The sequence below is a fragment of the Nyctibius grandis genome, chromosome Z (assembly GCF_013368605.1).
Source record: "Nyctibius grandis isolate bNycGra1 chromosome Z, bNycGra1.pri, whole genome shotgun sequence".
Lineage (NCBI taxonomy): Eukaryota > Metazoa > Chordata > Aves > Nyctibiiformes > Nyctibiidae > Nyctibius > Nyctibius grandis.
In genome coordinates, this window is record NC_090695.1 from 37,131,696 (window position 1) to 37,358,825 (window position 227,130).

The 227,130-nt window shown below is 40.8% G+C and overlaps 3 protein-coding genes and 1 long non-coding RNA gene across 9 annotated transcripts; 1 reads left to right on the plus strand and 3 right to left on the minus strand.

Annotated features, from left to right (window-relative positions):
• Positions 1–30,070: 30,070 nt before the first annotated feature.
• ZDHHC21 (zinc finger DHHC-type palmitoyltransferase 21) lies at positions 30,071–66,972 on the minus strand. Of its 6 annotated transcripts, none has more exons than XM_068423435.1 (10): positions 66,834–66,912; positions 65,939–66,080; positions 63,512–63,608; positions 59,634–59,837; positions 58,725–58,823; positions 55,670–55,781; positions 53,951–54,089; positions 43,921–44,037; positions 31,601–31,644; positions 30,071–31,068 (listed from the first exon to the last, which is right to left on the minus strand). In XM_068423435.1, the coding sequence occupies exons 4-10, from the start codon at positions 59,785–59,787 to the stop codon at positions 30,936–30,938; spliced, it is 798 nt and encodes a 265-aa protein (XP_068279536.1). In that variant the 5' UTR covers positions 59,788–59,837; positions 63,512–63,608; positions 65,939–66,080; positions 66,834–66,912; the 3' UTR covers positions 30,071–30,935. The 6 variants fall into 6 exon arrangements, with proteins under 6 accessions (XP_068279536.1, XP_068279537.1, XP_068279535.1 ...); XM_068423437.1 differs by lacking the exon at positions 65,939–66,080 and adding an exon at positions 33,539–33,591 and having other exon boundaries at positions 31,028–31,068; positions 66,834–66,921; XM_068423436.1 differs by lacking the exons at positions 65,939–66,080; positions 66,834–66,912 and adding an exon at positions 66,947–66,972.
• A 97-nt stretch (positions 66,973–67,069) lies between these two features.
• On the plus strand, positions 67,070–82,810 carry LOC137676128 (uncharacterized). Its single transcript, XR_011050052.1, has 3 exons — positions 67,070–67,680; positions 68,631–68,728; positions 81,807–82,810. It is a non-coding gene; the product is annotated as an uncharacterized lncRNA (long non-coding RNA).
• On the minus strand, positions 74,994–77,238 carry CER1 (cerberus 1, DAN family BMP antagonist). The gene is made up of 2 exons (XM_068423983.1): positions 76,711–77,238; positions 74,994–75,287 (listed from the first exon to the last, which is right to left on the minus strand). Exons 1-2 carry the CDS (start codon positions 77,236–77,238, stop codon positions 74,994–74,996), a joined length of 822 nt encoding a protein of 273 aa, XP_068280084.1.
• A 237-nt stretch (positions 82,811–83,047) lies between the features above and the next one.
• On the minus strand, positions 83,048–160,724 carry FREM1 (FRAS1 related extracellular matrix 1). Its single transcript, XM_068422710.1, has 37 exons — positions 160,690–160,724; positions 148,618–149,122; positions 143,684–143,778; positions 142,801–143,102; positions 142,096–142,292; positions 141,117–141,440; positions 139,236–139,344; positions 138,026–138,157; positions 134,658–135,002; positions 133,833–133,975; positions 133,041–133,237; positions 131,747–131,837; positions 130,528–130,695; positions 129,779–129,987; positions 128,858–128,951; positions 128,127–128,379; positions 126,072–126,269; positions 124,658–124,843; positions 123,466–123,662; positions 122,414–122,642; positions 118,365–118,509; positions 114,916–115,057; positions 113,342–113,537; positions 112,329–112,593; positions 104,535–104,949; positions 103,033–103,234; positions 102,413–102,557; positions 100,775–100,904; positions 99,325–99,397; positions 98,461–98,610; positions 97,036–97,274; positions 96,259–96,306; positions 95,792–95,974; positions 95,394–95,519; positions 94,559–94,674; positions 88,046–88,131; positions 83,048–86,744 (listed from the first exon to the last, which is right to left on the minus strand). Exons 2-37 carry the CDS (start codon positions 148,846–148,848, stop codon positions 86,545–86,547), a joined length of 6,561 nt encoding a protein of 2,186 aa, XP_068278811.1. The 5' UTR covers positions 148,849–149,122; positions 160,690–160,724; the 3' UTR covers positions 83,048–86,544.
• Between the last annotated feature and the right edge of the window lie 66,406 nt (positions 160,725–227,130).

Consider the following 227,130-nt stretch of genomic DNA (forward strand, 5'->3'; position numbering starts at 1 on the left):
AAGCCCCCTGCGACCACTGGAGCTGCTCTATCCAGAGGAAAACACACCTCCTGAAGCTTCAGGAGGACTATGCATCTTCTGTAGACACAAACACCACATGGGTATTCGCTTTTTATGCAGCCAGGAAAGACAAGAGTTAAGGATGAGCCTCCCTTCTGTTGCTGCCTGTTGCCTTCATGCATTAGCTGAGGGCAGAATGGGGATTTCTGGCACCCAGAAAAACAACGCCTGCAGCGCTGGTCAGTGTATGCTTCCCATGCACGTGCTGCTCCCATGCCTCCTGCCTGCTGGGAGGTCTGCCTTACTTCCAGCCACGTCTGTTTCGCAGATGGGATTTTTAAAGTGCTGTAACATGTAGGAAGAGATCTCACGTCCTATGCTGCTTGAAGATAGAGTCATGCACAACACAGTGAGAAATATGTAATTGGACAAAATTTTTCAGATGATCTTTTGTTCCTTTCAGGAAAAGACAAATTTATGAGCAAAGTATACGTTATTGCTTGTTACGTAATAGCAATGCATTTCAAGGTTATTCAGACTTGCATTTTGGTAGACGGGTGGTGATTTTTTAACTGGAGTAACTTAAATTTTTCAAGTGAGTTGGATTCCTCAAGTGAAATTTTCAAATAAATTTGAATGAAACATTTGCTCTGGCTGACCTCAATTTTTTTTGGCTAGGCATCTTTTTTCCACATTTTCAAAGGAACAAAAGAAGAGATCAAAATATAAAATTCGGTAGAACAAAAAATCTCGTTCTTTTTTAAGTGAAATAAGACGCAAGCAAGTTCATCCGTTTCTAGATACCTGTCTTCCTAACACATTAAGAAAATAATTGCCAGCCTAACTTTTCCCCAAGGGTTTCAGTTTTTGTAAGGTTTATTTTCTCCTGGCTGGCGCAGCTTTTGACTCTACTCAAGGGGACATTCCCATTTCATATCCAGGAGGGTGCTAATGAAGACCACCACTCGTAATGAGCCCTCAGGAATTAATTAGTTTCTTTCCATAAGGTCCCAATACCTACTAACAAAGAGGCTCAAACAAAGAACTCACAGTACGCTGCTCTGGAGGATACGCGATGCTGGCACAGAGAGACCCACACTAGTAGTGTAGATTTAAGTAATTACAGAGAAGAAGATCAATATTCAGATTTTGGGATGATCTTGAAATCTTTTATTTTTTTTTTCTTTTTTAATCTGCTACTAGAAAAGTCCTTGATTGTCTTTGGATGGGAAAAAAAAGTCAGTGATTCTGCAAAGGTCTTCTTATTACTGTAAGTCTAGAGCAGCATTTTTTTCACTAGTGGACAGAGATAGACGAGTGTCCTGAGGCTATCCACAATATGTAGAGATCCTTCCAGTGTTGGCAATTCCCTTTCCATGACAGTCAATAGGCCTGTGGGCAGACGCAGATCACAGCTCATATTTCCTAGCAAACCAGCGATTAGTAGAGCCAAACCGTTGATATTATTAGCACACAGATAACATTCATGTACTGCCTCCCGCAGCTCTCACGCACACGCATGTGCACACTTGCATACGTTCGTCGCTGCCAGGCTGGAGCTGGGAGACCAGCCCCAGCTGTTTGCTCAGATGTGGGACCTTACACTGACACATCAGAGGCTTTTAGGTATGTTCGGAGATCCCTTCCAGTGCTCCCTTGTTTCACCAGGTGCACATACAGCCCTGCCTCGGCCCTTCCTGGGAACCCAAAAGGACTGCTGGTCTCCAGAGTCTAACAGCTCTTGGGAGACTTTCACATGCTGCCCCTCAGCATGTACTTTTCCTCTTTCCTCTGCTGCTTGCTGGTAAATACTTTCTGTCCATAGTCATTGGCACCTACAGAACCCATTCACATAAACTTACACAGAGAGGTCCTTTATGGCACGAGGATTTTTCATTTCTATTAAGGGAGCAGTATGTGGCTACCGAAGCCTGACAATCCACCGCTTTCAAATGAGTTATGTCCCCTGGAAAATATAAATTTGATGAATCCTTCATAATGTGGCAGTGGTAGTGGTGGGAAATAGTTGCTATTAACTTTGCTTAGCCTTTCTATTTTTCCCATTTGACATCAGTAAAGAGGCAAATAAGGCTTTTAAAAAAAAAAATTTAAAAACCACTAATCAAACCATGGCAGCATTTGCCCAAGAAACATCTTTGCTGACTGCTAGAGTGATGAAAGCCAGCATTCTTATGAAGTCCTTTACCAGGCGTTTTATAACAAGACACTTCCACCTTAGCACTTTCTTTCTTGTGGGTAGACATACTTCCTCTCTTCTGGAGCTCTGGAGTGCCCGAGAAGTGGCAGGGTACCTCCAGGAACGTGGAGAGCTCCATAGTTAAGTCACAAACAGTCCTGTCTAAGAGAAGCCACCAGCAGCAGCAACGGCTTCACTGAAAGTAATAAAGGAGGCTGACGTGGAGGCTGACTAGTAGTGTCATTCCAATATATCTCCTTTTGCTCCCATCACAAATGCCTGGTAGTCTTCCAGGCTGAACACAGCACTTTTTGGGACAGGCAGAAGCGGAGGGTGGCAGGTGCCACCTGGGGGTGGACAAGCTGGCTTCCAAAAGGCTGGAGACCCAGTTCCCAGGCTGGTGACATTCAGGAAAGAAAGCAATGCTAAACTATTGTTTGCAAGTAACTTTTTGAAGTCATAAATGCTGAGTGCTGACCAGCAAAGTAGATACGGCAAAAGAGTTAAGTGAAAAATATTCTTTTTAAAAGTACACACCAGTCAAACTCAGAGGCAACTATGATGGTTTAACTTGAAAAACTAATATTTATATAATTTCATTATATGCACAGAACTGCTGTGGCTTGTGTATACACTTGCGTGCTATCATAACTTGCAAACTGGGCTGGAGATAGCCAGTGGTGCAGACATGCCCAAAACTGAAGCGTTCAACTGTACATTCTAAACCAGACTCAGAAAATGCTTCATTTGCATTATTTCAATTGAAATAATTCATGCACAGTAATGAAGCAAATACATAATAAATTGATATGCTAAAATTCTAGCATTCTGTTAAAGTTATTTTTAAAAAAAAGCTTATGAAATGCAGTATGTGACTTTTTTTCACTTCTAAAAAATTTCTCCGAAGTAAAACCTTTATTCAAAGATGGCATTGGAGTCACACTTGCCATTTTCAAGAAAAAAATTGTTTGATATTTAAGAATTGCACATCTCACACAAGTGTTCTTTATTCACTAAGTGCCCCGTTTCATGAGGAGGGTGGTTGTTAGTGTTCAGTACAGGATAATACTCCATCCAGCTTATTTGTGGATTGGATTTCATCCCCATGAGCCATGCAAGAATCATAGAAAACTGAACTGTATCCCCTGAGACTCAGTGCTAAGAAGCCCAGTAATAAATGGAGGTCATTATGCTGCTTGTTCACAATCTCCTTAGAAGAAGGGATGGATTCTTTTCACCTTCTCTTTGAAGAGAGGGGCATACTGATAGGTTTCATCGAATACACTGCACTTTTGTAACTGGATGTGGAGCAAGCACTTTGCTTACAGCACATCTCCAGTTAAGGGCCAGCTGAAACAACCAAGACCAAAACCCCTGTGTGGTGTTCACTGTGCACTGGCATGAACAACAATACAATGCAGAGGGCTCTTGGGAACTCAGTGCCCTTCCCCCAGACTTCATGGCAAATCTGGCCAAAAGCAAAAAAAAAGAGCAAAGCTGATTGCTCCCCTTTCCTAGGGCACCATAAGCAATGAAGGTTTGGCAGCCAAATGCGGCCCTCAGCAGCAACCCTTTGCCATTCGCTCTATAGCTGGCCCTTTTGCACAAGTGTCCCCAAAGACAGTGGTGTCATGCTGTGCCCTCACAGACATGCTGAGTGCACCCGAGGTGGGCAGGGGTGATGAGGATGTTGTTGCCCGCCTCTGGGGCAAGCATGCCACTTGTCCTATTCAGAAACCATGTAAGCCACGCATATATATCAGTTCCCTGTTGTCAAAACTGCTGCTGTTCTCTCAACTAGCTCTATCCCATTGCTGGCACATCTCACAATTTTTAATTAGTTCTTGATTTCTCCAGCATAAAGCAGTTTACTATTCAATACATTAAATGCTATAGCAAGGTCTATATGGTTTTCCTTTATTTCATATGCCTTGGAAATTATAAAAAAATGTAGGTTGAGAGATTTTCTTGTTTTGACATATCCCTATTGCATTTTAGTTCCATTTTGCATTCACTTTCACAGCTTTAATAGTTCCTGATATATCTTTTTAAGTCCAGCACAAGTTGTGGTTTGATGTGAGGGGAGTCTAGCTCCAGGACCTCTGCTGCCTTTTCTTCCATTTTAACTCAGGTGTTCCCTTTGGTTGTGACCAGTCAGAGGTGGCAACCTGTTGCTCCCAATTTGATGGACTTAAGATCTTTGCTACTGATATTGCAATTCTGTGTGTGGGCTTCAGGGGCCATTGTCCCTAAAGCAAGCAGGTCTGACCCTCAATCCATAGTCACCACATATGTTGAGTAGGCTGCTTTTCTTCTGTCAGCTGGTTAGGTGTGAGGACTACTTATTCTTGAGTAAGGAGATATGGGGGTTGATTCAGGACTAGTGATTTATGCTCCTTAGCTAGGGATTGTCCAGGTAACTCTTGGTATGCCAACCATAATTGGGATGGGAAGAACATGATGGGCAAGTGGCTGAAGGACAGGGATATTCCCATGTGGCTGAGCACCAGCTTCAGGCCCTGACAGCAAATGCTCAGTGCTCCCAGGGCAAAAGGACTGAACAGGGTGGGTGCCTTGGTTTGAGTGCTGGGCAAGGATTGGAGAGGGCACAGCTGGAGCAGGGAATATCAGTTTTACTTGATGAAACAAAGCTCCACAGGAAACAAAAGGCAAAGAAAGGGGAAGACACTGTTCCAGCTGGTTTCTGGTTTCTTCCGAGAATACTTTTATTTAGTTCTTGTATTTCGTTCCAATGTTTTTGCTGAAATGACATAAAATGGGTTTGTTATTAGTTAGACATGAGGCACAGATTATAGTCTCCTTCATTTTGGGGGCATCATGTAACTGTGTTGCTGAGAATAACATAGGGATATTGGTGTATCTACTGGCTTATCTCTGAGTAAGACTTATGATTATCTTCATTCCACCTGGCTGCTTGGGTAGTAATGGTTAATGATTTCTGCATGATGAGCATTTTCATACTCTTTCATATCCTCCTGCAGTTCACAGTTCAAAAGCGTGTTTTGCTTGTAAAGATAAAACTACAGAGGTAGGGGTTAAGCTGTACGTAGTGTTTGGCACTGTTGCATGGCTGTAGTTGATCTCACCCAGTTATATTACATGAGAGCTGAGAAAAAGCAGAGAATAGGCCAGGGCTGGGAGAAAAATCTTATATGTGAAAGATCTAGGAGCTCCATTTTCTGTTAACTCCCCTGGACTGATGAATATTCTTGACAGAGACTTCTAGCAAAAGGGATCTTGTGTTGATAGTAATTATAATCCCCTCCAGACACTAGGCAAGACTTCTGACTTAGCACCATGCTGAGCCAGGCCCAGCACCACCCTGTGATGGATGCTAACACACTGCCTGGATGACCTCCTAGCTGCAGGAAGGCAGGAAGCACAGGAGGCTTTTTAAAAGTGCTCAGCATTATTCTCAGCACTGTGAGTCTTTACTGCTGCAGATGGTCACAGAGGTTGTGCTATTCAGGAACTGAGCATACGCCTTCCTCAGCGTAAGGACGATTCCTCTTTGATCCTCCAGTAGATCACCACTATTAGTCCCGTGCAGGAGGAATAGGAGCAATCTCTGTATATGAATTTTGCTTGTGATGTCTTAGAAGGTCTCTTTGTGCCATAGTGTCTGTCCAGTTGTTAGAAGGTTTGCACCTGCCGTGATCCTCTCTTCAATGGGATGGGAGCCGACACATTTCTTCCTGCTCAGTTCTGGTCAGCAACTGGTAGGTTGGCACTGTCCTAACAGACGTGCTGGTTTTAGATCGTTATTCCTCAGGCTGGAGCCTGTGGTAGGCAAGCCAGGTGGGCAAGGGTCAATGCAGACGTATTTTGCCTGGAGTTTTGGTGCAGGACTAATTACAGGATCATTGGACCTCAAACAGTTATCTGTCTCATGCCAGAGGGGAGGGCTGAACTTTCCCAACACAAGCACTAGCTGGACTGAGTTTTCAGTGTCCCCAAGACCATAGGTATGTGATTTAGGAACCCATCCATATGTGCTGAATGTTAGCAATGCCTGGTACTATACTATTGTGATTTGATACAAGTTTAGGCCTGATTGTTTTTTTTTTCTAGTCACTTGTTTCTATGTTTTCTTTTTGTCCAGTTTTACCATGTAAAGGTGAGCACACTGTGGGTAGAGCATGGAGTAATCCAACAAACTGACAAATCCTCTGCTGCCACATTAGATACCTCAAACCTGCAGGAAACAGCAAAGATGGTGAATTAGAAGTTCCTGGGGAGCTCAGCAACCCAGCATTAGGAGAAGCTAGCCTAATTTCTTTCAGCAAGCTATGACAGAGAACAGCAAGCTATGCATAAATGGCAAGAAGTGTAAAATTTAACTCAGTTCCCATGTGAAAAAATTATTATCTGTCTGAAAATAGCTCTGGGGTTTCAGCAGAGACTATTTTTTAAAGTTTTTTTTTCTGAAAGGCCTTCATATAATAACGTAGCTCAATTCTTCTATGCAATTTATAATTCTAACGATATACTAGACAAATTGGATGGATAATTTCAACCACATAGCCAGCCCCTCTGGGTGATAATAATCAAAACAAGTTATTCAGTTAATGATACAGATTCTTACCTTCAGATGTCCATGGGCCTTTGTGAAATAACTACACAAAACAAAATATATGGATAGAGACAGCATATCTTGCAAAGACCTCACTAAACTAGTAGACCTGCAGTCGCTGTCCACCTCAGAAACTAATTTTCTGTCACTTTTTTGCCATCTATTTTATACGATAAATAAATAGGGCTCAGATTACATAGCACTGGTTTTCTACTCCCCTACCACTCTAATACAATATAGACCTTCACATTCAAAAACTTTGGAATTATAACTGAAAGTCCATGTAAGATACAATCGCCAAAACCTTTACTAGACCTAACAATGACAAGTGGACATGTGAAGGAACAGAACAGCCTCATCTGTATTCTCCTAGATGCAGTCATACCACCTTGCCCTTCACCACCTTTTAAGCCATTTATTAGCATTGTTTACCGTGTACCTTTTATGAGAAAGCAAATTTCTCTTCCACCCACACCTGTATTTTTTCTCCTAAAATTTGATGGACTGAAATAACATGCTAAAAACCCAATCTTTTCTTCCTTTACTCAGAATCAGCCACAAATTACTGTAAGAAAACTTGCCATTGTCGACTTTCTCAAAGAAGAGAGATGCAATTCTTGAGGTTAAGTGTTTCAACTAAATATTACTCCATATCATCTGCCTTTCAGCCTAAGTCAAGATGTACTTGGAAGAGTAGTGGTTTTGTTCAGACTTCTCCAAAACTGTGAAAGTGTTCATACTCATCCATACATGCACACTAATTTCAATTGTGACAGATAATTTTTTCTAATTCTTTTTCTAAGCATTTAAAATAGGTTATCTAGAGAGTGACACATCTTAGATGTAACATTAACCTCTGGCTTTTCAATTGTCTTTGAGTTCATTTTTCAGAAAACAGCAGCTGCAGTTTAATGGGAAGACTCTCTGAAGCCCACAGATATCAATTTGGCTTGCTAGTACATTCAAAGAATAATCTCGCTGTTTTGAGAAAGGCACACATGTGGGAAATCTGATCAATTGGACATGACTGTGGCTGAAGTTCAACAATTCCATCAATGCTTCATCTTCTTTTAAGTATCTGTATTTTTATCAGAACTGAAATGTCTAATTTTTGAAAACTCAGCTCTCGAGGGAATTTGCAGGAAGACTTGGGAAGAGTGGACTGTGTGTCCCAACATGATGCACCCATTCATAACTCAGCAATTCCATGGGGAAGCTCCACGGAGTTGTGCTTAACAGAACAAAAGCATCTGAACTGACAGTAGCAGAAAGGATAAAGAGACCAATCTGCACACACAGGCTTGCTAACAGTAGCACTGCTTCTTGCATCTCTCATTACCACTCTGAACAAGAAGCATTTTGACATTGGAAAGAATTCAGAGTCACGCCTTGGAGGAACAGTTCTTTGCATCTCATTCAGGAAAATTAAACCAAACCAGATGTGCATCTTCAGCCATTCACGTTTCCAAATGCTTGTCCATATTTACTTTTATGTTTGCTATGAATACATGGCTAGCCTGCACACCTTCCTGCCACATTTTGGGAAGGATTTATCAAAACTTTTCCTGTAATAATGCACTTTCTTCTTTCTTACATAATACAGGGAACAGTACAAGAGCCAACATCACTGATAGAAAGTTTTTGTTAATATATTTGCCCCCAGTTGAAACGTACAGTCAGAATTCATGTCATTGATTTAAAAATGTGAAAATTATTGTCTGAAAAATTCTTCAAAACTAAACATTTTCTTGTAAAAAAATGTCCAATTTAAGATGTCATTTCTAATTAAAAAGCCAATTGTTTATACTTCTCATCTAGAGGTAATCAGCACAAAATTAGATGTCCAATAGCATTCTGATTTCATTGAACAGTCATAAATCAGGTCCTGAAAAATTCTTTATTTAATTCAGTGTGTGCATCTCCTCATATTCACTTACTGAGGTTCAGACCTGGAGAGCTGCAAGTAACCTGCAGATACTAGTTATGCAGCAGATACTCAGAGAGACACTGTGCTGCTGAGATGCCAAATTAGTTCTAAGTTCTCATTAAAAAGGTGTATGATGCTCACATGGTCCCATTCCTTCTCCTTTATCTTTTCCAATAAGCTATAGAGGCTGTTGAACTGACCCTGTAGGATTTGTCCATCTAGGTGCTCAGTAGAAAATCAGCAAAAATGTGTTAGTATTTCCTAGTTTAGATTTTATGTGAATCTTTCAGAAAAGCAGCTCTTTTAGAAGAGATTTTACAATCCTTCAGTTATCAACTCTTGCTTGTCTTTTGATATCTTGATATTTAATAATCTGCTGCCTAACTGGAAGATGACAGAAACGTGGAGTGCTTGAGTTTCATCTGACATCAAGCATTTGTTTCAAGTGACAAAAATTAAGAGTCCTTTGCCCTGAGAGGAGTTTTACAGAGTCTGTCAGAGAAAAGAGAAAATCCTGCTCAGGTATTTCACCTTGGGAAGCACTCCAGCACCCAGGCCTCCTACAGGGAAAACAATTCCCACCTGTGCTACTTCCGCTGCATACGGACCCACTTTCTCCCTTCCCGTTATCAGCGGTGCAGCCAGCTCCACCACCGCGCAACTGTTTCCTCCATCGTTACTGTGGTGAGCATGGTGAGTGAAGACACATAGGGTTAAAATTTCCAGTCCTGGCTCTTAGTGACAAATAACCAGAATTATTCCCCACCCATACACATGCTGCTATTCTGTTCTTTTGTAGAAATATGCCCTGAATATGCAACTGTTTAAGAGTTGCCAGCTTGGATGCAGAAAGATATGTTCAATTTGCCTACAAACAGTTTCTATATTAAAGGTATATATAAAAAAACTCCAATATTTGAAAATTAAATAAATTTAAATCTCAACATGATTACCTAAGGCATGTTCATCTGTTATTCATTTATTTATTTTAATCTGAATTCAAAGGCAGAAAACTAAATACAATCTCTTATACGATCTTTCTCATTGGTCCAGATGCATGTCCTTGGTGTATCCAAAAAGTTTATCAGCATGAGCTGAAAAATACGTATACTTTAAATGCTAGTCGCCTATGCAGTCCGGGATGCTAGGCAGCCCAAATTCCTTATCTGACCTGTGGGATATGGCCGTTTCTTCTGAAGTGGATTATCCAGGCTTCTGTGACCTGGAATAATAGAATGTAAGGGAAGGGACAGTATTTGAAAAGCATTCAGCATGCAGTAACTCAGGTAGTAAGACTAACAATAGAGAGTGCTGAAATGCAAGTACTGCACATTGTCTGTCAGGGGCCTTGATGACAGAGTTTGCTTTCATTTCTGACATGAGCTGGGACTGGACAGCCAACACAGGTGTTAGCCTCAGCAAGAGGAGGAATGGGAGCGTAGAGGAGTGACACTGGTATCTCAACTTATGTCATTTTAGGTGCTCTCACTACCCTGCCCAACTTCCAGCTGCTGATCCAGAAGAGGAGTGGTATCCCATAAATGCTGCGTTGAACTTGCTGGCCCCACACCATTGTCTTGGCCACCCTAAAGCGTCTGTAATAGCAAAAAGTACCAGCATCACTCTTCACTTTTCCCTGCTTCTAGGCAATCTGGTGCTGGACCTCTAAAGTCTGCTGTCCCTTGGGACTGACCCCAAGGGCTGACCACCGGGACAAAGAGCAGAGGGTTTAACAGTGACTAAGACAAATGCTAATACCTAACCACAGTTTGAATGTTGCCATACTAAATAATTTTCAAGCAAAATCCTGTAAAAAGTTTCCTGATGAGCAGCAAGGAAAATAAGAGGAAAAGGTGATTCATTTAATCACGAATGAAAGGATTCACTATAGCACTTGTTCTAATCTAAATGGGAGCATAAATACAAATATCTACAGATCTAATTTCATTCTCAGATGAGAACAAAAGATTTATGACAAAGATTATTGCATAGTTCTAACCTGCTTATATTTAGGGAGATACTCTGCACTGCCTTCTTCTAATAGTTTCTCAGCATCAGTACTAGTTTAAAGCCAGGCTTACAGATCACAAAAAGTAGTTGTAAGGAATCATAACTGAATGGGGATAGTGCTAACATGGTTTCATAAGAGGCAGTATTAGGGTTCATATCATCAAACACATGAACTAATGCACTCTAAAAAAAAAATAATTTGCTGGTAAAATTTGCTAAGCATGGTGATAAAGGAACAGCTGATACAGTTAATAAGCTGGACCTAATTCAAAAGAATTTGCCTTGTTAGTGCTAAATGCACTAAGAACACAGCTAAGTCTGGGGAACCACACCTTGAATTTAGAAATGTAGTGGGCAAATTCCCAGAATGATGTTGCAGCAAAAAAATATTAGTACGATTGTTGAGTGAATAATTGGCAGATCAAGCTTAAGTAGGAAGAGGATTTTACTTCTGTGGGTGGCACTGGCCACAATAAAGCTCTTAATGAAATATCACGTCAGTATTTGTAACTTTCTTTCAAATGCCATCACACGGCAATAAAACATCTTATTCAGTAATGCCCTTCAGCAAGACTGCAAGTGCACGTTCACTTAATCAAATAAATATATGGCTGAAAGGCAACTTCATTTTATTTGACAAGTAAGTTTAGGTAATGAAAATGCTGACTGCTCAAGGATTCTTCCAGTTAGAAAGAACGGCACAAGTCCAATACATTCAAAGGAAAAGCTTAAAATTTTAACTTGGAAAACAGAACTGTGAAAAACTGGGAATGGAAAAAAGTAATAAACTCACTGAAGGATCAGGCTCCCAAGGTAAGTGATGGATTTTCAGTTTCTTGACACCTTCAAGAATACTCTTATAGGAGACTTCAGAGGAGCGGAATGAAACTATATTGTCTATTTTTCATAAGCTTGGTTAAGATCTTGAATTTACAACATATTTATGCCTCTGTTCTGACAGATAAGCAAAGACTATAAAAAGTTATTTCCAGAAAGAAGTTCTGCAAATGTGGCTTTGATGTCTGAACAGATGCACTTTAGGTTACTGGTCCACAAGCCTGAGCTCTCAAAAGAAAAAACAACTGGAAAGAGAGAGAGCAGAAATTTTACAGTTTTCTCGGAAAAACACTTGTCTGTAAAACTACTGATTTCCACATGACTTCTCTCCCCATATCTCCAAAGAATAGCAACTCCTTACAGATCTATGATGCAACTAACCAGTGTGGGAGGGAGAAGATACATTTCTGTCAGTGAAGGAGTACAAATGAAGTATTTGGAGAACGACTGCTTCTCAGCAACAAATACCTACCACAGCACATTAATCAAACTTTTCTTTTCGTCTTCTGAGATTGCAACATTTCACTCTGTGTGTGCGAAACAGCATGCTTCCATGCCACTTGAATGGTTTTTTGGTGTATATAAGCTAAAAATATGAAATCCAGCACAATTATTAACACAAGATAGTGCCTTCCTCCCCTCTTTTAAATGCTCCTACATATGCAACTGCTGGAAAAAAGAGCTGAGTGCTTTCAAGTGACACCGTTTACTCCCTAGTGTCACAGGCTGCTGCACCTGAGCGCACACCTTACCCCCTCGAAGGTCGCTCCTTGCCGACAGTTTACCTTTCTGCTGGTGGGATGTGTGCACCTGCCAGCCAGACTCTGCCAAACCTACCAGCAAACTGCCCCTTCGCTGCCTACACGAATTGTTCTTTATTTTCTCTCACACAAAGACTCTTTACAGGCAGTTATCATGAGAGTTGCCAGTAAGGCTGAGTGTACAAGGCTTCCACTGTTCCTCTCCGCAGGAGCACAACGTGTTTGCTTTAGATAAAAGCTTTGCCCTTCTCCTCAAAGCAAGATTTATCTCCCCTAACAGTCCTCTCCCCTTTTCACTTAGCAAGTAGAACAGACATCAAACATGCTTTACAGAACATTCTTTTTTTAAATCACTCCAATAATTTCTGGTTTTACTATCTGAGACCAATGATGACATTCTATGAAGTGAATAAATTGGGAAAGCTTACTCAAAATATTTTCTGCAATTGCAGTATTTCAAAGAAGTTTTGTTTAACACAGCAAAATATAAAAAGATTAATTAAAGTTATCTGTGCCGTTATTCAGGCATTTGTAAATTCTAAAAAGAAAACAAGACATGAATAATGAAGACACAGAGAAGTGCAGGAAGCTGGAAGTTTGACAGCTGTTATTTGCACATTAAAATAAACTTTGAGGAATTAAAAAAAAAAATGTACCTGTCTTCACCAACATTTCCCTTTCCATAATCACACCTCAAGAAGTGTGACTCAGAAGATAAAGCCATTCCAAAAATATAGGAAATCTTTTTCTTTGGAATAGGGTTATTTTTGTTTATTAACAGCACTTCCAAAGTGACTTAAAAAATGGGATTCCGTCTTCCTAGAATATAATTTTGCAATTTTATGCTTCTGTATAGATGGCTTAAATTTTATGGCCCCAAATTAAGTTGAAAATATTTTTTTTAAAAAGCAAAAAAGCCACAAGACAGAAATATTTCTGGGACTACCTTAGTTGATGACATCTCTCACATGTGGCTTCCCTTGTACCTTACCAGAGTTAAGTAAGGTACACTTGAGTTCCTAGCTGTCCTTCAGTTATGATACTTCTAAAATTGTACAGTCGGCTACTTATTTTCACAGATATTGTGGAAAATTATTCTCTAAGATATTTACACATCCATCAGATTATTGGGTACCAACTCAGAGCCTGGAGAAATCTTGGTCGTTAGGAAGCCCAGCCAAAATGAGTGTTAGACTCCCTAGTCATCGACTCCTCAACCCTGAATTTTGTAGCAAACCAGTCTGATTTAGAGATGTGATCAAAATCAGCATAGTAAGTTGAACTTCCTTATCCACAGTATGTGAAAAGCTAATGTATGTTCAATAGGACTTGCAGATATTACTTGCATTTAAGTCAAGGCAAAAAGCACAATATTTGTATTTTTACTTAAAGTCTCCGAGTGTTGCTGAGGTGTACTCTTTTTTGATTGGTTCTCCCTTGCTCATTTAAATCAGACACGGCTGCCAGAGAGCTGCAGTGTAAAATTTTCTGAGATGTGTATTACTCATTGTCTTGTTAAAATACACTCAAAACCACTTCCTCTTCACAAGACATATTATTACTTTTTTAATGAAGTGGGGGAAAGGAGGAAATTTATTTTCTGATCTTTCTAACCTCCTTTTGGCAGTACGATGATAGAAAGTAAAATTATTTTATCATTAGTGGACATTTGGTGAGCTGTCTTACCTGGAAATAATGTTAGAAAAAGAAATGCAATTAAATAGATCAACTTTTTGAATTCTCTGCTTCTCCCTCTCTAGCCTCACTGCAGAAGTGTTATTACATGACAGAGTCTCATCAGACATAAACATACAGGACAATAAATTTCTTCTTTCTTTTTTCTTTTTTCGTCATGTTGTTTCGTTCACTCTAAAGCTGGAAGATCTTTATTACACAGCTACGTATTTCTCCTCCAACTGTAATGATGCCATTGCAGACCTTAAATTTCTTTCATGTTTATCACAATATTGCAAATGATAGCAAGTTTGCAAGCTTGCACAACAGACAAAGTTACCTTCAACTCTTGTAATTTTCAGCGTAATTCAAAAAACTTCACATCTCATTTGTCAGAATATTTTGTGGAAATAAAAAAGTGACAACACCAAACCTTTTATCACCTTTATCACCTTTAGCATAATTCTGAGGCAGAAAGCACATGTTGTCCTATTCTGCATCAGCCATAGAGACAAAAAGAAATGGAGACTGGATGCAATAAAAACTGGCTACCTGGTCCCTAGAAAAGGATGTTACAGCAGTGAATACTGGAGTTTCGACTTCCAGTGAAGACATCATGGGAGTCAAGACTTTGTGCATGGCAATTGCAAGCACCCGAGATTTGCTGGAATTACTCAGAGCTGGCAGAAGCACCAAATACACGGGGGGACTGCTCTAACTGCAATTCTCTGCTCAAAGATATGCACAGTCACTTGCTATGGCCATAATGTGGCGATGGCTGCTGCTGTAGTTGGTGAATCCTGCCCACGCACCCCAGCTGTGTTTGGGCTGCATCATTCGAAGGCTTCAGGGAAGGATCCCGGTGTCCTGCAGGAGGGAAGCGAGCGTGCATCTCCTCGGGCAGAGGCAGCAGGGGCGGTGGGGACCCATTGCTCTTGTTGTCCTAGGAGCTCTGGAAATCCAGTATGGGATCACGGCCTTGGTTTCTGTGTCACAGGATGTGACAGCACACACAGCAGCGCTCGAGCAGGGATCGCAGCTTTCACCCTCGGCATTGCAGCTCCACCCAGGAAAACCAGAGGTCACGCAGGGAACTGAAGGCAGATCTTCTGAGTCCCAGGCTTGCGGTCTAACCCAGTGGGCTAGCATCCACCAGCCATCAAAACAAATTATCAAATTTCACCTTTGCAGGGCTCGAATTACTGCATTGTCTGCACTTGCACCACCTGGAAAAAAAGAGGGGCCTATCGCCCGAACGGCAGCCAACAGACTGGGGAAGCAGGGATTTTGGCCGCAGCTACAGGAAAGTCCCAGCTTCACGGAATAAAAAAGTGAGGTTGTGAAGCATATCCTAAACAGCAAGATCATGTTGTATTTGGGGATAAATTATTACTTAGGCTTGAGAGAGCCATTATTCCTCCACAGCACCTGCTTAGTTCATTTTATGTTCAGCTCTGTGCGACTGAAATACAGCTTTTTGGCTTACTGCATACAAAGCCTATTGCTGCATGTGTCTGATCTTAAACTAATCCTTCAGCAAAGGGAATGTTTTTGAGAGGGGAAGTCTAATCAGAAAAATATTGTGAGACTAGAGGACAGACGAAGAATGTGCTGTGACTGATACAAATTCTGGCCTGTTTTTTTTCAAATTAGCTTAGCTATGTTTTATTCAGACTAACACACCCTCCATCCTTCCTCAAGCCTGTTTACTCAGCTGGATGTCCACAGGGTCCAATTTTCCTTCCAATTGCCCTTGCACACTAATATAATTGCAGCTCATATGGGTAATTGGTCAGCCTACAGCAGTGTTTGCATGTATTTGTTCATCTGCACTACCTGGCAGCCTCTTAAAATGAATTTATAGACTCAAAGTACTGTTGAATACTTTGTTTCATTCAGTTTATAAAAGGACAAAACACATCAAGAAATACTTCCAGGAGCTTTAGACATTAAAAATACTTCAGTGTACATGTTAAAATTATTTTTATGGGCAAAGAATAGATATCTGTGGGAATAGATATCTGTGAGAATAGATATCTGTTTCCACACACCAAAAAGAAGGCACACACTCACACAAGTCAGTTGTATCTAATTTGTAAATACTAAACTAAATAAATTTCATAGCAGAGATTAACCAGATTTGAAATTATTATGGGGGAAAAAGAGGCCCACTGAAATTTTAGACAAGAAACTGAAACTGTTGGCAGCAGGCAAGAACAGCTTTGTTCTGGAATATGCACAAAACACAGAATTTTACAGGTCAGTTTTACACTGCTCTGGAAGGATCAGTATGGAAGTGATTTTTGTTACTGTTATTACCAGAATCCTGTTCTTGGGTTGAAACAAAAGACTCAAGTCCTTTGCCACAAACCATCACCATGTAGTTTGTTCTCCCTTATTCATGAAGTGCCACAATTCATCTATTTTAATCATTTCCTTGCAGGCAAAACCACTGGCTTTTTTCTTTGGCTCACTGTTCTTGCAGTGGATCTTCCCAGGTGTCTAAAATCTTCCCCTTACTTCTTCTACAGCAGCTGAGACTACTGCTCACACCATACCCAGCAGCTTCTGGTTTATTCCTCTCTGCTACATTTTTCTGTGGCCACTAATACTTCTACACTTCTTTTTACATGACTAAATCCAGTACCTCATTTGAAAGAGACCAAAATGTGTAAAACCTGTTTGTCAAAATCTGACATAAATTCACATGTACACAAAACAGCTCATTCAGATCCATTTAACTCTCTCAAAAAGTGTTCCAAGAATGATTATGAATGATCTAATACATTGTATAAGTACAAAACAAAGACTAAAAAAAAAAAACCTCTATTTTTGCCATTTGAAAAATGGCTATTTATATAACTTTTAGTTTATACCTACATCAGAGGCTCCTACTCTGGTAGGGGTTACGAGAACTGTGAACTCTGTCTTGGCATAAATATGCCAGAAGATGCCTGGGTCTGCTGTGCGAGTAATCCCTGATCAGCACAGTTTAGAGATTTGGTTGTTTTTACCTTACATAACAAGAGCAGAAAGAAAAAAAAAAACAAAACACAAAAAAGGGATGGAGGGAAGGGTTAATGCATCAGTATAGCTACATACACATAATGTAATTATTCAGGAAAGAAATTTAACCAATACTGTAACTAGTGTTGTTATACCAACAGATATGCCTAACAGAAAGTTTTCAATGCTTCCACCAACACTCGGTTGTTCTCTTAGAAACAAACAACAAAGCTCAGATAATAAGTACCTCACTAACTATTCAGTGATTTTTCACAGTTTGGTCTTCCAAGACAATCATTTGGGATTATAGCTTTATCTTGTCAGAATAAAAAATATTAAGTAAAGAGAATAATTTATAAAATAATTAGGAAAATCTAAAAACAGATTTGGAAAATATTAGCAGAGTATTTACACAACTTTAAACCAATGTAAATAAAATCCAGAGGAAAAAAAGACATTTTGATTTTTTTTAATTTAAAAATAAGATTTCTAATAAAGAGAGTACATGAGAAAACTCAATAGGAATGAAAAAGTAATCTATAACTTAAATAAATCTGAAAAGAAAAAACAGAAATATTACATTAACAAAATAAAGAAACACAAAAGACAATACGTTGTTTCTCAGCTGGACATACTCTTGCACTTTTAGATTTGACTAAAAGAATACCAGAGTAAGTTTCCCTGTTTTGATATTATTCAGCCATTCACCTCATACATTACCCTTTCAGGCATAACCAGTGTTAGATCTCGTAATTTTCAATAAATCCAGTATAAACATTATTCAGCACTGTTTGAAAGCAGTCAAGATCAAACAAAGAACAAATTAGTAAAACTCAATCACATATCCATATGTGAACTACAAAATTCAGAATGCTAATTCACAAAAATCAGTATTATTTTACTTCCTGGCACTTAGATTGAAGCTGTTAAGGAGACAGAGTGATAATTTTCTATCTATAAACCACACTGTGATCTACAGTATATCAGTCTTGGGAATGTGCATAGAAATACTTATTCATCCAGAAACACACATAAATTACAATTGAAGTTTCATATTTTCTAACTCGAAAAGCACATGTTCTACTGTAAATCTGAATTATTCTTATAGTTATACAGGTGATACTTAGATGGCCCCTGTTGCAACACCTGACTTTAATCACTCCGCCATAGTTTGGCAAGGCACAAGATGCCCCTAAGGAATTTCAGCAGAACTGAAGTCCTAAGCCTAACGCAGCTCACAGATGCAAGTACTTCAATGGATCTTGAAGTTCAAATGGTCAGCCACTGAGAAAGTAGTATAAAAATCTTTTTAAGAACAACGCTTTCTGAAATATTCAGTCACGCAGTATGTCGCATAAGTACGGACACTGTATTTAGAAGTACTGATTCTTCCCAAAAGCAATCCCTAGCATCACTTGCCATCACTCTGGCAGTTTTGAAGTCCTGGCGTTTTGACTAACTTAGAATTAGATTCAACTTATTAGTGTAAGAGAAATAATTAAATTTATCTTTGCTAACGCAGGAGACAAGTCTCAGTATATTTTCTGCACTCTTAACTATTAAAACTATCAACCTTAAAAACCAAATATATAAAACAGTCGACATGAAAATGAGGTGCCTGACACACTGTGTAATAGTAACAATGGTAGTTACATTTTGACATAAACAGTATACCAAGCAGGAATTTGTCACATTTCATCTGTTGGCAACAGCGGCAGCAGCGGCAGCGGCAGCAGCGACTGAGGTTAGTGCGGGGAGAGATGGGGCTGTAGCAGGCGAGCGGTTTCCGTGCGGTTACCGTGCTCCAGGCCCCCCCAAGCAGCAGCCTGAGACCCACCTGGACCCGGAAGTTCCCGGCAACGAATCAGGAGAGGAGGGGGCGTAGCACCACCCCCTGTGATCGGGTGACAAAGAGCCTCTGGGAGGACAGGGACTAGGCCCTGCCCAGAGGGGAGAGGGAGAGTCAGCAGTGACTGGGTGTGTCCCGGGGCGGGGGAGGGCACAGCCCCAGGGGCGTGGCAGTTTGCGCAGCAGTTCTCACAGGTAGGGCGGTGAGCAGGGTAGGCGGGCAGGCAGGTATGGTTTCCACTCGGCGGGGCCCTAAGTCCCTTGCGGGTGCCAGAAAAGACATGGCAACCCAAACGGACCTGCCGCGGAAGCATGCGGAGGTGCAGGTGGCAGGCTGCAGGGAGTGCCAGAGCCTGGCCCTGGCACTCGAGGGTAACGGAGACCTCACCTGTGTGAGGTGCGAACAGGTCGACGACCTGATCTCCTTGGTGGCCCAGCTCAAGGAGGAGGTGGAAAGGTTAACGAGCACAAGAGCATCCCAGGAAGAGATTGGTGGGCAGTGCTGTTCCCTGCCTGTCCTGGGGAAAACGGACGGGCCTTATGCTCTCTGGGTAGTGGAGGATCCTCTTCCTCCTCCACAAGGAGCAGGAAAAGACGTAGGGGATGGGGGGAATGGAGGCAGGTCCCTGCTCGGGGTGGCAGGCGAATCCCATCCCGACCTTCCTCCCCTCCCCACGTCCCCCTGTAGAATAGGTATGAGGTGCTGGAGCCTGAGCGACTTCCTGAGTGTCAGGAAGACACAAATCTAGGTGAAAGACCCTCTACGGGACTACGTGAACAGAAGCAACCGAGTAAGAGGGTTGCAACCAGCTCCAAAAAGGAGAAAAGAAAAGTAATTGTTATAGGCGACTCCCTGCTAAGGGGAACGGAGGGCCCCATATGCAGGCCAGACCCGACTCACAGGGAAGTCTGCTGCCTCCCTGGGGCTCCGGTAAAGGATGTTGCCAGGAGGATTCCTCAACTGGTGAGGCCCTGTGACTACTACCCACTATTAGCATTCCAGGTGGGTAGGGATGAGATTGAAGAGAGAAGTCCCAGGGCAATCAAAAGGGACTTCAGGGCCCTGGGGTGTTTGGTAAAGGGGGTAGGTGCGCACGTGATATTCTCTTCAATTCCTTTGGTATTTGGTGAAAATAGGAAAAAGATTATGAAAGTACAACAGATTAATATGTGGCTAAGAGACTGGTGCCGTAGGTGGGATTTTGGGTTTGTTGACCACGGGGCGGCTTTCGTGGCACCGGGCCTGCTTATGCCGGATGGGGAACACCTGAGTCAGAAGGGGAAAAGGGTTATGGCCCAGAAGTTGGCAGGGCTGGTTAAAAGGTCTTTAAACTAGGTTCGATGGGGGAGGGGGATAAGACCAGGGCAGCCACAAATAAACCTAGGGGTGACAGGCCTGCGTCGGGGGCAAGGCCGCTAGCCCAGCTGAAGTGCATTTACACCAATGCACGCAGTATGGGCAACAAACAGGAAGAGCTAGAAGTCACTGTACAGCAGGAAGGTTATGATGTGGTTGCCATCACAGAAACGTGGTGGGATGACTCTCATGACTGGAGTGCAACTATGGATGGCTATAAGCTCTTTAAGAGGGACAGGCGAAGCAGGAGAGGCGGTGGGGTAGCATTGTATGTTAGGGAGTGCTTGGACTGTGTTGAAATTGAGGAAGATGGTGAGGATGACAAGGTTGAATGGGTGAAGATCAGGGGGAAGGTCGGCAGGGCGGACATTGCAGTGGGAGTCTGTTATAGACCACCCAACCAGGATGAGCAGGCGGACGAGGCGTTTTACAAGTGGCTGTCAGAAGCCACCCGGTCGCCGGCCCTTGTACTCGTGGGCGACTTCAACTTGCCGGATGTCTGCTGGAAATACAACATGGCAGAGAGGAAGCAATCGAGGAGGTTCCTAGAATGTGTGGAGGACAACTTCCTCATGCAAGTGGTAAATGAGCCCACTAGAGGAGGGACCCTGCTTGACCTGTTGTTTGTGAACAGAGAAGGACTAGTGGGAGATGTGAGGGTCAGTGGCCATCTTGGGAGTAGCGACCATGAAATGTTAGAGTTTTCGATAGTGGGGGAAGTAAGGAGGGGCAAGAGTAGAACTTCTGCCTTAGATTTCCGGCGGGCTGACTTTAGCCTGTTTAAGAGGCTGGTGGACCGAGTCCCTTGGGAATCGGTCCTGGAGGGCAAAGGAGTCCAGGAAGGCTGGACATGCTTCAAAAGGGAACTGTTAAATATTCAGGAGCAGGCTGTCCCGGTGTGTAGGAAGGCAAGCCGTCAGGGAAAAAGACCGGCCTGGTTAAACAGGGCACTTAGACTTGAACTTAAGGAAAAAAAGAGAGCCTACTTGCTCTGGAAGAAGGGTCGGGTGACTTGGGAGGTCTATAGGGACATGGCCAGGTCGTATAGGGAGAAGATTAGAAGGGCCAAAGCTCAATTAGAGCTCCATTTGACTGCTACAGTCAAAGACAACAAAAAAAGCTTTTACAAATACATTAACAGCAAAAGGAGGGTCAAGGAGAGCCTCCACCACTTGCTGAATGAGGAGGGTAGTGTAGTGTCAAGGGATGAGGAAAGGGCAGAGGTGCTCAATGCCTTCTTTGCCTCGGTCTTTAATGTCAAGATCGGTTGTCCTCAGGAGACTCGGCCCCCAGAGCCTGAAGTTAGGGACGGGGGGCTGTGTGAACCTCCCATGATCCAGGAGGAGACGGTTAGTGACCTGCTGTGCCAACTGGACACTCACAAGGCTATGGGCCCGGATGGAATTCACCCCAGAGTAATGAAGGAACTGGCAAAGGAACTTGCCAAACCACTCTCGATTATCTACTGGCAGTCCTGGTTCACTGGAGAAGTTCCAGCTGACTGGAAATTAGCAAATGTAATGCCCATCTACAAGAAGGGTCGGAAGGATGATCCAGGGAACTATAGGCCTGTCAGCCTGACCTCGGTGCCAGGCAAGGTGATGGAACAGATCATCCTGAGTGCCATTACACGGCACATGCAGGACAATTGGGGCATCAGGGCCAGCCAACATGGATTCATGAAAGGCAGGTCCTGCTTGACCAACCTGATCTCCTTCTATGACCAAGTGACCCGCTTAGTAGATGAGGGCAGGGCTGTGGATGTAGTCTATCTAGACTTCAGTAAGGCATTCGACACTGTCTCCCACAGCATCCTCCTAGACAAACTGGCTGCCTGGGGCTTGGATGCGTGGACTCTTAAATGGGTTAAAAACTGGCTGGATGGCTGAGCCCAGAGAGTGGTGGTGAATGGGGCAAAGTCCAACTGGCGGCCAGTCACTAGCGGTGTTCCCCAGGGCTCAGTTCTTGGGCCGGTGCTGTTCAATATCTTTATAGATGATCTAGATGTAGGGATTGAGTGCACCCTCAGTAAATTTGCAGATGACACCAAGCTGGGTGGGAGTGTCGATCTGCTGGAGGGTAGGAAGGCCCTTCAGAGGGATTTGGACAGGTTAGATAGATGGGCCGAGACCAACAGCATGAGGTTCAACAAGAACAAGTGCCGGGTCTTACACTTCGGCCACCACAACCCCATGCAGCACTACAGGCTGGGGGAAGCATTGTTAGAAAGCGGCCCGGTGGAAAGAGACCTGGGGGTGCTGATCGACAGCCGGCTAAACATGAGCCAGCAGTGTGCCCAGGTGGCCAAGAAGGCCAAAGGCATCCTGGCCTCTATTAGCAATAGTGTAGCCAGCCGGTCTAGGGAAGTGATCGTCCCTCTCTACTTGGCACTGGTGAGGCCGCATCTTGAGTACTGTGTCCAGTTCTGGGCCCCGCACTTCAAGAAGATGTTGAGGTGTTGGAACGAGTCCAGAGGAGGGCGATCAAGCTGTTGAAGGGTCTGGAGGGTCTGACCTACGAGGAACAGCTGAGGGAGCTGGGGTTGTTTAGCCTGGAGAAGAGGAGGCTCAGAGGTGACCTTATTGCAGTCTACAACTACCTGAAGGGAGGTTGTAGTGAAGTGGGAGTCGGCCTCTTCTCCCGGGCAACTAGCGATAGGACAAGAGGGCACAGCCTCAAGCTTCGCCAGGGGAGGTTCAGGTTGGACATCAGGAAGAATTTCTTTACAGAAAGGGTTATTAGACATTGGAATGGGCTGCCCAGGGAGGTGGTGGAGTCACCATCTCTGGATGTGTTTAAGAAAAGACTGGACACGGCACTTAGTGCCATGGTCTAGTTGACAGGGTGGTGTAAGGGCAACGGTTGGACTTGATGATCCCTGAGGTCTCTTCCAACCTGGTTGATTCTGTGATTCTGTGTTTTAAATAACTTTAAACAGCACTGAAATAATCCTTTGGAATGCCTGTGTATTTTCAAATAAGTTCACTTAATCAAAGATTTTTAATAATTTGTATAGACAAATATTTCTAGCATTGTATTTTACACATATCATTTCCTAATGACTGTAAAGCAAAAGATTGCACCTACATCTCAGTTGCCATATCAATATCATTAGCTGTTTTATCCTGAACTTGATAATGTGAATGTGAATCCTGAATTATCCTGAACTATCCTGAATGTGAATGACAATGTGATTTGTCATGACATCCCACTTGGCGTTTTATTAACCATGTGCTTAAAAAGTAATGAGTAAAAATAAATTACCAAGAATATCTGAAGAAAAGCTCAGAACATACATTTTAAAACAGCTATGTCTGTTAATAAAGAGTGATCCATACGAGATTAGATTTATTCTTAAAATTCCAAGTATGTGAGAATTCAAGTGACGCAACTGGACCAATTTAAAAAATCTTATTTTTTGACACAAGAGCCATAGATCGCCAGCTGCTAAATCACAGAATCACAGAATCACAGAATCAGCCAGGTTGGAAGAGACCTCAGGGATCATCGAGTCCAACCGTTGCCCTGACACCACCCTGTCAACTAGACCATGGCACTAAGTGCCATGTCCAGTCTTTTCTTAAACACATCCAGAGATGGTGACTCCACCACCTCCCTGGGCAGCCCATTCCAATGTCTAATAACCCTTTTTGTAAAGAAATTCTTCCTGATGTCCAACCTGAACCTCCCCTGGCGAAGCTTGAGGCAGTGTCCTCTTGTCCTATCGCTAGTTGCCTGGGAGAAGAGGCCAACTCCCACTTCACTACAACCTCCCTTCAGGTAGTTGTAGACTGCAATAAGGTCACCTCTGAGCCTCCTAAATGTACCTGTGGCAGCACCAAAACATAGCATGTACTGGCTTAGGTGAGGAGATACTGACTCGGGCAACAACAAGGTAAAAACAACTTGAATTATATACAAAATAATGTTTAAGGTTTCAAAAAGCTCCAGCTGTGCTTTATTACAGAAAAAAAAGGCAGCATTTGTTTAAAACCCATAAAGAGGTGTGACAACTTCTTTCTGCGTATTTCAGTGTACAGAATCCATAACAGATTTCAAATCTCTTAAGCAATTGAGTGCTTTCTCTCAACCCAAACCCAAATGGAACCAGAGAATGTGATTATCAAAAATTACAATTTTTTTTTTAATCAAACCAATACTCTGTATGTCCACACCTTCCCAGGCTACTCTACCACACTGTCTATTCTGGCCAAGACGATACGAACATAACTAATCAGGTAGGACTACTCTATGCTGCTGTGTGCTCAGTGAGAAGATAGGAAAAGAGCCATCAAAGTTGAAATTGAGTAGAGGAATGAACAGAACTCATTCAAGGTAGTAACTTTGCTATGGTAGAGAATTCATGACAACAGAATTGATTTTGTCTGGGTAACTGAGACTCAAATAAAGACAAGAAAAGTCTGATCCCTTACATAAATCACAATGGTAAATGCTCACGAGGAGAATTTCTTCCTAGGTCAAGGAAATGCTTCTTGAAAACATTCTCATTTGCACTCCGTATTGACCCTTCCTACTATGTAGTCATATTACTGAAATACTCAGTGTCAAACAGCAAATACTTTGGACAAAAGATCCAGAGCTGAATGAGAAGTCATTATCATCCTGATTTTATGGGAGACACTACCTGCAGCTTCAACCTCTGAGTCACCCACTGCGGTTATTTTTAAATCTAACTCTTTCTTTTTTGAATACAAAAATCTGTCATGTCATTAATGCCAAGAATCAACTACACAGCAGGAAAACTAAGTTAGCCAAACTTAAGCAAGCCATCTGCTTAAAATAAAGTGCAAAGTAAGCTTTTAGAGATCTGAGACCTCTTGTTTCAAAGGTCCTTCAAGGATTCATTCTATTTAGCACACCAAAAAATCTAAGGGCCATCAAGGGATAATCTCAAAGGGTGAGAAAATGACCCTCTACCTCTTACCTGACCACTAACCCGATGCAGTTGGATGATAGTAAATTGAGGCCTACCAGAACTTGAATGAGTAGTAGTGCCCACTACTCATTCAACCTAGTTAAGAGCTAACAGAGAGCTACAAAGTGGCTATCACAGAATCACACAGAGTAGCCACCTGGTCTAGGGAAGTGATCGTCCCTCTGTACTCAGCACTGGTGAGGCCGCATCTTGAGTACTGCGTCCAGTTCTGGGTCCCGCACTTCAAGAAAGATGTCGAGGTGTGGGAGCGAGTCCAGAGGAGGGCGATCAAGCTGGTGAAGGGTCTGGAGGGTCTGACCTACGAGGAACGGCTGAGGGAGCTGGGGTTGTTTAGCCTGGAGAAGAGGAGGCTCAGAGGTGACCTTATTGCAGTCTACAACTACCTGAAGGGAGGCTGTAGTGAAGTGGGAGTTGGCCTCTTCTCCCGGGCAACTAGCGATAGGACAAGAGGGCACAGCCTCAAGCTTCGCCAGGGGAGGTTCAGGTTGGACATTAGGAAGAATTTCTTTACAAAAAGGGTTATTAGACATTGGAATGGGCTGCCCAGGGAGGTGGTGGAGTCACCATCTCTGGATGTGTTTAAGAAAAGACTGGACATGGCACTTAGTGCCATGATCTAGTTGACAGGGTAGTGTCAGGGCAACGGTTGGACTCGATGATCCCTGAGGTCTATCTGGTATGACTAACAGCAATTTATATTGAGGGCAGAAAACAGAAATCCTTTCAGAGGGAAACGGTCTGACTGAGAAGGGACAGGCCCTGAGAAGCCTATACAATGGGCTTGTGCTATGTATATACAAACCTGTCTAAGATTATTTTTATCACCGCTGCTGGACAGCTACAATGCTCAGTTGGATCACTTCATTAGGTTCAAACCTTTGTACACAGACCTTAACATCAGATATGAGATTTTGCAGATGAACAAAAGTTAGTAATTTCTCACAAAAAACAGAACAGTACCTTTGTCTTCTGACAGTTAACTTTCAATCGGTTACAAGACTACGAAAAAAAGTGCATTTCTTATACACAATGATAAAAAAATACATGTATTATGCTTGCACACATAACACAACTGTAGAAGCACAGGACTGAATGAGAAGTACTAGGTGGTACTAATTAAGATCCACATTGTTTTACGCAACTCTTATTCTTCAGAAAGTACACTTAGTTTTCACTTTAGGAATAGTTTAGAAGTGCTAATACAGTTTTATTGATGGGAATGTATGTAGAATAAGCAACAATTTTTGTCCAGAAAGATCAAGACTCCACCATAGAAAGAAAACACTTTTAAGGAATGCAATGATATTTCCAGTTGGGACGTTGAGAAAAGCCAAGTCAATACTATTTGTCTTTGCGATATGGTTGTTCCAACAAAGCTACATAGGCTTCTTGTTTGTGAGCTGCAGCAAAATTGAGTGTGTGGTGAAGACAAAGGGTTGAGATAGCTAAGTTAAATAATACATCTAAGTGACAGCATCCTCAAATATGTGACAGAAACACCCTGCTATAAGTGATGCAGTGCTGGCAGGAACGCTGGCCAAATATGGTAAATAACACATTACAAAAAAAATGTTTTATGTTAACTAACAATTTCAGGTTACCAGAAAACTCATCTTATTATCATATGTTTCATCTGAATGCAAAGTTGACTTGAAGAAGACACTCTTTCACAGTACTGCAGAAATCCTGTCTTTGCCACCTGCCTTCCTTACATTGGCATAGAATGGCCTGCTATAGCACAAAACAAAGCATGAATTCATAATTTCTGAAAAGTACCATTTACTGAGTAAAACTGGACATTTACTGAGTAAGATCAACATTGAAAGACATTATATAATGAGGGCATGTGTATTTAACTGCATAACTCCTGCTCTTTGCAATCTCACTTCATTTGGTAAACTTTGGTAACGAACCCAAACAATCCTTTTGGCTCCATCTCTGTCTTCTCTGTACTTTTATCAATCTTCCCTTCACATTAGCCCACTCTAGATTCAAAACAAGGAGAAAGCTGCCTAGTTCAAAATCTATCCTACCGCTCGGTTCTTAGACAGTTTCTTACTCGTGAATCCTCCTCAAGACTGAAAATTATTGCGTATCTATCTCAGCTACTCTACCAGCTGTTTGATGGAACCTGTCCTTCAGACCAACAGATCAGAGGATATGTTGGTAAACATTATTTAATGCAGAATCTTTTATTTTAGACATATTTTTCAAATGAAATCTCAAATTTCTGATACTTGAGAAGACAGCAAGGTAGCACTGCTCAGTTCTACCAGGAGCTACCTTGTACTGCAAATAAACCAGTTATTTTCAAATGTTTTCCGGTTGTTTTTCATTACTGCTTTGACTTCTCTTTGTACCCCTCAGCAAATCAAATATTGTTAAGTTCATAGCTAATATCCAATCTGCTCAATAAAGCATGTGTAGTTCTCATATTATATTAGGATGAAATTCATCAATCCTGTCCATAAGATTTTTTAAATGAGTAACAATGACAAGCAGTAGTCTTAAGAATGCAGTTTCTGCTAAAATAAAAGACCGAAGGAAAGCTTAAGGGAAAGAAGTGGGATTTGAAAGAAACAGTTCAAAGGATTTCAAGGTTTAAAGGATTTCACATCAGATCACAAAAGTCTACCTGATCTTTTCCTGCTGGAACAACTCCTCCTATGAATCAGTTTCAGAAACATCACTCTAAAAAACTAAGAGCACGATGGGGTCATCGGCTAAAATAAAAACAGATATTTTGATGATTTTTACACTTTTAGAGGCCTGTCATTCAAAGAATAAAGCTCAGTGCCTCCTAAAAATGAAGCCTCTCCAAATTCTCCTGTCTCTCCCCCACATACTCAAAATGGGATAAAAAATAAAGTAGCTGCCTTAATCATATTACATATTGATTCCTAATGTTAAGGAACGAATGGGAGACTGAGAAAAAAAACATATTTACGAAAAAAATCGAACGATGCAAAGTCATTTGAGAAATCGTGAATCTGTGAAATTACCATTTTCATCTGAGAATCGGGCAAGATTTTCATGTACTTCGTCTACTTTAATGCATATTGATCATTCAGCCTCAGGGTCCTTCTTTCGGTCACTCAGGTGAGCGCCTTAGGATCTGCAGATTTTTAATTTATAATCGATGGTTTGAGAGGCGGACGGCGCCGACGAGTCTCGAGCCGAGGCTGGCGCGCCCCCGCCCCGCGCCCGCTGTCGTTGCGCAAGAGGGCCGACAGGGGGCGCTGGCAGAGCGGGGGAGGCCGCTCGCCCCCGCGGAGGGCAGCGACCCCGTCCCCGCTCCCCACCGCCGCCGCCGCAGCCGCACACGGGGCCCGGGCCCGGGCCCGCACGGACGGCACCTGCGGCCCGCCGCGCCGTCAGGGCACGTTCAGCCCCGGTCCGGGCCATCTCGGCATCGGCTTCTCGCGGTTGGTACCTGCTTTTGTCTGAGAACAGCGGGTACAGCGCGCAACGCGACACCGGGACTGCGGATGGGATTTTATCCCCACAAAGCCGGCAGCATTTAAGGGTGCCACGATTTCACTGTGTTTCGTGTGCAAACATTAAATACAATGTCTATAACTAAGGTTCCTACCGTCGAGCAGATTCTGTATTATGGGTTTGGTTCCCCATGCACGGTTAAATTAACTGAAACGACGACGGGAGAAAACAGAAAGAGCAATTACATGCCCCCACAGTGAATGTATCAAGAACAGTTAAATTCTTGATCCTCCTTCTTAATAAGCATCAGAACTGTATGATCTGCTAACTACGACAACTGATAGCACAAAAACTTTAAACTTTAAAAAAAATGCTGTTTTGCTCATGAAACAGATTTAAATATTGGCACATAAAACTGCTGTTATTCCCCTGTGTGTTTCACAGAGACGATAACAGCGGAATTCCTTAACAAAAAGAGAGAATACAGCCATCACTTTATAATGTATATGCACATTCTTTCTAACTTCAAGCACTGCTCCAGCCGTTCCGTCCACTCTCCTCAAGCTTCCTTTTGTTTAAATATTGCTGCCAACACCATCTTAAAGAAAGTCTAAACTCACATCTACAAATGCCATGAAAAAAATGGCTGAACATTAGGCTTGAAAGCTAAATGAAGAAAACATTGCATCTATTTTTAAGAGGAGAGGGAAAGTAAAGTTGGTTCAAATGTTAGAATTTTACAAAAATTTAAAATTCAAGTGAATTTTAAGATGCACCTTTTGGAACTTTCAATGGATCATCAAAATCTGTTAATTCGATAAAGGGACACCCAACATAGGCAGTGATTGTGTTCAGTTTTTAAAAGAGCTGGTCTAAAAATTCATTATGAATACCACTTATGACAAATCTAGCCCTTCTTTTTGAATGCACTGTTCACAAACGAACTATTACTCTCTTCAAACACAACCTACATATATTACATCCTGATTTTGTGCCTTTTATTATCCTGTTGCATGGTTGTCGTTTAAGGTGGATCCTAGTCCTGTTAGACTAGACAACAAACATACTAAGCAGCATAACTGCATAATTTCTTATAAAAATTCACAGAACTTTCAGAAATCATCACATGCTGATATTTGTACAGATACAGAGGGCTATAACAAATTACATAATTTTTCCAGATCCAGCAAAGCTGAGACAGTACTTTGGGAATCGTCGCCATTTTACCAGACGTAATCTTAAGGATACTTTCTTTGGTCAACTACTTCCACACTTAAAGGGCCCATAACAAGCTGCTGTACATCAACATAGTACCCTATTTAATCAGCTCATATACTTTACTAGACATGTTAGTAGCAAATATCTGTATTTATGTATAAATATTTTAAAATACTTCCACGTATATTTCCAATATACAAACACTTAGACCAATTCCCGCTAATCATGACTAAACAAAAGTAAATATAAAATTTATAACTTTATTGACAATATACTCTTCTTTATGGTACATTATGCTAACTAATTACTTCTGCATTCTCATATTTGCACCATACAACTTCTTTGTTGAATTATTGCAAAGAAATCCTTGGAACATAGGGAAAACATGCTTTCTATCTGCATATTTTACCCTGGAACATTTCATCGCTTTTGTTGACATAAAGACATGAATATTTTTCACTAAGATTATATCTGTACAGAAAGATAACTGTAAGATGTAAGATTTCTCTATATAAACACACACATTTACATGTATTTATAAAAACTTCTTTGAGAACGGTTTAGGAAGAAGTCTGCCTCAGTTTTAAATGTTACCTTTTGTACTGTGGTGCTGCAGGATTACTATTGCATATCATAAATAAATGGCAGTATCAGGGAATTTTAAACAGCAGAAAAAAGATATCAGTATTATTTAGACAGACCTACTGATAAGAACAGTAAAACAATTCAAGGCAGAATAAGACACTTAGTGGAAAAGCTATCAATCAATGTAAACATCAGTGTTTCCTACCAAAAAACAATCCAAAGAGTCAGTATCAAACAAATAGAGTAAGACTGCATCCCAGTCATTTGGTTTTGGTATTAATCTCAAAGAGGAAAGAAATCCCTTTGGAAAGCTAATTTGAAAGTAACTATGCCTAAAGTTAAACATACAATTTGTATTAATCTCAGAACAGAATCAAGACCACTATTAAAATAAAGCCTGGGGCACACTGTGATGCCTACAACTGGTGGGTGGATTTTAATTGACTTGAAGACTGTCATAGTCCCATTATCATAAAACCTGTAGTGCACTTCCAGCATGGAGGACCCATCTGTGCCCACCATCCGTCTAGACATGATTGGCAAAGTGGTAGGGAATTTGTAGTGGTTGCCTCTGCCTGAAAGGAATAAACCACAGGATCTTCCAGTGAGTGCCAAAAACTTCTGAGAAGGTCTGCTGCCACGGCTTTCGGGGCCTCGATCTACAGAAGACAGCATTATTAGTGAAAGACAGCATGCCCACGGTGCACTTCAGTCAGCTAGAACAATGCAGGTTGGCTGGGGATCCATTACTGGACTCTGATGAATTCTGTCCCAGCATCACAAATACAGCTTTTCTTTCATTATGGCACGCAGCTGAGACTTAACTTTGGAGAACAGAAACAGTGTCGTCAATCAACTGAAGGCAACTTTTGAGGCAAGGGAGAACCTCAGAATCAATGAAATTTATGTCAAGACACAGCAGCAAATGTCTTTGATCTGTACTTTTGAAAGAAAATATAGTTCCACTGGTTTTGCGTAGGGAAGAACAGGAATAACACGAATCTACTTTGTATACAACCAATATTAAAACATTAGTGAGCTGCTGCTAGACACAGGAAGTACAGGGCACAGTACCGTGCAAAATAATCTTAACAAAGTGCCTTCAGTTCCTTTTCTCTCTCACACAGGTAAAAAAAACCAGCTACTTCTTTAGCTTTTCAGCAAATAAATGAGAAATTTTACAGCACTTACATGTCTTCACAACAATTTGACATTTTTTCTATACTTGTAGTGTCCTGTTGAAGAAAAGAAAACACAGTGAAAAAGTATTTATTTACATTCCTAACTGTTAAAATATCATTATGAAAGCAGCTAAATAAAGAAGGGGATCGATGCTTAGCGTACACTGCTTTGGCATTAGTCCAGTAGGTTACATATTACTCATAGGCCACGTTAGTTTTAAACAGCTGTGAGATTATACGCACGAATTTACTCAGTCTGTTGAATGATTTTTACAAACATGATGTGAAACTATACTGTGTATCTTTAATACGATAGCACATACCACAGAATGTCAACAAAAACGTACAGCATTATTACAGCTAAAATTAATTCAGGTATTACAATTAATTCATGCGACATTTAGAATTCATGTGTGTAAGGTACACTCTTGCCATTCTTTTCATAAGCACCCATTCCAGAGTTGTAGTCCACTGAGATTACCACAGGAAACTTTAGTAAAATGCACCTATTCGCAGATGCAGAATTTGGAAAAGCAGGAGCTGTTAAGAAGTTTTAAAATAGTTATCTACATGAGTATTATAATGCAAACAGCACCACTAGGAATATACCACCAGTGAGAGAGGACAGGACTGGAGGCAACAGGCTGTAAATTCTGTCTGTTGTTTTGATTCCCATAGATACACTGCTTCCCCTCACCTGCCAAAGGGAAGCATTACAAGACACAAGCTGTTCTCCTTGTTAGGGCAGGACCTGACTGCACAGCCGAAGGATATTCTGCTTCCTTGGGCTGGCTTTTTATCCAGCTCTTGTCAGAACTAACACCACCTTTTCTGACCACAGAAAATCACACACAGCTTTCTAAATAAAAACTAGTAGGTAAACACAGATACTACTTCCATGATATTTCTGTGAGGTTGTAACAGCATTTTCATGAGATGCTATAGCTCCTTCCATAGCTGCAAATATATCTCAGCTCTAGGAATTATCCTCTGGTCAACTCAAAGCTATCTACATGATAGTACAAAATAATATTGGTTTGTTTTAAAGTAATGATTGCTAATGATTTTTTGTACAACAGTAGCGTGCTAGTCCGACCATAATTGATTTCTAGCTATCAAATATTTATGCCATCATTTCACAAAAGGAGCCTTAAAACATCTTTGAGTGCAGAAGCAACGTAACAAAGTAATACCTTAAATATGGCTTTCTGCTACGTTTCTCCACATTTTTTATTCATTAATACATTTGTACTGCTCCCTAAAATACTGTATTTGAGATTTTTGGAGGAATTCACAAGTGGGGGGCTGGGAGTTGTATTTCTTTTTAATTGTTATCATGGCATGTTATCAAGACCTGAAGGATGCTCATCAGGGTCTGCTCCCCTCAAAAACGTAACACATTAAATTAACGAACTAAGTGAAAGCACCAAAACTGGAACTGCAGAAAATGACTGTAAAAAGGAAGTCAAAGGATACATTTCCTCCCTCCCTCCCTTTCCTTCCTCCCTTCCTCCCTCCCTCCCTTTTCTTCCTTCCTTCCTCCCTTCCTTTCCTTCCTTCCTTCCTTTTCTTTCCTTCCTTTTCTTCCTTCCTTCCTTCCTTTTCCTTCCTTCCTTTCTTTCCTTCCTTCCTTCCTTCCTTCATTAAAATGCCAACATCTACTTTAGAATACTTTTGCATTACAGTAAAGGAATTGGGACTGAGCAGTGAATCTTTTGCTTCTGGGATACTTTTTCAGAATTAAAAAACCTTTATAGCAACATTTTAAAAGCTGTGAACTAGGGCTGGAGGGAATGGGAGGAAACATCTCTCAAGTTTAGCTGCTTAACAAGTGCTGTGACCGAACTTAAGAAACCAAATTCCCCTCACAGCTTCCCTACCCCAACACTGCCGTGAAACAGCTGGGCTCATTTGAAATGTTCTTTCATTTGAGAGTGAACCAATTTACCTTTTCACATGAAAGTGAAACTTCACGGCACCCCAGGAAACTTGGTAGCCTCTCTGGAGACAGGAGAGGAAGGAAAGGGAGAAGGCAACAGTTGAGTTTTGGCCTGTTATTTAAAGCTTTCTTCTCAGACAGACGAATTTTTCTTCTCTTGGAGACAGGAGCACCAGAATAACCACTATTCTTCTGAATGACAAGGTGTTCTGTTCATTAACACATCTCACAAATGGCTTTCCACCAGAATACCATCTCTCTTAATTACGCATTTGATGTATACCAAGGTTTTGCTGCAACACCAGTATTACTGTGTTCAGCCTAAGGGGCTTTGGCTGTCTGCATCTACTGTCAGCTTGGACTACTATTAATACAAACAGAACTCTGCTAAGATTTTTTTTTTTCCAGACTCACAGCTAATGCTGATGCTAAAAACTTTTAGAGTATTAGCATGCATCCAAAAGTTGAAAATAACCTGATATGAGCAAACATGGCGTATCTATTGAGTCCTAGTAACCTCTATCTCCAAAAACCTCATGAAATTTACAATTGCATACAAGACGAAGTTGACTAACCCGCATTAATTTCACATGATGGGTCATCTGGACCCCCAAAGTCATCATCCAGATTGGAAACAACTATTGTTCTTGCACCTGGTTATTCAGAGATACATACCCACTGATAAGTATCTTCAAGCTACTAGGAAAAAAAATCATACCTGAGTGAGAAAGGCAAAAGAAATTTGAGGAAATACACACAGCAATCATTAACAACATATCACTTTAAAACAAGAAGGGCAAAGGGTTCAGATGCTGCTGAGGAGATGAGGAACGTTTTTTTGATTTGAGGACTTTGCAAGTCTGTAAGAGCAGCTTGTCTACTCTAAGCGAAGTAAGCTACTGCCACAGCTAAGTCTGTTATGAGAGGAATGTAGAGACATGTAAGAGCACCAACTGAATTCTGCAGACCAACTTAAGATTCAATGCAAATGAATGCACCTGCATTAGCTACTAAGAGGAATATATCTTTCACATCTATATTTTTAATCAGCATAATCAGCTACCTAAAAACAGGCTTTTAAAAAAGATAACAAATACTGTTCAACAAATTGTGCTATAGAATGGGACTCATCATGAACTAATTTATCATGGAAGAAGCACATGGAAAGAATATTTTCCTCTTACTGATTCATGTTTTTCAAAGGAGAAGCTGTAATTTATAACCCACAGGTCTAACTCCAAGGCAAGTAACCACAATCTCTGGTTCAATTTTTCTTCTGTGTTTGCTTAAAGTGATGTGTAATCAATACATCTCTATTTAATACTTGCAATAGAAGAATGTAAGCATTATGTCTCGCTTTCTTAATACAGTATTTCCAAATGCTCAGTATATAAGAATCATCAGGAAATTATGATAAAACAGAAAGAGAAAAAACAAACAAAACTTGCACGCCTTCCTGGATTTGCAGCCGTTGCTTTTATCCAAAAGTGCAAGACAACATATCCTCTATCTGAACAATACATTTTTTCATTCCTTCTACCTAACATCCTTTCATTGTGTGTATGTAAATGACAGGTGAACAACTGAAGAATATAAGATACTGAACATCTCATAGAAAGAATACTTCACATTTCAGAAATTTTCCTTTTTTGGCATTAATTAAATTTTGGGTTTACATTTGGCCACTTTTTAGCATCTAGACTTCTCACATAAGATAATATGATTAATATTATCAATTACAATTAGGTTTAGCCTGAAAATTACTAGCTCAGTTTTAACTTTAAATCCGTAAATCAGAGAATTGTGTGCAAAATGAAAAATGAAGCTATACTACGTTATATCCAGGGAATACTCCTACACTCCTCTACACTCTGATGAATTTAGTTAAATAGGTTTCCATGTATTTGTCAGAATTAAAAAAAGATACAATGAAAAGAAAACCTCTGATAACAAATTAAAAACACATCTGCAAAGAAGATGATACAAACAGATCTCTTCTCTTCAGTCTGTTTCAAATCCATGGTGTGCTAGGTGCAGATAGCTGCAAAAGAGCAAGACACATGACAAAACATACTACTTGATACTTAAAAATGCCTTTTTAAGACAAAAAAAATATTAAGAAAAAAATGCTTAGGAAGGCTAGCTGTTGACCTTCCTCACACAGAAGCCATTTCAATGGTCTGATATCTAAATCTGACAAGTAACATTTAAACAAAATTTACTCAGCCTCCAGAACACTCAGTCATCATGATTATAGTTACTTATTTTCAATTGGTTAAAGGTACTTCCTTTACTATTTAGAAAAATAACTGTGTCGTAAAAGGACTTCCTCCTTGAGTGATGAACAGGGGATATTTTTGACATGGTATTTTTGACTCTCTGCACAGTGTAAAATATCTTTGATTAAATTTTCTAACTTACGCTCTTCCTTAATAATACTGTAAATAATTAATTTCTAGAAAAGTATTCCCACTTTACCTAAAACCATGTAGTGATCTAAATAAAACAGACGAGATCTTTTGCCACTTAGTGTGTCTTACATTTGAATTTATCCTTACATTTTAAATAGCTCATGAAAGAGATTTTTTAAATAAACTAAAATTTTATTTTGACGGTGTATAAGTGTTTAAGACTGTCAGGATGCATTCATTAAAAACGTTAAACAAATTTCTAGTCTATTTGAGAAAAATAAAGATACAAAAGACATTACACAGTTAACAAAATCCCATTCAAAGACCAGGACATCACTAATTCCTGACAATTCAATTTACAGGACTTCATGCAGTCTTCTAATAGATTTACCTATATGTGGATTAAAGGTAGAGACAGGAAAAGGGGAAGAAGAATAATGGGGAAGATACAGACAGACAACGTTAACATGAACTTATTTTCTGTTACATCTCTAATTTCAAATTACTATTTGGGTTTATAGTTTATATGCCTTTCACTCTCCCCCTACAATTACTTTTTAACTTACACTTTATTTTAGCCAGGTAAAGAATATGTTTGCCTGGGAATCCTAATTTCCCCTTCCAATTCTAATTTCTTCTGTGCTAAACTTAATTATGAGGATTAATAGTTTCTTGATTACATTTCTGCCATGTTTGAAAAAAGAGGAAAAGCCCTTAGTATTTCACTAATCAATATAGTATTTAATAGATTATCTGATTAAAGATACAATTGCAAATATTTTTAATTATATTTTTTAATGCAAAAAGTGTTTTAGCACAACTAGATCACTTGTGCACTCTGTATATTAAAACAGCGATGGATCAACACTACAAAATATGCAAAAAAATAAAAAGCCTTCGGTTTTATTAATAAAGTAACTGCAGTTACGTTTTCATTATTTTGCATTTCAATGTCTGTAAAATTTTGTCTGACTTACTGATTACACAAAGAATTTTAAAGTTTTCACTGGCATTTTTATTGTTTGCATTTCATTTTGTATTATACTATTAAATGAAATTATACTCCTGAAGAAAATTAACTGCTTGAAAATATTCCCTTGGGATAAATATATCAGAAAATTAATTTGTACAATTTCATATTTTTCCAATTTCTTTAAAAGGAAGTTTTTGTCCTTTTGAGAAGAAGCGAAGCCCTGAGCAAAATGAACTATATTGCTTACTACAACTGTAAGTATCAGTCACACTAAAATAGTTAAAATATATGAATTAGTAAATTCAAGACGTTCATGTGGAGATGGATCTGTTTGCAAGAACCCCAAAAAATAGCTAGTGAAATACGTTTGCTACTTGAAGGTGAAAAGAAGAAACACTGCAACAATAATAAAACACAGCACTTAGCAAATACCAACATTTTAAAATGCTTCTAAGGGGAAAAATTTATGTGGTAGGCATCATATTGTGCATGAGACAGACTGCTGAACACCAGCTGTTGAACTATTTTCCCTTCCATCCTCCCCAAAGCAAATAAAGGGAAATTTCTCTCTACCACATCCACACAGTACTGGTGCACCAGGATATTGGCATATCACTGTACACAATTCAAACAATTAATAGGAAACCCCGGTAGCATTAATTAAATTAAAAAAGTCACTGTCCACTTAGTTTATGATAATACATCCACTACCTTGCACAAAGACCACATGGTATCCATTAAATTTATAAAAAGCTATCCACTACATAGTTCTGTCCCAGAGAAACAAGTTAATTACTAAATGATTTTAAGGAAAAGTTTTTCTCTGCAACACTAACACACAAAAATCACATAAAATTATATTTGATGGACTATGGTGAAAAAATGAAGATAATTTCTTTAATTCCATATAAATACTTTGAACATATGGAAAAATGAAAACACAAACTCTTTAGGGTTTGAAATAAAAAACAATCAAAGGTAATCCTTTAAAATTAGGGTTCAGATTAGTCTCTGCAAAGGACGCTGTTTAACTGAAACATCTGGTAGTGTTATGTTGAGAGACAGGCCTTTTTTAACTTTGAAAATGAGATTAGTAGATCAGTTATTTGTAAGTGTGCAAGTAATTTCTAATCATTTTATCTGGGTCACAGATAATCCGCTTTTACAGGGCTCCCACAACAACATCAGAGGATCACTGATGAACTGATTATCCTGTTACCTTCCATCATCCATGGGAAGATGGGATTTTCCTCTTGTACAGAGGAAGGTAAAGAAGTGGCTGATTACTTCAGACAGGTGGCAGCCAACAAAATAAAGAACAACACAGGTCTTGAGGGGAAGAAAACCTCACATACGCAAAAGGTACCAGCCTTAAAAAACATCAGGAAACGGAATACTACTTAGTAGTGTCTGGTGCAATTTAAAACCTCACTAGATATGAACAAAATCAAAATAATCAGACAAGCCATTGTTTAAAAAAGCATGCCATATTATTTATTACTTGTTCTAGAGTAATGCCTTGTAGATCAAACATAACTGATGTCAGAATCTTACTGTATAAAGAGAAAAACAGGGTTTTTTACATCATTTAACCGTTGAAGTGACATGAAAGACATACTGAAGTAATTTCTTAAAGCAAAAATGGAACGTGAGCGAGAGAAAAGAAAATGCCAGGGCTAGTCTTGTGCTAGTATACACAAAAGCACTCTGACAGATCCATCTTTTTAAGAGTCTGAATTGCATCTCTTTACCTCCTACAGTCAAATCAGAAGCAATTTGTAGTTGATAAATGAGACTTTTTTTTTCTAGGTGAATTTATGTCTTTTCCTATGAATAAATAGGCTGGTTATGCATTTTTTAGGAAAACTAGCATCTGTAAAATATAAAAATATCAAACGAGAGAGGCCTTCTTAAAAAACACACATCAAGAAAATATGTCCTGAGAAAGCAAGCAAGTTTCTGGATACCAGTTGATTTAGCTTCCAATTAAATTTTATTATTTGATACAAGGATAACTACAGAAAAAAGTAATTGGAAATGAAACTGAGTAACAGGCATGTCCTCCTCAAGATTTTCTTCTAGGTTAAGTGCAAAATATTCTTTTCTAGATAAACTTTGCATTTGCCATTGCAATATAATATCATTTATAGGTATAGGCAGTAGTTGCACAAGACAGTGGCTATTTTGGATTTTTTTTGTGGAAAAATTTTAAAGCTTTCTGAAATCCAACTATCTCAAGCAAAATGATAATTTACCTATACATAGTATTTTTACTATTTATGCCAAACCACCAAATAAAAAACCACCTCTCTACCTTCATGGAGTTTGAAAGTGTCTATACTAGAGCTATCTTCTTATCCTGTAGTGTTTGAGGCAAAAGAAGAATACTTGCTTGCGGGAGTACAAGCAGCTAGAAGTAGTCTATAAGGGGTACTAATAATTTTTTTAAAAAAAAAAAAGATGTTATTCTCAGTAGAACATTTATTTTTTCTAGAGTACATCTGACAAAAATTTTTTTGTTTGTTTTTTTTGGTTTTTTTCTTACTGTTTTACGCTAAGCTTGCTTTTACTTCTCAGTGTCATTAATAAACATCATGCTGCCTGGGAATGTAAGAATATAGGCTCATTTCCAGTTACGCAATATAAAATTCAAATTTGCACTACAAGCAATGGCAGGGAATAGAGAACTGGAAAAGCAAGCACCAACCATGGAAGATAAGCAGGCCTTCAATATAAATGCATGATCATTTTGGAAATTAAATCAGACAGTACTTTCTTCATGGGTGAAACTGATTTCTTCCACCCAGTCCTCTAGAAACATGAAAATTGTAAGTAAGGAGACTAATTGTTACAGTGAGATTTTAAGAGTATCTTCTTAGGATCCTCGAGTTTCTAAATTGGGATCTTAAATTTCTCCCTATTTCGGAGACTTCTCAATTAGAGATAACTTCAATAAGTCTATTTCCAAAGTATCCAAACAAAAGTTCCCCAAGAGCGATCTCAGGTACATGCTCGAAGAAGTGTTAAAATTCAGGATGATGATGAAAGCAAAGGAAAACAGAACTTGTAGAAAGGAACTGGAGAAAAATGAAAAGAGCCATGTGCCCCTTCTGCTAGAACCATGTTTCACATATGCTAGCTTCTAGGGAGAAAGCACTAAGCTCATATACAGAGGCCACCTCAGCTGCTCCCCTCTTCATCGGAACAATTCGTGTCAAAAGCTCCTCTAAGGACAGTTGCTGCCAACCAGTTGTTCTGTTCTCATTGTAGAAAGTCACCTCCCTTGCTCTCTGGCTTCCTGGACCTCCAGATGAGATATGAATAGCCTTGTGCTAATGATACCATAAGAGTGATACCACAATTGGAGGTGGTAAATGTAGTCAGAGAAATTACTCTGTGTTAAGCAACTTGGTCTATTAATCACCTTCTCAAGCAGTACAGCCTTAAGAACATTCTCTGTGCAAGAGACAAATTTGAGTACACAAGTTACAAAGCTTTCATTTTTACCAGAGAGCATATTTTCCTCCAGCATCTTAATAACTGTTGAACACACATGAAACACGGTAACAGTGGATGACATGCATTTTTTTCTTCAAGAACTTTTACAAATTTTAGATTTTACAAATTTACAAATACAAAATTGTACTTCCAAAAATACAATTTTGGCAGCATTTTAAATACAGGTAAATAATAACATTAAACCTCAACAAACCTGAACTTGCTGGACTCATTTAGCAACAGTATGTATTGGTCAAAGTTTAGATCACAGAGCTGCAATGCTGATTGTCTCTATTATTTAAAAATAACTTTTATCCAGGAGCTGTGAAACTAATCTTGGCTCATTGTTAAATGCAAACACAGACATGGAGCATGAACTAGAAAAACGTTTATTATGTTTTCCTGTACAAGCACAAGTAAGAGCTGCTCTGCTTCACCTTCTTCAAAAAGTCCATGCTTTTGTCCACATCCCTTGTGCACACCTCTGGCCAGCTGCAGTAATCACTACAATTAATGCTCTCAAGAATAGCTATGGAGGAATTAATACAACATGAATGCTTTAACTGTGTGTATCTATGCCTTCAAGTGTTTGAGCGTCTTTTAAATTAACCTCAAGTCTGCACTATTACACTTCAACGACTGTGTTCTGCTGTTAAATAAATTTTGATCTGTACCTGATACTAAGTTGAGCTTCATTTCATCATTAATTCATTATTTTAAATAGAGCTCATTTCAGATACAATTTGCTTAGTTTATACATGAAGGTTAGATGCTGAACAATAACTCCAGCACAGTACATATTAGGAACACCACCATCTCTTAGTGATCACAGTTCATTGCTTCTACAGGACTTGCATGCCTTCCATGCTGTGTGCTCAGCACAGTGGCTGGGTATACCCAGTTTCTTTGCTTCCCTGTTCTGATCATCACAGGCGTGTGTTTGGGGAGCCTGCAGAGAAACTACTCCCTCACCTGCTGCCCTCTCCGCTGCCCTTTCCATTGGCTAGCCAACGCTGTTAGTAAGTGCTTATGGAGGAAGCAAATCCCCACACTACAGTGCTGAAAATCAAAAACCATTTGTACAGAAAGATTTTCTGGCCCAACTTGCAGACTAAGCACAACCTCACCAAACAGATTTGGCTTTGTTTGAAGTCTGACTAGTTGTTCCCAAGCAGATTTCCTCAAAATGACTGTATTGTTTATTCTTGCCAATTCTATACTCATGAAGAAAGGAATGAGAAGGAAGAAGATGATTATGCTGCTGGTATGGAAATGTTTTGAGCGGGGGATGGACCAGATGACCTACATTGTTCAGTGAGTCAACGCAACAGCATCCACGTGATGTGAATGAATTAGAGTTTGGGGATCCCAGCAATAGATTTCTACTTCCCCAGCAATCCCAAACCTAAAAACTTGTCCCTATGAGGCAAGTATAATAGCCCCTCTGCTACAGGTAGGACGCAGGGAGACGTCCCAGTGCAGAAGATCTGCCTCTGATAGTCCATCCATATCCATAATTACTGTGATGTGTTTCACAAAGTTTGGAAAAGAAGACAAAAGAGAATACCCAGGCCTACTGCAGCTCAGTGGTCCACAGAATTATAATTTCAGCACGTAAGAGGAGGTTGGACTTCAAAATGCTATTAGCCCACATCTGTTCCAGGGCAGTGGCCAGTTCAGTAAGCGCAATGGGATGTACTTCACAGTTATTATACAACTGACATAGAATAAAGGGGCTTTATAGCACTTTGTAAGACTTTGCACTGGTAGTGGTAGCCTAACAGTGTTAAGGCTCAGAACAGTGGAAGAACATACTGGGAATTCATGTCTGTTGCAGAGGCAGCACAGTTGGTATCCTGTGTCACAACGGAAATGTCCCAAGTTCCAGGTGTATCTGACAGAATCAGGTTCAGTCTGGGAGTTTTCATTTCATGTATACTAACAGTATCTGAATGGATGCTGACAGCCACTGCCAAAATTTAGTCCAGCTTCTGGCAGCACACAGAACAGAATGGTAGACTCAGGTTTTGTTCCTTCTTTTCTTCTGTATCATTTCTGTGTTTTAGCATAGTACCAATCACATGGCTTTTTGTTCCTTCCCATATACCCATTTAACAGAGACTAAAAAGACATCCATATTTCACCATCTGAACTCTAAGGGTCCCTGAGTCTCTGTCTCTCCCACTACTGGAAGTGAGGGTAAGCAGATTTCAGATGTCTGCACCACTTCAGCTATATACGCAGCAAGGCATAGTATCAGATTTTAGTAAAAAAATCACAACTCTAGAGGATGTGTGCAAGCATTTAAACGGGGATGTGAGAACCTGCCAGCAAGACCCTGGAACAGAAATCAGGCACACAGTAAAGGGGCACAAAGGTAAATCTGTAGACCTCAGGGTTGACAGAAAGTGCAGAAAGCAGTTTGGTAGAGCAGCTGGAGGATGGCAAAAATAATACACAGCATAGGTACAGTCACACAAAGAGCAGAAGGCAGTAAACTTATGTAAAGGTAATACAATAAAAACAATAAGCAATAACAGAAGGAAAAACTATACAGTAATTTTTGTCCTTTATTCCATGCAAAGGAATTACATAATACAGTTAAGATGTTTTCCATTATGCACCTACAAAGGTTAATACTGTGTAAACCCTCATAATCCCCAAATGAAATCTCAGGCAGATCTCAATCAGTTGTAGTCACAAAGATGCTGTCATCTTGTACGTTATTGCCTTCAAAAAAAAGTTTGGCAGGCCAGATCATACACCCTTTCAGACATGTACAGATCCAACTAATGTACTCTCTCTGTTCAGCGCTGCAGTACTTCAAACACTTCGATGGATTCTCAAGATAACTTTAAAGAATTCACTGCCAGTGATTAAATTCTAATGTCCACAACGGGATGTTACAGCAACAAAAGCCTGTTTCTTGTAGATATTTATTACATTACCAAATTCATTTAAATGGAGTATTACTCCATGCAGAGGATTTTTTCTCTGTACCTTTAACTACAGAAGATGCACTTGGACTGTAAATTGTACACAATCCCATTCCACAGTTTAGTAACTGAAGAGATATTAATGTAAGCATATTCATTAAAATACTTAACAAAAAGCCTCTGTTCTCAGAATGTATTATTTATCAGGGGCTTCACTGTCACAAAGTATAATTGAAACCAGGACACGTAAGAGTTTTTTTAAAAAAAAAAAAAAAAAAATCAAAACCCACAAATACGTACCTTGTACACTGCACAATTCCAGGACAACGTATGGTTTTATTTTACTAATACAAATCAGGAAATTGCCTTGATAGGTGAATTATCAGACATTTGCTTGTTAGAAGGTTTCTTAAGACTTCGTTGGAGACAAGAGTCTTCACAGAGCACATGCCAAATATGTACCTCATAGTGCAAGTGTTTCTCTATTCTTCCCTTAAATGCAACCTGCTTTTCTGCTTTTATTAATTTTATTGAAAATAAAACTAATATATACTTCAAAAATTAGATACTTACAGTGAAAATACCCATTAGCTGAGAGTAAAAGAGTCCACTTATTCCACCTAATATTATTAGACCCATGAAGGCAGATATTCTTAGGAGAGCAAGCTCATGTCTAAATACAAAAACATCCTAAAACAAGACAGAAAGGAGAGAGAGACTTTAGCACTTACAAATTAATTTAAGCCTTTGAACCGAGTGGAAATACTAGATAAAAGCTGTTCCTGAAGACTTACAGCTAAAGGCAAATATTGGATTTTTGACCTACATTGCAAATCATTGATACATTTATGTGCTAAAATTATAAACCAATAATCTTTTATTTATACATGTAAACACTTGGGATTTTTCACCAGACTGTTAAAAAAACTTAAGGTTTGGGAATAGATCGAGCTTAAATGGGTTATTCCTGCATCTTCCATCTCAAAATGTGCCAGACTGCTACACACAAGCTCCAAAACACAAGAAGGTTAAACAGTCTGATTTACAAGACTCCTATTAGCTCAGCTCCCAGTCACAGTGAACTTCATTTTAACATCACCTCTTTTGTAATAAAAATAACAACATTCCCAGGTGTCTCTTGAAGATGGTACCTACAAAATCCAAATATCTGTATTGGACTGGTCTCACTGTAATGCTGTCTATTACCCAACATAAACTTATCTTCATCTTTTAAATTTTGGCCTTAAGTGGATTATTATAACTTTGGATGCACAACCAAGTTGCCTCAGGGTACAGGAGGATACGAATTTACTGTATCAGCTGCTCTGGAAAGCCTGCTCTCATCCAGCAGAAAATATGAAAAGTGTAAGAGAGTTTCACAGATCTTTTTTGAAGGATAAACCACCGTACTTTTATCACAGGAAAACATTTGCACATGGCAGTTACTGTAGATGTACTGCAAGTTCACACCCCATCTTACCCTTTGATAATGAGTTAACACACCCTTTCTCTTATAAATAAGTTACGATTATGTTCTCAAGGTTGTCTTTTGAATGTACACATCTGTTTTTCCACTTAGAAAAGCCAGATCACAGCAGGGAACTATTAAAACCTTTCAAGTAAACTTTAAATTACAACCAGAACATAAAAGTGAACTGAATGAAAAAAAAAACCAAACCTCACTGCTTTTGATCTTTCCTTCTTTACATTCAATCAGTAGGACTTAAGGAAGAGGAATTCTTAGATTCAGGAATACTGAGTTTTAATTAAACACAGAATAGTTAAAGCAAATTATATTTAGTAAAAAAGTCTGATTTTAGATTTAAATTATTTCCATGAAAGTTCAAAATATAAAGAAGGAAAAAATCTTATACTGGCTACTAAAGCTGTGAAGAAAGTCAATATTTAACGAACAAGTAGAAATCATTAGTTAACCAGCTAAAACAAAAAGCAAACCCCACCACTCTCTTCTGAACTGGTAAGCCAGCTCTTGTTAGTATTGGCCCTTCTTGCTGCTGTAGAAAACACATGCTTCATTTCCTTTTTTTTTAAAACTCTTTTTACCAGTTAATGAGTCAATTCAAAGTTAAATCAACTCAAAATAAAAGCATTCATATTAACCTTTATTCCCCCTTCCACCAACCCACCAAAGCTTTAAAGAAAAGCAATGTAAGACACAAGTTCTACTAGCTGTAAAGTACTTTCTCTTCATATCTTCATACATATGTTGTTTTATTATATCAGAAATCACAGAATCAATCAGGTTGGAAGAGACCTCTGGGATCATCGAGTCCAACCATTGCCCTGACACCACCCTGTCAACTAGACCATGGCACTAAGTGCCACGTCCAGTCTTTTCTTAAACACATCCAGATATGGTGACTCCACCACCTCCCCAGGCAGCCTGTTCCAATGTCTAATAACCCTTTCTGAAAAGAAATGCTTCCTAATGTCCAACCTGAACCTCCCCTGGCAAAGCTTGAGGCTGTGTCCTCTTGTCCTATCGCTAGTTGCCAGGGAGAAGAGGCCAACTCCCACTGCACTACAACCTCCCTTCAGGTAGTTGTAGACTGCAATAAGGTCACCTCGGAGCCTCCTCTTCTCCAGACTAAACAACCCCAGCTCCCTCAGCCGTTCCTCATAGGTCAGACCCTCCAGACCCTTCACCAGCTTGGTCGCCCTCCTCTGGACTCGCTCCAACACCTCAACGTCTTTCTTGAAGTGTGGGGCCCAGAACTGGACACAGTAGTCAAGGTGCGGCCTCACCAGTGCCGAGTAGAGAGGGACGATCACTTCCCTAGACCGGCTGGCTACACTATTGCTAATAGAGGCCAGGATGCCATTGGCCTTCTTGGCCACCTGGGCACACTGCTGGCTCATGTTTAGCCGGCTGTCGATCAGCACCCCCAGGTCTCTTTCCGCTGGGCCGCTTTCTAACCACTCTTCCCTCAGCCTGTAGTGCTGCATGGGGTTGTTGTGGCCAAAGTGTAAGACCCAGCACTTGAATCTTTTAACATATTCAAACTCGACAGAAAACAGTGAAATACAAGAGAAGAGTGCCAACACTGAAGTCACATTCTGGATCTAGCATCACACTCCCCCATTAGAAAAATGTTTACAATATAGCTCTTAGCATCCTCCGAACAGTCTAATTAGAATTCAGTTCCTTCTCTTGAGCATCACCTTCAGCAGGAAAAAGAGACATCACCCAACACATGACAAGAGAAAATCCTAGCACAAAGAAGGGAGGCCGCATTTTGCATTTGGACCTTCTAACCCAAGTTAAAACTAGAAGTACAGAAGAAGAAAGACCTTTCATACTGAAGCGAAGACCAAGGAATACTAATCTGTCTTTCCTTCCTTCCTTCCTAGAAGATGAAAGCATCATCTGCAAAAGACTGGGGGTTGCTGAATTACTAGTGAGAAGAAGTGACATCACCGATGTTTTTTCCAGTCAGGAATCAAAGTCTCTGAGGCAATGATGACCTGGAAGCCAATACTGGGCCCTCACCTAGCAATCTCAAAAGACAGAACAGCATTTTCCTATAGAAAACCAAAGTATATGCAGGAATAGAGTCTTTTTGTAACCACACCTTAGTAACAGAGCTACTTTCACAATTCTGCATTGAAATAGAAACATGTGACTCCATAAAAATAGAAAAAAAAGAGACCATTTTAAAAAATCCATTTAAATCATAGTAGTATTATTATTATATATCTAGAATGTTGCTGCTTTATATAAAAGCTCAACCCAATTTGTTTTTATTATTCCTTGCAGAACTGACAAAAATGTTTTTCCCAGCTAAGAAAACCAATCAAAACTGTAATAAATCAACCCCCAAGACCAGTCAATAATTAATCAATCCCTCTTTCAATGTATTTGGAACAGAACTTCTTGTTCAAACACCATTTAGGACTCACCAGTCTCAGTGCAGTGTAAGTACGGAGACAGCCTGCCCCCGCAACTTCTAAAATCACACTATCTGTGCTAAGAGAAAGAACAACACAGACTGAGCCACAAAGCATAAGCACACGTAAGCTAACATCACCAATGCTGAACTCTCTCTCACAGCACAACAGGATTTTGTCCCACAGCAGCTTTTTTCCACGTTGGGCCAGCCTGACGTATGTGGCCTTGCAGAGATGTTACATGCACAGTTTGAACAATGAGAGAGCTGCCCTTCAGGTAGCCTCTTTCTCCTCTCCTCTCTGTCAACATCACAGTCTAACTGCTCTGTCAAAACCTTAGTTCACATGGGTTGCTGCTGTTGTCTTTCTACTTAGCATTTCCTACACAGCCCAGACGTGCCCTCCCCCCAGGTTGCTACATGTTCTAAAGGTTTAAGTTCCCTTTAGCCCCTACTTCTATCCACCCAGTCGAACTGCAAGGATCCTTGGCTACTTATAAAAATGGACACAAATGTGTACTATAGAAACTTGTCACAAAATAAGAAGCAAAGTGCAGGTCTGTAGGATCACGATGAGGAATGGATTACAAACTATGAGATCTGGTGTCTTCATCGTAACAGGCAATACCAAAACATTCCACAGAAAGCCAGTCTCTTCGACAGATTCGCATGAGACTTCCTCAACCCCATGGCAGAACACATGCCATGTCTTCATTTGTGAGCAACAACTGTTATCGATGATCCCTATAATGAATGCTACCATTGACTAGGAAAACAGTTATTTTAGCTTTATGCTGTCATACAGGAGAGAGGTCAAAATCAACTATGGGTCCAGCTCAAGATCATAATCAATGATATGACCACTGCTTCCAAATTCAACTTCCTGTTTACCCTGCTAACAACAAAAAAAAAGCATGAAAACTTTTAATGGGTCCCTGCCATTTGCAGTATTGGGTTATTATTTTCAAGGGTTTACAGTATTCCTTTAAAAACAGCACAGTCTGTACAGAGGAGAGAGCTCTCAGCAGGACCAACACAGGACTAGCACATCTGCTCCAGAACAGACAAAGTGAAAAATAACCTCCATAAATCTTCATTTACAATGCAAGATTCATTTATTTAATCTTGATTCTTTACTGAAATATGATATACACAGAAATTAATATACTAACAAAATATATTAAAATACTTTATCTTTCTCTTGAGGAAGGGATACCTCATGTAACACATGCTAACCTGCTTGTCTATTCTCAGTTGCAAATGCCCGGAAAGTCTGTCCCAGCCTGGTGATGAAGTCAGTCTATCAACTTGGCTATGATAAAAACAGTGTAGAATACAGAACAAAACCAGGCTGTCGGATTCAAAAAAAGCAAAACAAAAAATACAGACTGTAGGTTTTGCAGGAAGAAAAAGGAAGCAGAGGTACAAGGGAGAAAATTCACTCATGTTAAAAAAAAAGAAAAGAAAATTAATTCACAGAACATGGGCTGCATTCTAATAAGCCCTTTCGTAGAGATATGTATTACTAATAACAACTTATGTTTATGTAAAGCACTTTTTGATTCAGGACTATTTCAGGTCTACTAAATGAGTAATTTTCCAGTCCGATTCATGACTGATTTGGTTTAAAGTGAAAATGTGGATAGCACTCTGATTCCAAAAATGATTGTCTACACAGAGTTCAATCCAAAGTGATAATTCTGAAGTAATTTCAGACTAGAACAGATTTTAAGAAAAGGCCACACATTCTTTGTATAAAAATGACACTATTAATGTATTAAGTTTTAACAAAATGTCATCCTCTCAGTCTTTCCTACTTTTTCTCTACAGACTATGTATTTGCTTTCTATATTAATTCAATATTCATATACCAACCTTATAATTATACAGGAGGTGAGTAGGGTTAGGTTGGTTTTGCAAAACACTGATAACGAAAATTTTGATGTATTTTCATTTCTTTAAAAAGTCTCACATCCTGTAGGTCATTTCATGACCCTAAGAGAAAGTTTCCTTTAGTTTCTCCTTACAATATAAATGGACTTTTGATGATATATATTTCCAGATTTTAATTAATATTAGTTAATACATAATATTGAAATAAATATTACTGTCAACAATCGTCTCACTGTCAACAATCTTCTCACAAAGTCCAATGAATACTTCCCAATACCTTTTATTCAGAACTGGGAAAGCTGAGTCCCAGACGGAGCAGGCTGATATTGCCACAGTGCTTCCTCCATTATGTTTCCTCCCCACCTCTACCAAGAGAGCTCAGAACACTTTAAAAATTATTTAAATAACAATATTTTCATAGTATACAATGGGTAACTGCAGAACTGTGAACAAAATAAAACTAAACCAGAGCAAAGGGGTTTAGGTTTTTATATGTCAGTGTGTTTTGCTATGACAAACATTCTAGCAACATTTACAGCAAACAGAATATATCAGCAAAACTTCTTTTGCTGAAAATATTAAAAGCCTTCTATAAATGAGTAAAATATAGTGCCAAAGCATTTTTTCTTCTACTTGACCAGCTGTGTCTAGAATCTGTGACAGCACAGCCATATAGAGAGCAACTATGTAGTCGTGAGAAGACTAGTATTTATTCTTCTTCTCTCACTATCGACAAGACTGAATACTTCCTAAAAGATACAGACATCCTGACTTTGATGTTTTTTAATGAAGATACAAAATTAAGAACATTCCAGTCTTAGCCTCTGAAAATCACCAAAGCTAGCAGAGGAATTCAAATGCTTTTATGCAAAGTATATATTTTTATTCTGCTAGGATCTCACATAGAAACTTTATTACCATTTCCTTCATTTCTAGCAGTAATTGTACTCCTCCTGCTGGACAAACAGAAGCAATAACCACAATCCATCTTTCTGACAGCGTCTCGATTACAAGAGCCAAGAATATTATGAAGCTATTTTCTGCTATAAGACCTGAAGCTGAATGATTGTATCTCTATTGAAATGGCTATCACCCTTATCTTAGTATACTTAATTAAAGATATTTGGATTTTTCTTACTTAACCCTTTAAAAATAAAAACACAAGTTTTCATTCAGAAGGAACTACTAACATGCATACAGTGATCATGTTTTCATAATGCATTAATCAGTACTGTGATAAAATGATTATTTCACAACAGCATTAAAAGCAATTTTAATTCTACAGCTTCTGTGTTATGTACTCTTTTATATCCAAAGAATAACAATTAAGATGAAGGCACACTGCCAAAACATTCACAAGTATTTTTAATGAGCAGGAAGTAAGCTAATTCCAGATGGCTGTTTAGAAAAAAATATCCATTTTTTTGTATCTGTGCTAAACACTAGCCCCTGTCAATTCAGAAAATGTAAGGTCTTGGTTACAGCCACAATTTCGACAAAGAATAGTGCTTCTGTGAAAGGTAGAAGGTACTGCGATCCCTGGAATGCTGTGGTACTTCAGCTTTAATCCAATATACAAAGGCTAAAAGAATCTTGCAGGATGCTCGCCTAAAAACCTAACTAACAGTAAGCAAATCTTTTCACTGGTCCTGTTCATTTGATGTCAAAATTATGTAATTCTGACAAATTATTCTGTGGCACAAAGTTAGATAGCACCATATCTTTAGCAAAACTTTAAAAAATCAGCTTAATGGGGCTCTGACGTCATCTTCCAGGAAGATATATTGACTAGACACCCAAATAAATTACTCTTAATTTTCTGTACTTCAGTGTGTGCCTCCCAATCCTGCAGCTGAAAAAATTAGAAAGCTAAACACTATTCAGTGTAATACCAAACTTAACAAAGGTCTGAACAGCCCAGACCTGCTGTGTCTACTAAGTTTTTCTATACAGTGTAAACATATTTCTCTCTCTGGAGCATAGAGTGTTATATACTATAACACAGATCCAGTTTTTCAAAAGGAAGAATTTCATATGAAGTGTCCACATATGCAAACTGACAAAGCCAAAAAACCCACAGCTAAAACAAAACAAAACTAAACAGAACAAAGTACTCCATTTTTTCCATGACTCTGTAAATTTAGGCAGCCAAACATGGGAACCTGATCCACTCTTCAGGCAACTACATTAAACTGGGTTAAAGTAATTATTGCGTATGTATTCTGCCTCCTAATCTGTCACATCTTCTAAAGGGGAGATATTAAAAGTACGTCTCTCTCCAAAAGACTTGAAATTAACCCAGTTAAACCATCAAGAACAGAGTTTTATACGTATTCATTTTTTGAACTGTTATTATTAATAATAACTATTTATAATTACCTCTTTAGACATTGTAAACTCTCTGAAGTAAACATGATTTCCCTTTTCCTCTCTTGCACAGACTATCTCCAAGCAAATAATTTGGTTTTCTTTCATCCTGCTTTCAAAAAGCAGGACTAACAAACAGAACTTGGGTCTGTTATCTCAATACACTGTAAATACCTTAAGTTAGAGCATTCAGGGTACTCCCACAATAAAAAAGAAATCTTCTACCATGAAATTACACTACCGGAGAAGCACTGCCAATTTCATACAAAGATTTTATCTTTGGAAAATAACACTCTGTCTAGAAGCACTGCAATACCTAATCCAGTATTCAGATCAGTATCATGGAGAAGCCTTTGCGCTTGAAACCTGCAAACCCTGGGCACAGGAAGCCTTCAGAATACAGAAAGTATAAGATTACTCTGCCCAGAAATGTGGGAGGTTAACTCAGTTTATAAATTAAAAAGAAGTTTACAAAGCTACCAAAACTAGAAGCAAAGGCATTTACATTTAGTCGCCTTTCAAAAACATTAACTTTCCAAAAACCCAAAACGCAACATATCCATACAAAATTTTACTCAGGTGATGAGATTTCTTCACTGGTACGAAGACTGCAATTTCATATCCCTTTTTACTTGAATGCAGCTACAACCAATCAAAACAGCTCCCTCAAATCTCACAATGCCTGTAAAATAAGGTGAATAGGAAAAGCCCATCTGCAACAAACCAGAAACAAAGCGAAAAATGTGAGTACTCCATCTTAAGAGATACATTTTATAGGTCTGTCTCAGTTTACAGGGCAGTGTCTATACAAAGACACCCTAAGCAGACAGCAAATTCTTCTCTTTTCCATATTTCTAGAGTCCTTTAAAACATTTAAATAGAAATTTTCACATAGATGAAAGAATAAAAAAATTCCTTACAACAGAAGTTGTTTTAAGAGAGATTTGCAAAAATCCTCAACTTTGGTACATCCCATATAATAAAAAGTTGGTATCTATTAGCTTGAATATAACACTTTTATCAGTTCTGGATGATCCACGGAGTTAACAGTCTTCCTACATTTTCAGCTCTCCTTTGACACATCACCTTCACATAGGCTTTCTTGGAAACATCTCATCCACTGCAGACTGATGTGCGAACAAATAAGAAGCTTGGAAAGCTATGCCCCATTCTTTTCCAGAAGTAGAATTTTTTAAGAAGTTTAATATTCTTATTTTATACCATTTAGGATACAAAATAATATAACAAACTTAAGTTGTTCAACAAAACAGAAAATGGGACTTACCCATAACCAAAGGCCAGTCTCCAGCAGCCTTGAATGATGGATGTGACATCACCAGCTGAGAGTATGCTGGGGTGTCACATGAACACAGAATAAAAAAATCTGCAGCACTTCAGTACTTGGAAAAAATCTCAACGAAATTTAGAGTAGACTACCCATTTCTGGGATGGTCTTCATCTCTTCACTTTGGGCATCTGGAATATTATCTAATTTAGAATATGTTTTAAACTTGTTTTCTAGGTTTTTCTTTTTAGTGCGCTTCTATTTGTTATAGTCCAGTACAAATACAAGGTCCATTTCAGATTTCGTGTAGAAGCTTTTATGTTTCTTTATAAGCAAGATCTCATAACATTTTCTTCAAAAGAAAAGAGTATCAGCTTTGCTGTTCTAGCACTTTCCAGCATTTAGCAACTTTCAAGGAAACCTCTTGAATATTCTGAACATTACAGATAATAGACATAAATGAGCACCAGACACACAGACTTTCCAACTTAAATTCCATAATGCAATAAATTCCATAATTTTTTATTCTATTCCAATCCGTAAGTCCATTTTCTCTATTCATGTGTTCAACTGCGTTTCGCTGATGACAAGATGTTGAAATAAGGTAATGGCATAGAGTCCAAGTAAAACAAACCAAACCTAATTCTCCCTTAACCCACATGACCTTTTCAAAGCAACATAAAATATTGTTTCAAAAACAATGTACATGTTTCTCCTTTCAGAATGATCATATGTTTTTTCTCATTTTTTCTGGCAATATCAGCATTTTTAAATAGAGACTTAGGATAGATATACACTCTGCATAAATTTACTTTGGAGAAAGTAAAAAAAAATTGAATACACCTAAAGTAGCCACCTTGCTTCTTCCCAGTATTCAGTAATCACTTCTAAAGGAACCTAAATGGTTCTCTCCTCCTTTCCTAGATTTCTACGAAAACTAATGTTGTGCTTCTAACACATAGAAATCATATATCCTTTTAGAATAATATTTTGCTACTTACCACAAATCAGTTTGCTTACTTGATAACATACATCTAGATGAACTCTCTTCACTGTCAACAATTGAGCCAGCAGAAATGTGGAGTAACTAGATACCAAGACAGTTCTATACTAGCTATTTATTCACTTTGTAGAGAAAAAAGATTCTTACCCAGTTTTCTTTTTTCAGAGGCAAAAAGTAGTAGTAATGGCAGAAATCAAGTATCAGCGTATAGGAACTAAGGACTTGAGTGTAGAAACACAGCTGTAAAAACAGCCAATGGTTGTCTTCACCAACACAATTATTAATCCTGCAGAGAAACAAAGTATATATATAAAGACAGAAATATAAAGACTCTAACACTGCAGTTATGATATTGTGAACAAGAGAAGTTAAGGTTACTTATGGAGCAAACATAAAGAACTACTGACTAATCACTCCATTCTTAATCAAAGTGATGGCCTGCGTGTTAGAGATGGCAGTTACTGTAAAGAGTGGTTTCCTTACACTGCCACTTAAAGTGTAGGTTGCATCACTGACACATATTTCTCCGTATGTTCATATAGCAAAGATACTACTACAATTTTAAGTAACACTCAAGTAACAAAATTGTTTTTTAAAAGTCTGCACAACTGCACCGTAATATCTATTATCTTCTGCTAGTCAACTGTTTCACTGCTTGTGAACTATATGGAGTCCAAAAACTGGAAACACAAATGAATGGTTTGAAATAAATGTGATCACAGGGTACCCCAATGAGAAATAAGCATGACTTAGGAAAGAGCCTAAGACACAGAAGACAGAACAGGCATCTCTCTTCAGAAACTCCTCCTGCATACTCCAACATAAAGGAGTAAAGGAATCACAAAGATTAGAGAAATCTTAAGCACGAGATTCAAAACCTTTGAAATCTAGGTCTAGTCCGCTTCACAGAAGGTACATTGATATACAAATGTGGTGGAGGTGCAATTTCATACAAGATTGGCACAGACATCAGTACCAAGCTAAGCCATAGTGACAAAAGCACTATACTGGCACTATTTCCTGAAGTAGTGATTGACAAAAAGGGTAGTTTGAAAAATGGCTAAATCAACATAGGAGGATCCTGATGTCAGTTTTGTTCTCTGCAATTCATCACTGCAGTCTTGCTGGAAATGGTATCTCAAAACTACTCACAGAAATGTTTATTTTCATTTTAAGGTACAAACAAACAGTTTAAATACAGAATTTTAGCCAGATTAGTTCATTTTGACTGAAACTAGTTACAGAACACTAAAATAAACAATTTCACTACAAAATCAGAGAGGCTATGACAAGTGGGGCATGGTATGAGGCAATAACATTTTCTACTCAGCACAGCCATTCAGTAAACTAAAAAGCAAAAACTGTCTGAAACCATGACCTATTTTTATTATTACAAAGGGCATCCTCTTATGTTGAAATTGTAATCTTTTCTTTCAATCCAAGAAACTTAAGTATTGTTTAATTTCCTACAAAAAAATATTTTTTCCCAGCATCAGAAACTAAATTGCAACAAATGAAATAAATCTGCAATGTATGAATTAATTATGTTGAGATCAGTTTTAGGAGTAAAAATTCCAATTCTTTAAACAAAATACGTGAATTTTCCAAAACTATATGGCATATAACAATTCAACAATGATAAAATGTTACACTGCAACAGTTCTTACTGTCAGTTTTACTTGTAGACATAAGAAAGTCTCAAAGCTGTTCTTTCCCTGCTCTAAATGCCTATATGATTAAGCGCTACTGGGAAATAAATATGACAAATGACCAATAGTCAAGACCATGAGCTTTAAAATTATTCACTGAAACAATTGTTAGAGTAGACTGTTAGAGTAACTGTTAGAGTAAATGTCTTTGTCTTACCATGGACAGTGGTGATCCATCCTCCTCACACAATGTCCACAACGACTGCAATGGTGTGAACGCTTTGGTCTCATCAAATTGCATTTGTTACATAATTCCCAATATTCTCGTTCTAGGTGAAAATGTAAAGACACCTGAGAGAGATTTACATTCAGTACAGCATACTCATGATAAAACTATATGCTAGTGATTCAAAGAGAAAAAAATTCTTACTACGATCTGAGAAGGGTAAGCAGCATATAAACAACATTTTTGCTGCTGTCACCTTAATTAAACTGGAAGATATTAGTGTATATTTCTAGGGAGTAATTATTACAGCACAAAAGCTGTTACTCAAACAAGGAAGACCATAATTCAATTATTTTCTTACACGTCTACTGTGAAAAAACATATCTGCTAGACAGAATCATCATATAATCTCCATGCCATTCCAAAGCCTCCTGAGGAAATACAGCTACTCAAATTTGTCAAAGCTAGCTAACTGAAACAAAATACAAAATGAACACTTCAGGAGCATCTTCCATCTCAAAGCATTTGGAGACATGCACCTCACAACATGCAATTTTACACACAAGGCAACCAAAGAACAGAGAGAGGACAGGCTTTTGGATGCCCAGTGTGAGATTCTTCAAGCTGATCTCCAGAGATACTGAGTAGCTGAAACTACCAGGAGCTACTGAAAGAGGGTACATTTAGATAAGATGTTAGGAAGAAATTCTTTACTGTGAGGGTGGTGAGACACTGGAACAGGTTGCCCAGAGAAGTTGTGGACGCCCCCTCCCTGGCAGTGTTCAAGGCCAGGTTGGATGGGGCTTTGAGAAACCCAGTCTAGTGGAAGGTCTCCCTGCCCATGGCAGGGGGTTTGGAATGAGATCATCTTTTAAAGTCCCTTCCAGCCCAAACCATTCTATGATTCTCTGATTCTACTATTGCTCAGCTTAGTTATTATTTATCTCAAATTACACCACCCAAATTACAGGATACCTTTGAAAATGAGAATTCAAATGAACTGTTCAGAAAGTTCACCTTCACATGGGAAACAAATCGCACCAACACTGTAATACTTCCATTCACAAAAGCACACATTTTCCATCTTTAAGGAAAATAGGTGCATGATTGAGAATCTTAAATACTTTGGTTGTTTGTTTCTACTTAAGTAGAACTTTTTTGATGCAGAGAAATTTCTTAAATCTCAGGGGAAAAAAAATAAGCTTAGTTTTTACAGAAGGGCATTCTGAAATTTTATAAGGTAAAGCATGATCCCTAGGTAAACAAAATAAAGTTAAATTTAGCACTTTTGAGCCACATGCAGGCAGCTCTAATCTTGTCTTTCTTCCTGCAAAATAATATTCGGACACTGGAAGTAAAGAAGCCCAGTATCTGAGATCATTAAAGTAGTAATAATGCCAGATGGAAACTGATTTAGTCTGTTCCCATAAATCCAGTGTCACAAAGGTGTTACTCCCTAACAGGGTAGCTACCAGTGGAGTTCAGAAACACCCCAACCTCATTTTTGAATACAATTTAAACCATGTAAAAAAAGTATCTTCTTGTCAACCTAGAGAATACAAGAGAACTGAAGTGTGACTTTAGAAAGTACAAACCCCCCTGATATAGCACACACCAAATCACAATAACACAATGTCACAGTCAAGCCTAAGTGTTCCACCTTCGTAAGTATCTATAAAGTATCACTGCTGGATAAAATGAATGGAGCATGAAGAGGTTGGAGAGCTATTCAAAGGGACCCCTTAAAAGAGAAAGAAACATCTGTGCACAAAGGGAGTTTGTACTGGTCCAGGTATTTTGCACCTAAATGAACATTCAGTCATAAATGTAATTGTCTGTAACTGTACTGAGTGTCTTCATTCTCCAGCTCGAGTTGCAGAATCCATGTTGTTCTTCCTGCAGCAAGAACTGACTGCAGAACCCAAGTCTCAGCCACCTTTCGCTTCACTGGATCAAAGGCCCAGTTACCAGGAGCAAAAAGAACGCTGTCATGAGATTTTCTGTGATCAGTGTTTCACATCTGAATCCCAGGGAGACACATCCCTTCCCACTATCCGCTGCCTAGTTTGTGTCCATCGTAACATCAAGGCTGAGGCTAAACAAATCATGTTTCCAAACACATCATTCTAGATTCTCACTAACATCAGGGAGAGCGAGCAAAAAATGTTACTCCTCGAGTCCACCACGTTGCAAGACACGACTGAAATTCACCCCTCACTGCATCTGATATATTTTCTACATTCAAATAGTATTTTCTATTAATGTGACAAAGCTCACGCTGTTTAATAGCCCTACTCCATTCTAAACTGTTACGTAAAAGCCCTGTGCATTAGACAGGCACCTTAATAGCATCAAACAGTTTATTAAAATATTAGCTTTCTCTGTGGATAATTATTAAGGTTTCAAATTTTCTCCAATTTCCAGAGTATCAGATACCATACAGGAATTGTGGGATAAATTCACATGGACAGAAGAGAATCCTCACATGTTAAGTTGCTACTCCATAGCAACACAATGTAGTTAGCATCACATTTGTTTGGTTAGCAGCCCATACAAACATAAGTCACTGAAAAAAAATTTGTAAAAAATGCACAGATAAAATCCAGCATAAGAGTACGTTCTACTACCACTTTCAACATCTTATAAATTTACTTAAAAAAAAGCTGTAGAATTATAATGACTAACCATCTCTAAACATTTTTTATTAAATATTATCAACTTAGAAGTATATGCAATATGCTTGAAAGCCTAGAACGCAGAAAAATTCTTCCCATGGAAAAATTTCCTAGCAGAAGTTCCTACATAACTAAACTGCTGATGGAATACAAGTTTTGAAAAAGAAGTTTTGAGTCTACACAAGGAAAAGTGGTAGAAATTTAGTAGTCAAAAACAGTGACACACTGATTTTAATTTCATTAACAATATAGGTTTCAGCAGAGACAGCCCATGGTTTCCATCAGATCTCACAAAATCAGATTGATTCCTAATTATTTTGAGGACATTAAAATAACTTTTATGCAATTATATAGAAACAACTTAAATGTACCTGTAATTGGTATCTTTGGGTTTTCTGGCAGCTTTCCTGGATCAGCTACCGAGGCTCGTAGTAATGAAGCTATACAAAACAATGAGCAGAAGTAATAACCTGAAAAAATAAATAATAATTTGTTAGTCTTTTTCAGGTGTACAAAATATCTACTATACACTGCATCAGAAACACAGATGCTCCAGCACTGAGTTGGAAATTACTCAGCCTTCTCATTCAATTCCAGATATATTTTTGGTACTATACAGTCTACAATATTAAGTACTCCTCAGTCTTAAAAAGGGAGAGGAAAAGGTTGCAGTGAACACTGTTTTAACAGCACCAGCAGGATACTACTATGACCTTACTACTGTATTTAAGAAGTTCCTCCACTGTCTTATCAAATAAGCACCAATCATTCTACACCTCAAAGCCTCTACATGAAAGGACATTCCCAATAGTCCATCTTCACTTTAAAGTTGGTTCCAGTTATAATTCAAGCCTTTTACCCAGCAAAACCTATTAGCATAACTCATATTAGCTGACCTATCCAGGGATGTATAACAAAGCTATCAAAACTCAGTTTGTCAGCCATCAGTACTACTATCCCAAATTCTGACAAGCACTGAGTTATGGGCCTGAAATTCTGTCAACAAGTTCTAGCTACAGGATCTGAAAGCCATATTAATGCTCTTCCCCAGTTTCCACACAAACAAGTTTTACCATAACACATTTGAAATTAATGAAATGTCTCAACTTCTTAGAACACAAAACCATGGGATGCGTCTCAGTACTCTTATCCTTTACCTTATCTTTTATCTTCATCCTTCACCTTGTTCTTTATTTTCCAACCTTTCTCATACATGTTAAGTATTGCCCAAAGACACTACTTTTACCAGTAGAAGAAAGGGCTAAGTTAAATTGACTTACACAAAATTGCCACAACTGAAATATGTCCCTCGTCATAGTGAGGAAAAAGGATGACTTTTGGAATGAAGATTGTATTGTACAGCCAGACAAAGATAATCAGGCCCATGCAGCACCAACCCTGAGGGTCAACCACAAAGTGAATTCGTCGTCCCATTGAATGCAAACAGGCAATAATCTGTCACGACCCAGGAAGAAAAGATTATCCTAGGAAGATAAACGAAAAAAAAAGTAAATTAACTAGCAGCATCCAGCGTACAGGGTTCCACAAATAGGAAAAAAAGAAAACTGGCAGCTACTGATTTAAGGAATTAAATGAAAACTTACAGACATTTCACATACAGTGTTCAAGTACCAGGAAGAGAAATATTTTATTATTTCATTAATTAGTTATATTTCATTAAAAAGAAACATCTATCATCAAGATGCAAGTAGAACAAGTACCTGGGAAAACTATTAAGTAATAGGTAAAGCAAGCAACTGTCAGACAGTTGGCAGCAGCAAAGGATATAAGCATTAAAGAAAAGAAGTCTCCCATCAAAATAAACCTATCTTGCAAACCAAACAAGAAATACAGGGAATGATTTATGTTATACAAAGATTCATCCTACCTACCGATCATAGTCTCTCAACTATGTTTCAAGATTATTTTTTAAAAGCTTGCATGCTAAAATAGTCACAAGCTTCCCTAGGAATTTGCCATCTTTCCCTGCTTAAAAAAACCTCCTTCATGGCATTTATAGCAAACCAACAGAGAAAGGAACCACACTACCCTCACATCTTTCATGTAGATCATTAAGAGGTATCATACAATAGTAAGTTTTTTCACTATTAATCACACTTAAAACATCAAGGTTTCCATTCTGATAGTTTAGTGATCTGGGTTCTTTTTTGTTTTAGACTGAAGAAACCCCACCAAGTCCTACAGTATGAACTTCAGAGCTTCATAAATTGATCTTCACAAAAACTAGGTACTAGGTCGTAAGCACTATTCAGCAGAACCTTCAAGGGAAGGATTACTACTGTTACTTTTTTTGTCAGGCTGCCTTCATATACATATCTTAATATTGCAACACACACATAAACCCCAAGCTAATCTCCTAACCGTTAGTTTCTCTGATTTATGGGCTTCAAGAAACTTGCCAATTTCAGATGGATTTCCTTCCACTCCTTTCAGCTTCTACTTATTGCATTGAAATTTCATCTTGTTCGTTAGTCAGACATCTGTTTCCACGCGTTTGGCTTACTTGTTTCATGTTTGTCTATCCTCATTTGCATTCACAATTTCTCTGCTTAATATTATCCACAAGTTTCATTAATGTTGTTCTTTTTCTAGATCTCTAATCAAAATCAGACCCAAATAAGCTGACATTTTCCACACTTCTACGTACTATTTATCGTAACCTTTTGTTTGCTGTCTTCTAGTGCACCAGTGTTCCCATTCAAGTATAGCAGGGTATTAGGTGTCTATTTTTATCCTAAAAATGCATCAAATTTGCTAACACTTGTTTTATAAACCCATGTTGCACACTGAATATAGCTACTGTGCCTTTAAAACTGTTTTTAAGTTCATGATAATCATAAAAACTATTTAGGCCTATATTTACTGTTCTTTTTTAATTTTATTATCTGTAGCATGCATGCACTATAGTCTGTTGTATACATTGTATTAATACACTACACACATATGTACAGTCTCTAGACTGTAGTATTTTACTCCTGAATCTGCCAATTCTTAATGTGCCTCTGTTGTAAGTCAGCTTTGGCAACCAGCAGGTTTAGAACTATAAAACATTTTATATCCTTCTAAGTGTGCAACTGATGGAGGATCTCTCTCATCAAGCAGAGAAGCTGTAGGAGAAGATAAGCAGACTGTACAACATCAGGGATGCTGCAAAGGAGATAGATCAGACCCCCGCCAAGACCCTGCAGCTACAGGAACCCCCACTGCACCAAGGAGAAGCAGGCAGAGCCTTAGCTTGTTAAGGTGGACATGGAGATGCCAAGTATGGGAGCCTGCAAGCTCCAGCACACGGAGTACGGTTCCTGCTCCGCTTGCAGCTCTACAGAGTGGGTTCTGAGGCCTGGCAGCAGGCAAAGACACGGAGGTCTGTCTGGTGAAGCCTCTTAGCTGACTGTGCCCGAGTCCTGTGGCAGTGCGGGCAGGACAGGGCAAGGAACAGTGGTGGGAAACTCCCTGCTGTAGGGACAGAAGCACCTCTGTCAGCCCAACCTGCCACCTGGCAAGTTCTGCTGCTTGCCAGGCGCTTGAGTCCTGGATACCATGAGCAGGCTATTACTGAGGCTGGTAGCAGCCTGCCCCTCAGATTATTACCCTCAACTGCTCTTCCATATGGGCACCACGTATATGGCATGGGGAGACCAAGAATCTACCAAGCATGACTACATGGCTTGGAGCATGAGGGCCAGGGCCTGGGGACTAGGTGGTGTCTCCTTCATCCTCCTGGTGAACGGGAAGGACTTGATGAGTAGATGTATCCCGCAGACCAACAAGTGGTTGTGCAGCTTGTGTTAAAAGCTGAGATTCAGCTTTCACATCCATAGGATGCTCTCTGAGGATCAAGAACTGAGGGGATGTGGGAGGGGAGTCTACCTGACACTACATGGGGTAAAAGCATCTTTGCCAACAGGCTGGTCAATCTGCTAAGGGAAGGCTTAGAGCAGGAACAATGAGAGAGGGAGTTAGTGACCTACAATCAAGTGAGGAAGTGGCAGTCAGCGTTTGCAAGCAAAGAATGCAGGATGATGTGGACAACAGAGATCTTATAATCAACAAGACAGAGGTGAAGTGGGGCACATCAAGTATGTGCACATACTTGATACAGAAACACCGCCTGGGTGTACTGGGATAGGGTTAGGAAAGCCAGAGTCCACTTGGAGTTGAATCTGGTGAGGGATATAAAGATCCAAAGGGAAATCTCCTACAGGTACACAAGCAGCGTAAGGAAGGCTAGGGGAAATGTGGGCGTGCTGCTGAATGGGGTGGGGTACCTGGTGAAAGGATACAGAAAGGTCAAAGCGCCTTCTTCACCTTGCTCTTTACATGGAAGACCTGCTTTCTGGAATCCCAGGCCCCTGAGACCAGTGGGAAAGTCTGGAGCAAGAAAGACTTACTCTGAGTGAGGGACGATCAGATTAGGAAACCTTTAAACAAACTGGACATAACACTTCCATGGGACCTGATGAGATGTCACCATGAGCATTGATAGAGCTCGCCCTGTCATTGTGAGGCCACTCTCAATTATGTTTGAAAGTTTTAAGCTGATGGGTGAGGTTTCAGAGGACTCAAGAAAGCAAGTGTCAACCCTGTGTTCAAGGGCAAGGAGTAGGATCCAGGCAACCACAGGCCTGTTAGCCTCACCCTGATCGCTGGGAAGGTGAAGCAAATGATCCTGGAAACTGTTTCCAAACACGTGAAGGATAGAAGGGGATTGGGAATAGTCAGCATGGATTTACAAAGGTAATATCATGCAGACTGACAGAAACAGAGGTCAAAAAAAACCAGAGGCAGCTAGAAACACTGCTGAACACTGAGGAATCCATCTGTTTTCCATCTTACCAGAGCAGCAGAGATTCCATGACTTCCCAGCACTTCCTCAGAAGGGGAAATAACAGCTCAACAAACAAAACAGAGAGATGTAAGTACTGAAATACTTGTTTCTGAGTGACCTACTAAGTATAATGTGCGAGCAATAAGCAGCGAGAGAGATTCTGGAGAAAACAATAAGAATGCCTACAATGGAAATATATCCCAAATTTTTATAACTCAATGACTAAGTTTTGCCTGCATTACATTATTCACTTTTATAACTAAAAAAAAAACAAAACCAAACACACACTCCCCCTGCCCAAACCCATACCTTTGATGGCAAGTTCCACAATTAAGTTGGAACTATGCAAAAAAGGGCCCCATTCTCAAGAAAGGGAGATCTTTCATCATCGTCTCCTGTATCTTTTCTGAAAGAGAAAGAAAAGAGTGTGATACTCAAAACAATCATCGTCACTGGTTTGAAAGGCAGCATGTAATAGATTACCTTCTGTTCTGTTCTTCATACCTCACCTCACTGGGTAGAGCTTCCTCTCAAGCTATTTACAGAGATAGCCAGATCCTTTGCCCCTCATGTCTGAACTGACATGCTGATTCCAACTAGTGTTCCTCCAATTCCAGTTCTAGGCCATTTCAAAATTTTAATACAGATTTAAAAGGATGGGAGCGTTCAGAGAAAGCTCTACATAAAACTGCACTACTACCAGTGTATTTCAGCTACTTTGAATTGTGATACACTTGCTTCCTGCACGCCTACTACAATGATAAAGTTAGTTTTATATTTTTCATTATACTTTTGTCAGCAATACTGTATAAACAATGTTAATATAGTGACTTCCTCCACCAATGTGAGCTTTTTCCCATCTCCCCCTTGGTTTACGTACCACAAATAAATATGTAAGTGGGGGGGATAAAGAAAACCTAACACGTGCACATTCTGATGATTAGGTAGAAAGTACTAGAGTCCAATTTAACTCACAGACAGGATGAATTTATAGTCTTCTCTTTTTTAAACATACTTTAAAAAAATCTATATTTATTCATTCAAATACAATGTCAAAAGAAAGGAAGACTGATCTAAAAGAAATCTGTTCTTTAGTATGCATCATTTCTGATAAGAGTAACTACAATACGTAGAGGAAAAAAAGTCTATGAGCAGGTTTACAACAAATCATTTGAAAAGAAACAATTAAGTGATTTACATATGTATACACTCACTCATACTTCCATGCATGCAATGCCTAAAAGTTTCCCAACAAAATAATTTAGGATAAAATACACAACACTAATGTTGGAAGTTTTGTGGTTTTCTTCCCTCTTACCCTAATTATAGCCATTTTTTCTAAATAAACATCTCAAACATGAAGCATTTGAAAGCAAACAGCAGCTGTGGCTGTGAAAAGCTTCAGATTTACCGAAACATGATTGAGTCTTTCCTACATGATCAAGAATTGTTCTTGTCCTTCCAAAAAATACTTTTACTATGGGATGCCTGGACAGCATTTTTTCATAACCCTTTTCTTTCTGCCCAGTTCAATTAATGGTATCGTAAACTCAGTATTTGTTCACTACAATCACCTCCAATATGACTTCTGATATGACGTCCACTGAATAATGAGACCACAGAATGAGTCAGGCAGGCAGAAAGTCACTTCTGAGAAATGAGAAAGCTTTGCACTAACCGAAAATGTTAACACGAAATAAAGATTGTTTTAATAGGCTCATATGAATGCAAACTTCAAAAAAAGTACACGATTTTGCATCAAGACTGTCCCAAAACAGACTGAGAAAATTCTGTCTCATAAATAAACCCAATACAAGGACTACTCAATTTCTTATCCTAAGAAGCACAACAGCCAGCTCTGGTGACATCCTACTCCTTGCACATTAACAGCTGTTGCATTAATATATAACTAGAAACCAAGATCCTACACATTCTGCGTCACTTTAGCCCTGGACTTCTACTTCAATAAGGAAAGTAAGACTTGTGGAATCTGACTTCCAGAACTTTTAAACAAATGCTTAAACAAGTCCAGAATGACACAGATCAATAATTCATACTATTGTTCACCATGAAACACAATTTTAAGACCCTATGCAAACTGAACAATACTATGCTGTATAAAACACTTCTAGAGTGAGAAAAACACCACCTTCTTAAAAAGGCTGTTTTCTAAGCAATTCAGACAGAAAAAGGAACAGACTGTAGATACATGAGAGATACACTTCTTGTAATATCTGTGATAGTCAAGGCAAGGCCGTAACAATCAACAGCCACCGTAAATTTGTGCATACGGCTGTGGGTTTAGATCTGTGACTTCCCTGAAATCTTAGTAATTACTGCCAAAAATTATTAATATAAAACTAAAAATACACTTCTCCAGGGGAAAAAAAAAAAGTGGACTTGAACCAAACAACTAAATTACTTTCAACTACATTTTAAAGAAGTCACTTATGTGATGTTATCAAATGTCAGAACAGAATTGCCATTATGCCTTTTGCAGCTCTTCCATTTAACAAAACTATTATCTGAATAACCAACCAGTTAATACAAGCAGCAGCATAGCTTTGCCATGACAAAACCCCATGCACCTGGCACTGCACATGTTTATACAACAGATGGCTGTTAGCAGAGACCTTGGCACTACACAGTTGTTGGGTGCTTCTTGACAGGCTGGTTACGGTAGACAAGACAATCCCACACAACTCTTTTTTATAGATAGGATCTTGCAAGGCCTACCTGTAAACATCAACCGCATTCATGAAAGATGCCACGTGGGATTAGGCTAGGAAGTGGCTTGGTATCAATGCATACACACTCTATCCTCATTGATCACATATCCATGAAAACTATCTGCACCTACTGCTGACCAAAGAGCCACCTGTAGGCAGGTAATATGTTACTTAAGCACATCACTGTTTGGATCCTCAGTGTGCAGGGAGTGAAGACCCACAATGTCGTTGTTGTGGGTGGAAAATATAAGTGTGAAACTAAGAAAGGTCAGAGGGCATTCACCGTATTTCCTTGTGCTGTTGTGGGAGCACATCACCAACAGAACCCACGCACCTCTTCCTTTACCACCTCAAACGCAGCAAATGCCCTCCTCATCATTTAGCAGAAAAAGCAGCATAGTGGAGCATGACAACAGTATTTATTTCGTATTTAAAGAGACACTCATGAGGCGTGCTAAGGACCTCCCTCCCCCAGCTCTCCACACAGAAAATAGCACTCCTTGGTTGAAGTTAACACCGTTAAAACAGACGCCCAAGACCGGTAACGCAGATTTAACACCGGCAAAGCTGACGCCCACGACGGCCGAGGCGGACGCCCCCAGCGCAGCTCACCGAAAGCCACCCCCGGGGCAGCCTTCCCCTGGCCCTCTCCAGCCCGCCGCCACAGGGCGGGCGGCAGCGGCCTCTCCGCCCAGCCCCTGACTCCAGCGCAGCGCGGGGGCTCCAAGCTCCCGCAGAGGCCTGCCCACAGCGTTCCCCTCACGGCGGACACCGCGGCGTCTGCCCCGAGCCCGGCGTGCGCGGGGCGCTCCCCGCCGCGGACACCCCCAGCTGCGCCCCCGCCGGCAGCGCAGCGCCTCCCCCCTCTCGCCCCCCTCCCCGGGGCACGAGGCGGAACCAACCGTTGGGCGAGGCCAGCAGGGGAGGGCGGAGCCGCGGTCACGCGTCACGCGCCCCCCGCTCCCCTGCTCGCCCCCTCGGCCGCTCGCAGCACGCGCACCCGCCCGCGCCCTACCCTGCCGCCACAGCGCCACCTTCCGCTTCCGCCTCTGGAACCGCGCATGCGCACTGTGAGCACACCGGCGGCAGGGCGGGGCCTGAGGCGCTGAGGGTGGGAGTGAGACAGGGGGCGGTGGGGCTCGGCAGCCCATCCGGCACAGTTCCGCTGACGGGCGGGCCTCCGGGCTTCCTTGCGTGGGAGTGTTAGAGTCACCCGCGCGGGAGGTATGTGAGGTTTCTGCACCTTGCCTTCCCTGCGCGGGCGGGAGGAGCCACATCGGAAGGACGGCCTGCCCTGGCCGGCGGGAGGCTGTGGGAAACTGCCCGGTCCGCCTTTGAGCGTGCACCGATTTTTCTCCGGCGTTGTAGGTCAATGGTGCAGGCGTTAGTCAAGATGAGCCCTTCTCTCTCCTTCATCTCTGTCGTGTCCCTTTGCAGTTCCTGACAAAACGTAAGCGCTGTGGACAAGGCCGCTGTGCTCTTGTCAGGACAATCTCATTCCCTAACTATTGTACCAATTAGTCTTTATTGGATGAAATTGTATGAACTTCCTTAATAGTATGAAATTGTATTAGCTTTCTTAAATGTTTTACCTTGAATACTGCATAATCATGGTTAAGTTGGCATCACTAAAGGACCCTAGCTCACTGCAAGGAGGAGGACAGCCCCCCCCTTGAAGATAAGGACCTTTTGTTTCTGAGAATCTTGAAGCCATCCGCGAAGAAGAAAGGATACCCCTGGACTACCAAGGTAACACCAGCATCCCAGCCCCTCCAACACCTCTGTGAAACCCTCCCAGTATCTGGTATCATAGATAGGTAACTATAGCAAGACCAACTCCAGGGACAGCTAGATCAAGAAAGAAGCAAATGGATGGTGGCACCATACAAGTACATTTGTTTTTCAAAATAGTACTATGTGTTAAGTAGTGAGTGGTCAAGTCATGTTTTACCTGAATGCTTGAAAGGTATAAGAACAACGTATAAAACCGCATTTGGTGTGCCCCAATTCGAATGGGACACCTCATGCACATGAATACAGAATTACTCTTGTAATTCTATACTTCGCATCCTAGCCTCTTTTCTCAGTCTGGCATGAGACAGTTGTGAAATTTTTGTGACATTCAGGTCCCCTGCTGTGCTGTGCCGCTGGCTGATGAAGAGCCCTTACATGGCCACAGAAGACAGTCTTTGTTTTCAGAAGATAATTTTGGCCTGTGAGGGATTAGCAGTGGCTAAAAGCCACAGACAGCTTGTAATGGACAGCATTTTCCGTGTTCCCAGCTGGGAATCGTGCCTTGAGCACCCACTGCTGATGCATATACATGATCTTTGGGCTACCTAAAGGTATCCCCATCTGTCTGAGTGGCAGGGTTCCCACTGTAAATTGATGGGCTCTTGCCCTGGAACATTTTTCCTACACAATGATGGATGAAATGGATGAAGACTAATAGGGTGATCACCACTGATATAGAAAACTCTTCTTTATTACTGGTAACATTCTTCCTAAAACTTAATCATAATATGATTATTCTGAAAAGAGAGTACCCAAAAAGTCTGTTTAGTGTTTAGGTGGCTTTCAAACTTTGCTTGAAACTTTTGGACTGTGTCCTGATTTATTTTTCAGTGTCCACAGTCAATAAAGGGCAACTGTAACATTTCAAGCTAACGTTGCTCTGACCTGAAAATACATCTTCTTAGCAGGAACTGGAGGCTGTCTGGAAAGAGAATGAAGCATGTTCCAGATAAAACAGAAGATAGCGCTTCCTCAAACAGCCTATGTGGGTCCCTAGGAACAGGTAACTGCAAATAATAGACGTATTAATTGGACTGTTAAAAAACGTGGGGAAAAGAATCACTGGAAAGGTTGTTGTAATAGAAAACAGCCTCTCCCTCTATTCCATGACAAATTTCACATATGAATTTATGCCTATTTGTAAAAGACATAATAAGCTATTTGTGAAAACTTTTCCATTGATTTGAACAATAAATGTAAATGAACAAAGAAAAACCAACCAAGGAGTGGAAAGGAAACCAAGGAGTTGGGAAATAAAGTAGGAAGATAAACAAAGAGGGGTAGTATGATCGATGAAGGTCTCTTGTAGAACGAAAAAGAATCAGTCAATAATGTCATCTTCTAGTCAAATGCCAGGTATTTGCGTTTTTGTAGTGATACACTGATAACAGCCACTCATTAGATCTGTGGTCTTGTCAAAATACGGATTGTATTTTAGTCTTTTCCACTCATGGATGTACAGAGTAAACACAGGTTGTGGAAGAACGGCAGTAGTCTATTCTGGCTCAGTCATCAGCACAGCAGTTCCCATTTGATAATATTTCTTTTGGGGAAGCACAGTGCAGGAAGCAAAGCGGGCAATCATGTGCTGGACTTCCCAACTGAACTTGCAAAGGCTTGGAGTAGAGAAATTACCTGACACTTGCCAGTGTATCAAATCCAGATAGATAGATAATGAGTCTTTGTGGTGAACTCCATTCTGAAGGAAAAAACCATACCTAGGGGAAATATTACCTTTGCATAGTACGGACTTTACATAAAGTCCAGCATGGATGTATTACACAAAGATTGTTAAAAGTCTGCAAAAATAGAAAAATACCCACATTCTTCAGTGCTGAATATTGCACAATAGTGTAGAATTCCTCTTGGAGTTTCTGATGCCTGTGTTGTGTTCTTGTTGCTGTTTATAAATTACCACAGGAGCCACCAGCTGTCATCATATAAATTTTATTGGCACTCTGCAAATATTAAATCAGCATGCAAAATCAAGCCATGTGCAGTAACAGCTGATGCTCTGTTATGGAGAGCACATGCAAGAGAGAGGTATTCGCTGTCTTCCTGTGATTCTTACTGCTTACAAGCCCCTTGCTTCATGAGGCTGTTTTGCAGGATTCATTTTGAGCCCAATTGTACCCCTTGATCCATGTGCAGAAGGGGCGCTGTCTGTGCTCGGGTATCTCCTGGGTTGAGAAATCAGCCTTCTCAACAGTACTCATCTTCCTGGGTCGTTCTGAATTCTGCAGTTTGTTACTGACACTTCTTTTCTGCAGCACTGTTGCATTGCTCCGTTCCTTGTAAACCTTGCTGATGTACATAGGAGACACTTGTTAACTCTGGAATGGGAGTAAAATTCTTCATGTCATGAAGATCCACATCATGAAGATGGAGGTCTGTGTTAATGACATACTGTGCTGAAACAAAACCTATCCTGGCCCAGAAGTTTTATCAGTCACAATGTCACATACTGAGGATGAGGCCATAGATGTTAAAGGAAAATGTCTTTCGGGCTCTGTTTTCTCTCTGACCTAATCACCAGAAAAATCGAAGGCAAGGTATGTTTTCTGATCTGTCTGCCTCAGTAGTAGGCGTGGTGAAATCTACTGATCCCCCAGCACAGATAGGTTACATGGCAGCTAAGTAGGTTATGTGGCAGCTAAGCTAGACCAGGCAGTAGTCTAATTTAGGGAGTTAATTTTCATCCAAGGCACTTCAACAGTGTGAGGAGCTCTGCTCAGATAATGTCCAGCTGCAGAAGTCCTAGCATTGGCTCTTCCAACCCCTCTCTCCCTCCAGGAGTTGCTATCTGAAGTCCAGGCAAGCCAACAGACTGCTTGATTGCTTCCCTACCTATTGCAGCGTGAGGGGAGCTTGAACCAGCTTCAGCAGAGGGTTAAGCTGAGATACTCCCTTGTTCAGAAAGGCAGCTTAGGTCCATGCCTGCTCTGTTTGAACACCCTGACTGCAGGCTGCAGCCAGCAGCAGAACACGAGACTAAATGTCCGGTAATGCAATACCCTGAAAATGCCTCAGAAAAGGCCTTAGAGAAACATAAGGCTGCCCCTGACTTTTTTATTATTATTATTATTATTAATAATAATAAATAATAATTTTTGCTTTTGGTCCATTTTTTGTTTTTCAAGTTGAAGAGCATTTTGCTGGTGCCACGGTGCACAAGGCACTGTAAACAGGGTGATTTTTTTTCTCAGTGTGGACAATTAACATTTTTATCATTATTTTTGCAGCAGGCCAACTACAGAGTCTTCTCATCCCCATTCGTTCTCATCTGAGCAGAGTGAATGTACACAGCTGTCAGGGAGAGATTTCAGGGGAGCTGAGGTTGGTGGCTGCATACCAGATTTTCAAGGACTTATGTTTAGCAAAACAGCAAATGCAAAATATTTATCATTCACTATCAACGTTTCCTGTTTCCACTGGCAAGCTGCCTGATGGAGGACCTGAGGTAGCCTCAACCCCACATGTCTTCACATGCACCATCCTGCACAGCACATCCTCCCAGACATGATGTGATTATGCAGCTGTACAGACTGGCAGGGGTCTTCTCCCGGGGTAGGGAATCTCGTCATCTTGCTACTGCAGCGAAGAGCTAGTACGTTTAGGAGACAGTACTGCAAGAGATTTCACCACCTGTCAGTAAAACATGCTGAAGCTTCTTAGCTGACAGCCATGAGGTTAGCTGTGAATACTTCATAAATGGTGAACAGAGTACCAAGTACAGCATGAAGTACCAAGTGCAGCTTCAGAGATTTTTCCCCAGAATGTACGGTTGCACAGAATTCGGTAAGAGCTACCCTCTAGTGTTTGATGTAATTACAGGCATTGAAGCCGGTTACATAGAATCCTTATTTAAGAGAATAGCCTGTACTGAAGATTTTATTTTGCTTAAGCAATTAGTATAAACAGCTCTTCTCCTCAATTATTTTCAAGATAAAGCAGAGCCATTTGGAAGAGAGGCAGTAGGTCAAATAAAATGGCAGAAGTGTACGAACTCCACTTGGGAGTGAGCTGAATTTTCAGAGAGCTCTGCAACTATGGCTTAGTCTTGTTCTGTAAGATAGGTTTGCACAAGAAGTGCTCTGAAATTGAAGAGATCACAATAACAGCACTTCCATTGTGACCATAGTTACATTGGAAAAGCTTTCATTACCGAAAGCATGCAACCTCTGAATGGACACAACTAAAGTCATGCAGGTTTGCTGCTATAATGGAATTATGAGATTGGAAGATTTTTCTTTTTAATTGACTTGTGATCTTACTGGGAGTGTATGTATGTCCTACCTTCAAGTGCTGGAAGCATCCATAAACTGATACAGCTCACACCCCTCACCTTTCTGATCCACATCATTATACTAGCAAAGGCCATCACAGTTGTGCTGAGAGAGTAAAACCCTGTTAGCCCCTGGGCACAGATTATTCCTAATAAGGAATTTTTAAAGGCTGAGAAATCTGATCCAATTAACACATTCTTGATTTTGCAGAATACTGTGCTAATTACGTGCAACCAGTCATTGCTGGGTTAATTGAACATTCATACAAAAAACCTACAGCACTAATCTAATTAGCATTTACTACAGCTGTCATCATTACCTCTTTTCACCTACTTTTAAGCTGTGCAAATTCACACTAAGAATCTGGTCCTGCAAACTCCTGACATGAATAGCTTGCTTTGGCTGCGATAATGCTTCAGCACACAGAAGGAGCTTTAAAAATTAGGCTGCATACTTCACAGTCCACAAGATAGCTTCAGTTCTTCCATACTTATGTGCAAAAGCCACAATTTAGCAGTCAGTCGTGTCAAAATTATGAGACTGGATGATTTTTCTTTTTAATTGACTTGTGATCTTACTGGGAGTGTATGTAGGTCCTACCTTCAAGTGGTTCTCTGCAAGCATCAAACCTAAGACATACTTGTATGTAAGAAAAAAAGAAAATGCAGAAAAACATTCTTATATATTCACACAGCTTTAAAACGTCAGTGGTTAGAAGCCTCAGAAGATACAGCTTTTTCAGATTAAAAAAATAAAGTTGGGAATAAAGAGAAAAAAGTTGGGAACTTTGATGCTTTGTGTGCTTTTCTTCCTTAGGTTTGATTAAAAATTAACGCTAATAATCACACAGAATAACTCACAAAGGTTTGATAAGGTGCTGAGGTTTGAACCTTGTGGTAAGGCAGGGAGTTGTTTCCGAGCTTTTCCACTTGCACACAGCATGCTTTAACAAAGCACTAGTCGTTAAGGCTGAGAGTGCAGTTGGACATGCCCAATGTGGAGGCACCTCTACTGAAGAAAAGTATGAGCCATAAAAGAATTTGTTCTCTGAAACTATACAGTTGCTAGCTGGTGCTGCTTTGCCTGTTAGAAAAGCTTTTATTTCTTTCGTCATAACCTGAGCCTGTTCATGCTCAGTGCAGCCTAACATGTGAAGGTAAATTTCTGAATCTGGGTGCTAGTTTATTGCACTAGAATCCTGAGAATACCAATCAGCATTATAAAGCTAGATTAAGTATTAAGTTAAAATAAGTATTTCCTTTATTGCATTCAATACAAGGATGATAAGACCTTGACAACTTGTTACTTGGAATGACATAGTGTATCATGGCATAACATACAAACAGCCATACACAGTTTACACATCAGTTCTTAGTGTAGAAGGATAGAGAGAAGGCTTTGTTCAGTTTTTGTATTTTTTTTTATAACAATTTTTCTTATTTAAAAACAGGTTCATATGTAATGAAAGACACCTATATACTTATTGCTAGTTCGCTCACTGCAAGTGACCTGCAGAAGCAAACATCTATTGCAGCAGTTCAGATCCAGTATCAGAATATCATTCAGATGCAATTTTCAGTAAATATTAAAACATGGGCCTTGCACTCCAAAGCCATGCTGAATATATTTTTCTCACAGGACATTAAGACACTTCTGATCGCAGGGCAGTTCAAATACAAGGAATCATTCACCCAACCCTTGAACTGACCACCTATATCACTACTGATTTCCAATACCCAAGAAAAGAGTTGTGGATAGTTTAGCAACAGGGGCCCAGGTCTGAGAGTTTTGCAATAGCAGCGGAGCAGCTTCCCAGAGGACTGAAGGAGCTGGCTTAGAAATAGCCTGAAGTCTTGTTGCTGGAAGCTGATCACTGTCTGGTGTGCCAGGTCTTCAAGACAAATCCAGGAGAAGCAGCTGGAGAGAGCAGAGAAGCCAGCAGTTCAGCTAACAGCCACCGGTGCTGTGTTGGCTGGCACTAAACTCAGACCTTTCCAAACAGAGAGTTTTGTCAGCTCTTCGTATAAAGCTATACAGGTATTGCCATGCTGATAAAATCCTTCTGCATATTTTCTGTCACATGAATGCCTTCTCTGCATTTTCTGCAGGTGTTGAGAACATTACTTAAACTTTATATTGGTATCACTGACAATGTTAATATTCATCAGACTGGAAAACATGAATTGTCTTTCCACAGTGAATTTAAATAATAATACTAACAATCCATTCATTTGTGGTGTTTTCTGTGGGAGTATACAATTTTTTATACTTTTTTTTCTCCTTCTACTATGTAACACTGTCAATAAAAAAAAACATGCAGAGCAAATGCAGGCATGTAGGAGGAGTGAAAGTGGTTTCTATGGCAAAATATCCTTTCGAGCCACTGTCTTAAGGTGTAAATTGTGAGGTATATAAGTTTTCACAGGGAACTGTACTCCAGCTGGGAGCAATTAGAATGACCTTAACTAGTCACAGCTTTCTATCTATCTGCCTTACGTCTATTTATATTTTACACTCTCCAGCCACTATCTTAATGTAAAAGTAGACCTGTTTTTGCAAGGACGAGACTAAAGCCTCATTTGTGTTGCCAACAGAGCTATATTGGCAGTGCCTGCAAGCCAAGGCAATGTAAACCAGCCAATATGTTAGGGTTATGCACAGATAAATCATGCTAGTTCTTCAGCTGTTGTTTACTAGCATCCTATAAACAGTGATAAGAAGGGTGGAAAATTTTTTGAAGGTTTCCCTTGTTAAAGTAAGAACTCTACACAGAATCCCAGTAATCTCATCTCCCTTCCTTTAACAGCTGCAAGGAAAGATCTATTACATTTTAGGTAAAGTTATTGTTGAAGCAGAGAAGCAGTTAAAGTAGAAAGTCTACATCTTTACTATTTTTGTGTACCAATGTGATGAAAGCTTTAGTTCTTTGGGTTTTCTCATTGGCAAATTCTTATGATCAAGGAGTTAAGTACTTTGAACAAGTTAATTGTGTTCATGTACATATGCATGCAAGTCTGACAGTAGACATCCAGTCGCAGGGTCTTTAATCTTCTGAGTCTCACATTTACATTCTTCCACAATCATGACTTCTTTGACCACTGGGACAGAACTGGTGCAGTTGAGATCCAGGCGCTTCATGGAGAACTTGCTGGGCAAGCAATGAGAACAAAAGGTATAAAGACGATCTTCTGGACCAGCAACATGAAAGGAACTACATTTTCCAAAACACAGATTATTCTGTACCGTCACCTTCTCACAGCTCTCATGAGTAATGCTCTGAAACAGAAAGCAGTTTTACGTTCCTGGTACATGAGTGGCCCATGGACTTTGCTAGAAGGCATGAAGGCAAAAAAAACCCAACAACCCAAAATACTATATTTTTTCTTCTCAGAACATTTACTTTAAACATGTTTATTTTTTATGTCAAGCAAGTGGTAAAATATAAGAGCTTTTAAAAGCAAACTTTACTGCTCCTATGGGCAATTCTTAGATTAAACAACAAAAGCAAAATCTGCTTCAATCAGAGCCTTTTTGAACTGATACGGGAAAGTCCAGTAGGTGGGTTTGTCATATTTACCTTTTAATTGCTCTTTGAGTTCTACATTTCTGCCATGGTTAAGCAGTCTTACCTGCTTAGCAGGACTTAAAACATTGTTTTGGCCCGACGTTCTTGCATACAAACTACAAGCTAGACTCAACTGTAATCTTCAAGATTTGTCTCCATGCGGAAGAGGCATAATGTTCTTCAGCAGTTTACTTTAATGAAAATCTTAAAAGTGCAATGGAAGTTCTATAATCTCTTGGTTTACAGGAATAACAATTCCTTGTATCACAAGAGCCTATGTCAACTCCCAAGCCATATAAAGCTAGACTGGAGTTAGCACTTTTATATTGGCATAACTGCAGCCATCCTGGAGAAAGCTTGTCATGTTACATGGCACAAAAAGTAAAATGGTACAAGTTTCTAGGCCACAACTATGTTTACATGTGTCTGCCAGTGAAATCAATTTAGTGAGAGATGTGAAAAAACATGGTCCTTGACGGACTGTGATTATAGAAACACTGACAATAGATGTTGCCTTATGAGGAATACAGCACTTTTATCTATACTATTTGTCTGTCTTGATGTCACAATATGACAGAATGGCTTCATCTGTGCATGGGACAATTTACCAGTTCTCCAGCATTCTTAGCACAGAATTAGATGTATGTATCAGTCTTCTGATTAATACGTCAGAAAGGAATCCTTGCTTAGCTGTAAGAAAACAACCAGCTTCTCCTGTAAATACTTGCCCTGAGACCCTTTTTGTATATATGCATATGTGTATATGTATATACACATATGTCTATACAGATAATTCACGTATACCAACTGTTTAGATATATATTCATTGAATAGATAATTACTCACCACTGCCCTGCTTTCTCAGGCTAGGTCAGAACATCTTTTCATAAAAAGAATAAATAACTCTCTGAAAATTGAATGTTTGGCTTTCCAGTTCTGCAATTTAGCAGCTTGGCTCGTCAGACTAAAGCTTTTTCAGCCTTTTTCAGTGGTGTTTTTCAGCTGCTTATCATGTGTGAGCATTCTAAAGTGGCCCTGTATCTTAGCAAATGAACTAACCCATGTGTCTTCAGGTGCCGATTACAAGAGTCAGAGGAAAGGACCCATTTATTGATCTTGGACACGTGTTCTTACCTGGGAAAAAGGCAGGGTTCTGCAGTTTTCTTGGTGCATTTCATTGGTCTTGATTGGCAGGACAACCTCTTCAGATGCTGAATTTTTCTTTAGCATGAAGTGGTCCCAGAATTTCTTGGCATCTTTTCTGTAGGGATGTTCAGCTTCCATCTTGCTGGAGTAGTGGGATGGCGAGAAGTTTTCCACAGGAGAGATCTCTCTGGGTGCTGCCCAGGTTCTCAGGTCTTGGTCTACATGGAGTTCTGCATTGGGAAGGATGATTCTGGACATTTTTTTCTCCTCTTGCTTCTCACTTCCAGACGCTGTCTGTGGAATTGCTACAAAAAAGCTTGGTTCTCCCAGGGTTTCCTCAAGACATACTGGGTTTTCCCCTACCAGCTCACGAAAGCTCTGACTTTCAAGCAGATTTTTGTTCAGATAGAAAAAGTGCTGAAACGTCCTTCTGCTTTTCGTTTGTGGTGAATCCCCCTGTGGCTCTGTGGCTCCAAGACATGAGAGCACTAACAGCTGAAGGAGAAGCAGCAACATGATGCTGTAAAGTGCAACCCTGTAGACCTGCTGCTATTGCAGTGACTGTAGTGTGCTAGCTTTATACGAGAGCCTGGTGTCAGCTTATGGCTCCTGTCTGTGTGCAGAGTAGGGGGGGGCTCAGGGGAGACCCTGGTGTGGCTAACTGCATTCATTTACTGTAGATTACAATTATGATAGGGGAGTTTGTGCTAATGAAACTCTGCTTTCAATCTGCATTATGTGTATTAGAAGGTTCTATCTAAAATCTAGTAACCCAGGATGGCATGGGGGACAGAAGGAGTCAAGAGGAGGAAATGTTTGGATAAACTGTCTAGCTTAGGCCTAGGAATTAAGGAAGCATTTGAGGTTGTGTATTAGCATACTCAATGTGGTCTTCATTGTTTATTTTGACTTTCCATTCCACAAAGCCAGAGACTGTCAAAACAGGGAGTGTTACTTCATCACAACAGGAAAAGGCAAGCTGATTAAAGTTTGCTAAAACATGAAGCTGGATCTGGAGACATCAAATCAGCCCATGTTTTCAAAAGTTGAGTGTAATTTTAGCCTTTCAGATTTGGGATATGATCCAAGGCCTGCAGCAGCACCACTGCAAACTGTCAAACTGCTGCTCACACACCCAGAGGAATCTGGCAGAGAGCACTAGCCCTTGCTTTGCCTCCTTCACAGCAGGTTTGCAGCTGCTGGAGGGCAGACATATCACTAGCCCAGAATAAAAGGTCCCAGGGTGAAGAAACTGCACTCCAGATTCTCAAATATTAACTAACACTGCTATGTCCTGTTCAGGCACCAAAGCCACTACGGCATCCTATAAACTGGTAAATAAAATGAGGGTTTAAGCAAAATATGTTAGAAAGGACATATTTTATGATTCTAGATATCAGTGTCTCAACAGAAATATCTAAAGACTACTAGGCCCTGAACTGGAGGCATCTTTTGCAAAATTATCATGCTGTGCAATATGTAAGAAAAAGAAATGTGATAGAACACCATACAGAGGAAAGTTTTTGGAGAAGGAAAACATATTTTCAATAAACTTCACAAATATTGATCCTAATCTGAAAATACTAAAAGGAAATTCTGCTTCAGATAATTTGCCATGTAAGTACTCCAATCTCTACACACTCCTGTGTCTACCAAAAGGAGTCTATCAATAGTCTCTTAAGTTTGTAGCTAATCTGCTCATTAGTATTGAAAACTTCTATGGTCTGTACTAGGTGTATGGAGTTATTTGACTTTCTGTTCCAGCAAATTAGATTACTGACTGATAATTGAAGTAAACTAATTGCCTAGTAACATCCTTGTGAGGCACTGACTTACAATTGTAGCACATAGTGGAGATCTAGGACTTTTCCTAGTGCGTAATTCACTTGAGTTAAATTTTGTTCTAATCTTGAGGTCCATCCTGAGACAGAAGTGCAGGGAGCTCCAGTGGGGTTCACACACTAACATTAAAGTGTATCTGTGCCTTGACCTCAGTGGGATGATCTTATTAAGGGAAGCACAGCTGTCAAGCACAAGCTTTATTGCCCTGTAACTTCAGCCTTGAGCAGTTTAATTCTACCACTGGTTTGGTGCCTTCCTGGAGTGTCAAGTGTGCCCTGGGAAGGCAGATTCTCCCACAATTACCAGGAGTGAAATCATAGAAAATACTGGCATCTGCAACAAGATGGGCTCTGAGGTGTGCCTGCAAAAAGTCCTTGCATCATATTTACACAAGCATGTGCAGCGTTAGGGTGGAGCAACAATGAGTCAAAAGGATTAATGTGATGCAGATAGTTTATTAAGTAACCTAGAATTGCATTTTGAATCCTGACATCCTATCTTTTTTGGCCAAGAAGTTGAATGAAGCAGTTGACCTTTGGAACTAAAATTCCTTGTGTCAGTTGCATGTTGGTACTAGTCATTCAAAATTATTCAGCAAAGATAAGACCATTACATTTTGAGTTTTCCTTCTTTTTTTCCTCTTTATTTTAGTTGCTCAGAGAGTTATAAGACTGGGCTGATACTCAGACCTATGTATTGTATTATATTGACAGAGAAGGGTCTGACACATTTGGCCATGTCTTTCAAACACGAGATTTTACTGAGGCAACATATATTTTTGCAGTTCTTTTCTTCAGAATTTAAAAATATAGTGCTAACTTAAACAATTTAAAGATGATTCCTTCTGGATTATAGCAACACAACAGAAGTGTTCTTTCTATTTGCTTTTATCTGTTTCAGCTATTGTTCACTTTCTTTTGCCAGGAAGAGCCTTTTCTCTAAGTCTAGACCAGTGGTATAGCAGCTCTTTCTGTTTAAAAGTTCCAGCTGTGGTTTTGATCCTGTAGTGTTTGTATTTAACTTTATCCATATAAGTAAAATTGCATTAAATTACTCACATATATGTTTACAGAATTGAAAACCAAGTGCCTGAAAGGCCCAGTTTACCTCCCTTCAAAGCCTGCTTTAAAAATCCCACCACCTTCAAGGTAAAAGAAAAAAGGCTTTTAAGTCTCAGTTAAATTTTACCCCAGTCTGCCCTGAAAGAAAGAAACATATGTGTATGTGTGAAGGGGTGTTCTGCCCTTCTTGTCTGATGTGGCTGAAGCATGGTTTGGTGCCGAGATAGCATTTTAGCTTCTGCTGGAGGGTTCTCTTCTTTGTAGCAAGAACATAAGCAAAATCATTTTATGACTGCTGTTTCCAGAGGGTTCTTTCTGCAGCTCTTCACAAAGAATAAATCGTGTTGCAAGCAGCAAATATGGTGCAAATGATTTAAGAATATCTCTGTCAATGCACAGATAAAAATTAATTAAATGGTAGTACTGGAATGATTGGACTATGCAGACACTTCTCTCTAAACTAAACTGGCCTGGGTTATTGGTGCAGTGCAAATATTAACAAGGAATGTATAAAAACCTTAGTATTGCCATATATGTATAGATGTTAAGCTGCTAGTGTTATATTTGTAGTGCAACGGCAATGAAAAAAAACCCATTCAATATCAGGATCCATTCATGGTACGTACTGTTCTATCCTGTAACATACAGGAAGAAAAAAGGCCTGCCTTAGAGGGCTTCAGATGTAAAAGCACAAAGTATTATTTACAGAAGGGTAGGAAAGAAGGCTGAAGCAAAGCAGTGTCAGCAAGTCACTCCACAAGTCACTCCGGAACCCAAAGGCAGAAAACAGAGCTCTCTTCTCCTATAGGTCAAGCCAGTTACAGTTCCTGGGTTTTCTTGAATGGTTTTACCTAAGATCTGCTGAGAGCCAAAAGCAACATGCCAACTCTGGTTCTGCCAGGCCAGTCTAATACTGTTCCTTCATGCCTACAATAGTAATCTCTGGCTGCTTTCCAAGAGACAAAGCCGGTAAGAAATGGGACCTGGTGCTTCTGGGCAGAGTTTGTTCTGTGTTTACACACGGTCTAAATCTGTTTTGGAGTCAGCTGCCTGTATAACCATGCACAGGTAGCAATGCTCAGCCTCTCAGCTCAGCCAGGAGCCTGCCTGTATTACGGGAAGGCATCCCAGCTCAGACAGCGAGTTTGGAGAATCATTCTGAAGTTAAAAATAGTAAGTATTTGTAAGTCTCTTTGTGGTGACATCAACTGCATAGACTAATAATTGACAACAGAGATTGGACTGGGCACATTATCATTATGTTCCAAATACAGCTAATCTCAGATTTCTACAAAAAGCAATGCTGTGTCTTTTATAAAAACTTGTTTTCCTGCCTGATTACCCTTTCATAGAAGCATAGCACATGTTTTCACTGTGTTTTGGTTGTTAAATCTTGTGGCTAAATGCATCAGTGTCTTTCAAGCAGGCTTTGATTTGCCTTCATAGTAGCGATTTATTTGGGACATTCTGTTTTCACTAGAAATAGTCACCATGAATGTTTGCCCATCCTTTTAAAACTGTCACGTCTATAGATGACAAGTGCTATGCAAATGCAAAGTGGTATTATTCATTTGTTTCAGAGCCACAGTTTATTCAGTCATTATGGACATAAACTCAGTAATTAGTTACACTGCCAGTTGATGCCTAAAAATAATTCTTAGGCAGTGCTTGAATTACTTGCCTTCTGTTGAGCTAAATAGTCTCATCATAGCATGATTGATGATTAAATCATTAAAATGGATTTTATATATTACAGTCCAATTCAATATACTATCATTTTCAAAACACATCCTATGTAGACAAACTTGTATCCAGAAATATCTTTTACAGGACCCATATGAAGACCTCAGAACTAATGAATTAGCACTATGCAGTTTGTTCTCCCAATTATTGTACTTATCAAAGAAAGTCATCTGTGGTCTTTGTTTTACTGAGTTTTGGGGAAACAGATCACATACAGGCCTCATGGGAAAATTATAATTATGAAACCAGAAGGTTCTTTACAAGGTATGATATCAAAGAACAGACAATAAATCTGTTCAATTTTGTACCTTCAACCTTAGATACTGTACATCATTAATTCCCCGCTTTGTTCTTCAAGTCGTCTGTTGCACTGTTTCTTTCTTCACTCATTTATACCTTCCTGTTCACATTTCTTTGTTTCTTTTCTCTGTGTTGTAGCAACAGAATTGGAGTCTTAAGTTTCAAACTGCTGCCAAAATGAGAAGCTCACACTTGAAAATGCTCCCATGTGTGTCCAGCAGGGATAGGATAAGTGTCCTTTCATGTGTATTGGCCCATATTCTTGTGGCTATAGGTACGTACACATGATACAGTGGATGGCTTTCTCTCTATTATAATTTTCAGGCTGGTAGATTTTGGACAGATGTCTACCTCCTGAAGCATCTCCTGAATGATACTGCCACATATGTACTGCCTAATTGAGAGTTGTACCCAATTCCAAACCCAGACTGAGGAGCTGTGTTTGTCAAACTGTGGGACAGTGAGCCAGGGGAGAAAGAGTCTGGGCAGAGAGGCATTTTAGTCTTCAGGAAGTCACATCTTAGCTTGCCGTGGATAATTTGAGAGAGCAGTGGTGATTCATTAAAGAGTTGGACAACACCAAGAAAATGTTTGTAGCGTAATCCAAGGAAGAAGATGAAGATAAGGTTTCTTTTATTAAAGTAGAAATATATTTAGACTTATCTGAAAATTTTGTCTGTATGAATAAGATTATATTCTTTTGCTTACTGTGCTTATATCCAGTACTTCAGATACCAGATTCCTGTTCATTAGGACTACTTCTGACTGAAAAAAAATACATTATCTCAACACTATAAAAATAAACAAACCAACCCTATTGTGTTCTTGTCTTCTAACCATATACTGCTTGGGTACTGATGTAGAGGATAGTAGTTAAGCAATGGAATTAGAGTAGCAGAGTTGTCCATACTACAAGCAGCATAGCTTCTTAAAGGGTAATGAGAGGAGAACTGACATCTGCATCTCTTCCATGAAGATGACTGAGGTTACTGAGGGACAATGACTTTTTTTTCACATTCTCCTTTAAATCAAGAATCATATTAAAATTCAATTTTATGGACTGACAGTCTTTCTTTAATTCATTCTTCCTTTTGTGTATCTGTTTGCAGATCTGTAACCTTTCTTAAATGTACTTCTCAAAATAAACAACATTATTTTCTCTTTTAAAAATGGTTTGCTCATGATGTTTGCTCACAAAAATGGTTCACTCACAAATGTCCTTATGGTATTAATTCAGGAATAGGCTTATGCAGAAGAAGAAATAGAATTCAGAAACTGCGTAGAGTAAACAGTAGGTATATTATGCTTGACTGTAAGTACATTTCTACTACACCCAACACTATTTTTTTATCACTAGAAAAAAAGCTTTTGTGAGATCATGAAACTGAAGAAATATGTATTCACCAAAATATGTTTCAGTTTTGTATTAATACACATTACAAAGTTAAACATAATAATATATAGTGTTCTGAATACATGAATTACAATAGGACCAGTCTTGTGACGTAAATAATGTAGAATCACAGTATTCACTGAATTGTTTCTATAATTTTCTCAAAGCTATTATTATCTTTTTAGAATGAGTGAATAAAGAATTGTAGGCATTCAGTATGTTTCAGTGTGTACAAAAGAGATCTGGAAAACTTTTCTGTTATTTTTCAGATTAAAAACTTGGTCTCCATGAAGTTAGTAACAACACAAATATTTTAGAATATTTTGGTTTGGAAGAAGTGCTCCTGTGGCCAGTTGCCTATGAATTTTTTTCATAACTGTTATCTTTGACTCAACTACTTCTCTGTCAAATTAGTTTGAAATTGGTCAACAGATTTGAAAGACACTTGACAGTGAGAAAAGGTGGTTAAAAGCAACAGGCACACAAAGAGCTCATATTGGCCATCCCTTTTCTTTTCACTGAGCTATTGCATCTTGGCTCTGTTGCTCTTAAAAGGCATATGGATAGTTCTGATGACATAAATCCTCTGTTTATCCAGAAAGTGTGGCAACTATAGGTGAACACCAGCATTTACATGCTCCTTGTTCATTCTTACAGCCTCTCAAAATTCCCCTACTGATGCTGTTCCTCTGAATACTGATTTTCCCCTGAGTTTACTCGGAGTCTAATTCAAAAGAATTGAAGACTGGAAAAATTCCCAATAGCTTCTCAGCATTTTAGGCCTTTTCTTTACTAAACCTCTTAGAGACAACTTCCCCTAGCAACAGAAAAAGTTATTTGTGCTTTCCCTGATTTGAGTATGTCATATCCTTTGAACTCCAGTATTCTAAAAAAAAAGCTGTAAAAATCTGTGAAAAAATACTTCATTTTTAAGGGCAGACAAATTAAAATTGTGAATAAATGTTTGGAGCAGTTCATTTCTGCCTTTCAGGGCAGAAATATCCTTGCACTGTGATATAAGAATTTTAGCTTCATTAGTGTATTGTATTGGATATAATGAAACCAGTAAACACATACAGTTTGCACAATTAACTGTTGTGTACTAAAATCTACGTATTCTTCAATCACTTTAAAGTAGTTCAAATGAAATACAGAAAAGGGAAATTCTCCCCTCTTCTCACAAAAGCAAATCTCTGAGATCACTGTTGTCTCAGCTTAGGCGTGAGTTGTTTATTAGCACCTTGGTCAAAATTCCCTCTTTGTTGATGTCATTAATTTATTAAATAATTAGGAGAGATATTTAAATAATCTCAACAGGTTTTATCAAGATAGCACCAATAAACTCAGCAGTTTTTATAAAAAGAAGGCCCTAAAGAAATAAAAGTTTACGTTTATGTCTAACCAAGCTCTCTTAGTCAATTTTCCCTGGAATTCCAGAACACAATGGTGTTCAATCCTAAGAATGCTTTTTTAGATCCTATTTTTTTTTGCTGTGGAAACTATCAGAACTAAAAACAGGTCTAGACTGGTACTCAGGGGTACCTGGTTTGAGGAATTCTTGAAACAATTAGCCTATCTATGTTGATCTAGAAGAATCCTTAAGCAGAAGCGTTAGTGTCTAGCAAAAGTGTTTAGAAGCTTGGCATAACGATTACCATGATTAAAAAAAAGAAATCCTGGAGATATCTTTGTCTGTATCTGTTGATACCAACAATAAGGGTGATGAGGTTCTGTCCACAGTATTTGTCCTCCAATTTTGCAATACACTCGTGCTTGTCTGAACAGTCCTTTCAGAAAAGTTCTCTGCTATATATACTGTCCAGCTACTCACATGTGTATTCATTTAGCATGTCACATGCAAGGAGGAAGGATAAATAACCCACACATGCCAAAGGCAAGGAGGAGGGATAAATAATCCCTGGAACAGCATCCCTCAGCCCAGACAGGAGAGGTGATTCTGCTGCATCTGTCCCTCATGGGACTGAGAAATTGCTGTGAGGAACCCCAGAAGGAGGTTTTGCACCTCTGCTGCAAATAGTGTACAGATGCAATTGATCCAGAGGCTGGCCGAATAGACAAGCTGATAGGGGACAAGGGGAGAATCATCTGCTGGCAGCTGGCAGGCAGATGGGAGGGATGGGAGTTCATAAAATACAGGGCAAATTTGCCCTACTCAGTGCCACACCAACTGTCACACACTCATCATGGGCAGAGGGAGGGTTTGAAGGGAGCTTTAATTTTCTTTTTAGGAAGCTTATGACTTGTTTGTTTTTTAAATTTTAAGGCTGGCAGTAAGAAGGTCCTAAAGCAAGATTTTTGACAGATCAAATATAAATTTACTATAATGTTACAAAATGGTAACACTGCAAGTGCGTGTTTTAACTTTAAAAAAATTTAAAATTAAGTTATGGGCAGCTGTTTTTTCCTATTAAATGCTGATTTTTAAGCCTTTCTCAGAACTAAATCTGGATTTTTTATTATTATTTTTAAAAACCTCAAATCACTAGTAAGGACTTAGATTAATACTTTTCAAAAGCCATAGCTGCTTTAGTACAAAATATGTTTCATGATTACATTGGTTTATACATACATATAAATCCTATTGATGTTCATGTATCACTGAATATCCCAAGATAATATTCTAGGGTTAAGCTTCAGTATTAATTTTTTTGTGTAAATAATCCTTTGATATAGCATTAGATTTACATAGGTCCCATTATTTAATTACACTAAAAGTTACACCACCATCCTGCAACTCCAAAAAACATTGAACAATTTCGGTTAGGAATGTGAAACAATATGCATCTCTGTGTGAGCAGATCCACTAGGATCTGAAGCTGGCCTTGGGAGGCAGAAAGAGAAATACAAGGCTTTGCTTCTGTTGGTACTCTGTCACTAAATCCTGCCATTGGTATTTTCATAAGACATTACACTAGGGCATCGACAAAAGAAGCCACAGTCTCCTGACATAGTGTCCCTCCCCTCATCACCCAAGAGGACCTGTTTTCAGCCAGCAGAGTCTGCCTTCATTTCACTCCAAGCAGTCTTTCTCTTTTTGTGACTACAGAGTAAAACTGCAGTTTTTATTGCAAACTAATTAAAGCAACAGCCAATTCATAACCCCTCCTTAAGAGCAAAGCAAATCAACTGATGTGCTTTCTTTTTTTTTTAAAAAAATAGGTATTTTTACACAGAAATGTGATGCAAGCCTTCAGGCCTAGTTCTTTGGTGTAAAAATACACACCAGTAAGTGAGAGATCAAAGTCTTTGGGGAGAGTTCACAACCTTAACCTGGACTTAATCTTTGCAACTGACCTATATTCCTTGGTTAGAGTCCAAGGCATCTGCACTTCTGACAGCATATAAAATAAACCCTGCTGATAATTAGGACAGCTTTCTAACTCCATACCCTCACATGTCTGCAGATAAATAAAACTGAAACAACATGAACGTCCACATGCTTTCACAGAGATCCTCCATTCTTTACAGCTTTCTTGAACATATATAGCTGTTCCATTTGACCTTCCTGCAGTCGGTTGCTTGCCATTTTCCTCGCTTCTGTACCAATACACAATTTCTTCCTCTCTTTGGAAAGTGATAGGAGCCTCTTCTCCAGTTTATGTAGGTTACAGGTTCTCCCCCATTCCACTGCCAATGTCCAGGATTTAATTGGTCATTCAAGCCTGTGTTAAATCAGTAAAACCAAATCAGTGATGTTTATCGTCTTTGAAGCCCGATGCCAACAGAAGCATGTTGTTCTATCTGTTTGTTAAAAAATGCATACAATATTGTGCTGAGAGAAAAAAATGCATCTGGAAGAATACAAGTAAAATACAATTTAATATGTCATAAGGCAATTAGTACCATCTGAATAAGGCAAAATATACTTTTCCTCATTATTGCCTATCTGAAATGTTTTCTCTCTTTCCATCTATTGCATGTCTGTTACCTCCCAGGCTTCTCTTTTTATACTTGAAATGCCAAACAGAATGTTGTATTCAAGTCTGGGCAGCCTCAGATGCCTTCAGATTCCTTCTAACTAAAGGAAACTAAAATCCTGCAGATGTTTGTGGACCTTGTTTACACTGTTGTCATTAACAGTTGTAAAATTAGGTTGTCTTAATTAATACAAACTACACATCTTTTCATTTATCCTCTGAGTTACTAAGACCAACGTGAGTGGCATATTTTCAGAAATGACCTGTCTTTCAACTAGAAGAGACCCAAATCAGAAATTTGACACAATGGTCTTGTAGTCTTTGTTCTTACCAGAGGAGTTTATTCTCTAAGGTTAACAGAATCATGATACCATTAAACATGATCCCAAAATAACTGTAGTTCTTAAAGTTAATTTAGTATAGCTAGTAAATCCATCTCAGAAAATTACTAAAAGCTGAAAATTGCAGTTCACAATTGGAATAAAGAACCTAAAATGCGGGTAGAATAGCAGAAACAAGATGGGTTAGAAGAAAGCAATAGTACTAGTCCATGAGTTAAGGCAGTCATTCACAGAAAGGGATTAGAAGGTACAGAGAAGGCCCATCTGAGTTCTTTCCGTTCCTCGTAAAATGAAAGTGCATAATAAGACATCATTAAATTAGCTGTAAAATAAATAATTATTTAAAGTAAAGTTTAAAAAATGATAAATTAGATATAAAAAAGTAACAGTCAAAAGAAAGGTGAGATAAACAAAAGAGAAGGAGCTCCACCAGAACTTATTTTCCCAGCTAGTATTGAAATGGGAAAGGTTTTAAGGCAAAACCAACCCAGCAATAGGCAACATGATGAACTATTCTTTTTGATAAAGACATATAAAATTAGCCAGGTAAATTATGGCTTTCAGTTTAATGCCTTGGTTTGAAATAATAAAAGCAGCAGAAAATTGAGGATAATGCAGCATTTGAAAACTGCTGCGGCAGTTTCTGCTTTCCAAGGTGGACAGTAACTGTAATCCTTGGAGGGGACAGGCAGCTGATGTACTTGCCTATCCAAAAGGGCTTCCTCCCACTGAAGTCCCACAGCCACTGCATGTGCTGTTCATTAGCCACACTTGCTAGACTCCCCAGGTACCTAGGCTCAAGGAGAGAGGACAGAGTAATTAGCATTCCACAGAGTGACAGACATCTCCCATCGACTTATCAACAAGCAACACTGATTCTAGTATAAAGCATATAACTAATGTTTCACAGGAAAACCACTACTTACTGTCATGAAAGAATAATTACCTGAAGGTAAAGTCTTAAAATTCTGGATTACTTGGAGAGGAACCAAAGCCCTAGTCTGATTTTTCTAACAAAAAAAAGTTAATTAGCTGCACAACTGAAAGAAGTATAAACAGGAAATGTGTACCTCATACCCACAAACTCTGTTTTGAACCATTGACACAATCATTGATACATCCCTTTCTTTAAAATAATAATCTGCCCACACTAAAATCCAAGCTGCTAAAAGATACAGCTTCACCCATTTGGTAGTCGAGCAGACAATTCTTTTTAAAATCAGGTTCTGACAAAAGTAAAGCTTTGAATAACACAGTTAAAATCTTGGCCATGTTTCAAAACAGAACTAAGTGCTTATAATCTAGGGGTCTGGTTTGGAGTGGTGGTGTCGTTCTGAGAGGTAATGTTGGGTTGTCCGCAATGACTATGCATTTAGTTCTGATCAGAGAGCAGTCATGATGTCTATTAACCAGACTATTTCAGAATGAAGCCAATGCATAAGCTCTGCTCTGTTTTTGTGCTTAAAAGTATGCCAGCGCCAAAGGACGACTTGCAAACCCTAGCCACTGAGTTCCCTTGCCACTGTGAAGTCTTCCAACTAGTACCAAGCATGCAAGCACCAGCAAGCTGCTCTTAAGCCATTTAGAGATCAGGCTAAATCCTGAAGCATTAAGAGACAAATGGCATCCTGCACATTTGCCGGAACTGTCAGCCATCAGTGGCTCCGCTTTCTTAGTGAACCATCTTTTTGCCTGCCTTGATATCATGTCACCGTTTTACCTGTCACACCTGCTGTTGCCTTCCCTGCGATGCTGAGCCTCTGTCATTTCTGTTGTCCCATATTTCTGAGTGCCACACAGCCTAACAGTGATGCCAGCCCCTTCAGCCGCCCAGGACATTCTGGGTGGTGCCCAGGATGTTTGATGGGGCCCAAGCAAACAATGCTGCTCATCAAAACATGTTTTAAGAGAGCAAGAAACCTTTCTAGCAGCAGAACAAGTCAATGGCATTATGACAATTTTGCTAATTTCATGACTGTTGCCAGGTAACAGAGACAGATCAGTATTGCTCCAAAGCAGGTAAAGACTCCCTTCTTTAAGAGCCAGGGCAACAACCAGCTCTCAAGGGTGGCATGGCAGACTTGAATCCACTATGGAGACCATGAACAGATCTTGGGGTGCAAGCCCACCACCAAGCCTGTTGCCCAGTTAGAGACCCATGCCTGGAGCTCCATTCCTGTTTGCTGCCTTTTATCTCTTCTAACAGTACTGATCCCGTGGAAGCCATATCATAACACAAAACAAGGTAGGGAAGTAGGCAAATTTTACGTCAGAAGGAATTCAGAGTAGTAGCCCCCAATATTCTGCACAGTCCCTACTGCACAAAATCTGGAGCATTCCTTAATCTGGGCACACATGGGCATTGCATGGAACAAATTCATTGTAATGCTGATGGGATGCTTCTGCTTCAATGGCCTCCTCCATTATCCCTGCAGTCACCCAAAGCATCAGGGGATTTTCCCTCTGCTCTACTTTGCATGGTGGGTCTGCCAAGGCCTGCGGGACAGCTGAGTGTTAGCTGTCGCAGTCTGCGTAATGATGGCTGCCCTAGACCGAGCACTGCACAGTAACGTAGGTCCCATCAAGGGCTCCCTAAGTTCAGGGGCTGCCAGAGAACAAAGTGTAAAGGATCTCGTTGACATCTGTGTACACTCTCCTCAGGTGGAGGTGTGGCAGAATGGCCTCTGAAACATTGATCATGACTTTACAAATGGCAGACTGTCCCAGCACGAAGTGGTTAGCAATTGGTAGGGGTCAGGATTGGGCACCTGCTTATGGTACAGGCTCCCAAAACTTCACCCAGTGAAGCTCCCAGCAGAGGATGTGACTGTGCTTCTCATCACGGTAAAGTTTCGTGCATGGTGTTGGTGCCTATACACACCCAGGGTGACAGGCTTCCACACCTCTGGGGCCATCTACTAGGCACTGAATCTGCAGTGAACCAGGAGCAAAGCTGTTACACTGACAAAAGCTCTTGGAAAGTTTTGTACTCCATCTTCTTCCTTAGAAAAAAGGTCCAGGAAAGCAGGCACAGTTAGTTCAGGGTGTCCTCCCAGGGTAGCTGATTCAGTGGCAGGATGCCATTCCCCCTCACAGTGACTGTGGTTGGCCAGTGACGAAACTTGGGGCTAAGAAGAGATTTGGGCAGCAGTCTCTGTGGTATCACTACCACAAGAGCAAGAACAAAAATACAGCATTTTATCTGGCTTCTGCTCAAGGACAGTCAAAGCTCTGGGACTAAGTCGTTTAAGTAAGCTAGCTTACTCCTGTTTTTTCAATTGTTTTAGAAAATGTGAAAGCAAAAAGCATCAATGTGTATCAGTAACTGCTATATCATTTATGTCATACAGGGGTGGTCTGAGCAACAACAGTTTCAGACTTTTCCTTCAGTCCAAGTACTAGAGAGAGACTTCAGCGCTGTGAAAGGAAAGCACTGCAATAATTATAATGTTATCTAATCTTTTCTCCATAGGAGCGCTTTCTAAATACAGCCTGAGAAATACACTTGACTGAAGAGAGAAAAACCGTTCTAATTGTTACACCTAGTCAGGGGGTTTGATGTATCGTAGGGAAATGAGAACAGTCCTGAAGGAACATACCACTTATGATAATATCACTAACTGTACCTCTAGGCAGAGCGCCAGACACAGGAAATGACAAGATAATATTATTTATGGAGTTATGTAAATCTAACACTTCCTAATTTAAATGACTCTAGAGAAGGGGTCATAATGCCTTATTGAAAAAAAAAACCCACACATCACTGATTTCTGTGCTAAATAAGTCCATTTGAAATTATTCCTGTGTGCTTTAAAATTTTGCTGTCAAGTCAAGAGCATCTGTCATCTTAGAGCAGTTGCCCAAACTAAGGAAATATTTTTGGTAGCCATTGACCTTGAAGTATTACACACAAAACGCTTAGCACAAAGACTTTGAAGATTTTACATTAAATTATCCAATACATTTAAAGGAGCTTTGTACCATTCTGATAAATTTAACTTCAGCAAAAGCACGCTTGACTAGCTATGAAGGTCTCTGTAGCACAGGAGGACATTTAGTTTGAACTGCTGTAGTAAATCCATGTCCTATACTGACAGTGAAGGGGGAGTGACTGAGAGGCTCTGCTTATCCCAGGCTTTTGTTTGGTCACCTAGGGAGTAATCCTGGTGCCTTGAAATAGGTGTCTAGTGTTGTTTACGACGCCTTGCAGTATTCGTAACATTCAGACGAGGCTGGCAGACATGATGTGGAGCTTCCAGGAGACTTTGACTTCTAGAGTGGCAGTTGAAAGTCAGACAAGATACTCTGGGCCTTTAAAATGACTCTAGGTACCTGAATCCCTATGCTGGAGTCACTAGCAATAACATAAATTAAGCCAGTCACTTACAGGACTAGCACAGCATTAAGAGAGGAGGGCAGCAGGGTCTGCTTTGCACTAGGCAACACTGAGCCATCATGAAGTATCTAACCTGTTATTTTAGATGTGGTTCTGCCTGTGATTCCCAAGGACTGAGGCCACATTCTGCTAATATACAAACATTGAACAAAATAAGAGCTCTGCCTTACAAAGCTAGTGGTAAAGGATCTGAAATCTGACATATTTAGTCTCTAATTAAATGTTCAGCTCCAAGAAGATGAGGGTATAATCTGACTAACAGAGCAAAAGACACAACTGTGGGTTCTGTCTGTATAGCAGAGAGTCCCTTCAGTGGCAGCAGTGATACCGTCTCGCATGCCAGTGAGTCCGGCTGCACTGACCCTCGTGGAGGACATGTTCCTACGGAATAAACAAGAACTGTAACATAAATCACCAAAATTGCTGCTAAATCAGGCTGCTGTGGGATCACTCAGCCATAATATCCCCCAGATGCTTATCTTCATGTTGCTAAAGGCCTCTTCATGCATGCAAAACAAAGCTAGAGAGATGAGTTCTTAAACCATCTTTCTCTCCAATGTATTGGAGACGGGTTAGAAATGGCGCAAGATTTTCACAGCAATTAGCTGAGATTTTTTCCACCCACACTATCACCATGGCATATAGCAGCTTGCATCAACACAAGCACATTTTGGTGTCTGCTTCTATCCCTGCACATGGAAACTGAAGAAAAAATTGGTATGCCACCGGCAACAAGTGGATGCAACATGTGTCAAAGCTCACTAGAAGCCCAAATAGGTTTGCATGAGCCTATGCACATATAGTTATGTCCAGACAGCAATTGCTTCTGCAATTAATTCATAGCATTGCTTTGACAGAATAGCTTGGTCTCAAGTCCATCATCTCAGGATATCGGTGTTTTCTCTAAGAGGTTAAGAGGTTGGTTAGTTGTAGACTGTTACTGAAACAACTTTTACAATGCTTGTGCTTTTTTCCTGTTCTATATAATAGGAAAAGTGTAGCAAGACAATTGAATAGAAGTTTAAAATAATGCCATTTTTGTAGTAATAAAATTGGTTCTTATTTTTCCGTGAAATTGACAGATTTACTGAATTCTAATATTTTCATTTAATGTCTAATGTTTGTTTGTTCTATTAGAACTGAGGACTGACCTCCATGCTAATTTTATTTCCTTGCTGGAAATACCAGCTATTTGAATGTCAACGGTAGAAGTATTAATAACAGAAATACCACAATTGGTGGTGGTGGTGATTGCCAGCGGGGAGCTGCGCAAAAGCACAAGACAAAATTTATTAAGTTATCTTCTTGTGCCACTTTTAAGTGTGTGCCTGGGGTCATACTTTTGTAAACAAGTTCCAGATGGAAGCCAGGAGCACTCCATTTACCAGGGTAAAGCTTCCTTTAGCTCAGCAGTAGTCTGACATTAATTGAATCATCACTGCCCTAGGTTTCATTTGCTTGTGCATTCAGTGATATGCCTTGGCTTTTTGTGTAGGTGTTTAATACTGTCATTAATTTACTGTTATTCAGTTTAACTTCTACATTGCATGCTATAGCCTTCAGCAAGAAGCTACCTCCTACAAATAATGTGGGTCACCAGGAGCACACTCTTTTAGGAAATGGGGAACACCTCCCAGCAGAATGACATACATTCCTAAGGGATCAATTGAATGTTGAAGCCTTCAGAAAAAAAGTATTAGAATATTCACAACTTACAGCTTTGTTTGAATAAGTAACAAAATAAAAGCAGGTGATAGAAATCTATTTCAGGAGTTGAAATTTTAAGTAAACTAATTAACAATGTGAAATTTCTGGTGAGCTTACAAAAGCAGGTAACATTTGCGTTTTAGGAAAGAGTAACTTCCATGAGCTGGGAGGTATTAGAACTAAGGCTTCTCTTTTGCATGTTACCCAGACAACATAATCTGGCATAACTGAGTGGAATGAATCAAGTTTTGTTATGCATGCTTGTCCATGTTTCATGTTTCCTGCATGTCCTTCAACCATTTATTGAACATATTCTGTTTCTTTCATCTCCAACTCTTCCCTGTTTCAGTTTTCATTTCATGGAGTAATGGAGAGGTCTGTTAAAGCCCCTCCTGTTGTTCAGCTTGGTCTTCAACCTGATGCTCACAATTCAACACAAGGTACAGAACATGCATGATTGCAGGGCAAGCTCCATGTTACCAAGGCTAGCATTTCTCCCAGTCCTAAGCTATCACTCCTAAAACCAGAATCACAAAGCAGGCCTCCAAAGAGCAAGACTGGTGGATTTTTTATTTGTCTCCTACTGTAGGACAACTATTATTATTATTATTTATTAGCTTTTATTTATCCTTAAAAGCCAGAAATTTACTGTTAAATTGAATGTTAAAGTTTTCAAGTAGTTACAGAATCTGAAGAGCTGCATCTTCAGAAGAATATGGTGAGGGACCCAGTAGCTGGCAACATTGTACTGTTGCTATATCAAGTGAAGGTCGGGCCAAGGAAGTGGTGGGTCAGAGAGGATCAAAGGCTGAGTCTTTGCTCTATTTCTCTTCTCCCAAACTAACTCTCCCATTAGGAAAGCATTCTCACTGCAGATGGACAGCTTCGGGAATTCATGTTGTGACTAAGGTAGCATCACGACCTGAAACGTTATGAGACTAATAATATTTCTGTCCTCCACTGGGTCTGAATCCCAGGGCTTGTTCTATTTTGGGGAGAGCTGTGCAGCACAACCAAAGCGGAGCTTATCCAAATGAACTTGGCCTCGAGAACAGCATTCAGCCCAGGACAACAGCTGTGCACAGCAAACACATGCACTTGGAGAAGTGTCTTACTGTTCTCTGCAAGCCCGAGCAGCAGTGTTCCAGGTGACCTTGTGATTCACTACCAGGAAGTAGCAGCTGCCCTCGTGATGACTCCATCCGAGCGGACATTTCTTTGTGCTTACCTCCTAAAATAAAAGAGGAAAAGATAAAACAGACTCCTGCTTACAGTGATCTAGGTCTGTGCGCTAATAATCAGACTGAAGGCTGGGGGTGCTGCTTATGGCCTCCCCAGAATTAAATTGAACACAAACTTTGGTGTGTATCAATAAAGGTACAACATTGTTTAAAAGATGTAAACAAATAAATGCCTGCCAGAGTAGCCTACAATTTGTAATGAGTAGTTTTAAAGGTGACACGAGGTTTCAGTTCCAAAAACCCTCTTAAGAGACCACATTAGTTTGGACACCATTTTCTGTCTCTTGCAGTCTGTGTAGGGAATGCAGTGCAACAAAATTCACCATGACATCTTACATGGCAGAGCGGCTTGTATGTTTACAGAATACCTAAGTGAGCTAATTTTGCTGACTCCCACTCCTTTTCTCACAGACTTCATTCACTGACTGTCTCATGCCCACATCCCCACAAGCACCAAGACATCAGTTCTTGCGTGGTTTGTCCAGGAGCACCTGTGGGTGACAGAGAGGAAAGGCAACACCAGCAATCAAGCCCTCATCAAGTCTCTGGGAAACTTTTTTTTTCTGGTGACAGCAAACTTGACTCTGGACAACTCTTTTATTGCCTGTACAAGTCAATAGATGTTACAGGAAGGTCCTTTGCTTGAAAGTCTCACTCATTGTAGACTCCATGCTCTAATTTAGATGCATACTCATGGCGACATTTTTACCTTGCTTTGGGAATTCCAGAATTTCCATATTGTCCCATCACACTGAAATAACTTTTGAGTGCTTTCTTCATAATGCAAGAGCCCCTTTAAATCTGGTGTACAGACCTTTGGAAAAGAGTAAAAGTCCTGGAAAGAGAAATGTCATTTGAACGTTTGAAGGAAAATATTTACACAAAACAAACAAGCTAAATGAAACAGATTAAACAGGTCTTATATTAAAACTTTATGACATGAAAACTCTTCAAGGGCTGAGTTGTTAATTTATCTGTGTATTGGTTAAACTCAGCTTTGGAGTGGGAAGGGTTAGGCTGCAGATCTCAGAGGCATTAAATAATTTTGGAAAACAGCACGACTGAAAACAGATGATGAAAAAGCCTACAAAACAGAAGGTTTCATACCTGATGTCTTGAGCTTGGTTCAGATGCCAGTTCTGCCTTATCAGCTTGGGGGATTTCTGTCTTCCTAGAGGGGATGACATTTATCTGTGGTTGTGCTTGGTTAATTACTGACACTTGAGCCTTCTTTTTTGATTTAGCTGATGAGGTCTCCTCCTCTATTTTGAGTGATACTATCCCTTGATACTTTGTTGTACAGTATGACACACACACAAGCAGAACAGGAGAGGGAAAAGAGAGGGTTAGCACATACAAGACACAAGCAACTCTTAAATAAACTCCACCAAAAAAATCAGGCATTATAATACAAATTGTTGCAAATCGAGGGGAAGTAATACCAAAGGAAAAGAAAGATACATAGAAAAATTAAGTATTGGTCATAATGAATTATTAACAGTGATAAAGCCTGAAAAGAACAGAATCAGAACGAAATCACAGAAATGTCTGAGCAATACTCATAATACTCTTACTTTGAAAACCACATCAGTTCCATTTCTAAATACAGATGAAGGATGAACCTGCAAAAGGTAGAATAGCAGAATGAGATGGTCATATTCATGCATTATAGAAACAAAAAGACTTTATGCCAGATTTACTACAGATCTAGGTTACAAAACATGCAGAGCATATCTTGGGTTTAGTTCTTTCTCCTTCAGAATGGAAACTGATCACTTCTGAAAATAGTCACCAAAAGTCACATATTACAAGTGTGTTTATAAACTTATAACTTGTAAGATGACAATAGCAGAATGTCCTAGTCCTAAATCACCTAGTTAAATCAGCGTAGCTTAAGCAGGAAAAGCAATGGGCAAGTTTTAAGTAACTGTTCCCTGTTTAAGCTAACAGTATTTTCAGCTTTACGACTTCAGGAGCAGATGCACAACTTCTATGCATTGGCCTGGCTCCAGCAACTTCTTTCTTCTAGCTGACCCATAGTTTGGACAAGATTGGAAGCTGCATAATTGCTGGAGTTGCTTGATGCATATTTCCTCCCCCAACTCTGTTTTTCTTCCTCTCTTGCATACATGGATCTTCAAAATCAGGAATTCCCATCCAATCCCCCAATCCCCGCCCCCTTCCCCAGTATTTTTAAATAGCTCTCAGGTCTGACTCAAAGCAAACTCAGGTAGTTTACGGTTATTTTATGGTCAGGTAGGATCACTACAAAAATATGACAACTAAATGAAGATATCAAATCCCAATGAATTCACAAATCAGTCTATCACTGCACTACAGAAGTGTCTTACTATTCTGCCATTTCCAGTCACTTTCAGCCTGGTCCTTGACTGATTCACCGAGCTGTGCTCCTGCCATGGTTCCTCTCCATGCTCTCTCATCCCTTTGGAAGGAGATGGCAGGATCCCTTCCAAGGGAGCACTGCCAGGCCTAGGAGGTGATGAGGACCCCGAGGAAACTGGAAACAGCATGCCTCTACCCCAGAAGTCGTGCTTGCTTTGGCCAGAAGAATGGGAATAGCTGCACTGACCTGAAAGCACAAAAAATGGCAGATGGTCAGTTCTAACTGCATGAACAGATAACTGATCACGTTGACATGGGCACATAAACAGCTTGTCATTAAAAGTTGGATGACTCTTTCACTTGATGTAGTTGATTTGCTGTTTGTTCAGTCATCCTCATTTGTGGGGTTTACTATGACTACAACTGCAACTACTACCTGTATATCTATGTTTTTATATGTAATGCATCTGTTTACCCACAGATCAGAATTTCAACCAAGAAACGGCTGCAAATACCTGTTTTCATGCATAGATTGGGGTTTGGAGTGCTATTTATTTGGTCGTGGATAGACAGGTATATTTAACTAATGTTGGTGATACTTCCATCATGCCCAGACAATTTTATCTTCAGAAATCCAGGACACTGTTGTTCCTACAAACTAGCTGTGTCAATTAACTCCTGATTTACATTGTGAATGTTAAAGAGAAAACAGATATGACATTTTAAAAGGAATTTTTGTAAAATGAAGCCTAATTCATTGCAACACAGGTATTTAAAATATCATTTCACAAAGCACCAGAAGAAAAAACATTCTTCAGGTTTCAGAGGACTCAGCTGCTTTGCTAGTTATTTGTATTTTTCTACAGTTGCTTCTTTTTTGGTGTGATTTTAGGCACACCACATTTGATCCCTGAAAAACAGAATAATAATGCAGACATAAAAGCCCAAACTCTGTGTGATCACTGCTGTGTGCTGTCATGTTGTGGACTGTGTTTGTTAAGCATTAGAAAATATATTTCTAAGAGCTGGATTTAGTTGTTAAGTTTCTTTTTTCAGAGGAAAATAAATCTTTTTTAGAGGTGTATAACAACTGCTATACAATAACTGGGAAAAAAATTCTAATGGACCTAAAACCCACTTTTTTCTCACTTTAATAAATGAGAACTGAACTCATGTTGTTATGAGAAGTGGTTTCTTTCCTTGCAGCCTCCTCATGTTGTACTTATTGCTTTCTCTATGCTGTGTTTCCTAAGAGGATGGATATGATTGTGTGAGAGAATAAAGGGACTGCGACTGTCAAGCCTGTTTTCTCTAAAAAGAAATTAAGCATTTTGATCTGAAGGTGAGTGTTAGGAACAACTTGTGGTGAAAATAAGTAGCTACTCAGCCAAGATTGTCCCACCTTCTTAACGATGAACATCAAACGATAATACCTCCTTTTGAGTCCAAAATTTTCACTATAGCTTTTGTCCGGGTGCCAAGAACAGCATTCACAGGGGAGTTCAGAACTACTTCAAAGACTTCATCATCTTCCTCTAATCCATCATAGGTAATTGCTATATTCCATGCCTTGGTTGACATTCCTAACAGAAATAAACATTTTAATTACTCTTTAAGTGCTATTTCAATCAATCAGGGTGTCAAAGAAATATATTAATTAACAAGTCTGCAGCTAGAATGGAGTAGCTGTTGTATGCTATTGTGTTCCTACCAACTGACTGGACTCCTGCTGTTCTCCCAAATAACATTAAGTTTGAATTTGTTCCTGGGCAATGATGATTCAGTTCAAGCGCATAGGCTGTAACAAAAAGCTGCTGTAGATGTGGGAAGTGACAATACAATACATAGATTTAGGACTTCCATTGCAATTTTCAAGATAAATATATCATAAGCTTTTTATCTTGAAAGCTTAATTTTAGAGATGGAACTTAAGTACTCAGTTTTGTCTAAATTTGGCCAGCGTCCTGGTCAAGTCTTTAAATCTCTAAAGCATCTCACAGCTCAGCTCAGGGTGAGTCCTCTCCAGCCTAGCTGTGGGGTGATTCGGAGACAACATTTCAGCACTTTTGATATTTTAACTGAAGTAAAGGGACCATACACCATCTTACGCTAAGTAATAAGGATATTAATTCACAAAGGAAGCCCACTGCACATCCAGAAAATGAGCCCAAGTGTCTTTAATCCTATTCAGCTCCTCTAGCTACAGATACGTAATAAGTTTCACTCTCCAAAATGAGAGTTTACACTTCCAAAATCAGTGAATTAATTTTAAAATTATTCGGTGCACTTGTTCATACCTGGGTCAAACTGAACAAGCTTGGAGGGAGTCACTGTAAAGTCCTTTCCCAGCATAGCGGATACTTCGTTGACCTAAGAAATCAAATAGTAAATTCCATGCTGTGACTCGTTTCACCAAACCGCTGCATTCTGCTGTGTGCTGAAGATACTGTGTGCCTCTCCATGGAGTCTCAAAAAGACATGCCAACCCATACATGTGCTTAGGCTAAAAAAAAAAGATAAAGGCCTAAAGAATAAACCTTGTGATGTGCAACTGTCTTTCTGTCCTTGCTCATGGTTTAAATCTCATAATCAAAAAAAATTTGCTCATCTTAAAAGTTGCTTCGTCCCCTCTCAAACTGCTACTTGACAGCATCAGATAACACTGCTGTTCACCATGCCTGGTGACCCAGCCATACCTGGCTCCCAGACAGGCACATTATGGCATCCTGGAAGAGCAGCAGCAGCCTGGCAGTGTTTGCCCATTTAGCCCTTTGTGAGGTCTTGGAAGAAGCGTTTTCATGCAGAGCTGCCTGTCAGCCCCAAAGACACGTTGGGATGGGCATGAACCCATACATACGTAAGTATGGGGACTCCAGCGACTCCCTGAATTTTCATAGGAGACTGGAAGAGGACACTAGCTTCCATAAGGGGTTCTTGATGCTGGGATCAATTTCACTGGTCTTTTTAGCCAAGTGACAACCAGAGTAGAGTCACTGGAGTCCATAAAGAATACGGCAGGATGGCCCCTCATGAAGCCAATAGCAAAATTCATGCTGACTCCAGTGGAAGAATTAGAGCTATAATCCTGAGAAACTGTGAGGGAAACTTTTAGTGTTTTTCTAGCCAGAGTTTCTGGTAAAATCCTGGAATTTCATTTTATGATGGAAGATAAAATTTGTGAAGGCAAGTTGCATAAAACCTGTTTTACAAAATTATAACCTGCAGCTTTCAGTCTAATTTTTCTGACATAAGACAGAGGCTGTTACTTGAAGATATAGGGGGTTCCTTGGGCTATTTCCTAGGCTGACGGCAGTGAGGGAAGAAATGGGGGAGGCTGCCATGACTGTGGAGTTGAAGTTCCTGTAGCTCCTGGGCTCCTCCAGCCTGAGCAGGGAAATAAAATGTCTCAAGGCCGAAGTTGCCCAAAGCCTGGATTTTAAAGTGGCAAATCCTGGAAACCCAGCTTCTGAGCACAGTGTCAGAGGAAACTGGCTGCTATGTCACAGAAGGTCATCAAAACTGAAATACTGCTCCAAAACCAGTTTTGGTTGATCAGTGTTTCTACTTAAAAATCAGGAAATTTTGTCAGAAATTTTTCAACCATTTGTACTAGCAAGGACAATGTCTTGGTAAGTCTGGTTTGAATTGCGTGGCCTCTTTGCTGATTACTGAAATACCTTTTAAGTCTCAGGAAGAAATTAATGGGCTCCACTACTGATTATTAAGTTTCCAATTAGGAGCTTGTACCTGCACTGCGATAAAGGCAGACTCCGCTGAGTGTCCTCCCCTGGTGATTCTCAGAGACACCACTCCCACGCTCTCACACACTTCATATTCAGTCTGTTGCATTTCAATCCGAGACCATCGAAGCTCCAGCCTGGGGGAAAGGAGGGAGAGCCGGTGTGAAGCAGAGGCACGTCCCGGCAGCCCCCACCCCCTGCCGCTCTGAGGTTCAGTGAGGAGCCATTTCTCTGCTGGCTACTGATTTAGCCAATACACATACTGAGTCTTTGTTTCCAAATCAACATATTTGTGTGATTTGGCTGATTAGAAAGAGCGAGAGGTGGTTAATCAGTCTTCCAGTCGAGCCCTGGTCTACCCCAAACCAAGCCTGAACCTTGTTTCAGAACCAGAGGGGTTCTGCAGCAGCTTTGAGAAGAGCAGAGTTTCTCCATAACACCAAAGAGGCCAAGACAAGCCATCACTGTTTCTTCCTTCTTCCTTTTATCCCTGTAGTTTTATTTTAATCTCACTACCTGGTATTTTCTCTGCAATATCCTCCTTTCTTCCCACCTTCCTTCATCTATCCCCTCACTCTCCTCCTCTAGACTACAGGGCATGCTCCAGAGCTTCACCACCTCTGTGCGAGTGCTCTCCCTGGTCCCCCTGCTTTAGTACTCTGTGTACTTCGCTTTTCAGCCGTAGACATGGCTGAGTCCAGGCATCTCATACACTGAATTTTAGAATTGTTTATTCTAAAATTATTAGACGTGACTGAACCTTGGAGCATCACAGGCTGCACAGGGTAGCCAATAAAGATCTCACTTTTTTAAAAGCTGTGATAAAAATCAGTGAAAGTCAGAGAGGAACGAAAGAAAGCAAAAAAGAAGGAAAATGAGCTGTGCTCCTTACAAAATAATTTGAACTTTTCTAAAACAAACTTCTAGACCTTTCAGGGTTGACTAGCTCTAACACCAGTGGAAGTTTCCTCCTGTCCTCCTATATCCTCTGATACTCATGGTGTGGGCAAACCATTTAGAAGCTGATTTGCTTTCTTTTTGCTAAAGAGGATGCATGTGCTAGATGTAGTCTAGCATCATTCATGTAAAAGCTGGGATTCGATTTTAATAATATCAACACACAAATCAAACTTGTACTTTGAACCAGTGACCATTAGGTCATAAATTGTTTGCCCTCCACCTTCTTTCAGCGCTCTTTTGCAGAAGTATGGCTCTCATAGCTTTTAATGCTTGAGAGCATTTCCTCCATCATGATCTGAAGCTTGTGAAAAAAGCATTGCTGCCAGCACGGAGCAAGAGTGACCTCCAGCTGCAGGACCGTGTACATGAAGCAACGGTCCTGTCCCTTAGCACCCAGCATCTCAGGTCTCCAAATGCCCAACTCCCACTTAGAGTAAACTCCATTATGTTTTTCTGTGAGGCCCCAAAGGCCCTTGAGAACTTCGACCCAGTCTGACCTGGGTCAGCCCTTTGTGTTTCGCCTCCGAGGGGAAGGAACCTTCTCTACTGTTCGACAGAAGAAATGGCAGTTTGAGTCATAGCTGTGTTCATGTCTGCACAGCTTCAAGCCCAGCAGGGGTTCATTTGCCCTGGTGACTGGCGCGCACAGTGCACTACAGCACACATCACTGAGTGTCGGCGTTACCTTTGGGGCACCGCGGAGTTTCCACTGGCATCCGTGACCTGAAACTCCAAGTTGTCTGAATTCACTTCCTGCGATGGATTGATGACATAAAGTATGATTTTGCTGTTTAAATCCTTTTGGCTAAACCCTTCCTGAATAAATCCACCTGGGTAAGAGGAGAAACATTCAGGTGAATCAAAAGCCTGTTAATAAGAACCACGTAGCTCACATAGACTGTTTTCAATTTTTCTTTTTGTTGGACATTTAGAAAATTTGAACTTAGAGAAAACTGGTTCTATAGCTAAACAGCAACATCCCAGCTTGTTACAAGCCCCAGCCAGTTTCTTCCCCTGTGACATGTTTTTCAAATGGCCAAGTTCAATATTCGCCTTTTTTTTTTCCTTGACACAAACAAAAAATAGTTTCTCAATGGCAGCTATTAACAACCATCTCAAACTTTTTGAGGATTCATGATGAACATGAGACTCAGGATTTAGTGTAAAACCTTTCTTACTACATTCAAACCTTGCCCAAAATTTGCTAAGAAACTTTGATTTCCTCTATCAAGCAAACATTGTCAGGATAGGTTTTGGAATCTGGTCTGGTATGTCGCAAAATACAGTGATTATAGAAGACAGCACCTGTTGTAATATTTTTCAAGTAGCCATAATGAGGACCTTGTAAAATCTTAAAAAATATTTTGTCATCTTCTGTGTTGGGGTCAGATGCCTTCAGGGACCTGGCAGTAATATAGATCCCGTAATTGCCATTCTTCAGCAGTTCCACATCAGAAACGCAACGGAGATTGATAATTTTTGGTGCCGTTTTGTCCAAATGATCCACCTAAATCAAAGGTAGACAAATGTATGTTCATTTTACAGCATCAGGATATTCTCTGTCTACTTTTACTAAAAGTACAGTAGCCTGCTCAGGGTAGCAACAGCCACTTCAACTTGCAGTCTGCTCCAGAAGAAGTCTGGTCTCCAGTTAAGTACTACTTCCCATGAGAGGTTTCCAGGCCCAGATTGCCCAGTCACTCGCTGCATGCAGCAGGATACAGCACACACTGTGGAGGGCAACATAAATTCTGTGTACCCCTGCCCTGATGTCCCACACTCCTCATAGTCCTTCTCCTTTTTGATGTAATTTTCTTCATAGCAAATGAAAACTCCAGCAAAGATTTCTCACCTGTATTTTACAATAACAAGCATGGAAACCTAAGGATTGTGATAATCACAGTCATAGACCTGGCCAATAGGTCTCCTTGAATCTGTGCCACCTTTCACAACTTCTGATGAATCTTCTAACACCCGGCAACGGTTGTTGCTGTTCCCGTATCTCATCTTCTGTTGAAATAGCACTCCTCGCTCATCATATAACTTCAGTCTTTGTCATCAGGAAAAGTTAGGAGCCTCTTTATTAGTATCAGTGTTTTGAAACATACAGAATTTTGACATACAATTCAAGCAGGCCTGCTTTGCATGCTGAAACATGTCAGATGATAGATATATACAAGAAGTCATAGCAAAGGTTCCTGAGCCTATGACACAGTGGGAAGAACTTGAAAATGAAGGAAATGGGAAGTGAACAGAAAGTTCCTAGCAAAGGAAGGAAGAATCAGAGTAGGCATCTTACAGAGACTCCCAGAAGGAAGACAAGCTGTCCAGTTGTGGGAGCAAAGTGGCTGTAATTCAAGATTGCTGTGACAGGAAGATCGTCATGCTAGTATCCTTCACATGCAAATCAGGGGGTCAGGTACCAAGTGGGAAAGCTGAGCAGGAGGAAGTTCATCCCTCCGCATAGCTGGGCTCAACTTTAGGGTTGAGATTTCTATGTAAAATATTTTAGCAAGTATGAGTATGTAAGTACATATTTGCTTATATTTATATAAGCAGAATGCCTTTCTTCTCTTAAATGCAGTCTCTCTGCACTCTATGAAACACTTTGCCTGAGTAATGCATTGTGGCAAGGAGTTAATTCTCCAGGTTAATTATTCATGGAACACAGAAAGCAAACATTTTAGCTGATAAATACCTCAGTTAAATCATAGACTGCAGCAAGCACCAGTTCTCATTAAAATTGCTACATTTTCCACCTTACCATGCTATATATCTCTTTTAAGTAGGCCTGTGGTCACACTTGCCTGAATGGTGAATGCCACTGGCTCGCTCTGCACCCTCCCATTCACGATGAAGCCTTGATTAGTCCTATCTGTTGCAACAAATGTAAATCGGTCAATCTGGGAATCCCCATCTCGGTGCTTGTATGCAACATCCCTGTTGTCCACATCTTGCTGGGTGAAATTGTACTGCAGTAGCATAGCCCCTCGATAGTAGAGATGACCGTATTGGGGTAGCTGAGCCAAGAGGAAGGTAAGGTTTTCTTTAGTGGTGTCTGGGTCTGAAAGCTGCAGGACATCAGGAGATAGCAGTGCCATAGCACCTTCCACTAATCTTAACCCTGTGTTCCTAGATAGTGTGGGCAAAACTTGGTCAACTGCCTCCAAGGAGATCATGAATGTTCCATGCTTAGTCCTCAGTCCATTGCTGATGATGAATCTGGCAAAGAGAGGCAAGGTAGTCTTCAGCATGTGTTCTTGATTCACCATGTACTGAAATGAAATGATAATATACACCTTTACTACAGGACTTGCCTGTGTTAATACTGCAAAAGTATTAGAGCTGGTTTGAACTCAAACCCAGACTGTGAGTGGAGTAGTTATACAACCTAAAAACATGAAAACGGGTGGCCAGATATATGGCAAGAGTTACAACGCATCTGCAAGAATCTGAGTAGATGCCAGAGGAATGGCGTTGAGGATGTACCCATCAGTCTCAGCAGTCATAACAGAGCTGATCTAATCTTCTAGATCAAATACAAATGGAGCAGATCTAAAATGATGGGCTGGCTGGGGGGCTTATTGCACCCTCTGTCATACATACACATCCTTAAGTATATCTTCACTTGGCTACCTGGCAGTGGCAACTGCCAGTGAAAGTGCTAGCTTTGTCTGCAACTTACAGAAAGAGGTGTGTAAAGTGCATCATCTGCCTGGACAATTTTTTTCTATTCACTGTTACAAGCCTTTTGTACCCAATAGCCTCAGAACTATCTAAAAAAGCAAGCTGGAAAAAGATCCATCCTCATCTCACTTTACAGGTTTGTTTAGGCACTAACTGTATCTGTAGATTTCTGCACATTCAAAGGAACTGATTTATGTTTCTTTACAAAGCTCAAGTAAGATTTCACTGAAATACTACGATTCTGTGGGAGATATTGAACAGAACTGTACAAGTTGCTAGGCTAATTTTTAAAAATGTAAATATCCATACCATGTATTTATCAAAGGGTCAGATCTGCAAAGAATAAGATCCATGCTGGGAATTTCTATTAATAGCAGCATAGTTTCTTATAGTTCTCTGCCAAGCAGTAATATTTCTTTAGACAGACTAAAGATTTGGTTATGCTCTGCAGTTAATTTTCCTTTCCTTAACAAAAGAAAGATAAAGGTGCCCACAGCTGGAGAGAAAATCTATTGGAAACCTATCATCTGGGTATGGGCTATTGCCACAAAAGTGACCTCACGTTCTGCAGAGATTTATTATCAATTTTAGTTGTGGATAAAAATAAAGAGAAACCAATCTTTTAGCCTTCAACATTCATCCTAGCTTTCATTGCCAAGATTATTACTTAAGTATTTTTCCTGAAAGCTATTACGTTGCACATTGTCATGCTTGCAACAAAACCTTTGGAGGTTATATGAAACTAAAAATTGCTTTGAAAATGTGTCACGATCCTTTGTGTCCTATCATCATATAGTACATAAGACTTACTGTTGTTTCTACAGACATTTCTGTGGTTAAGCTGCATAATCCTTGCAAAAGCATCTTGGAGAGTGGTTTTCACCCAGGTTAGTTCTGCCTGAGCCAGAACAGGGTCTGCTTTGCAAAGAAATTTTCTTGTAGTAGACCATTCACATTCCCTGACCTTTCTTTTTCTCCCACCCTCCAATGCCCAGCGCTTTGAATGCACGTACAGCTACACTTATCACAGAATGTTAGGGATTGGAAGGGACCTCGAAAGATCATCTAGTCCAATCCCCCTGCCAGAGCAGGATTGCCTAGACCATATCACACAGGAACGCGTCCAGGCGGGTTTTGAATGTCTCCAGAGAAGGAGACTCCACAACCTCTCTGGGCAGCCTGTTCCAGTGTTCGGTCACCCTCACCGTAAAGAAGTTTTTCCTCATATTTATGAGGAACCTCCTGTGCTCCAGCTTGCACCCATTGCCCCTTGTCCTGTCAAGGGATGTCACTGAGAAGAGCCTGGCTCCATCCTCATGACACTTGCCCTTTCCATATTTGTAAACATTAATGAGGTCACCCCTCAGTCTCCTCTTCTCTAAGCTAAAGAGACCCAGCTCCCTCAGCCTCTCCTCATAAGGGAGATGTTCCACCCCCTTAATCAACTTCATGGCTCTGCGATGGACTCTCTCTAGCAGTTCCCTGTCCTTCTTGAACTGAGGGGCCCAGAACTGGACACAATATTCCAGATGCGGCCTCACCAGGGCAGAGTAGAGGGGGAGGAGAACCTCTCTTGACCTGCTAACCACACCCCTTCTAATACACCCCAGGATGCCATCGGCCTTCTTGGCCACAAGGGCACACTGCTGGCTCATGGTCATCCTGGTGTCCACAAGGACCCCCAGGTCCCTTTCCCCTACGCTGCTCTCCAACAGGTCTGTCCCCAACTTGTACTCATACATGGGGTTGTTCTTGCCCAGATGCAGGACTCTACTCTTGCCCTTGTTATATTTCATTAAATTTCCCCCCGCCCAACTCTCCAGCCTGTCTAGGTCCCTCTGAATGGCTGCGCAGCCTTCCGTTGTGTCAGCCACTCCTCCCAGTTTTGTGTCATCAGCGAACTTGCTGACAGTGCACTCTATTCCCTCATCCAAGTCATTAATGAATATATTGAATAGAACTGGTCCCAGTATCGACCCTTGAGGGACTCCGCTAGATACAGGCCTCCAACTGGACTCTGTCCCATTGACCACCACTCTCTGGCTTCTTTCCTTCAGCCAGTTCACAATCCACCTCACTACCCAATCATCCAGACCACACTTCCCCAGTTTAGCTGCGAGGATGCTGTGGGAGACCGTGTCAAACGCATTACTGAAATCAAGATAGACCACATCCACTGCTTTACCATCATCTATCCACCGGGTTATGTCCTCATAAAAGGCTATCAAGTTGGTTAAGCATGACTTCCCCTTGGTGAAGCCACGGTGACTGCCCCTAATGATACCCCTATCCTTGATGTGCCTAGAGACAGCACCAAGGACAAGTTGTTCCATCACCTTTCCGGGGATGGAGGTGAGGCTGACCGGTCTATAGTTACCCGGGTCCTCCTTCTTGCCCTTTTTGAAGACTGGAGTGACATTTGCTTTCCTCCAGTCCTCAGGCACCTCTCCTGTTCCCCACGACTTAGCAAAGATGATGGAGAGTGGCCTAGCAATGACTTCTGCCAGCTCCCTCAGCACCCACGAGTGCATCCCATCAGGGCCCATGGATTTATGGATGTCCAGGTTGCTTAATTGGTCCCTGACCCAGCCCTCATCAACCAAGACAGATTCCTCCTCTATCCTGACTTCTTCTGGGGCCGCAGGGGTCCGGGGCTCCTCAGGACAGCCTCCAGCAGTATAGACAGGGGCAAAGAAGGCATTCAGTAACTCTGCCTTCTTTTTATCCTCTGTCTCCACGGCACCCACCTCATTCATCAGTGGGCCTACATTGCCTATAGTGTTGGTTTTACCTGCAATGTATTTGAAGAAACCCTTTCTGTTGTCCTTGACCTCTCTTGCAAGGTTTAATTCCAAGGAGGCCTTAGCTTTCCTAATTGCCTCCCTACATCCTCTGACAACAGACTTATATTCCTCCCAAGTGACCAGCCCCTCCTTCCATGATCTGTACACACTCTTCTTCCACTTGAGTTTGCCCAGCAGTTCCCTGTTTAACCATGCAGGTCTCCTGGTACCCTTCCTTGACTTCCTACCTGCTGGGATGCTCTGATCTTGAGCTCAGAAGAAGCAGTCCTTGAATGCTAACCAACTATCTTGAGCCCCCTTACCTTCTAGTACCCTGTCCCATGGGATTTCCCCTAGCAATTGCTTGAAAAGGCCAAAGTTGGCCCTCCTGAAGTCCAGGGTTGTGATTCTGCTAGCTATTCTGTTCCTGCCACATGAGATCCTGAACTCTACCATCTCACGGTCACTACAACCAAGGCTGCCCTCAACCTTTACTGCTTCAACCAGACCCTCCTTGTTAGTGAGAATAAGATCCACCAGCGCTCCTCTCCTAGTTGGCTCATCCACCATTTGCATCAGAAAGTTATCATCAACCTCCTGGACTGAGGATGGCTGGCTGAGTAGGCCTCCCAGCAAATATCATGGTAGTTGAAATCCCCCATGACAACCAGGCCCTGTAATTGAGAGACTGCTCTCAGCTGCCTGTAGAAGGCCTCATCACCCTCCTCATCCTGATCTGGTCGCCTGTAATAGACACCCACAACAGTATCACCCCTGCCAGCCTGCCCCTTAATTCGTATCCACAAACTCTCAACTCGCTCCTGATCTGCCCCTGGACAGAACTCAATACATTCTAGCTGCTCACTCACATAAAGAGCAACTCCACCCCCTTTCCTTAGTGGCCTGTCTTTCCTGAACAAGACATAGCCATCCATGACCACATTCCAGTCATGCGAGGCGTCCCACCAAGTCTCTGTAATTGCCACTAGATCATAGCCCCCCGACCGAACACGGATTTCCAACTCCTCCTGTTTATTCCCCATGCTGCATGCATTGGTGTACAGGCATTTCAGGGAGCGAGCTGAGCACACCGATTTCACCCTAACGGGATGGGAGACCTCCTGGTCTACCTCAACACTAGAGCGTTGCCCCAGTGGTGCAAGCCCAGCTACTACCCCATCCCCCTTCGAATCTAGTTTAAAGCTCTCCGAATGAGCCCTGCTAATTCCTGTCCCAGAACCCTTTTACCCCTACGACATAAACCTTTCCCATGTATTACTGACAGGTCTGGTGTCTTATAAAACCAGCCGTTATCAAAGAAGCCAAAGCCCTGCCTGTAGCACCAGTCTCATAGCCAGGCATTTATAGAGAGAATCCTACTATTCCATCCCACGTCATCACCTGAAAATGGAAGGAGGGAGGAGAAAACAACTTGTGCCCCAGACTCTTTCACCAACCGTCCTAGGGCCTTGTAGTCTTTCTTCATCCCCCTCAGACTACGGGATGCAGCTTCTTCCCCACCTGTCTGGAAGATCAGCAGCGGGTAGTAGTCTGTGGCCTTCACCAGGTTGGGGAGTTTCCTGGTGATATCCCTGATTCGGGCTCCAGGCAGACTGCAGACCTCCCTGTGATGGGGATCAGCTTATGCAGTTGATCTTGTATGGGACAGTATCATGAGATGGTTGTTTCAGAAAATATGAGGGCCAGCCTAGCGGGCTGCTTTTCACCTAGCGTGCTTCTACGATAAGTGAAATAGGGACTGGTTGACATTTAGGTTATCTGTCTCCTCTTACTCTCTTGACTGCAGACCTCAGAGAAGTATTTAAATAATTTCAGGGTCAGAACCTGTCCTATTGTTGCGTGTCTTGAATGTAAGTGACCTTCAGTAGGTCATGGGCTAGCTTACCGTGTCACACAGACTGTCCATCTAAAACTCCTCACTGCCTTCACCAGTGCTGGATTATTAGGGCTTGATGAACTTGTAAGCTGGCAGTATGTGATGAAACAGATGGGAGTGAGCATAGGCAGACCAGGGACAATATAGCAGTTAGAAATAAGTTTACTGAGGATGGTATTCCCAGCTGGGAACCTAGAGACATCTGTCTGCACTGACTAATGCTATTGTGACAATGGTAGAAGGGTTGTGCTATTAGTAATCTAGCTGAAATCAAATACAGAACTAGAATAATGATGATAAATACTATGCTAAGGGAAGAAAAAAACAAAATGTGTTCAGTCAAGACCTTATCCATCTCTCAAAAAGTCTGGAAGATTGCAGTGGAAGTGAGTTTCCTCTGGTTCTTTTGATGGCTGTAAAATCATTTGGATGATGTCTCAAACAATATTTAAGTGAAAGACTAAGATAGCTCAGTTCATGAAACTGAAGACTCGTCCAGTCTTCTACAGAATACCAGATACGAGCAAACCTCCTGGTTATACACATCAGACTGAAATTTGCGATGCAAATGTCATACGCCACTTGATTTCACAGGTGATGAAGCTGCCTGTGTCCAAGACATCCTTTTTTTCCTGCACTTTGGGAGATTTTGGTTGTTTATTTCTGGTTTATGGCTGCTTCATCTTTCCCTTAGGAATGGAGAGCAGACAATATTCTCCTCACTCTGATGAAATTTAGGGGACAACTCCCAGGCACAGTTAGGAGGACGTGTTGCATGGTTTGATTTCACCATTACCAACATTTCATGCTTTCTGCAGTTTGATGGCAACAGAGTTGGCTGTAGGACCTACCATCTGTCATGGCATTTAAAAGATAAAAATGGAATCATAAATAGTGCCAGCTCATTACAAAATCGAGCCAGCATGTCAAAATGGAGGACATTAGCATGTTCTTTTAGTATCCTGCTGCCAGCATCTGATGTCAGGTTGCTAATCACTTGAAGTCATCTGTCCAAACAAGCACTGCCAAATCTTTCTTCCAGGCCAGCAGCACCAAACAATACAGGCAAATTTATGTCTGAAGGAAGTACTTCAGTGGAAAGTAAAAATCTGATCAGTTAATCCCCCCCTCCTGTAATTACCCATATAATTAATGTAACCATTCCTTGTTTAAATAATAATAATATTCTGCCACAATATTTAGGTCTACACAAAATCAGATTCTGTTCCAAATGATAATATCAAAGATCATCAATTATTGTGATTAAAATAGTTATTGAATATCAATATTTATTAAAGCATCATAACCTTACTTTTATAAGGCTGACTTTCTAGTTTGGTTCTAAGCCATTGACCTAAACAGAAGCCATTGGGTTTACCTACATGCACAGTTTCCCTAGAATTGTTTGGTCTGCTTTCATTAGTGTGGTATAGAAGTCACACTGATGCAAACCGCTCCTACTCTGCCCAACTTAGGGTTGGCATGACTGCAGCCTTACTTGTCTAATTCCAGTTTTGGTCATAGTGTTTCACAATCAGAAACATCAAGACAGAGAACATTTGTTCACTTTTCCTGTTATGACTACAAATGGGTCAGACAAATCCCCTAACTAGAATTTCCACCATATTGAATTTAGTGGAAGGCATAGTTTAAAATGTTTCAACTGAGGAAAGTGCAAAATTAGAATCATAGAATCATAGAATCATTTTGGTTGGAAAGGACCTTTAAGATCATCAAGTCCAACCATTAATCTAGCACTGCCAAGTCAACCACTAAACCATGTCCCTAAGCACCACATCTACAGGGCTTTTAAATACTTCCAGGGATGGTGACTCCACCACTTCCCTGGGCAGCCTGTTCCAATGCCTTATAACCCTTCCGGTAAAGAAATTTTTCCTGATACCCAATCTAAGCCTCCCCTGGTACAACCTGAGGCTGTTTCCTCTTGTCCTATCATTTGTTACTTGGGAGAAGAGGCTAACACCCGCCTCACTACAACCTCATTTCAGGTAGTTGTAGAGAGTGATAAGGTCTCCCCTGAACCTCCTTTTGTCCAGACTAAACAACCCCAGTTCCCTCACCTGCTCCTCATAAGACTTATGCTCTAGACCCTTCACCAGCTTTGTTGCCCTTCTTTGGACTTGCTGCAGCACCTCAACATCTTTCCTGTAGTGAGGCACCCAAAACTGAACACAGTATTCAAGCATTCATGCAGCATCAGTGTTATGCCTTACCTGAATGTATCTTCAGGAACAGCTGCCTTCATGTTGTAAACATAGCAGACTATCTGTCTTGCTACATCCATTTGACTGAAGCTTGTAATGGGGATGCCAGGATAGCTGGCATACTCTATTTGTCCATACTGAGGTGGGGAGGTTATCACATAGAGGAGCTCCTCTGGCTTGTCAGTACCATCCAGTGCAAGGAGGACATCGGTTGTAATGTAGCCCCGATCCCCTTTTGGCACTCTAAGAGGTTTTATGAAAACAGCAATGTTTCCTGCAGGATAGACAAAACAACACTGAAATAGTCATATTGAATTGTAAGTTGATCTCTCATGCATTATTTAGCACATGCAAGCCATCACCAGTAGAAAAATCATAGGACTGTATGATTATAGGGAAATTCAGGCTGGAAGGGACTTCAAGATATCTCTAGTCCAACCTTCTGCTCAAAGCAGTGTCAGGCATGAGATCAGCCATAACCAGGTTGCTCAGGACTTTGTCCCATCGGGACTTGAAAACTGCCAGCACAACCTCTCAGGACCCTTGTTCCAATCTTAGCAATGTCAGCTTAACTTGGTCCAATTTAGGTTTCTAATAGGGATGCAATAAATGAAGAGAGACCATAAGAGTTGAGCAGAAACCTGGAAGACAGAGCTGTTGTTGAACAGTGTTTTGCCTACCTTATTACATTCTTGCCATTTTTGTGTGCTTTGATTTATTCAGAAGTAAAGCTAGTTTTAGAACAATATTTTCAACTCTATTTGAAAAGTAGCTGGGAGTCCTGGGAGGCAACGTGCAACACATTGCCTTAGGCAGAGCCTTTTCAAATCCCAGGACCACTTCACCAGCAGAAACATCAGGGCTCTGGCCAGCAGTGAAATACAAGCAGACAGACTTTCTGGGTCTGCAGGGAGACTTGCCAAGGACCTACATAGTCCTCAGGGACAGATCAGGACATGTACTCAGATCATCTTTGTTTCAGAAACAGGCACTGTCAAATGTCAGCTCTGCCGAATCTTTACCCTTTTCCATGTCCTTGATATTTATGTAGAAGTCCACAGCTGGGGACCTGTTGTACCCATCCCAAAGATAAAATGTGAAGCTGTCTTTGTTCTTGGACCCTATAGCTCCTGTATGGGCATATCTCACAAGGTTCATATCCAGTTCTTCCTGACTGCACTTCATTCCAGTTTGGAGAGTCATCCAGCCTTGGCCTACCTAGAAAGAATAAATGTCCTTCATTAAACAGATAGTCTCCCATGTATCCTCCCCAGTTAGTTGTGTTTGTTTGCAGTTATGCAGACTATTAGTGACAGCTACCTGGCTTCCCTTCTAAGCTATAGACTCTTCCCTTATAGCATGTTTTGAAGGGCAGTAAATAGCTGGAGTTGCTCCCAAGCAGCTATAAAGCTGGAGAAAATATAGTGATCATGAATAAAACAGAGTAAATGGAGTTTAGCCACTTTTACTTCAGGAATTACATTTCTGCACACTTCTGAATGAGACACCAGCAGGGTGAAAATTAAATGGTTCCTGACCAAACTTATGTTTTCCATTTCTTAATTTCACAAAGTTGCTCTTGGTCTATCTGAAACCATACCTAAAGAGATACCAGAAATGAACCTATAGGGAAGTTCAGGGAAGCACAGAAATTTAGAGTCCCAGAGGTCCTCTAACGGAAAAATGTGAATTGCCCAACAAAATTTCCTGCTTTCCAGAAGACAGCATAGTACGCTATATTGGACTGATCTGTGTATTTGACATTTAGCCTGCTTTGGAGCACAGGTTATCAAGCATAGAGAGCTCAAATACTTGTGGTTTCCCTATATGTTCAAACTGTCAGACTCCAGCCAGTAGCTGTCTCTCACCCCAGTGTGTGGGACCCCTTTAATTCACAAGTCTCATGTGATCCACAGATTCTTCCAGGGATGCAGCATTAAAATACTTTCCAGGCTCACAGGTCTTAGAAACGGATTTTTTTCTATTATATATGCATGCAATTAAAAAGATGCATTTTTTCTCTCTTTGTTCCTGTAGCTTATCTTTGTTCAATAGGTAGTCATCTTTCCTTCCATTTCTAATCTTATTTTCTGCCTTTCCTCTTGCTATATCCTTTTTGATCTTCTTCCTTTTTTCCCTTCCTTCCCCTCATACTTTTTCACTAACTCATGATTTATTACTCACTTTTTCACACACATCTCCCTCCATTCTTTCTGAACCCTGAAGTAACTCAAGTAATGGCTTACTTGTCGCTTCTGTCTGATCAAGGACTTCCCCACCACCCCCTCTCAGCTTTGATGCTTGTTTTTCCACCTCCGTGGGCGCTTTTCCCAGTATCTTTCTCCATTATCACCTCAGATGATCTGCCATGCTTTTCACTCTCCCTCTGCTCCTGTTGAGGATCTGGACTTTAGTGTCAAAGCCTCTGGGACAGCATCACTGTTTGGTTCAAACACTCTTTCCACAATTAAACTGGCCACAGCCATCTACTTCAAAACATGACAGACATTTGGGAGAAAAGGAAGATAAACTTCATTCTAACCTAAAAAGAGAGAGTTCTTTGCATGCCTGTTTTTGTTGAAGTACAAAGACTAACCTTGAGCTGAAGCTGACCATTTTCTGGAAGTCTTTCAAATAAGTAGTAAATTCTCTCCCTGGGGGTATCTTTATCTTCCGCTGACAGAACAGCACTAGAAATGATTCGAGTTTCACCCATGTTCACCTCTATATCATCCTTCCTGCAAAAATTAAAAGTCACGTATTGATGCAATGAAAGAAAAGTAACCTTTCCAACATGTAATTGCTCTGCCAGGAATATGGATTACCCAGATGCTGACAGAAATGACAGCTGCAGAAGGAATGGAAGGAGGGTGCCTATTTCAGTTCAAAACAGGAAAAAAGCAAACAGGGTAGACCAGTTTCTCCTTAAAGTGGTGAAAAACAGCAAAGCAGATACCTACAACAACCTGGCATTTACCACGTCTGTCTTCTTCCCCTGGGCCCTATTCCGCTTACCTTCCTACAATTTATAAGAGGACAATGTAAATAAATAGGCTGTATTATATGTTACTGCTACTATAGTCCATAGCAATACTGGCTCTAAGGAACTGATTATTCGTTAGAGAAGAGACTGTCTTTCAAATGACTAGTCTGCCACTGCTCACCTTAATCTTTAAAAGACACTACAAAGACCTAACTGGCTTTTTCTCTATTCTCCCCATTGCAGAATATTCCTGGGTTCTTGGTTCACAAGAGTAGGTTAAGGCCACCTGTTCCTTGGCAGAAATGGCCATCACTAGCCACAAATAAAATCTGAGGCAGCTTAGAGGAAAAAAATCCCACACAGTTTGAAATTCATGCAGAGTCTTGCTCCGGGATGATTCTCGGATCGTGTTTCCTCTGTTTCCATTCTCAGGTAGTAACCAGCCTCCAGTTTGCCTCTGCACACCCTGCTTTATCATTTTGCTGTTAGCTGTCTTATGTTTTTGCAATGTAGTACCCAAACAGTGTTATTAGACTATACAAAAGTTTCAAGCAGGTTGGAGGGGATTCAGCATATTCAGTCAGCCCAGGTATGGGACCTGCTTAAGCTAATCTGCCCAGGGACCATGGAGCATGTTGGGAAAGGACAGACTCCTTGGGCATTTGGACAGCTAAGCTCTGGCCAGATGCAACTAAGCATGTGCAAGCCATGCTATTTCAAAGGCCAAATACATATAGATTTTTACAAGAACTGCTAAAGACACATTCTTCATATAACAGTCCCTTCCTTTGCCAAGCTGGAGGTGCCTGCTCCAAAGCAGAGTGACAACTGTCATTTCCAAAGAAGTAGTTGTCACAATTACTCAGTGATTTTGGAAAATACATTTATTATTCTAAGAAAGAGTGAAGATTTTTTTCCTGAAGTTTCATAGGCAAACTGATGTGGATATAAGGGTAGATATTTCATGTTTGGCAAAATGAGAAGCAAAGAAAATGGAGTCATATGACAAAGTAAATCAAGTCATATTAATGACAGATCAAGCAGCCTTAATGATTTGCTCATACCAGCAATAATCATGCTGGCACTATGCAAACAGGAACATCAGATATCTGTCCCAAAGACTGTGTGAGCTAGGAAGAGAAGATTCAAACAAAAAAATAAAGATAAACACTTTTAGCTAAACCCTGAATGCTGTCTAATCCAAACTAATTTTTCTGTGTAGCAGCTAGTTGGTTAAGTCCTTCTAGCACCCACATATCTCATCTTGAGAAGAAGATTTCAAGGGGAATGTGTGAGGGCCGTATGTTCCCCAAGGGCACTCCTTGCTACATGACACAATCCAAGAGGTGACAGATTGAGTTTTTGGCAATCACTGTGAATAAGAGCCACTGTTTGCCAGCCAAAACATCCCATCCCAGATTCTTCAGTCTGTTGACCATAGCTAATGGAGGTGAGAACTGAAACTCCCTGGAGTGGAAAGATACCCCCAGATCAAAAAGTGAGGAAAAGCTTACAGGTATTGTCAGATGTTCACCTGTAAAACACTGGAGTGGCATAAAGGAGGTCCTACCCCACAGCAAAGATGTGGTGACTGAATGTGGCAGCTAAACCACTTCAATGCCAAACTCAACATGTTTCCTTAAAGAACTACCGCTTAACTGCAGGCAGCATACTGCATCTCAGTGGAAGAGTAACAGGCAAGAAGCAGTAACTTCTTATAATGAAATAGCTATTTTACAAGTACATGACTCACTATATGCTACTGTTCACCACAGGAATGGCAAATGGAGACATCTAACCACCAGGCAAGGCAGCAACAGCTTCTGGATCCAGCTGGGCAAAGCTAAAAACACTTGACTTCTTGCACTCCATCACCTTCCTTCAGAGAGAAAGGGTGGAAAATGACATGGCAATCTTTACCATGTGGGGAACAAATAGGCAATTATGAGTAATTATCGGTACATGGTATAAATACATAAACCATACCCTTTATTCTAACTAGAAATGGACTTTTTCTTTTGTTAGCATTATGTGGTTCTTGATAATATTTCAACTATAAAACTAACATTTGTTAATGCAGGAAGCTCTACATGGTAAACAAAACATTCAAAATTCCCTGCAATGGGAAATGTAGGTCTGGTCTGAAGGTAGGCCAAATATCCTGAGGGATTAGAAATTCCCAATTCAGTGGCAGCCTGCTTAATAGGCTGTGAGTCATTTCCAAAAATGCACACTTTATAAGTTCAGAGTTGTATCCCCAAAGCCTTCAGGCCCGCAGCTCCCCATCTGCCTGCCTTGGGCTGGAAAGCAGCCATAACGACAGAGGCCCTGATGCTCTGTGGCAGGTCATCAGCTAAAAAATGGGAATCCCAGGGGATGAGCTCCTTGTTAAACTGTCCAGAAGGTTTGGCTCTCTTGCAGCCAGCTGCCTGTCTGCCAATAGTCTGCCAGGCAATTTCTGACCACCTCTAATTAATTTATGACTCCTAGTTTTGGACTGTAAGGGAAGTTAGCATGTACCTTTTCAGAAGTTGAATTATGGCTGATCAATAGAGTTTTTTAATAGAAAAGAAGAGAAACGTTAAGCTGAAAGGCTTTCCCCTGTGAGGCAAGGAGGCATCAACCTTATGGATTCTCTCATGCCAAAATTCAGATCTGCTTTCAGAGAGGTGTTTTAGACAGGCAGTTGCCCCAGGGAAGGGGAAAGCAAAGTAACTGTGGTCAATACCATGGTGGACAGTGGCCAGCAGATGTGTGCAAAGATCAGGGCTCTTCGGCAAACATCTTGAAGTAAGTCATGGAAGACAAAACAAGTATGTTTCCCCCCTTTCTTTTTCTCTCTTCTTTTAATACTGAGTGACATTAAAGCATGCCCTTCTTTCACTAAAAATGTTTTTGTTAAACAGGCTTACAGAGACCCACATGGAAACATCTGCATTGACATTACTCTGTGACTAGTTATGGTGTCCTCTCCCCATCAGTCACCGATTTGCTGTTTTGATCACTTTTGATCATTTTGTCTGAACTCATCCCTCTGTCAGAGACAGGAACATGTGGCTTACTTGCTCAGCACTGGTTTCTCATCATTAACTGGAATGACCTTTACTGAAATGGTTCTGAGGACTTTATGTTTCCCATCTGATAGCTGGATTTTAAAGCTGTCCGTGAGGTTTTCCGAATTGTCATGCATGTACATCAGCTTCATTCCTGTGCAGGGGACAAGGGGAAGAAAAATAAGAGAGAGAGAGAGAGGGAGTGAGAGATAAATTAAAAGAACAAATAAGTCTGACTCCTGCAAAATCTCTCACATCATTTCACTCTGCTTCCATCACCCTTCTGCCATCTCCCCTCCCCATATAACCTGGTCATGACAAGCTTTTTTCAGCTACCAGAAGATGAGCTTGGCGAGCCAGTACTCTTCATTAATTTAACAACATACTACGGACTCAAAGACACCAGCCTGACCTAAGTAAGGAGTGACTCTCTTCACAAAAGGGTCTCTGTCAGTCTGAAAAAAGGCACATTTCTTCTCTCATTCCAATTCATTTTAACAGGGACCATAGAAAGGGTGAGACTACTAGGCAACATGTTTCTGTGCCTTAAATTATCCTCAGGGAGCTTTAAACAAGCATTGGGAAGGACTGCTGGCCTTGTGGCTATGACCATGGACAATCAGAAGATCTGGGCTGGAGGTGGCTCAGTCACCACTGTGGACAGGAAAAGAGCAAAGCAAAGCAATTGGAAGAGAGTCAAAAACAGGACTTGGGAAGGCTGAGGAATTTGGGGTGGGGACATGGTATTTCTGAAGGTTCATGTTAGACAGGCAGAGAGGAGAAAAATCTTTCCTCGGGTTTTGAGTTTGAACTGCAACCTGAGTGGCAGGACTGAATTAATGTCCCTTTTTATATTGATAGATCCCATATTTCACTAAATGGCCACAGTCTGGAAGAATCCCTCATATTCTTGGCAGTGTTAAATACACTTTTTGATTACATGTACTTGAAAGAGCTTTGCTGCTTCAAAGCAGGTTAACTGATCATGCTAAGCTATAGAGCCCCAGTTCATACCTTTATCATCAGGTATATGAAGGTATGATCACAGAATCACAGAATCACAGAATCAATCAGGGTGGAAGAGACCTCTGGGATCACTGAGTCCAACCATTGCCCTGACACCACCATGTCAACTACACCATGGCACTAAGTGCCATGTCCAGTCTTTTTTTAAACACATCCAGAGATGGTGACTCCACCACCTCCCTGGGCAGCCTGTTCCAATGTCTAATGACCCTTTCTGAGAAGAAATGCTTCCTAATGTCCAACCTGAACCTCCCCTGGCGAAGCTTGAGGCTATGTCCTCTTGTCCTATTGCTAGTTCCCTGGGACAAGAGGCCGACTCCCACTCCGCTACAACCTTCCCTCAGGTAGTTGTAGACTGCAATAAGGTCACCTCTGAGCCTCCTCTTCTCCAGGCTAAACAACCCCAGCTCCCTCAGCCATTCCTCGTAGGACAGACCCTCCAGACCCTTCACCAGCTTGGTCGCCCTCCTCTGGACTCGCTCCAACACCTCAACATCTTTCTTGAAGTGCGGGACCCAGAACTGGACACAGTATTCAAGGTGCGGCCTCACCAGTGCTGAGTACAGAGGGATGATCACTTCCCTAGACTGGCTGGCTACACTATGCCTAATAGAGGCCAGGATGCTATTGGCCTTCTTGGCCACCTGGGCACACTGCTGGCTGTCGATCAGCACCCCCAAGTCTCTTTCCGCCTGGCCGCTCTCTAACCACTCTTCCCCCAGCCTGTAGCGCTGCATGGGGTTGTTGTGGCCCAAGTGTAAGACCCGGCACTTGTTCTTGTTGAACCTCATGCCGTTGGTCTCGGCCCATCTATCTAACCTATCCAGATCCCTCTGTAGGGCCTTCCTACCCTCCAGCAGATAGACACTCCCACCCAGCTTGGTGTCATCTGCAAATTTGCTGAGGGTGCACTCAATCCCTACGTCTAGATCATCTATAAAGATATTGAAGAGCACCGGCCCAAGAACTGAGCCCTGGGGAACACCGCGAGTGACCGGCCGCCAGTTGGACTTTGCCCCATTCACCACCACTCTCTGGGCTCAGCCATCCAGCCAGTTTTTAACCCATTTAAGAGTCCACCCATCCAAGCCCCGGGCAGACAGTTTGTCTAGGAGGGTGCTGTGGGAGACAGTGTCGAATGCCTTACTGAAGTCTAGACAGACTACATGCACAGCCCTGCCCTCATCTACTGAGTGGGTCACTTGGTCATAGAAGGAGATCAAGTTGGTAAAGCAGGACCTGCCTTTCATGAATCCATGTTGGCTGGCCCCGATGCCCCAATTGTCCTGCATGTGCAATGTAATGGCACTCAGGATGATCTGTTCCATCACCTTGCCTGGCACCGAGGTCAGGCTGACAGGCCTATAGTTCCCTGGATCATCCTTCCGACCCTTCGTGTAGATGGGCGTTACATTTGCTAATTTCCAGTCAGCTGGAACTTCTCCCGTTAACTGAGACTGCCAGTAGATAATAGAGAGTGGTCTGGCGAATTCATTTGCCAGTTCCTTCATTACTCTGGGGTGAATCCCATCCAGGCCCATAGCCTTGTGAGTGTCCAGCTGGCACAGCAGGTCACTAACTGTCTCCTCCTGGATTATGGGGAGTTCACACAGCCCCCCACACCTGACTTCAGGCTCTGGGGACTGAGTTTCCTGAGGACAACCGGTCTTGACATTAAAGACTGAGGCAAAGAAGACATTGAGCACCTCTGCCTTTTCCTCATCCCCTGACACTACACTACCCTCCTCATTCAGCAAGTGGTGGAGGCTCTCCTTGACCCTCCTTTTGCTGTTAACGTATTTGTAGAAGCTTTCTTTGTTGTCTTTGACCGTAGCAGCCAAATCGAGCTCTAATTGAGCTTTAGCCCTTCTAATCTTCTCCTTACACGACCTGGCAACATCCCTATAGATCTCCCAATTACCCTACCCTTCTTCCAGAGCAAATAGGCTCTCTTTTTTTCCTTAAGTTCTAGCCTGAGTTCTCTGTTTAACCAGGAAGTTCTAGCCTGAGTTCTCTGTTTAACCAGGTCGGTCTTTTTCTCCGACGGCTTGTCTTCCTACACACAGGGACAGCTTGTTCCTGAATATTTAGCAGTTCAGTTTTAAAGCACGTCCAGCCTTCCTGGACTCCTTTGCCCTTCAGGACCGACTCCCAAGGGACTCTGTCCACCAACCTCTTAAACAGGCTACAGTCTGCCTGGCGGAAATCTAAGGCAGAAGTTCTGTTCTTGCCCCTCCTTACTTTCCCCACTATGGAAAACTCTAACATTTCATGGTCACTATTCCCAAGATGTATGATGAAGGTATATATTGTGGCCTTCCAATATATAAAGGAGGCTTATAGGAAAGATGGAGAGAGACTTTTCACCAATGCCTGTAGTGACAGGACAAGGGGCAAGGGTTTTAACCTGAAAGAGAATAGGTTTAGATTGGACATAAGGAAAAAATGTTTTACAGTAAGGGTGGTGATAAGCTGGAACAGGTTGCCCAGAGAAGCTGTGGATGCCCCCTCCTTGGAAGTGTTCAAGGTCAGGTTGGATGGGGCTTTGAGCAACCCGGTCTAATGGAAAGGTGTTCCTGCCCATAGCAGGGTGGTCAGACTAGATGATCCTTAAAGGCCCCTTCCAACCCAAACTGTTCTATGATTCTATGATCATTTAGAGCAATATTTAACCCCGTGATCAGTTAATGTGTTTTTAAATCAGTCTGTCTCTGTTCTAGGTGCTGTCCAACATTTTGAAATATGTTTGCTGATATGTTACAATATTCCCTTTATATTTTCAGGGCAGATGACCTCCTTAGTTGTATTACTACACTTTTTGACATGTAGGTTTCTCAGGGTGATTTTATTGACAGTTCCTAAAATTAATATATAACATTAGCATTAAATAGGGTAACTTCTATTCCTAAACATTGTCTTGGAAGTACACATAAGGCAAGTGAATAAATAAGTAAGTGCTGAAGGTTCCTTATTGTGCCACCTTGCCTCATTAAAGGAATGAAAAACCAAAGTCAGAAGAATGCTGTACCTACCGTTCTTCAGTAGCTCCATGGAAAAGTCACAAACAAGCAACCCATGGTCGTGATGGTCATCGTTAATTAGCTGTTTATAGTGTAGAATATCATTGCCATGAACTCCATTAATAAGGAATCCATGCCAGGGCCTCTGCACAACCCCAAATACCAAATGATCTTGAGGCACATCCAGATCAACCGCATTGATAACAGAGAGATCCAGCTCTTTCATCTCCCCCTCTTGAACCTGAACATGAAAGAAAAAAATGTCCAATTCTTTTATATAAAACGAAATTATAGAATTTTAGCATGACTTCCTATGTAGGATATTTTTGTGTATGAGTGTATCTCTTTGTTTCCTCCACTCCTTCCCCAATAGCTTTTGAACTAGTTGCTGATTTCAACCACTTTAAGAGACATAGAGTAGTGGTAACCAAAAATGGTTACAGTGATGAAAAGAGGAGGTGAGATAAGGAGTTCATATCTGCCCCAATTAATAGAAAAGCTGTTAGGGGAGTAAACTTCAGGGATTCTAGGGAATGCACAGAGGAGAAAGCCTTTAAATACATAAATATATATCAAAATATGGATGCATATAAATTTATACACATACATGCACTTTTTACTTTACAGTAAGATAAGCTTACACTGCCCTAGAATGGTGGTCACAGAATTATTATTTATATTAAAAGCAGTGTTCAGAGAGGGGAGAGGCTATGCCAGGAACACATAAAAACTCTAAAAAAAAAAAATGAAACTCTTTTGAGAAACCAGAAGAAGCATAAAGATCCTTCTGCTTTCTAGATGGCTCATTTATTTCGAAATTTGAGTCTTTTTTTTACTTAACTGCAAGTTATCAAACAGAGCTGTGCACTGCTCCAGTCCCACTGAAGCTGTGTCTTACAGGTTTACATAGCATTTAACTGGGCTGTTTCCTGAACTAGGCTGAACTGCACAAAGTAAGGGAAAGATGCAGAGAAACAGGTGTCAGAACAATGTTCTTATTTATATTAAATATTGTTTTCTGGTATAAAATAATTATATGACGGGCATTTTGATTCTTTCCTTACAGTAATATTCCTTGCTATGAGTTCTGGGACTTCATCATTGGTTGGACTGATCAGCACGAAAAATGGAGTCTCTGCTGAGCGATGCAGCCCATCGGTGACATAAAGTACAAAGTGGTCTGCTGTTGGCTCCATTCGCATGTGCCTGGCTTGTACATAGTTTATGTTCAGGGCTTTCAGGTGCTTCAGCTGAAACGAAGCTAGAAATTTTAAAGAGACGATGAGTTAGCACAATCTTTTCCTGCCTTCTGGTCTTATGTATCATAAAAAAAAATCTGAAACTATGTCGTTCTTCAAAGAACAAATAACTTGGATTTTATAAGTTCTCAGTCATTTTTTGGCTGAAAGAGTTACACTGCACGTTACTGCAGGACACATGCCCTTCCCCTGAAACAAAAAAATGCATCTTTCTGCTTCTTGTGGGACTGTGCAACTTCGTACTTCTCAGTTCAATCTGTAGAACTGAGCCCAAATAAAAAGACCCTAATAACAGGTAGGAAAGGTAGGAAAATAGGTAGGAAAGGTAGGACCCAATAAGGTAGGAAAAGATCCGAGGTCTAAGTAATTACATTAATTGTTATTTGACTGACAGACCAGGAAAATGGGGACCAAAAGGCTCAGCAATTCTGGTTGTCCAGGTGGAGACACTGGTAAAAGCTGGTAGCATTACAGAGCACGCCACAATCTGTTCTGCTGAGGATGAAACTGCCGTACAACATTTGAAGGTGGACAAGGGAATGTTCCCAAGTCAACCACTATCTCCACCACTTTTGTAACTTTGCCTTGGAAACTAGCACAGGACCCAGGCTTTTCAAATTGTCAGCTGCAGCATTTAACTGACAGAAGTACAGGTGACTGGAAGTGCAGGAGTTTTGCTTGGGAGAGTGAAGTGGGAGGTAGAGAGAGCAGATTAATGTCTCATATCACCACTTCTAATAGATTGCAGCTGGTATGCATAAAACAAGGATTGGTTTATTTACTTCCAAGTGCCAATTCTTCACATTTGCAGAGCTGTGGTCTCCCTTTGAACTCCTCCCATACTTTCCCACTGCTCTTCATTTGCCAGCATCTGCCTTTCTCAATAAGCCCATAATAATGCACACACCTGCAGCTACTTCACCAGAGCCTACTGCACAGCCCTCCACGAGTCCTCTGTATTTCATCTGCTTGATTACCGTACGTCATTTAGACTTACCTATACTTATACCAGTGTTGCTCTTCTCAAACCCAGGAGAAGGCAGTATATTTTCAATGTAACCAAACTGGGGAGGAGAAACCAAGACAAACTCTAAGTCATCTGCAGTGGTGTCAGGGTCAGTGGCAAACAAATGATGGGTGGTAAGGGCTGCTGAGGAGCCTTCCTCCACCACAAACCTTGCACCTGCACACAAACAGTATGGTAAGCATTATTGCTTATTTAGCCTATTTTGCTGTTGTTTTTGTTAACAAGAATGGAAATAATAACTAAGAGGGGAAAGACAACAAATACTGAGTTACTGAGGAGTTTTGATTTAGGCTTTTTTTCTCTGCTTACATCATCAACTCTGCTTTTGCCATCATGTACGTAGAGAGGAAGAGGATCATGAAATTATTTTACTGGTATGTTATTAGGTATGGTTTATATGCTGCTCAAAATCAGTTGTTACTGGTGTTTGTCAGAACATTAATTATATGAGAGCTGTTACGAATTGCTTATAATGAACAATTTTTCATGCATCACTGCTTAATTTCCCTGCTGGGATAATGCTTCATTTCCAGAACATTACTTAGGTGAGAGCCTGCAAATTATAAAACTACTAATACATATGCTTAAATATTCTCTGAGATACATAACGTATATGTGATACTTACGAACAAAGAACATTGAAAGAGACAAGCATACAGAAAGCATACCTATAATATACTACAGACCTTACCCAAAGCCCAGGAAGTCAATGGAAATTTCATACAATGGGCTGCTGTTGGACTAAATGTACATTACAAATACTATTTCCATTTAACTGAGTATTTTTGATCCTGAAGAGTACTAGTGAGAATGTGGCTTCACATCTATTAATTTGTTCTGTTACATATATAGCCTATATTTGTCTTTATTCACTAACAGAATTAAATAGAGGTAATAAAAGATTCTCTCCCTTCATATAAGGACCAGAGTCTAAATTTCTTGTATACTTTACATACAAAGGTAGATAGATATTTATGTTTATGCTTTTGCATTTTATAAATCTGACAATCGTCTGGACTTCAGTTCAGGGACAAGATATGGATCACTTTTACTCAGACGTAGCTTACATATGTGACAATGGACATGTATAGATGGAGGGGAGCAGATCTGAGCACTCTCATTTCTAGCCGCATGATTTAAACATGCAGCTGAAGGGCTACAAGCAGTTATCATCATGCTTGCACCTGCAGCTGAATTTAGTGGTTGCACTGTACTAGCAAAAGAAAAAAAGTATTGATGGAAATCCTGATCCAAAAATTTTGTATGCTGATCTCAGCTGACTCTTTCTGATGCTAAAAACCAAACAAATAAAAACCCTGAGTCTTTAGCCGTTACAGTACTGCAAAGACCACATTATAATGCTACAGTGAGAGGAAGCTTTCACCAGTTGCAATTGATGGAGGCTGGTTGTTCACTGGAAGTACAGTGATGTTAAGGTCATATACGGGAAATGGATCATGAAGCAGAACTGGAGGAGGAAGAGGCCCATCATAACAGCAGTCTTTCACATCTAGGCCAGCCTCATCGTCAGATACAATGAAGGTTAAGATCTCAATGGAAGGAGTCAGGCCAATCTCCCCACCTGGAAAAAATGTTGCAGTTCAGAAGAAATGTTTTTCCAAAACTTCATGAAGGATAATTTTGTATCCTGCAAGGACAATCTGCAGTATTCAAAGTCAGAAGATGAAACCAGACCAAAACCACAGCAAAATGACTTGAATTCTTAATTCTGACTGGTGGGGGTGCTGTTTGGTTAGGGATTTGGTTTGTTGTTTGTGATTAATTTTAACTAGCTTCTATTCTAGAATCAAAGGGTGTAGATAACTAAGTTAGTATTACTAATAGGTATAATATTATTATTGCAATGTTATAATATTATATTGTAATTGTAATAAAATTGCTAATAGTCCTCATGATTCTGTTCTTTGTGCACTAAGGCATGTGCAAAATGTACATTTGTGCAGAAAGGGAGTTTTTTTCTCGATTGCTTCTTGAAGAATGTGGGGAAAGATCTTTCTTTTATATATATATACTTGCTGTATATACTCTCTCTATGACAAGTGATAATATCCATGCTCTTCTAGAAGAAAACATTTCTGCATACCAAGAAATGCATGTAGTATGCCTCTTATCCCTACAAAATGGACTACAACAAGGGCTATGCTTTGTTATTATACTGTATATTATGCCTATATGTAATCATGTTCAAAATGTGGGCTGATACAGCACAGGACTGGGAACTGCAACCCCTTGCAAGAAGCATCTGTGTCTGAGCGTATTCCAGTTCTCAGCACATCTGGCAGCCTGTGTTTTGCATTGCTGCAAGATGTTACTGATAAGCTGTCTGCAAAAGAAAGGCAGTGACTCCCACCCTTGCTTGCAATATCTACTGGCAGCACATTTAATGTGTAGAAATTTGGGAATGAAAACCACAGGCACTGCACCCTTGAAGGTCAGCTTCTGCCCTTTATTGCCTCTGCAAAATGCTGCCATTGAAATAATGTTCCTGGTATCTTTAGGATGCTGAAGAAAAGTTTGTTATGGGTGGCCATAATCAAGTACTTCCTTCTCTTTTCAAATACCAGCTGTTCATTTTAGACAGTGCCAAGCCTGAAAATATCACATATATTCTTCACGCTCGCACAAAATTACAAATTAGACAGAAACCCAGAGCCTTTGAAAAAAAAAAAGACTAAAGCTGTCATCAGAGATGTAAAAAAGAGAGCCCCTTTAATGCTAATGAAAGGACCAAATTAAGTAGGAAAATGGGTTAACCGGCCCTTGATTTCTGTGATTAATTTTTTTTAAAAGTATTTTTGTATTTTAAAGATAAAACCTCAAAATGACATCTTTTTAGCACTGTGGTTCTGTTGAAGAAAATCTGATAATTTGTCTTGGGGTACAGAAAGACTATAAGCTGTCCGAAAGTGGATATCCATTGAGACTGGGGAGTCAAGCAAGAAGTACCTTAGGTTTTTAGCAGTTTTCTATTAAAACTAGGCATCCTCATTTAAAGTGTTACATTATTTTATCTAAACATGACTATGGGAAACGATCAAATTTTTTTTTTTTTTAATGTCATGAAACAAGTAAAAAGAGTTTATTTTGTATCTAATTTAATAGTAATTTTGCCAAAAAAGCCCAAGGTTTTTTATCAGCAACAGTGAAAGAGATCCTCCAGGATTAAGATGCTTTCATCTGTTTGTTCTAATATAATTTTGAGTTCAAACAGGGATTTGGAGAACACATTAAAACACTGGTAGTTGTATATCATCTGCCCTCTGCTGAAGCCAGCTTACTTTTCTCCCCAGTCACAACACATGGGTTTCTGAGCAGTTCCTGCTGAGTTTCTGCAAAGATTATATGGATTCAGGTTAAGATTTTCTGCCAAAAACTCTCTGACCACCTTCCAGTCTAATTCTGTCCTTAATTCACTTACTGGTGTGCTTATATGTGACTAAATGAGAGATGACATCAGCTTGGGAGAAGCGATCCACAGGAATGCCAGCTTTCCTCACTATCCCATGGTAGGGCAGGCGAGCCAGCATAAACATGAGTTTCATGTCATCACTGTCTGCATCTGTTGCATAAATGTACTCCGAGGAGAGGACCACTTCTTCACCCTCCAGGCAGTGGAGCACAGGGACAAGGCCTGTTCGCATAACAGGTAGCTCGTCATTCACAGGCAGCACCTAATCAGAAAAATAATTTAAGATTTTTTATTTTTCATTTCAGTGGAAACCTGTTGTTTTAATACTTTGCTTTCCAGACCAAACCAGAAGCATGGTGTCAGTGTCAGAGTACATTGAGCTCTCTCTGTGGAGAAAATGAAACCAGCTGAATTAGGGTCACTCTTAAAATTCAAAGGCACAACTAAACCAAACTAGGTAATTATAGCTTGAGAAAAAAAAACTCACTCCCCATATTCAAGTACAGAGAGAATAATTCCAGGCAGAAGAACCCAGGCTAGAGCAAGCACAAATGCCCTTCAGCAAGTACAAGCCAAATCTCCTCTCTAATTTGCCACATAAACCCGAAAGCTAGGGTAGAAATGGAAGCCTAACAAGTCCATTATATTCCAGTTTCCAAGGGAACATGAAGGCTTTCAGAAGTCAAGCTTTGCGCTTCTCTACACAGGCAATTTTTCTCAGAAATATGCAACCCACTGACCTTGACCTGTAGGATGAACTCTACAAAGTGGATGCCATCTGTGGCTGCAAAGAGGACATCATCAGTGAGAGTCTCAGAGCCATCATGCCGATACCTGTGGAAAAAAAAAAAAAGAGCTACATAGAATTCACACAGACAAAGAAGGTGTACTTTCTGGTCATGCCAGCCAATGTGCATCCCTCCCAACAGAAAAAGTCCATCCCTGTGCAAGGGTGTCCATCTAAGACTGCTGGTACTGAATCAGAACGTCTTCAGAGGGCTTGTGTGGTCTCCTACAAGAAAACGCCCAAGAAAAACCAGACATCAGCTGGGAAAAAGTTTTCACTGAAGCTTTGTCGTCTATGTTCTGGATGCTTGTGAGGTGTCTACCAAACATGTATGTCCTTGTCGCAGTAGGTGCCCTCTTTAATAGATCGAAATGGAGACAGAGAGCTCTAATTCTGAATGCATGTAGAAAGTCGAATCTTGTTCTTGCCACAAATATAGCAGCAAAATTTTCATCTCCAGGTTAGGCAGTGTCAATACAAGTTTTCTTGTAAACTAACCAAATTTAATAAACACACAACTTCCTTAAAAGAAAAAAGCTGGCAACCTTTGCCTTCTTCACAGGAACTGCATGGCTGAATACAGAATTTGCCTCCTCATCTTCATGGGACAGTGCTTTATAGAGAAACCTATCTATATCGGACATGGTCTCTAGCTCCCACCTCCTGGCCACACAACAGCTCAATTTCCACAATGACCATTGCAGTCCCAAGGCTCAGCCAGCAATCTTGACTGCAGAATCTCTGCCGGAGCCGTGCTATGGTCAGCACAGCTAGCTGTAGCCTCTGTGCCTCGCTGCACTTCCCTGCAGGGCTTTCACTCATCCAGCTGAGAGACTCAGCCACCGCAAGTGGAAAAGACAGCCACCCTTCTAACCTGACTGCCAGGGTACGCAGGTCCCCACAGGAAAGCCTTTCGCCTTCATTCATGGGAATGCCATCCAGCTCCACCGCCCCGTGCTGAGGCTGTCTCTGCAGGAGGAGGAGGAGATGCTCCCATTTTGTGTCCACATCAGAGATGAGAATGTGTCCCTCTGTGACAGGGCTCAGGCCACCCTCTTCCACTCTCAAATGGCTTGTAAAAACCTGCATGGAGGAGAAATGCTGAACTCCCTTTTCTACTGCACGTCCAAACATACACCGAATAGGGAAATTTCAATTTGCTCTGGTATGAGCATGTGTGACGCCTTAAAAACCAAAATGCCAAAGGCTGTACTCTTTTCTGCTGTGTTATGAAAACCTAAGGAATTTACTAATAGTATGCCATAATATGTGCAGCCCAGTCCAGATCCCATTCATGGAGGCTCCTGGCCTTCATAGGCAATAGGCAACACAAAGAGAAGGGATGCAGTTTTGCTAACCAGGATGTGACATACATATTTTTGTACAGCCACTCAGACACTGAAGGTAGGTCTCATCTTATTTAGCATAAAAAATCACCTTGCACACACACCACACTTCACCTTCCACTTCAGTCGCAATGCAGCCTATGTGCAAGACACTGAAACCCTGATCCCATGGAAGATTTATTTTTTGTTTTAGTCAGATCTGGACTTCTCTCTGCTTTTCTATTTCTACCCAAAGCCATTTCCAAGTCCTTCCCTTTCACCCTCACCACCACCCTACCTCTGGGGCTTGATTGTTCACAGGAAGGATTGTGATATTGAAGCAGATCCCGTACAAAGTGCCACCATGCTGATTGCTGATGGAAAAAATAAACTGGACTTGCTGAGGTTCAGGCCCAATGTCCTTCAGCGGTGGCATGTAGGCAACTTTCATATAGTTCACAGCATGCTGCAAAAAGAGAAGAGGGGTGCATATAAGAAGAGATAATGGGAGTAGCCTTAATTCAGGACATTAGGGACCTTTCTTATCCTCTGATTAGATGTTATCCAAAGTGTCAAAATTAATTCCAGAAACTTTGCATGTTTTTAGCTGCAGGCAATATCTTGATTAAGTGCATCTTTAGCTACACATCAGGTGAGTACAGGTTCAAATACTCAAACCTGTAGCAAAAAATACAGACATGGTTTGTAAGTGTTAACAGAGGCAATGGCCTTACCTTCTTGATGGAGCCCTTTGAGAACGCTGATCCCAGGGCCTTTTCCAACTGTGACTTTAAAATGAACAATTCATCAAAGCATAGCTTTTAATGTAACATTTCCTATAGCAGCTGAATTTGCCCTCACCAGTATGAATAAACTGCACACTCTGTCTCCCCAGGTGAGGGCAGGCCAGTGAAAGAGGCTAAAACAATCACCAAAATCTTGCATCCAGACACCCATATTAGGCACGTGATTAAGGATTTGTAGGCTCAGAGCTCTCGTTATTGTACTGCAATGATTACCATTATGCAGCCTTAACCCTACAGCAGGTTATAAAACAGGGCACTTTACTAATATTCATAAGACATATGTCAAACTACAGGAATATGAAAAATGAACAGCAAAATCCTGAAAAAAACCTATTCCAACCTGTACTGTATCTATCAGTGGAGACAAGGAGAAGAAGCAGGAAACTGTCAAGACCTCATTTCCACATTTTGTGTATTTTTTCCTTCCTCTTACCATCATGCTGGAGACAAATTCAGCCTACCCTAAGCAACTGCAGCTCCTGTTGGTTTCAGAAGGAGATTTGTGTTTACATATTGCAGAACTGAAGCACGATGGAAATTTGGTTTAAAAGCTGGAGTTGAATTAGAAAAGTTTTGAGCTTCTTAAGCAGAGCTCGTTATAGTACTGCTCCTCATTTTTCACCTCTTGTCTTCCTGTCAAAAAGAAACTCTATGCTTGTAACAGTTTAAAATTGCTTAGAACTGGTGACGGTGTCTGGTAACATAACAAACCTGAGTAAATGACCCCAGTGCAAGAGCAGCAGGATCCTTGACCATCTTGGGGATGGTGTCCACCATAAACAGCTTCCCAGCATCTGAGTGTCTGTACAAAAATACACATGTCACATCCTGGTTAGCAATACTGAAGAAGAGGAAAAACAACAGTCACATAGCTCAATCTTGCATTTCAGATTAACATCCCACTCCCAACTGCATTGAAAGGAAAAACATTTTTCTTTCTCCTTTCCTTGTTATTGATCTAAACATTATCACAGAAAACTGACCACAAGAAATATTTTTCAGAATGATCATGAGAAATCATGGCATACCTTGTAAGCCAGCTCTGGATTTGCTACAAGTGTGTCCCTGCGCACCCCAGATACCATTTACACCACCTGCAAGTCTAGTCCATCACATTCTTATTACTTACACACCTGCATTTATCTTTATGTAGAAAAAATAGATTATTTCTGGTTTTCCTGCATCCTATAAACTTCTGAAACGAACCAGTTTCCAGCAAGCCAGCTTTCCAACAGCAGTAACCAGCAAAGTGGATAACCATATGTCTATTTGACTGAATAGGAGAACTGCCTAAATGTCCTTCTCCCCCTGCTGTGTACCAATCCTCTGTCACCTGAGGTCAGAATTGAAAGTGTTGATCTTCAGCTTAAAGCACACAATGGCTGGATTTTAAACTTTTCTATTTAGCAAATTGTTGCTGATGCTGTCATGAATTTACCAAAGGGTGAAACAACATCAGTGACATGTAAACTACTACTACACCCATTCATCCCATACTCCCATTGCCCCCATAACCTGTTCTACCTGTATTCTGCTCCACAGGTTCCTGGTCCCGGAACAGGAGTCCTTCACAGTGCCATGGTAATAATACATAGCCTAGAAAAAATCTGTAGCACCTTGTCCTCTCAGTCTGGGGCAGACCCAGGTCAGCCCCACTCTATCAGTTAGGAGAGGTGCTGTGACTTGTACTCAAGGGTGTACAGGATCACACAGGCCAGTGTAAAATGCAAGTCCAACAAAAGGAAAGAAAAGATTTCAGGTGCTTTCCTCCTTATTTCTTGCTGAATTATGCATTTTTTTAATTACTCTGTGTATTGTTCTGTTGCTTTCAACTCTAGCTCAGTCTTAATCATCAACAGGAGAGCTTCAAACAGTTATTGTCACCGGCACTTTAAGCAAGCAGATGAAGAACCTGAGACACAAGCATGCTACTGCCGCTAAGGCTGCTCCTCTTACATGGGTCATTGCCCTGTCCCACCTGGAAGGTATAGCAGGTTACACCTACCTGTGTGTGCAAGGGAAGAATGGGGAAGTGGTTATGGTGTATGTGAGTTCCCTGTCTTGCTCTTCCACATCTATGAAGTGGAGATGTTTCTTAGTTAGGTGAGCAATCTCAGTCTCCTTAACAATCAGATGACGGGTCACTCCTGGGGCTTCTCTGGGTAGCTGATCATCCACAGGGATAACGTGCACCATCATTACCTGAAATCAGGAAGACAGTAAAATCACCAGCCATTCCTCTCAATAAGAGAGTGTCCAAGCAGCTGTTTACAAACATGCACACACAGAAGTAAGTGGATCACTGGAATATGAGATATAGGATGTAGCTGTCATGCCATATAATGAACACATGAGTAATGGAGTTATATACAAAAGTGAAATGCAAAGCCTATGAATCTTAGCGGTTTCCCTTTAAATTAACAGCAAGGTTAAACTCAGCATGTTGGACTCCTGGGTGAAATAAATAGTCTCTTCTCAGTTGACTTTAGAAAGGCTATTTAGTTTGTTTGTACCATCCCCAAATCTAATTGGTTTTTAAGATTTCATTTTACAGTGTAGGAAAAAGTCTTTGCAATGGACTTATGTCTTGATGCAACCAAGCAGGGAGAATTATGCCATGGAAAGCAAGAACAAGAGCTATCTCTGAAGAACGTTATTTGTGGTGATGATCGTGGTGATGGCAAACAGAAAAGATCTACCCCAGTTTGTTTTGAAAGTCTGTCAGAAGTTGTAAAATCATCAGCCATTTGAAGGAAAGATGCAGGACTACTCTGCCAAAGATGCTTTGGTTTCATACCTGTGGCTCTGAGAGATTGGGAGGTTCGTGGCTATCACACAGCACAAACTCAAGGGAATCTTCAAATACTTCTCCTCCCAAATGATGATAATAAATTATTCCATTAAATAGATCCCTCTGAAGAAAACTGCTGACAGAATACCCTGTTGAATTGAATAATATATCTTCTATTGAACAGTGCGTGATTTTGATAATACCTAGAAGTTATCCGTTAGCCGTGCAAGTAACTGGTGAAGCATAATGTCCTCTTTCTCACCCTAACTAGGGCAAGCCCTTTGAAATATTATCTCATTGTCTTCCACGTTTCCTGAAGATCAGCAACTTCTTTTCTATGTCACTTAAAGATCATTCAAAAAATGAAGCAACACAGCAAATGGGCCTAAAGCCCTGTTCAGAGGACAAAAGAGAATTTGCAGGACTAGCAGTCTCTGCAGTCTAGCACAGGGATTTCTGAATTCAGTTAAATGGAAGGAGAGCTTTCTTCCTCTTTTAGCATCATTACCGTCATGTGATAGCTTTGAACTTGTCAGGGATCCTTGCACATAAAGTAACTCCTGACTAGCTCAAGTTTTCTGGAGGAGAAAAGTACGGTAGGGAAATAGACTCAAAATGGAAGAATGATGAGATAAATTGTGTTCACAGGTATAGTTATCCTGGTGCAGAGACCAACATTAATGAATGATGTGGATTTACACTATAATGAAAGAAGACCAAATTTGCCATGATTTGTCCTGAGCCAAAATAAGTTGTCTAATTGTAACATGTAATGTGCTTAAAATAGGAAGGAACAAAGAAAAGTGTGCGATTGTGGATGTGTTTCATTACCTATCAAGTTTGGTCCTGGTTTCTTCATGATTTCTCCAGCCTGTGGTGGCTTGGTAATATTGAATAGTATGTAATCATCACTGGAATCCATGTCAGAAGCATGAAGCATGGAACCCTGAATCAGGATCGTCTGTCCCTCATGAACTTCAATGACCACGTTGCTGATAAGAAATGGAGGGCTGTCATCTTTAGGGAGGATATTGATTGGAAATTTATGGCGAATACTGTGGGGACCATCAAAAATCCTAAATACCACAAAGTCCTTAGTAGAATCACTGTCATCATGATGGTAGTGAACAACTCCAGCCTGAATGTCAGAGACTGTGAACATGAATCCTTTCCCTCCTGTCAAAACAGTGGAAGAAAAATGCGTCAAAAATGTGCAGTTCAGCCCAGAGGATAATCCTTCCACCAGTGTGAATGTTATTAAGGGAGAGAGAAGGACAATGCATTTCTAACTAGAAAAATCAAACATAACTTCACCTACTAGAAACATGTTTGTAGAAGTTGGAATAGTTAATAAGAACACAGAGCTTGTAACTGTGGTAGCAGAGAAAATCCTCCAAATGTCCATTGCACTGAAGATAATTGGAGATATCAAAGACTTTTAACTGTGACTGTTTCCACTTTAATTTCAACCTCTGCTTTCTTACCAGAACATTTTACATGTATTTTAAGCACTAAAGAGAATACACTTTATAATTACAGCTCAGCATTTCATTGCAAGTAAAGATTAATATTTCTGGGTCTTGTTTTTTCTCCATATTGAGGATACAGTCTACAGTAAGTCAAGTTTACACCTTTGCTTCACTAGACATGTTATGCACACACAAATATTCAAGCAGGTTAAAGGTTTTGAGAACGGCAAGCTGGTACTGGAAGAGATGAGCTTCCCAGGGCCTCCAAGGAAAATATTTTTTTGCCCTCCATTGCGTGTAACATCAGCAGAGACACCCACAACTGCAGGTGTATTCCCACTCCCTGTGCTCCTTACTTGAAGAGAGTTATAGGCAAACTTTAGGATGGAGAAATAACTGCCTCACCACGAAACAAAAACCTGTTAAAGGTGACAGAAGGCAGGGGACAACACCATACATACCTCTTTCTTTCAGGGCTTTCCTTTAGCTCTGGGACTGGCATTACCAAACCCACAAAAGAGCATTCAAAACATTGGGCTGATTCACTGTTCCCCACAGTCAATGGAAGTCCCTCCACTCATTCAGAGGGCAGTGGCTCAGACCGTTTGCCAGCAGCATTAGAGTTACGGTGCAGCTGGAGGGCTAAACCCGAGCATTCCTTTAAAAGTTTGAACATCAGTTGGTGCTTGCTAGACAAAAAAGGCAATTGCCAAAAATTGTGGGTTTGGTTTCTTTTGCATGTACCTATGCAGACACATAAAAGAGAATAAGGTGTGTTCACTGAAGAAAAAATATCCACCCCTGGCTGGCCCATGGGAGGCTGAGAAACCCCAGGGAGTTGTGTGCGGGGATGGGAAATTGCCACCACGAGATGGCCCTGGTCTCTGCATGCTCTTGCAGGCACAGCTGGTCTGCTGCTCTACAGCCTGCAGCCCACTCCCTGGGTGACTGCATAGAGCCGCTGTAACACCATCTCTGGGGCTGAGCCTGTCTAACTCTGCTGATATCGTGGAGTTTCTGTTTGTAGCATTACAGGAGGATGCTCAGGCAGACACTGAACTCCTTGGCAGCAGTTTCCTGGGATGAAATATACTTCTGAATAGTTTCTGTTTCCACTAAATTTCAAATACCACCTTCCTGTTTTCTTTAAATATTTGCTTTATGTCTCTAGGCTATGTATTTTACATGAATATATTTAACTGTCAAAAAATCCAGCATTGATAGTGGCAGCAACTTTCCATCCTGCCAACAGCAGAGTGACTTTTTTTACCTAATAATTTTCCCAAAGAGAGCAGCACTGTGCTGACTCATGAGATTGCAAAGTAAAATTAGCAACACTCACAATGCAGAAGGCTAATGAATTAGAAGTCTCATTTAATTGCCACTTTTTGAAATAAACCCTAAAGCTGCCAGTAAATAACAACCATATGCAAATGTTGTATGTATTTGCCAACAAATCAAAATCACTCAGCATTCCTTAGCATCTTCAGGTAAAAATGTAAGAAGCGAAAATATAGTTGACTGCATTTTGCCTGGGTCATGGCTGCTCAATGAAAGCATAGCTGATTACAACTAGCTGAAAGGAGGCTGTAGCAAGGAGGGTGTTAGTCTCTTCTCCCAAGTAACAAGCAATAGGAAGAGAGGAAATGACCTCAAGTTGTGCCAGGGGAGGTTTAGATTGGGTATCAGGAAAAACTTCATGGAAAGGGTTATCAAGCAGTGGCACAGGCTGCCCAGGGAAGTGGTGGAGTCACAATCCCTGCAAGTATTTAAAAGCCGTGTGAATGTGGTGCTTAGGGACACGGTTTAGTGGTGGACTTGGCAGTCCTGGGTTAATGGCTGGACTCGATGATCTTAAAGGTCCTTTCCAACCAAAACGATTCTATGATTTATTTAACATTCCATCTTTGGGATGTAAACGTAGGTTAAGAGAGTAAAAGTTTAAATACTGGATTTTTCAATACTCGTGTTTTAGTCCCCGTGCCTAGCACGGCTGTAGCAGGTGAAGCCAGCCAGCAGAGGGAGCAGGAGCAGGCCCCAAATCTTCCTCCCCGCTGCCGCAGCCGCCGGGGCGGAGCCGGGCGGGCGCCGGGTTCCGCGATCCGCAGCGCGGCCCTGCGCGTTGCCCGCGGTGCGGGCCTTTCGCTGCGGGGCGGAGGCCGCTGCGGGCGGAGGCCTACCGCGGGGGCCTTCTCATGGCCCGGGTTTTCTTGTTTCCTTGGAGCAGTGTAAGGCCGCGCGGGCGTTTCTCCTGTTGCCGCCGCGGCACCGCCGCGCTGTCTCCCGGAGGTGCCCGTCCTCCTGTAGCCTTGGGGAGACAGGGCAGCACCGGGGCCGCCTGCCGCACGCCGTCACTAGCTGCGTTAGCTCACTGGGGCTGGATTCACCTCCAGTGAAGAAACTAAGAACCAATTTCATATTCAAATGAAAGCGGTGTGTAGGCAAAATGCCAGACTTTACAGGTATCTCCCATTTAAGGGTACGGACAGCATAAACACACTATGCAACTGACTTCCTTTATAAGCTTGTTAATTTTTTTAATTTATTACCATGCATCCAGGTATTTCCATCTGCACCTTCATTTCTTTATAAATCTGGCTCTTATGCTGGCAGCCCTCAACAGGGAGTGACGTACGACAGACTCCATCAACATCTTACTGACTGCCGCGTTATCATAGCCAGTTGTCACTAAAGAACATGTTTCCAGGCCCTCAAGTTGACATGATTTACCTCTCACTGCAAGCCGCCCATGCTGTAAGCCATCAACGGTGACCAAGCGAACATTTTGGATGTCATCGTTGTCTACAATTTGGAAGTGTTGCCACGTGATCGGTCGGGATTGCCCTTCCAGGAGGCTGAGGCCTGCAGAGAGCAGAGCGTTATTTCACTGAAGCGTCTGCGACATTCAAGGCTGTCTACATCTAACCTTTCTAAAGGTTTTTGCAGTCAGGGAAGAAAAGTATGTTTAATTCCATCTACATGCCTACCTGCAGCAGACACTTCAAGGCCAGCTTAAAAGCTTGATATCAGCTTTTATTCTGACATACTTGCCTTAGTCAACTGTCTTTAAGGAATTTCATTCAGAGAAATAACATATTCTGGTTCCCAATTATCTGATAGACTAGCTAGGCACATTTCTGGACGTTTGCACAAACTGGAGCATTGCATTTGAAATCTCACAATGTCTGAAACTGGGCACTCAGCTTCCTTAGTGAGTCTGCATTTAAAAATATATATTGATCTTCGTGACAGAGGACAGTGTCCCTTCTTTTCACTCTGACAGTCACTTCAGGTGGGGTTTCTCTGGGAGACATGAGGCCTCTTCTTCTCAGCTCTTTCCCTTTTATACTGTCAGGAGCCTGCACTTTCTCTGTGTTAACTTCAAGACTTGTTTGATCTTATACTTTTGCCTTTTGATGATTAAATGTCAATGTACATTTCCCTCTAGATAGGAGAGCCTGTCCCCTCTCCAGTGCAGGCGTTATAAATCTGTTTAAATTAGCCTTAACCCTGTAAGGTTTCCAGGCTTCAAATGGCTGGTGGTGTATCATGCCCTCTTTTTCTAGTTGTTCATTTTTTCGGTTCACTTTAAATAATACCACATACTACCCTACTACTCCTCTTCCATCACATTTTTGTCTTTACTATTCATACTCTTCTATGTCCAGTTCATTCTTGAAGAATATGCTATATACAGAAATCCTGATTTTCCTGTAAAGCTTTTTCTTTATTTTTCATTCCAGTTAAAACTGAAGATTTTTTCAAGTTGTTGTAACATGTTCCCCCCAAAATGGATAAAGGGAAAAAATAGAATTACACTCCCTCAGTTTAATGATCCTTAAACTCCAGGTGTAAATCTGAATTTTAGAGCTTTGTCAAATGTCTGTGTCAAAACATTATGAATTCTGTAGCAATATAAACTGAGGAAATGAGATCTCACCTGTATTCCATGAAATCCGAGGAGCATTTGTATCTGTTGTTCTGATAGAAAGATACACAGTGATCGGTAAACTCCTTTCAAAGTAGAAGTCATGGACCTCGAACTCCACCTGTTGTGAAAACAGACAAACAATTTATTGAAAAAAAAGACCTGGAAAAACAGCTGTACCTCAAAACATGTATAGTATGTTCTTTCCTGAGAGATCTTAAAGTCTCCTGATAATACATTAACAAATGAAACTTGATTTTGCTTATAAAAAGAGCCTTTGAGGTTCTGCACTAAATTAGGTATCTGCCTTCAGTTCTCTTCACAGTGAATGCTGGGAAAGTTAGTTTGCAATGTGTGGAAATTAGTGGGAAAGATAAGCATTTTCACTGTAGTTTGGGGTACAATTAACTCAGCAATTAACGTAGGGCTTGTTTAATAGTTACAATAAAAGGAGGAAGGGTCATTTCCCACTCTTAGCATATATAGGACCAAAAACACTATGAAAGAAAAGATACGGATTGGCACAGAAAAAATAATTATATTAAAAAAAAAAGAAAATATCAAACAACTCTTGAATTGTCAAACTCTTGAACTGTCAAAATCTTGAACCTGCTTTCAAACAATGCTGAAAGCAGAACAGAGAAGAGGCACTTAAGGAGCAGGCAGTTTGGTGGGATGACTGATCCTCATACTAAGAAAACAGAAAGAAAGGAGATTCCTGTGATAGCAAAGGTTAAAAAAAGACAAGCCTTGTCAGCATCAGTTACTGTTCCTCTGCTTTCCAGTCCACCCTTTCCCCAGCCTACCTTGCTCTGATTTTCTGTTTCTTCAGTTTCATTACTTTAGTACCAACCACTTCATTTTGTTTGGGTTATTGCATATCAGGTAGTTATTTTATAACTATCAGAGTATTTATATACTTCTTTAACTCATTTCTCTTCCTCTTGTATCTTCTTTTTAAGACCATTGCTTATTTCTCAGAGTGCTGGCACACCACTGAATTACACAAAATACCTAGCAGTATTGGTTACTGAAAAAATAAAGTAACACTGTACCCAAAGCAGTAGTATTCACTGTCAGCACTCTGTGGCAGATCTGGAGGAAGAAACGTCACTAGCAGCCAACATGGAAAAGGTAGAAACGGTGCTCTGTTCGCTCCCATAAGAAGTAAACATATTCCTGGAGCCTTGTTCTCATAGATGGGCACTGTTGATTTAGTCACTCACTCCAGTCCCTGCAGATACCAGCCTGCTCTCATCATTTACATCATGTTCTCTATGTTAGTGACATGCTTTTACTCCTCCTAGCAGGAACTTTTAGGAGTTCCTTTTGTTAGCCCTGCACCACCATTGCCGCAGTAGATAGTTTGCGAGATTAAATGGCAAACCTGACATTTAGCTGGTCCTTCCTTCATGGCTTTAAATATGTCACCTCTCCACAGGTGGCAGGGATCAGTACTGTCACATAGGGTTAAACACTGTGTGGAAAAGGCACACAGGAAAAAGCAAAGCTGTGTGGAAAAGGATCCTTCCAAAGGCTCTTGGGTAGATCTACAAGTACTGTTATTTCCCTCATAAAAAATTAAAATGAAATAAAATAAAAAGAGAAGAACCAAAAAAATCCTGTTTAGATATTCTCAGAGGGGATAAAAATCTTTCAGTGCAAAGAAATTCTTCAGTAGTGAGCAACAAATATCTGATTTGTGTTAGACAGTTAAGCTGATGAGTCATAGGAGAAAGTGGTAAAATATTTTAGCTCTGCTCCTGCATTGCATATAGCTAGAGAAACTTTTTTTTTCTGAAAAATATCCATTACATATGAATGCATTTATTTACAGCTTACAGAACCTTAAGGAGATGAAAAACAGCAAGTGCTCATTCATTACACTGTTACCTCATAATTTCTTCTCTCTGTGTGGCTGTTATTTGGAGGCTGATAAGCAATGAGCATGTCACTGAGATCTTTCCACGTGAACGAGCCAACAGGTTTTGTGTGGTCGGACAGATGAGTGATGAAGCCCCGTGGAGGTGGCTTGGTAATGTTGAATACAAGCAGGGACTTTGGAGTTTCATTGTCTTCAGCATCAACGGTTGTGGTTGTAATGGGAGTTAAAATAAATTGATCTACTTCCAGGATGAACTTTGCCATTGGGGAAGCTTTGGGTATTTGATTGGGAACTGCACCTTTAATGTGAACAGGGAGCCATGCATACTCAGTCTACAACAAGAAAAAATGAGACAACTGAAAGGACAAAGTGAAGCAAACAAAATAAATTTCATTTCCATTGCTTTCACATAGCTAAATGGGGTAAATATTAAAGCAATAATTCTTTTGAATAGAAAAATTGAAACATTTTAATGAGAAAATGCCTAAAGTAAATATATAGACCTCATGAAAAGGCCTCCCAGGTTCACTAATCTTATTTGTGTCCTTTATTTTGGGCTGAAACAACTTGTTTAATTTGATGTGAATTTAATGAATAACTTTACGTGACAGAAGCATGCACAAGCCATTAATTATTATTAACTGAATATGTTCACACAGCTCTTAACTTATTAACTACTATATCCGTTGAAGTCAGTGCAGAACATGCTCTATAAAAGAGGTGGAATTATGCCAGAATTAATTTTGCTGTTGGGCTAAACTACTTATGTTTGCCAGTAAACAACCAAAGGTGTTTCTCTGTAGCCATAATAGTGTAAGCATAGAGACACAGAGATAGTGCATTTCATTTGCCCAGCTGGCAACGTTGTAAGAACTGAAGAAAATTTCAGGCTCACTATCTCTCTTCAGGTTGAAAAAGTGCAACAAATTTAAATGTTTTGAAAACCAGAAAGACAATCAGGCATTGTAAGGTTGTATAAAAGTCTACCTCGTGCAGAGTTTTACTTCTGCTGTCTGTGAGATCCAACCTCACAGGAATGTAATCAATGTCAGGCGAGGGAGGGTCAAGGTGCCGATATCTAATCCCCATCCTCAGAAATTCTTCGCAGCTCATTTTTTTGTTGTGAACGACTTCCAGTCCCAGCATGCAGCTCCCGTTTCTGCAGTGCTGGCCCAGGCTGTGCCCTGTAAACCAACAGAAGCAATAGCGAAATATTTACTGGAGCAGAAACTGACATGGGAACCCTGTCCGTACAGCTAAACTAACCCTGATAAAAAGCCAGTGTGATGAGAATTAACACTTCTTTCCCTACTTAACTTTTCTTACAGCATATTTTTTTTAACTGACATCTTCCAACTCCAACCTCCCTTGGTCTCTTGGATAGGTGCTGCCTCCAACAACTCCCTGTGCTGTTTCTACTGAGTCTTGGCACTCTCAAAGCCATGACATTGGTCCACCTATCTAGGAGCCAAAAACAGACTCCAGCTGGGGGATCACTGACCCAGATCTCTGATCTGCATTGTGCCCCACACAAACTTCATGTCCCTTTCAGTTTCCATGATAGCTCAAGCTGTTCATTAAATTTCACATGACCCACTCTTACACAGCACATCTGAAGCAACCCACTGCTGCAGACTTAATCTGCTGGATCTCTTTGAACCCACTAATACAAACAAATAAAGCATGTCATACTAGGGGTGGGGAAGAAGCTCTGTGGCTGATCTCCATGAAGCTGCTCTTGCTGCACTTCCCTGGTGATGAGCTGACCGTGAGCAGGCAGGTGGGTTTCTGAAGAGGCTATGGAAATAGTGCAATCCAGATTTATCTTCCTGTCATAGTCAAAGATGAGGACGTTCTTGTCAATTGCCCTGGACAGACCATAGTACTCAGGGACCTCCAGAGCACGGGAGCGCATTTTGATGATGTTACAGTCTGGCTCAAGTAACTGCACATGGAGGGTGAATGTTTCTACAAATGTTTCAGTTTCTGTAAACCTGCAGGTGATAGAAGGAAATTAATTACGCGTCACCCGATCTTCTGTCGCTCTGTGAGTTTGGTGTTGGCCTCACCTTCTAAACTGAATTACTTGAACCCCTTTCTCTCATGGGCCCTCAAACCCCAAATCACCAGAGACCATGAGGTGCCAGACCCTGCTGCCCACCTCCTTATACTTGTAAAAAGGGTATCTGTGCAAAGGAAGAGGTTACTCGCGGTGTATATGCAAGGGTCTGTGTCCCTATCAGCAGGACAGCACAGAACATATGGTGCTCTGGAAGTACTGTTGTCACTTTCAATAAGAAAAAGAAAAATCAGTGGTTTTCTGTAATAAACAAGCAATACATAGTATTTATTAATACTAACAAACACATTATTTGAGTGTATCTGAAATACATTTTGACAAATGTTTCTGTAAACAGATGGTCACTTGTTGACTAATGACGCTGCTTACTGGATCTAAGTAGTTACGATGTGTACAGCAGAACACGCTTTTACCATGAAAAATGGACTGCTTTCTCTTCCTGAGGGCAGCTGCTCTCTTGGTAACAACGAAGTGTGATCTCCCACCGCTGCTTACCTGTACAGCCTAAGCATGACCATATCTTCGTCTAAAATCGGACAGCCATTGTGCGTATATTTGACTTCATTAGGAAGGAAGTGACAGTCAAAAACCTATGAAGGAGAAAGAAGAGACAAGTACAACACTGTCAAGGATGTTAACATCACGGCTTCTGTTCCACTTCTCTCTGATTGTCAGGAATGCACCAGACTAAGAGAATTTTTAATCTGTAGTTTATTTCTATGAATAGGTATTCACCTGTTCTGTGGTCTCCCAGTAAGAGCCAGAGCAACCACTTGAATGTGGCATTGCTGGCACTTTACAAGGGAAAGGGCATATAAATGTGATTGTTTCAGGCTGCCAACTCCCTCTTCCAGTGCAACAAGTAGTTTGAGGGCACACTTCTCTACTATTGCAGCCTGTGGACTTATGGATGCAATTGTATTCAGTTGGAGAACTGCAGTGGATCTGAAAAGCCAACAGTTCCTGCAGTATAATGTTAGATTTACTAGCTTTTTAAGTTGTTTGTGGCAATAGCTTGATTATACAGTAAATCCTGCTTTATCGCCACTACCATTGTACTACAAAAGTATGATCCCGTGAAACTTCTCTGTTGGAAACTTTGCTAGCTCAGATTTGTTACATGTTTTTGGAATACTGACTTTGTACCAGTAGCCTTTGATGAGATCAGATGTCATCTCTGTGCCATACCAACACCCAGCCCCAATGTCGGTGTAATCCCACAGCATAAAAGCAAACAGAATTTCTATATTGTGCCCACCAGCTAATTCAAAAGAGACTAATTCTTATGACACAGCTGCTACAGGTCATATTTGCAAAGATGGCTGGCCACAGTTTAGCCATCTAAAACAGATACTTGTTTCAGGCTGATTGTTTTATTTGATGGTTTGTTGATTTGTGAAAGTAAGGCAATGAGGAAAAATGCCTAACCGAAATGTAAAAAGATTGCTTTGGAGAGTTCTGACACACCCATTCTTTGGAGCGGGGATTTGGATTCTGGGGCGTAGGATTTTCGTGTCCTCATATATGCCAGTTTACAAGTCTGGCAAATTAAAATTCCTGTGTAGCTTTATTTCTTTACAGAGTTTAACAACTGAAATCTCCTAGCATCAATAAGACCATGTCTATGTTATCCTTGTGATAACAGGGAACCCCTACACAGCCCATGCATAGATGGAGGATACTCATGTTTCATATCTACAGAGAGACAGGGCACATTCTTGTCAGCAAGAAGGCAAAAGATAATCCTTGCATTTCCTGAGCGTCTCACTGTGAAACTAAATGTTTCTATGGGCTATATTCACACATGGTTAGTTCTTCTGTAGACTAAAGTAAATTTGTTCAGCACTCACTCATAGACCTGATAAGGCCATAACTAATAAGGATTAATATACATATGCAGCTGACTGACAAACCACATCTTTTTGCAGAAATAAGGGGTCATGTCCTACTACCAGTTATTTCTCAAAGTACACCAAAAGAGTCATGAGAATGAAGTGGCTTGCCTGAATTACCTACATCTCCCCAACCACTTTGGAGGATGGTGAAATGGAAGGGGGATTTTAGTGAGATTCTGAAATGTTGGCTGGAAGTGCAGTGCATAGAGAAAGTCTTTGGATGCTTTGACTTTCAGTGTAAAAACAAAGCAATACTTTAATTTCTAAATTAGTTGTAAATGTGTAGTTAACTGAAGCACATCATGACCGCTTTGTGGATTTACACTAAAGGATATAAGAACTAGTGACCTTTGTTTCTTTCTAGCCATTACACAGAACTAGAACTTGCATCTTTCTATAATGGAAAAATAATTAGTTTATCAGCTTTCATTATACTGGCAATGTCCACTTCCACTGAAGTTATTCTGAGATGTTCAAGCTATGTGGTAATTGTTCTATATTCCTAGTGATTTTAAAACGTATTGCCTGTTTTTAACTTTCAGCAAGAAACACATTGTACAAAGTCTTTTTTTTGTTTGTTTTGTTAAGTACTTAGTTGGTTATCAGATACGTATAGATGGATTTACCACTCTTCCTGTTGGCTAAAATAATCTTGGAATAATCCGTAATACATGGTGTTATGGAAAATATGATTGATTTTATTTGTTGGGACTGCTTAGAAAGGAAGGACAAGAACAGTTTGTGAAAAACAAAATTGCTGTCATACGATGAAGGTTTTGACTATGCTGTGGCTGTTCAGTTGTGTATTGTGTTCAAGTGTCAGAGAAATATGTGTGTTGTTATTTTTCAGTATTTAACGAATGACAAATACGTCTTTTTCTTACTTAATGTCTTTTCTTTCTTAGTACAAGCTAACATAAAGGAAGGTGATTAATTAATTAGATAGATAATCCCAAGTGATATCCCACAAAAAAGAAAAAAAAATAAAATAAGTAGTTAGGTGGTGTGTTACCTTAAAGGGAAAAAAAGTACATTATATACAAAAGCCACTCATATTACAACTTCCAGTAGTTTAATGTTGTACACTGCAGATGAGATTCTACAGTGATGTAAATCAGTGTAGAGCCCTCAAACTCAGTAGGGTTTTTGGTCACATGTAGGTCTGGTGTGCACCTGACAGTGAGATACTGCTCAGACGATGCATTCCTGTTCATATCAGAGGGGACTGCCTACAGCAGAGGAGATGGTTTATCATATCAAAGAATTAATTTCTTTCTTTCTAAGACATCATTAGTTCCATCTCTTAATTGATAACAAGGGGATGGAAAATGAAGGACCTTTCCACAAAGGTCTGTTACCACTGACTGATAGTTGTTTTACACAAGACACAATCTGCTTTGCAAAAAGAAACATCTGTTTTATGTTTTCTGATATGTTCCTTTCATATGAACAGGCAACTCTAATTGTCTATAAATTCGCTGGGTAAGACAAAGGAGATCTACATCTTTTCTGAGTTACTGTTGAGCTTTGTTTTTTTCTACTTCAACTGCTTTTCAATTACAATTTATAATTAAATTGTCATACATTCCTAGGACATTACTCACTTTAATGGCAGTAAAACAGATTAGACCAGAGACATTTCCTGGCTGCGGAATTTGCTGGTAGAAAGAGCATGGGTGGCACTGGGAGGGCTGGACTCTGGCACCTTTTTTCAGGAATAGCGAAAGCTCAGGCAGAACTTTTCAGTGCTGGCTCATGATTTTGACATTTAAATGAGAAGCTCTCAACTTACAAATGCTGTCTTGTTCTGTCCCAGCAAGGAAATATGACTTGAGATAACCAGACTGCCTGTCTCGCTGACCGTCTCGAGTGGGATCCCTCATGGTGGTGTGACTCTGGCACTCCCACCTCCCCAGGCGTGCGTAGAGGAGGAGAAGGCACCTTTCCTAATGGTACCACACTCAGGCCAGGAGCCATCCAGGGGAGGTATCCCAGGCACTGCCAACAGTCACAGCCCCTCTCCAGCTTGGTACCCCAGGGCCACCTGCCCAGCAGAGCTCACCCTTCCAGACGAGGTGTGCCCGCAGTCTTCAAGAGCCACGTGGCTGCCTGGGCTCACATCAGGGCCGTGAAAGGACAGGCATTTAATGGAGGTGGGGTTGGGAGTGGGGAAAGACAAGGCCCCTAGGTATTTTGGAAAATAAGTTATGGTGACTACACATCTCCTGGAGTCTCTAGAAAACTGCCTCTGACCCTGTGCTTGAAGCATGTCAGGGTTACAAAGGACAAAGTGGCTTTTTCAAAATACCTGGGTCCTACTGCACGTGGAGGCTGAGGTAGAAATTGAAAGCAAAGTCACTCACTCAGCCAGCCAGCTTGCCTACAGAAGAGGTTTGCCAGCAATGAAAAGTGTAACTCTCTCTTTTTCTTCTCATGGGCCAAACTAGACTGGGGAAGTTGGAGAGCAGGGGCACTACGGTCAGAGCCCTTGTGCTAACAGAGCAAGCCCTGGGGAAGTCTCAGCAGAGGCACTACACATCTTGGGGCCAGGCTCTAGAGAAGATCACACATCTCATCACCTCCTATTTTCCCTGGTGTGCCTCTGCTGCTTCCGAGTGCTGATTCAGCTGAACTACTCATCAGTGGTCTGCACAAATAATGATGATGACCAAGCCAGAAGCTTTGAAAAATCTACTGAGACTGGTGCTCTTGCATCCACCTTCACAGAGACCACCAGAAACCTCAGAGAGGATGTTTAAAACAACATACACATGCAAACATACAGAATTGTATGCTGCATGGTACAATTAACAAAACTTTTCAAAGATAGACAAAAACTGTTTAGTTATGGTTCATTTTAAAACCATTCATCTGTCTCTACTGGTACATCTTCATGTCAATCACTTCCAACTCCTTCCTGCTATGACTCAGGTGGGGAGATTTGTGAGGCAAATAAATAGCAGAACCGTGATATGTGAAATACATTTCATTATTCCTACACACTTGAAAATTTAACAAAACACTTTTTTTTAATGTATTTGCCATCTGCTAGCAATTTAGCTGTTGCAGAGCAGAGCAAACAACGGTGTACACAATGTGCTTATTGTATGTGATTATTTTTTCCTTAATTGCTCCCTAAGTGGCTGCGTGACTAAAATGCAAAATGCTCTAGCAGGCTACGCATTACCCAAGGGGCACTGGTTACCCTCACGGTAGAAAAACAAGCAGCTGAGAGATGGGAGGATATCTACTAACTGAAAGTTGTGAAATACCCATTCTCCGCTTTTGAAAGGAGACTCTGACCAAACTTCCTTTTATGTACTCATGTTACCAAGCTCAGCTTTTGCATTCCATGACTGCAGTTCTCTGTCAGCTGCCTACTTTTAGCAAAAGGCTGAATCTCACAGGCCATTCAGTTTCATGCCTTTGAGTCATTACCCCCTAAAAAAAAAATTCAATAGAGCAGGTCTTCCTAGTTTCTCCCACACCTGCACACACATGGACACTCAGAGCAGCACAACGGAGCCCAAATACCTGCGGAGTTAATTTCCCAACCCTCTGTGTTATTGGCTCATTAATCACAACTTCTACTTTGCAGACATCCTTCTCTCTGGGGATGGAAAACTTGAGGTCATCTTCTGACAGGAAGACAGACTGTCCCTTCATCACTTTCACCCCGAGGTTGACACTAATAAAGGAGGAGCAGACAACTCTTAATACAACAGGCACCAGTAGAAACAACCAGTTTTTCTCAAAGGGCTTCATATTATGAGGGGATGCCAGCTCTTTTTTTCCACCAGTGAAAATGTTCTTAACAAAAGATGTCTTCTCTTTTTCCACCAGCAGATTTTCACCATATAATGAAGGACCAAAATGTTAGTTGCAGGTAAAATGTATCATGTTTTCTATTAAGATGCACCCCTTGACTGAAATTTGGACAGGGGCCTATCAAAATATCCTTGGGTTTTTATAAAATTCATTGGTCAAGCTTGACAAAATGATGAATGTGTTCTCAGAGTACTTTTAAGGTTTGTTAATCCTGAAAAAAAAAAAAAAAGAAAGAAAATTTATATAAGGCATTGAGCAACTATTGGGGAAAAAAAAACATAACCACAAAAAAACCTTCTGCCATTTCTTACAATTGCAGTTCAATTCAAGCAGCAGATTCACTTCACCTTTCAACACTATTAAGTGCACACGTGCTCAGAAAATTAGCTATGTTCCAATGAGACTTCTCCCTCAACGAATCATCTCTCAATGTGAATTCCAGGCACCTTCGCTCCGTGTGCACATACACACACTTGCTGTGTAGGGTCCTTTGTTACTGGCCTTTTTACTGGTGGACCAAGTAGATATTAATAAAAGGGTATGTGCATCCCAGTAATTTGAAAGCATAGGAACAGGCATTCATCCAGATTCAAGTGGGATAAAGAGAGAGTGGCCTTTTGTTAAATCTATTTTTGCTTTGCCATTGAATGTGGAGGAAAAAATTCAACGTTTAGTTGAAAACACCTTGCCAGTGCCTCTCTACTCTTCCTGCTACAGTGAGTAACTATGCCAGAACACCGACATAGAAACATATAATATGGCACAACAAAGCTGAATTTTTTCTTTTTCACAAAAAGAAAAGTAATCATTCTGAGGCAAATTCAGTGGAAATAAGGAACAAAAGACAATACAGGAAATAAAATTACATAAGTCTCTCATGCCCCCAGTTACAGTTAATTTTCATCTTTCATGTTTATAAACTCATAAGAAAATCATAGTTCTTCTGGTATTGAACAAGCACTATTGAAATCCTTATGAGACCCTAATTTCTGCGACCCTCCAAAGTAACTGAACGTATGGTGCAAAGAACAGGCAATGGTATTGATTTAATTAAATTTGATAAGATAAGTAATTTCAAGCTAGTAAAGCATCAACATTCCTTCAGTTTCTCATAAATTCTTATTTGCACAGTCTAATTTAACCACAACCCTACCACCCACAGTAAGCTCTCCTGAAAGTGCACAAAAAACCCAAATCCATGTGTCTCTTTAGTTCCTTCATTATTGCTAACAGATAAGTGTTCACTCTACTGTTTCTGGCAGGATGACCTTCTGAACAGCCTACAGTTGTACGCACATATCTGCCCAGTTTTACATTTCACTGAACAACGAACAGCAGTTAAGAAGTTATTTTAAATTACTCACTTCCTAAGTAACACAGGACAGATCCACTCACTTTAGCCTAGATTCAAGACTGAAGACATTGGGACTAACATATGTTTAAAGTTAGATGTACGTTGAGTATGTAGTCTGGGCCTCAAATCTTAACTCTGGTTTTCTAGCTTTCTATATGAAAACCTTTCCGTTTTGATCTGAAATTACACTGCCAGATCAGTCTGAACAAAATATGAGAGAAAATGTAGAATTCCAACCAGAGGAAAGGGAATTAAATTCATGATTGAAAGCTTTTTAATGTGTTCCAGAAACAATCAAAATCTCAATTAATTTTTAAAAAGTTTACTTACACAGGCAGCTTTTACTAAAATCCAGATATGTAAATGTACTTGCTAATTTTTGTTTCTTTCTAGTGGGATGGGTATGCATGACACGTCATTGAAATGAGCACATCTGAGACAACACTCCACTTCCTAAAATTCTCAGTTTTTGAAACACAGTCTGCAATGCTATTTAGGAAAACTTGGAAAGAGGACGAGGAAAACAGATTACACTTCAACCTCCAAGTGAGAATGTATGGTTTGCAGCAAGTACACCCTTTTAACCTGAATATCTGACTGGCATTTATCACATAGTGCACAGATTGCTAGCATTTATCAAATATAATCTGTGTTTCCTTTATCAACTGCAAAGCATGGAGAGATTTTCTGAGTGAAAACCTTCTCTGTTGCTGTGCTCTCTTCCTACTGCCTGACTCGAACAAAGTGAAGATAGGGCTCAGGGAAGTGAAATAACTACCTTGGCATGTGCCTCAAGAAGATGCTTTGCCTAATGTCTCCTGTGACTTCATGCATGCTGGGATCCTCAGCCAGCAGGAAGCTCCTGGCACAGGGACTGTAATAGATTTTAAATCCTTTGATTCCAGCCCCTGATGAAGAAGTAATACATGAGTAAGTCACAGATAGTTTCAGAGAAGACCTAGTTTCTTAAGCCATAGAAGGACTCAGATAAGAAAAAAATAATTAGGAATTGTAGTCTCTGACTAGGAGCTGGCAGGGTGCTAAAAGGCAGTCAATGACTGAAGCACAGACCTGGTGATTGACGGTTCATGACAATGCCAGTAACTTCGTATAGCATAATACCAGGCTGGGGCATTGATTTACAGGGCAAAATGCCTTTACTCACAGGGCACTGGGTACCTTATGAGAAATGATAAAACTGAAGCCTGGACAGTTTTGACTTTCTCCACTCCCACCTGGATATCTACCACAAAAACACGTTATGGTTCAGAGACAGCCTAATCACCTGTTCAGAAATGGCACAGGTCAGGAAGTCGATCGTTCTCTTTACACCTTACATATGTCCTTACAAGAAGGGAAAGCCAGCTGTCTCTCTCTCCCAACAGGCACTGCCAGAGTCATTCATGCAGAGACATCTGCAGCTCGACTCTGATGAAGCCCAGGTTGATCTGTGTTCTGGTGCCTGCCCCATAAACCCCAGCACTGGGTGCAGGTATAAACCTCAGGCACAGGCAGTGGTTTCTTTGCTGCCTGTTCTTACCCTGCATCAAACACTAAGAGCAGAAAGGCTCGAAGAGGAGCCAGGAGCATTTTGGCCAATTTTGTGGTGGGTGTGTGAGCCATCGTCTGCTACAAAATTGGTCCCATGTTGTCACTGTGTATTACAGTCTTGCTTTGACCTCTTTTGCTTGCAGGTTCTGCTCCTGTATCACTACATATATTTGCCCCATATATTCCAGCAGCTGACCCCTACTTGTCAGCTGCAGGGCTGTCTCCTTATGTGGCCAGATGAAGATCTTGAGAAGTATAACCTCACTTTCTCAAACACTTATCCAAGGATAGCAAAATGAAATTACAAGAGATTTTTTCAGCATGTAATGGCAATAAAATGAGAAGGTTTTGGCATGAATGCCATCAGATTATCATTTCCCCCTCTGTGTGAAGACAGCCATTGCTTCAGCAAAGTCATGTATATGCTACACGGTACTTATGCTGATCCACAGTGACAGTGTGTTGCTCTCTGGCAGCTCTACAATTGCTGGTGATGCCACTGGCGTATTTTGTGACTGCTTTGGACTTCCTTACAGTCTCCTTAGTTCTCTGCCCTTAATATCACAGCTGAGCCTGATTCATCCCTGCCATTCCTTGGCATGTCACCTGTGAATCCAGAATGAACAAATGACTGAGGCACTGTTTAATTCCAAATGCATCACAATGTCTCAGATAGATACACTTAGAGGCTTAATGAAATTATGGTGTTCATGAACAATATGTTAGGAGAATCAGTGTTCTTAAACTATGCTGTTTCCTCATTGACTTTCTAAGGGTTTGTCTATATGGCAAAACACCTGAATCAGCTCCAGGTGCACTGTGTGCCTACAAGCTTACCAAAAGCTACCAGCTTCGGTCCTGGAAGCGAAATAGCCATGTCAGTCCAGTGATATATCATATATTAGTTGTTACCCCTCAGTAGGGATGGAGGACATAATTTATGAGGAAAGCCTGAGACAGCTGGGTTTGTTCAGCCTGAAGAAGTGCTTATTGCTGGTTTTAGACATCTAACAGAAGAGTGCAGAGAGCCTGGAGGTGCACAGTGAAGGGACAAGATGCAACCCACAAAATTCTCAACAAGAGAAATTCACATTATATATTAGAAAAAAAAAAAACCACAGTGAACATGGTCAGTGGAATGAGTTTCCCTGAGGGGCTGTGGGGTCTGCATCCTCAGAGATATTTAAAAGCCCACTAATCAGGGCCTGAGCAACCTGAGCAACTTTGAGCCAGACTTGCCATAAAAGCTGGCTGTGCTGAGAGCAAGGGGTGGAAGCAGTTACCTGCAGAGGTCTTTTACACCCTAAACCATGTGACAACTCTAAGCTGAAATGACAGAGCTGCCTGGATCCCAGCGCCCAAGTTAATTACCTAGTGTATTTTTGCAAAACACTGCATTGAACCCCACAAACTGTCCAGTAATTCCCATGAGATCCGATATAAAACCATACTGGTATAAGAAAATGTGGTGACAAAGAAAGGGACCTCCTTTCCCATAAATAGAGGTAGACTGGCCAAGCTGACCCTGAGATTTGGGAGCCTGGAAAAGGAGTCTACCTCTGGTTATTTGGAGAGCGGATGTTCTTCTTGGCCCCTGACATCACCCTAAAGGTGTGTCCAAGGCATTGTGCAAGGGACACTCAGCAAGGGGAACACTGAGGAGCTCCTCTTCTGCTAGCAGTCCACTGCCCTGCTCTGCAGACGAGCCAGGGGAGAAGGCAAAGGGAGAAGAGGCCTCTGAAGAGACAGTGGATGTGACTCTGAAGAGTTAACAGAGGGACAGACCAGACTGGGGACAATTTAGGGGAGAGTTACTGAGACCTTCAGATGTGGTTTGTTACAAATTTCCTCCAAATACCAGAAAAATGAGTTTTCCCTCAGGACTGCTGGTGCACATGTGAGAAATGATGTAATGGCTAATTACAAACATTAGCATTCTCACCAAATACAACTTATTTTCAAGAGTCTCAAAAAAAAAAAAAGAGGAAAGAAAAACTGCCCCAAAGGAGCTCAAACACTGCTGTAGAGTTATCAACATCACAAAATATCTGACAAAACTTCACAATTTGTCAGGTGTTCATTGCCTTCAGGAATCTGGAGAACTGTGTTAAGTCCCTAAGAGCATCCCCGAGTTATTGAAAGCTAGATGTCCTTCCAACAGTAGAGTCTGGAGAAAATATACATCTGTGCAGGACCCATCCAGAGGTACTTGTAGAAACTCTCAGTTGTGTGTCTCTAGATCCATGTCAAGTAGATCTGCTATTTTAGATAATTTTTGGAATTTTTTCTTTGTCATTACAACTCCTGCATGAATGAAATTTACTTCAAAAAATGCAAATATTAATACATTGGTGGGAAGGTTTCCAGCACTTGTTTATTTAGAAGTTATGAAGGTACAGACCCCTGAGTCTGATTCTGAGGAGGGCTAATGTGATGTAAATAAAGACTAATCCCAATTATTTAGATAGCTATCTACCAGTCCAAAACAACTGAAAATAAGATCAGAAACAGCACCAATAACTCTCAGATGTAAACCTAAAACCTGACTGAAAAGAAATTACTAGTGACCTTGAGCCAAGTCTCAATGACATCCGAAGTCTTCAATGAGATTTGGATGAGATCTTAGGAATTTCTCTGAGTGTGACAAAACCTCTGGTTGCCTGGGAGATTTCACTGAACAATTGCATCCAAAATTGCCCTTTTTTGCAAAGCTTGAAGGGAATTATGGAGGATGATTGTTGCGGGCTGGGAGTTGGACTGATTTGTTTTAACGAACACCAGAAAAAGTTTACATGAAACAGAAAGAACATGGAATTTTTTTTTTAGAGGATGGGATTAAAGAAAACAAATAGCAGCCTTCCACTATTTCTAGGAAACAAGATGGTTATTATTAGAGCAATTAAATCTTAGCCCAGGGCAATGAAAGGATCTTGAGCTATTAAATTAGAGGGTTGTCACTTCAGAATGTGCAATTAACACACACACCCCTTGGACTGTTTGCTATTTAATGTTTTTGTTCCATGCACTACAAACAAGGATTGTAGGTCACACAGAAACTGAGTATTCAGCAAGGTATTTTCTGAGTTAAGGAGTGGTAGATAACAGTTCCCTTCTTTTTTTCCTTTCTCAGTTTTGGTCTGTGAACGGAAGTCCTGTGCACTTTTTGACAAATCCTGTCCACTTTTTAGCAAGGTAAGGAAACAACAAGTGTTTCATTGCATGGTCAATGAATAGACATTTCTTCATCAGGGAAAACAGCTGAACTATGTGAAGCACATCAGATATATCCAGGTTATTAACATTTCTTTGTTGTCCTTTGTTTCTTTGTTGTATTAAAGCAGAATACTGTAAGGTAGAAAAAAAGGTTTTTTTCTTCATTCTACCCTCTTTCACATTACAACTATTTTAACAGTGATTATCAGATTCAGACCTAATATAGTTTCAATTTGCAGAGATTATTTCTGACTTCAGTGTTCATTCTCAGCGTGATATTATCACTGTCATACACTAAGTTATGATTCACTCAAGCTTAGGATATTAGGTAGTGGAAACTGGGTGCAGAATTATCCCCATATGTTGACAGGCCAGTGTAAGACTGAAAGCATATTTGACATTACACAAGGGCAGAGAAGTAGTAGAGGAGAAAAATCTGAATATAACACCATAAACATTATTGCACTGTAACGCCAAGTATTGCAGCTTAATGCAAGGCTGAAAAGTGAATTGCTCTTTTCCACGGGGTTCCTCTGTAGCCCTTGCTAACCCTTTTAATTTCCACTCCTTCTGAGACCTGCTTCTGCATCAACTAGAAGTTGTAAGGCCAGAGGGTATTCTGTCTAAGGAGTAGTGCTCCACTCTTTCCCATTAAACAGAGCTAAGATGTAGGAGGCAGGTAGGAGGGCTCAGACAGTGACAGATAAGAAACTAAAGGGAAAGAGAAACACCGAGAGGAAGAATTTCAATCAGTCAAGAGCAGCAATACTTAACAGCTTGGCCTTCAACCGTCACACAACATACTTTTAAAAAGGCAGAGCAGGTCAGAGTCCCAGACTGAGACTAACAAAAATGAGCTATTGATTGTGGTTGCCCCTTAAAGACTGTCTTGAAGACAATGCATTGTTCCCTATTCAATGTTAAATAGATCTGCTTATAGTGTTAGAAGTACTTTAAATTTTGAGATAGAGATCACATTGTTAGCAGATGCCTGCTATACTGAAGACAACTACAAAAGCAAAATAAAGTCTTGGCTTTTGTTTTAATAAAGATAAGAGACTAACAGCTGAACTGCATCTTCTGAACAGGTAAATATTTTCTCCTCAAAAGACCAATGAAAACATCTTTGCCCTCTGCTTTGCTACGCCCAGAAAACCGTCTCATGTAACAGAAGTTGAGAAGATAAAGATGAAGTGATTGTTTTTTTCTCTTAGTTGCTCTTTATGTGTTTTTAAGATCATTGCACAAATAGGAACTGCCACCCTCTGACTACCCTTTCTCTACCAGACATGAATGCTGAATTGCAACAGAGTGCAATGCAGAAATTACTCTGAAAAAGAAATAATTACATCTTTTTGACGGCTGTCTGAGGAAGTCCATAAAACACTACAGCTTCCAGTGAGCTTCTTCCACTGATGTTATTCATAGGTTACTATCCTGCATATGACCCTCATCCTCCTAGGTCTCAGGACTCACTGATTTCCCACCTTCCCTTTGGGAGTATAAAGCCATAGGGGATAGCTGTTTGCTTGGAAAGTCAAGCCAGCCTAGGAGAAACACAAACTGAACTAACTTGTTTGCCATTTCCGGGACTAATTAACTTTTCAGAAGGTTTGAATATTGCCACTTAAAATTTTCTTTTGACCATTCAAATACAGCAAAACGTTGTTTTTTGGCCAAAGGAAGCAGGCTACTTCTCAGTGTAAATGTTAACACAAACCACTATATTTTTTTACTGTCATTGTTTTGTAGTTTAATATCGTACTTGTACTCCCCTAATAGCATAACACAATTGCAAAGGTCAGGTGCATGTTTAATCTGTCTTCTTTTCTCCTTTTCCTGTACAAGAAGGGATCCTGGAGATTCTCAGCTGGGAGCAGTGAAGGGAATATAAACTAGGAGAAAACTACCAAAACCAGTAAAGTTAAAGGACTAGATTAGCCATCCTTTTTGTTTCATGTATAATTATACTCACTGCAGAGAGGGAATAAGACCTACTCTTCTTAAAAGAAGAGCAGTCTATAACAACATGTAGGTAGCAGAATGGCTTCCCCTAATCCACTCAGAGAATGACTCAAAAATAAAATTGAAAACTACCCCTAATAATGGAAGTTGTGGATGGGTGAAGGGAGTGTGGTGGAATGAGGAAATCTCCCAAAATCATTGACTTTGAAAAGACACTTCATTTTAGCAAGTAGCTAGTAATGGATAGAAAACAAGTTAGTGAAAAACAGCCTAGGATTAGTCAGTGACCAGCGTGCTTGTGTTACAAGGACAAAATTGTTCGCTTCACCTTGATCCATAACTTCAGCAAGTGAAGACAGAAATGATGGCATTGCATTCAGTACCTAACATGACAACACAAGGCTTCCAGTTCTGGAGCCCCACACTTTTCCATGACCTTTGCAAGCTATGGTCAGACCTCACACATGAAATGCTAGATGAGCTTGACTTATGGCGGAGCAGATCTACCAGAGTGAATGTATCTCTTGATGCACAAGTGTGAGGGTGTCAAAACCCATAGAAAACGATCAGGAAAAGCCTCCTGCAGAAGGAGTAGCAAGGTGAGGAGGCAGGGACAAGGAACCTGTGGTCAACTGTCCAACAATGACGTTGTTTCATTACACCATGAGCCGCAAGGTCTGATACTTCTGCAAAAAAAGCACTGGCAAGTGATGACGAAATGCAGTACCACTGACATATTGCACCTTTCCATAGTGTTACGCATCTGCTCATGTACTCAGTAAGTTGTATGTGATAACACCCAACCCTGCTCTACGTGGAAGTACAGAGCAATGAAATGGCAATGGATTTCCATCTCTGGCAGACTCCCTCTTACAGGTAGAAACCTACCTGAAGCACAGCATCTGGTTTTGGTGGGTTTAGAATAATTCCTTTATGCGCTGCTGTTGTTTGGCTGGTTAACTGAGTGTGGGGGAGAGGGCTGAGCTTTGAGCTGATGAGCCTTGAGGGTAATGGCAAAGATTTCAGATTTTTGAGGAGGAAGACTTTGCAGACTGTTCTTCACAAAAACAAGCTCACTGGCAGGTGTGCTGCATCTCACAGTGCTAAACAAAAGAAGACTTGAAATCTGCTGCACATGCTACACAGAGGATTTTTTTGAATGCTTAAATTTTAACAGCTGATAGATGGTGTGGTTTACACTTTCCCACAAACACACTGGCTTGGTTCATCTCTTTGTGCTGTAGATGTGAGAAACAAGATGCTCGCTTGAGCTTTCTGCCAGGATTACTGCTGTATTCTGGGAGCAAAAGTTGTGCCTCCAAAGAGCAATTCCTTCCTGTTTTATATAGCTATCTAAGGGAAAGAGGGTAGATTTAGCCCAGACACAAATCTGGGTTTTCAAAGGTATATGAAGGGACTCCACTGGGACTTTGATGTTTCCTGCATACAAATCAAAAGTGATTTGAGGTTCTTCTGTGAAATCTGTAAGTTACTTAGATGTGGTATGATTGCCTTCAAATTACGTTTGATAAACAAGGAGTATGCACTAGATCAAATAGTTACACATCTCATCAAAATTAATCTAGATCCACTAAAAAAACACCAAAACTGTAGTTCCTTTTTTGTTAACAATTTTCATTGATAAAGGTATGTCCTTACACATTCAGGATGCCTGCACAGTGGCAGCTACAACCTGTCAGTTCATGTAGTCGCATAATAGTTTTAGACAACATTTGTTAGAAAATCAAACACAATCCAGCTACCATATATCTTCACCACCAACTATCAGAGTTCTTTGAAATGCTGTTGCAGGCTTCACAATGATAACAACTAGAGACGGAAATAACACATTTCATTAGCAAGTGTTTAACAGCTTCCCAAATGTAGTCTATTCAGGTTTTTTTACTCAACTGCACAAAAGGTAGCTGAATCATCCTGAGGAACTCCTGTTGCAAGTTGTGAAAGCTTGAAGTTGTGCACAGACACCCTAGCTACAGTATCTATAGCCCACACAGCCATTAGCATGAGATAAATTATTCTGGGTCCACAACTGACTGCGACAGAATCTCAAAAAATGAGAGAAGCGAAGTTAGAGTATTGGTGACAAATGCTCTGCTCAGTCTCCCTTTATGCTCAACAGGTACAGCCAAGCGGATTGCACTTTTAGTGTATCATTATTTTACTAGCATGTGCTATTTCACCGTGGTGTTTTTACTACACAAACTGTTGTTGCTGTCTAAGTTCACTGTTAGACTGATGAAATCAGGGATCATTTCTTTTCCCCACAAATGAATTAGTTCCTGTTGTACTGTAACTAATATTATCATAGACTAACATTATCAAGTCTCCTTCAAGGACTGCAGAAAATTAATGTAATGAATGAACAGGCATGAGGTACTTTCATTTTAAAAAATCAAGTCATTGTCCAGGGACTTGTTTAATCATTTGTGCTGATACTTGCCTAATTCTCAGAGCAAGGATCTACAATGGAAAAAATGTTCAAAATCTAAAGGTCCCCAGATCCAAACCACCTCATTCTCTAGGTCAAAATGATCTGCATACAGTCATGTTGCATGCGAAATAAACCCTAGGGGAGAATCATGAAGAAAATGCTGGCAGGTCCACAGCAGTAACACTCAAGTCAGAGAAAAGAGATGGGACAACTTCTACAAATGTGTGCGCTCTGTTACTGTGAAAGCAACTGGTGATTTACAGTGCCAATGCCTCCCCCAGACACCTTGGACACATGTCAACAGCAGAGATGCATTTTACCTAAGGTAATGTGCAGTCTTGAGTTAGCTGAGATGATGAACTAGTAGAATTCTCTAACTAGCAAAAATGTAACTTGCAAAATCCCCTTTTAATAACCGTTTCAAGAAACTGTGTATAATTATGTCCAGATTTGTTGAACTGTCTCAACACAACAAAGAGTGACAGCAACTAATCTCTAAAAGGTGTTTTAGAGTTTGGTTCTAGATAAATGCATAGAAATCAGCAGGAAATGACAAAACTGTGCAAGCATGTATGCGTGTGTTCAGAAACACCCATAAGCATTTGCATATACATATGACCAATGAACATCTGCCTAATTCAGATTAATGAAGACAGCTGTCTGAATGTACGTGAAAATGTGAAAAGTCTCACAGTTCCCTACTGCAAAATAAAAGTCTACCATTTTAAAACATGCATTTAAAAAACAAGTTCTCCCAGCTGAATGAAATATATCCTTTAGAAAGGCTTACTAATATTGAAAGTTTTCATGATGTTTTTCAGTGCTTTTTATTACATTTCTCTCTCTCAGTGTGTCTTACTAAAAAGACGATTTTAAGAAAAGAAATCTTGCTTAATGCTTCTAGGCTTTTATAAAAGATAAAGACAGAAAGTTTTATTAGAGCTGATGGAAGAAAGCCAGAATAGTTGAGAAATCTCTATCAGCTTGAACATTAGGAAAAACTAAGTTGCTTGGAATCCTTACTTTCCAAGTTAACTTCTGCTAAACTACTGGCAAGAACCAGTGCCTGTTTTCCTCCGAAGTTAGAACTGAGCTTTCATCCATCCTCAGTACAAAAATTACTGTCCGACTGCTTTGCTACAACATTCAGCAGCAAACAGAATGTTGCAAGCTGTTAAATGCTGTTACAACCACAGACACAACAGCGTTCAGCGTATACAACAAACTTGAAGCTGATACTTACAGGTAGCAGTGTTTCTCCAGGAGGCTGAACACAAGATCATACTAGAATAAAAGGAATAATGAATGTCACTGACCCGGTAATCTCTGGTTTAAAAGGCTGGCAGAGAAAGAAATCCAATGAGTGGGCGACAGAGGGAAAGACAGGGGCGGGGGCGGGGGGGAGAGAGAGGTGAAATTCCAGTCTTTCTGGTCAGCTTGGCTGTAGTTTTCTCCGTACTAAAAATCCACAATAAACACTCTTTGCTTGCAAGACTGCTTCTGACTGCAGAGTCCCAGAGTACAAAACCTTTCGGGCTCCCTATGATAAGTGCATTCTGAGATGCCTTGGAGTGTTTACACTCAGTAATACTTGTCTGGCAGCCAGCCCCAGATCTTCCTTTCCATTCTGCTGGTTAAGTCTGTTGGGACTAAAAACTGAGCTCCTGTTAATAAGGTTTGCTCATTTTTTCTTCCCACTTCTGCTAGCTTACACACACACACACACACACACACTCTCTTACTTATTTATGTATTAAAGATTCATAGACAAAGAGGTAACTTAAAATCTTTTCAGATCACTCAGTTTTCCCCTACAAGAAGGGAAAAAAAGCCTTTATTGAAATACAGACATGATTAATTTCCGCCATAAGACAACAGCAAAGCAGGTTTGGTCTTCTTTCAAGGTGGCTGATGAAATTAAAATCAAGTGAATTAGCAATTTAATAGTAATGCATATTGCCTACTTATAAATGTGCTAATTTTTACAAGCTGAAATGTTCGGTTGACTGCTGTTCAAAATCCTGTTACATGTTAAAGTATTAAGTATTCAAATTAATATATATTCATTTTACTGACTAATTGCAGTTGCAACAAAGGAAAATCCGGGAGTGTTCACATTTTTTTTTTCCATTCAGAACAGCAGGAAAGAGGAAGTGTGTAGGCCAAATCCCACCAATTATTTCATACCTCATAGATTCAAGATATCTCTCCAGCCTTCTGTCACAAGATTCACATCAGATTCGCAGATTTGACTGGCTGGTGGGAGTCTAAGTAAGATTTGCTACTACACAGTGGCTCGTTGGTGCATCCTGAGGAGTAAACTTGACAGCCCACATTTTCAGAGCACAGAGGCTGTATTGCGAAGTCACAATACAGGGACAGAATTAGCAGGGACAGACCACCCTATGGCCATCTCAGCACAGGGACCACAAGCACTTTTAAGCGTAGGGGACAAACTGATTTTCAGCCCCCGCCACAGGGCATTGTTACAAGTGAAGGAGGGACAGCGCAAGGAAGAGCTACTGACTTTCAGGTTTCCTGTGTTAGCAGGGGCCAAATCCCGCACGACTGTAACTCTGTAACATGTTGCGTCCCCTTGCTACTTTTTGAAGAAGCAAGCTGACTTTGACCCTCATATGGAAACAGAACTGCACTATAAAAATGCAAAACTGAAGTCAATAGCATGAAAGAAAAGAACCAACAGATAGATGTTCCTGTGGCATGACTTAAAAGCAGATGAAGAAAACAGATCACTGTTAAAAATGAAAATGAACTCAAAGGTACACCATGTGTAATATGATACAATCTGGGCTATATTTGCTTATGAAAAAACACTAGGCAAAAATAATTTTCTTTGAGGTACAACACTAGTATCAGAGTGGTATATTGTCCTGGGTTTCAGACCTGTAGTAATCTTCATATTTTATCAAGTTTCAGAAAAACATGGAATGAGTATTTATCTACTCTGAGTTGTGTAGGTGGCTGTGGGTTAGCTTGTGTGTTTATGTTTGTGCTTGCTGGAATGTACCTTCTAATTCACTGTGATGAATGGCCTGTTTGTATTGTACAGTGGTCTGGTTAAGATAATCAACATAACTGTACTTACAGGCTGATTAAAAATGTGGTGGCTTATTTTAAAGTAGAAAGTCTCTGACCCATTAAACCATAACATAATTGCAGAAGCTCTTTTCAAACCAGTTTAATTACTCCAGCAATGAACTTGGCATCTCATTTCTCATTGTACTCCCTAACTACAATTAATTCTTGCAATCTATCAAGGTCATATTATCTAAAGGATAGACTAAAATTACCAAAGCTTTTCTGGAGAAATACCAGAGCACTGAAGAGAAGATATGCCTTTTGTACACACACTCACTCTTTTCATTTCAACGATTGTCCACACAAGAAAGAGAATAGTTCAGTTTCCTGTGAATGAAACTTAAGCACAGTAGATATTCCTTCTTAATTACTCACTAAAATCGTGCAGCCCAGACTGTTGATATGAAGGTAATCAATCAACTGTTTTCTGTAAGCTTTCTTTAACAAGATATAGTCATAATCAGTCCCTTTCCTTCCAGGCTTTTATTTGGAAAAGAAAAAAGTGTACGTGAGGCACAAAACAGGCAAGAACACACACCCCCTCACACCCACCACACACACCCCCCTCCATCCCTTCTCTTTCATTTCAATTTGCCTTGATAAGCAGCAGCCTGAACCGCACATTGTCTGTCATCCGCACATTCAGTCAACACTCCTGTAAGGAGGATGAAGTTCTCAAAGAAAGAAAAGACTCGTGCTCATCCCAAACCTGAAGGCTGTACACAGGAAGATCTGCTGAACTGGGCGGGGGGGGGGGGGGGAAAGATATAGTTATTTCCCAGTTATTTACTACATGCCAGAAATTTTAATCTGTGAGTGACAGTACCTGGCTGCAGAAGTCCACTCTTCAGTCTCTAATGCAGGCTGAGGAGAACAGGGTGAAAGATCATGTTTCAAAGGGGAAGTATTAAATCTACCTTCTTCTCCTTCCCCAGCCTATATATACTCTGTCCATAAAGATTCACTGTTCTCTTGGCTACCACAAATGTGGGAAGGCCCCTGAGTGCATGAAGTTATGTTCTTCCTAAACATAAAAATGCAACATCAGCAACATAAGGTCAGACAGTGAAGAGGAAAATAAGGGTAGATATGTTGACAGAGAACTGATCCTGCAAGGGGCTGTCAATCTGCTAGGCTTGCATGGAATCTTGCCTAGTGGCTCCCCTGATCAAGTTCATAAGAACATGATAATCATGTTCATGCCATCGGAAAAACAGCACTCTTCCTATAGAAGAAACAAGGATAATCTGGGACTATTGCATGCTTGTGTCTGGAGTCACTGGCTGGGTCTTCTTTGCAACGCTGTGCACCACCACCACAACTAGGAGGGTAATGGTGTTGCTCCAGCCTATCATCTTCATCCACAATAACCCAGAGTTTACAAGCAAGAAGTTAATAATGAAATTCACAACAACGGTCTGCTGGTTATTTCCCCTCTTTATCCGAAAGTATTTTCTGGAGCATGTCCAAAGAGTAGCAATGAAGCTGGTGAAGGGTCTGGAGAACAAGTCTTATGAGGAGCATCTGAGGGAACTGGGGTTGTTTAGCCTGGAAAAAAGGAGGCTGAGGGGAGACCTTATTGCTCTCCACAACTACCTGAAAGGAGGTTGTAGCGAAACGGGTGTTAGTCTCTTCTTCCAGGTAACAAGCAATAGGACGAGAGGAAACGGCCTCAGGTTGTGCTAGGGGAGGTTTAGATTGGGTATCAGGAAAAATTTCTTCACTGAAAGGGTTGTCAAGCATTGGAAGAGGTTGCCCAGGGAAGTGGTGGAGTCACCATCCCTGGAGGTATTTAAAAGCTGTGTGAATGTGGTGCTTAGGGACACGGTTTAGTGGTGGACTTGGCAGTGCTAGGTTAATGGTTGGACTTGATGATCTTAAAGGTCTTTTATAGTCAAAATGATTCTATGGTTCTATGATTAGCAAGCAAGTACTACACAAGATGTTCCTTTGAGTTCTGTCATAGGAGACTAAGGATCTGTTGGTTATCAGGTACAGCCAAGCAAGAAACGTGCTCAGTTTTCACAGTACAAAGCAGTTAACGCATATAACACAAAAGAGGAGATAGTCCTTGCTGCAGGGAGTATCTCCATTTCCTCTTTCACATCTGAGGCACTAAAAAGCCTCATCCAAGACCAAGATGCCAGAAAAAGCTTCTCTGCTTGGTTAAACCCTCACCCACCCACAGTCACCAAGCAGCAATGATGCTCTGGAAAGGTTGCTCCAGTAGCAAACTGAATAGAGAGAGATGCCTACACAGAGACATTACAGCCTGCAGACTCCTTGTAACACATGTCCTACATATCCTCATAATTTGAAACATAGTTCTGTGTGGTTTTCGTGACTTTCATAAAGAACCCAATGGTTTGTGGCCTGGCAGTCAGGAGATCTGGATTCAGATGACACCTACCCCCTTACCAGCATGGACATGCGACAAAGCAACCCTTGAGATTTGGTTGCACAGCTGCATGAGTGAAGAGCATTGGTTTTGGCTGTATTCCATAAAACCATTCTTGTCCTTGGGAAAGAAAAAGACTGGAAATGACATTTTATCAGTGCTACTGTGTCTTATGTGACATAGGTTTAACTCTCCCTGTAATCAACAATAGGAATGTCAACTGACACTCCAAACAGCATGACAAAGGTTTCTACCCTAATGAGTCCAAAATGATAAGGCATCACATTGTTGATGTTTCTTTCCTGATAAGTATCAGAAAACATTCTTTTCAAAGGACCATTGTCTTAGAAACTTGCCAGCACTTTAAAGAATCCCTCAGAGGCCTAACCTTTAGGGAGATATTTTCAGCTCCAGTGACAAACAATTGACCTCTTAATTTATGAACCATGACATTGCTGTGTTGTCTGAAAAAAGAAGCTGTGACCTAAAGGCAGTTTTAACCTGCATACACTTCCACTAAAGTGATAGAAAAGCAAGCTGTTAATCTTCAGGGAATAAGGGATGTTACCCAGATCCAATCCACTGACAACAGCCACTTACTGAACACAAGGAAGCCTGTATTTACCCTACTGCAAAGTCTCAAACCAGCAAAAAAATTACTGTTACTTACTTCAGATTGCATTTAGAGGTTTAGAGATTTAGTTGGGGTTAAGTAGCAGGGAGAATCTCTTTGCAAGCACAGCTGCCCTTTAACATACTTCTAACAGGTAATTAACATGGCAGAGACATGCCAGAATGTCAAAGATCTCACCAGATTGAGCATAACATCTAAAGTTAGAAACTCTAGATACTCATTTCAGCTCAAAAACTTTAGTCCAGCTTCCTAGAAAGCATTTTGTGTCTCAGTTTTCCTATCAAATGAAAACTCCACTCACCTCAGTTATGTTAAATGACTTGATCCATTGATTCCCAAGTTGTATTAAAGCTATATGAAGACACGATTGCTCTTAAGAAGTCAAGGTGTATGCTTGTAAAATACTGAGATACTCAGCTGGAACATATTACGGAAAATAACAATGCTATTTATTTCACATATCATGGAAAATGGTTTATTTATGTTTACTAAGATTGCTCTCTAAAATAGTGTAGTCTTTTGGCAAAGAACAAAGGAGAGAAAGAGAGTCAAGGTGATAATTTTGCCTATGTTACTGCAAATAAAAGCTTTTTTTTAAATAAAGCTGGAAATCTAGATAAATCAATCTTTGGGTAAAGCCGGCATTTCTACAAAATCTGACTTATACCTGCAAAGCTTTCCTCTCCCAAACTGTCTATAGCTGTGTCCTTAACACATCAGTTTATTACAGAAAGCCTGGTACAGCACATAACTCACTTTACAGTAAGCCCTGCATGTCAAATGAGGACACATCACTTGCTTTTGTGGAGTTTCTTCTAAAATTATACGCCATATATCCTGGCACAACTAACATTTCTCCTCATTTGGTCCAGATAGGCTCATTAGGAGCTTTTTCCATATTTGTTTAAAATCACAGAATCAAGTTTTTAACTGCAGAAGAGGCACTAAACATCAAGTTAAAAATGGCATTCTGGAAAATCAAACAAATAAAAAGCCCTACAACAAGGCAGCACAAAAACATTTGCTTTGTGTCAAGGAGATACAAAAATTGGAACGTTGTCTGAAATCTAAGTTTGAGACAAAGATGAATAGCATTTTCAGTAAAATGAGTAGCTTCATTGAAAAATCCATACTTGATGCTATTCTCTCTATTTTTAAACAGTTTGATTTTTCTCAAAACTCTTCGTATCTTGGGCTAGACCCCCAGTTGTTGCAGAGGAACAGTGAATAGACATCTTTAAGGACTTCAGCATCTTGGCAGTCCCTGCAGTCCTTGGCCTGAATACACCTAGAGCACATCACCACTTCTAAGGTTTCTTTGAATTATACAGCCATAAAGATCAGTATACATAGCGCAAATCATCAAACACCTCTTCATAACCATGGCTTTCTTTTCAGAGATGTGAGAGGGACTAGGCATAGCTGGCCACACAGCAGCAGAGCCCTCTCTCCACGCCCTCCAGGTCTGCCTCACTGCGGGGTGCATGGCCATCGCAGTTGTGGGACTATGTGACCATCAGAGGTGGCCTGTCCCTCATTGGATCAGGATAGTAGAGATACATAGCAATGCTGCAGGAAAAGAAACTCAGGCTACCACTGTTCTTGCAGAGCATCTTCTGCAATGTTAAAAGACATGCTTGCGTGTTTAAGCTTCGTCACAGAATTTAAATTCTAGAAATTGTAGTTATGAATATTTGTACTTGTGTTTCCAGCATCTATAAAAGTATTGATTCTTTCCATTTCCCTCCCAAGCTGCTGCCATACGCTTCTTATCTAAGGTAAAAAGATAGAGGTTGAGTTTTTCAAATCTTCAGGTAGCATAGTATGAAATGGTTGGCAGCAACAAAAATGACCATCAGCATTTCTAACTTTTGAGGGTGGGGACAGTCTGGTCTGTCACACAGGTGTCACACATGAGGCCCAGGATGAACTCTTTTCCATCCATACCTGAGACAACCAGCATGCTCACAGAGGGTATAGACAGGTTTTGAGCACCGTGAAAGTAATGAATTTGGCACAGTTGGAGACAGGAACTTAATGAAGGCACTGGAGGAGCAGCAGTGTCCCCATAATAGAGGAAATAATTTTATTCCAGCTTGTGAAGAGCTGGCCTATTCTTTAATGTACCTAACAAGGGACAGAAAAAGCACTTTTTTTAACATCAAGAAGTGCAGGAGAGAAAGGGTAAACACTACATGTTCAAAATGTAATCAGACACCACAAGGTGAAAAAAAAAACAAACTACATGAAGGACTGTTACATGCTGGCAGTCTGCCCATTCCTTGTAACAATACTCACAACTAGGCTTCAAAGTGTGTGTTCAAAACGCCCATGCTTTCCCCCTCTTTCTTTAAAGTCTGTTGTTCCTGCTACAATCATTCCACCAAAACTCCCAGACCACATGGCCTCGTTAAGGCAGATGGGGAGTTGTTCTTATAGTTAAACTACTATCCAATGTACTACAAACTGAAAGGCTTTTATGAGTATTACTTCATTGCCATTAAAATAATATCAGTGCCCTCAGAAAAGGTTCCTTAGTTGTTTTAATTAGATCAATCAAAGTGAACTTAATGAGACTCTGAACATTTTTACCCAGAATCTTTGAAAACTGAACCTTTTGCGGGGCAGGGCCTTTATTTTGGCTTACATGGATTTAGACCCCAGCTGGCACAACTGAATTTTCATCTCAGTTAATGCTTCTAAAGTTTCACTGACTTTCCTTGTTTAGCTCATACTGCCGCTGACTATGAAAGATCTGCAAAGAAGGTTTTTCAAATAATATCATCCATTTTATTTCATTTTCTGCAGAAAGTTGCAAGTTCTGAAAAGGCAGAATGCTTCTCGGAAGCATAATCTGGTAGGACTAACACATAACTGATACCAGTCCTGACCTCAACCAGTAGCTCCAGTAAACCCATACATTTTGGGATATTAAAATCATCCTGTGCTTTTCCTTGCAAATGCTACGCACAGCATCCAGACTGAAAACCAAGAATGCCAGTCTTCATAAAGCATTTCCCTTCCCTCTGAAGTCTACATTTTTACTTACAGCAATGCTTTAATAAGTGTGACAACGTATTCTGAAACCGTTACAATCCCCAACTGTTCAGAAGGTTTGCTGAAGTCTTTAAGCACAGGGTGGTGCTTTAATCTTCTATAATCCTTGAAAAATATTATTTTCTGAAGAATTTTCATATCTTGGCATTCAGCCAAGGTATTATTAAGCTGAGAGTTTAATTACAGAAAATTGGAGGAACCTTCTGAGATCCAGCAAGGAAAGAAACCCCACTTGTATGTACTTGGAGAGTGCTTGAGGAAATCTAGGAAGGTGTGTTAATTATAACCGTACCAGATCTGATCCTTGCTTGCCATGTATGAAATTATCAACTGGAAAAGTGAAGCTCAGACTTTCCTAGAAAATCCCTACTGCACATGTGGGTATTCCTGTGATCTTTCTACTTTAACACCAAAGCCCAGCTGTGCCCCAAGCAGTATCCACTGTTATCTGGGAAGATACAGACCTAAGGATGGGAAGTATGGAGGAAGGCAGGAGAGAATGGGCAACCTAGGAGGTTTGAAAGATAAAGCCAAAAAGAAAAGGAGTGCAGAACAAAAACTGCATTAGAAAAGAAGAGCCTGAAACCCAGGCACCAGGTATGGCCTACAGCTCCATCTCATACAGCCCAAGGCACACCTTTGTTTTAGTATTCTTACTGAATAACACACTAGTGTTAAGCTATGATTTGTTGAGGACAAAGAAACACTTCCCCAGCCTGACAAAGATGTACAGACAGAAAAAACTCAGCAAGAATTTGATAAGAAATTATTCCAGTAATGCAATTAAGTCAGGTCAGTGGAAGCAAGGAATGATTCTTCACGGAAAGAGTTGTCAAGCATTGGAACAGGCTGCCCAGGGAAGTGGTGGAGTCACAATCCCTGGAGGTATTTAAAAGCCATGTACGTGTGGTGCTTAGGGACATGGTTTAGTGTTGGGCTTGGCAGTGCTGGGTTAATGGTTGGACTTGATGATCTTAAAGGTCCTTTCCAACCAAAACGATTCTATGATTCTATTTTTTCCTCTTTTTCATTTTTAGAGTAGCTCTTAGGATGACAGTAGATAATACAAGGAGAAGGAGAACATTCTCAAGCAAGAACTTCTGAATGCCTGAGAAAGGGTCTTGAATAAGTCTTTTGAGTTGTATTAATTTCATGATCTTCCATCTCTAGAAAGGGAAATTGTAAAACATGTATCACAGAACACCTGGACAAGTTACCAAGAGCAGAGACTTCTAAAAATTCAGCATGTAGTCACATCTGTAGCTGGTAGCATTTATTTATTTTTTTTTTAATAAAGCCAATTCTTCCTTCTCTTCCTCTTTCATTGCTTTTTTCAAGTCTTTGTTTCAAGTCTTTAAATAACCACATGTAGCTCTGTGTCAGTTTCTCCTGGAAGTGCCCAGGTTTTATTCTCGGTGTCTGTTTCTTACTTGAGTCACTCCTAGATTTTTACTTTGTAAACTGGTTAGGAAATCTTAGGTTAGGTTTCCTAAACCTTTGTGCTAAAATCTGGATGCTCAGATGTTTTCTCCTTGAATTGGATCAACATCTACTGCTAGTTTTGGTTTCTTTTTAGTTCCTGTTTTACAAAATTTCAACTAGACAAAGAGTCAAAAGTCATTCAGCTTCCTCCCTGCACTGGCCAGAGGGTGAGCCCAGTAAAAAAAAAAATAAAGGAAATAAATCTATTTCATTTAAAACCTCTTTCCAGCTGAGCTTCTTTATAGAGTACCAGTGAATGATAGTGTGGGGTGTCTTTTCACTTGGAAGTTTGTCCAAACAGAATTTGAAATTAGCCAGACTAGGTCTAAGTAAAAAAGCACAAAGGAAGTCCCTTGAGGACTGCAGTGTGTTGGCCAGAAACAAACACTGTTGTTTCCAGAGAGAGCTGTGTGTTGTGGAAGAACAGAAATATGAATGCGTGACAAAGAAAATTCTCCCATTTTCTGACCTTCCCCTCCCAAAAGTCAAGGTTAGATTCAAATAGGGAGAGCACTAGATCACAGAAATTGAGCCAGCTGCAAAATTTCAAGGCCACCAACAAGCCTCATGGAGTCACAGAACCATAGAATGGTTTGGTTTGGAAGGGACCTTTAAAGATCATCTAGCCCAACCCCCCTGCCATGGGCAGGGACATCTTTTACTAGATCAGGTTGCTCAAAGTCTCATCCAACCTCACCTTGGTATGGATTTCACAGAATGGGTTGGGGGCACATCTCAAGTATTGGTGTTAGACTGAAATATCCAATTGCTTCATTCATCCATCCAGACAGACAGAAGAGGAAGCATCTCCCCCAGAGTCTGGGCAGAAAGATTAGAGACCTACTCAGCCTTCACAGTAGTACAGTGTGCAGGGATGCAGCTACGAAAGTAAAGGATGTATGAACCCAAATTTGAATTGCCCATCTCAGTCCCTCACAGCTTTTGCAAATGACACTTTCCTGACTGAACTCAAGAGTAAAACTGAATGATCTCAAAAAAATAACCTACCTAAAAGTCAAGGCTGCTCAGTTATTTGGAGGCATCTGTGTCCACAAGCCCAAAAGCTTTACCTGCTTGGCACCACCATGCTGAGCCAACACTCCCTGGCTGGTGCTGAATGAGTTTACTTGGCACCCACTGATGTGCAGCCATGTCAACATGGAACTTTGCCCTGGAGGATATACCATGCTTTAAGCAGAAATAATGAGCTGAGGCATTACACTAACAATCACTGAGAGCTGCAGTGGCATCCATTTGTCCCCACCTCCCAGTAGCTTGTGACCACCCTTGTCCAGAGGTCACTGGCCCTGAAGCAGGGCCAGCAGAGGAGATGGCCTCAGTGCTCCTCAGCAACTTCAGCACAAGAACCGAGATAGCCACCAGGTTATTTTCAGGATGCAACCAAAACAGCTGAGGGTTTAGAACTGAAAACCAGCATGAACTGAGCTTTTATTCAAAGCAGGCATCCCTCTTTAATCCACAAAACCAGGGCTTTGATCTGGCATGATTAAAATCTTTACCAAAAAAAATTGTATTGTGAGCATATATAGAGTTTTCCAATGGTTAATTGTTGATTCTTTTCCAGAAAGATTTGCTCTTTAGCCATCCAGACCAAAGACAGTACCCAGTGAGACGGAAGTTCTGCAAAACTGAACTTTTTATAGGTTTTGAAGAGAGAGAATCCTTTCCTCTGCAGATGTCAGAATTGACAACTCTTACTTCCTAACAGTTTAGCCTGTCATCACCTGTAGCAACATCACTGGATATTTAAGGAGCCTTCAAAAACTGAAAAAGACAATTTGTTATATAACCTGTTGATTAAAAAAAAAAAAAAATAGTTTTAATATCACAAAGGTGTAGGCTGCATTTGAAATTGTTTGGGAAGAGCAGAAATTTAAATATGCATCATAGGATCACTGTTATAAAGTGTACCAAACTCCTCTTCACTAATTTTCAAAGTTTGAACCAAGACAAGCCAAAAGCTTCACCAGTGGAATTTACTGACCTATTCAGTCTTGCAGCCAGTAGCTTTACTAAAACCAACCAACACAGATGATAACAACAAAAACCCTATTAAGAACCTAGCCAAAAACTGTAGTTTGGTCATTTTAAATCACAGACTCAGGTCATGTATGTAATTACACGGAAAGGAATTACACAGGCAGTATCAAAGGCCTCTTAACTGTGGTGACGATATGATCTTGGCTCGTGGTCTTTATAACATACTGAATTTCACTACTTTGAGGCTCTTGTATTCTGCTAATTGCTCTTTCACCCTAAGAAAAGGTAGAAAGAATGGTTTCTAAAAAAGTAATTGAAGTAAATGAGCTTGAAAGCATAACCGAAGAGAAGTTTGCCCTTTTTTCTTTTTTTTTTTTAAAAAAAAAAACCCTCTTTTTTGTATTTCCATGCATGCAACATGAGAGATTTGAGCCTGGCTACTGTGTTGGGGAGGGGGAAGTCATGTTCATAAGTGAGGAGATTCCCCAGTTGGAGCCATTTAAATGGGAACCAAGTTCATAGGAAAAGCCATCCAAACATTGCTCAAGCCTTGTTCTCTTGCTGACTCTTTAGACCAAATGCACGCATCCATAGCATACGTCCCCCTCACATTGACTTCAGAAGGAAACAGCACTGTTGGGTGCTACTGTTTGAAGACTCTTTGTGCCTCTGTATATCCTGGGAAAGGCCAGATGATGGCTGCTAGGGCAGCACTCTGCTCATCCAAACCAGAATCGGACAGACCTACTCTCCCCATGTGCATCGCATTGGCCCCAGACCACGTGGCCATACACCACCACAGTGGGAGACTCCAGACCTCAACTTGGGTGCACCAGCTTGGGTGCATAAGGAGCTGAAGCCCAGTGGTAAGTACGAACATGGTGGGAGCTGGGTGGCACCTCAGGGAGCTCGAGGCTGAGGAGCAGGCTGCCAGCAGGAATCCCAGCCTTAGCAGACCTGGCCCCTGTGGACATCTGCAAAGAGCACTCCTTCCTCAGGCACAACCTGGGCTGGTCTGGCTTTCCAGTATGAGAGGAAACTGGTTTATGAACTGATAGGTCTGACTGGGGCAGAGGTGGAGGATGAGGAAACAGCTGACAATGTGTGTTTCTTTCCTTTTACCAAGCCTGCTCCTGTCGTTCACAACCCTGCCATAGCACTTTTACAGTGAATTAAGGTGTCAGCTAAACCTCGTCCTTCAAACACTTAGCTCAGCCATACAAGCAAGCATATGGCGTTTTGCTTGTGGCTGAGGAAGGCAATGACTTACAAACGCTGTTAGCTTGCCTGTGCATCTGGTCTGAAAAAAAAAAAATGTAAAACTGTGTGGCATTTAGAACAAAAAAAAATACTATTGGAAGGAGAAGAGGGTCATTAGTACACATAAGGGAAGCAATAATAACACGGTAATTACTGTACATTAGCAAATTTGGGGGATTTCAGTATTTTTAACAAAAATGCATCCTTTACACCATTTATCTCTCTCTACTGTATCTCCCCAACATAGTTGACTTCGTCCCCAAAAGGGGGCTTGCAGAAGCAGAGAAGGGCTTGGTAAAACTTTTCAAGCCTTCAGGGAAGTATAGCCAATTACATTTATAAGCCTTATCTAAAATTTAAGAGCAAGTTCTTAACCAGACCTTAGTGTTCAATGTAAACTAAATGTCGACTTCAGTGCTCAATATAAGCTAGAGTTGGCCAGAAAATCCCCCTCACTTCCCCCACTTACCTTTCCCTTTTTTCTCCAGCACTATGCAGGATACAGACCAACAAGATACCAGACAAAAGAAATTGTCTGTCTGAGTGAAAATGCTATTTTTTTCTCTAATAGTGTGCCTGTATTTCCAAAGCTGCCCTGGGTTACATGCAGGACAGCTGAGAAACTTAAGAGGAATATTATAAACAGAGATGCAGGCAAGATACAAAACCACAGAGTTCTGGTCAGGTGTGGGGTGGAAGACCATCTCCACTAAAGCCAGCAAGAGCTGTGACAACAATTTTAGTGATTTTACCCTTTAAGACCAGGCTTTACCCCATAGGATCCATAGGTTTTGATTGAATACAGAGGATACAATCATATCACATAGATGAAAGACCCTTTAGCTTAACCACTTTTTTTTTTTAAATCTGTGCATAAACCAACAGCCTCAGCCAAAACACGTTTTAGACTTCTATTTCCAGAGTTTTTCTTTTGAGTAGCCCAAACAGGTTGGACCGGGAACAGAAAGTTGCTGTGTTTCAAGCAAAAAGGAGACTGGAAAGGTCTCACTGAAGCTATAATAAAAAAAAATTCCTAACCCAAACTGTTGTCCTGTCTCTACTGTACTAGTGTATTCAGCCCACAGTGTCTCATCCCCAACCTTCATGCAAGACATAGATGTAATCCTCTGGAGTCTCATTTCTATCAATCAATTCTGAACCCATCTCCTGACAGTTATTAGCACCTTCCTCTTCGCAGGAGTCTCACACAGTGAATCCCCCTCAGTTTTGTCAGTACCAGACAGGGCCATGAAACTCCCATGTATATGGCAATTTGCAGTCCTGTATTTGGATGTCATCGTGAGATACTCTGAGTTGCAGAGGTGCTGAGCATCTGGCATCTCCAAACTGCTGGCGCCAAGTGTTAAGGGTTTCAATGACAACATCACACCAACAGAGACTTGACAACAAGATCAGGGTCAATATTTTAACAGTCTGTACATTTCAAGCCGTTTGCTGGCAATGTTCATTAAAGCTAAAATATTTCTGTTCAGAAAACTTCGGTTACCTTCATTTTAAACACTACTCAAACAGATGCCTACCCTGCAGGCCAAGTGTCTGACCTGTAGTCCTACAATGAATTATCATTGTCTAGGCGGGTCTTTGCACTCGCATGGAGCCTCACTGAAATAAATCTAGTTTGGCCCATTCAGAGTTTATCAGGGTATCCAAGCATCATTGTTTAGCAACAATTCAACAGAAATATTCCTAGCAGTACCTTGTTTTGCAAGGAAAGCAGAAATCCTACCAGTGCCACAAACCCTGCCAAATGGATTGTTAATTGCATTTAAAAATTAGGTGCAACCGCAGAGTACTGTCAAACAGAAATGCCTGCTTTCATCTTGCAGTGCATATTGAGGGATCCCCTCTATGCTATCTAGCATTCAGCCAGGATCCAGCAACACAATAGTGTTTCCACTGCTCTCTCATTTTGCTAGGCTGAGCTCAGGCAGGCAAGAATCAGAAACCAGAAAGGTCATCGCTTTCTGAGTCTGTTTTATGACAGATGGTTACAATCAGCTTTTACTGGTAAGCACAAATGAACAATGATGTTTAAATTCTTAGCATCCTCTAGATAACATCTCATGTAAACAGAAGTAAATTGCATATGAGAAATGTCTTGAAATGTATTTAAAGGGACCACCGATATTCCAGCATTTTTCTCTAAAACTGAGAGCATGACTTCTTGAATATCCACAGTTCAGGGGGCCCCAAGTTTGCATCCTGCTGGATAAACCAAACCAGTTCTTGCTAAGAGCACTGCCAAACACTGGAGATGACAGGATATAGAGCATGTATATCATCCTCTATAAACAAAATTAACTGCCAGAGTAACTATTCATGCTGGCTTTGCACAGTGTATTTTGATTCTATAATGTGAACAATCTTTCTTCACTCCCTGTAGAAAATATATTCATAAGATTAGGAGGCCTGTGTTACCATCCATGTGACTAATTAATATGCCATTCTCAGCCTTGCTAAAACGAGATACTAGTATACTGAAAAGTGTATTTCTGAAAGACAGGGGGGTGGGAGGAGCAGGACAGAAAAGTTCCCTAAAAAAACAAACTGCTAATAACTGCAAGTGTCAACAGTTGACACCTGCTGCATCATCTGTGATTTAATAGCAAAATAAATTTATTGTTTAGGAAATTAAACTTAACACTACTTAAGGCAAAGAAACACATTTCTTTTGCTAATGCTGCTTCATAATCCTTTGTTGGTTACACTGTTGAAGCATTTACTTACTTTGGAGGAAATTTACCACTTCCCCATGAGAAAAGTGTTTCCCATATTTTTTGCCATGAGCAGAGGGAGCTTAGGGGTCAGAGGCCATTTCAGAATATTTTTTGTAGGAGTGCCAAAGTAGTACTTTGTTTGTTAGCTTGCAGTCTTTATTTTCCCTGCTTCTTTGTTCTCATCCTTGCACTCCCATTTCCTTTAGACGGATGTGAAAAAAAGAAAAAGAATAGGAAGTTCAATTTTTTTTGTTTCCTTTAAAGTATTCTGCAAAGATGCAAGTGTACAAAAGAGACAGAAACTGGAGATGAAAAGGTCTATTCAGCAGCAACTCTTTTCCTCTTTGGTCACAACATCAGGTCTTGGCTGCTACAAATTGCTTTAAGGTATACAGGGAACTGGCAAAGTTATTTTCTCGCTAGAGTGAAGAAACTGAAAACCCACACAAAAGGGATGTTAAAACAGACTTTTGGAAACTTTTCAGGTTTTTATTTTTTAAGCTTTTGTTAACAGCTTCTTATTCTGATTTGTAATAATGGTTTGGCTAACACTTTGAAATGTCTTCCTGTCAATCCAAGAATACATGCTGACAGCACACATGTGAACCTTCTCCTGGGCCAGGAAATCTTTCACCAAAACAAGCACAGAGCAGAGCAACTACTCCTGATGCTCTTTAGGAAAGAAAACAATGAGACTCTTCTTAAAAAGAGAGGTGGGTTGAGAAAAAGAGATCAGCTATTTTTAAAAGCCAGGAAAGCTGAAGAATAGATTTAAAATCTGATTTGAAAGCTTTTTTATGGGTTACATTCCAGTACACTGCAAAATAATGTAATAATGATAGTATCAAAGCTTTTGTTTCCTATGCAAAGCAATTAAATGTTTACTACTTACATTTCTCTGCATAAACTCCTTTCAGTGCATGGCTGCTCATGAGCACACAAAAACCTTGACTGGAAGATGTTTGTTTTGGAGCAGGAAGAACATAGATTGATAAAGTGACAAGTTGATAACGTGGCATGATGTAAACATGTTTATAGTCTTCCTTTCTATTCCTGAGCAGTGGATGGATCTCTTCTCCCACAGAATAGGAAGGACAGTTCTGTTAATTCAATACAGATGCATAGTATCCTCTTGAAGAGAAAGCACTTGTTAGCAGGATATCCAGTTTAAGTTTCACATAGACTAATCATCCCAACCCTATTCTGCCTTTAAAAAACATTCAACAAAGTACCTTCATCATTTTGCCTCTTTCAAAATCAATAGTAGATTTATTTTTCCAGAGTTGAAGGAGTCACCAGATTCAGTTCATTTTTTCTACAGTAGCCCTGGAGGTTAGAGCAAATTAAGCAAGGGGACAAAACTTAAATGTAGACACAAAAGCACATGTAGTTCACTTGCAGCAATGCTATTAACCCTTGCATTTCTCTGAAACAGTTTCCTGTGACTGCAACATTAGGTTCCTGTTGTACAAAAAAAAGTCCTCCCATTTTTTCAGATCACACCCAATTGGTGTGAAGGCCACAGCTAGTCCTCTCCAGGACTGTGTTCTCCACACATTGTACTGGTTGCAATATCCACCTCTTGTGAGATGTCTTTTTAGCAATGAAGTCTAAACTTGTTACATGACTTAACTTTCCAGAAGATCAAACCATGAAAAGTCACAGTATCTAGCCTGAGCTAGTAAAGCTACTCTGTGATTATCACAGCCAGAGGCAGCTGGATTTACACAAACTGCACTGAGACCTCCTCTCAACACAGACAGCTGGTAGAGTATAATTATAGTGTGTCCCAGATTCTTCTGAAATCACAGATAACCATGAAATATGAGGCCCGTCTCCCTTAGAGCATATCTTAATATACTTTAAGTGTTTCATTGAAAACTAGTGGTTTTCTCAGGGTGACCGAACATGCAGGTTCCCAAAGCATCCAGCGTATGACTTCCCTCCATCATTTTTACCATGCTGCTCATTCACCATTTTCTCCAGAAGTAGATGCAAAGGCATGCGTTTGGTAACAGTGACAAGGAAACAGTGTTAGGACCTCTAGTGTAACTCTCAGCATACAGATGCTTAGGAGAGTAAAAAAATGAAATTCCTATGTTTCTTCTGACAGATGCTTAAGCCCCCAAGACAGCCAGAAAACATACCAAGTAAAGTCTCTATTAATCATTTCCAGTGCATTGCACTTTATTAATTAATGTTTTGCCCTCGACAAGAATTTAAGTGCTTAAAAAATTCCATGTTCTGTAAGGCTTAACAATATTTATTCTGATCTTTGTGCAGAGAATAAGTTAAAGTAAGGCCCAATAGGTACTAACGTAAGCCACATTCCTTGCTCTCAGCTAGACATTAAGCAGGCAACATTAGCCTGATCTTTAATCCTACGTTAACGAAATACTGAAAGGAAGGACAAGCCAACAGTGATTAGAATAACTATATGTAAATATTTGGCAGACTTACAGAATACAATTAGGAACACATGTATGTTAATATAGAACACATACCTGTGTAAACTCTTATTTGTTAAAAGTAAGCCACAGGTAACAGAGAGACAAAGCTGCAACCTTAGAGTTGCCAGAAGCTACTAGTCAGTAGGTACTGAATGCCAATACACATGCTATTCAATACGTAGTATGATCATATTGGTGCTTAGACACTCTTACCAAGAGGATCCTTAGACTCCTTCAGCCTACACGAATGACTGTGTCTCTTCTCAAAACTCTCTTGCAGTTAAACAGGAGCCTGGCATAATGGCTAGAGGGTTTTCTACTAAATCCACTGCTGTCTCACTTCTGAAACATCAGCATTTCTAGCATGCAGGCATAAGGATTATTCTTTTAGTTTTAGGACTTTGCTTCCATGGAAACAGCAGAGGTTCCTAGCAGTGACAGATCCAAGTCATGGAGTTTGGATCTGAATCTGGGCTTGGAGAAATGCAAAGTTTCTGCAGAAATGCAAAGTTTCTGGAGAAATGCAAAGTTCCTGGGGTGCTCCCCCAGCAGTTTCTGACTTACACAGGACGGCTTCGGAAAGGCAGCAGAACAGGGAATTAATTGTCTGCTTTTCTCTCCTTGGGAGCTTCATATCAATTCCAGAGGCAACATCTGCTTTCCATGCCAATGGAGAAATCCATTCACATACAAAAATTTGCTTTTTACCTCCATGCATCACATTTTCAGTCCACTAAAGCTTAAAATAGCAGAAAATATATGCAACAGAAGCTTCTTGATCATCACTGGGAAATATATTGAAGACACTCCAAAACCTGTAAAACCAGAGAATGTCAATAACAGAGATGATGTGTTTTTAAGTAGCTGATAAGTTCCTGTCCTGAGGAGACCACCATTCAGGAGCAAGCACAAAGGTCATGTTCTGCCATGAACAGCTGCTGAGCTACTTTGCTCCTGTGGGATCTCATTGTCTTCAGCAGGTCTCCTGTCCAAGGGTTTTATGTAGTAGTACATCTAGTTTTTGTGAAATGGTTAGAGAAAATTTCTGCTTGCACAGAAATCCAATTTTTCTTGAAACAAAATAGTTGGGATGTTGCCAGAGAGTCTTAGTAGTCCAGTTCATTCTGACCCAGAATTATCTTCTTCTAAAATGGATAATAACAAATACTATCCATTTTAATACTAAAATTCATCACCATTAAAAGAATTTGACACAGGCTTCTCATTAATAACAAAGAATCCTGAGTAAGCACCATCCTACATTCTACATTTAATGATTCTGAAAGCCATTAAATAAATCCTATGAACTCAAGCATTTCAGTCCTCTTTTTCCCAGGCTTAGAATAAACAAAACATTAATAATGCCACGGAGTGAACCCAACCTAGCAGCAGTAAATTGTCTTAAAGGGCTGTCTTTTCTTCCATATTCAGATGACTCTATATACCTACTTGAGAGATTTCAAGCACAGATTGTGCAAGAGCATATTGGGTTCACATTGCTACCCACAGCTTGTCTGGTGCAGTGGTAAAGCAATTTGTTCTGTGTCAGTAACACCATTCATGGCATTGTGCTGATAAGAGGGCCTAGGATGTGATTTATTCCAAGAGCAGCTGAAGATTAAATTCCAGCTGTGTTACATTCTCTTCATTAAACCAGCTGTAGGTTACAGCCAGATCCCTGCAAAAGGCAGGGAGATACTGAAAAGATGAAAAAGGAAAACATCTCCAGAGACACAGCACCTCACAGGCTCCAGGGCAGTTGGCAGTCAGGTTGGCTTGGCTAATCGTCTTCTGTGTGACAAGAAACATACGGCTTTCACAGTTAAAAAAGTTCTCAAAAAAGTGTATCAGAGAAGGGAACAATATACCTCAGGCAGCTTCATTTGGTGAAGGGCAAAGGGAGGCAAAGGCAATATCTTACCTGGCAAGAGCTAAAACAACTCCAAAAGTTCTTACTGGATCTGGAAACTGAAAATTACAGCTAATGGAAAAAAAAGTGTTATTGTGGTGGGCCATGCACTCCCATTCATGGAGAAATTATTCCAGAGTCATACAGTTGACAGAAAAAAAAAACAAACACAAATGCCCCCCCCGCAATACCCTTTGGTGGGTTTCCACACCTCCCCAAACTGTTGAAACTGGATAGAAATTACTCCAGGGCATACAGTGGTTGTCTGTCCATGTACAGCCTCCAGACCAACTCCGGTAGGAACCAGTCTCCACCTCCTATCTGATGTTAAAAAGAAAAGTAACATAGGCAATAAGAGAGTTTTCTTTCAAACGCAATTGTCAACCCTAAGAAAACACATCACTGTGATGTAACTCCATAACCAGTGTTTGAGCATACTGACAATTGCCCTCTTTAGTGGTTTTTCTCAAAGAAACAGATCAACCAGAGCTTCCCAAAGCAAGAAGCATTGCTAAAACAATGCACTTGACCTAAACTCATAACCAGAAATGGCTAAGACACAGTGGATGGAGATCACCACCCTAACAAAACTTTAGTCCAATTTAGGTAAATTTTATGGAAAATTTCAAACTCAGCGGCTAAAATCTGACAAAGTTTTCAGCAAAACATAACAAGCTCCTCTTTTCGGCTTTCCCTTCAATAAATATTGCTATCGGATGTGTCTCTCATGTACATATATCCCTTCACACAAACATGAAACTTGGTTTGATCAATAATGTTTTACACAGTGAAATAACGATTCATATACCAATGTAGATCCTAATAAAACCAGTTTGTTTTAGACGTACATCTGTGAAGAAACATCCGGCACGATTACCTTCAGAAAGAACCAGGCATCAGCAAGCAAAGCTGTCAAGTGGGTGGTTTGCAGCAAGCCCAGGTAGTTGCGCGTAGGAGCTCCTCACTGCAGGGCCATAGGCACCATAACATTTTATATACATTGAAACAGAGTCCGTATAGTTTGATGGAGAAGAAATCTACTGAACTACAAAGTGCACAGAAACTACTTCTGGCTCAGCAAGATGTGAATGGGAAACACTAAAGGCTTGGACAGCACGTCGGGCAGGAAGCGGAACAAAAAAGGCTGAAATGTTGGGTAGTCGCCTCTCTGTTTCTACCCTCTTTCCTCAGCATCAACTTTTAGCACTGTGGGAGGCAGGGCCTGGAATGGAGACCCTGCACAGAGCCAATGCAGATTCATTATATTTTTGCAGTCTTTTGAAAAATATGGTTTTAAGATGAAAATGAGAAGAAAAAGTATCTCTCCATGAAGCCATTAATAACAGGGCTTTGGTTCCTTTATTTAGAAAGACCAGCTTGAGCCAGTGCCTTTTCTAAATAAATCTTTTCATTTTTATGTGGACATTTTACATCTGGAGATAGTAAAAAAAAAAAAAAAAGCAAAGTCACATAAACATATCATTGTCCAGTTGCAGTAAATTTCCATCACAGCACCTAGGAACCTTCTCTACTCTCTGAAATTAAAATATTAAAAAAAAAAAACAACAAACAACAAAGCGAAAAACCAACAACTCAAATAAATTGCAGCTGGATTACTTACAACAGAAAATACAGCTGCTCTTGGCAGTGTTCATCTGATCATCCCCATTTTCAAGTTGCTTTTAGAAAGAAGCAATAGTGTCTTTCTCCATTTCTTGTTAATCTGCTTGCCTTCATTCTTCAGGTCCTATTTAGTTTCAAAAGCTATCCATTAAAGGTAATCATAAGTGCAAACAAACTGATAGACAAAAATCACACCTAAAAAACAACTACAGAAAGTTACGCTTTTGCATACCAAACAGAGCACCATGTCTTTTCTTTGCCCATCATGTGACATCTCTGAGGACATGTACATCTGCCAGAGCCATAGACATTGGACCAATGCTTCTCTGAAACATGAAGGATGCAGGAAGGAACTGCAAGAGAAGATTCCTGGAATGTCAACCCCACCTCACTCTTGCTCCCTGTTTTGTGGGCAGGCCTAGAGTTGGCTGTAAATAGAGCTCAGTACTAGTTAAGGGTGATATTTTTCCTGTAGTAGATTCAAACACCCTGATTTTTGCAATAAAAAGAAATGTTATTGCTTTAAATATTTCTGAACTTTTCCAGATGGGTATCACAGGTGAGGCTGTGAGTAACAGGTAGTGCAGAAATACCTCCAAAAGTCCAGTCTTGGGCTTGCTCAGAGACAACCACGAAATTACCACTGCAAATCTTGTTCTCCTGAAAATTTCTGTGTGAAAACTCCAATTTTCATGTTATCTTCTTAAGTCATTAGTGGACAGTGAAAGTATCTTCCATAAAAAGGGTGCCCATTTGTGACAAAACTTGAAATTGATGTGTTTTACTTGCTTATAGATACTATGAATTTTGACAGGTCAGATAATTTCTGCAAAAGTATCTCCATTAGAAGGCTAAGCTGCACTGGACAGCATGGACTTCATCAGCTGAGGAACAAATACAAACAAGATTACAGTGCAGTTGCGGTGCTTGCTAGAGGCATTCAATGAACAAAGCCAGAACTCCCACAGAGAGGGCAGCAATTCCCACCTAACACTGAAATTGGGAAAATGTGTGAGAGAATAACATCTACACACTCTAATGAAAGAACAATACCAACCAGACCTCCTCCTCCACTCTGCAGACCAAAAGGTATTTTATTATCCAACCAGCAAGACCTCCGGACAGTGGGAGCTGAGGGAGTGAAAGCTGCAAGTTGCCGGTCTTCCTGGATGACTGAGCTGTGACTGCTTAATAGAAAATGCAATTCTGACAAGAAGAAACCAAAGACTGATGGGTGAACAGGACAAACCCTAGCTACATACAGGGCTTGTAGGCTGTAAAATTTGTCTTTCGTATCAGATCTCAGGAAGCATTAAAGCAACACAATGTCAAGAGGTCAGAAAACTATCAGCAAACCTTACAAAGTCATTATTCTGCATTTTAGCTACATGTTTTTTCTCCATGGCAAATTTAAATATACTGGCCAAAATCAGGAAGATGAATAATACTGAAACATTTTATCTCACTAAGATGTGCAGGTTAAAAGCTCCAACAAAGACCTCATATATCAAGTGTTAATTTGTGAAACTGCAATTGTGAAGTTGCTTCTTGCAATTACTTCCCAGAATTGCAAGTGAAGCAAGGTCAATCAAATAAATACCAGAATTCACCAACACGAGTTTTGCAATTTCTCCCGGAAAAGGATATGTACAAGTCTGCCTTTTAAGTAGTAAGCCCTAATATACCTCTTGTTATAAATGTAACATTGACTCTGTTCCTCAGGTGTTTCCATGAATAACTGTACATATTTTGAAGAATTACTAATTAAGAAATAATTATTTCAAATAGTCTCAATAATCCTAAGAAAGGACACAAGAACTGATGGAGAGAAGTCCCACAAAGGTGAACACCAAAGAATGCAACTCAGCAGTGGAAAACTGATGTTTTTTTACAGAATGTGTGTTGAACAAAGCCATTCCAGAGAAAGTAAAAACAGTTGTTAGAACATCTCTCCCTGATTTTATTATTAGCATTCATGGGAATATTACTGGCATTCATGGGAATATTTATTATTGGCATTCATGGGAAAATTACTGGCATTCATGGGAATATGAACCTATGCCTTCTAAACCTATACAGGATCCTTATTCCTCTACAAATTTTCTGCGAAGTGACTTTTTCTGTTCTTTGGAGGAAATAATTCAATAAGCAAATCCTTCAGGCAGCTAAAAATGTTGTTTGTGAGCCTTCCAGCTTACAGATGACTGGCTAGGTGCCTTGTGAATAGTTTCATTACCTGAAAGATGGATCTCTATTACTAATGGATGAAGAGAAGCCAATTGAGCCATGAATAGTAGCTACAAAGCACAAGAGAAACTACATCCAGACTAGCAATAAGTTGCTTGCAATTGTGCTTTCGTGCTTTGAATTCCAACAACGTAGCCAGATCAGATATCCAAGTGAGAGAGGAAACAGGATTGCGAAATGCCAGGAATGCCATAGCAAAGGACAGGCATACTAAACTTTCACAAGAAAAATTGGCAATCAGTTGATTGCTACTCTGAATTTGCAGAGATTGCACCGCTAATAGATAAACTGAAGGATGAAGATTATCCATTTAAAAAAAAAGGCACAAGCCAAACAATAAGAATGTTATGTTGACATACTTTCAAACCAACAGCACAGATGGTGAAAGGCAGTCACAGGTGAAGGCTTATGAGAGTACTCAGCTCAATTCTCTCAGACAGTAGCACATACTGCATAAGTGGAGACCCAAATACCTGAGATATCATTAAGACATACATGAAAATACTCAGTATTTGCATCATGGTCAACATTCAGCTAAGAGATGGAGCCACACCAGCGCAGATCATTGCAACTGACCACAGCACATCCCTGCCACCCTGATTGTAGGCTTCTAATCCTGCTGCTGAGACACACTTGGTGCCATGCTTGGGTTGCTGGTGCAAAAAGATCATGACACAGCAGCAAGACGAGCTCACCTAGTTTCAGACTTTACATCTGTAAGCAGATGGGGAATTAGGCCTGAGCTGAGGTCTCGGCCAATTAAGGGCTATCAAGACCTTTTTCCAGCCAGCTTTAATTTCTGAGGTTTCACTGTCTTTTAGGGGGCCCTGATCACTAAGGGCTTGCCCTTTAAATTGCATTGCTCAGCTCCCTGTGTGGTCTTCAGCTAGATGCTTGATTAAAAAAACATGGCCAGAATTAACTGTTAAAGAATATGCCTTTGTAAAGCAGTTTTTGGTTCACAAAAGCTGTGGAACATACAGGGTAACACAGAGAATAAGGCTTTGCAACCTTTTATGTAAGATTTAAAATTATAAAGGCCAGATTTTTAAATATTTTTTTAATGAATTTGCACTTACATTGTGCTGAAACAAAGCAACTTGCAGGCAGTGGAGAAGCTTAGCTAAGGATTTTAGCTAAATATCTAGGCTGGCTCTCTAGTTTACAGTAGGTACTCCATTCCCCTCACCACAGCTGTGAGAGATTACAGCAGTGGCTGAGCTCCGACTGAAGCTGGAAAGCTGTGCTGTTTCTTGGACATGGATTTCAAAGGTTAGAGAGCATGTAAATACCGCATTGTATGAAGAAGCTAAAAACCCAAGGGCAGCCTAGCTTTGCTAAGCTGGTTATGTTCAGTCTGGGCTCCTGAACCTTCTTTCTTTTCACTGTGGCTGCCTTGTTGAGCTGGTTTTGGCTGGTATAGAGTTAATTTTCTTCACAGTAGCTAGTATGGGGCTATGTTTTGGATTTGTGCTGGATATAGTATTGATAATTCAGTGATGTTTTCGTTATTGCTGAGTAGTGCTTATGCAGAGTCGAGGCCTTTTCTGCTTCTCACGCCGCCCCACCAGTGAGCAGGCTGGGGGTGCACAAGAAGTTGGGAGGGGACACAGCCGGGACAGCTGACCCCACCTGACCAAAGGGATATTCCATACAATATGATGTCATGCTCAGCATATAAAGCTGGGGGAAGAAGGAAGGGCAGGGACATTCAGAGTTATGGCGTTTGTCTTCCCAAGTAACCATTACAAGTGATGGAGCCCTGCTTTCCTGGAGATGGCCAAACACCTGCCTGCCCATGGGAAGTAGCGAATGAATTCCTTGTTTTGCTTTGTCTGCATATGCTGCTTTTGCTGTACTTATTAAACTGTCTTTATCTCAACCCATGAGTTTTCTCACTTTTACTCTTCCAATTCTCTCCCCCATCCCACCAGGACGGAGAGAGTGAGCGGCTGCGTGGGGCTTAGTTACCAGCTGAGGTTAAACCACAACACTTGTAATCTGCTGTGTGGTGCAGGTGTGACTAGAAGGTAATCACATCAAGCTGGCTGGTCAGTCCTAACCAGCTCACCTCATTCCTTCTTGTACCTCATTTTCTCCACCTGTGAAATGGGAAGACTAATATTTTTCACTGCGGTTCTTCACCATCTACGTAAGAAAGGGCAAGCCATGAAAACTAGGCCCTTGCTACCAGCACAGCTTCTTGAAAAGCTCAGTGGTTATCTTTGTCACTAGTTCTGTATTTTCTTTCAAAGCTAACTGGAAAATATTTATTGAAACTGAGGACATGGTAGAAAGGACTCCAGATGAGTCAGCAATTCATACTTACTTTGGAAGCAAGTACATTTGCTTACAAAGCTAAAGTGTTCTTTGCCACACTTCCAGCTTACAAATGACTGCTCAGGTTCCTTGCAAATAGTTTCTGCAAGTCAGTGAGACACAGTAACTGTTAAGGAGGTCACTTTTTAGAAAATAAGATTGTAGCTCATTGCACATATCCTTTCATACGGTACATTCCTGTCCCTATTGTCTTCCCTTTTAGTCAAATATTTACTGTGGAAATAAAAAGGTGAAGTTAGCCTCCTTGGACTCCCACGCCAAGCTTTGAATAGCTGTGTTACCACATCTCAGGACACCAAAGAGAAAGTTTCCAGGTTTTTAGCACTCAGGAATGGAAGCAGAATCAGTCCCGTGAAAAAGGTGAAGGAAAATGTGTTTCAATACAGCAGCACTTGAGTTCATTTTTGCAGACTCTTACGTATTTCCTTGAAAGGTTTGAAGTTGAGAAGGTCTTAGAGACATTTCCTAGATGAAAGAGAAATATCGACGTCCAAGAATGGGTGGTGCACATCTAGGATAACCATAGAGAAGCAAATGTTAAAACCACAAGAATGTGAAACTGGGGGTTAAAAGCCAATGAAATGGACACACTGACTGAAGCACCAACCTGAAAGCTGCTCCATGTCCATGACTATCCCTGAAGTGAGGATAAAGTGAAAGGTTTTTTCAGGGCCAAGCCCTTAAACACACTCTGGGTACATTAGAGTATTTAGCCCACATGGTTAATTCCACTGAAAGACTGCTAGGGTTTGATGCATGCAAGTACAGAGGTATTTTCTCTATTGCACTAACATCAAGAATTTAAGACACATTAAAAGTCAGGAAATAATGTATTGCATATAAATTCACGTACTACAAAAATGAAGGAATGTAATTCCTTCAAGGAAGACAACTTCCTCATGCAAGTGGTAAATGAGCCCACTAGAGGAGGGGCCCTGATTGACCTGTTGTTTGTGAACAGAGAAGGACTAGCGGGAGATGTGAGGGTCGGTGGGAATAGCGACCATGAAATGTTAGAGTTGTCAATAGTGGGGGAAGTAAGGAGGGGCAAGAGTAGAACTTCTGCCTTAGATTTCTGCCAGGCAGACTGTAGCCTGTTTAAGAGGTTGGTGGACAGAGTCCCTTGGGAGTCGGTCCTGAAGGGCAAAGGAGTCCAGGAAGGCTGGACGTGCTTTAAAAAGGAACTGCTAAATATTCAGGAACAGGCTGTCCCTGTGTGTAGGAAGACAAGCCGTCAGGGAAAAAGACTGGCCTGGTTAAACAGAGAGCTTAGGCTAGAACTTAAGGAAAAAAAAGAGAGCCTATTTGCTCTGGAAGAAGGGTCGGGTAACTTGGGAGGTCTATAGGCATGTTGCCAGGTTGTGTAGGGAGAAGATTAGAAGGGCAAAGCTCAATTAGAGCTTGATTTGGCTGCTACAGTCAAAGATAACAAAAAAAAGTTTCTACAAATACAACAACAGCAAAAGGAGGGTCAAGGAGAGCCTCCACCACTTGCTGAATGAGGAGGGTAGTGTAGTGTCAGGGGATAAGGAAAAGGCAGAGGTGCTCAATGCCTTCTTTGCCTCGGTCTTTAATGGAAAGACCGGTTGTCCTCAGGAGACTCAGCCCCCAGAGCCTGAAGTTAGGGGCGAGGGGCTGTGTGAACCTCCCATGATCCGGGAGGAGACGGTTAGTGACCTGCTGTGCCAGCTGGACACCCACAAGGCTATGGGCCCAGATGGGATTCACCCCAGAGTAATGAAGGAACTGGCAAATGAACTTGCCAAACCACTCTCTATTATCTACCAGCAGTCCTGGTTAACTGGAGAAGTTCCAGCTGACTGGAAATTAGCAAATGTAATGCCCATCTACAAGAAGGGTCGGAAGGATGATCCAGGGAACTATAGGCCTGTCAGCCTGACCTCGGTGCCAGGCAAGGTGATGGAACAGATCATCCTGAGTGCCATTACACGGCACATGCAGGACAATCGGGGCATCGGGGCCAGCCAACATGGATTCATGAAAGGCAGGTCCTGCTTGACCAACCTGATCTCCTTCTATGACCAAGTGACCCACTCAGTAGATGAGGGCAGGGCTGTGGATGTAGTCTGTCTAGACTTCAGTAAGGCATTCGACACTGTTTCCCACAGCATCCTCCTAGACAAACTGTCTGCCCGGGGCTTGGATGGGTGGACTCTTCGATGGGTTAAAAACTGGCTGGATGGTTGAGCCCAGAGAGTGGTGGTGAATGGGGCAAAGTCCAACTGGTGGCCGGTCACTAACGGTGTTCCCCAGGGCTCAGTTCTGGGGCTGGTGCTGTCCAATATCTTTATAGATGATCTAGACATAGGGACTGAGTGCACTCTCAGCAAATTTGCAGATGACACCAAGCTGGGTGGGAGTGTCGATCTGCTGGAGGGTAGGAAGGCCCTACAGAGGGATCTGGACAGGTTAGACAGATGGGCCGAGACCAACAGCATGAGGTTCAACAAGAACAAGTGCCGGGTCTTACACTTCGGCCACAACAACCCCATGCAGCTCTACAGGCTGGAGGAAGAGTGGCTAGAGAGCAGCCCGGCAGAAAGAGACTTGGGGGTGCTGATCGACAGCCAGCAGTGTGCCCAGGTGGCCAAGAAGGCCAATGGCATCCTGGCCTCTGTTAAGAATAGTGTAGCCAGCTGGTCTAGGGAAGTGATCGTCCCTCTGTACTTGGCACTGGTGAGGCCGCACCTTGAGTACTGTGTCCAGTTCTGGGCCCCGCACTTCAAGAAAGACGTTGAGGTGTTGGAGCGAGTCCAGAGGAGGGCGACCAAGCTGGTGAAGGGTCTGGAGGGTAAGACCTATGAGAAACGGCTGAGGGAGCTGGGGTTGTTTAGCCTGGAGAAGAGGAGGCTCAGAGGTGACCTTATTGCAGTCTACAACTACCTGAAGGGAGGTTGTAGCGGAGTGGGAGTCGGCCTCTTCTCCCAGGCAACTAGCGATAGGGCAAGAGGACATAGCCTCAAGCTTTGCCAGGGGAGGTTCAGGTTGGACATTAGGAAGCATTTCTTCTCAGAAAGGGTCATTAGACATTGGAACGGGCTGCCCAGGGAGGTGGTGGAGTCACCATCTCTGGATGTGTTTAAGAAAAGACTGGACATGGCACTTAGTGCCATGGTCTAGTTGCCATGGTGGTGTCAGGGCAATGCTTGGACTCGATGATCCCAGAGGTCTCTTCCACCCTGATAGATTCTGTGATTCTGTGTGATTCTGTGATTCTGTAATCTGTTTTTATTAATAAAAAGCCATTAATTTCACATATATACCAAAGGAGAAGGGTTTAAAGAGGAATGTAGCGATATAACTTATTAGCAGTGAAAAGAAAAAGCCATACGCAAGCAGCAAGAAAATACATTTTGAAGAGTGGTCAGAATAATCAGTACCTTGTGGGACTGAGGCCCAAGAATTATACAAAGTTAAAATCACAGTGAAGAACCAAAGAATACAGCAAAGGATTTTAAAATGTCTGGAGCTGGGGAGTGTTGCTCAGACATTCCAGACAAATTCTCCACAAAAATGCATCGGACAGTTTTTTTATAAGCTCTGCAAAAAGCATATTTGAGCTTTTTTCTACTCCTGGGACTAGGATCCTCTTACAGAGCAGACACATCATTTTTGTTATCAGATATTTTACAGTTCTCAAAAGCTGAAACAGAGTGGTCAGGGGGCAAGGATTAGAAGAGGGCCTAGCAAAAGCTGAAAAAGCACATAGCAATTCAGTAGTCAAAGCAGAGAAAGACAGTGGGGGTTCCCTTAATGTTTTTTACCGCATTTCAATTTGTTTCTTAACTATGGGAGGCAATGATATGTGATGGTATTCATCAATGAGCTTTTGGAGAATGAAGGGGTAACTAAAAATTAAAGTAGGGAGGTGTTCTGTGCATAAGATTGGCATTATTAAGCATGCGGACATAATTATATGAAAAAACGTAATAAAGAGGTACTCAGGCAAGCCTGTAGGCTTTGCTCAGGAGCTTATGACATTGAGAGAAAGCCAATAGGACCACTGGAGAGCCTTAAAATTGAGAGACATCATTAAATTTGATGCAGCAAATAGGAAAACTGGTGAAGATGAGAGATAAAAAGTACAGCAATGTGGTTACGGTGAGAGAGGGTAGGGAAGCAACATTTGCAGGTGCCAGCATGGCCAAAGACAAAGCTAGAGTGATCATTGTGGTGGTGAAGAAGTCATGAATGATGTTTAAGGTCCAACCAGTACTTTTATACGCTGTGGAGAAAAAAACAATGCAAAGGACAAAAGGGGATGAAGTCAGAAGCCTTCCCTAGTCTAGCAAGACAAAAGATGGTAGGTGTTACATTTCTGGGAGCCAAACTGATCTGACAGAGCAAGTAGAGCCCACGATACAAAGGCATATTTACATGTCTCACTTCACGGACTAACAAGCCACTGGCATGCCAAGGAGCACGGCATTGGAAAGAACAGAGCCAGTGGCTGCTCTTCCTGCCTTTGAGCCACCAGCTTTTTTACATAGCTACCAGCTTCAGGGGGAGCAAGACAGAGCTATAATTTGTACATACTAGTTCAATTTTAGGGTCAGAAATATATACCAGAAGATCAAACAGAGCAGACACTGGCTGCAAGATAAGCTGTCAAAGGGACCAATTATGTGGAAAGAGTGGGCAGTTTTTCTCAAGCACAATTCAGCAGTTTAGAGGGGAGTTCGCAGCAAAGCAGAGTGAGCATGCACTTTCTGCCTCACCGACGCCGAGAGTCAGAGATGTGATCAGAAGGGGTGAAACACCCACTCATTTTTACCACAAGGACAGAAGATTTATGTGGAGGAAAGACTGATACAATCAAGAATAATTTCAGGAACCTGAGGAGTCATCTAAGTACATAAACAATCCAGGTCATTTTCTACAGATTCCCTTTCTAGTGCATTGAAGCAAGAAAGAAAGTATTAGAAAAAAAATTAATTCTGGAGGTACAACAAGAGAAAAGGTGATGAGTGAAAGGGTGGGAGCCCAAGTTCCTAGAAGGATCTTAAGAAGATAATTCTTATTGCTTTGTTACCATAGAGCAAATTGGAAACTGGTCCATCTTAAGAAAATTACTTCACAGCACAAGGGCTTTTCTGCATTCTACATTAGGCAGCTTTTTATGAAAGATTTAATTAAAAGAAGAAGCAGGTTCCATTTCTTTGAGAGGAATCAATGGCTTTGAATAACGTAGTAGTTCACTCTGATTTTAGTGATGAGACTTTAGGACAGGAGTAGATCTCTAGATGTAGGTATGGTTGACCTAAACGAAGAAAATATCTCTTTAGTTCGTTTAAAATATTTCAACAAGTAATACCACAAATGGATTACCTTTACCCCCATTTAGAAACACACAGGAATAGAAAGGTGAGCACAGACTTGCCCAAGTTCAAACAGTGCATATAGAGAGGTGGAAAACTTCTGTTTCCAATCACGTGTTTTGTAACTTCCATGTTCTTTTATATCTAGGGGTTTTATTCCAGTCCCTAGAATCTCTGCACTTTACTGAACCCTAACCTTCTGCCTGTAAAACTGCAAGGTGGAAAAAATCAGTAGGCAAGACCTATGGACTGGATGGACAGTATCTAAAAATATGAGTGCACCACTTTTGATCCCCAGAAAAAAGGTTTGTCGTCTCTTGCCAAAAGCTGCCTTTCATTGCAGAAATGAGATTGTATGATCCAGCATCCTCTGCCTCACTTCCTGAGATCTGACATAAAACTATGCAGATTATTCAGGGAAAGAGCTACCACAGCTGATGTTCTACTGATGCACCAGAACAACCAAGAGAAATAATCCAAAAATAGTCATGACGGGCTGAATCCACCCAAGGCGTAACTCCATGAGGGGTCAGAGAAGGTGCAATTACGAAAACAGTCCTCATGGGAATGCCTTAGTGATGGAATAAGCCAAACTGGGCTGTGTACCTTCCCATTTTAATCTTCTCTGCATTTCAGACACATCAGAACAAAGCTCTTTTTTTGTCTTTTCAGTTGTTTTCATGTAGGATTTGCTGTTCTTGCCATGCGTGCATGTACTGACTGGTGGAACTAATGAGCTAAACACCACAAGAAGTTATCGACAATTTGCCTTCATCTCACAGATAGGCATTTACTAGCAGTAAAATTCCCTGCCTGACATTGGGATTTCAGAGTCTTTCAGAACAAAACTTTATGCAACTTCCATTACACTTTGCACAGCTGTGTGAGAGGTGTCTCTTCACGGGCGCTGCAAACTCAGAATTCATCCAGAGTCTTCAAATGCATTCCTCGAATGCAGCTCCCAGAAAATTCATGATTCTTCACAGAAAAGCAACAAAATGCTTCAGATTCAGCTATGGTTCAGTCTCAGCTGTGCTGTGCAGAAGGACGGCAGGGACCTGATCCATCTACCTAGCAGGGCAGGTTGCTTTTGTGAAAAGAAGCCTTAGCAAGATTGCCCTTAGCAAGCTGCGTTTTCTCCCTCATTTCTTTGTAAGACTGCAGGAGGAACTAATGTTTTGCCTTCTATTTTCATCTTTTCCATTTCATTCTCCTCATGCTGTATATCAGGAAGAAAGTGAGGGGATAGCTGGCTATCCACTGCCTCCAAAACAATGCTTTTAAAAAGCCAACAATCAAGTTTTCCTGACAGAAAACTACAAATGTGAAATACACTCTCCTTAGCTAAGAGAGTAGCTAAGCTACCTTCATTATTTCTATTCCCAGCTTGATTCTGTTCTTACTTATTTTATCTAGTTTGATGGTGTTGTGACACCTTAATTGCTCCAAAATTACAGTTGGTATTAGACCTTAATGTTTGTTTTTTACATTACCACGATGAACAATGAATAATCCTGGTATGATAAGTGCTACATTTCCTCCCACTAGCACTCAGCTTCAACTCACAGGCAGTGTCCCCCACAGCAGAGCAGCCACTACCTGCAGGCCATCCCAAGAAAAGGCAATAGTTGAAAGAGGGGGCTAGAGGCCAGGGAGATTTCGCACATACTATCAGCAGAGACTCTTGTCAGCCTTGTTTAGCTGTTGTATCCTGCAAAGAACCCAGCCAATGGGGAATTCATTTGGCCATTCTGGCAGCAAATTAGAGTCTTGGTCCAGAAGTTCTTTTAATTCACGCAGATCACTGAACCCCAGGAGGAACTGCAAATCCTAGACATTTCTGAACAATTTAAAGCCCAAGTGACAGGATAAGTAAATAAACAATTAAAGAAAATGACAGTTAAAAGAAAAGACAAAGCCTGATTTCGTATTGTATCTGCTTAAGATCCTTTTTCTTCTGCAAAGCTATACTGATAAAACAGTGTAGCAGATGCAAGCATGAGGGCAAGTGGATAGTGAAATGAGAAAAGAAGGGTTACAAGTTTTACAAACACTTTCACTTTTTGTGCCAAAACATGAATTTGTAAACAATTTGATTCTTCATAACTCCACTGAAAAGGACAGTCATTGCCTTTAACAGGTTCTGATTCTAACATTTCCAAGATGGTCATAGCAGGACTGTAAAGAGTTACAGGTAATGAAAATCACAAATGACATTTGGTATGCAGCTGCAGGAAAGGCACAAAGAAGAGTGGGTTTTGGTGGACTTAGCATTTCCCAAACACAGGCTGAGCTACATTTAAAGCTGGGCTGGCTATTCAAAGGATGGCAGATTCTCTTTATTAACCCTTTCCTCCCCCGCAGAAGGGGAAGGAAAAGAGAGAAGGGAGAGAGACTTAAAGGTTGGAAAGTTAAAACAGTTTTAATAAACAATAATAATGAAAAAGGGTATAATAACAATAATAGAAATAATTACATATATACATATATATACAAACCCAAGACTGAGCTCCCCCATTCTCGGTCACATCACCACCGGCACTGCAGGGCATGCTCTGGGAAGGCCCAGGCTGGGCCCAGTGATGGACGGGAGCTGGATTCAGGGATGCACAGATCGGGATCGAGGGCAGGAGAAAAATGGTCAGAGTCCTCTTCGCACACCAGCCATAGCAGAAGAGAGTGAGACCCTCCTGATCCCTCAGCTTTAATCTGAGAATGACGTGTATGGGATGGAATACCTTGTTGGTCAATTTTGGGTCACCTGTCCTGTCCTCTCCTCCCTGGAGGTGCGACCCGTCTTCACCTTTTCTCTTGTGGACCATAAGAAACTTAGAGTGGACTTGGTTTCTATAGGAATAAGTATAAGCAAGAGCCTTTCTGCATACCGTTCCTACCGTTACCTTAGTAATAACTTCAAGTGTTATAAAGTTTAGAAGCAGACACTGTCTGAAAAACATGTAGTTAGTTTCAGAAAGTGCAGTTACTTAGAGGAAACTTAACTGAAAGGAAAAATCACTGAAAGGAAAATTCGTTCTGTCCTAGTCCAAACCAGGACACAAACACAACATGTACTTTCAACCTGACCACCTGTTCTGAAAAAACAAAGTGTGTGCCAAAATCCAGAAAGATCACACAGCCTTGGTGTGGATTAGAGTGTTTTTCAACTGTGTGTGATGTTACACACTGCAAAACACAGGGCCACGAAGAGGCAGAGAACATCTCCACTGCACTGCTACTTGCAATTTTTGTCTTCAGCCCGTGTGGAGCCTGGGCTAAGTTTTGCCTTTCTCCAGCAGGTAGCCTGTCAGATTGCACAGGACATTGGTAAACACCCATCTGTTTCTCTCAAACTGTCTTGCATTTGGTAAACAAGCTGGCTTAGCCAGGGTGGGATGCAAAGGAAGAAGATCCTGACCTACGAGGGCAGTGCAGATTGCTTCAGTGTGTTCCACCAATAGGCACAGTCTGGGGAGGTGGAGGAACCACGCTATAGATGTTAGCTGTAAAAGTCAATCGAAAGCCTGTGCAACAGAGGATGAGAGGCCCATTCGAGTCAGCCCTTTGTGAAGTACTGGTTGCCTTGGCCAGCAGAGCAGATCATGGTCTTTCTTCTTTTCCTTTTCATTGGTACCGTATATCCCCGTGAAAGATCCTCAGTGGGACTTTGCGCTTGCCTTAAATATTTACCCATGTTGGGTTTTTTTTTAAAACTTTTTGTTGTGTAGTTAAAATGAAACAGGGGGAAAAGTAATTCTTTTCCTCCTGAGATGTTTTCGACACCGTGTTGCCCCGTCAAAAATATACAAAAGCCCTTTTTCTGAAGAAGCACTCATTAATCAGCTACATCTTAAAAGCACAGGGTATGTGTGCTGCTGAAGATCACAGGTGTCCGGGCTGTGTAACCACGCAAAGATGTCTGAGCTGGACTCCGACCAGCTGTTTGCCTGGTTTGAGGTAGAAGATGGGGAAAAAATCGTCCTCTCTATAGCAAAGGCAGGAAGAAACTACGACACTTGTAAGAAAAATAGTCTTCCAAGAGGATTTTCACTTTCTCTCTCTTTTTTTTAGACTTTTGAGGTTCCTCAAGCAGCTTTAATGTGAGAGGAGGCAGACCTGAACCCTTGGAGCCTGATACTCCCTTATGGCAGGAGATATGGGACTCTGGTGCTGGTGCAGCCTGGATGGGCTGATGCCTCCTGCAACTATTGTGCTGTGCAGCGAGCAGCCGAGGTTGCAGCCTCTGCACTGTGCACCTCCCTTCACTCCCACACACTGCCCAGCAATACATACGTGTGCAGCCTGGCGTAGGCACACATGGTGGTGGTGGCTGAGCTTGGGTAGCCCTCTGTGCTGCCAGTCAGCGCAGTCCTTGGCTTAGCCATCTCAGGGGGAGCCTGGGCCAGGCCTTGGGTTGTGCCAGCAAGCAGTGGAAAGGGAAAGAATCCACACATTTTTGGTTGGACATCAATGTTTAGCCAAAGTATATTTTGGCTAAACCCTCAGGCAAATATCATAAGTTATGTTCAGTCTCTCTCCCTCTCACCACCCCACCACCTCCTTCCACCCTATAAATCATACAGTATTTCCCAAGACACTCACTGCTTGGCTTCCCAAGGGGAATGGTTCTCCTCAGCATGAGCTCCACAATGAACTTGCCTCCTTACCAGCTTCTTTCTCTGTGCTCAGCTCAGCACATGCACCTCAATCTGCTTCCACCTTTCCCTGAATTTCATCCCCAACATTTTTTGCAACTCTTTGGCTTTGATGTCCATTTTCCTCATGCCTTTAAGTATCTATCAATCATCTGCTTCATTTTGCCTGAAAACCTGACTCCCTTAGCCAAGTCAGAGTGAGATGGCTCCCCTTCTTCTTCCTTCTTCCACATCTGGCTCTGGAAGGATCTCTTTCAGGGATCACCCTGAAAGGACACAGTCTTCCTCTGGCTTGGTGTTCCAGATGCTTGCAGACATGACAAACCATGGTATGCAGGCACCAGCTTTGCTCTCCACTTTTCTGCCAACTGGTGAGTTATAAAGCTCAAGCTTTTTCTTTCTTCTTACAAGGACAGTCAGAGGCAGACCTTGAGGAACACCGTTTCAAAGCCTTTCTCCATCGCCGCGTTTTGAGCCCCTCTTACTGATTAGGAGACACACATTTTCCTCCCAGGGCTACGCTGGACTTGTCTGTTTTTCCTTACTGAAATGAGTCTTTCTTAGCCTCCCATTTTAGCCCCAAGGGGGCTAAGATAAAGATGCCTATGCCTACTCGAGAAGGCTACAAGCTCCAACTGTTTTGCTTTGCTTTGTTAGGACCCAGTTTTGCCCCAGGAAAGATGGCTGCCACATTGCAAAGTGGAGGCATAGATGAAAAAAAATGAGGAGGTGGGTGCCTGCAGAGAGCACATGGAAAAAAAGAGGAAGATACAGCAGGGCCAGAGTATGGAGAGGAAATCTCACCTTAAACCTTGGGGGATAACAAGATTAAAAGAGGAACACAATTTTAGACAGACTCAACAGGTTATATGGGGAATAGGCAGAGCAAGAGTAGAGGGACAGCAGAAACGAAACAGGAAACAGGGTATTGTGTCATGAAAATTATCACACCTTGTGATTATGTTAACAGATTTACTGAGGATGCAGGTGGGAGGATGAAGAAATTCAAGATGGGGCGGGACATGCAAAGGAGAATAAAGCCTTGATCCAAGGATGAGGAGAAGATTAACAGAGTTGTCCCACAGGAAGCCAATACACTTTCCTCAGTTTATATGAACCCTGCAGGACTGGGCCCTCCAGCTCAAAAAGCAGATGTCAGATTTTAAAACAACCCTTGTTATTGTTTCAGGACTTCATGGTTGGCAGTGCAAATAAACAGAAGCAAATAAACACAGTAATGAAACGACCTGCCCCTGGATGCAGAGCTTGTCATCATGATCACTCAGAAGAGTAAATTCCAGTTTAGACCACAGTACCTTACCAGTCCAACTGGTTTCAATCTTCCCCCCCAACACACTTCATTCTTGCTAACGAGCAAACAATCTCTTCTGCACAGACCCAGAAACACTCCCACAGAGGACTTTACTTGCTGCAGAATAGAGGGGCTTTGTTCTTTGTCTAAACTCAGTATCATTAAAAGTAAGACTAGCAGCTGCAACAACAGTTTCAACTGAACTGGCCTCCCAGCTACTGAAGCTCTCCAGTTCTTTTCAAATCTTTTATTAAAATCTCTCTGTTGCTCCTTACTTTTGTTTCTCCAGTTTTCTTCACCCTGTCTTCCTACTGTGAGAAACACTACAGAAAAAGCATCTATACAAAATAACATGCAAATTAAGTGCAAAATGTCTTATACTGTAAATGTGATAACAAATACTTCTAGACATTCCTGCCACAGCCTCTTATGCTTTAAACTCTTTTTCTTAATGCCCTTGTGTGTCAGACATCCATTTTGTCTCCTTCCAAACGCCTCCTGAGACATTAGTTCCTCTGCAAAGCCCACCAATGCTTAGTAGAAATGCCACTGGTCCATGAGTGAAAAGAAAACCTGATGGAATCCCAAGGCAGATCCTGCTCTCTGTACCACTCAGCTACTTGCTCTGTATCACTACTTGAAATTAGATTATACAGTTGCTGAAACACAGGAGTCATTTTAGTTATATGCTGGGGGAACCTCTTAAATTTCTTGAAGGTCACCCTTGTTTCTATGGTATGAAGAATGCCAAGTGCTCTACCTGTACTTAATAATGATACTAAACAAATGGTAGCATCAGCGGATATTTATTATACAGAAAGAAATGGCAGTGCTTTTTCTTATTTCATCTAATGATTGTTCTATGATATGAACAAACCAGGCCTGTGTTTCATGGATGGAGTTGATGTGAGATGTTTCTTTTTTAAATAGGAAAAAAAAGGGGCGTTTTCCCTGTTGTTACTCAGCAATCTCAAAGAGCACTACACACAGAAAGTAAATACTCCATTGTAGCAGCTATAGCCTTTTCACAGATCTACCCAGAAAAGAAAATGATTGAATTAGGAGCAATAATGGCTCCTTTTTTGAAAGTGAAAGAAAGCAAATATTATTTGGATGAGGTCCAAACAAAGCTTTCCCAGCACAAGCTATTTTATTTGAGATATAAAGGCCTGCAAAAAAAATCGTCAGCTACAGCTTGTGAAGTTTGCCACCTACCGAGGAAAGCACAGAACAGCAATGCCAGAAAAAGGGAAAGAATAAAAAAATTGTGCTGCAGCTGTTATATGATATAGCCATATTTGCTCTTGGAGACTATGGCCCTAAAGGCTTCTGAACACCTCTAGACAACTGACAATGGATTGATTAAACAACAGAAATACTTCTCCTCATAATCCTTTATACACAAACCTTAGAGACTGCATTTTATCCTGAATCAGTCCTAGATTTGGCTTACAAACCTAGAAATTACTGAAAAAAAAGACTCCCAGCTTCTACAGGGAACATGTAATTTCCTAGAGATCCAAGGTGTTGAGATGTCCTAATTCACAAACTGCTAGGTAATAAAAAGTCACACTGTAGCCGTTTCTAAAATCATATTGGTAATTTTTATTCACTTCCAAGGCCTTTAAGAAGTACTGTTAAGAAAATAAGAGTTTGTCTTTACAACAGAAGGCATATGAGAAATACTACCTGTTAAAGTTTTGTAATATGTTATGGTTTAGAAAACTATTTAGTTCGCTTGTGTGTGAAAAGTATGGCATATACACAGCCTCAGAGCAAGGTGTAGAGTCCTAAACAGGTCATGGAGACATCACTGACCGCGACAGCGTTTCTCTCATTTCAAATTCACATAGGTAAAATATGTATAAACCTGAAAGTGTTGTTAAAACCTTTCGTGGAGCCACAAAAAAAAAAAAAAAACAACAGAGTGTAAAAGCTTCAGAAGACTTAGAGCCCAGTCTGGTGTTCGTTCATATCTGGTCATCAGGGTATGAATAAAGCCTCGTCAAAATAATACTCCCCATCTGCACGTTGCAAGTACTCTGATAAAATAATCAAGATTTGATCATATAGAAGAGTCAGATTTAAAATAGGTAACTATAGGCACTGTTAGGTTTGAGATAGGTAACCAGCGAAACCTCACCAGGAAGATACTGGAGTTTTTTAATGTTTTGTTTAAGAAACTAAGGAGACCATCACGAACACCAGTTATGCTGCTTGGAAATCCCCTTATCCTTCCCATCCTGATTTCAATATCAGGTATAGTTTCCAATCAGTAGAGTAGAACTAACCAATGAGTGCTTCAGGATAAGAATATTGATAAGGTTATAATTAATGGAACCAATAGTTGTAAAGGTTAAATTTAAGCAGTATATAAAAACTGATGGATTTTAATGTTTGGTTGGACACGTATGGTGGAGCTATCCCCCGTGTTCCCAGCGCTGAAATAAAGAAGTGCCTGCTTATCTGCTTCATGTAGATGAGTTGTCTTCCCAATTGCTAACATGCAGATGAGATTGCTGCCTGGCAAAGCAGAGAGCAACAGCTCCACAGTGGAGTTCATCTCCCTCCCTTTGGAGCAGAAATCATCAGCCCTGGCTGCTCCCAGGTCGGCTCCCATTTGAATTTGGGAAGCCTAAGGACCATCAGAGCTACCAGGGTCAACGTGCACCAAAAGCAATCGCACTACATCTGTAGCAGATGAGTACCTCTGCCCAAGCATACGGTGGTGACTCCGTGGCCATCTGAGGGGAAGGACGCTCAGATTCCCAAGTCAGCTCTACTCCCCCCGCTGCAATAAACCTCTCTGTGTTAGTGCCTGTGCTACAACTACAGAGCAAGCACTAATGGCAGAGAAGAAGTGTTCTCCAAGCAGCTAGAAATTCATAATTCTAAGGTTGACATTGTTATATGAAGTTATGCCTAAGTAAGTGGAATAGCTATTCATTTTTTTAAATAGATGTCTAAATAGCATATATACATATATATATGTATGCATATGTATTTATATGTATGTATGTATCTGCATCAATGTATATATATACATCACAGCAACTGATACCATATAAATACATATTAATATAGAGACATACATGTAAGACAAAGATGCTGAACAATGACCCAAATGGTGGTAACTGGGTAATGTAATTCAAAAATATAACCTCAGACAGAAATGATTCTGCAGACTATCGCTCACAGGGATATATATTCTGATATATTCCATCTTACACAGACAGAAAAATCCTGGTTTGACTGGCACAAACTAAAAACCAGAAATACTTCTTGGCAATAAATCATGATTATTATTGCAAGGCACTGAGAGTGGCATACACTACTCTACCTGAATTACTGCATGCACAATGTACTTTTAGCTCCGCACAAAGGCATAATTCACTACACACTGAGCTGGTGTCCACTGCTGTGACCTTCTGTGTCAGCGCTTTCAGAGCCCCCACATCAGCACTCATCGAGGCTGTGCAGAGCCCCTGGGGCCAGCAGTGCAAGGTGTCAGGCAGTTCTGACGCATGTAAGGCGAGTGTGCTTCACTTCCCAGAGCAGCAGTGGAAAAGGGCAATTGCTGCTTTTCCAGTAAATATGTTGAGAGACTGACTGGCTGAGTGAGTGGCTTCCTTTTTCAGGAGGTAAACTGAATCCCCTGCTGAGATACTCCTGGTCAATCAAATTTTAATGCTACAGCAAAGCTGATTTACTCACTTTATGCTGTGATTAAGAGAGCAAAGACTTATAGGAAACTTGTCCTGAGAAAATCCTATAACGTTAGCCCCTAATCTAATAGCGATGACTTTTAAAATTATCATAGTCAATGCAAGATAATGAAATAGATTTGTGCACTCTATACTTCTTTGGCTTTCTTCCTGGTAGGCTAAATTAAGTTAGGGGAAAACATTTCATTTCTAAAGTGCATTAACAAACTTCATTTACAATTGGAAGCAATTTGTCTCATAAAATCAGCCGCTTACCCATCTGGTCCTGGTGCTTTATTATCTAATACTTCTTGCAGGTCTTCTTTATTTCTTTCATGTCACACAGTTCTGTTAACTCTCTTGGTTCTCAGGCAAGATAGCAAGCACAGCAAGGCACTGGCAGTCAGGAGATGCAGCCTCTCTGGCTTCTGCTATGCTCCCTACCGCAGTCATGGCACGCACAGCGGTTTTCTCAGTAGCCCCTGTTTTACATTTCTTTCTCATTTTGGGCACCTACCTGCAATCCCCTGGTAGGAAAAGGACAGATTTTCAACTTTTGCATGTTGACTTGTTTTCTCTCCTGTGGGTGGAGCAGGACATCAGTGCATCAGGACCCTAAGCCCAGTCCCAGCACCAGGCTCAACATGTACATGCCCACCTCAGTTCTGCTCCTCCTCTGCTCCAAAACAGACACAGACCCCAAGTGTGAACTGCATGAGAGCCAAATGAGCAATGCACAGGACAGTCTGAGAAGTTTGAAAAGCTGAGTGTCTCAACCACACCTTTTGATGTAATTTCAGGTACATCATTACCCTTCACACCCTAAATGTTCAAAGAAAATTGTCCAGGCCCATATGGCAGCTCTGTGCTTTGGATGTGCCAGGTACCATGTCTAAAGGTCTACAGACTGCCATGTCAAAGTGTCCTCTCAGTGGGTATTTTGGCTGTCCCCCCTGTCACACCCTTCTGCATCTGCAGCCAATGCAGCCAACAAGACAATGACCAGTTTACAGCTGTGGGACCATGAACCCATGACACCAGGTTTTAAAGATGTTTTATCTTGGTGATATCAATAGGATTTTTATTATGCCTTTAGTCTTCAGACCTTGCTTTCTGCTTTTGAGACTGCTGTTTCCTCTGCAAATACCATTTCTCTATGATCTGCAGCTGTCTGCATTCAGTCCTCCAACTGCTTCTCCAACGACCCAAATATTGTCCTCAATAACATTGCACACATTTCTCAGCTTCTGCTAATCTTGTTAGGGCTATAGCCATTTCTTTCATATCCTTAGAAATAAGTCCCACAGCATCTTGTATTCCCAGTTTCAATTAGCTCTCGTAAAGAGCAATCCCTTTTTCCTCTGCAATTTCAGAGTCCTTCTTTGTGTTGATAAGTGTGAGGATAGCTCCTGGCAGCCATCGCTGTCCCTGGGGAGCAGAGTCTTTCCCTTCTGGGAAGTGCTGATCTGGTCATTTAGGTTATTTACTTGGGATAAGGATAGTAGAGGGCATGAACTTAGAAGAGGGAAAGAAAAAGCAAACACAAGAGGTTGCAAATCATGATTGGTGTTATTACACAGTCCCTGCCCAGGAGCTGCTGCCCGGCCACTGCAGTTTGGAGCAGTCCAACAAGCCTGCAGTTTCTGCTGTACTCATGTGGGCCTTGCCTCTGCCGTGGCCAGGAAGACTGCGGTGTTTTCCCTGGCATTGGTGAGGGAACCTGGGCAGCACCCAGTCAGCCCTGGCAGGGGACCAGCTGTTGGGTACCACCCCACACCACCTCTCCCCCAGAGTCCTGCAGCAGTAGCATCGCTGGCAGCTCTTCTAGGAGCTTATTCAGATTTTGTCTGACTGGTCATAGAACTATCCTAAAGCCCCTCTAGATCAGAATGCTTCCTTCCTTTTAGAAATATGCTGTTCATGTGTTTTCTGCTCTCTGACCAATAATGATACACCACTTTTATAAAACGATTTAACTGCTTTTTGAAGTAGCCTTCCCATGCAAGGCCTAACCTTTGGTAAAGCTGCAACCATCCACACCCCCATGGTAGCAGACAAATCAATCTCCCTCACTCCTGATTTCTTTCTGGTAACTGGTTGGAAGACAGAGCAGTTTCAAACTAAGATCAAACCTAATTACTCACCAGCCCAATTTCAACACCTGCATCTGTGACTGGAAAAGTGCCACATCACCCCGAAGCCTTACCAGGAATGCCCTCTCACATGTTAAAAATAATAATCACTGTGCAGCTTTTTTAAGTAGAGAAGTTTGAAGTTGTAATTTTCTTTACATCATCTACCCTCTTTAACTTCCCTGTTCAGTAAGTGTAGGGTGGCATCCAGATCATCTGTATGAAGAATGCCTGCAGCATGTTAAGAGGTCTGGAAATCTATGGAAGAGGCTCAAAGCCCTGTTTTTGCACACACACTAAGCGTGCTTATTAATTTCACATGAATGACAAGCTCCGCCTGCAAAGCTTGAGCAGGGAACAGCAGAAAGGAACACTGTATCCTTGCTGGTGCTGACCACTCTTTGGGAACGGGACACCCTCAGGCTCTGCTGCTGGGTTTCCCTGTCCTGGATACAGAGGTGTGGGACTGTGACTAGGTTATTCTTGTTGGTTGTGGCTTGCCTCATATTCAACAGAAAAGCTGGCTTTCTCTGCTGTCCCCCTGGCTGGTTCTGGCCATCCTTCATCTCTTGCTCTGCAGCTCAGAAGGCTCACAATGTCATTCTTGCTACTGCTGTCTCAGCTTAAATGCTCCAAGGGCAAGAGAAATGGCTAATGCTGGCAGAACACCACATCTCCAGCCGAGTGCCAATGCTGCAGCTCAAGCCTTGAAAAGACTTCAAGCCTGGGGTACTCTGCCTAGAGGAAAGCCTCACCAGGGAAACCACTTGGGTAGATCCTCCCCTTCTCCAGCGAGCTCCCCAGCCAGCAAATGTGATCGTGATTCCTCAGCTGTGGGAAGGCTCACTACGTGTGTGCAGCAACCTACCTGACAGAGGTCTGGTGAGCCTGAGGTCTTCTGCAAATGTGTTGCTGCCAAAAGCAGGTCTGTGATAAAGAACATAGGGTTCTTGGGTGTTTGTGCTTTAACAGGGACACCTTGCAGTGTTTGGCATCTCCTTTCTTTTCTCATCCATTCCTACTCATGCTCACCATGTATTCCTGCCATTAACCAGGGCCACTTCAACACACAGCCACCCTGGAAGGAATGTGAACCCACAGCAGGCAAAGCTGGGTGCCCAGGACGTGAGCTGCTCCTCTTGCTGTACACAGTACCCTTGGTGCTTCTGTCTTCAACTCTTTTACTGAAAGATTTCCTCCCATTCTTTCCCATCTTCATCATCATCCTATCTTATTGACAGCTGCCTGTATCCAAGGATGCGCAGCAAGATATCTAACAGAGAAATGCACAATGCAAGAGTAGGTACCATCCCATTGTGCAATACACAGCACAGGAGCCATTAACAAGAAGTCCTTTGCACATTGCTTGAACAGCTCTGTGTGAAATAGTCAACTTGTAACATCCTTAAACCACTTCCTGCTCTCTTGGCCTGAAGCCTTGGTCCACAGGTACTACTTCATGATTCCCTGCATTGCAAGTTGCTGGACTGTACGTACACCATCTGCTCACTCCATTGACCTAGCAGAGGAGGAGGGCTGTGCAGAAACCAGCTGATTTAGGCTTGAGTCTTCATGGAGTTGGGAGAAGGGAGAGAAGATAATAGAGTCTTGCTGAAGGTTGGCAGAGGATGTAGAGGAGGGGGCAGAAAATTATCATTGAGCAAGACCACCACCCCACCCCTCCCAGCTTCTCTCTTCCAGTTATGAACCCTGGGATGGTCCAGACCCACAGAAGGCATCAGTCCAAAAAGGAGGGCAAAAGTCTACTAGTGATGAAGGGCCTCTTGTCCGGTACAGAGGTTGAACAAGGTACCTACAGAATAAGATCGAGGAAACAAAGCTTTGTTCTGTAACTACTATTTTCCTGTCAGATACTTCTGTCCCCTGTGCTTTCTGCTTGGATTGAATTGCATAGTGCTCAAACCCACCAAGCCTCAAAAGAAATTATTTTGAGTGGCATGAGTTCAGGGTCAGCTGTCACCAGGGTATTTTCACTTTGTAAATAAATAAGAAGCGGTGAACACTCTTCCCCACTGCTTGGTGTTTTATCCTACTTTGTTTAGAACTAAGCCCTTTCCTGAGTCTACAAGAGCCAATTTCACCGATTTTGAAGGAACCAAAATGCCTATATCCAATATGGGAATTTGGCCCTTAAAAGGCTCAGACAGCTAACAGCTGTTTTCATATCTGCTCTTAAACAAATCATATGATGTAAAATAGAGGAAAAACAAATATTAAAGAACAAAGGAGGTGTAGGCAAAGGCAAGAAAAAGTGAAACTCTCTGGAATCCTAAGACCCTGGCTGACAAACAGGTGCCATTATAAAACAGAAATTAAACACAGGCTAATAGCGTTGGAAATCTCAGTTAAAGAACTAAAAGCCAAATCTAAGGTGATGTGAAAAGCTACACTAGAAGGCTCATTCAGTAGAAAATTGGACCAGTGAGGTCATTAACAAGAAATGCTTTTTATAGCAATGCTAGGTATCATTACAGGCCTAAAATCATACATGGAATATCTTAGGTGCTTAGAGGACAAACACTTCCCTAAGCAACTCTGTTACAGATTGAAGTTAAAGTCCACTCTAAAACGCATTTCAATAAATTTTCTTAAATTAAAATCTTATTAATATCCACAGGACTGTTACAAAAAGGAAGGAAGGAGGGAGGGAGGGAGGGAGGAAGGAAGGAAGGAAGGAAGGAAGGAAGGAAGGAAGGAAGGAAGGAAGGAAGGAAGATGCATCAGGAGAAGAAATAGGATTTTTTTTTCCTAACTCAAACCAACTATTTCTTAGTTAAAGCTGCATTTTGTGCTAACTCTCTTTTAATTTTGCAGATTCACTAATATGCTGCTCATACTCCTAGCAGTTCATCCTACTGCTTTGAACTGCTGTGATGGGACAAAGCAGGAAGGAGCCTCATGTAAGCCAAGTGCGTGTCAGCTTTTGTCATGAGAACAGGGCACAGCCTCTTCTCAGTTGTCCAGCCTCTAGGTTTTGTAATCACGTTCTCTTTATCTAACGCTCTCTAATGACATTGCAATTTACTAAAATGTAGCTTGTGCAAGCTACTCACAACATGAAGTGAAAGGAAGCAATACAGCTTAAACTGGCTGAATTTCCAGAACATCAGCAACAAAATAACCTCATGCTGCAACAAAACAATCAATTTCTTTCAAACATAATAAGGCATTCAATGCCCTTCCATACAGCTTTCTTCAAAAGCTTATCATTTGACAAATCAGCCTCTTACTGAGATAAGAGGTTGAACAGACCTTTAAAAAGCCTGAAGTATAAACAAACTTGAGTTCAGATAATCAGTTTCTGTTTGATTGTCAGCTGGTTTTGTACCATAAAATGTTTTCCTGATTATTCTCCAATATCCAGAAACTGGTATTTCAGGGTGGCTGTGGCTTCATATTTCTTAACTTGAATTGTCCCACAAGGCCTGAGAAGAGAACTTCATTCGGGCTCCATAACAGAAATATTCACAGCCCCTTCATGGCTCACAGAAACATTACATGAAGTGGAGACTTTGACGAGAAAACACTTACACTTCTTGAACCACCACTAGCTTTTTAAGCTTTAAGAATTTTCAGTTTTCTGGATGAAACTGCCTCTGATGTCACTGGTTGACAGGTTCCCTGGAAGCCCAGTTCGCCAGAAAGATTTGAGACATGTTGGGAGATTTTTTGTTTTTGTTATTAAAAACAATACTCTAAACAAGCTCTTGCTGATGGTATATTGTTTTCTAGTGCCTGAGGTACATGGTGGTAGCCAACACAATGTCCCTCAAAAATGTCAGTATGGCGCTAGCAGGGGGAAGAAAAAACTACCCCAAGAAACCCTGCTAAATGGCACAGCACAGTGTGAAACTCCAGATGGTGCCACTGCGGCACTGGAAACTCCTGGTTTCTTCACAAGATGTTGCAAGATAACTAAAGCCTCGTCAGTAACGTGTTTTACAGTTCTATATTAGTAGCTGGCCATAGGAGACCAATTAGTACAATCAGATAATCAGGTCACACCAAGCACACAGAAATCTACATGGACACACCAAGTGGATAATGGTGGATTATCTGGCATTTAAAGTGGGAGTTACAGTGCAAAGTCTTTCTTGTGAGATCCAGCAGGGCTACAGCCCCAGGCTGCTGCCATGCAATTTAGGTAGCAGCTGTCAATATTTAGGTGGAACAGGACAGTTTAAATGTTACTTGAGTGTTCATCCAGAAATAGCTGGGAGACAGAGCTGACAGCTACATTTAACTAAGCAACTTATTTTCTGAGAAACAATATTTTTAATTATAATAATTAATAATACAATGGATTCATGTCCAGGAAAATCCTGCACATGCCTATCTGGACATACTAGCTGAGTCCTTGCACTTTTGCAGTCAGCCTGTCACAACTTTCACCTAGCCTAGCTGTATTGCAGCAGTAAAAGGGATTAACAAAGGCTAATACTAATCCTATTAACTTCTCAGTCAAAAGTGTATTGGAACATCGTCTTTTTTTTTCTTTTTTGTATTTGTGAAAACTCGTTGAACATACTTCTACATATAAACATAGAAAGACATGTTACTTGACCTGTCCTTAACTAAAACACTATTTAAGTACTGCATTCATACAAGATGCCTTAACTGCAGTTTATGACAACCTCAGGCCAGTATGCAAGCTACCAAATGCAGAATATGCATCTGCTGGAGGAACAAGATGACAGAATAGGATGTTGAAAACAAGTTCGGTTTATGGATGAACACACTTCTGTCTTCAGGTGGTAGATCAGATCTTCCACCTGTCTCTCAGCGTTGCGTGTGGTTCAGCACCAATATGACACGGCAGACTCTCTCTGGCAGAAAAAGTACTGGACTAGAAATAGAATAGTCCAGCCTCACTCAGTCTTTTAATAGAAATCATCAGCTCCTTCGATGGTGTCACACCAACACATACCACCTAAAACTTTGACCCCAATCTGTTATTTCAGTGTTATGATTTAACTGCATGCTTCAAAATGGTCAAAACTGTGTTTTTCTATTCCAAATGAAATCCAACTTCAGACTCAAGATTTTGCTTGAAGGTCCTACAGTGTCTCCCCAGAAATAATCCTCTACTAATCTAATGTATTTATTCAGATCTTGTGACTGAACGGTGAGAAGTCTGAGTTTAAAACTGTGCATGTAAACAGTTCATGAAAGTCTAACGGATTTAATCATTGCTAAAAATTTTCACCTATTGGCAGAGCTGTCAGATCTATGCTACAAAAACAATCTTGTTAATTTAAGAAGTTTCAGAAGAAAGAGTTCAATTTCTTAGGACAACACCACAAGCTACAACTAAAACTTAGAACAGGATGAGATTAATTTGCATACATGTTTTTCACAAAAACATTCACATTCACAAGGCAGTATGTTACTGCAACACATCCAGATTTCCTCTTGCCAGGATTACTAGTCAATACTATGGCTTTCTCCAGGGGTGCCTCTTCAGGGATACTTTTTTTACAAATGCATTGCATTTTAAAATACTTCTCAGTAGGGGGCAGGAATTATGCTTCAAACAACTCAAAGAATTGCACAGAAAAAATTTAATATGTTTTTTCATGTCGCATATCAAGTGGCAATTACTTCCACTAGCATTTTTTACTCTGTTCCTTATCAGTGTTTTCTTTATGGTTTTGTCTGAAGAGAACTTGCAATATAAGACATTCAGATGGCCATTGCACTAGTACATCTCATTTTTATAGTGACTGTTGTTACTCAAATTGATCCATTGAATTCATCCAAGAGGCTCTCTTCCTTGAAAGAAGTACGTACATTACTAAGCAGCTAATTATTTACTGGATTGGAACATACATTTCGGGAGTTGAAATTCAGTTATATTATTCAATACCACAAATTGACTAAATATATATGAGCTTCCATTAAATGAATTGCAACGAAGAATGGATTTTTCCCAGTTATTTCTGAAATTGCCTAATATCCCTGCTCATTCTAGGGTCCCTGGTGCAAAGTTACCACAGGGTTTTTTTTCTTTTGGTTTTGTTGTTTTAGTGTTTTTTTAATGTACACCTAAAATAGGTACCACAGATGATACCTTTCCACCCATCATAACTGTATTAGCCCCCACAAAGAACTTAATGAACAAATTACCTAATGAACAGATAGAACTGGAAAGGAAGACCCCCAACTCTCCACTCCCCCAGCACACACATGCTGGTCTAACATAGATTTATCAGGCAAACTAGAAAGAAAAATTTGTGGTCTGCCTTCCTCTCCATCCTCTTATGGCCCATCTAGAGAAACTAAGCAGGTGCCCCCATGGATGTACTCATTCCTGCCAGGTGCTGTCTTGGTACAACAGCATAAGGTATTTGGAGAATTTGAATGCTGAAGCATTCAGTTAGTTTTATGTAGTAGTTGGACATGTAATATAACCATTACACCATTTATATTTGTATGATTTTATTGTCAGAATGCTTAGAGATGATGTTGCTCCCTCCCAATGTTTCACTGATGGTTTAAATCAAAGAACCTAGTCTGAAAATCATCCAGGTCACAGTAAGCGTGTTAGCATAAGCAGCTCTCATTAAGTCAACTGGTAAAACATAAACATCTTTATAAAAAGAGTTCAAGCTCTTTCTTGGTGGCTTATAGAAGGCATCCTGGTCTCCCAAACCTTCGACTATGTACCCAACTCAGGAAACAACAAGGGATTAAACCTCCTTCTTAACCTGTAAAATGGACAGTCTCTGGTTGGATTGTATTGGTAAACCATCCACCTCAAAGTGCCAGACAACCACCTCCAAATAGCACACATTTTTGGATAGAAACAATTTATTATGTAGTGAAAAATACAATTGTTGTAGTCATATTAGCTTCTGTGTCAAAAAAACCCCCCACAATCCACAGGAGAACAGCTTCAAAATTAAGTGTAAAGGTCCACAAAGATTACAGATTTCACAGGAAATTCAACAGCAAGAGCTTATAGGACCATTGACAAAGCATTAACTAAAACAGCTGTTCAAAACTTTGGAAAAGACTATTTTATTAGCATTCTGACAAAAGCTGTACTCTAATATCAACTCATTTCTAGCTTTTATCTACTAGGATGATAGGCTCTATCTTCTATATCCTCTACTAAAATTGTTGCTGCCGTTAATTCACTAAGTGATTTATTTTTTTTATCCCCTCAAAATGAGTGCAGGTATTAAACCGTACTACAGCAGAGAACAGAGAGTTGCTATGAAATCGACATAAATCCTGTTTTAAGAACAGTGCTCTTGGGAAAGCTGCTTATTCTAGGAGAATTGTGCACTGGCCCTGGCTACAGCTCATGTCCATAACACAACTAGACTTGGCTAAGCAGTGTTTCAGACTGTTAAGAACACCTGTAGATGCCAGCAACTCATTTATACTAGGATCCTTGCTACAGTTAATGTCAGTGAAGCTGAAGCATTTTAAAAGGGGGTGGACATGTGCCCCCCAAACCTCTAATTTTACACTGAAGACAACACAAGTAACAATTTAAGGCCAACTATTTTCAATGAATCATAGAATTGTTTTGGTTGGAAAGGACCTTTAAGATCATTGAGTCCAACTGTTAACCTAACACTGCCAAGTCCACCGCTAAACCATGTCCCTAAGCACCGCATCTACATGTCTTTTAAATACCTTCAGGGATGGTGACTCCACCACTTCCCTCGGCAGCCTGTTTCAATGTTTGATAACCCTTTTAGTGAAGAAATTTTTCCTGATATCCAATCTAAACCTCCCCTGGCACAACTTGAGGCCATTTCCTCTTGTCCTATCACTTGTTACTTGGGAGAAGGACCAACACCTACCTCGCTACATTTTAGTCTCTGTCATTTAATCTAATTTAGCCATTACACCTGATCAGTATTGAGCCTCATTTGAGACATCTGCCCTAAACTTTTCTCTCTGAAGGTTCTCTAAGGAAACCTACAATAGTTGTCCAAAGTTCAGATGGATATATGAATCCCACTTCACATCTGTATGTGGATAACTGTCTAGCTCCATCCCAGAATGAACACAATGGATTTTAAATAACGTCTTGCCAAGTCGGACAGCAATGCATAAAGATAAAAACAAACTTTCTCAATTTAACTTGGAAAAAAACTAAAACCATTAAATATTTAAGATCTGGCATTACAAAACTTCCATGTTTTTCCCACAACTTAGTATTTTTAGACATCTGTCATCCTAAGAAATGGCCATGAGTCATAGTTCTGCAAGGTTTTCATGTAGGCACAGAATGCTGCTCAGGTTGTACTGATGGCAGAGAGAAAACCTTCATACAGGAACCCAAAACACTCTTTATCTGCAACTGTCAACAGGGAACTCCGAGTACATGGGGAATCAGCAACTGTCTACACTTCAGGAGTTGGAAGGATTTAAGGACTTCAAAATAACTACTTCGTATCAACTTTGGTTTGCAATTTGCACGTTTCTTCGAATATGGTCCCTGTAAGAGCAGAAGTCACTCTCCATAGCCCTCTCAGGAACATAGCTCCTTCTCCCTAATTTGGCCTGATGGGAGGTCTGTCCTCATCAGCAAATTTCTTAAGCAGAAAAAACTCTTTTCTTCTGCATTACCTCTGGATCATATTGCCTCCTTTTAGCCAGCAAGTGATTACTCTGCTGTATAATTTTTCTTACTTGACACCTTTCTATCACAATCACATTTGCTTTATCCTCACATTATTCTGTTTGGTCCCACAGTCTAATGTGACATCAGTGGTTCATATGCTACAGAAATCGCTATCCAATATATCCCTACTTCTACCGCACTTTTACTCTTCACACTGAAATGTCTCCTGCATTTTCTCCCTTGAGCCCTTCCTAATGGCCATCCTCTTTCCCATCTGGATGGGGGGAAAGGCTACAGCTAGCAAAGACAAGGAGGTATCTCAGTTCTGCGTTATTCCAGGGAAGCACAGACCACAGATACTAATGACAGATAAAAGATTTTTCTTTGAAGGCTCTGCTACCAATTCCAGACAGTCAGGCAAACAGGTAAGAACAGGATACCAACCCAGCTGTCCTAGGCAAGTAATGAAAAATTCGAGGAAGAAAAAGAAGAGTGATGGCTCTGTTTTTCCTTTTTTATCTTCAGAAGTCTCCAGAAGGAAAACAGCTGCCGACAAACTTCTCACTGTTGCAACTGGGTTTCACACACTAGAAACACTGAGCATATAAGTTTTCAAAGTCCACCTGGACAAAATTTCCAGACAGCACACTGGAGGGCATTCAGACTGGTAGACCTAATCTCATTTAGGTGCATAAGTAAGATTCTTGAACTTAAGGGAATGCAGGTATCAAAAAGCAGGAGTTAACTTTCCATTTTTGTCCTGCCAATGTCAGTCAGTAAAATTTAAATTCAGTTTTGCAGTGTACCCAAAACCAATTGATATCTCTATTGCAACATACTATTTGAGTAGCATATCAAATAAAAACCACAGCAGTTTCAATAAAAGTTAACTGAAAAAGACAGAAAATGGAACATTCATAATAGGTTCACCAATTTTTATTTGGTTCTTCTTCAGACTTCCTTAAAAGGGGTGACTTGTCCAATAAGCAGAACTGTTATTACCCAACCACATACAGTATCCCTGTTGCAGATTCTAATTTTCAGGCAAGGTTCATTTATTTTCTTCTGCTTAAACTTTTAAAATCTTAAAGAAAAACAGCCACAGCACATTCTGTAAGTTGTTTCATATTCACTAGATTCTAAAACATATGGATTGTCATTGGCCTCCAGAGTATACTGCATTTTAAGCAGCATCCTGTTCAACTGTTCATCTTCTATAGAGCCCTTGAACTCCTCACAATGCATTCCACTTCCAGCCCTCTTCCTTTTCTTCCAGCTCACAAGAATCTGATTTAAAGCAGGTACCACTTCAAAGATTCATTATGCAACAGACACAATGACTATCGTATTATTTGTGTTATTGACTGGAATAAACTAAATAAATTGCTTCCACAGAATATGGACAATCTAGTAAAATTCATGTAAAATACAGGAGGAGCACTTCCCATTTGGGTTGTGAAAAGAAAATCGATCTTGAACTTTATTTGTATTATACACAAAACAAGTGTAAACTTTTCTTTCAATTCATCTTCTATCCAAGCGTACACAACAATGAATAGTAGGTGAGAAAACATCCAACAGTTTCTCATTGTCAACAACGATGGTAAGTTTTGAATGTTCCTCTGTAAAAACTAATGCAAATTGATTTGAAGCAATTGTATTAATGTGAATGAAGAGTTTAGAAAGAGATTTAAGGCACCTTGTCAAAGCAAAGCTTGAGCATGCACATTCTAAACCATGTAAAACTTTAAACTACAGCTGGATTCCTTTCTGAACATTGTTTAAGTAGGTTTATCAATGCATGCAATACAGAACTTCTCTTAAAAGAGAGATAAACAATCTAATCAAGGCAGATTGCATGTTTTGGATGGACATTTTATACCTGTACCTCAGCATATTTAGACATTGTGTTTTGCCTGGACATAAGCTCTATCCCCTTGAGTAAAACTGTATTAAAAATAAAACCATACTTAAATTCATACTGCCCTCTTTTCTACTTCAAGTTTAATTCTGAAGATCTCCTAATGCTCTGAAACAAGTTAAGCCTAACATAAGCTATATAAGTAGCATTAACCTAATTTTACATATCACTCCACCCTGATTTTAGATACTGAAGTAAGAGCAGGTCATTTAAGCATCTCAAAAAAAGTTATCTTAATATAGTCTTACACCCATTTTACAGTAAGAAAATTAACAGATCTTTGAGATACACATTCACATGGTCAAGTATATATTAACCTCTCAAGTGGTATTTCACTAAAACCTTGACAGTTTTCTCACACAGTGGCATGTCATCAACACTGAGTATTCTTCATCCTACGGCTTCAGATGAGGTAGGTATTGAATCTGGCCCACTCAGCTTGGATGGTCTAACTACAATTTTTATGGTACAAAAGCATGGCACAGACAACAGACACTTCCTACTCCTAATGCATTTGAAGAAGTTATCTCTCTAAATGAGTGACTAAATCTAGGAAGGTATTCCTAGCTGTGATTACTAGCTGACATGTGCTTCCCTATAGGCTGGAACTGCATCCTTATACTTCTACAAAAAGGAGAATACTTAATCTTGCATTCATTAAACATTGAATTTGCCATGCTAACCTGTCACGGTTTAAAGCTGGGCCGGCTATTAAACCTGTGGCAGATGCTCTCTGTTAACCCTCCCCCCCACACCCGAAGGGAAAGGGAAAAGGGAGAGAGACTTATGGGTTGGAAAGTTAAAACAGTTTTAATAAACTATAGTAATGAAAAAGAGTATAATAAGAATAATAGAAATAATCAAATATATACAAATATATACAAAACCAAGATCAAGAGCTTGGAAATCCTCCTCAAGCAAAGTTGCTCCCCCAGCATGGACAGAGGGGAAAATGCAGTAGCTCCCCCTGCCATCACACCTGCAGGCTTTTAACTGGAGAATTGGCAAAGCTGGTACCAATCAGTGGGAGACAGGAGGGCCCGTCCCTTCTGGGCCCCACCTCTAGGAGGCAGTGGGTTAGTGATAAATAGGAAAGTGAGAATGACGTGTATGGGATGGAATACCTTGTTGGTCAGTTCTGGGCCACCTGCCCCATCTGCTCCTCACTCGTAAGCAGTGAGGAATTTAGCAGTGACCTTGGTTCCTCTAAGACTAATTGGCCTGGTTTGGGCCAAACCAGGACATAACCATAGGCTCCAATTTTTTCCAGAGGCTACTCATCTACAAGCTGCAATGTTCAGAGCCACAATGCTTAGACTTTATGAAGCTGTCCTACAAGACTTATTCAAAAATGAGTAAATGACAAGACCAGATTTTAAAAAACAAATAAACAAACAAACAACAAAAAAACCCCACAAACAAACAAACTGAGCTAAGGACCCAGCACCACTGATATCCTTCCCCTGGCTGGAATACAGCAAGTCCAAATGTTGAGCTGATCAGATGATTATAGCTCAGACTTGTAACATCTGCCAAATGCTTGCATGAATGCAGATGTATTTCCTATTTTTGCGCTTATATATTTCTTCAGTGTGTCTTCTTTTCATTCTTCTATTCCGTGTACTTCCTTTGTCAATACTCTGCAAGCACTCTAATCTAGCTACAAAGGTTTTATTCTGGACTATGGTATGTCTAATAATTGAGAGTAAATTAGCATCTTACAGACAGCAACAAGTGTACAGGAGCATCTCCATTCTTTTGCCTTTCTGTGAGCTGAATTATCTATCATCTCTGTTCTTAGGATAACCATAACACCATCATTATCATTCAAAACATGATAATTAAATTGACTTGCTGGGAAGCATCAGGTAAAATCACATGCAACTATGAAAATGTTTAACCATGCCACATTAAAAAATAGCTTTGAACACTTACTTTTCTAAATGTTACTAAAACCAAGCCCTGCACACATGTAGAAAGATAATTTTCACCCTGTTTTTAATGTTGGTATATTAAAAGAATCCTAGGAGTATATTACGCCTAGTTCTTACTGAATTTAATGACATAACTGATAACAGAATGAGTTCATTATTAATCGCTCCTGTATTTTATATGATTCAAAGGTATTATTTGATCTCTGGTGACAAATTAAGACTAAAGTAGTTTATTTTATATTTGCTGTCTACATTTCAAAAGACTCTTTACTCTCTCCTAGACTTTGATAACTTTGTACAACCTCTCAGCCTAGATACGCTGTATAAAAGAGCTACATGCCCAAGACAGCATGTTTAAACTTGAGATCAGGCCTTTTTTGTTGATATTGTTTTGATAAATCCTAGCTGAAGGTTCTTTATGCACAACCAGAATACAGTGCCAAATTCAGCATCCAGTAGCACAAGCATAAAATGTGATTTATTCCTCTGAAGTGAGAAACTGTTCCATGCATCACAATGAACATTTCTACATGCTCGTAAAACCAGAACATAGTTCATCATCCCTCATCCTCCATTATTCTGACCTTGGTTTTACTCAAGTACTAGATATGAACGTGTGCAAACCTCAATAATTTAGAAGCAAATAAACTGCACCACCAGTGCAAATATAAACATTCTTTGTTGAACTATGCAGTATAAGAATATACAGAAACAAAAGGACATTAAACATTAAGATCAGTAATAAAATAATTGCAAAGTCTAAGTTGGATTTTTTACAAGAAATTACTTTTTATACATTACTTGGCAAGGTGTTTTAGAAACATAACAGGATCTGACTATTGTACATTTTTCTGGCCGTAAGGTGCTAAATATAGCTGCTACCCATGTGTACTAGAACAGCTATAAAACAATCTTTAATCAGCTTTCTTTTAACAGGTATTTTCTTTCAATTTTTGTTATAAAGTGGTGAGCTAGGACTTAAAACCGTAATACAGTGATCCTTCACCAACAGACTAAACATTTGAATCATATGCACAGACAAGAAGTGTTGCCGCTTGTCTGCAGCAAGCTCCGTTCAGTTGCTGGCTGGCCTGAGGCTATCCGCACCCCAGGGCCATTGAGCACTGACACCAATGTGAGGATGCAACAAATGGCGTTTATTTAACTGCGCAACAGCCTTATATAGTCGTCTTGTCCCGTACGAACTCGTGCGATACTTGCACATGCTGCTCCTTTCGCCACGCCTACCTTCCGTTACAGCCCGAGATTTTCCGGTCTCCGTACCCTAATCTACCTACATTTCCCCCTCCCCATGCTTCAAGTCATGCGAAGTAAAGCGTATCGCTGATTCTGGAGCCTTGCGTCAAAGTGTAAGCGTAGCTGGCGGATACAACATCCCGAGCCCAGGTTCTCCAGTAAGATTCCCCTGCAACTCCTGAGATGCAAAGCAAAAGCAAGCTAATCACGAGCGCATTGTTCAAAGCTTTTGTTTCACTCAGCAACGGTTGCCGTTCCGCATCTTTCTTGGCGCCCCGCCGCTTTACCAGACTCTCTGTACTGTCATGACTCCTCACGTCTGAAGGTCGAGGCTGGTGCTGTTTCAGCTTCCCCCACAGGTACTCCTGCAAAACATAAAGCTCGGACAGCGTACATATTACTTCGGGTTAGGATTTTGTTTTAAATCAGGGCGCAAACAGCGTGTAGGGACCCACTGTATAACATCATCCCGTTTGATGGCGGCATACCCCCTCCCGTGATGTAGCAGCTCCCAACCTGTTTCCCACTCCGCTGTCCCAGGGAACCGAACCTTGACTGGGGGGCCCACTTCTGGCACCCCTGGACCCCAGTGTCGCTCAATTGGGGCACGCTCTTGGTCTCCCCTGGCAAAATGATTTAAAGAATAAAGAGCGCGATGTAAAATGTGAGATTGGTAGTTGACAGGAATTACGTCTGGGAATCCTTCCCCCTCCCCAAGAATCTTAATTCTGTGTTTTAGTGTCTGATTAGCGCGCTCTACAATGGCCTGCCCGGTAGAATTATATGGAATGCCATGTTTGAGCGTGATACCCCACCGCTGACACCACTGACGTGTGGTATGAGCAATAAAACAGGGCCATTATCAGTTTTGATCTCGACAGGTAGGCCTAGCCAAGCGATTGCAAGATTCCAATGTAGCTGAATGGAGCGTGCTGTTTGTTTCCGATGCGGGGTGGCCACAATCATCATACTGTAAGTGTCCACGCGCCTCTATATTAGCTCTGATTGGCTTATGCTAAAAAGCTATATCTTGCAGGTGCAGCATTCTTTCTTATTTTTCAACTTCCCCCATATCTTGTTGGTCTCATAGCCAAGGCCCTTGTTCTGTATTATGATTGGCTAGTTCATCACCACCCCATTACCACCCCCTGGACATGCCTGGACATAGCTCGTTCAGTAGCTCGTTCCCACCATTGTCCCATGGGAACCCCACAATTCCCCCTTTTTGTTTTTGAACGAGCTATGTCCTATTTCGTCCTTTTTGTTTTTGTTTCTTACTCAAACCCGGTTCCCTGTGTCTCGCAGAGCCCAGTCAGAGAACCCCAGCCTTGGTTACCCATAAATCCTGCTCTCTGTTGTTGTGCCAAAAAGGCTGTATTGACCATTCGTTGCACAGTTTTCTGCAAACATGGAAACAAACAGGGTAACACAAGTAGGATAATGCCTATTATAAACATTCCCATAAGCAGACTCTATCTACAAAACATGCAGTTTACTTCAGAACATACTGTTATTCTCTATTATTCTAGCTGAAAGGAAAATTACTGACAGGAAAGCTGATTCTGTTTAAAGGTAACACAGAGCAGGCCTTTTAGAGCCTACTCTGAGGCCTACTCTTGCTAAACCGTTGCTAAACCATCCAGTATCAATTTCCCCCTTTGGAAGTAGTTAGATTTATTATCTCACTACTTCCATATACTATTCTCAATGATTGTCTTAACACAACCCACGCAGATCCCTATGATAACTATAATCACAACTACATAAACTATGCCCTCTAATAATGTGGCTAACCATCCTTTTAGAGACAATCCACCATACTCCTGTACCTATAGAGACAGAAGTATAACCTCGACCCATTAGTAATAGTTCCCCTGGTCCCAATCATTTGTTAGTACCTGGTTCCCTATACCACACTTTGCCTTTGTTTTTCACATAGCTTGCTCCCTGTCAAACTGCCTCACAATGTATTACAATTGGGGGTCGCTCCTTATCTCCTGCTAAAGTTAAATGGTTAAGTACATAAACGCCTTTTGCAAGTCTCTCAGAAGGTTCAGTCACCTCTCCCCCTTTTTGTTTTTGCAGAAGCTGTTTCAATGTACTATGAGCACATTCCACAACCGCCTGACCCGTAGGCGAATGAGGCTGCAACGAGTCCTCAGTTTGTCCTGAGAATTTGTAATGTTCCCATTGTCCATCCTCTTGCCAGGTAATAACTGCTGAATGTGATCGCTTTCCTGCATCAGTAAAAACAGTTAGTCCAGTCACAGATACCTCTGATCTGATAGGTTGTTCTTCCCAATCCTGTTTGCAAATAAACTGTAGCTTTTTATCTTTTGACAAATGTGTTAACAATTGTCCAGTAAAGTCCTGTAAGGCCATTTGAAAAAGAGTTGACTGATTTGTTAACCACTGTAGATATTCCTTTCTGATAGGTAAATAGATAGCATCTGAGTCTAGTCCGGTAATGTCTGTAATTCTTTTACGCACTTTGACAGGCAATTGTGCTATTGCTCCCACTCTGGTACAAATTGTTGTTTTAGGATGAAAAGGTGGAAAAACCCATTCTATGATTTGCTGTTTAATGTCCGGCACCTGCACAGTCGTTGCAGTAGAATTTGTAAGGTCAGAAACCAAAGAGTCCACTTGAGCATTGCCTTCTGCAATAAATCCAGGCAAATTAGTATGATTTCTTACATATAAAACATAAAACAATGCAGTTCGGATTTGAATTTCTTGCCACAGAGCTCGCAGCAATTCAAAAACACACTGATTACATATATGCTCTATAACAGATCTATCCAATTGCTTTATAATGCCAGCTACATATGCTGAATCAGTAATCAAATTAAAGGGAATGGGAAAATTCTGAAATATTTTTAATACAGCTCGTAATTCTACCACCTGAGGTGAACCCTTTTGTTGTACTACCATAGATTCCCACTTACCATCAGAATACCAGACAAGGCCCACCTTGCCTGTGTTCCCAGATCCATCCGTAAAAATGGTAATTCCATCCACAGGAGTGTCTGCGCACCACACTCCTGTGGCAATTGGAAGTTCCGCACTCAATTTTATAACAGGATGGGAGGGCAAGTGGTAAACAACCTGTCCTGAGAAATTCTCCATGGCTGTTTGCAAAGCAAAGCTATTAGCCATACACCACTCAAAATATTGAGCTGCAATAGGAACGGTTAGTGATGCAGGGATCTCTGGCCACAAGCTCCCGACATCGCATCCGTCCTTTGATGAATAATCTGTGCCAATAGCTCTGTAACGAATCTGATCATTCTGAATTCCATTGACCAATTATTGCATACAGAATTTGCCTATCAAACAAAGTGATAATTTGTATTTCCTGATTCAAATCAATACGATGTACAAATTTGGAATGTAGCCTGCTTTTTATTTCTGTAATCAGTTGCCGTACCTCTGAAGTAGTGTGTCGTGGTGCTGTTAAAGTTGTGTCCCCTGCTAACAATTGGAATATAGGCTGCAATTGTGACGACATAAGCCCCAAGTATGGCCGCAGCCATAACTTGAGCCTTATGTTCCACAGTACCCACTTTTGCACATGCCTTTATCATAGCATTCAAATCTGTTTTTCCAGGTGTCCTGGTTTGGCCTAAACCAGGCCGATTTTTCCTTTCAGTGATTTTTGCTTTCAGCTAAGTCTCCTCTAAGTAACTGCACTTTCTGAAACTAACTGCATGTTTGCAGACAGTGTCTGCCTCCAAGACTGATAACGCCCGAAGTTTATAGTTATCGCTGAGGTACCGGTAAGGCTCTTGCTGTACTTATTCTTAGAGAAACCAAGGTCACTGCTGAATTCCTCACTGCTTACAAGTGAAGAGCCGAAGGGGGGTTGCAGCTGCAGTGGGGAGCAGACAGGGCAGGTGACCCAAAATTGACCAACGAGGGTATTCCATCCCACACACGTCATTCTCGGTATAAAGGGGGGGGATCACGAGGGTCTCGCCCTTTCTGCTATGGCCGGTGTCCAAGGAGGACTCCGTCTGTTTTCCTGCTGCCCCCGATCCCGATCCGTGCATCCCTGAATACAGCTCTCGACCGTTGCTAGGCCCAGCCTGGGCCTTCCCGGAGCCTGCCCTGCAGTGCCGGTGGTGACGTGGCTGACTTCAGGGGAGCTCAATCTTGGTTTTGTATATATTTGATTATTTCTATTATTATTATTATACTCTTTTTCATTATTATAGTTTATTAAAACTGTTTTAACTTTCCAACCCGGAAGTCTCTCTCCCTTTTCCCTTTCCCTTTCCCTTTGGGGGGGGGGAGGGGATAACAGAGGGCATCTGCCACAGGTTTAATAACTGGCCCAGCTTTAAACCGTGACACCAGGTAAAGCTTCAATGATCTTTTGACCATCAGCATTAGCATTATCCCTGTTTGCCACAGGTCCAAGGCTTGGCAGCCGCACAGGTTAACCCTGCGTGGAAACACCAGTCCTGCGCTCCCTGCGGTTCGGGCTGCGAGTTAACTGCTTAGGCCTGGAACTGGTAGGGAAGATTCATTTGTGTCAGCACACAGTTCCCCGCTGCGTTCTTTCTCCAGTTTCCCTGCACTCTGCAGCTGGTTGTTATCAGCTGACCTTGAGCATTATACTGAGACTTGCACAGCTTCACAAAATGCCCTAGCTTCCCACAGCAACGACACATCAAAACAGAGTTATCTCTCCCACTCAGCTTCAACTTCTTAAGGCAGTTTTTCTTAAAGTGACCTTCCTGTTCGCATGTATAACAACGATGAACTACCTTAACTGCCGCCGCAAAAGTTTTTGCTAAATGCTCCATCTGAAATGTGGTGGTTCCTACTTTCTCACAAGCATCCATTAGCTCAGTTAAGGTGGGGTTACGATTTGCCATCCCTGCAACAACTTTCCTGCAGTCCTCACCTGTGTTGTCCTTCACTAACTGTAGTGGCAATGCTTCTTTTACAATTTTCCAATCTAACAGTTGCCAAATATTTCTTTCCTCAGGACTCGCACCCACAATCACCGGATATGCTTGTGGAATTATAACTCCTTCTAATAACGCATCTCGAATGACCCCTTTCCATTTCACTCCTCCCTCACCTCCCCCCCCTTCCCCTGTATATGCGGGCGGACGCTGACCCTCTCCCTCACCTCCCACATTACCAGATGGACGCCAACCTCCCCCCCTACCCTGATCTAAAGGTGGAGTGTAGGGAGTTGTAAAGGAGGTTGAGGTGGCCCTAATACTTGTCCCGAACACAGAGGGGGATTTTGGGGGAGACATAGTCACGTGTCCCGAGGCGTTGGCTGAACGATGCTGCTGCAATTCCATCTTTAATTCTTCCATCTACCAAGCTCTGTCATGTCAAGTTCGTGTCCATTTCGTGATGGTAACAGTCCTTTAAGTCCTTGTGACTCTGGTACTACTGAGTCCATAAATGTCGAATCCGGTAAAGGTGGATATGAAGCAGGTTTACCCTCCTTCTTGTTCTCCTGCTCAGCCTCATCCGTAGAGAGATCAATGAGAGGGAGGGGGTTTCGGAGGGGGTTTCGGCCAAGTCTCCCGTTCAGCATCTGAATCAATTAGTCCAAATCGAGTTCGTGTTTTAGGGCGCACTACCGGTTCTGATGGATCTGTATCTATTTTTCTCTCTCCCCGCTCCTCGGCTTTTTTCGGAGCCGTCCATACCGACGGTGATAAAGGAGCTGCCACCGGTACAGCCACCGGGGCCGTGGGAGGTGTTGGTCCCGCAAACAGTGAGGGGGTAGTAGATGTCTGCGGTCCTAAAGCCATAAAAACTGTATGTGTGACTTCTCTCTCTGCTTTTATTCCTTTTAACGCTTCACTAACCAGCCTCCATGTAGCAGACAATTTAAAGGCTTCCTTATCACCACTTGACACCGCATTCCAGAGTGAGTCACCAATCTTCTCCCATAAAGGCACTTCAAAGACATCATTAAAGGTTGTACAATGTCCTTTATCTTTTGCCCAGAACAGTAACTGCTTTAACACAGCTTTGTTGTATTTAATTCCTCTCTCAGAGAGTATATGCTGGAGGAGTTTCACCACTGCCACTCCTGTCTTGGTCAGGGTAGACCCCATGTAAACATGTCCGAGCCGCATCCCATGTCGCCCAGTCCTCCCGCGCAGCCCGTAGCAGCCACAAGATAACTCCCCATGTTTTTAATTCTTCGGCAGAACCCGCTGCCATAGCTCGCTCAGCGAGCTTCTTCGAGCACCACTCCCAGGTATTCGGCTGTAAACAATCAGCCGGTCCTGCCACCGCCCCCTCTTTAACGAGACGGTCCACACACTGGGCTACATCTTTCGATTTCACAGAAATCTTAAAGTCCCCGCCCAGTAACGAAATCACCTTTATCAAGGCTTCCATGGTTCACGAACCCACTCCGACCACCTGTGGTCCGCCAGCCCAGCAATCACGTCGGGGTCACCATTTGTTGCCGCTTGTCTGCAGCAAGCTCCGTTCGGTTGCTGGCTGGCCTGAGGCTATCCGCACCCCAGGGCCATTGAGCACTGACACCAATGTGAGGATGCAACAAATGGCGTTTATTTAACTGCGCAACAGCCTTATATAGTCGTCTTGTCCCGTACGAACTCGCGCAATACTTGCACGTCCTGCTCCTTTCGCCACGCCTACCTTCCGTTACAGCCCGAGATTTTCCGGTCGCCGTACCCTAATCTACCTACAAAGAAGCTTTTTGCAATATATTCTAAGGAGACAATTCTTAATCAGAGAGAAGCTTTGTCTTATAACCAGGCTACTTAATTATTCCTCACCTTAAAAAAATATACATCTATTATCAGAAAGATCAGAATGACCTTTTGTCATAACATATGTAAGTTTAGCCTTGCTTGATTAAACTAAGGACTTAGCTTTCCTCTTGTATATATTATAATTCCTACTATTATGATGGAGGTTATAGCATCATAGGTAAACGTTCAGCTTTGCTTAAAGTTTCAGCACATTATTCAAAATTCCGATGGGACACAAGCAATTGCAGTGAAGATGATGAAGAGCAGTTAGTTAGACTAAATCAGAGTTGTATTTAAGGCCCAGTACAGTATACAGCAGGTTAAAAAAAAAAGCCACAGACTTTTCATCCGAACTGTTAGCCACAATCACTTGTCTTAACTTAGACATAATGTACTAAATAATACTGCATCAATGAGGCATTGTGTCGGGGAGACATGTGCTTCTTCTGCAGCGTTCGGAAGACAAAGCATCTCTACAGCTCTACTGAGAGCTCCCTTAAGTGAAGGGTTACAAATCACTCTCACACATTTACATTTCCTCTGTTAATAAGTTGGGAAAAAAAATCCAGAACAAAGCTAAGAATCTTAATCAATAATCAGTCTTTCTAATAAATAAGCTTGGAACAGCAGCACAGAAAAGGAGACAAGCTCTAAATAGTACTTACGCTGGGGACCTCAGGGCATCAAAACACTAGAGCGGGTATTGCAAATTTGTGTTGATATGCCTGTTCTGTGCACAAGTACAAAAACGCTGATCCCAAAAGAGACAAAGTGTAACATACACAGGGTGTTAATATTGTCTTTGGAAGGCTGAACTGAAGAAAACAAAGTTCTCTTTTACTCTCTCTGTAGTCAGTAGCGTTATCTGTGAAAAAATTACACTGCTACGTGACACTTTGTACTAAACTTTAAAAAAATCAGCTTCTAAGGAAGCGCATTGTTTACTTTTTGTTAATTTTGATTTCTATCCCAAATCACCCATAAAATACTGTTAAGACACTCCCCACAAAAACAAGAGATCACTACTTCCTGCTCCATCCTGAGAGTTTGTAGTCCTATTTCTAACTCTCCTGTAGCGTGAATTACTCTTTGAAACATAAGTTTTACCAGCAATTGTTTTCACCCCCTTTCATGAGAAAATTAAGTGGTCCCATTTGATTGCTACAATCCGATAATCAGATTAAACCAAAATAATCCTAAACTGAAAATGTAAATACCCAAAGAGGTATTAAAAGTATTGTCTGAAAATATAACATACAGAATTTTATTTTTGCTTCCTGCATCTTATAATCAGATATCTATAAATGGGCAAGTAATTAGAGAAATCAGTTGGTAGCATAAACTAATCTCTGTTGACAAAGATACAAATATCTTTTGTACTTTAGCTACAGTCAACAGCATGTGTTTTAAAATAAGCATGCTGCATTTTATCAGTGATTCAGTGTCTCGGGTATCTAAGCTTCAAACCTACATGCGTACAATTTTACACAATAATTTAGTTACGCATTTATTAATAGGCACAAATCCAAACTAGTGAAGACAGACTTTGGATCAGGTTACCACTTTGAAAGACCCATTAAGTTTATTTAGCTAATATTTTTAAAGTCTTACTTCACCTGTAAGTATGCCACTGCGTTACAGATATATATGCAAATAAATGACTTAGTTATTTATAAAGTCATAGAAGAAAGCTGTGCTCTCATTCACCTGGGAACAGTTAACTATAGCATTTACATTATATTGACTGTTTAATTAGAAACTTTCAGTTACTCGTTTACTGAAGACACATTTTTCACCTACTTTTGTTCTGTTTTTCTTGGGTGGGAGTTAAGGGCAGAGAATCACATATGGGAGCATAGTTACTATAAATTTACTGTGCAGAAGTAAATATACTGGCATTAATAAAATAGGGAAGTGGACAAGTTTTGCAGTAATTAGTAAAAGAACAGTTATTCGATGTATACTCAAATAAAAATGAAGTCTATTCTTATTTTGAAGAATAGCTAGCAGAATCTGCATATATAATGAACTGGGAAACTCAGTTTGATACTGCTGTTCACATATTAACGTGAAAAGAAAAATACATGCACTTACAAATGTATCTCAATTTTACTACACATTTTTGGTAGAAACTAGAAAATTGTGATTAGAATATGCACATTTTTTTAACTCCAAGTTTAAAAGTGGGTTCACTTTTTGATGCACAACCAACTTGCATTAATATAAGTTATTCCCATTATTAGGAAAATAAATAAATTCTGCAAACTTTTATTTATTTGTGTTGGAATCCAAGAACAGAAAATACCAACAAGAGTGTTAGTCTTCGAATATTAAAAGACTGCTCCAAAAAAACGAGAAGAACAATCCTTTCTCTGGGTCCATGACAGGGAAGATGGGAAGCAATTAGTTTCAGTTGTACCAAGAATATTTTGGGTAGACATTAGGAAAAATCTCTGAGTCTTTTCCCACTGGGAAATACATCCTGTGTAAGTTACAAAATCTCTCTCAGTGCAAGTTTTTTTTAAAAAAAAACAGGTTAAACAAGTCTGTCAGGAACGACATAAGACTGTTGTTTCTACTTTAGGGCAAGAATACAGAATACATAATCTCTTCATGTCCCTAATAGCCCTGCTTTTCTATGACTGAAAAATATCCCCTTATAGCCACTTATCTTGAGTGAAACAGACCTGCAAAGACATTGCACTTACAGCCCTGCTTAACCTTATCTGACAGGTAAAAATATTGCACTTCAGACAGGTTCATTTTGTTCCCAAAATGAAATTAAGTCAAAGATGATGGGTTTTTTCCCTCTGGAACACAAAT

Bases quoted from the DNA above. Each gene is read 5' to 3' on its own strand.
- CER1 (XM_068423983.1), bottom strand. From the start codon at position 77,238: ATGTTGCTGCTTCTCCTTCAGCTGTTAGTGCTCTCATGTCTTGGAGCC. The intron at 75,288-76,710 runs GTAAGAACACGT...TTTCTGTTTCAG, and splicing joins GAACCCTGCCTTTTTCCCAG to AGCATTACTCATGAGAGCTG.
- FREM1 (XM_068422710.1), bottom strand. From the start codon at position 148,848: ATGAAGCCCTTTGAGAAAAACTGGTTGTTTCTACTGGTGCCTGTTGTA. The intron at 143,103-143,683 runs GTAAGCAGCGGT...TATCACCTGCAG, and splicing joins GTCATGCTTAGGCTGTACAG to GTTTACAGAAACTGAAACAT. The intron at 130,696-131,746 runs GTTTGTTATGTT...CTCTTTTTGCAG, and splicing joins CACTGGGGTCATTTACTCAG to CATGCTGTGAACTATATGAA.
- ZDHHC21 (XM_068423436.1), bottom strand. From the start codon at position 59,787: ATGGGACGACGAATTCACTTTGTGGTTGACCCTCAGGGTTGGTGCTGC. The intron at 58,824-59,633 runs GTAAGTCAATTT...TTATTTTTTCAG, and splicing joins TTCAGTTGTGGCAATTTTGT to GTTATTACTTCTGCTCATTG. The intron at 31,069-31,600 runs GTAAGTGCTGTA...TGTCTTCTGTAG, and splicing joins TCAAATTGTTGTGAAGACAT to ATCGAGGCCCCGAAAGCCGT.